The sequence below is a fragment of the Acomys minous genome (assembly GCF_964271855.1).
Source record: "Acomys minous genome assembly, chromosome: 16".
NCBI lineage: Eukaryota > Metazoa > Chordata > Mammalia > Rodentia > Muridae > Acomys > Acomys minous.
The window spans coordinates 92,285,688-92,560,223 of record NC_140498.1 but is presented as its reverse complement, the minus strand read 5'-3'; the positions used below and the strand labels follow the sequence as shown (position 1 = coordinate 92,560,223).

The following is a 274,536-nucleotide window of genomic DNA, read 5'->3' as shown; positions in this document are numbered from 1 at the left end:
AGCTAGGGAGGTACAAGCAAAGAGGCTGTTGCCTCTCCTAGACAGCTGTCCAGTTTACTAGAGTGATCAAATAGTAAAAACATTTATTCGTTGACTGTTTGCCATCTGTGTATTCCTGTATGCACACAATGAATCTCTTACATGGACCATCTCATTTAATCCCTACAACTTGAAAAAAAATTGATGTGTGTGTGTGTGTGTTTGTGTGTGTGTGTGTGTGTGTGTATAAGCAGAAGGCAAAATAAGATGTTGGATATCTTGGGGCTGAAGCTACAGGCGGTTGTCAGCTGCCTGATGTGGGTGCTGGGAGAACGTGGGTCCTCTGCCGGAGCAGCAAGTGTTCTTAACACTGAACCTCCTCCCCAGCTCCAGCTCCCGTTAGCTAGATAGTGAGGTGTCCATTGAACAAAAGAGAACAGACACGAAGTCTCTTATAGGGTCTAAGTGGAGGTGCGGGCATCTTAGCTGGAGTTAAGGTACTCTCTCCAGCTAAACATCCTCACAAGAAAGTTAGACGGGGCGGGCGACTTTGAAGCTTGTTGGCACTGTTCTTGGCCACTTGGGGAGGACGGATTAATAGCTTGCTGGCTGCCTGAAAGTATAGTAGTGAAATGGTAATGACTTGAAACGTTTAAAGGGAAATTGAAAAGCAAGTGCTCACTCCCTTCGGAGAGTGTAATGTATACGGGGTAGATTCTTGAGAGATGTGCATTATGTTATTGGCCTGGGGTTTCCAGGTCCCAAGTTCCAGAGCCTCGATGCTTCTCTTTGAGAGCTCAGCTTGTTGCTCTTGGATGAATCCTACTGGCACCATCAGCTTAGGGATGGGCACCACCTTCTCTCTTAAGAGGCGATAGGGGAGAAAGCAGCTTCCTTACGGATGGTGCAGGGGAAGAGCCCGAGCCCAGTGGGGCAAAGCCTCTCCCTGACCTTTGTTGAGAGGTTTATATTCAAATGTGAAATGAGTTCATTCTAAAGAACCAAGGAACGGAGATCTGCATGAGAAAGAAGGGTCAGAAGACAGGGCCTGTCCCCTTCCACCAGGCTTCCTACATGTGCACGGTTTTCTTCACTAAGATGGCATCTACACTTTCTTCCCTTTTTTCTCCCTCACTATAACCTGACTACTAACACTCTTTGCAGATGTTGTCATTGTCCTGTGATGTCCCACTGACTGCATGGGCTATTGCTTATGATTGCCACCATGACCTGGTCGTTAGGGCTATGCTGTTTTAGTATGTTTGTTGTTTGTTTTTCGAGACAGGGTTTCTCTGTGTAGCCTTGGCTGTCCTGGACTCGCTTTGTAGACCAGGCTGGCCTCGAACTCACAGCGATCTGCCTGCCTCTGCCTCTTGAGTGCTGGGATTAAAGGTGTGTGCCACTGTGCCTGGGTTGCTTTAGGATTTATTATTGTTGTTGTAATTTTGGAAAACCCTGTAGTGAGCACCATTTTATACCTACATGTCTTCACTTGGAGTTTTGTTTTGTTTTAGTTTTTCAGACAGGGTTTCTCCGTGTTAGCCATGGCTGTCCTGGACTCGCTTTGTAGACCAGGCTGGCCATGAACTCACAGCAATCCCCCTGCCTCTGCCTCCCAAGTGCTGGAATTAAAGCCGTGCGCCACCACACCTGGTCATGTCTGCATTTGTAATAACTGCTTTGTGACTCATGATCCTACAGGACAGATGTTTATTCATTTAAAAATGTTTAATTCTTTATGATGTGTCTCTGTGTGTTTGTGCACATGCATGCAGGAGCCCACAAATAGGATCCCCTGGAGCTGAACTTACAGGCTGGTGTGAGCCATCCGATGTGGTGCTGGGAGGTGAACTTGGAAGAGCAGCAAGTGCTCTTCACTTATTTTTATTTCTTCACTGGCAGTTTCTCATGCATACCCAGTGTGTTTCCATCTATTTACCCTGCACCGCCTCTCTCCCACCGCCCTCTCTCTGAATCTCCTTCCTCCCCACCAGTCCTCCTCCTTTCCCACGTGTCTCTCTCCCTTCCATCCTGAGTTTTGTCAGGGCGGCTTGAGCTTGGGAAGGGATTGTTGCCTGGAACCCAGGCGACTTTTTGTTGAGGGCAAGGAAAACATAGATTGGTTGGCAGAGAAGCCATGAGCTGGAAACCTTAGGTTAAACAAAATGGCCAATGGGTTCAGCAGACTACAGGAGCCAGGTACCTGGAGTGGGACATAAAGAGAAGGACTCAGAGGCTGTGCTCACAGTTCTGGTGGACCCCCACAGGCAGGGGAGAGAGAGAGAGGAGGGGAGGGGAGCAGGGGGAGGAGGAGGAGGAGGAGGGAGGGAGAGTGACAGCCTATGAATCTGCTGATCTATGAAATATGCGACTCTAGATCTTTAGGAAATGGTATGAGAGGTTGAGTGTATCTGTTGCCAAATTTCACATTAGCCTCAGGCACCGGCCTTTAGTAGTCGTAAAGTAACTGCTGTGGTCTCAGGGGTTTGCTACAAGAAAACATTGCCCTTTTGGCTAATATTATTAGAATACCTTCCCAGTTTCCAACAACTTTTCATGAGGGAGAAAAAAAAAGGCAAAACTGAGGGAAAGAACTATGAAAGCAATGAGACTTCTGGATGTTAATTTCTCTTTTCTTTCTTTCTTTCTTTCTTTCTTTCTTTCTCCCCCCCCCCCCCAAGACAGGGTTTCTCTGTGTAGCTTTGGCTGTCCTGGACTCTCTTTGTAGACCAGGCTGGCCATGGACTCACAGTGATCCCCCTGCCTCTGCTTCCTGAGTGCTGGGATTAAAGGCGTGTGCCACCACCACCTGGCTAGATGTTAATTTCTTAAAGCGAGCATTTTTAGTGAAATCAGTTTAGGACAGTGGGGTATAAAAACCAAACCCAGTAAAGTGTAAGCTGTAATTCTTCCTTCAGCTACCCTCCACTGTGTTCAGTAACACAGTGCCTGCTCATCCCATTGCTGCTCTTCTCGCTGATGATTGGATGGCGTTAAACCCTGCATCTTGGCCCACACTCTGCAGCTCAGGAGGAACCCCTCCCAATAATCAGCCCAATAGAACAGTCAGTGCTAGTTCAACACTCTAGAGTCATCTGACATTTAGTAAGTACCTACTGTGTGCACCCTGCGTGGTCTTTGTGTGCACTTACCTGGTTCCCACAGCAGCTTCTGGGGGGTGAACTAGACATCTGGCTCAGATGGAGGAAGACTTTGGTAAGGTCCCAGAGGTCAGGAGAAGTGCCAGGGCCAAGAACTCAGGCAAGAGAACTGGATAGACAGAAACCACACCGGCCATGGACATTCCCCATCCCCCCCCATCCTCCTTTCCAGCCACATTTTTTTCTCCCCTGTAATAAAAGTGTATGCACTATTCTGCATCTTGAGCCTCTACAACTCAGTGCCCATCTCCCACTGTGATTCTCTTCTTAGTCATTTTTAGTGACTTTGATGACTTTATGGTGGTTTGGCTGCTCCTTTCATGTTGGATAACATAGGAGAGCGCTCCGTTTTGTGTTAGAAGTGAGGGTGGCGTGGGGGGGGGATGAGAGGGGCAGGGAGGCTCAGAGACCCTCCTCCCCCTCCCCCTCCTTTTCTTCCTCCCACCACCACCCTGCCCAGGACACTGCCTTGGCTTCCTTGGATGAAATGACAACCTAAGAGCAGGTTTTCTCTGGCTGACCACATTGGGAGGGGAGACAGGTCCCAGGAAGCAAAATTGTTTAAAAAAAAAAGAAAGAAAAATTGCACTCCAAACCACTTACAGCCTAAAAGGCTGTGAGCTGTGCAGGGAATTGCACCCTGCAGTAATGAACAGTGGAGGCACGGGGGTGGGGTGGGGGAGGGCAGGGAAGGGATGGGCAAGCTTGGCGCAGAGGAGACGTGTGGAAGAGAAATGAAATCAACAAGAACTGCGCTTAAGTGTGGCACAGGAAGGAGAGTGTTGGACGTCTGCATTTGGAGCACCATTACTTGGTGCATGTGACCCAAGGTGACTAGATATTCTGGATTTTTGTCACCATGTGCTATTACATTAATTACTCACTTAACTAAAGGTATTCATTTGCCTGCCTTCAACCAGGCACTATTTTGGGTGCCAGTCATAGAGTAGAGAAGAAGAGACTCATGATTCCTGTGCTTTTAAATAGACAAGATGCTTGTAACATATGATATAGGGTATAAAATAATGTGCTATTTCTAGAAGGGAGTACTGTGTATCCTAGCTTACCTGTCATCTTGACACAGTCTAGAATCGCCAGAGAAGGAAGTCTTCATTGAGGAACTACCAAGCTCAGGTTGGCCTATAGGCATATCCGTGGGGAACTGTCTGGCTTATTAATCGATGTAGGAGGATCCATCCCACTGTGGGTGGCACCAATCCCTTGGCAAGTTGTCCTTGGCTGTATACTAAAATTAGCCTAGCCTTGTGTGTGTGTGTGTGTGTGTGTGTGTGTGTGTGTGTGTGTGTGTGCAAGCCAGGGAGCAGGAGCTTCTATGGCTCCTGCTGTACTTCCTTGTCTGTTAATGATTTCTCCGGCAGAGGTGACATTGCACAGAATAGCAAGCAGCCTTCCACTGGGTTCCTGCCCTGACTTTTCTCAGTATGGAGTGCAGTGTGGAAGTGGAAGATGAAACAAACCCTTTCCTAAGATGGTTTTGGGCGGAGTGGTTCATCACGGAGGCAGAGAGATTTCTGTCAGAGTAACAGCTACCCAAGATGACCAACCTCTAAGTAGAAAAGATTGCTTTATTTTGCCTCACAGATTTGGAGACTTCTGTTGGAAATGGACTCAGTGGTAGAGCAAACCCACTCATCTCATGGACATAGACGTAAAATAGAGGGCGAAGCAGAGACTGGACATCACAATCCTCTTTGAGGGTGAAACACAGACTGGAAATCACAATCCTTTTTGACTGTACACATCCATCTTTCTGGGCACCTCCCCCCAGGCCTCACTCTTACAGGTTTCGCCATCTCCCCATACTGCCCCACTGAGTACCAAGTCACAGCACATGAGCCTTTGGGAGACACTTTTTATACAGTGGTTGGGAAATGTGCTAGATAGACTTTGCTTAACCTCCCCGCGCCCCAGTCATTCCCCACCTCTCTCTACCCTATCCTCTGCTCCAGAATACTGCCGTTGATTTTCTACAATAAAAGCCTGTAAACTATGGCCTGTTGTTTGTTTTTGTAAATAAAGAGTCTCACAAAAATACGTTTTTTAAAATAATATTTTCATTTATTCCTTGAGAATTCCATGCAGTGCATTTTGATTCTATTCGCTCCCACTCCCAGATTCCTTCCCAGCTCCATATTCTTTCTGTTTCCCCTCCTCTTTCTTTTCCTCCTTACTTAAAAACAAATGATGGACTCCAGATTGTGTTACTGTTTCGAGGCACAAGGCCTGTCCTGGACGTGTGTGTGTGTGTGTGTGTGTGTCTGACGTGATGAGGCGTCACTCCACTGAAGGGAATTGACTTTCCTTTCCCCACTATCAATCAAATGTCAACGTCTCCTTGGCCAGGGGTGGGGCTCATTCCTAGCTCCCCTCCTCTAGGCTGGGATTTTGTCTGGCTTGAGCTTTGTAGGTTCTGTGCACGGTATCACAAAGTCTCTGAGCTCCTATGCCTATCTGCTCTGTCTTATCCAGAAAACACTATCTCCTTGGAGTCGGCTACCACCTTTGATTCTTATAATCTTTTCTACATATTTTTTTTATTAATCTTTGAGAATTTCATTCAATGTAATTTGATCATGTTCACGTCACTCGTCCCAATCACTCTTTCCAGACTGAAGTCTACCTTCCCTTTGTGTCCTCTTTAAAGGTAACCCACTGTGATGCCACTGGAATGTGGTTGGCCTCCCGGGGACCACACCCTTAAGGAAATCTGACTCTCTCTCTCTCTCTCTCTCTCTCTCTCTCTCTCTCTCTCTCTCTCTCTCTCTCTCTCTCTCCCCACCCCCCCCCCAAAGCTGCCAGTTGTTAGAATGGGAACTCATGAACCTCTTTTTCCTCCGTGCACAATGGCGCCTGGCTTGTTCTTGTGCAGGCGACCACACGCGTGCAGAGGTCCTGTCATGTCCAGAAGGCATGGTTTCAGTCCTGTCTTTCCTGATCTCTGCCCAATCTGTTCTGTGGTAGTCCGTGGGCCTTGGAAGTGTCATATAGATGTCCCATCTGGGGTCAAGTGCTCCGTGGACACTTAATTCTCTGCATTTTGAGTTGTGAGTTTCTGCATTCACCACCACCCACGACACAAAGAAAGTTCTATGATGAGGTTTGAGAGCTGCACGAATCTATGGGTAGAGAGATGTGAATTTAGAGGGCAGTTTGATACTATGCTACTTTAGGGGAGCCGTAGTAACAGGTTGTCCTTGGGACCTGTGTGCTCCTCAGCCGTGGGTTGCAGGTCAGATTTACAGTTCCAGACATATGTCTTCTTATGGGGTGGGCTTTAGGTCAAATTAGGAAGTGGTTTGTTACCCCCATAACATTCATACCATAGTTGCATCATTGGCTATGAGTGTCCCCCCAGCATCCTCTGAGCACTGAGAGCTGGCTTGCAGGAAGGATGCTCTTGGCCAGCACCAGCTTGCTTTCTCCATGTCTTCTAGCTAGAGCGTGTGCGTCCTTTAGCGCTAGGGTCTTACCATCAAGCTCCGGTGGGCAGCCACTAAGTTAAGTTTTACTGTCACAGCGTTGCACTCATACATTTACATATTCCACATCGTTTTCCTCAGGCCACAAATGCGGTTTGGTGGTTGTAATAGTGACACACTCAAAAAGCAGAAAGTAGTAGGAAATATCGGTCAGTTTCCAGCCTGTAGCAGCAGGCTTCTCTGGCTTCTGGTTTCACATGGATTTGGGCAACAGGAAGTACTTGGGGCACATGGAGAAAGGGGAGATGCCTGTGTGCTTAGCTTTCTGACCGAGTGGGGTGAACCGCTGGGTTAAAGACCACAGATTCCCCAAAGCGGCTCTTCCCATGGAGCGCCCCCTTTGGACCCCAGTGTCCCTGCCCTCCTCTCTCTAGCTGTAAGAATGGTACCAACCCCTCCCTTGTGCCCAGTATTGTGCAGCATCCACACCCTTGCAGATCATTTTCCAGATGCGAAATATGCCAGTCGAGGCACACTGGACCCATGGCTGGCTTAGAGTGTTTCTCTGTAGAGGTAATATTTCATGCGCCTGCATGTATGTATGTATGTGTGTGTGTGTGCGCATGTGTGTGTGTGTATGTGTGTGTGTGTGTGTGTATGTGTGTGTGTATGTGTGTGCGTGTATGTGTGTGTGTGTGTGTGTGTGTGTGTGTGTATGTGTGTGTATGTGTGTGTATGTGTGTGTATGTGTGTGTGTGTATGTGTGTGTGTGTGTGTATGTGTGTGTATGTGTGTGTGTGTGTGTATGTGTGTGCGTGTATGTGTGTGCGTGTATGTGTGTGCATGTATGTGTATGTGTGTGTGTATGTGTGTGTATGTGTGTGTGTGTGTATGTGTGTGTATGTGTGTGTATGTGTGTGTATGTGTGTGTGTATGTGTGTGTGTGTATGTGTGTGTGTATGTGTGTGCGTGTATGTGTGTGCATGTATGTGTATGTATGTGTGTGTGTATGTGCTCACATACATACCATGTCTGGCGTATGTGTAGAGATTTGAGGCAGAGACTCTTGTTTTGCTTTTGCCAGACTAGCTGGCTTGTGAATGTCCATGGATTCTTCTGCCTCTGCCTCCCATGTTGCACGGGAGGGCTGGGATTACAGAACCACACAACCTTGTCGGGCTTTACATGAGTTCTACGGTCTAAAACCGGGCCCGCATACTCACATGAAAAGTGCTTTACCCACTGAAGAGCTGCTTCCCCACCTTAGAAGTGACATTTGAGAAGAAATCTGGTGTCCAAAGAGAAGCCAGGCACATGAAGGATATCATAAAGACTATTCCAGACAATGCAAAGGTCACATGCAAAGATCTTGAGGTGGAAAAGAACTCAAAGTGCTTAAAAGAAGGGGGCGGGGAAAGTAACATCTAAATGCCCCGAGAGCCTGAAAGACCAGTGAGGGGAGGAGGTAAGGCAGGGGAGATGAATGTGGCTGCATCAGGTCAGGCCTTCCCAGCACTTGTGTAGTCTGGATTTTATTGCAAGTACATCAGGATATCATTAAAGCATCTTAGGCTATATTTGGAGATGAGTTAATTAATGTTCTTTTGTGCTAATTAGTTGCATTAATCAGCTGCCAGATCTGGAGAGTGATTAAAGCTGACATTGGGAAACTTATTGAAAGGAAGATTTATCTCATGGGCTCTAAAGAGGAATAGACAAGAAGATCCCAGGGCAGTGGACAGACTGCATAACCGGACGACATTAGGGAGTTCACCAGAGGACTTCGTCTCCTCTCATCTGGTTCCTGGTCATCAGTCCAAGACTACAGATCAAACTGCAGCCCCATGGGAGAACGTTTGCCTTAGCTCACGGCCATTGCTTTGAGTCTGCTAGTGAGCAGATGGCCAACATAAGAAAGTCAGGAGTCACCTCTTTGAGTTGTTTACAAACATGGGGAATACCTTGAGCTATGTTAGGAGGTAAGGGTAAATATAGTGATAGACTAAGTTACGTTTTGGGGGTAGGTGAGCCTCTTTCTTTAAAAAAAAGGGGGGGGGAGGGAACAAAATTATTTCAAAATGCATGAAGAAATCACTTCAAAATGCTTCTCAAAGTCTAAGTTTTGATCTGGTTATAGTTGTATGTTCAGAGTCTAAACCATGCCTGATGTACAGCAGATATTTGGTGACATTTAGTGGGCTGACAACCTGTCATACCTCCGGTTGTCAACTTGACACACTGGGGCACACCTGTGGGACATTGTCTTGACTTCTAATTACGGTGGTTTGAATAAGAATGACCACCATAGGCTCATATATTTGAATGCTTAGTCACCAGGGAGTGGCACTATTTAAAAGGATTAGAAGGATTAGGAGGCGTGGCTTTGTTGGAGGAGGTGTGTCATTGGCAGTATGCTTTGAGATTTCAAAAGCCCATGCAAAGTCCAGTGTCTGTCTGTCTGTCTGTCTGTCTGTCTGTCTGTCTGTCTGTCTCTCTGCCTGTGAATCAGGATGTAGCTCTCAGCTACTGTTCTAGCGCCACGTATGTCACCATGCTCTTTGCCATGACAACAATGTGCTAAATCTCTGGAACTGCAAGCAAACCCTCAATTAAATGCTTTAAAAACAAAAACAAAAACAAGGAAAGTCGAGTTGGTTATGTTGTTTCTTCACAGCAATAGAGCAGTGACCAGGACACTAGGTGACCAAGGAGGGGCCAGCCCACTGTGGGCGGGTACCATCTCTGGGCAGGTGGGTTGCATGAGAAAGGCAGCTGAGCACACTAACGAATCAGCCAGTAAGCAGCTTTCCTCCGTGGTCCCAGCGCCTGCCTTGAGTGCCCAGCATTGACTTCCCTGGAGGATGGACTCTGATCTGTAAGTTAAAACAAACCTGTCCCCTCCCCCCAAAGTTGCTTTTGGTATGTGCTTTGCGAATTGGAATGTCACCTGAGGCAGATGTAGCTCAGTGGTAGAATGCTTCACCTCACATTCACTGGGTCTCAGGAGACCATCCCCAGTGTGGCAAGAAAACAAAGAGCCGGGGCGGTCTCAGCGAGATGTTCGCTAGACCTTTAAGCTGAGACGTGTAGTGGGAGAAGTAGCCGTGTGATGATCCCGGAGAGGAGCCCGCTAGACAGGAGAGATGGACATGAGAAGAGATATTGATGTAAGACAGGACTTAGCTATGTGTCTCGCATGCATGTGCACATGTTTACATGTGTGTGAGCACACACACACACACACACACATACACACACACACACACACACACACGAAGGGTAAACTAGAATTAAGCTTTGGGAGCGATAGTGAGACCTAGAGGTCAGGTCAGCGGGCTCTGGGGTAGCCCAGACTCAGGTGGACCTCAGTGCCTGACTTGGCTTATGAATGATTGATTGTGTTGTCATAATTACCTTAAGAATAGGATTTGTACAATTGACTCTAGTATCTCAAACTTAAAGAAAGTGGGGCATTTCCCTCCTATGCTTACTCAACTTGTTTTTGAAACACATCAAGGCAAAGCTACCTAAACTTGGGGTCCCGGAAGTCCCAGGAACCCTCTAGGACCAGATCCCTGCCACCCTGTAGTCACAGCAGAGAGAGTGCTCAATCTCCCTTTCTGGCTAGTTTTGGTCTTTGGGTCTCATGTCATTGCTAACCATTGAAGGGAGACATTAGTTCTTGACAGAGGTGTTTACTTAACAGCAGCCCAGTTTCTCAGAACAAAGGCAGAGAAGGGGAGGGAGGCAGAGGAGAGGGAGGGAAGAAGGAAGGAGGGAGGGAGTTCTTACAACTCAATTTTAGAAGTGACCCCATCACAGAGGCAGTATCCTATTGCTTACAAGCAAGCCATTAGGTCTGTCACACACTCAAGTGGAGGGAAGTAGCAGGGATAAGACTTGGTTGGAGGTCTTGAGGCAACCCCAGAAGCTAAGGAGGCGCACTCTAGCTCTTGTTACTAACTCCTACTAACTCAGATTCACAAAGCTCAAGCCACCTGCCCAACACTCCCCAGTTAATGAAATGGATGGGGGCTGGACCCAAAGGAATTTACTGCCAAAGCTTGCCTACCCTGTCTCTACACTGTTGTCATCTTCCAAGTGAGGGTGTATCCTTCCAGGAGGATACAAGATCATTTCAACAGTCTCAGATGGTCTCCAATCAGTGCTAACATGCCTTTAATCATTTAAACCTCGTTAACCCGCCATTTAACTAAGAACTGATGTTAGGCTCAGTGTCTTGGGAAGATCATATAGTGGCAAATTATTATTATTATTATTATTATTATTATTATTATTATTATTATATCTACATGTGTGCTCTGCATGCATATGTGGTATGTTAATCTGTGTACATGCACATGTGTGTTGTATGTGCATGTGTGTGCACATACATGTGCATAGGTATACGTGTGTGTGTGTGTGTGTGTGTGTGTGTGTGTGTGACAATGCACATGCAGCTGCCACAGGCCAACTTTCAGGAGTTGGTTCTCCTCTTCTACTTTGTTGAGGCAGGGTCTTCATTGTTTCTGCAGAGATACATACTCCATTCATGGATTTCCAGGTAATTGTCTTGTCTCTGCCTGTCATCTCTCTGCAGGAGTGCTGGATTACAGACGTGTTCCACCATGTCCAGCTCTAATACATGTGTTGCAGAGGCAGAATTCAGGTGATCGTGCTTGCACAGCTGCCGGGCCATCGCACCAGGCTCGCTTTTTATCTCTGTGGTTACTAGCTTGAAAAAAGCTTTCTTCCTCACTCTCCCCAGCCTCACCCTACTGGTGTGCAACTGTCAGGGGTTCCTCCGGCTTGGCTCTGTTGGTGTTTAGGGAAGGGTAGTTTTCTGGTTCTCTACCTACACTCAGCAAATTAGAACCCAGCTGGATAATGTATAAGGAAGACTTAGCCAAAACAATCTTTTTTTTTTTTGAGGACAAATTTATGAGTCTTCACCTACGCAACACAACCAGGGAGTGCTCACTACCTGAGGAAATGCAACGTGAGTAACTCCCAAATGTGCTGTTGCAATCCACACGGGCTCAGCCTGGGCTGAGACTCAGAATTAAGCGTTTTTAATTGCTGTGGAGAGCTCCCTGAGGGAGCAGCACATTAGCTGGCGAAGGCTCCGCAGCCAATCTCCGTGGAAGCAGGAAGGGCTGTGAAGACATCCTAAATGTTTTCAGTTATACACAGAAAGCAAGGATGCTCTCTGGGAGCTCCTAGGGGGATTTTGTGCATTAAGGGGTTAAATTTTCTTGCATCTTTTTTGGCCAGTGAAAGTACAGTGCGCTCTCACTTACAAGAAGACTTTCTGTTGTTCATTTGAGTATCATCAAAAGTGGTTTTTCTCCACCTCCCAAGTCAGCACTATGGTCAGCAGAACCATATTTGACCTCTTCTCTGTTTTCTTTCAGTTTCTGTAAGTGGCCTCCTCCCCCTCCTCGCTGTCTTCTGTCCATCATCCATCTGCTTTTTTTTTTCTATAAAGTGACTATAATGAGGATCGATACATACTTTAAAAAAATCTTATCATTTCACTGTGAAGCACTCTGTCTTCTTCCTTCCTTCCTTCCTTCCTTCCTTCCTTCCTTCCTTCTCCTCTTCTTCCTTCCTCCTCCTCTGTCTCCTCTTCCTCCTTTGAGATACAGCATTTCTAAGCATCTCAGGCTGGCCTGGAATTCAGTATGTGTTCCAGGCTGGCCTTGAACTTGTGATCTTCTGCCTCAGCTCTGGGGTGCTGGGGTATCCGGTTTGCACCACCCATCCCTCATGGTACTTGTTTCTCTTACAAAACCCAAAACAAGTCATCACAGCTGCAGGAAAGGGGTGGCATCACCAGCTATAAGGATGGCCTACCCCAGGCGTTGGTGATTTGGTGGTGGTGGTGGTGGTGGCAAGTGGACTTTTTCAACTATTAGGCTTAAGGTGGAATGAGCCCCTGGAGTTTGTCTGCAGTAGGCGTGGCTGTGTGAGATACTTGTCCTCCTGGCTGCTCACCGGAGTTCCCTGGGGGAGCATTTATAAGCAGTGTGTGTACTTTGCATCTCGTGCTCAAGTCTTGGCATCTCTGGCTATTAAGATCTTTCCTAGAGACACGGATGGAGTCCACCTGTATCTGATGCCAAAACTCCTTGAGGGGGGGGATGGTAAATGAAGCTGAGGACTCTTGAGATGCCCAGGGTTTTCACAACTGGCTTAGGTTACGTTTTGTAAATCATAGGAGGGATAACAGGATAGCGGGATAATGGTACCCAGCAGAGGCTGCCCACAGTGGCAGGGCATGCACGTGGATGAGTTGGAACCCTGGTCTCCCATTACTTTCTTGGGAGGCTTGAGCAACTCACTTGTTCTCTAGGAACCTTGGTCTTTTTGCCTATGAAATAGGAACACGAAGCTACAACTAAGATGGGGCTTTTGTGAGGGCTGAAGGAGGCACTGCCTATGGAGTGCTCGGCAGTGGTGCATGAAAAGCACTAGGCCTTAAGTACTAGGGCCTCCAAAGGGACAACGTGTTGGGGAGTTGGTCTTGTGTGCTATGTGTTCAAATGCTGATTTCTGTGCCCTGAGATCAGGTTGCCATGGGGGTTGTCATGACTGTTAAAGAATTTTCTGAATCAGTGTTGTGTAAAGAATGCCCCCTCCCAATTATCTCTGGTTAATAAAGAAGCTGAACAGCCTATAGAGGCAGGAGAGTTAAGGTGGGACTTCTGCTCCCCGCCTTGGGGCGCTCCCAGTGGGGGAGTGAGAAAAAAGAGAGGGAGAAGGAGGAGGAGGAGGAGGAGGAGGAGGAGGAGGAGGAAAAGGAAGAGGAGGAGGAGGAGGAGGAGGAGGAGGAGGAGGAGGAGGAGGAGGAGGAGGAGGAGGAAGAAGAAGAAGAAGAAGAAGAAGAAGAAGAAGAAGAAGAAGAAGAAGAAGAAGAAGAAGAAGAAGAAGAGGTCTCCAGGCCATGAGGCTATAACTGTGAGGCCAGGAGCAGATTAGAGGTTTCCGTGGGGGGAGTCACCATAGGACAAGGACATAGCAGCAGTGGCCAGGTGAGACTAGAGGACAGGCAACAGTGCACATGGGAAGTAGGCCAGGGTAACATAGACAGGCTAGAATAGATGTGAACCCGCCCAGCTATAGTGCTTTAAAGCTTATTAATAAATGCAACAGGTCTCTTTGTCATTATTTGGGAGCTAGAGTGGGCATGGGAAACAAGACCTTTATCCCAACAACAAAATCTTCCTAGTCAGGAGGACCCGAAGTGACAGGAGATCAGCTCAAACCATCAGGGTCTCTAAGCCAGAGGATGACAAGTGGAGGTTAGTCAAGGTTAAAAAAAAACCTAAATGCATCGGAAGGACAAGGGGTGGGAGGTGCTGCTTGTTTACAAGGATGGATTTCCTTCCTAGTTACCAATGAAGGAGATTCAGTTTAAATTGCAAGAGTGTCATGTTCTGAAAACGCACTGACCTCCTGATGCTGGGGGCCTTTGAAGAACATGCTTTTATCACACTTCTCCACCTTGGGGCCTTTGCATGTGCTGTTTTCTCCTTCTGGAAGAGGTTCCTTCTGAACTTTACATGACCACCTTCTCTTGACATTCAGACTTCAGCTCATGTCTCCTCCAACAAGCCCCCTCTTGGCACAAGTTCCCATCTGCTTTTCACATCCTCAGCACTTATGGATCATTTTGCTGCATCATCATCACCATCATCATCACCACCACCATCATCATCACTACCACCATCACCATCATCACCATCATCATCACCACCACCATCACCACCATTACCACCACCATCATCATCACCATCATCATCACCACCACCACCACCACCATCATCACCACCACCACCACCACCATCATCATCACCACCACCACCACCACCACCATCATCATCACCACCACTACCACCACCACCATCATCATCATCATCATCACCACCATCACCATCATCACCACCACCACCATAATGATCTATGTATAGTGTCTGTCTCCTTCATATATATAGAAGATTAGCGGAGACAGGAACTTTTCTTGATGGTTATGTTCCAGGTCTTAGAATAGGGCCTGGTAAGTAGTAAATGCCCATTAAATATTGATTAAATGAATTAAAGCAACATATGGATATCAAAGCTAATTTTTTTTTATTAAGAATCCACCATGTCTAAAGACAAGTCATTTTAGAATTTGAAGAACCCATTGAAGAGATCAACCTCAAGGCAGTCATTCTTTTTTCAGTAGGATCTCACTATGTTTTGGGATGGCACTGTATGTGCTTAAATGCTTTGTGTAGCATTTGGGGTTAATTTCAAAAGACAAATTAGATTCAAGGCACCTACTATGATTTAGATCCGAGACAAGTTAGAGTCATTTGAAACACAGGAACCTCACCTGAGAAAAATGCTCCCACCAGAGCAGCTTGTGGGCAAGCCTGGAAGGCACGTGATGCCGCTATAGAAGACCCGGTGCCTGGTGGGTGATGCCTCTCTGGGAAGGTGGTCCGAGCGTGGATAGGGAAGCAGGCTGAGCAAGCCATGGAGAGCACGCCATTGTCTCTGCTTCTGCTCTTGCCTCGAGTTCCTGCCTCGGCTTCCTTCAATGATGATCAGTGGTTTGGGATATGCAAGCCAAATATGCCCTCTCCTCTCCAAGTTGCTTGTGGTCATGGTGTTTGATCACAGCAACAGAAACCATAAGACTTCCCCCAAGACTCATGTATTGCAAGCTTGGTCTCCAATATGGCCGTGTCTGGAGGTGAGCCCGTAAAGGCGATGGATCAAGAGGGATCTAGCGGGGTTGGGGATTTAGCTCAGTGGTAGAGTGCTTGCCTAGCAAGCGCAAGGCCCTGGGTTCGGTCCTCAGCTCTGGAAAAAAAAAAAAAGACAAAACAACAACAACAACAACAACAAAAGAGGGATCTAGCCTCACCAACCGGCTAATCCATCGATGAATTCATGGTTCAATGGAGGAAGGAGGTCATTAGAGATGTGTCCTGTAGAGTTTATTTTCTCTCTGGTCCTTTCTTCTTGCTTCCTGTTCCATGCTCTTTCCCCCCTCCCCCCACATCCCCTGTCTCTCCTCCATTCCTCTGACTTCTGGTGGCCTTGAGTTGAGCTCTGCTCTATCTGCCATGTGCACCTGGCTATGATGTTCTGCCTCATCTGGCCCAGAAACGACCAAGCCAGGTGACCTTGGGCTCAAACCTCTGAAGCCACGAGCCAACATCAATCTTTCCCGCTTCTGAATCTTTCCCTAGATAGTTTGTCGCAGTGAGAGAAAGATGACACCTTGGAGCCCTCCTGGAGAGGGGACCTCCATGCCTAGTGCTGGGAAACTGAAGACGTCAGAGTAGTAGTGATAGCAGAAAGATTGTGTTACACTTAGCTTGGCGCCCGATGATCCACCGGATGGCTTCAGGGTGCTTTGATCATTGGCTGAGAGAGAGAGTTTAGGCTATCATGGCTGTTGCCTGCCTCATCTCAGGCATCTGGGATGAAGTCTTCCACCACAAAAAGGCATGCTATAATAATATAAAGGCATGCATACATAATATATAATATCATATTATAATAGATAATAATATATTAGCTCACTCAGTAATATTCACCTCTTTGAATATTACCTATTTCATAGCTTAGTATAGAGCCATTGTATGCATATGCTTATAGGCTAATTGTGTCCCCCTCAAAATTGGAGTTAACTCCAAATGACCACATTTGCAGGCAGACCATTTAAAGAGACACTGAAGCTCAAATGACGTCACTGAGGCAGGCACGCATTTAGTATGACTAATGTCCCCATGAGACAAGCACATCAGGACACAAATGCACAAATGGACAGTCACGTGAGAGCAGAGACATTGGGCAGCTAAGGCATGTGCCTTAGGAGAGCCAACCCTGACACTGAGACCTCAGACTTCCAGCGCCCTGAAAAAGGTGAATTTCCATTGTTTAAAGCCCATGGCCTGTGCTGTTTTGTTATGGGAGCTCTACCAAATGAACACACCTACCTGATTCCAGTCTTTGAGGCATGGGGCAGGTTAGACCTAGTTTATAACACTGAGCAGCAGATAACTTGGTATTCCTCTGAGTTTAGCTGGAGTTTCTCAGTATCAGCTGGGTGGCCCTCTGTCTCCCCCCTAGGCTCACCCAGATTCCCAGATTCCCTCATAGCATGGCAGACTGTGGCCACAGGTCGTGTATACTTGATAGGTTGTCAGCTGTAGTCACCAAGTCAAGCTCCTGTGTTTGTGTCCTGTGCTGGCCGCTGGTGCTGCTGTCTCTTGGTGGCTATTTTAGGGTAGCACCTCGTGGCTGTTAGCTTTGACCCTGCCAACAGCTCACGTCCTACAGAGGCACGCACTGCTCTCTGAGGTGGGGCACTGAACCAGCCATGAATCTAAGTCTCGGAGTCCTTTGTAAAAACAGGACTTTAAAACTATGGTCTGAGATAGCAGTATAGACACTCCCACCATGGGAGAAATTCTGTGGAACTTAGCACCGGCATTAATGTCACCAATAATGTGTTCACACCAAGAGGAGTCTGTTTGATTTGTGCTTCCATTTGTCTGTCTTTGTAGAATTTTCAGTCTCAATTTCTATCAATCCACAATAGGTATTTGCCCACTGATCCCCTTTATCTCTCTTTTACTATATTGGGTCTCCTGAGGTAAATTATTTAGTGTTTGCTTGTCTAGATGTATGAGTGTCTCCCTTCCTTGTTTACAGTGAATTTATTTGGAAGTAATTTCAAACTTAAAAAAGAGCATCGATTTCTCCCTTCATCAGGGTCCTCGTCTTTCTCACTTCACACCAATGGTTCATTAACTTCCTTCTTGCTGTAGCCAGTGTGTGACGTCACGAGCAGTGCACCAATGCTGTATCTAAGTTCTGTGGTGTACATTTCTCTTAGCTGAGAGCTCTTCCCTGGGCTGAAGAGATGGCTCAGCAGGCAAGAGGACTGATCGCTCTTGCAGAGGACCTGAGTTCGATTCCCGGCACCCACACGGCGCCTCACAAACACCTGTAACTTCAGTTCCAGGGGATCTGATGCTCTCCTCTGGCTTCATGAGCACCAGGCATGTACACTGTGCACAGACACACAAGAAGGCCAAACACCATACACATAAAATAAAGTAAGTAAATATATACAAAATAAAAACTGTGCTTGTCATGTGTCATTTTCCATCCTTTAAATACCAAGTTTCATGTCTTAAGTTTGAAGTTTCTTGTAAACAACTTGTAGTCGTTGCTTGCTTTTGTTATTCGCCTTCCAATGTATAAATCTCTTTTAATTAATATGTTTGGAAATTTTATATTTAAGGTAACTGTTGCTGTGCTAGAACTCCAGTCTGGCATTTTTCTTTCTCTTCCTGTATTTCACTTTTGGTTGCTTTCTGGTGGGGCGCTTGGATGCTTTTTAAGATTCCGTATTGATTTTACTTTCCACGTTTTAAGATCTGCTCTGCCTAGTTAGTGCGCTGGGTGCTTGCTTTACACAAATGCTTGCTGGCATATGACGGATGGGTGGTCACTGTCTGCTAACTCCACCGTGGGCTGAGAGTATCACAAGTTAGAAATACATTTCATCGCTGACAAACCCAGCGGGTAAAGTTGAAGAGCTAGCAGGGTGTGCTGGTGCATGTCCAGAACCTCAGTTGCTCCGGAGGCGGAGAGGGGAGGGGAAGAGCTCGGGGCTAGCCTGGGTAACGGAGCAAGGCTCCACCCACCACAGCGTCTTATGCACAGCGATCTCTTTTGTGGTTATTTTTGTCTGGTTTTGGCATCAGCGGTGTTTTAGCTTTAAAATATTTGGGATACATTTCCTCTTGTTCTATTCTTCGGAAGGGTTTGTATAAAATTGGAGTCAGCTTACTCTTAAAAGTTTGGTGTAAGTTGCCTGTAATTCTCTGTAGGTCCTTTCTCTTTTTCCTTTGAGGAAGTATTTCGTTTCTAATTTTCTTTGACTTTTATAGGACTATCCACATTTTAGACTTCTTTTGGAGCCAATCTTGGCAAAATATATAATTTAAAAAAAAAAAGATTTATTTATCATGTATATAGTGTTCTGCCTGCATGTACACCTGCAGGCCAGAAGAGGGCGCCAGATCACATTATGCATGGTTATGAGCCACCATGTATTTGCTCGGAATTGAACTCAGGACCTTTGGAAGAGCAGCCAGTGCTCTTAACCTCTGAGCTATTTCTCCAGCCCAAACTATAGAATTTTATATTAGCTATTCTCTATTTGTGATGTCCTCCCTTTGCCACAGATGGATTTTTATAGGGCTGTATGTAGTATCAGTTCTTGTGGTAGACCCAATTGGTGGATTTTCTTTTCACTCTTTCTCTTAAAATTGTGCTTCCTGTTACTTTGTGTCCTTTTGATCATTTCCTCCCTTCCTTCAACTACTCTCTTAGATCTGTAACTTTCAATCTGGGTATTCATTTCAGTAATTTTTAGTGTTTTAAGGTTGGGGATTTAGCTCAGTGGTAGAGCGCTTGCCTAGCAAGTGCAAGGCCCCGGGTTCGGTTCTCGGCTCTGAAAAAAAATTAGTATTTCCAATGCTATTTCATGCATGCATACAATGTATTTTGATCATACAAGCCAATTTCTTTTAAACATAAGAGTTTAAGTATATGCCTTTTGCTCAAAATACTTCATTAATTTCTTCTCATAAAATTTAATATGTAGCATTTAAAAATAATTTTCAATATTATTTTAAATTTTCCATTATTATTTTCCTTTTGCTCCTGAATCATACAAAAACACGTTCTTAAATATCCGGCCCTTTTGGTCTTCTCATTGTTGTCAACTTAATTGCTTTATGACCTGAGACTGCAGTCTATATGGTATTGATTCTTTGAAAACTGTTAGAATATACTTCACCGCGTGGAGTATGGTCCATTTTTAAAATAAATGTTTCATGTGTAATTGAGAAGAATCTAATTGTTAGGGACTGGCCTCTCTATACTAGGCCCATTAAGTCACAAGCTTTTAAGTTGCGTTGTTCTCGGACTCGGTTACTCTGAAGTGGGAGCTAAGCCCTCCCACTCTGGCTGTGGGTCCTCAGTTTCTCCTCATGCTCTCTCGATTTTTGTTCTCGGATCTCAGCGCCATTTTAGCTGTGACAGTTAAATATTTTTGATGGATTCAATGCTTCATCATGAAATATTGTTCTCTTACAGGTCTAGCAGACAGATCGTATCTTTTGTTTGTTTTGAACTCTCATTTCGTGAGACAACAGAGTTTTGGCTCTGTTGTGATTGGGTGCTAGATTTGTCTTAATCTTTCTCTGATATCTTGTTTCTTATCATTTAAAAATGTTGTTTAACAAATACATTTGTGTCTTGTTGTTTTTGCCGTGTGTGGGTGTTTTGTCTGAATGTATAACGGTACACCGTGTGTGTTCAGTGTCCACAGATGTGAGCAGAGGACATCAGATCCCCTGGAACAAGAGTTAGACATGGTTGTGAGCCACATGTGGGTTCTGGGACTAAAAATGCCTGGTTCTTATTTAGGTCAGGCTAGGCTCAGTTTTGCTGTACGGTAGAGACTGGTCTTGAATTCCCAATCCTCTTGCTCAAGCCCTTCAAGTGCTGGCCTTGCCTGTGTGACTCACCACACCACAAGGTTATTTAACTCAGGTTATAGCTAGTTATACCACCTATCTTTTTGTTGGTTGAATAATCTACCTACTTTTTAAAAAAGGTTTATTTTTTATTTTATGTGTACATTTCCCTGCATGTGTCTGCGCACCTTGTTGTAGGGCCTGTAGACGCCAGAAGAGGGCGTCAGAGCCTCTGGAACTAGAGTCGCAGACTTTTGTGAGCTGCCATGTTAGTATTGGGAATTGAACCTGGGTCCCCTGGAAGATCAGAAAGTGCTTTTAACCACTGAGGCATCTTTCCAGCCCAAGCGTACATGTTTTTATTGCCTATATATTTGGATTACTTTCTATTTCAGTCTATTTCTTTCACATTTACTATACCTGCCCCATACTTTTGCCCTATTAAAGCATTTTTCTTTCCATAACATTTTTCTCTTTTTTTTTTTTTTTTTTTTTGCTTTTTCTAATGATAACTTGTTGCTTGCACCAGACTAGAATGTGCACCTCTGAGGGAAGGTGGCTGGCAGCTGGCTCTGCACAGATTCGGGGCATCTCCAGAGTACAGACCCTCACACAGGTTCTTTGACCTTGGCATTCTGTCTGGTTGGCCAGAGCCAGGCAGCAGGCTTGGGACCCACGTGTTGCTCTTCTCCCCAGACCTGGGTGGTCCAGACCCTATACCACTCAAAGAGCAACTCCTGCACACTGGCTCCTGAGAACCTGCACTGGTGTGTGTGTGTGTGTGTGTGTGTGTGTGTGTGTGTGTGTTTGTGTGTGTGTGTGTGTAACCCTGCAGGTCATGAACCTCTCAGTTCTGTCAGTCCAAGTGTGTATCCTGCAACTGGGACCTTTCCTTTCTTAGAATTTAGATATTTATTTGATGGTTTCTGGCCACAGAGTACGGCAATGCTAGCCACAGAGGACCGTAATGCTAGCCACAGGGTACTGTAATGCTAGCCACAGAGTACCGTAATGCTCCTGAAGGCGGAGCTGTTCTGAGTGTATCTTGCTGTGTAGCTTTGAATCCACAGTTCTGCCTCCGCATGTTCTACTATGTCTTCCTTGAGAGCATTTTTACCTTCCGATATTTTAAGTCTAGTTTTATAGCTCACGAACAAAGCATTATTTTATAGGGAGAATTTGTTCCTAGTGACTGGTTTACTAATCTATCTGCTACTGCTCTTATATTTCAGGCTTTCTTTGTGGCATCATTTTTCTTCTGTTTCTGAAATCTCTTCTTGGAGCGGTGTTATGGAGCTCTGCTGGTAGTGAGGATTCCAGCGTCTGCCTTTTTGAAAATGGCTCATGTAGCTCATATTTATGAAAGATGGTTTTTCTGAGCACACAACACTAGCGTGACAGGTATTTTCCCTTCATATTTTATAAATACAATTTCACTTGGAGCAGGCTTTCAGTGTTACTGGCAAGACAGTACTGTCTGTTTATTGACCATTTCTTTATAAATGACCTGTTTTTTTCCCTTTCTGCTTGCCTTTAAGATACTTGTTTTGTTCTTTGTAATTTTATCATGTATAACATTTTCATACACTTATTTATTTTACATGGTTGGCTGAGCTTCCTAACCGAAGCTTACTTGTTTATTTATTTTAAATCTAGACCATAGTTTCCTCTCCCTCCTCCCCTGCAAGTCCCTCCTCCCCACCTCTTTTCTTCTCCATGCCCCCAGAATCCACTCTTCCTCTGTTTCTCTCCAGGAAAGGGTAGGCCTCCCATGGACAGACAACCAGCCATGGGTAAGACTAGGCACCTCCTCTCCTATTGAGTTAGACTGAGGTGACCCAATAGGAAGAAAGCGTCCACAGGCAGGCAACAGAGTCAGAGACAGCCCCTGCTTCCACTGTTTGGAGTCCCACAAGAAGATCAAGGTACCCAAATGTAACCCAAGCATTTTCAAACATGTTCCTCACAAGATCAACTCAGCCAAAAATCCTGTCATGGGCAGGGGTGTTTTGTGAAGTCACAGTTCTGGCTGAGAGATGCCAGCAGTTGACAGCTGCTGGGAGTGTGGGGGGGGGGGGGAAGGAGGCAGTGTTCCTCAGTGGTGAGGCCCCTCAGAGGCTGCCCGTGCTCCCGCACATGATACTACAACAGTAAACACATAGGCAGCACCAAGTGGACACAGTTAGCTTAAAAAAAAAAAAGTCAAGAGGGGGAAAAGTCATGGGAGAAACTGGAGAGGAAAGAGTGGCGGGTGGATTTGATTAAAACACATTACATGCACGCATGAATTCATCAGTTGAAAATATTTTCAAAAATCAGTTCTGAGGCTGGAGAGATGGATCAGCACTTAAGAGCATTTGCTGCTCTAGCAGAGGGCCTGAGTTCAGCTCCCAGCCCTCAAGCTGAGTGGCTCACAACCACACATAACTACAGTCCAGGGGATCAGGCTCCCTTCTTCTGGCCTCTGTAGGCCAGAAGAGAGGAGGAAGGGAGGAAGAGGGGGAAGAAAGGAGAGAGGGAGGGAGGGAGGGGGGAACAGTTGGTTTCCATTCTCCTTATTTTCAGGGAGTGTTACTATGGACACACACACACACACACACACACACACACACACACACACACACACGGCAAATACATGCCGAGGACTAATTACAAACACACTCACTTCAAAGCAGAGGTTACAGGCTTGGTGCTGAGGCCTTGATTCCCCGCCCCCCACTCCGAGTGTCCTAATTAGCTTTCTGTCACTGTGTCAAAATACCTGAGGCAATCAAGTTGAAGGAGGAAAGGTTTGTCTTGGCTCCAAGTTTAAAAGGCCTCAGTCCAAGGTCACTTGCTGTTGTCTCTGCATGTGTGATGACATGGTGCAGGGCAGGGCAGATAGGGGGAGAGAAAGAGACAGGGCACCAACATATCATTTCAACACATACCCCACTGATTATGTCATCCGAGGAGGCTCCACTTACAATATCGCTACCATCTGGGATGAAGAGTTCTCTGTGAACCTTTAGGGAACATTCTAGATTTGAACTATAACATGAGGGGTGGGAAAGGGTATCTCCCAAACATATGAATGGCAGCTCTCATGCTCTCTTGGGTTACTTCTCTGGGAGGTTTCAGGGGAGCTGACTTCTCCGCTGCTCAGCTTTCAGAGCCCCACAAGCCTTCTCCGTGCACAGCTGCCGTTGGGACTGGGCCTTGCCAAAATCTTCAGAGGTCCCCAAAGAGCCCTTACTTTGGTAAATCACTTCCCATCAATAAACAGGGCTGTACGCCTTGCCCAGAAGCCTGTTAAATTTGCCTCTCCTCTCGGCCAAGTGTTGCCTCATTGAGAAGGATGCTTTCCTGGCCTCCCGTGGTCCCTTTTCCTGATTTATGACCTGATGCCGCTGGACGTGAGGGGAAGTGGTAGTTAGCACGGTCAAGAGAGGTGGCGGGCAAGGTGGCCAGGGAAGCTTTTAAAAACATATTGTTATTATAAATGTTATTGTTGTTGTGTGTACATGTTCATGTGTGTGTGTGTGTGTGTGTGCATGCATATGTGTAGACACCAGAAGACAACCTCCAGTACTATTCCTCAGGTGATACAGAGTCTCTCTCTCTCTGATCTGGAACTTAAGTAGGCTAGGGACCCACTTGCCTCTGCCTCCCCAGTATTGAGCTTTAAAAAAGTGTTCTGGGGATCAGACTCAGGGCCCTCATGTCTGCAGGGCAAATGTTTGACCGAGCCATCACCCCATCCCTGAGCATTTTCTTTTTAAAAAGATGGATAAAGGGCTGGAAAGATGGCTCAGAGGTTAAGAGCACTGACTGCTCTTCTAGAGGTCCTGAGTTCAATTCCCTGCAACCACATGGTGCCTCACAACCATCTGTAATGTGATCTGATGCCCTCTTCTGGACTGCAGGTGTATGTGCAGGCTGAGCGCTGTGTACATAATAATAAATAAATAAATCTTAAAAAAAAAAGATGGATATAATGGATGATGTCCACAAGGGTGACGACGCCCCCTTAATTATGATCAGGTCTTGGAAATGTAGCCAAATAGCCCTATTTTCCCTCACTTGGGAAAGCACATTAGAGGGCTGTGTTCTACTTGTACTGTTGGCAGAGTGAAATAACTTAGCAAAGCTCCACACACTTAGCAATGCTCAAAATCATAAGCTATTTTTAATTGTCATTTATGCTTTAGCCTTAACCTTTAACCAGAGTAGCCAAAGTGCACCTTATAATCTAAATCCAGTCACCACCTGTTCTATGACCTGCGTGAACCAAGAATGAGTTTTGAATTTTTAAGTAGCTGTGGAAATGCATGATTTGCAAGCATTAAGTAAGGCTTCACTGGATCACACAGTGCCTACTTTTTTTTGTACTTTGTGGTTATTTGTTTTTGCACTAAGGTGTTGAGTTGAGTGGCTGCAACAGAGACCAAATGACTTGCAAAGTCTCAACCGTCTACCTGGCCAAGATGCTCACAAGACTCACATCGGTCACGAACCCACGCTGTGTCTGTGCACTGCTTCCAAGCAGCATCCTTGGAGGACGGGAGAGTATTGTGGCCCCTGGAACTGGACTTACAGACTGTCACGAGCTGCCGAGTGGGTGCCGGGAATCAAACCCAGCTCCTCTGCGAGAGCAGCGAATGCTCTTAACCACAGAGCCAGGGGCATGCCTGCTTTGCCCAACATTGCTTGTTTTGGTTCTGAGTATGGAAGTCTGAGAGTTGCTTAGTCCTGTCAGGTTCCTCCCTTGTGGCCCAGGTGCATGGGACTCACCAGCGCGCCCATAATGATTGAGTCATGACTGTCTCAGTCTTGAGCCAGGCCATCCTCAGGCAGTTGGGGGTCACAGGTGGGGTCCCTGAATAATTCTTCTGGGCTCCCATTCTTAAGTATTCTACTGAGTATATCTGATTGTTTCAGAACCCAGCCTGTGTGCTGGAAGCCTGACGGTGAACACACGAACGTATGTGGAAAAGTATAGCTCCTTAATTCTGTGCTCCGCACATGTCAGAGTTCATATGTCATGCTAATTGGGCACCCAAAGTAGCGGCCTTCCTGTGCTGCCTCTGTGTTGTGGGACTGGGTCACGCAGCTTCTCCTGCCTTTGAACTCCTCTCCTTCCATCAGGGATAAAGCCCCTGACCCCCGAGAGGGGAGAATCCATTGTGGCCAGTCACACAGACATAGTCTCCCATCCAAGTACTAGCCAGGCCTGACTCTGCTTAGCTTCCGGAATCAGGCAAGATTGGGCGTGTTTAGGGTGTGTCTATGAACACAGAAGAGAGATTTTTTTCCCCCTTCATTTGTCTCTTTTTCTTCTTTCCAGTGTGTGTGTGTGTGTGTGTGTGTTTTTATAAGTTTGTGTATACCACAAGTGTGAGGGTGCCTGCAGGGCCCAGAAGAAGGCACAGCTGACGCCATAGAGCTGGAGTTACTGGTGGTTGTGAGCTGCCTGGCACAGGGCCTGGGAACCAAAGCTGTAAGAGCAATAAGCGCTCTTGACCCCTGAGCCGTCTCCCAACCTCGGACGCATTCTCTAGAGACCCACACTTCGGCTCTCAGTGGAGACTTTCCCAGAAGGGACCTTTCAAAGCCTTCTTCCTACAAATGGTTCTCCCGGAACCAAACACAAATCCTCTCCTCCTTCCCCCTCAGATCCCCTATAACGAACCTTTATCTAGAGAGCAGCTGGGGTGGCGTTGGTGGCTCAACATCTCCTTGCACACCATGGTGAAAGCCTTTCTGCCCCTCTTCCTTCAGCTTACGAGGTGCAATGAAGTACCAGGGCCCAGTGTTCCATCACAGCGAAACACCTGAAGGGTGGGATGCTCACCTTCTCTACATAGCTACACATGTAGATGGCTCGGTAGTCTGTGTGATTTTTACGTATTACATATTTATACATGTACTTTTTCTCTTCATAGCCCATTATGAAGCAAAGCCTATTTTCTATATAGTCGGTTATGTACTGACACACTGTACTGACTCCCTCCCTCTCTCCTCTCTCTCTCTCTCATCTGTCTGTCTATCTATCTGTCTGTCTGACTGTCTATCTATCTATCTATCTATCTACCTACCTACCTACCTATGTAGCTAGATGGATAAGGAAACACTAAGTTATGCCTGCCCACCGAGAGAGCCATCAGACAACATTTAAGAAGTGTCTCCTGCTCAGCGATGGGTCCTGGCACCTCAGGGAGAATGCAGCATGGTTCCTCCTCTTGGCATTTATTACTGGACCAAGTGAGTCAGGTATTTTCAGGTGATGACAGTGAGGATAAAGAAAATGAAATCGAGCTCACAAGTAACTCAATGGGAGGTGAGCTTAGCAAGACATAGGCGTTCTTTCTGTATCTGGGCAGGCCGTTTTCAGGGCTCTCTCCTCCTCCCCACCCGTCCTCCGCGTCCCATTCTGATATAATTATGTGTCATCTATCTTAAGGTGGGATTTTGATGTATGACCCGTGTTGTAACCTTATTTTTTTTCACCTAATACAGTGTGAGCAGCTTTCTGCTTTATGATTTATTCATCGGCATCATTAATTTTATGGACGCAGAGCCATTCATCACTGCACCATCCTTTCGTTGAGTCCCCTGTGACTTCAGGGAGCCGCTGCAGTGTGCTGAATGGACAACGCCTCTGGCCTTGTCTCTTGTTAGTGCTCCTTCACTGGTTCAAGCAAGTGGATCCGAGCTTGGACCATCGCAATGGTCCCTGAATTGGATCTCTGGCTCTGTCATACCTGCTTCTGCCAAGGTTTTCTTTTTATCTCCGGCCATTTCGTTCATCTGCTTCCAAACTCACTGGGTGGGTACTTGCCGCCTGGACAGAGCAATCTCACAACTTAGTTTTTATCACTTTGCATGGGGTACCTGTACCAAAGGGTGGGGGTCAGAAGACCCACGCAGAACAAATGTTCAACATGCGTAGTCATTAGGGATGCAGGTCAAGAGCACAGGGGAGTGCAGCTTCATGCTGGTTAGAACTGCTACCCAAACCATTAGCAACAGCAGACTCTAACACATGCTGGTGAGGATGCAGAGAAACAGGCCCTCCATCCCTGACTGGCGGAAAAGTCACGCATGCTTCAGCGAAAGCAGTAAGGTGCTAGGCCTCATCAGGCTAAATGCAGAATTCTTTCACACCCACATACAATCCTGCTTGTGTACCCCCAAGCACAGAAAATGGGGAGTATGCTAGATAATTGTTCACCACTGTTCACTGAGGCCTTGTTGAGGAAGGCAGAGAGGTGGTTCATCCACAGATGAACACAATGTGGCTCTTCTGTGTGGCAGAATTTTATCCAACCAAAGGATGGAGTTTGGTACACTGCCATCCTTGAAAACATTATGCGGAATGTTGAAAACTAGTTCAAGGAGATGGAAAAAAAAGCCAGGGGTTATTGTTGGGTGGGGGAGTGGAAAGTCTTTGCTCAGTGGGTAGAATTTTTGCTCATGGTGATGGGAGAGGTTTGGGGAGCGGGTGGTGGTGACGGCTGGACAATAACATGCATTGTACTATATACCTAAGACTTTTGTTTGTTTGGTTGGTTTTTAAAGTATTTTTGGTTTTTTGAGACAGGGTTTCTCTGTGTAGCCTGCCTCTGCCTCCAGAGTGCTGGGATTAAAGGCCCGGCTACCTGGTGTACCATGCTGATAGTCCCAGCTCTCAGGAGTCAGGTGGATCTCTGAGTTCAAAGCCAGCCTGGTCTATATAGTGAGCTCCAGGCCAGTCAGGGCTACATAATGAGACCCTGGCTCAAAAAACAACATTTAAAAGGGAGACTCTTATGTTACAGATATTTTACAAGAAGAAGACTGGATGGTGGGACCACTCTGCCTCTCTGGCTGGCTGGTGGGGTTGTTTACTCCAGGGAACTCCCCTCCCCTCTCCTTCCCTCCTCTCCTCTCCCCTCCCCTGCTCCCTCTCCTCTCCCTTCCCCTCTCTCCTCCCTTCCTCCTTCCTGCAGAGGCCCTTAAATGTCTTGTTCTATTTTTCTCCACCTATCCCCTTGAAGTAGGGTCTTTCACTGACCCTGCAGCTACACTGGCAGCCAGTGAGCTCCAGCAGTCCTTCCTCCCTTCCCTCCCCCCTCTTTTTCTCCCTCCCTCCCTCCCTCCCTCCCTCCCTCCCTCCCTCTCTTCCTTCCTTCCTCCCTCCCTCCTGGCCCTGGTCTGTAGTCCTCCTACTTCAGTCACCTGAGGGTTAGGGTTACAGCTTCACGCCATTCTGCCTGGCCTTGCTCTTGTGGGGCTGTTCTCATCTAGGACTAGAGCCTTGCACACCCAGAGGTCAGCGTTCTAGCACCGAGCCACACCCGCAACCTTGGTACCCAACCTCTTCCGTTTCTTCCTACTGAGGTCCCATTCCACATTTCAAGTTACATCCATCCCTTTCCTGGATGACTGTCCTACCCCATGGTCTTATTTCTCTATTTACCTGTTATTCTATTTATTATTTATCTATTTATTTATCTGCCAGCCAGTTCTTATTTACGTTGCTGGCAGCCAAATTGCTGGGTATCTCGGAGCCACAATTTCCTCACTATAAAGCACCCATGCTGACTTCTTCCTCACAGAGTTTCCAGGCATTTGAACAACATGTAAAGTGCATAGGACAGTGCCTGGTGATGTGCCTGACAAAAGTGGACGCTGGGTGACAGTTTTGGTTTTAATTACTTTACTGCAGTGGGGAGATTGGTCAGCAGTTATGCATATACCCTGCTCTTGTAGAGGCCCAAGTCTGGTTCCCAGCACCTGTGCAACCATGTGTGTGTCCATGTATGTTCACGTCTGTATGTGTGGAAGGCACACGAGGAAAGGATGTCCACTCTGTCACTTTCCACCTGTTCTTACTGAGCCAGAAGCCAGGCTTATGACCAGAAATCCCGACTCCCTGCTCTGATCTTCCCATTTCCCCCGGCACTGGGGGCACAGGCGCATGTGTGGCCACGCCTACAGAGGCCAGAGGAGGACATAGTAACATGGGTTCCCTTGGAGCTGAAGCCACAGCTGGTCCTGAGCCAGCTGAAGTGAGTTCTGAAGCCTGAACTCTGGTCCTCTGCAAGAGCAACCAGTGCTCTTAACCACAGGTCCAGCATCCCAGCCCCTCTGCCTACTTTTTCTTTTCCTGAGACAGGGTCTCACCAAGGCGGCTAGACTGGCCGGCCAGCAAGCCACAGGCATCCTCCTCGGGGCTCCACTGTGGTTCCACATCCCTTGTACTGAAACTACAAACACAAGCCTCCATGCCAGGTGTTGTTTGTTTTTAAACTGTGGGTTCTGGGGCAGGACCCCAGGGCCTCCTGCTTGCAGAGAAAGCCGTTTACCAACTGAGCTATCTGCTCGGCCCTCTTTTTTATTCCAAGCAGTTTCTCAGGTAGCCCAGGCTAGCCTTGACCTCACTATATAGCTAAGTACGGTCTTGAATTTCTGATCCTCCAGCCTCTGGCTCCTGAGTGCTGGGTTTGGAGCTGTAAGGTGTCACAGGTATTTATTTACAGTCAGGGAGCAGCAGAGCTCCTGGACCCGTTCCTTCTAACGACCTGCAGTTTTGTGTTGATTGACCAGTGTCTCGCCTGGCCCCCATCCCCTTCACTTCCCAGCCTGATAACCACTATTCTTCTTTGAGCTTCTCTGATGGGATTTCTAGGTTCCGCACACGAGCAGGATGAAGCAGGTTTTGCCCTCCTGTGCCCGGCTATCTCCCCTTGGCTCCTGCGTGTTACAGACACGACAGGATTTCACCCTTTATGGACGGATCACACTCCATCATGTCTACTGATAACCTCTCCTTGAGCGACTCATCTGTTGATGGACTTAGATTGATGTCGTATCTCGGCTATTGGTGAACGGCACAGCAATGAACATGGAGGTACAGATGTGTCTTTGACGTACAGATTCATTTCATTTAGATACACCTCAGGCAACGTGATTGGTGGATGACACCAAAGGAAACAAGAGGTTGGTTTATGGTCAGACAACATGGTGCCAATAGGACTATCCACCGAGCCTGCTAAGACATGGCTGATGCCAGCTATCAGTAGAAGTACAGTGAGATAATTAAGACTAGCACCAGATGGCCAGGGAACCCCAAAGTAATCAGTGATAAAATTTGTTATATAACTGTTTCTGCCAAAATTCTGCTGTTGTGTGGCTTTTACATGATAAAGCCCTGAGGCTAGAGGCCTTTGCCTTTACCTTCGTAGCTTGTGTGCCAGCTGGTGTGTGTCTGTGAGTGGCCCATGTGTGTCACTGTGGGCCTGGGTACCTGTGTGTGTCAGCCTGTGCCAGTGAATAAACCCTGATTTATCTGGCCGTTTTCTTTTCTACCTCCTGGCCTCCTGTTACTGTCCCTTATTCCTGAACTTAGAGCTTGGACCTCATATACATGATAATTAATTTTTTCAGGTGCATTTTTACTGTTTTCTGAAATGGTTTATACTAGTTTACGTCCTGAAAAACCTTGCAGGGATCTGTTTTTCTTCATACTCACTCCTACATTGGCTTTTTTTTTTTTTTAATTTAAGCACCAGTCATTTTGATTGGGATGGACCAGTAGCTTGATGATAAATACCCCCTGAGTCAATCAATGCCCATGGTGCCCCAAGACCATGTGGGGAGACTGTGAGGCCATAGCATAAGAAGCAATGGGTTTGCTTCTGTCAGCACAGTTGAAAAGAGAAAGGCCATTTATTCATCTTTTGCTTGGTGTCCCCATTGGGCCCATAAGTATCTGTCTGTCTAGTGGATGACAGTTGGGTTCTGAAGGTCTTTTCCCATTTTTAATCAGTTCCTATCGCTCATCTCCACAGTGGGGTCTGAGACATAGAAGGGTTTGTCCCTTTGGCCACCTTCCCAGTACGCCAGCTGGGACATTCTCAGTGCGCATTTCCAAGGCTTAATCGGATCCGGCTTCTTTCTTGCCAAATACGGAAACCTTGTTGTAGTTAAGCACTTGTGGGAAATGGGCTATACTGTCTCACCAACCAAAGTTTCAAGGAGCCGAAAGTACCGATTGAGCTGCCAGGCCTGAACTCCACCTGCAGTTGGCCCGCCTGCACTCCCTGGAGAAGGCGTGCTGACGGGTTCAGTAGGCACTCTGGGAATCCCCTGTCACAGCATTTAGTGGCACCCAGTAGGTCTGGGTTGTGAATTTTAAACATACTGTGAGGTTTTCAAGGCATTAAGCAAGCACTTACATTATGGTTACTGTATGCCAGATGCCGTTCGTTCTGAAAGTGTCCTTATTACTAACTGCATGGTTTGTGAACCTCACTGTGTGGTAGGCTGCCCCCCACCCCCCACCCCCGGAGCTGCTAAAATGAGTTTTAACACTCAGAGGACACTTGGCACCACTGAAACCACAATCTCTGGACTCGAGTGTTTTTAAAGCTCCCTAAGTGACTCAGATGAGAGGTCGGTCATGTGAAGAATCATTTTCACCCTCGTGGTAACCAGGTATTTACCACCCACAGGGCAGGGATGTGGGCGCTCAGGTGACCCTGCCAGTTACAATGCCAAGCCCAAGGTCACACACGTGTTAAATGTCAGAAGCTATGATTTGAATCAGGCCGTCTGGTCCAAGAGCAAACACTGTCGGAGCCCGAGGCCTGGGAGCACAGGGCATAAATGAGTGAGTGAGTTTGTCTGTCTGTCTCTCATGTGGCGGGAGGTGTAGCGGACCTTGGATCAGTGGCCTATCTCGGTGTATCTCCAGTGGGAGAAGTAAACTGGGTAGGCAGCAATACCAGATCTAGCAGGAGTGCTGTCTGCAGAAGGGGGATACTGTCTCGCTTATCGCTAAGAACAAAGAATTGAAGCGCCCAGGGTAAGGAGAAATTGCACCTGATTGCAACTGCCGGGGGCTGGGCAGTTTCTGGTACATAGTTTTCCTTGGCAACATGACTACTGTTGGGACGTAAGCTGGAAAGCAGAGGAGGAGTGTTATTAGAAAGACACCGTGGGAAGGACAAGAGAGAACAGACACCCCCACCCAAGAAAATCTGGCTGGGGTACAGAGGGGCCAGTTCTAATTTCATAGGCGGGGATAAACGGGGCGGAGATCTTAGAGGGATCGCAGCCCTGCAGCTTAAGACCTACTTCCTGGAGTGAGGACGAGATTGCCCCACTATCCCCTTCTTACTGTGGCATCCACGTATGTTTGAACACCTGGTCTCTAGCCCGCAGCGGCGCTGTTTTGGAAGGTTGTGGAGCCAAGAAAAGTTCCAGCCTCTATGGAGGAAGTGCATCACTGGCGGGGGGTGGGGTGGGGGGTGGGGTGGGGGTGGGGGGATGGGAGGGTGGGGGGACAGGCGGGGGGCGGGGCAGGGGGCGGGTCTTGATGTCTTATAGCCAGTCCCACTTCCTGTCTACTGTTTCCTGACTGAGGAAGCAATGTGACTAACTGCTCAGACTTCTGCCACCACCTCCCAAATCGTGACAGAATCAGTGCTTCCTTCTGTAGTCGCTTTTTGCCGGGTACTTCGTCACAGCGGGGTGGAAAAGTGACCCATGCACAGAGCCAGATCACATCTGAGGTGGGAAAGCTTAAAATGCCGTCTCACTGAGAGAGCAATGAATATCGTTCTGGTATCGTCTTCTGCTCCCTAATGGGCCATCCTGGACTTCTCCTCGGCTCTGGAGACCGTTCAGCTAGGAAATTCACACGCTGAGGTACCTCTTTGCACAGTGGCGGAAACGGGAGAGTTGGCTCCAACAACAACCCCTGCCTTACGTGGGTTTCACGCTCTTTTAAATACAAATTGGCGCGATTTAACCCAGGATTTTCTCTCAGCTTCACCCGCGTGGTCTGACAACAGTATCCTCTGCTACCTCAGTAGTCCCAATAGAGGAAGGAGCCTTTATTGGGAGGGGCTTGTCCTAGGATCATGTCTCTTCTCTGTCTGTCTGTCTGTCTGTCTGTCTGTCTGTCTGTCTGTCTGTCTGTCTGTCTCTCTCTCTCTCTCTCTCTCTCTCTCCCTCCCTCCCCCCCTCCCCTATTGTGGTGACCAGGCATCTTGTCCTTGCAAGTGAGGACAAACAAGTTGGATGTGATTTAACCAGAAAAAGTTTGCTAGCTCCTCTAACTAGTCCAAGGGTGTTCAAGATGGGCAGCCCAGACTGGATCATTTCTTGGCTTTGCTTGTGATGGCATCCCTGTGTGGTAGCTCCCAGAAGCCATAGGACAGTCTTCTCTTCTTGCTTTGTTGAGACACGGGTCGTGCACTGTGGCACAGGCTCACAGGGGAGCGAGGACATCACACCGGGCTTGCTTGTCTATGCTCAGCGGTTACAGAAGAGGGAATAGCCAACCTTCTAGATTCATTGGAAGTTCAGGGACCAACTTGCACTGTCCCTTTGAGTGACATCTCAAGAAAGACTTGCTGTGACCAAAGGAATGCGATGCTTGGGCTGCCAGGTCTGGGTCGCTTGACCACATCTATCTCTGAGTTTGAACCACAGGAAAGGAATGCGCAGAGGTGGATGACTGATGCCCGTGTTGGCTGAACTTGGTTGTTAATCTGACTGGATTTGGAATGATCTAAAACACAAGCTGCAGGGAACTCACCTCAAGCATGGGCGGCGCCTTCCAGTGACAACCCAGGAAATGGGGAAATGGGGAAATGGGAGGAGGAAGCTCTGCTTTCTGCCTGCTTGCTTTCAGTCTTGCTGGCAAGTCCTTCTATCCTGTCGCTGGCACTGCTGCAGTCCTTTACTGATATTAGAAGCTCCTTCAGGCTCCTAGCATAGACCAAAGACCAGGCTCTCTGGGAATCCTTCAGGCCGTCACTGTCCGGTTGGGACCGCCACATCCAGTCTTGTGGACTACACAAGTACTGGGCTCTCAACCTCTCCATTGCGATGCAGCCAGTGTTGGACAACCCAGGCCGTATCGTGTAAGCCAGTCTTAACAAAAAAAACAAAACCTTAAATATATCTTCATGTTATTAGTTCTGTTTCTAAAGAGAATCCCTGCTAAATAAAACCTAAAGAGTAGTTCTGCACAGGTGCAAGCTATGTGCTTTTACTTTTGGCTTAGTGTTCTCGTCAGAGGCTCAACTAGAGTCGGAAGGACAAAATCCTTTGAATGATAGCTCTCTCCTTGACGTCCAACAGTGTTGCTAAGTACCCATTGTGTCTTTGAGACACAAGCCCACAACTTCAGGAGTCCCAAGGCTGCATACACTTTTGCCCAACTGACGACCACTTGGGGATTCCCTCAGGTCACCCCCAGGCCCCCAAACATTTAGTAAAACAACTCAGAACATAATAGTTATTATAGTAATTATCATTATTACCGCCACACCGCCACCATTGTCATTGTCACCGGCATGCATAGTTTCTCTCCCTGACTGAGTTATTGTGTGATTAAACTTGGTCTTTGGTCTTCCTCCTTCCATACAAGAGAGAATGAATGATTGTTTGATGGCTACGCGCTCTAGCCTTCTAATCACATGACCGCCCGCTCTTCTTCTGTGAGAGGGACAGCATTGGGCCCACAGAGGGAAAGATTTCCAAGGAAAGGAGAGGCCACCAGAGAAGATACCCCAGATAAGGACTACCTTAGACTGGCTGAAAGCATCCCACACTCTGTACTTCACTGGCAAAGAAACAGAGTTACATGGAGTAAACTTCTTCAAGATCACGGGCTTTGAGGGAGAAGCAGATCAACCGCTGGTCCTGATTCACTGTCTCCACTGATGCCTCTGTGTCTAGTCCCAACTCTGGTGGAGGGGCTCAGCCTCATCTTCCCACACTCCCTCAGGGCGTCCTCTGGGGTACCCTCCTCAACACTCGCTCTCCATTCCCAACCTTGCTTCCCCACCCCCAAGCCTGTGATCTTGACAGAGCTTACTCTGCATGCCTCAGTTTCTGCATCGGTGACATACGGTGGAGTACGGGATGCTTTCAGCCCTGGCTGAGATGGTCCTTCATCAGGATGCCTTCTCTGGGGGGAGCTTCGGGTATTTGTAACTGGGATGCACACCCCCTCCTTTCCTTGGAAATCTTTTGCTCCGTGGGTCTACTATTGTTCCTATCACAAAGTGGTACACAGGAAATCTCGAAAATGTGGTCATCTAAACAAGATGGGCACAAGCAAGCAAGCCAATTGGATGGGGGAAATTTCACAAGGCCTGCCCTGAGGCCAGGAGCTGCAGGCAATCGATGGCTACTGAGATCAGGAAGATCAGTCTTCTCAAGGGATAATGAACCCCTGATAGGTGATCGATTAATCTGTCCTTAAACACACACCTATGAGTAACACCAATTGGACTTGACAGGAGATATAGCTATATCTGTCTGTCTGTCTGTCTATCTATCATCTATCGGAGGTCATGAATTTAAGAGTGAGTGGGGGACCACAGAAGAGGGCAGGAGTATAGGTGGAAATAATACAAATCCAGCACCCATGTGTGAAATTCTAAAGAAAAAATTAAAATTACAAAGGTCAGGTATGTTGTGTGTCTTGTCACTGGGCTGGGATCACGTGACATTGGCTTTCTGCTCAGTCTTGATGTTCTCAGAGGCAGTGATGGAAGGATCCGGGCAGGGTTCAATTAGCCAGAATCAGACACTAATGCATACACACGAGGACAGTGACTGACATATGAGCCTGAGATGTGGGACTGTGTTCCATCCACACCCCATCCCCACCGACACTGTTCCCATCTCTGCTGTGCACAGAGCTCCTACTATGAGCCAGAGGCTGCACACAGGTGACCTTGTGAGCTCTCGAGTGGTCTCTGTACTTGACTGATGTGGTGCCCTTCAAGGCCATGTGGTGAGTGGGAGCACAGATGAGATTCCTCACAGCAGAGCCATCTCTCACATGCTGTGGAATGCACTAGCTATGTCTCCCCCAAGTTCAAATGCTGTGCAAATGTCCAGGACTTGCTTGCCTCCCTCACACCTCACCTCAGCCTCTCTATTCTGTAGCTCTCTTCTCCCACCTCTTACCTCCTGAGTGTCTATTCATTATGGACCATTTTTACTTCCTTTCCATGCCTGCTCCTTTCAACACAATATTTTTATTACATTTTATTTAGTGTACATATGTGCATATGTATGCATGCATGTGTATGTGTGCATATGCATATGTCCACAGAGGCCAGAGGCTAACTTTTGAGAGTCAATTCCTCTCTTTTACCACATATAGGCCCTGAGAATTGAACTCGTGTCATCAGGTATGGCAGCAAGCCCCTTTATCCATCTCACCAGTTCCAAAACCTTAAAATCAGGGTTGCAAATCTCCGATGGCCAGCTTTCCCTCATCTCTGTTTACATTCTTGGGAACTTTGGGGCTGAAGATGCTTCTGTCTCACAAAGGAGCTTGTACTTAGGATACCCTATACCCTGCTTCTGATCCAGTGGTTTTCAACCTGTGAGGTGTGGCCCCTTTCAAGGGGTCAAATGACCCTTTCACAGGGGTCACATACCAGATACCCTGTATATCAGATATTTACATTATGGTTCATAAAAGTGGCAAAATACATGAAATATTTTGTACTTGAAGCACATGAAGTCATGAAGTAGCAATGAAAATAATTTTATGGTTGGGGGGTCACCACGACATGAGGAAGTGTATTAAAGGGTCACAGCATTAGGAAGGTTGAGAACCCCTGATTTAGAGTGGTGTCTGCAGTGTGGCCCACCCAGACATCCTGTTGGCTCTTTCATTCAGCACCATCCCTTACCTGTGCTTGCACAGACTATCTCTGGGAAGGCCCCAAGCTACTGGGTGCAGTGTGGCTGCAACTCACAGCGAGAGAGGGTCTCAGGGTTGGAGCGGATGCATGCTGCCCAGTTTTATACCATGTCAAGTTTACCCTGTGCGTGTGTTTTTGTCCCATAAAAAAGCTAGTCAATGCCATTGTCTAAACAAATACATACCCACGTCATTACATTTCACCAGCCCTCCCAGCATGCTCTTTTCTAAAGCATAGAAAACTTGTCTTCTTTAAGCTTACCCTTAAGCAGGAGTCCACAAACCATGACGTCTTAGCCTAAATCTGGCCAGTGGTTTCCTTTGATATGATTTTTTTTGTATGGCTTTATTTTAATGTCTTTTAAAGGTCTATGTAATTGGGCATTGTAGCACACACATTTGTGGTGCCAGTGCTTGGAAGGAAGACCAGGAGTTCTAAGTCAGCCTCAGACACACAAACGAATTCAAGATCCACCCCAGTGGCGGGGGAAGGGTGTTTCAAAACCAATTAAACTATGAATAAACAGGAAATTCAACCAATATCTGCTGAGATGTTTGTCTAAGGATGGTGCAGTTTTACAAGCCATCTTAGCAGATATTTAGATGGCTTGGGCAGTCTTGAGGGGTGGATAGTGACTTTGGGGACCAGACACACTGTCGCTCTCTCAGATGCTGATGAATCTGTCCGCTCCAAAAATATTTCTCTGAGAGCTGGGAGAGGATGTGTGTTGTCGCTTCTTGTTCCCGGTTATGTTTCTGTAAGAACCCTTTCCCCCCTGTGTGAGTATATTACTCCTTGTCTGAGCATGGAGGAGGTCTTGTTACTGTTAAAGTCTCTGCCTGCCTTTTAGGCAGGATAGTTACAGTTTGCTCCAGGGCATGGTGAAAATAGTACTAACTGCGGCCACTAGATGGCACCATAATTCTGAGAAATAGGTTGAGAAGGAGCTTGGAGTGGAGAAAGCAGGAAGTCTTGCTTTCAAAGCTGTTTCCTGTCCTAGACAGACCTTGTTCTAGACTCTGCCACGAATGGACTGTGTCTCTCTCTTCGTACAAAAATGGTGTTTGTAGTAATGTTCCCTTTTCCTTCAAGGAGATGCTGTGAACATCAGGGGAGACCAGACTTTGAACACTGTGTATCATGGTGCACTCACGTGCTGAGGAAAGGCATTTCTTGGGCACATTTCTCAAGACACGGCAGCTTTCATGGCACCCTTGTATGGCAGCTATGAGAACCTGGGTACACGGGTGGCAAGGGGGAAACTCAAAGCTGGGCATGGGAGAAATCTTCATGGGCAAGGTTGACCCAAGAGGTTCCAAGCAAGAAGTTCTGGGTGCCATGACACAGTTGCAAATACAAATGCTACAGTTTGTTTAAAAAGACCACAGGGAAGGATTTGGGACATTTTTATTGTAAATGATCATTTGAGGCGTGAGCTATGTTTACCCTCACTGAATATGATACAATGTATACATATTATAAAAAATTCTCCTAGGACAGTATGCACAGTTTTACTGTTTTTATGTAGTTATGAATCAATGGTAACCAAACACAGGGGCTGGGGCGACGGCTCAGACAGTAAGGTGCTTGCTGTGCGAGCATGAGGACGTGACTCTGGGTCTTCAGCACTCATAGCGAAAAGCCAGATGGGGAAGCATCTGTGTAAATTCCAGTGTTAGGAGGCAGAAACAGGAGCTTTTAGAGGCTTCCTAGGCAGTCATCCCACCTGACTGACCACACCCCACATCCAGTGAGAGACCCTGCCTCAAAACAGAACTTTGAAGGATGTTAGAGTGTTTGTCAACTTGACGCAAACCTGGGCACACTTGGGAAGAGGAGGACTGAGCAGGGGGATTCCCTCACCGCTTTAGCCTGTGGGCGTGTCTCTGAGCAATCATTTTCTTGGCTGCTGATGGATGTGGGAGCGCCCGATCTATTGACTGTGAGTGGTACCACAGTCCCCCAGGAAGGTGCTCCGGGGTTGTATCAGAAAGTGAGCTGAGCCGCTCATGAGGAGTGAGCCAGCAAGCAGTGTCTGCAGTGAGCTAATGTCCTGGCTTTTCGTGGTGATGGACTGCTCCCTATAAGCCAAACAAATATTTTCCTCTCCAAGTTGCTTTTGGTCAGAGTTTTAATTATTAGCTTTTTTGTCTTTTTTGAGAAAGGAACTCACTGTATAGCTCTGGTTGTCCTGGAACTAAAGGTGTGCCCACCGTCCCTGGCCAGGCAGAGTGATTTTATCATAGCAACACAAAACACAGAGAGTGATGGAGGAACACTCATTCACCTCTGGCCTGTGTGTATGTACACACACACGTGAACATATGCACGCACACACCCACAAATGAACTTATACAAGCAAAAATAAGTTTAAATTAAAAAACAGTGCAAGGATTCTTTCGAGCCTCTGACTCATCATTTGCAGAACAGGAAGAATGAAAGAGCCAATCAGTAAGGCTGTGGACACAGAACCACATCATCCATAAGTGTTTCCACACTGCGTAGAAGGAAGCAACCAATGAGTGCATGGTGCATGGTGAGCAAGTGGCTCTGTGATTTTGTGAGTCTGTTCTCTGGTCCTCCTCTCTCCTCTCACTTCTTACTTTATGAGAAGACAGCATTATGTCACCTCTGTCTTCCACACATGTCTGTGCACAGCTGTGTACTCATGTACATACATACATGCCATTTCTTTATATACACTGCAGTTATCCATCCATCTACCCATTTATGCATCTATAAGGTACACATCCATTTATCCATTCATTTATTCATCCATTTGTTCATCCCTTTATTCATATCTCTACCTATCCATTTATCCATCCATCCATCCATCCATCCACCCATCCATCCCTCCATCCATCCATCCATCCATCCATTCATCCATCCATCCATCCACCCATCCATCCATCCACCCATCCACCCACCCATCCATCCATCCATTCATCCATCCATCCATCCATCCATCCACCCATCCATCCATCCACCCATCCACCCATCCATCCATCCACCCATCCATCCATCCATCCATCCATCCACCCACCCATCCACCCATCCATCCATCCATCCACCCATCCATCCATCCACCCATCCACCCACCCATCCATCCACCCATCCACCCACCCATCCACTCACCCATCCATCCACCCATCCACCCACCCATCCATCCATCCACCCATCCATCTACCCATCCATCCATCCATTTATCCACCCATCAATCCACTCATCCACCCATCCATCCATCCACCCATCCACCCATCCATCCACCCATCCATCCATCCATTTATCCACCCATCAATCCACTCATCCATCCATCCACCCATCCATCCATTCATCCATCCATCCATCCACCCATCCACTCATCCATCCATCCACCTATACATCTACCTATTTACCCATCTCTTTGTTCATTCATTTACTCATTCATTTGTCCATCCATACAAAACAATATGTATGATATTGAAAATAATGCTCTAGCTCCAATGGTATAGAACAGGGGCATCATTAATGTGTACTCGGGAATGTTATAGCATATGCTAATAAGGCAAAGCATCCAGCACTGGGATGTCACACTATAAAAGCTCACAAGTGATAAGATCTAATAAGGTCTGACTGCTGGGCTGGAGAGATGGCTCAGAGATTAAGAGCACTGGCTGTTCTTCTAAAGGTCCTGAGTTCAATTCCCAGCAACCACATGGTGGTTCACAACCATCTTCAATGAGATCTGATGCCTTCTCCTGTCATGCAGGCGTACATGCAGACAGAGCACTGTATACATGATAAATAAATAAATAAAAATCTGACTGCCACACCTTTAACTCTTCATTGGGTAGATGTCAAACATATGGCTCTATTTTATTATCCAGCTTTTTAAGGAAAGGGCTATGGTGAGGGATTCTGGGAGAGTAGGCAGAGTCAGACTTGAAACAGTGAGCACAGACTAGCACATTGCTACAAACATCTCCAGATGGTCTCACTGCCCGAGATGTGTGTCCATGAGAGAAGGCAGGAGGCAATGGCACGGGCTAGACGTAGGAACATCGTGCTGGCTTGCCCTCCTCCGCTGGGCCCAGTCCCCACTATGTCGGATGGGCTTGCTGCTGGATGGGCATGTTGACCCGGCCCTGTAGCCAGTTGACGTAATCATTTGATGGCATATGGATGATGTGTTCTCGCACAAACTGTGGGGTAAGCATAGTGTTACTGTCAGAATCTGCTGGAAGCTGGACTAGGCCCCTCCCCCAACCTCTCTTTGATATCCCAGAAGACCTTGCAATTGAAATTCAGGATGCCCCCAATGACTTTGACACTTTGGTGCAAAAGTAATGGAGATTTTTGCATTGTTGAAATTTATCACTGGACATTGGAATACATTCTTAAATTGGTACGGTTGTGTATGCGCCATTTCTAATGCACATTTCTTGATTTACACGTTTGGTAATGACTTATCACTTGATGTTTATTTTATACCATGGAAATGACGTTAGTCAGAAAACAAATTTGAGTTATTTTCTTTTTTGAAAGAATTATTTTTCCCTTTATATGTATGAGTGTATGCATGTGCCTGTGGAGGCCAGAAAAAGGCACCAGATTCCCTGGAACTGAGTGACAGGTGGTTGTGAATATGGGGACAAGGAACTGACCCCAGGCCCTTGGCAAGAGCAGGCAGTGATCTTAACTGTTGAGGAGCCGTCTCTCCAGACTTCGGGTGATATTCTTATATGGATTCAAAACAGGTCTTAAAGCGGTAGAGATGATGCATTTGGCCTGGGAACTGATGACTGTCCAGTGCAGGGGTGGTCTAAGGAGACAGTGGCTAGCTGAGTGCAATCATGGAAGCTGATTCTTTTGCAAGGACCCAAGAAAGCTGTTGTCTGAACTGTCCACTTCTCCTGTTATGCCCACAACACCCATTTCTCAGTTAGACTGTGACACCAGCCAAAAAGTGGACAGGATAGGACACTGGCTCCGTGGCTTGACTAAAAAGCGGCTCTAAGGTACTTCCCAAAGCCAAACTTGTACCAAAAAGTGTCATGGCAGCTGTTGGATGCTGGTCTGACCCACGATGGACTTCTTAATCCCTTACACCTGGGGATATCTGGGGATCTGTTGTCCTCTTCTGGCTTTGGCAGGCACCAAGCATGTTTGTGGTGCACATACATACACATAAGCAAAACACACAAACACATAAGATAAAAATAAATTTAAAATAGCCACTCAAAAGTTCTGTGATGGCTGTTCTTGGTTGTCAACTTGTCTCCTCTGAAATGAGCTGAAACCCAGGTGGCTGTGGTTTATCCCTGTGAGGGGGGTGTTCTTAATTAAATTCCCTGAAGGGGGAAGACACGCTTTTAATCTAGATCCTTTGGGTGAGCAATGGCTGGATCCTCGTACCTTCAGTTGGCAGGCAGCCATTGCTGGATGAGCAGGGCTCCAGCATGGAGGTCATTCTAATAAATCTCTCCTGTCTGTACATATAGATTCATTCTATATGCTGTTCTAGAGAAGCCCGACTAATGCGTTTGCTTTATACCAACAGACCAATGCCTCAAGACTTGAATGAAGTAGGGTGAGTTTTGAGCTATGGAACTTGGGGCTATAGAGATTTGATTATCAAGTCTGGGGCTATGGGATCTGGGGCTCTGGAGCTGTGGGCTATGGAGTCTGGGGCTATGGAGCTGTGGGCTATGGAGTCTGGGGCTATGGAGTCTGGGGCTATGGAGCTGTGGGCTATGGAGTCTGGGGCTATGGAGTCTGGGGCTATGGAGCTGTGGGCTATGGAGTCTGGGGCTATGGAGTCTGGGGCTATGGAGCTGTGGGCTATGGAGCTGTGGGCTATGGAGTCTGGGGCTATGGAGTCTGGGGCTATGGAGTCTGGGGCTATGGAGCTGTGGGCTATGGAGTCTGGGGCTATGGAGCTGTGGGCTATGGAGCTGTGGGCTATGGAGTCTGGGGCTATGGAGCTGTGGGCTATGGAGTCTGGGGCTATGGAGCTGTGGGCTATAGAGTCTGGGGCTATGGAGCTGTGGGCTATGGAGTCTGGGGCTATGGAGCTGTGGGCTATGGGATCTGGGGCTCTGGAGCTGTGGGCTATGGAGTCTGGGGCTATGGAGCTGTGGGCTATGGAGTCTGGGGCTATGGAGCTGTGGGCTATGGAGTCTGGGGCTATGGAGCTGTGGGCTATGGAGTCTGGGGCTATGGAGCTGTGGGCTATGGAGTCTGGGGCTATGGAGCTGTGGGCTATGGAGTCTGGGGCTATGGAGCTGTGGGCTATGGAGTCTGGGGCTATGGAGCTGTGGGCTATGGAGCTGTGGGCTATGGAGTCTGGGGCTATGGAGCTGTGGGCTATGGAGTCTGGGGCTATGGAGCTGTGGGCTATGGGATCTGGGGCTCTGGAGCTGTGGGCTATGGAGTCTGGGGCTATGGAGCTGTGGGCTATGGAGTCTGGGGCTATGGAGCTGTGGGCTATGGAGCTGTGGGCTATGGAGTCTGGGGCTATGGAGCTGTGGGCTATGGAGTCTGGGGCTATGGAGCTGTGGGCTATGGAGTCTGGGGCTATGGAGCTGTGGGCTATGGAGTCTGGGGCTATGGAGCTGTGGGCTATGGAGTCTGGGGCTATGGAGCTGTGGGCTATGGAGTCTGGGGCTATGGAGCTGTGGGCTATGGAGTCTGGGGCTATGGAGCTGTGGGCTATGGAGCTGTGGGCTATGGAGCTGTGGGCTATGGAGTCTGGGGCTATGGAGCTGTGGGCTATGGAGTCTGGGGCTATGGGATCTGGGGCTCTGGAGTCTGGGGCTCTGGAGTCTGGGGCTCTGGAGTCTGGGGCTCTGGAGTCTGGGGCTCTGGAGCTGTGGGCTATGGAGTCTGGGGCTCTGGGATCTGGGGCTAAGGAGTCTGGGGCTCTGGAGCTGTGGGCTAAGGAGTCTGGGTCTATGGAGCTGTGGGCTATGGAGCTGTGGGCTATGGAGCTGTGGGCTAAGGAGTCTGGGTCTATGGAGCTGTGGGCTATGGAGCTGTGGGCTATAGAGTCTGGGGCTCTGGGATCTGGGGCTCTGGAGTCTGGGGCTCTGGAGTCTGGGGCTCTGGAGTCTGGGGCTATGGAACTGTGGACCATGCTCACCCACCATATTCTCCCACCCTCCTACCACTGATGTGTGCTTCTTCAGTCATATGAAAACTCTCTTGCAGGGAAACACTTCTGTAAGCAGCTGCATGAAGATGCTGCCTTCCTGGAGTTTACTGCCTCTGAAACTATGGATTTTTACACTATTGGAAGAACAAACACGTCTCACTGGCACAACTGTGTTGACGGGAGCGGCTCCTCATACACGTCTGAGCCTTGTTAGGGCGAGTCGAAACCTGCTGTCAGAACCTCGTGTTTCAGGCCTGGCTGGCTGTTTTGGGGAAAGGGCTCTGGCTCCAGTTTCCTGCCCCAATTTTAAGCTAATTTTAAGATCATCTTGTTGCCATTCACCCAGGAAAATTTGGGGAGAGGAAGAAATCCCAGGTGAATGCATTTGCTTTCTCTTTTTACTTCTTAATACCTTAACATTTTTATTGGGGTATATTCACTACATAAAGTGATGACCTCATAACAGTTCAAGGACGAGTTCATTGACAGTATTCATTCCCAGGTACCCCGCCTGTCCTCACTTCCGTTAGTCCCCTTAAATTGTCATGTCACACGTACGAGTATATGTGTGTATTTGTGTGTGTGCATGTGCTTGTGTGTGTGTAAAAATCTAGGTTCCACATAGGAGAGAAAAACCTGGTAGTCTGGCCTTTTAAGCTGATATAACAATGTTGTTAAGTCCATGTCTTTGTGAATTCTATGCCTAGCTTTTATAAAGTAATTTTCCCTTAAAATTTTTTTTTTTGTTTTGGTTCAGCAATTCCTTTGAGCATCATGGCAGATCCAACTTTGCATTCCAGGAAAGGGTTTAGGACACGCAAACCCCAGCGTCTCACGTGGGCTCTTGTTGTTAGATGTTCTGACGTGTTCTCACCAGGAGCATGCTAAGTGCCAGTGCCCAAGTCTGTGGGCTCACTGTTAGGAAACAGGAGAACTTACCTGGCTCCCCCTCTTTAGTACTCTCCCATACACCTCAACAGCTGGTGGGTGGGGGCTGAACCCACAGACAGCAAGTGGGGAGATGGCCTCACATTAGCTCTGTCTAGTCCGTCAGAGGTTTTTCTGAAGGTGCATCGTGTGGTGAACGCATTAGAGTCTGGACATCTGAACTGGTTCCCAGGGCCACCTCCTCCACCACCCTTGACCTCACTCTGTGCACACGCTCCCAGATGCTTTTGTAGAAGGGCCGTTGCAGTCTTAAGCCCGTCTACTCTCAGAGATCCACCATTTGATTTGCTTCTTGTTCGGGAGGCGTGAAGCCTCTATTAAAATGCATACATACAACCTGATAAAATTAAGGCTGCGTGGGCTGGAGAGAGAGATTAGGGGATGGGGGTGTCTGCTGCTCTTGCAGAGGACCTGAGTTTGCCTCCAAGCACCCATGTTAGGTTAACTCAGATTCTCAACCTCCCTGATGCTGTGGCCCTTTAATTCGGTCCCTTTTGTTGTGGTGACCATCCCCCAGCCATAAAACTATGTTCATTGCTACTTCATAACTATAATTTTGGTACGGTTATGAATCATAATGCAAAGAAATATGTACTTCTTGATGGTCTTAGGTGACCCCTGTGAAAGGGTCGTTTTCGCAGGTTGAGAACCGCTGGGCTAGAGAGATGGCTCAGTAGTTAATTTCTGCTTTTGCAGAAAGCCTGGCTTTGGTTCACAGCACTCACATGGCAAATTGTAGCCACAGGTAATGTGTTCCAGGGGGTCAGATGGTTTTTTTTTCCTGGTCTCAAGGAGCACCAGGCCTTTGCACAGGGTACACATATGTACATGCAGGACACACACTCATATTATGCACAAGATAAAAATAAACAAATCTTAAAATATGACATCTTTGAAAGCAAGGATGCACACTACGAGGTTTGTTAAGTAGTACTGGGGATTAAGGGTGGGGGCTTGCATGTGGCTTGCAAACCGCTGTGTCTCTGAGTGGCATCCCCAGCCTTCCTGGAATGCTTGATTTTGAGAAAGGATCTGCTAGGCTGTCAGGAAAGGGCTTGGGCTCAACCTGTAGCCCGGGCAGGCACTGGCATTATGAGCCTTCTGTCTCAGCCTCCAGAGCAGCTGGGATTCCAGATGTCCCAAGCCTTTAGGGATGGTGGCGATTGTGACTACGTCCCCTCACCCTTAAGAAGAGTCCCAAGTCTCTATCTTGACCTTCACAGGTTTTCTTGGGCTGACATGTCGTCTCCTTGATCACTTTCTGTCACACTCACTGACTTGCAAGGTGTTTGTCCCACAAGTCAGGCCATGTCTCTCGAGCGGCCTTCACTTGTGCCATTTTTGCATCACTGCGCTCTTGTGTCTTCTCTTCATGATTCTCGCTGTTCAAGTCCAAGATCAAACCGTACCTGGTCCTGGTCCTCCCTAACTCACTTTAAACCAGAGTTCCTCCATGCATCTAAGCCACCTGGGACCTCAGTAACGTGTCAGTTCTGTGTAGGCAAACACAAGCACCCAGTGAGGGCCACGCTGCTGGCCCATGAACCAACCATACTTTCAGTAGCACACTTTGAGATGCTCATTTCCATTACTAATCCATTCACATCTCCTCCAAGCCTCCCAGTCTCCAGGAGTACCACTTACATAACCGCTAATGACCCAAGGGCACGTGGCGGTCCCTCTCCAATTAGAATAAGAGCTTCCCCAGGGCAGTGTCTTTGTGTCTTGTGCCTGGATGTTGAGAGGTGACTGGCTGAGAGCACCTGAGGTGCTGGGAGGGGAGGGGAGGGGAAGGAGGGGAGGAGAGGAGAGCATGGCCATTACCTCAATGGCCACTGCAATGTCTGGGGAGCATAGCTCCCAGATCCGCAGGTCCTGGAGCACCTTCAGGAGGACATGTGGCCGGATCCTCAGGTCCAGGTTCTCTCCAAACTTCTGCAGCTTTGTCAGGACCCTTTTGGCGGGCCGGAAGTTCTTCAGATCCTCAGGGAGTTTGGACAACAAATCAAAGTACCTTCAAGCCCAAGAGGAGAGAGCTGGTTAAAGAGCCAGGCTGGGGAGCCTGGGATAGGGTCTGGGCCCCTTGGTTCACCTTCATTTTCTTTCCTGCTCTTCTTGGGATGTACCTCATGAGGGCAGCTTGAGATTTTCCCTGCAGGGCCTGTGCTCTATAGTCAGTTTTTGTAGGCAAGTGTTTATTTTTAAGGGTAGGAAAACTGGGTCTAGTTTCTGTTTCACTGATAAACAAGGAAAGGGCATGTTTTATAAGACTGCATTCATAGAACAGCTTTCTGTAGAGCAGACAAAATGGGGGGGGGGTGAGTGCATTTGAGGTTCTCTTTTGACTGTTAATCATGCCATGGGTGACTGTGGACACATCTGTGGGCATATTCTAGATTGCAGTGGCAGTGGCAATGATGATGGTGATGGAGATGGTGGTGGTGATGGAGATGATGGTGGTGGTGATGGAGATGATGGTGGTGATGGAGATGATGGTGGTGATGGAGATGATGGTGGTGATGGAGATGATGGTGCTGCTGATGATGGTGGTGATGGAGATGGTGGTGGTGGTGATGGAGATGATGGAGGTGGTGATGGAGATGATGGTGGTGATGGAGATGATGGTGGTGATGGTGGTGATGGAGGTGATGGAGGTGATGGAGATGATGGAGATGATGGAGGTGATGGAGATGATGGAGGTGATGGTGATGATGGAGGTGATGGAAATGATGGAGGTGATGGAGATGATGGAGGTGATGGAGATGATGGAGGTGATGGAGATGATGGAGGTGATGGAGATGATGGAGGTGATGGTGATGATGGAGGTGATGGAGATGATGGAGGTGATGGAGATGATGGAGGTGATGGAGATGATGGAGGTGATGGAGATGATGGAGGTGATGGAGATGATGGAGGTGATGGTGGTGATGGAGGTGATGGAGATGATGGAGGTGATGGAGATGATGGAGGTGATGGAGATGATGGAGGTGATGGAGATGATGGAGGTGATGGAGATGGTGGTGGTGGTGATGGAGATGATGGTGGTGATGGAGATGATGGAGGTGATGGAGATGATGGAGGTGATGGAGATGATGGTGGTGATGGAGGTGATGGTGGTGATGGAGGTGATGGTGGTGATGGAGGTGATGGTGGTGATGGAGGTGATGGAGATGGTGGAGGTGATGGAGATGGTGATGGTGATGGTGGTGATGGAGATGATGGAGGTGATGGAGATGATGGAGGTGATGGAGATGATGGAGGTGATGGAGATGGTGGAGGTGATGGAGATGATGGAGGTGATGGAGATGGTGGTGGTGATGGAGATGGTGGTGGTGATGGAGATGATGGAGGTGATGGTGCTGCTGCTGATGGTGGTGATGGAGATGATGGTGGTGATGGAGATGATGGAGGTGATGGAGATGATGGTGCTGATGGAAATGGTGTTGGTGATGGTGGTGATAGAGATGATGGAGACAATAGAGATGATGGAGGTGATAGAGATGGTGGTGGTGATGGAAATGATGGTGGTGATGGAGATGATAGTGGTGATGGTGGTGATGGAAATGCTGTTGGTGATGGAGGTGATGGTGGTGATGAAAGTGATGGTGGTGATGAAGATGATGATGGTGATGGTGGTGATGAAGATGATGATGGTGATGGTGGTGATAGAGATGATGGTGTATGCATTTTCATCTCCATAACAAGCTCAGCAAACAGGCTGTGTGTTTCATGCTACCATTAGGAGTGCATTTTTGAGGTAGTGAACAAAGGTGGGTCCTAACCCAGCTCTGTCTAACTGACTAGCCTACCTTAGCTCTAAGAGTGTGCATTAAATGTGGCTAGGGCTCTTACCTCTGCATATGCCCTCATCTGTCTCTCTTCCTTCTCTAACACCCACTAATAAATAGTAACGTAATGATAGAATTATATATAATTTATGGCAATCATGAGAAGTGCCCTCTCCAGCACATCTGTACCATTGTAGAAGACTTTGAAGACTAACCTCACCCACCAAGCCTTCGTGGATACTCATCTTTGTACTTATGGTATGTGTTTATGTATTTGTTCATGTGCCTTTGTGTAGCCTGCATTGCCATGAAAGGACTTTGCCTGAGTTAGCACACAGTGCTGTACCAGCTGTGTCTGACAGACAGTGGGTGTTCAATAGTTATCATCTGGGAGAGTGAATGAGTGAGTGGATGGGTGGGAAGCCCGGCTGAGCACCCTTGTAAGCAGGCTGTGGTCCCTTTGAGTTGACTTTAACGGTGCTCTGGAGGGTGCTTGTCTCCCCATGGTGATACCAAAGGCTCCTTCATAAAGCGATGCTCGCTGAGTCCCACTGTGGGAAGCTCAGCACCTATTTCCCACTCTACTGGCTTCATGTGAGCTAGTTTATAACCTTTCTGCTTTCCTCCCAAACAGGGAGGGTCATAAACTAAGTCACCCTCCACCTTACTGCTCATCAGACAGTGAAGATCTGGGGGCGTGAGGCAGTGTGGGTGGTTCCCACGGCTCAGGGTCCCTCTGGAAAATTCCTATTCCTCATCAGTAACAACATGGGAGGGATCTAAGTCCCCCTTTTTTCTTAGATCTTGTTTTACTCATCCTGGCAGAACAAATAATATGCCAGACACCAATTCAACATCACAAGTATGTGTGCAGTTTGGGACCAGGAAGAGGGTCAGGTCCTATGCTCACCATGTGCAAGCAGTATGGCCAGGGGCTAGCGAGTGGGTTCCTCTGTTTCTATGTGAAATAGAGGTTTCATATATATCCTTCAGGATTTGGGGGGATAAGTACGTAACATTCAGTCCCTCAGTTCATAGTAATTTCTTACTATTGGTTTCTATATTTCCTTTAAAAATGTTTTAAATCTTATTTTTAAAAATTTATTTATTGTATATGAGGGCTTTATCTGCAGAAGAGGGCATCAGATCACATTATAGATGGTTGTAAAGCCACCATGTGGTTGTTGGGAATTGAACTCAGGACCTCTGGAAGAGCAGGTAGAGCTCTTAACCACTGAGCCATCTCTCTATCCCCTTAAATCTTATTTTAATTGACATGACCACTGAACCTATTTCTAGGGTACTTATGCAACAAGTCAGGACTTTTTTTGTTCTTTTTGAGACAGAGTCTCACTATGTAACCTTGGTTAACATGGAACTTACCCTGAACTCATAGAGAGCCACTGCCTCTGCCTTCTGAGTGCTGGGATTAAAGCAATGTGTGGCACCATGCCCAGCAAGTGCCACAACTTGTGTACAATGTGTAGTGTCCCAATCTGGATGCTCAGCACATCCACCAAGCATTCTCCACTCCTCCACAGTGAGAGGAGTGGCACCTTCCCTTGTGGCTATTTTGAAATACTCAGTGCCATCACTCTGCCATGCAGCAGACCCCAGCCCTTACCACATTGCTGCCTATCCTCTTCCACGTGCCAGGTGGTATTCTCAGGGGGCGACCGCCTGCAACTGCACCCTTGAGAGACTTAATTATGTTGGGGGTATGCAGTGATAACCTCACAGAACTCAGACTCTGCAGACATGTATTTGATTGACAGGTTTGGTATTACTCTTGAGAGAGGAGAGAGAGAGAGAGAGAGAGAGAGAGAGAGAGAGAGAGACAGAGAGACAGAGAGAGACAGAGAGAGAGAGAGACAGAGACAGGGAGAAGGAGGGAGAGAGAGAGAGGGAGGGAGGGAGGGAGGGAGAGGGGGAGGGAGAAGGAGGGAGAGAGAGAGAGGGAGAGGGAGGGAGAGAGGGGTGGTTGGCAAGTGAACTCTCCTTATTTCTGAGTCTGGACCAAAGAGGGATTGACCGTGATGCATGACCATCTTGTCTGGTCCTCAGGGTCTTACCAGTGGTCGGCAATCTCCTCCGCGTCCCCCTTCATCACGGGGACCTGGTGCCTCATCTTTGATAAGTCCTTTTGGAAATTCGAGGCAAGAATAAAGGACTGAAATTTCTGGAGACCTCGCTCTTCTTGGCGCCTGTGAGGTGTGAAAAAGTGGGCGAGGGATCAGAAACACAGATCCCCTTCTTTAGCTACCCTGTCGGGCCCTTCAGATGTCACCAACTGCCTTTTCTTCTGCGAGCTCTTGTGTTGTAAACTATGGTCAGGCTTGCCTGGTAATAGCTCTCTTTAACGTGCTGAAATGGTTTTGCTGCCTCTCAAAGCTGACGATTAAATTCTGCTTGTAGTGTACTGCAAGGCACATAGTAGGTGTTTAACTCATCTTAGTTCTCTTCCCTAGTCTCATCGTGCACACATGCACTCTCTCCATAGAGAATTCATGTTGTATGTCAATGTTTACACACCCACACCCAATGCATTGCATCTTACTTAGAATATTCCTTAAGGTCCCAGATTATTATTATTATTGTTGTTGTTGTTGTTGTTATTGTTTCCTACACTTTCCAATGGTGACATCATGCTTAGAACTGTATGCCTTTTCCTCATGATCAGAGTCTTTGGGACCAAGTGTGACCGCCACTGGTAGGCTAGCAAAGCCTTTGTATTCCAGCCTCTGCCTAGCTCTTGGGAGCCAGCCACAACTTACACCTGGTGGTCCCTTTTCTGCCCTCTGGGATTTGGCTTTTTCTTGGAGTTCCTTCCTTTCTTAATTTCCTAGCTGGATTCTCTGGGTTTGGATGCTACTGCTTTGTCATGTGCAGGGCCTTGGGGACGAGACTTCTTTGAGTGTGCTGGTGTCATCGTCTATGGGTCTAAAAAAGCCTCTCACCTGGAGGCTGTGGAGCATAAATGGTGCATAACTGCCAAGCTCTTTTTTGTTTTTTTGTTTTTGTTTTTGTTTTGTTTGTTTGGTTGGTTTTTCAATTCAGGGTTTCTCTGTGTAGCCACGGCTGTCCTGGACTCACTTTGTAGACCAAGCTGGCCTTGAACTCACAGAGATCCATTTGTCTATGCTTCCTGAGTGCTGGGATTAAAGGCACACGCCATCATACCTGGCCTAATTGCCAAGCTCTTAGCTCAGAGATGGGGAACACTGCCTAACATGGTACCCCAGAGACAGCACTGCCATTCATTATCCTGAGAACGCTTCTTTCAGAAGGATGTTCAGATGGCTTTGCCAGGAGGGAGGCCACCAGCTCTTTGTGCTCCCTTAGCCCTCTGCTCTCCCCAGCACAGGCCCCCACTGCCCTGTGTGGCAGATTCTAGATGGTGAGCTCTGGGCAGGGAGTGTAAAGGGTCACTTGGAAGTCCTGGTGACATGGGCAAGCTCTTTGGGGCACATGGTTGCCTTAGTTAGAACGAGGAGGAGGATCTTCCTTAATGTTGATCTTCATTGATGGCATTCTGACCGAGTGTGACTTTCTTGCTCCTGTCAAGAGTCCCCTGGTACTCTTCCTGCTTTGAGTATTTGAACGCATTCTCGCTGCCACCTGGGACACCTCCCTCCCCAGTCACTTCTCTTCCTCTGCTTCCCTCAGGGTCATCCTAAAGTTTCCTCGGTAGAGAGGACTTCCTGGACTACCCCACCTGGTTTCTGGCCTCCTCCCCTTCGCCTCCCCCTTCTCTTTATCATCTCCTGTTTCTCCCCCTGCCTTCCCTCTTCCTGCTCCTCTTCCTCCTCCCCTCCCCCATCTCTCCCCTCCCCCCACTTCTCCTCTCCTCTTTCTCCTTGGCTGTTTCTTTCCCCACTTCCTTCAGTCCTCCTCCGACCTAGCACCAGTTCTCTTCCCATGGCTCTATTTGTGTCTCTATAGATGCAGTGATTTTGTCTCTGTTTCCCAAGAGCCCTAGCGCTGGACATAGGCTGAACATGCAGTAGGTATCAGGTCTGTGTCCTTGTGGGGAACTAGACGTCTGTGTGCTCTTACTTTGTGAGGATTTCCATCTTGTCTTGTAGGCAGAAGCCTGCCTCCTGGGCTATGCTGTAAAACTTGGCCCGCATGCTGTCACACACCCCGCTCTTGCACTGGATGATGTCACGGTTAGCACGGCTGTTGACAAGAGAAACAATTAGCAAACGGGACCCAATGGATGCCTCCTGGTTCCCAAGCTCCCTCTGGCCTTCCTGTGCCCAAGATGCTCTGGAGTGGGAACTGCTAGTATCCAACTGGGCTCTCTGTCACCGGAATCCTCCCTTGGCATCCCCTCTGGAGACTGGAAGGGTAGGGGGTGGCTCAGGCCTTATATGTGAGTCCACAGGAAGGCAGCTTCCACTGGGGTCTAGCAAATGCCAAGGGCGGTGAACCTCTGACTCCATCGCCACCCTTTCCAAGCTGTGAGGCTTTGAGAGGGACACTGCGTGCGGCCAACTCTCAGCCTGTTACTCTGTGAAATGAGACAATGCCCGGCAGGACACTTGGGGGTGGGGGGTGGGGATAGACAGGACACAAATCTAGGACACAGCGTGCGGTGCTGCAGAGGGATTTCATGCCATTTTATGCAGTGCCACCCAGGATCTGGTCTGTGAGACCCTTGTCCCTGTTTCCTGTCTATGGCTTCAAAGAGTCTGGCCTGCACTGAGCTTTTCTCACACCCCTGGGAAGTAGAGGACGCTATGTCCATGGTGAGGTTGGCCTCCCCACCTGCCTTACCCCTTTGGTTTCTTCGGGGTCACCTGGATGTGGCTTTCTCCGCTTGTAGTGCTGGATCTCTCACTGCAACGCCAAGGGACAGTTTTAAGTTCTTCTCCTAAGAGGTGCCACTGAGGACCCTGCTGTCACATGCTGGTCCCCCAGAATTCACGCTCAGGGGAGACCCTCATCTGGGCACCACAATTCAATGCACTTTGTCTCCAACCTTGGACCTTTCTCTTGTCGTGCTTTCTGCCGTGCTCCTCGTGCCTTCCCACCATCTCTCCTGTTATGTTGTTTCATGTTCCAAGGGGAGTCCTGCACCCTCGGACTCTTCAGTGTTGGGGTCGCATGCATATCTTTGTGGGGACAGGCGCACGCTGGTGAAGGGACAGCTGAGCATTCTCCCCTGTGCTGTCTTTGGCACTCTGCAGTGCAGACTTCCATGTCATTCGAGCAGCCATTTTTTCTAAGCAGGGCCCCTGAGACAGCTAGTCTTGGCTGTCAACTTGACTACACCCAGAATGAACTAGACCCGAAGCCACTGGGCATGCCTGTGAGGGTCTTTCCTTGACTGTATTGCGTTGGACGGGAAGACCCACACTGAATCCAGACCCTTTGCGGAGGTAGGAAGACACATCTTAAATCTGGACCATGCTTTTTGGTGAGGCTGTATACTGAAGAAAGTGGAAGGACAAGGCCTGCTTGCCCCTTTTCTTTCAGGAAATGCCATTTCCCATGCTGCTGAGGTGTTCCATCACTGCAATTAGAACCCACTCTCACCCACCAAGATAGGAAAGATGCTCTCTTCAAGATCGCCAAATACAAATAGCCAAAACACTATGAATGCAACGTGTATAATTTCCAATTGTTTCATGGGTCTTCTTGCTGTATGTAGTTTATTATATATGTGTGTGTGATAATATAAATGTATAGGTAAAAAAAAATAACCCACTTCTTCAAGCATCCAACATAGACTGAAGACCAACCGAGGTGTCTAGCCTCGTAGGCTGAGCAAGCACTGGACTTGGCTTTTCCTGGGAGGAGAAGGCTATTGTCGGACTAGCTACAGCCTTACCTCAGTCTGATAAACTCTTCTTTAGCATAGATAGATTCTTTCTACCAGCTCTGTTCCCAGAGAACTCTTGACGAGTGCACCCCTGGGCTGAATACCCATATTACCTTTGTTTTGGAGACAGATAAGGCTAGATTCAGGGTCCAGCCTGGTTGTCAGTCACCTCCTCTGTGGCCATTTAACTTACCACATGCTTTGACTCTTTCTAGGTGTGGACTGACTATGTCCCTTGAGTGGCTGTTCCGCCCCATGACTCTCTCTGGGCCACCTTCCATGAAGGGGTGATCATTCCCCAGATCAGATCCACTTTTCCCTGCTGCCTTTCTCCCACGACACTTGGATATCAGTGTGTGTGTGTGTGTGTGTGTGTGTGTGTGTATGTGTGTGTGTGTGTGTGTGTATATGTGTGTGTATATATGTGTGTGTGTGTGTTCAAGCACATATGTGCTGCATATGCGTGCTGTCATACCTTACTTTTAATGTGGGTCCTGGAGATTCAGACTCAGGCCTTCATGCTTGCATGAAAAACACTTTTTTTTTTTTTAACCAACTGAGCCATCTCCCTATCCCCTTGTACCATTTTTGCTTTTGAGACAGGGTCTTACTCTGTAGCTCTGGCTGGCTTGAGATTCCCCATGTAGACCAAGCTAGCCTCGAACTCAGATACCCACCTGCCTCTACCTTCTGAGTGTCGGGATCAAAGGTGTGCCCCAATCACACCTGGCACACTGAGTGACATTTGTCTCATTAGCACTTGTTTACCTCCCTGTCTCCTCTTGTTTTTATAAGGTCTTGGGTTAAGGCTGTCTTACCCTCCTATGATGGTGGCTTCTCTGTGAGGTCTGGTGGGGGGAGGGAAGAGGAGGGGAAGGTAAAGCTGTGTATCCTCCTATGCTGGTGGCTTACTTCCTTTCTGGCTTCATGGCTTTGGGGACTTGTGGGAGGTGGACCTGGCCATCTTTTAGAGCCCTTCCTAAAGTGAAGGCCCTGGCATTTGTTGCTTTTTCTAGAAGCTTCTGGGGATTGGACCTAGAGGTTTTAGGCCTTGCAGGTGATGGGAAAGGTGTTATCCCCCCTGGATAGGATGCAGGGCCCCAGCAATAATGGGCAAATAGGCGGGAGATGCTGTTATCAAAGTCCAACCAGCTGTCCTGACCTGGGTAGGTAAATCATGAAGAGACCATGTTGGTTCAGACTTTTTTCCTGTAGACTGTTGTCTCCTCAGAAAAGAGGTGAGAGGCGAGGGATGTGGTGCCATCAGCTGCTGGTAAGCAGATAGATGAGCTACAAAGACCCCTTTGCCTTCCTCAGTCTCCCTTGTCTTGGTCCTCAGTGATTCCGAGCTTCCTCCGATTCCAGGCCCTGGGCGTGTGCATTACCTCTGCTTCAACCCTGCTCCCGCATTTCCCCTCCTCACAGACAGGGTGGCTTATCTTTTTTATGCAGGTCTCAGCCCAGGTTAGAACCTTGGGGGTCAATGTCCTCCCATCCCTCTGACCACTTTCCCAGAGTACTCCCCACAGCTACGGCTCTATGGCCAATCGTAGAACTATTGGAGTGTATTACATTATCAGTTCTCAACTATGGGGAGACTCCAAGGGGACATGGAGGCACAGAGAGGGGGAAAAACCCCTTCATCTCTATTTGAACTAGTTTTTAGCTGAGAAGGAAGGAAATGGTGGGCGTTTGAGTATCACATGGCAACAGTGGGAGGGAGTCGCAAGAGTCATTCATACTCAGTGCCAACGCAAATCACAGTGCTTGTTAGACCCGCTGTCAAGTCCTACTCTACCATGTATCATTCAGGGCCGAGGAAGCTCGGAGAAGACCATGCTCCAGGCCGGGAGGTAAAGAAACCTAGTAACCTCTTATCACCGTAGATGCCTTCAAAATCCTAATTTATCATGTGTGTTTACAGCATCCTTCTGAAAGGCGTCCATGGGCGCCCTCGTACTAACCAAGGGCCCAAAGCAGAGGATGTTCCAGCCAGGTCTATGAGCCTACAGTGTTATTTATATGAGCTGCTTATTGAAGCCTCCAGTCCTAGTGCCACTCCTGGTCCACCAAGGGGATCTAGGAAGGATCCAATCAGGAGACTGACTCCATGTCACATAACAGGCTACTCCAGTAAAGAGGTGCCATTCGCTGAGCGCAGGGTCCTCTAGGCCCATGTGTATGTGCCCCACAGGATGTCACGCTGCAGGTCTTGAACGGGTGAAATGAAAATTTAAAGTAGGAGAGGAGGAGGGTCACGCACCATGCTTCCCCAAAAGTGTCTCCTCATGGACGGGAGTGTTTAACGGGAAACGTGGAATAGAAACGTGGGGGGAAATTATCTAGATGCTCAGCGTCAGCCCAGGAGCAAAAGGAGCTTGTTTGAAGAGATGTCAAAAGATGGGAAAGGCGTCCCTCCCAGCCCTTCTCCCTGGGCATCTGTGGGGTGGTCCTGGGCCAGGAACAGCTCCCCTGCCTCCCTGCCCTGCACCCACCTGTCTCAGTCTTCAGAATTTCCTACCTGTGCCTGTGGGTACTCTGCCACTCCTTCCACGTATAATCGCTCTTGACTTGCTTGACTGCAGTCAGGATGCTGCAAAGCAAGAGGAGCCCTTCACCAAAATGTCAGGCAGGTGCCCAAGGCAGAGCGGGATGCCTCCTCCCAGAGGGAGCCACAGGGCCGCAGTGGAGGGAACGCGTAGGGAGTTTGTTGAGAACACATATTCTGGGCCACATGTCCATGGATTTGGTTGTGCTGGGCCAAGTTGTGCTCAGAAATTGCATCTGGACCCCCAGTCACCACACACACACACACACACACACACACACAAACACACACACACACACACACACACACACACACACACACACACACACACACACGTCAAGGTGGTCCACCCCTTTAGAGAATTTGAGAACCCTGGAAACACATACATAGATACTGTAGAACTGTACCTAACTCTGGAACTCAGACAACTCGATTATAGACACACACACACACACACACACACACACACAATTATATACAAATTTTTAGAATTACAAACACACCTAGAATTTCACCTACATAATAATCACACACACACATGTACAGACAGATGAAGCATTTGAAAAGCACACCTACAATTTCACGCTGACCTAGTGTTCCACACTCACCTAGCATTCCACTCACACCTAGAATCCCACACTCACATGTAGTTTCACATCTGTAGCATTGCACATGCTTCTGGTATTACTCCCTCATCTCCTGACACAAACACATGCACACACACACACACACACACCAGCATCCACAAAGAAGCCCAGAACTACATATACTCCCTGTGGAATTCCATACACACAGTAGAATTTTCAAGACTCTGAGACAGTGCCCACTTGAAAGGATTACTAGAAACCAGGGCTATGTTGGAGGTTCTCTAAGATGAAGTCTGGACGCCGATGTTTTCATGGACGCACAGGTTCTAAGAAGAAGCCATCTTCCTGCAGCCTGCCCACTGGCCTCCAACTTGTGAGCTGCTGATGTGTATGAAGGAAGCTAAGGCTTTCCCCGTCCCCATTAGTCTCATGGAAGTTTCAATAGCTGAAGAATCAGTGAGGAAGGGCAAGGTCTACAGTTTCTCTGTAACTACCATTATGAATTGAATGCAGAGTCCATGTGACAGATCTCCCCAGATTCGGACACTTTGTAAACCACAAGGAAGTCATCCTGCTTTTCTCATCTGTGAGGTTGGCTGTGCTGGGCAGGTTTGTTTTTGCTTTGTTTTGTTTTGTCAACTTGACAGAGCTTAGAGCATTTGGGAGGAGTGAGCCTCAGTTGACAAGGTGCTTCCATAAGACTGACCTGTAGGTATGTCTTAAGGGAATTTAATTAATGACTGAAGTGGGAGGGCCAAGCCCACTGCGGGTGGTGCCATCCCCTAGGCAGATGGTCCTAGGCTCTATAAGAAAGCCTAGGGGGAGAAAGCCTGCAAGCAGCATCCTTTCTCAGCCTCTGCTTCAGATTCTGCCTCCAGGTTCCTGCCCTGACTTCCTTCAGTGTTGGGCTGTGACATAGGAGTTGTAAGCCGAAACGAACCCCTTTCCTCCCTAAGTTGGTTTTGGTCAGTGTTTCATCACAGCGATGTAGTGCAGACTGGAACAGTTGATGATGGTGACAGCTGATTCACCTGTCCCAGCAGAGTGCTGTAAAGACCCGTGGCTCCTGTGTAAGGAAGGAATCAAAGTAATCCCTGCCTCCCTCCCCACTGCATCTGTTGGTTGCTAACTGTATGCCAGGAAGGAGCTGGAATGCTAACAAATGCATTATCACCCTAAATGCTCTAAGGACTCATTGAGACAGCCATAACTTCCAGAACATTCATAGTACTTTACAAGAACAGCATGGCTCACTAACCTCACTACAACCGTTTTGGGTAGGGTTGCTAAGGGGCTTCATTCTGCAGAACTGCAGTGAGACAATGCGCCTGGTACTACACAGAAACTGAATGATGGGACGGAGATGGCTCCCTAGTCTCTTAGGTTCCAGAGCCATGCCTTGCTGCTTCGCAATCTCATTTTACAGACGAGAAGACAGAAGCTTGGGGGGGTGGGTGCGGGGACACCTGTCCTCCAGCATCGGGCTCCGGGTGTGTACCAACCAGACTCAGAAACCTTTACAAAAAAGGAGGTGTCTCTCTGCATGGACATTTGTCACCGTCGTCAGTCGCTAGTGCTGACCAGGCAAGCGTCTTATGCACCAACGCTGTCTCAGAGCACCTGCAAGTGCCACCTTAGGAGGCGGGTTTGAGTTGAGGCTGCAGCAGACAGATTTGTCATCAACAGGCAGAGGTGGGGCGTGATGTATTCGGAAACACTGGGCGAAGTGTAATTACAGCAGTAACAATAAGAGATAAGTCATAGTGGCGTCCCAGTGGGCTGAGGCTCATGAGGAACCTCTTCTTGGCTTCATTTATTTTCCGTAAGTAATTTGCTTGCTCAGAGGGAGTCAGACGTGAGGAGGGAACTCTGACTCCAGCCCGCATTCCCTCTGGAGCATTTTTGGAGGCCATGGGTCCATGGGTGAGGCTTTTCACCAGAAGACAGACAGCTCAGGTTCAAGGTCAACACTGCCCTTTTACGAGCTGGTCCAGAGGTAAGAAGAAAGACTCTCCAGGTTAAGGCTTCTCAGATGAAGTCGTCTGCCGCCATATGCTTTTCTCTACCCCATCTTGGCCGTGCTTCCGTTCCCTGTTGGTGCTGTGGTGCTTCGGACCACGACTGCACACGGCTGCCCACATACTCCTCCCTCCCACGCCCGCCCCCACCCTGTGTGTCTGCCACCTTTGACAGACAGGCCTTTCCCCATGATTTTATCCCAGAGAAAGAAAAACTGATTCTCAGGACTACCCCTGACTAGATCAGTACCCTCTCTGGCCCTTTCTGAGATAGGGTCATGCTATGTGGCCTAGGCTAGCCTCAAACTCAAAATCCTCCTGCCTCACTCCCCAAAGTAATGAGATTATAGGTATATGCCACCACGCCCACTTTATTTTTTATATCTCTCTGCCTTTTTCTGTAGTGCTGGGGATAGTGGCCAAGGCTCTGCACATACTAGCCAAGAGCTCTACCACTGGGCTACCTGTAACCCAAAGCTCCTATTTTTTCTTTTGTTTACTTTTGACAACTCCATGCCCGGACACAATGTCTCTTGATCATATCGGTCCCACCTCTCTCCTCCCAACCCATATACTAAATACCCCTCAACACATCTCCTTCCAACCTCTATGTCTTCTCTCTTACTGCTGCCTGTTGGCTCATCTTGATGGCTTGGTCTTGCCCGGATCTTATGCATGTCATCATAACTGCAGTAAGTTTATGAATGCAATAGCCGTGCCACACCCATAAGGCAGGGTTTCAAGGCACACTGCCCCGCCCTCCAGTTCTGAGTCTCTCTACTAACTACTGACAACTGCAGAAGAAGCTTCTTTGGGTAACAGTGAAGGCAGTATTGTTTATGCAACACACACACACACACACACACACACACACACACATATATATTTGTCCTAGGTTTCCAAGTTTCTCTTGAGCACACACACATCTACAAACACTCACGAGAAGGGTGACCAGCTGCAGGACCCTGACAGGCCTCGTGGTGGCATGTCAAGGCAGGTGCTTTTGAAGTTGGAAAGACCTAGGTTTAGGCAGTTTGAGTCATCTTACCGTTCACCAGCTGTGTGTCCATTGGCATCATTTAGCTCCTCTCAGCACTGTTCTTTTACTTGTAAAGACAGCAGCCCCCGCCATAGGGGCCGTTGTAAGAACCCAGGGCAGTTGCACACATATAAAGGGCACGGCTCAGCGTTTGGGTCAGTGGTTGGTAACTGCATCCTTTACCTGCCTGAGGAATCATGATCACATACCTGGGAGCTCTCTTTTGCATCATCATCATGATCGCTCTTCGGGCGTCTTCTCGGACCATTTCCAGGAGCTTCTGCAAGTCTGATGGGAACAGGAGACGTCACACTTGACTTGGGAGTCAGGTTGGTGCCTAGATCCCATGCCTGGCCTGGGGTTGCTTCTGTCTCTGGGGCTCAGGAGGCCAGACAGGGACCCTACTGGGCCCCAGAAGGGTCAGCTCATACGGTCCGCTGGGTTACCTAATCTGACCATGTTACTGCTTGACTAAAACCATTTCATGATTCTTTAAATTTTCCCTGGCAACAGGGCTCCACCTGACTGAAGAGACCTTGAAAGATCTCTTAAAATGAATTCATTATTTTTTTTGCATGCATCATGTACCAGTTTCCATGTGTATATGCACATACTCCTGTGTGTGTATGCACGAGGTCAGAGGTCAACATTGGGTGTGTTTTATCTCTACCTTATGCTACTGAGAAAGAGTCTGTGACAGAAGCTGGGGCCCTCATCCTCTTCCTGTGTCACCCTGTGGGGGCACTGAGGTTGCTGGCAGCTACCACCACACCTGGCTTTTTATGTGGGTGCGGGAATCGAACTGGTGCCCTCATGTTTGCATGGCAAGCAGTTTACCGACTAAGCCACCTCCTTAAAGATCTTAACTCTGCATCAACCAGAGGGAACTGTCTCAGGTCCTGACAAGAAATCTTATTTGGGAAACGCTGACTGATTCTTTTTCAAACTGGTGATTTTCCAGCCTGAATCCAGATCACAACCGTACTTTGCTTGATTTGAGGAGGGTGCGGGCCTTTTAAAATTAAGCTTTTGTACAAACATCCAGACCCTTCTTTTGGGAAAGAATCTAACACATGAGCACATTGTCCTCGTTTCTGCCACATACTGGCTGATGTTCAGACAGGCGTGTGGTTTCCAGCCCCTGTCACCATGCCGGTTGACCCTTGTCATGATTTTGATTCAGAATCCCCTCCGTGTGCTGGAGGCTTGGTTTCTGATTTGGGCGGCCGTTGAGAGTGCTGACATGGATGCCAAGGGCACTGAGCTCACCAGGGGGTTACTCGATAGTGAGTTCATTCTGAACGAGCTGCTAGGAGGCGGGGTGTGGCCCAGTGAAATAGGTTAGTGGGGGCCTCATCTCACAGGGCTCGCCTTGTTCCATCCCCGTCCTTTCTGCCCTCTCAGCTCCTTGCCGCTGTGAGGTGGGATTGTCTGTGTGATGCTCTCCCTTATCATGTCCCAGAAGCCATGATGCCAGTGCCATGAAGTGAAACCCACCCACGACACAACAACCCCCCCTCCCTCAGGCAGTCTCCTTGGGTGTCTTAGTGATGGAGACTGAGGAAAGCGACACTCATCTTCCTACTCAACATGCTCTGTTCTGTACACTATGCAAATATTTCTTGAGGCCTGGCCCCTGTGAGCTGAGTCTTGTCTCTCAAATGATATGCTGAATCACCAAACTCCAGGACTTCAAAATGTCATGTGATGCAAATTGGAAGTGGTGGGTGAAGATGAGGTCACACTGGAGTGTGGTGGGCTTGCGTTCTGGTGTGACTGGTACCCTTGGAATCCAAGGAGAGCGTGCTATGCATGTGGTGACAGATAGAGGTGAGGTGAATGGTGCATCTATGGAGGGATGTCAAGCCTTCCCATAATCCACCAGTTAGAGAAGACTAGAACAAGGGAGGTTGAGCCCCTCCTCACTGACCACATGATTTTGGCAGCCAGGCACCTAAAACTCTGAGGCAATAATACTGTTGTGTCACAGTGGCCTGGGGAGCTAATACACTGGCTGACGAAAAGTTACAAAGTGATGCAGAGTGATATGTATGTTTCACAGAGGGGTGTTCAATGAGCACCAGTATTTGACAAGGGAACACTTGCAGATCCCCAGCCTCCCCCCACCCTCCCCAACTCTTTCCTGCTCCTAGCAGGGCCCCTGCCTCTTAACAAAACCACTACAAAACACCCTGTCCTCAAGGCCATAGCTGTCCAAGGTGCTGAACCATCACTGGGCGGGTTGGTCACTTGGCAACTGTCCAGAATTTCTCTCCAGATTTAAGAACAGAGAGAGGGAAAGAGAAAACACACATGGATGGAGCCACTGGCAGACAGAAGGGGAGACTTCTGAAATAGTTTTCAAATACCTTTGGGACTGAAGAAGGGGACAAGGAGGAATTCAAGGAGGAATTCATGAAAATTGAGCATTTGGAGGGAGAGTGATAAGAACGCATTGTTAGGTTTGCCTCAGAACGAACATGTTACATAGCTGGCCTCACTGAGTGAAATGTCATATTATATGTATATATGGGCCTTAAACATCCCAGGGTGACCTTAAACTCATTACACAGCTGAGGATGACTTTGAACTTCTGATTCTCCTGCCTCCACCTCTCAAGCACTATGGCTACAGACATTTCCAGTCACTCACTTCTGGTTTATAAAGTGCTAGGGAATTGATCCGGGGCTTCATGCATGCCTGACAAGTACTCTACCAACTGAACTACATCTCTACCCCTTGTATTAGAGATGTAGTCTTTCACTGTCTTTATAGTTTGGAAGACATCAGTGATGGTGTCTCTGAACAGGCAGTGAGGCTGACATCCATTTCGTGTAGTCATCACATCATCCATCTGTCTCTCTGGTGTCCTCTTGTGTGTGTGTGTGTGTGTGTGTGTGTGTGTGTGTGTGTGTGTGTGTGTGTGTGTTTCTGGGAATCGAACCCGGGTCTTAATATCTCTGGGATTCTGGAAGCTTCTCTGCTACATCTGGCAGGAAGCTGACCTGTGGACTCCCACACACATTGCTGTGGCCTTGTGCACTGATCTCCTGAGACTGTGGTTGCCTTTTGCCTGTGGGGCTCCAGTCCAGGCTGTGAGTTCCTTGAGGTCTGAGTCTGATTTCATTGAGGTTTCTGTGGGTAGCAGCTGTCAGTGTGCACGGAGCGAGTGAACAGCAGCGATGACAGAGGAGGAGCCTGTTTGGGAGACTGGGAACTGACTTTAGTTAATGATGAGGGGTAGCAATGGCAGTGGAGGCCCTCGCTGTGTCTAGCCTCTTACAAACTCTATCACTAGGCACAAGGGAGGAAGATTAGCATTCCTTAGCAACCTAGAGCTACCCAGGCTGTGCCAAATGCCATAGTTCAGCCACAACCACCTCTTACTGCCAATCCGTGGACAGACTGCAGCTGAATGGAGTCTTCAGTTTTGCCTTGTCATGTCTTCTCCCCACCAAGTGGAATCTTGAGGCTTCTGAAAGTTACCCCAGCTTGTACGGAAAGGCCATGGGATGGAATCTTCCTACAGAAGAGATGGTCCTGTAGTGGATGCTTACAGGGCAGCGGGGCTGGTGTGATCCATGGCTCAGAGCAGTGTCACCCTAAGTCTTCTGTTAAATCATATCCACAGAGAAGAGAAATCTTGACTCCTCCTCTGTCTTCCTCCCTGGCAGGCCTAAGAACTGAACCCTTAGTGACCAAGCCAACTTCTTTTGATAGGCATTGTTTTCTGTGTGTGTATCCTGACGCGAGCAGAAAAGGGTGTTTGATTTCCTCCAGAGCTGGAGGTGCAGGCAGCTGTGAGTCTTCAGACATAGGGCTGGGATCCCAAACTCTGGTCCTCTGCAAGAGCGGCTCTTATTCTGAACCCTCGGTCTTCACACCTGGCCCCTTTTTTTTATGGTCTCTTTTGAGGGATTGCAATGAATGATGCCAGACTCGCATCTGAGTTACTATTCAACTCTCTGTCTCTGTCTCTGTCTCTGTCTCTGTCTCTGTCTCTGTCTCTGTCTCTGTCTCTCTCTCCTCAGGGTCCCAGGCCCAGCAGGAAGAATGGGTTAGGATTTGGTTTCTTGGGAATTCCCCTGCCATTGATTTAGGGAGGCGGGGTGGGTCAGTGGATCTGTACCACACAGCCCTGGACTGTAGACTCCCCCAGAGGGCATGCTGCTTGGCTGGAAGCCAGGAATTCAGCATCAATTTGAGGAGGGTTTTAAAGGCAAGCAGAGGCTGGGAAACAAATCTGCCTTTGTCAAGGCTGCAACAAACAGGAGGGAGGTGAAGATGGAAGTGAAAGAAAAGAATGGAGCGGCTCAGAAAGAAGGGCTTTCCCCAGAGACAGATCCCTGGGTGGAAACACTTATCAGCAATGGCTGGCTGTCTAGTGTGCAACAGGCTGAAGGCATGAAACAGCACACCCAGGCCTGCAGGAGTCTCCCCTCCCTTCCCATTTGCGCTTTCTTGGTAACTTTTATTCTTTTTCTATCTGGAAGGGGAATTTTTTCCCCCAGCTCTTTCTCCCAGCATCCTCTGCAGTTAGCTTTGGTCCTACAACTGAGTTCTAGACCGTGAGGTTTTAATTCTCTCTTTTTCTTTCTCCCTCCCTCCCTCCCTCCCTCCTTCCCTCCTCTCCTTTTACCATGTGGATTCCAGGATCCCAACTCAGGCAATCAGGCTCAGTATCAAATACTTTTGCCTGCTCATCCATTTACGTCCTTGAGATTTTAGAAGCGTGGTGTGGAGCTCCCGAGAAGGTTGCTTACCACACCTGGGTGTGGGCACCTTGATACCTTGCCTAGCTCCTTCTGCTTCAGACACAGGACCTGGATGTGATGGTTCGAACTCTGGCAGCCGTTCTGGACCGTGAAGTGATACTGAGGTTGGCCAACTAAAAATATGGGACAAAGATCTGTAACAACACTGTTGAAAGCCATTTTTAATCTACCTTTGCTTGGCCTTCTTTAACTGTAGGAAGATGTAGACCTTGATCTTCTTAAAGTCACTGCTTCTGTTTCGGGCCTCTGTACTAACCAAAAGTACCCCCTTGGTGCCATGAGATGAAAACAGTAAACTGAAATGAAGGCCTCAATAAGACCTGGTACAAAGCACCAAGAGTTTTGAAAAGAGCGGACCCAGGTGGGTCAGGGCAGGCTTCTTAGGGGAAGAACCAGCCGCAGGTGTCAGGGGACAAAGGAAGTGGCGTAGGCTGATGCTTTTCTTGAACAGAGGAAGGTCCACTGGTGAGGTTGGGCTGCTCAAGACACGAAGCAGCAAATGCAGAGCCAGTTATCAGCATCCGGAGCAAGTTGTCTTAGAGGCCACGGTCGTCACTGAAAGATGCTGCACTGGGGTGGGGGGATGGTGGTCACCATGTCCAGTACTTAACTTACAAAGTTCTCTCCAGATCAACATGGAGAAAAATCAGGGCGAGGAGTAGGCACTCTGTTAGAAAGCTGTCACGCTTTGAACCCCCTTCCCCAGCCTTGTCTCTTTGGGTCTCAGCTTCAGTGGTCAGAGGTGAGAGAGGCTTCTGTGCACTGTCTTAGCTGAGCTGTCACTGTCATGGCTCTGACCTAGTAGGGAGACGGAGCCCCGTTACCAGGTCGTCGGCACTCACTGTCACGGTCCTCTGAGTACATGTGATCCTAGCCACCTTGTGCTCACAGCTTCCTTGTTTACCACCTGTCTTTTCCATCTTAAGTGCACTGTCACCTCGTCCCTCCCATGTCGTGGCTGCTTGATACTCATGCACTGAAGGAAGAAGGTTGGAGAAACTCCTTCTCTGTCTCAGATGGAGCCTTTGTCTAGAGAGCAGCTTGGAGAGCTCCGGGTCTCCCTTGGACCCCCGCTGACATGTCTGACTCCACTATGACCTCCTTGACTCCAAACAGCACCCAGTCCTTGCCAGATCTTCCCAGGCCAGCCCTGGCTCGGCTCTTGGACTTGACCTTCCACCTTGTCTGAGGCAGGATCTCTTTGTCATTTTCCTAGTGTGTATATGAGGCCCAGTGGCCCATAAGCTGCTCCTGGGAATTCTTGCCTTGGCCTCCATGATCTCTGTGGGAATGTTAGGATTGCAGACAGTTGGACTATGCATCTGGCTTTTATGTGGTTCTGGGGATTTGAACTCTGGACCTTGCACTTGCCCACAGAGGCTCTGCTACACATCTTTTTATATTTTCTCAGTGCAGGGAATTCTGAGAGTGAATATTGGACATAACGTGTGGAACCTGGTTTCTCTTCCTGAGGTCTGAGGTCTCCCTACTCTTGAATGGTATTGATCGTTTTGGATTTCTTCCTTAAACGAAGACCCACAGCTTTCAGTAGATTCCTAAGGCATCTAAATTGAACTGTGAGCTGTTATGAAGGTGGACTGATAAGAGAAAACATAGGCTTGTGTGCAAAAACGTATATTTGTGTCCCTTCAGGTTTGGACTAGGGAAGGACAGGGACAAAGGCTGGGCATGTCTTCTGCTGGGTTGATGGGAACATTTTAAAGTCAGATTGTGACAACAGATGCACAGATATGTCAACCCCATAAAATTGTTGGCTTGTACATTTAACAATGTACAGTTAAAGTGAATGGTGCCTTAAGCTAGATGTGGTCGCATACGCACACCTTTAAGTCCAGCAGTGTTCAGGAGACTGAGGCAGGAGGCCTGTGACTCACAGGACATCTTGGGCTATGTAAGCATGTGCTGTCTTTCCCTCACATACAAAACAGCCCAAACTTGAGCAAAAGCTACACATCTATAAATCTGTGTAAAAATTTGAAGAACATGGAAGCCATATGGTAGAGATACCCTGATCATAATGTCTGTATTTGTGAAATGTGGGAAGGATAAGATTTTATATAAACGGAGGCAAATGAAACATTTTTAAGGTGTTATGAAGGCAAATAGCGATTGTGGCTGTGTCCCTGCAGGGGAATGGCTCAGAGTGAAACAACTTACAGGGGATACTTTCAGCCTTTACGAGGGGCGGGGCATGGGCAGGAGCCAAGGACACTGAGTAAGGCAGGTGTTGGAGAACTTTGACCTCTGTATCTCTGCCGAGAGGGGCTGGAGGCGAGGCAACAGAGGGTCAAAGACCTTGGGATATAAAGGCAGGAGGCTGTGGTGGGGTCTCAGGTGTGAGGTGTGACTTACGGGCATGGAGGATTTCCTCCTCTGGCTTAGTGGAAGATGACTCATTGTCCTCAACGTCTTTGCTGCCAGTGACTACACTTGGAGGCTCGTCAGAGCCAGGGTTCACGGAGAGCATGCTGCTCTGGGGAGAAGACGCCCCGCTGGTCCGAGACAGACTGAGGGTGGAGCCTCGCCTGCTGAGTCTGCGGCTGGCTGTGCGCATGGCAGGGACTTTTAGCTTCTTGGTCTGAAGGAGAGAGGAAAAAGAGGGATGGCAGGAGGGATGAAGAAAGGAAGGGGGAGGGACGAATAGGGAGGGGGAGGGGCCACTGGGAGGGAAGGAGAGTTGATGGAGGAGGGAGGACGTAAAGGAGGAGGGAGGGAAGGAACAGGAAAGTGGCATCTCTGATCCCTGCTAAGGTCAGTGTGAAGGGCCAAAGGACACTGACTTGCGCCCCACTCCTTCTAAGCACTTGGACACAAGCTAGACCTGGAGCAACTGTTTTCACCAGCCATTAGAAGGCATTCCTTTCTCTCCGTGTCACTGGAAGCGTGCTTGTCCCTGTACTGATGATTATGCCCCCCTAAAATACCACACTGCGACTGAGCCTCTCACTGAACCTGGAGCTAGGCTGGCATACAGCAATCCCTGGGAATACCCGTCTCCACCACTTCTCCCAGCGGTGCCCGGGTTACAAGCACAGCTGCTGTGCCGGGTTCTTGGTGTAGGTGGTGGGGGATTTGAACTCAAGTCCCTATGCTTGTGCGGCCAGACTTTTAACTCACTGAGCCATCTCCTTAGCTCCAGAAATAATTTTTGAGAGCTTTTAAAATGAAAGTGCTTGAGAGACACAGGTTGATGTCAACTTTATATGAGACTGATCTTCAACGTGCCAGGGAGGAAGGCAGCAAGGAGCAGAGGGGGCCCTGAAGGCCACACCGAGATGTACTACCGTGACACCAGGCGGGGAGAATTACACTCAGCTGGTTTGTTTGTGGGAATCAATTGCATTGAAGCAGAGGGTGTTAGTAATGTTTTGATCAATTATCTTGTAAAGTCTGGACCATAGGTGGAACTTTCCTGCACCAGAAGCAGGGAGGGATTTCTTGGTTGCACAGAGGAAGGGAAAAGGTGGAGGAAAGAGGGAGGGGTAAGACTGCGGGAGGGGCTTTGCCTCCCATTTCCTCCTCTGCTTTGCTCCCTTCCCCAAGTTTCCTGGCACAATTTTGCACAATCATAAGAAAGTTTCAGCATGTGACAGCTGGAGTCTGGACTGCGTTTGCCCAGGTCTCCAGGGCAGCACACAGGTCACATAATGATGGCCATGGAAGGAAAATTAAGTAGTGAGAGCTTACATCAGTCAGGAAGCTTCCCTTGTCCTGACTTTGCAGCTTGGCCAGGAGCTTGTCAGCCTGACAGGACACTCCACACCCCTTGCCACCCTATGAGAGAGGATGTCAGAGCTCAGGGACAGCACATACACTCAGAGGCCACCTCATCCCGGCGCTGGAGAACAGATTCTAGGCCATTGTTAACCATGGCTGAAGGTTTAACAGCCTGTGTCTGGGCTTGGGGTGGGGTCTGGCAAGGAGTCCTGGACTCCGAGCTGGGGGGGGGGTAGAGCACTGTGCCTCAGTGCCCTCACTTATAAAACAATGGGGACGCGCTAAGGTGACCACAAAAGGGCATTGGTATACACAGTCCTACGTGCACCTCCCCTGAGCTGGAATTTCATCTTGTGCTCCTAGGGTTGTCATTAGTTAACATTCAATTAGCCACCCCAGCCAGGGGACCCAGAGTGAAGGGCTGACACTTCTGGTTGAGAGCACGGGGAAGATAAGATGTGCTGGGGGACATGGCCAGCTTCAGGGTGTCACTTGTCCTTCAGCGCTCCCTGACTTAACTCAAGTCCACACGCGCTTTTATCGCTTTCTCGGTTTGCTCAGGGTGACATGACCCAGCTGCCAACTTCTGCCTCAGGAGGGACTGGCTGTCTTTTTTTTTTTTTTTTTTTTTTTTTTAAATAGGGGAAGATTTAAATAGGATAAAGATCCCTGAGTGAACCTTTATGTTTTCTAAGAAGCAGGGGGTGGATGCCCACGGGAAGACATAGTTAGCCACCCATTTTTGTTGTTGTTGCTTTTCTTTTTGTTTCTTTAAATTTGGAGATTTTTCTAGAAAGACCTAAGTGCTTGGCTTTTGTTCAAAATAATGGACCCAGGGCTCCTGTTTGCATGTGGTGATGTGGGTCCCCTAGCCTTCCCTTTGGCTAGGCTTCATTTTGCCATATACCTCACTCCTCCCTGCCGTGTTCCACGGAACCTGATTTCTTTTTCTCATTGACATGATTTCCCATTTTTGGGAACACTGCTTGCTACTGATTAGGTCTATGCATACCAAAGACCCACGGGGGACTGTTGGCTAGAGTCTCTTTATAGATCCCCATTTTGTAGAGGGATAAACTGAGGTCAGGCAAGGAGAAACTGCTTGCCCAAGGTCATAAATTGGAACCAGCCAAAGTGGCTGCTCCAGTGTCCTGCAACCCCCATCCCCCGGAGTGCACCCTGCCACTGCCAGGGTGTGATTATGAGAATTCGCCAGCAGCAGTACTGAACATTCTGGAAGGACGCATGGCTCCTGATGCCTTGTGTGTCTCTTGAGATAGATGCACACCGTGTCTCCATAGCAACTTTGTGTGAGAAAACAAAGGCTCTTGCTTTTGGGTCTGCCAGAATGCCGATGAAAGAGCAGGGAATGGGGAAACTGTCCTATCCTGGGGAATATGACTCCGAAGAACCCTGTGTTTGACACATAGGCCCAAGGTGAACCCCAGTCCAGCAGGGTGACCCCACGCAAGTCATTTGACCTCTCTGAGCGCCAACTACTTCTCCCATCAAAGTGTGAGAGCACAGTGCCCAATGAGACACAAGGAAGGAAGCATGAAGTAACATTTAACGAAATTGGCTGTTCTGTCAGTATGACAAGAAGCGCTTCTAAAGTTTGCACATATTAGGTTTGTTGCTTGTGTATGTGTGTCTGTGTGAGTGTATGTATGTGTGATTCTCTCTCTCTCTCTCTCTCTCTCTCTCTCTCTCTCTCTCTCTCTCTCTCTCTCTCTCTCTCTCTCTGTGTGTGTGTGTGTGTGTGTGTGTGTGTGTGTCTAAGTCAGAGGACAACTTGTTGCAGGGATTGGTTTTCTCCTTCCCCCATGTGGGTCCTGGAGACCGAACTCAGGACATCAGCCTTGGCTGCAAGCGCCCTTCCCTCTGCACTATCTTGGCTTCTCCTATTTTTACACTCTCAGTGAGTTTGCGTACCCTTTCCCTAAGCTTCTCCATAACTGTGTGGTAGGTGGGGGTGGGCACTGTACTGGCTCTGTGGGCAAGGACAGGATCTGCACACCCTCCCCCCCAACCTCCTCAACCCCCCCCACCCCCATTGCACAGTCCTGTTCTATCTAATGGCAGATTCATTGCTTTCTTGCTATTCCTCGTGTGTTTATTGAGCAGGTGGACTCAGACTTTGGGTTGAAGATAACAGACCTCAAAATCCTTTCTGATAGTGAATACACATATGGCTGGAAAGAGTGTCCTGTGGGGGGCGGGTGGGAGGAGACAGAGGGGGAGCTGTCAATCAAAGGATAGGGTGAGGTGAATCTGTTTCCTTCTTGACAGGTGCCTGTCAACCCCTCGCCCCGCCCACTTCCACCCCTTTCCCCTTCTTCCAGTGTGTCTGGCCAAATGTAATTTTTCCTATGATCCCCAGATAACCATTTTAATTAAAACTTACAAAAACCAAAAACAACAAACAAACAAACAAAAACCCCAGAACACCCAATGGCATGTGGTCTTTCCTTTGCTTGGAAAACCAGCTAGACAGATACAAACAAACCTTTCCCATCAGAGACTGAATGTGGCTCTCATGGTAAGGGTGGGCTCCTGGTTACCTCAGGTGCCATGACGGTAAGGGTGGGCTCCTGGTTACCTCAGGTGCCATGACGGTAAGGGTGGGCTCCTGGTTACCTCAGGTGCCATGACGGTAAGGGTGGGCTCCCGGTTACCTTAGGTGCCGTGACGAAGTGGTCCCACCTCTGCCCCATGGACTTTTCCTTGTTGATCTTTCTTATTGCGCTCTTGCTGCCACCTGGGTCCCTGCGTGAGAAACGGCTCAATGGGTTTCCCGTTTGCAGAGTCTTGGTTTATTACAAGGCCCCTCCTTACCTTTTCCCTAAAGAAATGCTGATTCAGGCTGATTGGGAGCTGATCTACGGTATGATTTTCTCTTTACTACTTTTGAGGAGGGCAGTTCTCCATAGATGAGTCTTTTGTGGGGAAAAAACGGAGGCTAAGAGAGACCACCATTTGCTGGGTGGGCATCCATCCATCCATCCATCCATCCATCCATCCATCCATCCATCCACTGTGGTTGTCTACCTATCTTTCCATCTATCCATCCATCCATCCATCCATCCATCTATCTACTGTGTTTGTCCACCTACTTTTCCATCCATCCATCCGTCCATCTTCCCAACCACACACCCATCCATTCTTCCTCTCAAACACACACACACACACACACACACACACACACACACACACACACACACACGCACACACGCACAGGCACACGCACACACATCTATATTCCCACCCATTCATAAATTTCATTATCCATGAATCCATTTCGTTTTTAACCCCCTTTCCGCTGTGGGCTGATTCGGGTGTGTGAGACCTGTGACATACGTGGCTGGCTCTCAGCCTGTACAGAGCAGGGACTTGAGGTGATGAAGTTGATAGGAGCAGCTTTACTAGCTTCGGGAATGGGGGAGGCACTCAGTGTTCAGGCTTGTCAGCGTCTGCCTGCATGATGGCTGTGGGTCAAAGTATTCGGATACAGGGCACAGGCATGGTCAGATGGATTGAACTTAGGGCTGGTTCTCACAATTTGGGGCTCTGAGAGGCAGATCCACAGGCTGTCACCAATAACGAGAGGGGCCCTTCTGCCCCTGAGGCAGGACCCCTTGTCTGACTAGAAGTTCACAATCATAACAAACAGGACAGGCTCCAGGGCTGCGGTGGGGGTGGGATGCACCTCCAAGCCTTTTGTAAGACTTTGTTTGATTACACAATAAAAAGCTCTGAATAATTAACATAGAAGCTCATTTGAGCCTGTTCTGCTTGCTTTTCCCTCGAGTAATCAAATTAGGGAGTATTTAAAATCCAACTGGAGGAGAAGGAGGCAGCTCTCCAACCTTACACCGTATTTAAACAGGGGTCCTTCTGAAGCCTGGCTGCAGGCTAACCAACAGGCAGCCTTGGTGTTCCTCAGTGTCTTTCATGACTTGGCTTTCTTCTTTGCTTGGGCAGCTCCTGCTGAGCTGGCAGCGCCTTCTTGAAGTTCAAAAGCAACCCCGTTTCCCTTTCAAAATTAAATCTGGGCCCAGCCAAGCTTTCGAAATCTTAAATATTCACATCCAATTGGGAAGATAGAAGCCTTCCGCTAATGCTGACTTCCAAGGAGACCTGATGTCTACCGCGACTTCAAGCGGCAGGATAAATGAGCTAAAGACGCAGCCAGGTCCCTGCAGACCTTCGGCTGCCCTAGGCGCCTCCTCCTCCTCCTCCTCCTCCTCCTCCTCCTCCTCCTCCTCCTCCTCCGCAAAGCCGTTGATAAAGGGGAGGCCAGGTAACACAGGATCCGTCTCTCTGATGTTTAGTTCTCCGTAGCAGATAAGCCCAAAAGGAAGATCAGTAAGCAGGGAAGAAAGATCAAACACAGCCGGAGCAGAGAAGTCCACTGCAGAGGCTAAAAGCCAGTTGGCGAACCTTCCCCGTTACCACTTGTTCACGCAGTGGAGCCCTGCTTCTCTGCCCTCTGAAGTTGGGTGTCTCTCTGTGATTTGCTTTGTTAAAAACAACACAAACAAACAGCATGAGCATGGGGTGACAGTTGCTCCTTGGGGTTCCTCGCCAGCTAGATTCCTTCTGCTGTGCTGACCGTAGGACCTCCATCAGCCTGGCGCCCTGCGTGGCGGTAATGAGCAAAGCTCCTGTGTTGGATACGAAGGCTGAGCCAACAGGCAGCTTCAGTGGTGGGGAGACGGGAACCATGGTTCATCAATTAGCACATCTGATTGCTTTGCTGTCTGGTGACCTCAGGTGACTTTCCTTGCATCTGCTACTGGGCTGGAGTCTGCCTGGTCCACTGCCTTCTATGTGGGTGACCTTGTGTAGGGTTGCTTAGCTTCTCCCAGCCTCGGGGTCTCCACCGGTTAAGATGGGGCTGAGGACATTAGCTGGGCCAAGAGGTTGTTGTGGATGTGAAAAAAACAAAAACAAAAAAACCGGAGTCTCAAATGGGTGAATCTGGTTCCGCCATTACCAAGAATAGCCTGCTTTCATCGGTGGGGATCTTGGCGAGGCTTTCAGGAGGAGCTGACAATGGTGGGCGACAAGGCAGGGCAGGCAGCTCTCCCGGGGAGAAAGCTATGATTTTTTTCAGACCATAATTTTCTCCCTGCTCGCTCTTTGTGGGAGCGCCTGCTTCCCAGAAATCAAGGGAAGAGAGCATTGAGCACAGGCTCGTCTCTTTAAACTGTATCCTCCAAGCACATTCTGTGCTTGGAGGTCACTTGACTGTCGGGGCAATCAGAGCAATTTTCTCAAACAGTTTGCTCTTGATTTTTTTCCCAGGTCTAATTCTGGGCAAAGTGTCTTCTTCTCAAGAGGAGAATCTCGTGGGCCAGCTTAGGATGTACACGGGGCTGTGGTGCGGAGTGCTGCTGATCGCCTAGTGGGGAGGGTGCAGTGCTCCAAGCTCTTGGGATCTTCCAGGCTGGGTAGCCCTGCCTGCTTCTTCAGAAGTCAGGGGACCAGATGGTGTGCTGTGCTGCCCTATCCCTGTGAGCTTGAGTACCAGAGCTAAGAGTGATGCCATTAGTGGCTGGGAAGAAGAGAGCGGGGTGTGTGTGTGTGTGTGTGTGTGTGTGTGTGTGTGTGTGTGTGTGTGTGTGTAAATTATTTATCTCACCCAGAATGCCCATTCTAGCCGAGTCTTCACTGATGGTCAAACTGAAAAGCAAGCCATTAATGCCATCATTTTCAGACCACCCATCAGTTTCTTCGTGACTGCACTTGTTCCTATTGCGGATTTTTTTAAAATTAGATTTTATGTGTATTTTTTTTTGCCTGCCTGTCTGTGCACTAGGTCAGGACAGGGCATTGTATCCTCTGGAACTGGAGTTACAGATGGTTTTGAACCACCACGTGGGTGCTAGGAACCAAACCCTGGTCCTCTGCAAGAGCAACATGTGCGCTTGTCTCTGGGCCGTCTCCCGAGCCTTGCAGATTACCTTGGCCTTGGCATGTTTACTGTTTATTGCATCCTCCGGCCCCTTCCCCTGGGGTGGAAGCTCCCTTGGGCAATGGTGTGGCCCACTTCCTTTGCTGAGACATTCCCACCAGTGGTTGGGAGCGGTCCCGCTCGCCAAGAGAGAACCCGGTCTAAATATAAGTTAGAAAATTGCTTATTATATGTGTTGTTCAGAATTCTGCTGCATTTTTTTCACTAAGCAGTGTAGTTGAGTCTGTTTAGTTATTGATAACCGCCAGGGCAGGGGTTCAGATGTGCAAGTGTGCTCCTTCTGTTAAGTCAAATAGCACACACTTAGTTGCAAAATTGAACATGCAGAACGGCTTCTAAAACTATTTTATATTTTATATACTTAAGGTTGAGTTGGGCCCTGTAGGATCATGTCCTGGAAGCCTGTGGCCAGCTGGTGGTATTGGTTATGGGTTCTGAACCTTTAGGAGGAGGCCTTACTGGGAGCAGGAGGTTACTAGCCTTGAGTGTCTGGACTTGTACGTAATAAAGGTTTCCTGGGAGCTTGCGAGGAAGCAGATTCTCCGCGCTGCCCAGAGTGACCACAGCAGCAGATTCACTGCACAGGGATCTTCAGTTACTTTGCTGCATGCCATAGCTTGAGAAGCCCTGCGTTCATGGCAATGTTCCACCCAGTGTAAAGCAAGTGGCATATACATGGTCACTGGCTTATGAATGCCAGTCTTCCACACATCTGGTTTTCTGACATAGCCGGTGCTCGTGGTCTGGGACAGCCTGAGATAACCAGGCTTACATAACCAGACCCCTCTCAGGGGCCATGTTCCTCCTGCATGGTACATCAGTGATGACTGCCTCCTCCCTCTGCTCCATGAGGCTTTGCTGTCACTGGTGAGGTCTGGTGTAGCCTTTTTCCCCAGCCTGAGTTGAGCGTCTGTCCAGTCACCACGGAGCTCATCCATTGGTAGTAGAATTCTCCTCTTACATTTCTTTACCAGCTCGAGGTCCCTGAGATGCTGGTGAGATTTTTTTCTCTTCAATGTCTGTCATAGAACAGTCGCTGTGTTTCTAGATGCCTTAGTTTGGGTTTTTAGTGCTGTGGCTAAATGACTAAACATTGAGTTGGGAGGAAACGGTTTATTCAGCTTATATTATATTATATTTTCACATTGGTGTTCATCATCGAAGGAAGTCAGGATCTCAAACCTGGAGGCAGGAGCTAACGGAGGGGTGCTGCCTGCTGGCTTGCTCCCCATGGTTTGCTCAGCCTGCTTTCTTATAGAGCTCAGGACCACCAGCCTAGGGATGGCCCCACCCACAATGGGCTAGGCCCTCCCCCATCAATCACTAATTAAGAAAGACCTTACAGCTGGGTGGGGAGCTGTGTGACTGGGGGGTGGAGGAGGCAGCTTGGAGTCAAGTCAAGGCAGTGGGGGTCAAGGTGTGTCCAAACCCAAAAAACTCTCATCCTGAAATCTGAAGGAGCAGGACTCCTCCCTACATGACTGGGCTTGGATGTCTCAGAGGAGCATGGGACCTTTGATCCCCTACCTCTGCCACCCTTGAGGTAGTTACGTTGTCGTCTGGCCACTAGGTTATGTGTACAGCAAGTACCTGGGATTCTTCCACATGCAAATAAGGCATTCCCGGCACCTTAGCCCTGGCCTTTGCTCCCCCCCAAATAAATGAGTTGCTCAGGGAAGCCTGCCTCCTGAGGAGTCTGTTTCTAATCGTGCTCCAACAGCCCCATCTTTTCCTGCTTTGCTCTCTCTCTCTCAGACCATTGGCCAAATCACAATGTTGGGGTAGGGCCAACGACACAGCTGGACATCATGGAGGCATTTTCTCAACCAAGGTTCCCGCCTTTCTGATAACTCTAGTTTATGCATGAAGTTGACGTAAGACTGGCCAGCACACTAGACGTGAGCTTTCCAGGTCTTAAGAATAACTCCTTTGGGCCAGCAACCGTTTGATAGGTAATGAAACAAAATCTCAGAGACCTTAAGTGACTTGACGTGCCTATGGTCACACAGCAGGTGGTAAGGTGTGGACTCATCTAGGCTGATGCCCAAACTCTCTTCTTCATCCTTCAGTATTGGAGATTGAACCTGGGGCTTTTGTACTAGGGCTTTGCACAAGAACAAAGGAACTGGCAAAGATGTACACCTCAAGGGCTCCTTCTGATCCATTTTGAGACGCAGTCACGCTAATTTGCCCAGATCGTCCTTGAACTTGGAATCCTCCTGCTTCAACCACTCTAGTTAGCTATGGTCATGAGTCTGGGATACCAGCTCAAAATGATGCACAGACTCTTGGTCCCAGTCACTCAAACCCACGTTCAAGGTTTGGGAATGTCATGTGGTGCCATTGGGGTGAGACCTCGCAGAGGCAGATGAATCCAGGAGAAGGTGTCCTGCTTTCTGGGTAACTAAGATGTTTTCAGGCACTTTCCATATGGTGGAGAGCTGGGGCCAGTTTGTGTTGGTTCTTGCTGGCTATTAAAAGCTGATGCACGTGGCTTCTGTATTAGTCAGGGTTCTCTAGAATTCTCTGGATGACTTACAGGCTGTGGTCCCGCTAATCCAACCATGGCTGCCTATGAACGGTGAGTCCAAGAATCTAGTAGCTGTTCAGTCCGTGGGGCTGATGTCTCAGCTGGCCTTCAGTATGTTCCAGAACCCTGAATAAGCAGGCTCTAATGCCAGTGAGGGAACAGACTTGCCAGCAAGAGTGGGGCAAGCAGACAAAGAGCAAAAGCTTCCTTCTTTCATATCCCTATATAGGCTTCCAGCAGAAGGCATGGCCCATAGAGGCGGGTTTTCCCAGGTCAAAAGACCTGGATTAAACATATGTCTTCCTACTTCATAGATCTGGATTAAAAGGAGATCTCTCTACTCCAAATTAAGAAAAGATCCCTCACAGGCGTGTCTCTCCATTTTGGGGTTTTAGTTAATACCAGATGTAGCCAAGCTGACAATTAAAAATAGCCATCATAGCTTCTCAACTCCAAGTTCAACCACGCCACTGCCCCTTCAAGAGCTTGAGATCGGCCATGTGGGGCTTTCACATATTTACACTATGGGACTTGGCACAGTTACAGATCACAGCTCTGTCTGGGCTCTGGGAACAGGTAACGTTGCTAGCGTGTCTCCAACCCCACGCTTAAAAAGCCCACATGGAGAGGAGGTTCTATCAGAGTGAACAGAGCCTGGCAAATGCCCCCGCCCCCCCCCCCCGACTCCTTGTGGCTGTCTCTCTGTAGGTCATGTCCTCCTCTCAGGCCAGGCCTGCTCACAGTTCTGTCTGCAGGGAGCCAGGCATGCTTAGGTCCTCGGAGGTGGGTGGTGGGTGGGGGTTCTTCCTTGATGTGTCCTTGTAAAATACTGAGTGTGACCTTACGTATTTTTATTGACGTTAACGGCCTGTGCCCCTGTTCTGAGCGCGTGTCTGAGAGCCACTGAAGGTGCTGTAGGTAGATCTTTATTTATATCATCCCAAACCCAAGTTCTGCATGATCGGCTTCCTTCCATGTGGAAGAAGGGCTAGCCATGCGTCAGAAGTGAGTCATCAGGGCAGGTGACTCGCTGAGGGGTGATGTGCTATCAGGCATCTTTGGGCTTAGGGGCTTGTGTCCTTAGACAGCACACGCAATCAACTGTGGGGAAGGAAAAAAAACTACACGTTGCCTTGATGCAGCCGCAAGAAATCTTTGCAATCGGGCATGAAAGAGATGCAGCGGGGACTTGAGAGACTGGTCAATGTCCTCAGGAGGAGGGAATTAAGATTTACACAGGGAGGGTTGCATTCATCTGGGAAGCAGAGCTGTGAGAGGGGCCCCGTGTCAGTGCACTGGGTGTGAAGGTGCGTGTACTAACATGGGAAACGGGGAGCTGTTCTGTTTAACTCAGCCTGAGTCTTTATGGTACAAATCCTGTTCCTCAAGTTGAGGTTCTTTACTCTTTTGTGGCTGTTGTTTCACTCTGGCAGATGACCAGGTCCCCCAAAGGTGATGCCTGCACAAGCTGAAAACTCTCTATAGCTCCCAAAACAGTGAACTCAAAGCTCTTGCATGAGTCCTTCCTCTAGTAGTGACGACACATCTTAGTCAACATTCTCTGGAGTTGCCAGCTGGGTGTACCCAGCTTCTCCAGAGCCTGAGACAATCACCTTAGGTCTATGTGGAGAAATAACCTTCAATACATAGTTAAAAAACCAACAGAGCAAAATCAAACCAGCCAGACAAACAATGATCCAAACAACTAACCCATCCACCAACCAACCAATAAACCAATCCAACTAATCCAGCAATGAACCAATGAACCAACCCAACCAATCAACTTGCCCACAAACCAACCAATGAATCAACCAGATCAACCATTTTACCCACCACCAACCAATGAACCAACCAAAGCAACCAACTACCTTATCCACCAACTGACCAATGAGCTAACCAACCAGCTCGCCCACCCACCAACCAGAAACCAACCAAACCAACCAATTTACCCACCCAGCAACCTCTGAACCAACCCAACCAGCCAATTCACCCACCAACGAACCAATGAACCAACCCAGCCAGCCAACTCACCCACCAACCAACCAATGAACTAACCCAAGTAAGCAAACAAAACTCCCTTGGTTGAAAGGAGGAAAACAAGAGCAAAGAGCACAGGAAAAGCGAAGGGGTGGGGGAGGGTGGCAGAGGTAAACGAGCAACCAGAAACAATGCTGAGGAGACGCGGTGAGATCATGAGGAGGCCTAGGGAGAAATCTGGTTGTGGGTCCACAGCATGCTGGTTTAGCTCACCCATTTCTATGGTGTAAATGTTCCCACTGTGCCCCATGTTAAGCTACCAGTGTGCTGTGACATGGCACCAGGCAGAGGTGCTTGTAGAGAAGTGTGTACACTGGGTTCTGGGAAGAGTGTAGGAGGTGGCTCCTGCTCACCTGGGTGTGTATCCATAGAGCACCCCAACTCCTAAAGCAAACCACCCATCGAACATAGCAAAGGCAAGGTGGGAAGAATAAGGTTCCCGCCCCTTATCCCCGGCACGTCCTAGGTTGTAGCTGGGTGCAGGGCTGCTGGACTTACTTGGGGTTCCAACAGGCAATCAGGGGCTTCATGGTATGGTGGGTGTAGTCGATTGTCAGCGCCTCTAGAAGCCAGTGGAGAGCACAGAGCTGGCGGAAGAGGGGTTCCCTGCGGAGAGATGGGAGGGAGCACAGGGACCTCGGGTTAGAACAACAGTCACAGCTGCTCTGGCTTCAGTGAGCTCGCTGGCACATGGGTAAGCGTCTTGCACAGGTTGTGTATGATACGTTCACGAGTCCCGCTGTGCAAATGGGGACACTGGAGGTTAGGGAGCTTAGGGGGACCTCACAGTCATGGCATGGAGCTGGCAGGTGACAGTGTCAAGGCGGAAGCGTGAGCATGCTAATCCCAGCTCCTGTGTGTGTGTGTGTGTGTGTGTGTGTGTGTGTGTGTGTGTAGTGGGCAGAGTCTCTCCTAGCTGGAGATCACGGCTCAGACAAACAAAATGAGAATTGAAGGCAATTAATATTCCACTGATGTCTGATAGCTTATCTGATAAGAAATGCAGTAAATAGCCTGAGGGCACAAGAAAGCCTGGAAACAGGAAACAGTATTAACTGGATTGAAGTGTAGCTGGCTATTGAAGAAAAACTTACGGAGCACGTTATTTGAAAATGAAACAAAACACACTGTTTAGCAATATGTCTGAGTGACACTTTCGATTGTCTGGAGGTCTTGTGCTCTCTACAGTGGACCAGACATTGGCTAGTGTACTTTCTCCATATTACTTAATATTTCCAACAACTTGGTGGGTCTTGAGTTCTTATCTACATTTTACACAAGGGGAAACTGAGGCCCAGAGAGGCAGAACCAGTGTGGCTCAAGATCATGCAACTCAGTTGTGAGTGGAGATGGTGTCTGGACGGTTGCTTTCATGCTCACAACGACGTGATAAGAGTTCTGCATCTGGTGAGAGCGTGGAGACTCTGAGAGGTGCTGTGAGCTACCTGCGCTCACACAGCCAGTGTTGGTGAGGGTGTGAGCTGGGCCAGAGACTGTGCCTTGGGGAGCTCAGTTCTGACTAGGTACTGATGGAGCCAGTGTGTGGTGGTCACTCCGCTAGTGAGGTCAGGAAAGGGTTAAGCCACTGCCTGTGGTTTTCTTGGAAACAAGATGCAGTCCTGGAATCTGTCCACCACCCTCTTCAAGACTTCTCATCCCTTACTAATGGAAAGAGGCTTCCATTACCCAGCGTCATGACAGCTCTTTCCTGAAGCTGCATCGGGTCCAGACCACAGCTCCCTAGCTCCCTGAGGCCCAGCTCCCCCAGGAGCAGGAAGGGATGGTCTCTTAGTTTCCAGGAAGCTCTCTTCTCATGCTCTGTGTAGAGCTGTCCCACTTTTTCCTACCCTCGGGTGTGTGTGTGTGTGTGTGTGTGTGTGTGTTCTATACACACACATCTGGATAAAGAAAAGGATTTTTTTTCTACAAGCAATTTACTAAGTACAATGTCTTGGGTCCTACTGCAGGGGACAGCACAGGTTGGTAGCGCAGCATCCAGCATTTAGACAAGGAACTCAGTGTGTCGTGTGCCTATTACTGAGCCATGAGCACTTTGATCCGCCCTCACTGGAGCATTAAAAAGTTGTGAAAGGATGAGGCAGGGTCCCCTGCAGGCCGTGGCTATGGGAAGTGTGGGGTGAGGGTAAGCCAAGTGGGGGGTACTGGTGGAGAGGGAGTCTGCTTGGCCACGGGGTGGTGCTGGGGAGTGGGGCCTGTGAACACGAGTTATTCATTCCCTCCATCCGCCATTCTGTATTTTCCCTTCCCTCCCTGTCTCCCACCTCCTATCTTTCCTTTTACTTCTTCCCTCTGCCCTCCCTCCCTCCCTCCCTCCCCCCTTCCTCCCTCCCTCCCCCCTTCCTCCTTCCCTTCTCCTTCCACCCAGGATCTCTCACATCCCCTCCCCTTTTATTTTTCTCCACCTCCGTTCTAGTGATTTCTGAAGGCGCCACAGACAGGTCAGAGTGAACCCCTCTCCACCCTTGCTTAACATCTCCAAACTCCCCACCCATCGTGGGCTCAATTGTGGACCCCAACATTCTTACGCTAAAACCGTAACCCCAATGCCTCCGAGCATGAGCGTACTTGGAGACAAGGGCTTTGAAGAGGCATTTGGAAGGCTCTAGCCCAGTCTTATCCGTGTTCTTCGTGGAAAGAGGGAATATGAACACAAAGACTCTCTATGCCTACAGCACAGAGAAGGGCGCCCTGAAGAAACGGAGGGGGCGGGGGAGGCTGGGCTGTGTGCGGTCAAGGAGGGACCGACTCTGACAGCAGTCCCCAGCACTGTGAGACACTACACGCCATTTCTTTACACTTGTTGGGAGGTCTCCCTTTGTCCCTCTAGGTCTAGGTTAGGCTCTGTCCAAAGACATCCCTACAAAATGTCCCCTGTGTCTCTCTATACCACAAGTCCCTGCTTTATCAGAGCCACTTGATCCTAAGGACCTGCAAGCCACACGGTCTTGGCCAGCAGGGTCTGCAAGTACACAGGTGGGCTCGGCGCCCTTCTGATTGTGGATGGAAGATGGTTGGAACCGGTTGCTTCGGATCTGACATTCTCCCTAATGCATCGCTTTGGGGCACAGTTCTCCAGTTCAGGGGTAGTGACAACGCTGCCCCAGTAGTAGCTGCAAACAGCCATGAGAGCACGGCTCTAATTGTTCACTACCCATCAACTGCTCTCATCCTCAGGAATCCTGGAGGAGGCTACCACCAGCACCCCTACATCTGAGGTCAAAAGGTCACCAAATGGCAAAGCCTCCTCAACCCTGCAGTAAAATGAGCTGTTGCTATTGGCCCCTTGCAGAGCCTTCCTTTTCTACTAGGAAGAGGTTTCATTGGATGGACTGGTTCCGGCTTGTAAGAAGTCTCAACCACATGACCTGCAGTGAACCAATGGGGAAAAAAGCAGTGTGGAAACCTGGAAGCAGGCTTGATAGAAATCTGTCTTTCCTCTGTAGGGCTATCTTAGATTTAAAGAGGAAACACGTATCTGCCTGAATGCAAGGCATAGTACGTAAAGTGTCCACACAGGGCTGTACAAAGCTCACTCACGGCTGCAGTGCCCAGGCTCGGATGCTCCCGAGCACCAGAAATCACATGCCTGAACACAGTGTGAACACAGCGGGTGTGAACATTACTGCAGGGAAGGCAGTGGGTGTCCTCTCACCAGCTGCCAGACCTGTGTATGATGCTTTTCCAGCCAGTGATCAATGGCGGGACTGGACATGGACTGTGGGCCTGCTTTCTGAGTGGGTGGTTAGAAAAGGGACAACCTTGGCATTGTAGAGAGATGTCAGGAAGCTGCATCTCAGACCACCCTCCTCCCTGAGGTGATAGGATTGATCCCCACATAGTTAATTCAGGGTGATCAGCAAGCTCTGGGATCAATTGCACTGGGGGTGAGGGGCTCAAAAGGCTCTGATCTACACTGGCTGATGCAGAGCCTGACCTCATAGCTTTTGGTTGACTAATGTGATGGCTTGAACATGAAGTTCTCAAGGTTCAGCCTTTGAGTTGGTCCGCAGCTAGCGGTGCCTTCTGGGGAGATTTTTGTGGACCCTCTGGGGGCATGCTGACTACACGGCAACTCTGGGCTCTGGGAGCGGGCGCTGTGAGCTGTAGCTTGGCTTGGTTCAGCCCCAGTCCTTTCCTTTGTGATTGGCCCAGGTGTAAGCAGGCTGTCCGATGCCATGCCTTCCCCTCCTGCCATGCCTTCCCCTCTAGGCTGGGCTGTATCCCCTCAAATTCAGCCATAATAATTTCTTCTTCCCTTGCATAGCTTCTTTTTCTTTTGCCTCTTTATAATTATTTAGTGTCTTGGGGGAGGGAATGTCATGCTGTACTTGTATGTGGGGGGGGGCGGTTCAGAGGACAGACTGTAAGCATCAGTTTTCTCCTTCTACCTTGTGGGCTCTAGGGTTCAAAACTCAGGTTATCAGAGAACCTATTGAACCCCCTATGTTATTTCTTTTTTTTTTTCTTCCTTTTTTCCCCTATGTTACTTGTCAAGCATTCTGTCATAGTAGAAAGAAAGATGATGAATACAACTGATTATATACATACATACATACATGCATGCATGCATACATACATACATATATATATATATATATGTATATATATATATATATATGTATATATATATATTTAAAAAGGCTGCAATTTCTGGAGAGACATCTCAGCAGCTAAGAGCAATGGATGCTCTTCTGGAGGACCCAGGATCAGTTCCCAGCATCTACATGGGGCTTTAACCGCAACTCCAGCTCCATGGAATCTGCTGCCCTCTTCTGAGCTCTGAGGGCACTTCATAACCACCCTCCCTTCCTCCCTCCCTCCGTCTCTCTCTGTCTCTGTCTGTCTGTCTCTCTTTCTCTCACACATACATATACTCACAATTAAAAAGCAATAAGTCTTTAAAATACCCCAATTCCTCTTCACTGCTCGTTTTACATACTCTGTACTTTGGTTTTATTTTTGTTATTTTGTTTTCCTCGAGACAGGGTTTCTCTGTGTAGCCTTGGCTGTCCTGGACTCGCTTTGTAGACCAGGCTGGCCTCAAACTCACTGCGATCCACCTGCCTCTGCCTCCCTAGTGCTGGGATTAAAGGCATGTGCACCACCACGCCTGGCCCTATACTCTGTACTTTGACCTTGCTGCTTCATCTTATGAGGAAGTGGTGGCTTTCCCTCTCTCCCTGTGTCGGTTCTGGTCTTTTACTGGCTTGGTAGAATGGTTGAGAGCCACTGTGCCTCTTGTGAGCCTTTGCCTCGGGAAGCCTTACGCTCAGGCCCTTGTCCTTGGACTCCTTGGATATGGCGTGAAAAGCCTGTATCTCCCTGCACTAGCTGCTGAGAGATACTTCTGTCATCATAGTCACTAAGCAACCAGTCAAGCCACAGACTGGCCAAGACCAGCCAGCTTCCCATGTACCCATCAACTGGGCACAAGCATGGAGGCAGACCCAGCGGGGAACAGCCAAGACAAGCTCGCCCAGCCATCTGTAGACTTGGGAGCAGCGAGAGAGGGTCCTGAGTCACTCCAAGCTGAGCACTACGTCATCAGGGCTCCAGCTGTTCAACATGGCAGAACCTTTTGCTAGCCAAGGGAAGGACATGGCCATCTTTAGTTTAGGGCAAGCATTGGCAAACCACAGCCAAGGAGTGGGGTGGGGTGTGTCACTTGTTTCTGTAAAGCAAGCCTTATTGGAACACAGATGACACAACCCATCCTTGTGTTTCATACAACTGTAGTGGAGTTGCCAGAGAGACCATGTGGTCTGCAAAGCCCAAGACATTTAGTAGATACTTGACAGAGTAGCAATGAATAATAGTGCTGTGACACCTACCATGGGCTGACAATGATCATCTATCTAACGTACCTGAGCCAGGAGCCAGGGAACTGGGGTTGCCGCTGTGAGTCCTCTGGCAGGGTCTCCTGCCCCATTGGCATTGAGGGAAACGATTTCTGTTCACCACACTTAAGGCTTATTGTGTTTAAGCCTCGTTATTCAGATCAAATGGACAGGGAGCTCGACCCATTTTCTAGGCACCCCCCACCTCATTTTCAGAGGTATGTGAATCTCACACTTATTCATGGGAGCGGCAGGGAGATGTGTGGATGCTCCCAAGGGACACCGAGAAGCCACAAGGCTTGTTTTCCCAAGGGGATGCTTCAAGGGCATCCAAGTTAGGCTGCCAGCTGGAAGGCTCACGGTGAAGAGCTCTACCAAGATACCCAGGTAATGTCAATAAAAGGTGGGGAGGACGTCAGTGGGATGGGGTGTGACTAGCCTTGACTGTCAAGAAGGGACGAGGACGTGCTCAGCGCGTGCTGCTGACGACAGCGGTGATGGGAAACGATCATGGATGATGATGAACGGCTGAGAGTGACGGGTGTGGTGGAGTTGGTAATGGCTGCCTGTATCTTCTACCCATTAGGTGCTCTTATTAACAAAGCCTTAATATCTAGCCCTGTGAATTCACTCCTGGGTTACTACTCTTTGTATACAGGCATCTTGGCTTCCGACACATGTCATGAATTCCCCAAAGGCAAGACCTTGGGATCTACTTTCTACAGAGTGTGTGTGTGTGTGTGTGTGTGTGTGTGTGTGTGTGTGTGTGTGTGTGTGTGTACCCGGCTTAAAGCCTGGGAGGGTGACAACAGGTGAGTCCACATCTTCCAGCTTCTGCTTCCTCCCGTGCAGAAAGGGACAAGGAAACACCCAGACAGTGGGGCTGCCGAGGGGCCTGAGTGCACGTGGTGCCTACAGAGTGGCAGTTCTTGCTGTAAAGACTGTGGGCGCATAATAAATCTAGAACGAGCCGGCAGCACCGTGACTGCCTTATCCCAAGGCAGAGCTTCCACACTGAGGCTGGAGGGATCGTGTGAGTTTCGGCTGGGGGTTGGGGGGAAGGACATCTGTTCCTGCATGCAGACATCTGTGGTTGTCACAGCTTGCAGGGTGAGGGATGTTGCTGACTCTTATCTATCTGGTGGGACACAGGAGAGCCCCTCCCCGCAACAAGGAACTCTCAGTCTCCAGGTGCCTTAGTGCTGAGGCTAGCTTTGTCTCTGCCTGAACCTTTCTGAGGGAAAAAGCTATGGACTTAGGACTCTCCGAACGGACACTTGTGGAACCAGATGTCAAGGTTTCAGAAAGCAAGCGTGCTCTTTGGAAGGTTGATTAGCCTCTGGGTAACAGCACAGGATGAGGAGGTCATGGCTTTAGGCATTGGACCAGAGATGCTTTCCTGGGAATAGCTGAGTCTTGGGGGCAGGGAAGGGTGGGGGGAATTATCATGTTGGCAGCAGGAGCTCAGGAAAAATTTTTATCAAGCTTTGCAAACCATTTGACATTCGAGTGTCTGGCTTGGTGAGGGAAGGGATGGCTCTGGGGTCTAAATTACCACATCTATGGTGCCTATTCCCTCTCTCTCTCTCTCTCTCTCTCTCTCTCTCTCTCTCTCTCTGTGTGTGTGTGTGTGTGTGTGTGTGTGTGTGTGTATACGGGTCACCAGTTTTGCTGGCTTCAAGCTCCCTGTCCTTTTCATGGCTCCTGACACATTGGCTCATGGGTCACTATGTTAGCTTCGATCCAGGTTCTGAGGCACAAGGCACAGGAAGTGGGACCCGCTTACACGTGAGACTCAGGCAAGGAGGAAGAAATGATGGAGCTGTAGACCGGCGAGAACGGGCGGATGACGCTGGTGTCCATCTTCCTCATCTTCTCGTCTTCGTAGGCACTGAGGGAAGAGCAGAGCGAGGAGCAGAGTGAGTCGCAAGCTGTGGCTCTCAAGCTCACCCACGTCACAGTTCATTTGGCACTTGTTGCTGGGCACTCTATAGTGTGCCTGGCAGCCATACCAGCTCGCTGGGGGGGAGAGGCAGCCCATGGACAGAGGACATGGAGACAATGCTCGCCCCACCAGAGGAAACAAGAAAACAAGCAAGGAGGTAAATTCCATGTTTCGGAGACAGCAGGTGTTGGGGATGCCTCCTCAAGGAGGAGGAAAGGGGGGAAGAGGGCGAGGGGGAGGGGGCGAGGGGGAGGGGGAGAGGGGGAGGGGGAGGGGGAGAGGGGAGGGGGAGGGGGAGGGGGAGACAGAGATAGAGAAAAGCCTGCAGTGACTTGCTTTCACAGTCTTCCCATTTAACTCCATCTGGGCTCCCAGCCTGTGGGGTTGTGTGGCCTACAGTCAGGGCAGATCTCCCCTTATTATTATACCCTCTCTGGAAACCCTCTCCCAGACACGCCCCGCAGTGGGCGCCACAAATCTCCTAGGTGTTTCTCAGTTCAGTCATGTTTTTACCAAGACTGACTAGTTAGTGTGCTTTCTGACTGTATTCTAGGAGAGTTATTTTTGAAACCCTCAGTGGGGGGGGTTTTCCCCCCTTTTTCTCTCACAGAGCATATTATCTTAATTAAATAAAATGGGTTTCTTTAAAATATTCCTGCATCGTGGGCATTTCCCCTTATAACTGAATTCAGCCTGCAGGTGCGTTTTAACTGGACTAATGTGTCTATGTGTGTGCAACTTAATCAACCATCATGGTTTAAATTTTAGACATTTCATATAAGTGTTGGGTTCTTAGGACCTTAAAAACGTTGGACACTCTGGGCCCTGTCACCACTGAGTATCAGTAGCCGCTGAGGGCCGGGAGTCACTGGCGGTTTTGCTGGTGTGAGGTTTAGTTATCCAGGAACCCCCTCCTTCCCTCCCCCGCCCCCCCCCCCCCCGGTCTAAGGACTGCTTACACAGGACCGCTGGTGGGGTCCTGTTCACTGCCTTCTAACAACAGCTATTGATCATCTTCTCTGTGTGTGTGTGGGGGGAGGGACAGCAGATACAGCACCAAGGGAGGCTAACTCACCCCTTCCAAGTCTCCTGAGCCTTAGAGCCTAGCTGGGGTGTGTGTGTGTGTGTGGGGGAATAACAGAGCACAAGGCTACGTGTGCACAAGGAGAGCACAAAGTCTTTGACAGCCTAACCTTGTCTGCGATCCCTGGAGAGAGTCCTGACAGTAACAAAGAACAAATGAGACACTGCTTCTCATACTCCCCCCACCCCCCACCCCCCCACCCCCCCACCCCCATCCCCATCCTTAGATCTTGGCTCCGTGGTGCGTTGACCACCACGTGATGTGATGCCAGGGTTCAACAGAGTAGAGCAGTGACTGCCACTCCCCGCCCCCTCCAGTCGCAGACCTGTGCAAGTAGCATCTGTTGCTACAGTAATGGGAACTGAAATCTGAAGGTTGAATGGGATTAACTAGGCAAACAGAGTCCAGGATGGGCTTTGATTGGGAGGCAGCATGGGGGGGGGGCAGGGGAGCAGGGGAGCAGGGGGCAGCTGTGAGCCCAGCTGTGAGCCCAGCTGTGAACTAGACTGCCTGGGCCCGTGGGCTCTGCCCAGGCTTCTGTCTTTGTCCACTCAGGAATGGGCGCCCTTGACAGGGTTCTGCTGGGAGCAATTTCTCTTTTGAACAGATCACCCAAGCTTTGTGTGAGGCCATGCTGGCACACACATGAGGAACAAACACTTTTCCTCTAGGGAATTTGAGGACAACCGTGGGGTCAGAGAGCTAATTAAAAGATAGCCCCAGAATCTAGGTGCCCCAGTTTCCATGGCCACTGACTCATTTGACACTAGACCTGGAAAACAAATGGAGAGAGAGAGAGAGAGAGAGAGAGAGAGAGAGAGGAGAGAAATCTCACTGGCAAATACATTGCTGTGTTCAGTCTTACTGGCCCAACCATATTTCCCAGAAAATACAGAAATTTATCCAGCCCTTACACTCCTCAGTCTCTGGTTATGTGCCTCCTCTTGACTCCAATAATAAGACAAATTTAATTCTCCCACTACCTTTTTTTTAGCTGAATCTGCATCTGAAAAATGAGGTCATTGGGCACAGAGGGGAGGGAGGCCTGCAGGCGAGAACCTTGCCTAGTTTGTCAGACTTGAAACTTTTGCCTGGAATCACTTAGATCCTGAGTGTGTGTGTGTGTGTGTGTGTGTGTGTGTGTGTGTGTGTGTGTCTGTCTGTCTGTCTGTGTGTCGGGGCAAACATAATCTCTTTGGCTTTGTAAAAACAGAAGATTAAACACTTGGTTAGAAAGCACGTATAAAAGAACACTTGCGTTCTTGAGGCCTCTGTGTTGGAACTGTATGTAGAACACAGGCGTTTAGATGTGGACTGCCTTCGTGGAAAATAAGATTTTTATGCAAAAATATAAGGAGTTTAGCTAACGGAAGCCCAGAGAGATCGAGAAATCACTTTGTTGTATTACAGTCGCTGACGACGGCCACTGAACATGCTCTGTAGGCTGTGAGCTGTGCCAAGCATCATTTTGTGGAACCCTCATAGTAAGCATGGGAGGTCTGGGACCGCCCCCCCCCCCCCGCCACGGTGAGGTAAGTGGAGGCTCAGCTAACTGCTCAGGGCTCAGGTGGAGTCAGGACTGGACGCTAAAGTCCTGACTGCAGCCCATCTTGCGGTGGATTCGCTCTTAATGCTCATTTATAAAGCAAGCTTTACTTCTGCACTTGCGTTAGAAGAACTGGTCCTTCTACAGCTCAGTGGCCCTTCCAGATGAGATGGGGCTGGACCAATGAAAGGAGCGAGCACATGCGCACTTACACTTATTAAACTTTAAGCAAACCACATCTTGCGTACCCAAACATGGGCCAGAGGGGGAGAGAAAGGTGTCCTCTGGCTGTCTATTAAAGCCGCAGCCACTTCAACACTCTCCTCTCCTTATGTAGTGCGAGCTGGGTGGCTCATTCATTAGATTACGGTTTCTGCAAGAGGAGCCACAGCTTTATTCTTTATCCTGGGGCAAGGCTGCAGCTGACAGGCAGCACCAGGAGCCCCAGGCTTAGGGAGAGTGCTGGGCTCCAGGTGGAAGGCGTTTGCACCAAGGTCTTGGGGACTGTCATAGAAGGAGCCAGATTTCCCTGGGGTCACTGACCAATCCAAGGCCTAGTGAGGACATCCTGCTGGTTCTGACCCTGAGATCATGCTACGTGCAACCTCTGGCCAAAGACAACGTGGGTAGAGCTAGATGGTTTCATGTGGGTCTAGGGACTGAACTCAGGACCCTGTGGACGCTAGGATGTACTCTGCCGCTGGCTAACGAGCCCCCCTCCCGGGGAGGATGACTTCTAACCTTCCACAGCGGGAGGACGGCTGTGACTAGTAACAGTGAATTGAGTACTTCCTCATGGTGAATGGAGAGGGCTCTCAACTCTGGTGAGTGTGTTTGAGGTGAGGGGCCTGGTAATGACCCCAGTGTGACTGTGCTGCATGTGTATATTGAGATGACACACTGTACCCAGTGAACAGGCACAGTCTTCTGTGCCAATGAACTGTTTACAAGGTTTCCCTGTCCACACAGAAATAAACATAGAGCCGCCCTGATCACGTATGCTGGATGCCAAGGCTTTCTGATGGACTAATTCTGATGTGTCAGAGATGTGCCTCTTGGCATCACATGTTGTTTTGTGGTCTTGATCAAGGCTCCACTCCCTGGAGGTGTTTGTTTGCTTGTTTGCTTGTTTGTTTTGTTTGTCTTTCTAGATCCCTATTCAGTCTTTCAACTGAAAGGAAGGGGGAGTGATGTTCAAGGCCCTGTGTGTTGGCATCTTTCAATTCATCGCTGTTAGTTGTGTAGGCATAACCCGTCAGATCGTGGTAGTCTGAACATGAGGTGTCCCCGACAGGCTCACAGGTCTGAACTTGGTCTCCTGCTGGTGGTGCTATTGGGGGAAGGTTGTCGAAGGAGGTGGGGCCATGTGGGAGGGAGTGGGGCATTGTGGATGGGCCTAGAGCCTTCACAGACCCGCCCCACTTCCTGGGTGTTAGGTGCTGTGTGACAGGCGGCCTCCTGTTCCTGTCACTCCGTTTCCCACCCTAATGGATTAAACCCTTTTGGAACGCTAAGCCAAACCAAACCAAAACCTCTTTCTCATATCAGCTGCTCTCGCCAGGGTATTTTCTCACAGCCACAGGCAAGATTAGACAATTTCTTCTTCCTACTGTCATGTTTACATTGCACCTGGTGGAAGGCCCGAGAAGTTAAAGGAACTCTCAATGCTTTACTGAAATATTACGGTCATATCTCATGCCACGAGGCAAAAACTCCCCCCCAATCCACCTCCTGTCCCCCTTTCCTCATGGTGAGGCGTCCTTTAGCTCTCCTCTCGGCTCCTCTTAGCCAGCTTCTGCAAGGCAGCTGAGCTTACCACCAGTCCACCACAGCCACCCCACCTGGCTTGCTTTCTGCGTGTTCCTGTCATGTCCTTCTCTGCACACTGAGTGTGCCATGGTTGTCCGGCTCCCCTGCCCATCCCAAGGTCTCCTCTGGGGTGGCCGCTCCTCAGGAAGTGTAGATGAGGGACTGTAAGTCATGAACACCGTTCTCTCAGCGTGACTAGATGATCATACATGATGGATGGATGGCAGTTAGCTTAGCGTGAGCAACCCTTTGGATGAAAGTAATGAAAAAAAAATGCTGGATAAGATAGAAGAAAACAAAGAGGGGAAAACTGAGGGGTGGTGAGTAGACATTGACGTCACAGGAGAAACCACTGAGCCTGAATGAGAATGGAAGCCAGAGGCTCTGGCCAGCGTGAACGATGCTTTCTCATCCTGAGGACACTTGGTACTTTTCCATAGCTTCAGAAGGCAAGGAGGATGGAAACGAGAGGCCAGGGTCTGCACTGAGGAGAGGGCACAGAGATTCTGGGTCACAGTGGAGGCAGGAGGAGCTGCCTCAGGCGTCAGAGGAGGCGAGGATGTCTCTCGGCACTCGCCTCTCATGTGTAAACCCTGGGCTGATTCCCAGCCCTGCATGAAAGAAATACTACGACCTCCCATAACAAAATCAATTACTTTCAAAGGTCCTGAAGAGACCGAGGTAATGCCATCTACCCAGACCTTACCCTGACTGTGCTTTGTGTCTGCTCAGGTGCTTTTCAGCCCTTGACCCCTCCCTGGGCAGCCGTGTCTGCCTTCACAACACGTTAGAGATTTTCTCTAACCCTGGCCTTGGTCCAGATGCATAACCAAGACAACGGATGAGTTGTTCTTAAACATGCTAGAAGCCCTTCTTCCCCTTTCCACTCTGCTCTGGACCACATGGCAGTGATGCTATTGTGGCTTCTGCCTTTATAAACCTGTCTGCTGATCTTCAGTGATAAGAGTTCTTTAGGGCAAAAGCCTGCTGTTAGTCACCATCCACCGAGGGACTCTAACTTGACCTTATGTTTGTGGGGGATCTGTAGCTTTCTCCCCAGGACTATGACAGCCCCATTCTCTTGCATTTATTATATTTGCTTTGTTATGCAACCATCACTTCTATCTGGTTCCCCAATATTTCGCCACCCAAAAGAGGAGATCCTTCAACCTGTACATCAGCCACTCCCCTGCCCTGTTGCCTCCCAACCCCTGGTTGCCACTTGCTGGGTCCCGCCCACAACAAGCACCAAACACAGTGTGAAGTGAAGTAAGCCAGATGCATGAGTGTGCGTGTGTGTGTGTGTGTGTGTGTGTGTGTGTGTGTGTGTGTTGGGGTCTTTCAGCCTCCTGGGTAGCTGTGATTACCAGCATATACTCTCCAGGTGATTCTAACGGTTGGCTAGAGTGATATTTGCTGCCTGGTTACAGCAGCAGCTGGTTTTGAGCACATGCCTCCCCATTGTCTGCTTTATAGCCATCTCTTCATCCTGGCGTGTTCTGTACTCCGGCTTCACAAGCTCAATTTCCTGGGACCTTGTTTGTGATGATTGCTGAAGCCCCATAGGATTTGGTTCTGCTGAGTTTGAGACTGAGGACGCTTCTAATGATGCTGAGGGAACCAGCATAATCTCTTAGGCCCCCTTCTCTATGTCTCTCCAATGCAGCTAATAAGTTTCTGTTTTTGTAGGAATGCCACAGAGTAAACACTCATCACTACTGCTGTGTTTGGTGCTGTGGTTCCTCTTGGTGTCTTATCTCTGTGAGCACCTCACAATGGACTGGTCTGTGGATGGTCCCCAGCCGAGAGAAAGGCTTCCTGACGAAGTAGTGCCTTTACTCAGGAAACAGACATTTCTGTGTACCCGCTTTGTGTAGAACTATGGGCTGCAGCCAGAGATGCAGGGCAGAGATGCTGATGCAGGATAAAACGAGTGAGTGCAGGCACATGTTATGAGGACCCAGAGAATAAATGTTACAGCAGGTGGTTGGCTGAAAGCCAAGAGGTACCAGCAGGCATCACTAAAGATGCCTGTTGAGTACTGAGCCAAGCTTTAGTTGGAAGAGGATGTGAAGACGCCTCAGGGTAGAAGAAGAGATGGAAAAGACAGGGAGGGAGAGAGAGAGCTACGTATGGGGACCAGCAAGTTCTCTTCTGTCGCTCTTAGAATCCTCAGACAGGAGGTGGGATGTGCAACAGAAGATTGCCCACTCAGGGCCAGAGAGCAGGGATGACCAGGCAGGCTGGGACAAGCTGGGGAAGGGGAGCTGCCCTGAGGTAGCCTCCACTGCTCAGCGTCCTGAGGCTCCGGCCCACTTACGTCAGCAGGGTGGTCCTCCGGAAATGGGTATCTGAGAACTTCTTGGCTGGCTGGAATTTGTTCAGTTCTTCCTCTCTCAGCTTCTGGAGTTGCTGTTGCCTCTTTTTCAGGGCACTTTCCTCTCGCAGAATGGTAAAGTACCCTCGGCCTATCTTCACACACTGGATCAGGAAGCTGGAGGGAAAAAAAGGGGGGAGATGGAGGCATATGGATATAAAATGGGAGAGAGAGAGATAGAGAGAGAGAGAGAGAGAGAGAGAGAGAGAGAGAGAGAGATGGATAAATAGATCAAGAGGCACAGAAGAGAGGGAGGGAGGGAGGGGGGGAGAAATATCAAAGATAAGTTACTAAATATATCAGGATAATATCCTTCTCTCGATGGATGATCAGCCATCTCTGAGGGCACCCTCATGCCGGCACGACAGGGCCCTTATGTAATAGTTTGGGTGTGGCATGTCCCCTGCAGGCTACTGTTTTGAGTGTTCAGTTCCAGCAGGTGGCGCGGCTGGGATGCTGTGGGGATTTTGAGATGTGTGAGTGGGTCATGAAGGAGGACCTTTGAAGGTTCTATCCAGCTTCTGCGTCTGGTACCTCTCACTCTGCCCCTCGGTCTCCTGAGACGCGAATGGCCTTTGCCACCTACCTGCTCCCGCCACCAGCTGCTGGCTGCACTGTGCCCAGCCATCCCATCGTGACGGACTGATACCGCCAGCCAAAACAGAGCTTTCCTTATTCAGACTGTCCCTGCCAACTGTTTGTCATGGGCACATGAAATAATGAGTATCCCCTCCCATCGCTGCATTTCCAGACAGAGAGCCTGGCTTGAGATCCTCATCTGTCTTTTCCTGATGACCTGGGACAGGCCGTTCAATTCTGGAAAGCTATGTTACACATCCCAACTTGGTTTATGGAACCTGTTTCCTACAATGAGCCCGCTAAACAACACTATGAGGAGACATAAAGATCCACAGCTCGGGCCAGGGAGGTGACGCTGGGTAAAGCACCTGCCATGCAGGCCTAAGGACTCCAGATCCCATGTGCAAAGAGTGGACACGGAACATGCTCCTGGAGGTAGCAGAGACAGGCAGAACCCTGAAGCTCCCAGGCCAGTCCATCAAGCTGGATTGATGCAGTGCAGCTGTGGTGAGAGACCCTGCCTCAAAAAAAATAATGATGATCAAGGAAGACAGCCAACGTCGTCCTCAGCCTTCTACATGAATGGAATTCACAGACACACACACCAGCATGCAAATGTGCACACACCCACAGTAACACACACACACGAGATCCACACCCCACAGGATTTGAGATTTTCACGAACAGGAAGAGCCAGAAGGTACCAGGCCTTCAGAGGGACCATAACCCAAGATCATTGATGGGGCATCAGGTGGCACACGGGGTCTGGGATCTGGCCAAGGCCTTACCTCTCTCTGTTTGCACGCATACATCTGTGAGCTTGGCTTAGACACGTGTGTAGATGCCTGCAGTACCGCGTAACCTGTGTTAGGACTTGACTTTTCCTTCTTTGCCAAGTCAACCACGGCCGCTTGATCGGCCCTGCTGCTGCCTTGCTGGGCAGAGAGCCTGTGCCCGTCCAGTCACGCCTCCTGCCTCTTACCCATCTTTATGCAGAGGTAGGATCTGGTAGCGGTGAGCTGCAGGAATGTGTGAGTGTGCGCACCTGCTTGGCCACCTGGCTATTGGGATACTGTCAGGCAACACAGTGAACTACGATCGAGCTCCTATCTGTCTATTTTGGGCCTGAAATTTAATCTTATTTGCTCTCCAAATTCTTAATAAGCAGCCTATGTGTGGCGACTCCCTGAACAAGCCGCTGGGGTCTTTGCTGCTCATGGCCTAGCAGAGAAGAGAGAGGGACAGAAGGACAACAGTAACAGAGTGATAGGGATGGAAGATTCTGGGCTTTTGGGGGAGGGCCCATCAAATTCAGACGAGAAATATTTTTTTGAGAAAGTGATATTTGATTCCCCTCTTTCAATGAAGCCCTTTGCTCTCTCCTGGATTCTCACTGTGTATGATACACTGGCTTGGAACGCAAAATTCTCTGGCCTCTGCCTCTAAATTTTGGGGTTACAAGAGTAAAGCACTGTGCCCTGGGATTGCTTAATTTTGGATGGAAATCTCAGGCATTACTTTTTTGCTGTGACAAAGTGCTAGGCAGAAGCAATTTAAGAAAGGAAGGGGTCTAGGACAGTCAAGGCTACACAGAGAGACTCTGTCTCAAAAACAAAAACAAACAAACAAAAAACCAAACAAAACCAAAACCAAAACCAAAACAAAACAAAAAAAGAAAGGAAGGGCTTGCCGGGCTAATCCTAGCACGTGGGAGGTAGAGGCAGGTGATCGCTGTGAGTTCGAGGCCAGTGTGGTTTACAAAGTGAGTTCAGGACAGCCAGGGCTACACAGAGAAACCCTGTCTAGAAAGAAAGAAAGAAAGAAAGAAAGAAAGAAAGAAAGAAAGGAAGGAAGAAAGAAAAAAGAAAGGAGAAAAAGGAAGAAAGAAAGAAAGAAAAAAAGAAAGAAAGAAAGAAAGAAAGAAAGAAAGAGGGCTTATTCCAGTTTACAGTTCCAGGGCATCTGGGTGGGGAAAGGCATAATGGTGGGAGCGAAGGCTGGCAGGTTACAAAGCATCAGTAGTGAGGAAACAGAGAGAACAGGAAGTGAGACTGGGCTATTAAACCTTAAGGCTTGCCCCCATGACTCACTTCCTCCAGTGAGGCTCCACCTCCTAAAAGTTCGACTGCACTTGGGGGACCAAGTGTTCAAACACTGGAGCCTGCATTTCCCATAGGCACCACTAGAGGGCGCGCCACCCCGACCAGACGCCAGCGTGGCCAACAGTTTAGCCACACTGATTTTCCCAGGAGGAGGCTTAGGGTGTTACTAGGGGCATTTTCATTTCAGTAGGGGACTCTTGCAACTGTCCAATGTTGGGAAGTGTGTTTGTGCATGTGTGTAATTTTGTAGCATTTTCTAATTCGTGCCATTTAGGTGGCTGCTGGTGACAACTGTCACTGGGTCCATGTCCCTGGCTGGCCTTGGCTGAGAACCTATTTCAGACATCAGTGGTGGGGATTGGTTGCCGTCAAGCATCAAGCATACAGCATTTGCCTAAGGAGCACACACTGGTGGAGATACCTAGAGAAATCAGGAGAGCCTTCCTGGAGGAGGTGACATCACCGTTAAGCAGGGGCTTGCCAGGACAAAGCGGGAGTCAGCGGGGCTAAAGGATGAACCAGAAGCCATCAATGCTGAGCTGAGTTTGCGGGTGGCCTGCTGTGGGGGAGCTGAAGCACAGAGGCCCAGGGCCTTGTGTCCTGGGCGTGGGGGCCGCTGGGACTGTGCCTTCGGAAGTTGCTTAGAGTGTTTGTGTGGGGAGCTTTCTAAGCTAGTGAGCCCCACAGACAGGCTGGGGAGCAGGGGCTGAGAAACCTGAGCAAACTACTCCAGCCAAGGCAGCCTGCCTAACCTTAACCCCCGAATCACAGCTGCTGCACCTTCTGGACCGGCCCAAGTGACAGGTGACAGGATTGGGGGAGGGGCGAGTCTAGCCCTGATGCCAAGACACACGAGTCTATTCCAGGAACCTCAGATGGCGTGGATCACAGAATGAGTTTGGAGATGTCCCCACATACTGCAGAGGCCCATTTTTAAAAAAACGCTTAATTTTACTTTGCAGATTCCCTTTTAATTCCCTGTATGTTTCCCACGTCTTCCTTATCATTACTGCTGATTACTGATTACAAGGCTGTTCGTAGGATGGGAGCTATTTGCAGGGAAGAGCAGTTTTCGGTTTTAAATGCACTCACCAGGGGCATTTTGCTCAGGGCTTCACGGGGTGCAAAGCTGCTCTAGCTGGCATCAAAGAGGAGTGATGTGGAGGGAGGTGCGCGCCAGCCCCGGGGAGGAGAGGCAGGGGCGGCTATCAGATGCACCTTCCCCACCGCTGCATGGGGTGGCGTTAGCGGGACATACATTCTCTGTACAGGAGTCTGGGAGTCGCTGTTAAACTGAAGAGAGGACTGCTGTGCTGTGCCAATGGGAGGACTCTGAGCGGCTCAGCGGGAATAGGGCACAGGAACAGGAGTGGGCCATGAGAAGGGGGGGGGGGACCAGCCCAGGTGGGATTTTTGCTTTCTTCCTTTTTGGGGTTATCATTTGTGTGTATGTGTGTGCACATGTGTGTGAGTGTGTTTTCGGTGTATGCACATGTGTGTGTGCATGTGTGTTGGCAGTGTACCCACATGGTGCGTGCATGTGCATGTGTGTGTGCATGTGTGTTTGCCATGTATGCACATGTGTGCGCGCATGTGTATGTGTGCACACTGCCTATGTACAGAGGACAGAGGAGAATGCTAGGTGACCTGCTCCATCACTTTCCATTTTATTTCCGGGGCATAGATTTTCTCACTGATTCTGGAGCTGGGCTGGGAACCGGGAAGCCCCAGCCATGTACCCATGACAGCGCTGCCATCACAGGCATCACAGGCGTCACAGGCGTCACAGGCATCACAGGCGTCACAGGCATCACAGGTGGGAGACCACCTTGGCCTCTATGTGGTTTCCTGGGTTTTAACTCAGAACATTGTGCTTGTGTAACAGGCAATCTAACTATCTCCCCATCACTTGGGTGGGCTTCAAAAATATCATGTATTTTTGCTTTTAATTGCCATGATTGCACATGCCTTTGGGGTTCGGTGTGGTATCTCCATACAAGTATGAATGGGTAATGACCACTTAAGGTAAGTAGCATGACCATCACCCCAGATACTGGTTAGTTACACCCCTCTTTTTAGATGTTTTCCAGTGCTCAGTTAGTGGTTGTCAGTCAGCTACAACCGTCAGAGCTAACGTTCCACTGAGCCCTTCCGCCCACTTGCCATGCTTTCTCCATGGTCCCTTTCTCCTTCCCAGCCTTAGGTGAACATGGTTCTGCTCCCTACTCTACACCAACAGCGTTCTTAGCTTCTGCATATTTTAGGGTGTGCCACATTTGCTGTTCTGGGCCTGATCCACCTCACCCAACATAACACACACACACACACACACACACACACACACATACACACACACACCAGCCTCCCTGGGAAATTATAAATAGTAAGTGTGATGCTCTTACTAGAATTGTCAACTTGCTGTTGTCCAGTCATCCGGGAGGTGACCCTTTGGGAATGCCTGGGGGGAATTATCTTGATTATGTTAACTGATGTGAGAAGACCCATCTTGACAGTGGGTGAGACCAGTGCATGGGCTGCATCCTATCCAGTGTAAAGCGGAGGAAGCTAGCTCAGGACTGGCATGTACGGCGCGCGCAGCCAAGCCGTCTTCCTGTCTGAGGGCCTGATGTGACCAGGTGAGCTGTCCCTGTAACTTCCTGCTACAGTGGATTGCACCCTGAGGCCGGGAGCTGAAATCAGTCCTTTCTCCCCTGAGTGGCTTTGGTCAGAGGGCTCCATGCCAGCAGGGGGAAAAGGCAGCAGGAGACACTCATCTATGTATTAACTTGAAAGTGTTCTCACAGTGTGGCCTGGGCTGGCCCCTGCATGTTGGGATCCTGCTGTGTCCACCTCCCACGTGATACAAGTACAGGCTTGGCCACCACAGCTGGCTAACGAGTCAGATGAGCTTCATTGTCCCCATCTTCAAATATGACAGGTGTCAATCAGCGCATGCCCCTAGGGGGCTGCTGGACGCATTCTGTGAGCCCTGGGACCCAGTCCTGGGAAGCTACAGGCATTACGGTCAGCCTGCTTAGTGGTCCAAGAGAGGCCAGCATGATTTGCAGATGAGAAAACTGAGGGAGAAGGTTAAACGCGTGAGGCGTGTCATGACAAGTGAAAACTATAAGAGGAGGCCTTACGACTGTTAGAAAACCCAGGCCCTTAGAGGAACCAGGGCCCTAAGCAGACAGGGCTGGGAACAGGGTCAGAGCAACACCTACCCCACTTGCCTACTCACTATCAAGGCCACCTGACTTTGAACATACATCCTTACCCAGTGCCTCTGTGGCCCCTGTGACTGGATCTAAGTTATGCTCCTGTAACTGCCATGTCACAGGTCATACACATGAGCCAAGCCTGCTCGCTCAGGGCGCAGGACCTCTCCTTCCTCTGGGAGCCTTCAACAGACACCCCGCGTTGTCTCTTGAGTCTGAAGCGCTCTCCTGCTATCAAAGACCCCCTCTGTGTGATGCTAAAACCTACGGAGAACACAGGAACACAGTAGCGTGGCTTCCTAACTTCCAGTCTCCACTTCCAGGCTCCAAGCTCACACATTCAGCAGGAAGCCTTGCGTTTCTGTGCATCCCGTTGCTTGGTACGCCCAGGTTAGCCCTAGGTCTGCAGTGAGCAGAGGCTTGCCTTCTTCTCCCAGGGTCATGTTCTGCCAACCTATGACTCCACCTGCCGCTGACCAGGTAGGCCATTGCTCGGCAAATGCTGCCCCCCTTCCCGTCCTGTGTGCCCAGGGGTGGGATGTGTTTCCCACTGGGACTTCCTCATACGATGTTGTTGGGGGGGGGGATTGTGAACTGACTTTTCTCACCTGGGTCTAGCAGAAGAACGACAGTTACACCTGCCTCACTAGACCCAGAAGTGTGAGAAAGGTGGGGAGTAAGTGTATCAGAGCCCAGGAAATCCAGCCTAGATCACCTGACCCCAGGGACCCACATCTTACAAAATAAACTGTGTATTGAAGTTACAGACTTTTTTTGGGGGGGAGGGGGAGCAGCTTGTCACACAGAGTGTTCCAGTAGCATCACAGCTCCCAGGAACTCGTAAGGGTGGCAGACCTCCTCGTTATGGGCTGAATCACCAGTGTTTCCCCTGGATGTTCTGAACTCGCGATCCCAAGCTGGTGGCGCTAGTTTGGGAGGTTCTAGAGGCCTCGCTGGCTGGAGTCAGTCACTAGGAATAGGTCTTTGGAGGTTAAACACAGCCGCTTCGATGCGAACCTGTGCTCTACCACACAACTCCCACTGCCAGGAACCAAGCGGATCCACCAAGCCCTCCCTGCCACAACGGACTAGAACATTCTGAGACAACGAACCACGCTAAACCTTTCTTCTGTTACGTGGGCTCTGTCAAGCGCCTAGTCAGAGCAACACTATGGCACCTCGTGGATTTCAGACACATCCCCAGGTGAGCAGTGAGCACACTGCCGTTTTAGGAGCCCTGGTCTAGCTGCCACCTTTTGCTTCTTATGAACGAACTCTCCAGAAAGTGATGGTCTGACTGACTGACACCCACTCTCCTTGCTCAGGTTTGAAAAGTAAGATTTTGACACTTGCTAGCCATCAGGTCATCTTAGAAGTTCTGTCTGGGTACCTGGATTAGCAGACCCACCCTATGAGGGCGCCTCTGTGTGTAATAAGCCCCTACCTCCAGGAATCCTGAATTTCTAGGCATTTCTTCGGTTCCTGCTGTGGGATGGCTTTGTTCCTGTAAGTTAACTACAGCCCTCATACTGCACGTTACATCTCTAGCCCTATTCAGCCTGTCTGCTCGCAGATGGGAGCCCTTCCACATGCTCCTCCCGCCCCTGCCCCCTGCTCTACTCTGTCAACCTGTTCCCTTTAGATTCTGCATAGAGATTGTTAGGATTCTGCTTCTGCCTACCTGTGACGTCACTGCTTACCTGCCATGGGGTCGTGGCCCTGCCCAGGGCCATATAAAAGGACAAACCGTCCACGTGGCCCTCTCTCTACCCCCTCTACCCTCCCCCCGCCACTCTACTCACTCTCTCTCCCTTCTCACTTCTTACTCTTCCTGTCTCTGTCTCTCTCTGGGGTACCTCTCCCCCCTTTCCTTCTCCCCCCATGCTCATTTAATAAACCTCATATAATATCATAATCTGTTGCCTGGCATCTTGTCTTATCATCTTATTTTCTTTTTATTAATCATAACAGAGATGATAATGATAAAATCGTTTTCCCTTTTTGTGTCTGACTTAAGTCACTTCACACAAGGGCCTTTCAGGGCTGAAAGAAACCAGAACTGGGCAGCACCCAACGCGCATGCGCATGCGCACCCCCGTGGTTGCGGCCTGCTGGAGAGTTGAGGGGCGGCACGTGATGGGAAGTGAGTGTTCCACCTCCACTAAGGAGGGAGGCAGATTTGCTCCTGCCACTTCGTTAAGGACTAACAGCCCTGATGTACCTCAAAAGAAAAAAACACCCCGACTTCTAATGATGTTACGGTTCTTCATCCAGCCGGTCTTCACGCATATTTCCTGTCTCTGACTGCAAGAAATACGGGCCTAGGGCGACGAGAGAGCTGTGATCGGGAAGGCTGAATGACATTAAGGTGGACGAACGCTCCTGGCAATTGGATTCCACGGCTGTCCTGCTCCTGCAGCGGCTTCTTGCCTACATGGGAAATTTTCCCTTAACAAATTTTACTGTTTTCAAATAATAGCAGATAAATCTCTGTGTTCCCAGGGTGTGGAGGCTGTTAGAAAGCCCACTTCATCTGGCTGCCTCACGTGGACGCATTGGTTTCTCAGGAGGGCAAGCGTGAAGAAATAGTGAGGAAAAGGATCTAAGAGGCCATCCTCCGATTCCTGGCTGTCCAGGCAAACCGGATGGGGCGAATCAATAACAGGACCCAGGTTTGGATACATTGGAGCATATGTTTTGCACTCAAATTCCCCACATTAGAAGGCCCTGTTTATATAATAACTTAATAAATCTAGCCTGGCTGCCAAATTGACAAGAAGGTGAGAATCATTCATTAAAATGCAAATGCAATTGAGATGAAATTTGGGATATATTTATTACAGTAATTGAACCTCACTCAACTGTAATCACAACAGAGTTTGAACTGCCTTTCAGACAAAAGACGGTGTTGTGTATCGAGGCCGTCCCAAGTTAACATCTCTGTCAGCGGCTGCAGACGGAAGCTGTCTCCCTCCCGAGGGCGCAGGACTTGCAAGGGGAGGGCTTTCCTCGTCTTGCTAGGACAAGATCGCCCAGACAAAGGTCAACTACACACACAAAGGCTCTGGTGGCATATTGTGTGAACAGCAAACTGACTATAAACAGAGCCTCATGCTTATTGCAACCCATGTCTTATTAAGTCAAAGCACAATTTCCCTGGGTCATTTGCCAGTTGTCACACTCACCCATAGGGTGGGGATTTCCCAGAGTCAGGACATCACCTCTCAGATCCCACGTTCAAGATGGATCCCTCGCGCCTTCCATCTCTCTCTCTCTCTCTCTCTCTCTCTCTCTCTCTCTCTCTCTCTCTCCTCCTCCTCCTCCTCCTCCTCCTCCTTCTTCTTCTCTCTCTCTCTCTCTTTCTCTCTCTCTCTCTCTCTCTCTCTCTCTCTCCCCCTCTTTTCCCCTCCTCCTCCCTGAATGACTCTGACTGGTGGGCAGGACTAGTGAATGACTTCCCTTTGACCCTGTGAGTGAGACAATGGGGGGGTGCGCGTGCATGCCAGGCAAGGGGGGGGGCAGGTTATGTGACTTCAGGGTTGTTCTCTTTAGCTCCTCTGTGAAATACATGTGCTGGTTCTTAGGTTTGGGCAAGGTGCTCCTTGCCTTACAGACTGCCCGTGGTTGGCGCTGTCATGGCCAGGGGTGGTGTGGACAGGGATTGTGGTGGCTCCCTGCTGCTGCTTCGGGGACCTCTACACAGGCGAAGCTGGGAGACCTCTAATTTCAGGCTAGTCAGTGCACAAGAAAAGCTGGAGTTTATTTTTAAAAGGTCTTGGTACAGAGTTAACAGTGGTAGAGATGGGCAGAGGGAGGGAGACAGGCACAGAGACAGAGACAGACACAAAAGGGGCCTGCGTAGGAGGACAGGAAACACCCAAGTGTGGATTTGAGCCTCTCTGGAGAGCGCCACCATGACAGTATTGGCCACACACAGGATTTTGATGGTGTCTGAGTTACAATTTAAAGGGCCTCTAAAAACCTTTCCTTCTCTAGTATGTGATGTCACCAGGTAGAACTGCATGCAGGCTGACCCAACAGAAATGGTCAGAAGGTGGTCAGAGGAACCTTCGCTATACTTGGCCCCAGGGTGGTTCCGGCACATGGGTGCATCAGAGCAAGATGGGGACACTCTTCCATAGGCCCGCGATGCTATCTGATGGCGTTCTTAGCTTTGGGGTTCTTAGCTTTGGGGTTGGTGGATTAGCTTTGATATTCTTAGCTTTGGGGTTCTTAGTTTTGGGGTTGGTGGAAGCCAGCGGTCTGTTAAGTTAATAGATTCTAAAAAGTGTTTATCTTTTGGGCATGAGATGTTAGTTCCAGCACAGAGGTGGGCAAGGGATGGGCTAGGGCTGAGATAAAGTAATTAGCTCCCCAATATTCCAACCTCCCCAGAGAGCTGACAGACTAGCCGGCCCATCAGTCTCTGCCAACACAGCTTCCTTTGCAGGAGTTCTTGTTCCCTGCTGACTGTTAGGAAGAGGTTTTCGGTCTTGTTTGTGAAATCCGTAGAAAGCTTCAGGTTTACAGCTTGGCAAGAAGGAAGGTTAAAAACTGTAGAAGCCACATGTGCTGAGGCCTTACGCAGCTGTTGGGAGGTTCTTGTTTGAAACACCTGGTACTGGCTGGTTTCCTGTGTCAACTTGACACAAGCCAGGGTCACCAGAGAGGAAGGAGCCTCAGTTGAGGAGACGCCTCCATGAGATGCAGCTGTAAGACATTTTCTCAATGAGTGGTCAATGGGGCGGGTCCAGCCCATGGTGGGTGGGGCCATCCCTGTGCTGGTGGTCCTGGGTTGTATAAGAAAGCAGACTGAGCAAGCCATCATGTGCAAGCCAGTAAGCAGCACTCCTCCATGGTCTCTGCATCAGCTCCTGCCTCCAGGTTCCTGCCCTGACTCCCTTCGATGATGGACTATGATGTGGAAGTGTAAACTGAATAAACCCTTTACTCCCCAATTTCCTTTTTGGTCATGCTGTTTTCTAGCAGCAATAGAAACCCTGACTGAGACAAATTGGTACCGGCATAGTGAGGTATTGCTGTGAGGGACAGGACCATGTTTTTGGGAGGCGTATGGAAGGACTTTGGGACTTTGGGCTAGAAAAGCCACTGAGTATTGAGAGCTCGGTGTGCTGTTCTGTAGGAGCTTGGGAGATAAGACTGTTGAGAACAGTGCAGATGATGGGGACCTGGATTGTGAAGTTTCAAAGGAAAGTCTAAAGACTCTGTAAGGGCCGGTTACCATTTTGAACTACGAGTCTATGGTTCTGGTTAACTGAGGCTGAATTAGGAGTTGGTGGTTCTGGTTAACTGAGGCCGAATTAGGAGTCCATGGTTCTGGTTAACTGAGGCTGAAGAATCATCTGTGCTCAACAAGATACTGGAACTACTAAAGGGAAACTTGGCTTTGCCGGGATACTTGATGCTGTTCAGCTGGAGCTGAGAAATTAGTGCCCATCAAGAAGAGACCAACATCACTGAGAAGTGTTTCCAGAGAGCACAGAGAAGCCATGTGCCAGAGGCGGCCAAGGCTGTACCTCATGCTGACTGCAGACTCAGTAGTGTGTAACAGTCACCCTGGTGGTACCGGTTTTGAGGGCATGAAGGGGTCATGAAGAACAGCTGAGACTTGGCACTGTGAGAGGCCAGGAGAGGCCACTGGTAAAGGTGCAGCCTCAGGGGCAGTTGAAGGCTCAGGACTGAAGGGTTCATGATGAGGATCGAGGAGAGGCTATTGGTGAAAGTGCAGCCCTTTGGAGATGCCAGTACCATGGGATGACCACCAAGAACAGCAGCAGCAGTGGAGCCAGCGTGAGCCCAGGAGACAAGCTGTGTGCTGCAGATGGCGGAGCCAGGGAAGTGACCCCAGCCCTTGGAGGAGCCCAGCAGATGGTGAGTGAGTTCCAGATGTTGGATACTGAGGTATTTACAGTTGGAGTTTGGTTTTGATTGTGACTGTGCCCTGGTTCTTCTCTCTTGAAGTAAAAAAGCATTTTACTGGAGCCTACAGTTGAGAGACTTTGAATTTTAAAAGACTTAGGATTTTAAAAGATATTGACTATTTTAAAGAAACTGAAATTTTAATTCACTTGAATTGTAAACACTGTGGGACCTTTAAAGTTATTTACATTTTAAATGGGAGATCGTGGGGATGCATAATAAAGGAAGTGCTGTGGGGTAATAGTGATGTGTTTGTGTGTCAGGTTGAAAAGGAGTCTGCTGTGCTGGTTGGTTTTGTGCGTCAACTTGACACAAGCTATAGTCACCAGAGAGGAATGCATCTCAGTAGAGGAAATGCCTCCATCAGATCCATCTATAGGCCTTTTCTTAGTTAGTGATTGATGGAGGAGGGCCCAGCCCACTGTGGGTGGAGCCATGCCTGGGCTGGCAGTCTGGGTTCTATAAGAAAGCAGGCTGAACAAGCCATGGGGAGCAAGCCGGTAAGCAGCACCCTCCATGGCCTCTGCACCAGCTCCTGCCTCCAGGTTCCTGTCCTGCTTGAGTTCCTGTCCTGACTTCCTTTCATGATGAACAGTGATATGGAAGTGTGCGTTGAATAAACCCTTTCCTCCCCAACTTGCTTTTTGGTCGTGGTGTCTCTTCACAGCAACAGAAACCCTAAGACACTCCTCTATTGTAAAACAGGAGCGTGGCCTGTATGCGGGCCTTCTTCACAGCGAATTTTGTGTCAGAATTCCTCACTGTCAGCTGGTGAGTGACTTCACCCAGTCTGGGGCCGAGAGTGAGGGATTCTTCTCCTTCCCTGTGTCCCCACAGTTGCTCTGGCTTTCTATTTTCCTCAGAGGAAGGCACGGCCCAAAGAATTCCTCTGGCCTGTGTGTGTGTGTGTGTGTGTGTGTGTGTGTGTGTGTGTGTATGTGAGTTTGTATGTGTGTGTCTGTGTGTGTCCTGATGCCGTGCCGTGACTCTTTAATACAGCACCTCACACTGTGGTGTCCCTCAACCATAAAATTATTTTCATTGCTACTTGGTGACTATAATTTTGCGGCTGTTATGGACAGTAATGTAGATATATGCTATGCAGGATAACCTGGTATGTGACCCCCGCGGAGGCGTTCCACCACAGAAGGGGTCTTGACGCACAGGTTGAGAACCACTGGACTAACGGCTACCAATTTGTTACAGGTGGAATGTGAATTGCAAACCTCACCCTCGCCCCCAACCCCACCTTCCCCACCCCTCCAACCCCCGCCTCCATCCCAAGCCCCACCTCCATCCCAAGCCCCGCCTCCATCCCAAGCCCCACCTCCATCCCAAGCCCCGCCTCCATCCCAAGCCCCGCCTCCACCCCAAGCCCCACCCCTCCAACCCCCACCTCCATTCCAAGCCCCGCCTCCATCCCAAGCCCCACCCCCTGGCCTGTCTCAGGTTCAGGAGTGAATGCTTAGTCTCTGACTACTGTGCTGTGGAGGGAGGTTTTGGAAACCTAGGGAGGTAGGACCCAGCTGGTCATGTGTCACTGGGGAGAGAGTCTTTGAAGGTTATACCAGAACCCCCATCTCTCTGCTTCATGTCAGCCAAGAAGTGAGGGGCAGGCTCTGGCAGACACTCCTGCCTCTGTGGCATTCTGCCTAAGTGCATTCTGCCGAGAACTGTGGCCATAACCTCTGAGAACATCAGGCGAAATGCATTTCCCCAGCTGGGGACACGGTTCAACCAGTAAAGTGTTTGCCACACAGACATGAAGACCTGAGTTCAGATGGTGGCCACCATGTAAAAGCCAGGTGTAGCATCATTCACCTTTGACCCTAGCCCTGAGGAAGCAGTCAGGTGGGATCCCCATGGTGGCTTGCTGGGCAGCTGTCCTATCCAAATTGGTGAGCTTTGTTGGGGTTGGTCTGGTTGCTGCCCAAATGAGCAGACTCACATACCCCAAAATGTTTGTAACCTTGACTAAAATCTTATTCCTGTTTGACCAACAAAAAGCCAACACACCTGGGCAAGGCAAATGGGATATGCCTGGCTAAGGTTCTCTGGCTTGTGGGATAGGCCTGGCTAAGGTTCCCTGGCTTGTGGGATAGGCCTGGCTAAGGTTCCCTGGCTTGTGGGATGTGCCTGGCTAAGGTTCCCTGGCTTGTGGGATAGGCGTGGCTAAGGTTCCCTGGCTTGTGGGATAGGCGTGGCTAAGGTTCCCTGGCTTGTGGGATAGGCGTGGCTAAGGTTCCCTGGCTTGTGGGATAGGCGTGGCTAAGGTTCCCTGGCTTGTGGGATAGGCGTGGCTAAGGTTCCCTGGCTTGTGGGATGTGCCTGGCTAAGGTTCCCTGGCTTGTGGGATAGGCGTGGCTAAGGTTCCCCGGCTTGTGGGATAGGCGTGGCTAAGGTTCCCTGGCTTGTGGGATAGGCGTGGCTAAGGTTCCCCGGCTTGTGGGATAGGCGTGGCTAAGGTTCCCCGGCTTGTGGGATAGGCGTGGCTAAGGTTCCCTGGCTTGTGGGATAGGCGTGGCTAAGGTTCCCTGGCTTGTGGGATAGGCATGGCTAAGGTTCCCTGGCTTGTGGGATAGGCGTGGCTAAGGTTCCCTGGCTTGTGGGATAGGCGTGGCTAAGGTTCCCTGGCTTGTGGGATAGGCGTGGCTAAGGTTCCCTGGCTTGTGGGAAGGAGAGGTTCTAGGGAGAGGAGAAGGAAGGAAAGAGGAGGCCATGGCTGAGGTAGAGGAAAAGCACATGGCTGGAGTGGATGGGGGGTAGCTCGACATAAGCTATTAGAAGCAGATAACGTGGTGGGATCAGGGCAGCGCTGGGGATTCCTGCCCCAATATGGGAGGTAGTTTAGGGGATTAATATCTGCCCCGCCCCAGGCAAACCAAGGCTATTTTAAAATATAAAAGGTTTCTGTGTCTTCATTGATTGCTAGCAGTTTAGAAAATACTACCGTAATAATAATTAGCCTGATAGTAAACATTTATTAGGCTATACTTATAAATGAACCACAACAGAGCTCCAGGTTCAGTGAGAGACCCTGTATCAAAAAATGAGGTGGAGAGAGACTAAGGAAGACACCCATGACTGACCTCTGGCCTCATCATGCAAGGGCACAAACATGGAACACCGTCCAGTGCACATGAACACACACACACACACACACACACACACACACACACACACACACACCTTTCTTCTAAGCTATTTTGGTCAAGAAGTCAGCCAACATACCAGCCTAGGGTGTTGCTGAAAATTATATGTGAGAAGCAATTGCCAACACGTTGGAGGCATCTGATTTACGGCACCAGCTACTGCTGTCGTCTGCGCCGTCACCATTCGTCACAGTCATTGATGCCCTGGGCGCTGTTAGGACTCTCTTGGCTTGTGCACCGCCAGGGCACGGCTTTGGCTGTACACCCCGCCGGGCTTCTGGGAAGTGGTGCTTGTTTTAAGCAGCGAGCTTAGGTGGTTGTCTTCCAGGAGGGATGGCAAGAAGAGTCTAATTAGACCACGGTTATTTTGGGATTTGGGAAATTGTGTTATGAAGCAATTCACAAAGGTCCGTGGATCTGCTGTGCATGGCGGCGGCGGCAGCAATGGATGCGCGGGTCTTGAGGAGTAATGAAATTTATTAAACTGAAGGGCCGGGAATTAACCTGCACTCTGAAGGAGAAGCTGCTGCATACAGACACCTCCTAATTATTTTAAGTGCTTTTCTTTTCCGGGTTTTAATTTAATCGCCATCTCTGATTGTCACTAAAGAAAACAAAGAGAGGGACGAGGAGAAACGAATACAGGGTGAAAGGGCGGCAGGAAGAGTCTGAAACGCTCACGGGGATGCCTTGGCGGGCACCACACACGGGCCCTGCTGACCAGTGAACATCAGTCAAGCCTGTTGCTTTGGCCTGAGCAGACAGAGTTCAGAGGTTGGCGAATCAGTCAGACCCTGGGGTCCAGTTTAAGGGGAGTTCATGACCAGCCATGCATCATATCTGATTATGTGCTTTGTCCCCAACAAGTGTTCCCTGGGCCTTTAGTGGGATGGTACAGACATCCAAGGCCCAGGAAACAGTGCGGAAGAGGGGAGGGAAGATGGTGAGAGCTGGATGATAGGGAAGAGTCCAGGGAATGACATGGCCAAACAGTTGTGGCTACACACACACACACACACACACACACACACACACACACACACATATGTACATATATAAAATATACACACACACACATACACATACATACATACATATGTACAAGTATAAAATACACATATACATATATGCACACATATGAATACACACATACATATACATACAGTCATATATAAACATCCATACACATATACATACACACATATACACACAATACATATACAGATAATACATACGCACATACATACACATACACATGCACAAATACATAAACATACACACACCTGTACATATATACACATACAGACACCCACATAATACACATACATACACATATATAGACACCCACAGAAGCACACACATACACAGATATACATACACGCACACAATAAGAAAGTAGGAAGTGACTAATTAGGAAAGAGGAAGCTGGGGAAAAGAAACACCAATGGGGGTGACTGTGATCCCCACACAGAGAACTGTCAAAATGATAAAAACGGTAAGATAAAATTTCCTGGCAAAATGTGTGTGCAAGTGTAAAAAAGGCCAATGGCAACGTTGTGTGTAAGGTGGTTTGTAGTCTTTAAATCAGAAAAGCATCTATAAAAGTCCATTCTATAAGCCAGATAAAACCGCAACTTAGAGGCTGGAGAGACAGATCAATGGTTAAGAGCTCTTGCTGCTCTGCTGAGGACACAGGTTTCATCCCCAGCACTTACATCTAACATTGGCTCTGGAGAACCTGCCACCCTCTTCTGACTTCCACAGGAACCTATACACTTGTGGTACACACACACACACACACACACACACACACACGCACACACACGCACGCGCACACACGCACGCACACACACACACGCACACGCACACACGCACACACACATACACATGCACACACACTCCTAAAAATGAAGGGGGAACTTGAATCTCTATCACTGCTCGGCAACAGCTCAAAATACACATGTACTGCACATGGGACTCCAGATCCCACAACCTTTACCTGAGTTCAGCCACCACCGAGACCCAAGGGTGTGTAAGCAGGCTTGCACTCGGGGGAGGCTAAAGTGGGGTGTCCAGGCCACAATTCTAACTAACGACAACTGGCTTAGTAATAACACAGACGTGGCTCCTCTGCTCTGTCAACTGGAGCTGCAACCATGACCAGAGCAATACCTGTACCATTGCGTATATCAGCCACCAGCAGGAGCAGCATCACACACATCACCACCACCATTACACACGTCATCAGCAGCACACACACTTCACTACCAACACTGTCATCACACACATCACCTGCATCATCACAAGCATCACCTGCATCACCACCACCACCATCACAAATGGCATCAGCAGCACTTACACTTCACCACCATCACTGTCATCACACACATCACCTGCATCATCACCGTGTCCACCACCACCATCGTCACACACATCATCATGAGGCTGTGAGTAACTGTGACACACCAGTAGCTGTGAAGAAGAAAAGGCTGCAGGCTCTTCTATTTCTTAGAACAGCCTTCCAAGGCTGTTAGCAGCAGCATCACTGTTAGTAGCAGCACTGGTGTCACTTCACAGTGGGGACACTGGAGCACAAGGAGGTCCAGGGACATACGGCAGGGTCGCCAGCTGGGCTAGGGTAGCACCTGTATTGGCTCCAAAGCCTGAGCTGCTTTCTCTCAGTGATGCTGCAAGACCAGGTTATCTTATCTGACTCGTAAGAGATGAAAAGTGATGATACAGCCTTCGCTGGAAGAATTAAAAAGACAAGAACAAAAACCTGCACGATGAGCCTACTATGAACCCAATGCAGAATTCTCAGTTGGTCTTTGCCACCCAGACATGTTACTGCTGGTGACCAGGTCCACAGAAAGGCCACTCATCAACGCAAACAATGAGATTCCAAAATTCGAATGTTTGTGAAAAACGGCACACCAGTCTCTGGAAATTTAGTCCCTTGGAGGCAGACACAAACTGGACTGTCCCCCCATCCCCCCACCCTTTGGTTGGCACATAGTAGGCACCCTAGAGGCAGACACAAGCTAGACTTCCCACATCCCATTTCTCTGCCACTGTTTGGCACGCAGTGGGGACCTCATTATTTTTCATCATCAGTGAATAAAGCAACCAGTTCACGAAGTGGCACAAAGAGAGAAGGATTATGCCGACAATTTGCTCTCCTGTTGATGGTCTGTTTTAGTTTTCATTCGATTGTAGCCCAAGGCTGAGTATTGACAGCTCCCTTATTATCTCTGGCTGTAATTAGAGGCTAGCACCTCTGGCCACACTTCCCAGGATCCACTAGTTTACTTGAGACACCCTGCTTTCTCGGCGGAGCATGTAAATCTTCCCCGGTTTACAAATTTACTGTCTTTTGGTGCTGAGTGCAATTCACCGACCTTCCCCTCATGGACCCCTTCCTTCCTCTACCATCCTCCCTCTGTCCCTCCCTCCCAGATACCTCGTCACCCCTGGATTCCCAGCATCCATTGTGTGCCCTTTTTGACACTACCGATGCCAACCTAAAATGCCAATGGAGTAACCACAGTGGTCTTTGGTCTTCATTCTGTCCTTTTGTCTCGGCATTTTGTCTTTCTACCTAAACGAAAATGCACTGTATGGCTTTCTCCAGCGTTTCCATGACTTTCTTCTTCCATGCTGGCTGGATCCACTTGGGGTCGGTTCCCAAAGCATTGAACTCAGGCTTTCGTGCCTTGGGCAGCCTCTCCCTCCTAACAGACTTTCTTACCTTCTCTGTCCCCTCTCCCGTCTTCCTGTGACTGCGTTTGGAATCCCCTGGGAGACCTGGCTCTGGCTGTGCCTGTGCGAGGCTGTTCCCAGAGAAGCTTGCCTAAGGAGGGAGACCCACCTTGAACGTGGGCAACATTAGGCCCCATGGGCCAGGAAATCTGGATCAAGTAAGAGTCGGCAGAGGAGGAGCCGGCTGAGCATCAGCACCTCACGTGTCTCTCCTGACTGGCCATGGCGTGACCATCCAGACAACCACGTGACCGTGTCCCTCACACTCTCCCTGTGCTGTCTTACCACGGTGGACTGCATTGCCTCAACTGTGTCACCACAGACCTAACTTCCTTCAAGCCGCCCTTGTCAGGTATTTTTGCCACAGCAGCCAGAGAAATGACTAGTGCTTTCCTGTCCTAGGGATTCTGCGATTTAGCTCACTGGGCTCTTTGGGCACCAGGCTTGTCCCACCTTCTTAACGTCTTTATCGTCACTGGCTAGTCTAGTAGCCCCACAGAACTGGGCTCCACGGCCACACCTTTCTGAACCCCAGTGCTCTGGTTACACCACCTATGAGGTGATTCTAAATTGTCCTCATCCCTCAGAGCTTGCTTAGTCACCACCCCTAACCCCTGTGCTCACCGGCAGTCTCCCAGGGGAGATGAGCTGTCCCTGAGCCTCAGTGCACGTGTGAACTGCCGCCTGGCTTGCGTGCCCACAGGCTCCCTGTTCCCTGCTCCCAACCCCAGGAGGAGAAGGAACTCTTCAGGAATGCCAAATTCTCCTCTGTGCGCCAGAAACTGGTGTGGTGATTCCACACATGGAGAGCGCACCACAGAACATGGCTGCATGGCTAATGACGCCACTTGGGAGTCTCGGATTTATAATACCAATTAAACGCACGCCGACTTTGCCTGGCACATAATGAGGGCATTTCGATGGCACGTTCCCTTTCTCTCTGGGTGGAGCAGCCTGTAGATCTGTTTGTCTGGAAGCAGAATGTTGAAAACAGTATGGAGATGAATGCATGCGCGCACACACATATGACATAAAAGCAAATGTATAAATATGCATAAACAAATATATATATATATATATATATATACACACACACATACATGTATATAACTTTTCTTCACTCACTGGGAGCAACGATCAAATGGAATGGCCATCTTTTCTACGTGCCACTCAGAAAAGTTATTTCTTTATGCCACTATACAATCTTTGACCTACTACCCCATGCTAAATGACTACATGTGGTCCTTAAGCCCCTAGAGGGAAGGCAGATCCAGATATAACACCAGGTCACACGGCACGCGTGCCTTGTGATGTGCCACACTTTGACTGATTACAGGATCACATGGGTGTTTCAAGCTTTATGCTCTCACTGAACGTATGTGTACACATGTACACACACGCGCGCGCGCACACACACACACACACACACACACACACACACTTTGTCTACAAAGACACCATGGTCCCTGGAAGCACTCCATAATGATTTTAGTGGTAAGAACTTAAGATAGTTATCTCATTGGAGGCTGGTGCTAACCATGGCTGCAGCCCCTCCCCCCGCCCCCACCGCTCTACCCCCTCCCCTGCTCCCTCCACCCCCCTCTAATCCCCCCCCCCAGCCCACCCTGTTCCTCTATCAGGTTAACAGGTGCCTTGGCTCAGGGCTACCCTTTAACTAACGTGAGTCAGCATTTGTACAAGAAGACTGAATCTCTTCTGGAAGGAGAAGGAAGAACCTGCTGAGCGGCAACAAACAGTTCTGTACGCATCCCAATTAGGGTGACTGCTGGAAGGCTGCTGAAGCCCCACCGCGGCTCTGGTTTCCAAGCAACTGCCAGGAGAAGTTCTGAACCTCATCGGAGAGGGAACATCACTAAGGCTGCCTTGTTAACGAGCACAGCGCACCGCACCTCTCCTGGGCTCCCCCTCCCTCCCCACCTCTGCTCTGGTCTGTTTTACCACATCACATTTAGGAGCAGAGGGTGGCATTGGGAGGCAGGTGTCTATGAAGCTGCACATCCTCAAGGGCTTGGGCCCACAACATGCCCCTGATAAGAACCATCACTCTTGGGGCATGTTGCTCGTGTCCGGTGGGACTCTTGTCTTTTGTGCTAATCCGTTTGATTCCCACAATGACCTCATCCTGCAGGTACTATCCTTTCGGAGGCCGGAAAAGTGAAGCCACTCACTCAACTTCACACAATAGGATGGTGGCGATGCTGAGATTTTGACTCCACCGGTCTGAATCCCAGCGCCTCCCCCTCTTCCTCTCCCCATTCCTCTTCCTCCCCACCACTTCCCTTTCTTCTTCATACCCTCCTCCTCCTCCTCCAATTGTACATATTTAAGAGGAACATCCTTCTGGCCCAATATTTGCACGCATGGAATAATCACCATCATCAAGATAATTCTCGTGCCCCTCATCTTGTGCTCCGCCCTCCCCTTTGGTGGTGAGAACAGTTAGGATCTAACTGGTTAATGAATTTCAAGTGTTCAGTGCAGCATGGGATCTGGACCACCACACTGTAAAACAGAACTCTAGACCAAGGCCATGTGGCACAGCTGAGACGTGGACCTGCTGCGCGAGCATCTTCCTATGCTACCTTCGCCCTTGGCCCCTGGAAGCTACCATCTATCTCTGTTTCTATGAATTTGGCTGTTTTAGATACAGGAGTCCTTTGCCCACCCCTGCACATCCTGCTGACTGTCAGCATCTAGTCCAGTCCCTGCCACTGGCAGGCTGATGTGCCGGATGGTGCGTGGAGGCCGACTGGAGCCACATATGAGCCTTGCAGATATGGATGCAAGCCCCGCCCCACCATGGCCATCACTTGCTGGTGTGCTACAAGGACTTGATGACTAAACGGAGCAGGAGGGGCCGCTCTTCCTGGACCCACCGGGGTGGGCATTTAAAAATGCATTAGCAGGAAAAGAGTGGCTTTTCCAAAAGGCATACAAGTTCTGAAGCATTGTTGGTTTGGAATTTCACGACAGACAGCAGATCAAGGCACAAAGACCACCAGCCTGTGCTTTGCCTGAGTGACAGCATGGCTGGAGACATACATGTCCTTACGGATTAGCAGCGGCTCTCCCCTAAATACTCCTACAGGGGAAAGTGGGGAGAGCTTGAAGGGTGATGCAATTGAGGACAGGGTACAGCCGATGGCTTCCTCTATTGATTCACAACCTCGTGACAGCCTCCTGGACATGGGGTCATTACCCATCACTCTTTTCCCTTGCCTATGGACCCTAGGAAATGCCACACCTCTCTCCAGGGCCCCAGCCAGCTCTCCTATGCACCTAGAGAGCCTACTGGTTGCGTCCGTCTGGAAATGTTCACTTAATTGTCTGACAGGGATGACTAAGCTGATGTTGGCACTTCTTGGCTTCCCCTCACCTCTGAGGTGGTCGCTATCAAGTCCTACCTCAGTGTGGCACAGAGCAGGGAATCAGGGCTTTTCCTCTGTGATCCTGAGATGGAAGCGTTCTCTGCCTGGGTTCTCTCTTCACCTCCTAGTGTCCCCTTTACCCACCACCGTCTAATATTAACTAATTCTAAAACTTTTTCCAAAAGACAAAACAATTTGAAGAACTTAGAGGAACAGCAAGGGAAGAGGTAAAAGTGAGCCAAACATGTGCTTGTGTGCACACATACACATATACACAGACCTTTTTTGTGCGTGCTCGTGGTATGTGTGTGGTATGTGTGTGGATGCACATGTGTGTGGAAGCCAGACATCAGTTATCAGTGTCAAGTGTCAGTCACTTTGCATTTCAATGTGTATGCATGCAAATTTGTGTGTGTGTGAGTTTGTGTGTGTGGTGTATGTATGTATATGTGCTCATGTGTCTATGTGCATGCATACATGTGTCAATGAGCCCGAATTCAGGTCTGTATCACAAGTATGCAGCACTGTGCCAGTTTTGATTTTGATTTTAAACATGGAATGCTGGGGATCCGAACCCATGCCCTCATGCTTGTGCTGCTGGTACTTCCAACCACCAGACTGAACCATCTGCCAGGTCCCTTTTAAAGCTGTATCTAGTGAACCTCCTTACTCCCAGCTTCCCAGGCTCTTGTTTTTTATCTTTCTATAACTGCCAGTAAGGTGATGCTCAACTGTACAGCCTCATGAGCCCCTTGACACTGTATTATTTACAATATTGGTGACATTCACTTTGGAGCACACACTTTGAGTGACAACCTGGCACACACGCTCTCTCTCCCTGGCCCCCTCCCTCCCTGCCCTTGTGCTTGGGTGATGGTAAGACCTTCAAACAAAGGTCATGGGGTCTCGGGGCTGCTTTGCAGCAAATGGGCACTCTGAGCTGTCTTGAGACAAGGATGAAGATTCAAATCCCTCGTTGGTGTGAAGCTTCAACCGCTTGGCTTTGTTTGAAATACTCCCGCGGAACCTTCTTGTTGGTCTCTTTACATCATGCCCATGTTTCACTAGGAGACCATTTTGGCAGCTAAACGCTGAGAGTCAGATGTGCTGCGGTGGCTGTCTGCACACTTCCTGTAAATTGGACCCCTGAGTCTGGCAGTCGGAGTTTCCTGAGCCTCAAGCTTGGCTCTGCTATGGCCTCGGGGACCTGGAGGGACCACCTGTCTCCACGCTTCTTGGGCCATTTGACTTCTCTGTCTTGTGTTTTGTTGTTGTTTCCTTTTATTTATTTATTTATTTATTTATTTATTTTTCTTTAAGCTCAGAACAGGGGAAAACTGCTTCTCCAGGCATGCTGGCTTGTTTTCATGACAAGTTTGGGGGAGATAGTTTATGGCTATTTCTAAGGGGTCCTCTCAATCCAGGGATGCGATAAGAGTGGCTGTGATGAGCCCGAGAGAGTTTTGGCTTTGGGGAAACATCTCCTTCCACACCTCTGTACATCCACTGACAGGCTTTGTGTGATCTTTCTAGGTACCTCAAAAAAGGAGGAAATTGTGCTCTTCATAGAAAACTTCCAACAAACAGAAGCCCAGAAAACCTCAGGGTGGAGCCTTCTGGAAACCCCCAAGACGACCTTCCTTGTGCAGGTTGCCTGCCGTCTGGACGTTGGTCAAGAAAGGTCAGCAGGGTCTTGAAGAACAAGGTGGTGTATTTTCTACAGCGCCACCTTGTGGTTGAGAGAAGCAATGGCTGTGTAGTGCCAACATTGTTCTCTCCCTGTTGAGAGTGGAAAGTCAAGAGGGGAAGGCAAAGCTCGGAGAGGGAGACACTAGACAGCCTGTGCACAGCTCATCTGGCTATCTGGGAAAACACAGAAGGTGCGAATTGGTATTTGTGGCTCATACTATGAAATAAACAACACTTATGTTGCAATGCTGTCTTTTCCTCCTCATGCTGGGCTCATGGGTAAGGAGGCAGGAAATAGTCTGGTCACCTTTAGAGCATCCCATTGGCTCAAGCTATTGTCTCTGGTATCATTCAAAGTGATAGCAACAAAAATGCTGATGACAACAGTGACACAGTGCCTGGAGCTCCCGAGATGTTAGCTGTGTGCGCTGGGCTACGACGTCTCATTTTCCAACCAGACAGCTTGGGGCCACTGGATAAATGATAAGGAAGTCTGGACTGGGGGATACATGGAGCCCCCATGGCAGAGTCAGGCATTTGGTCCGAGGTGCAGACTTACAATGCTGTGGTTGCCAGGCAGGGGAAGCCCGCAGACTCTTGGAGCCAGCTGTTACTAGCTGTTTGAATACACGCAGGTCACCCGGGCTCTCTGAGTGTCACTGCCTTCATCCATAAAACGGAAATGATAATAGAGCCTGACACACAGGATAACTGAAGATCAAATGAGCAGAATGCGTGTGCCTGGTGCATAGATGTCAGAAGTATTGCAGGCTGCTGTGCCTAGCTCTTTACATGCTGGGGACTTGAACTCAGGTCCTCTAGTACAATAAGCACTTTACTGACTGATCGATAGCCCGCCCCCACCCTGCCCCCTCCCCCTCCCCCGCCCCGCCATTCCTTCACTTTGAAGTGAAATCACTCGTAACCAGAAAATGTCAATTTTATAAAGAAGACTGAGGAAAAGAGATGTTCGGAGATGGCCTGGGTTGGAAAGGATGGGCGGGTCAGAGACATGGGGCTGTGGCCTGTCTGAGTGAAAACAGTTGGAGATGTTGGTGCCTGCAGATTGGAATGCTTGCACTTTAAGGCTGAGTGCCTAGTGCGGTGCTTCGCTTCCGGTAGTGGGAGGCTTCCGGGGGTGTGTCCGAGAGGGGTGCACTCCATTCTCTGTCCTTTCTGGCTGCTGTATGGTTAGCGGTACCCTCTGCCATCTGCTCTCACAGGCTTCAAAGCAATGGGGGCCAAACGGCCCAGTAACTGAGACATCTGAGACCGTGAGCCAAGATAAGCGCAGGATTCTATCTCGGTGTTTTGTTACAGAAATAGGAAGATGGTGGGCATGCCGGTGGGAAGACGGTGGGCATGCTGGTGGGAGGACGGTGGGCATGCCGGTGGGAGGACGGTGGGCATGCCGGTGGAAGGACGGTGGGCATGCCGGTGGGAGGACGGTGGGCATGCCGGTGGGAGGACGGTGGGCATGCCGGTGGGAGGACGGTGGGCATGCCGGTGGGAGGATGGTGGGCATGCCGGTGGGAAGACGGTTGGGCATGCCAGTGGTAAAGGAAATGCCGAGCCCGGCACGCGATGGGTAAGACTATGTGTTACTGTGGATAAAGAGCTCAGGGTGTGGAAATGGGCAGCTAGCTTTGACGGGGGCTCAGCTGGGCATCACCAGGGAGCTTTCAGGGGGATTTTCTTTCATGAATACACTGTGTTTTCATTTTGCCTTCCACAATCCAGCTGCTTGCTGATGATCACTGTGCTAGAGCAGAGAGGGCAAGCGTCATACCAGCCTCTTATACGATGTCTATCACTTTCCTTTCATTTCTGATCAGAGGCTCATTTTGTTTTAAGCTTTCTGAATTAGCTGCTTTTTTTTTTTTTAAGCAACAGAGATCCTGTGCGTATCTTGAGAAGTTCAGTAAAGAACTCGAGAGCTATGTATATTTAAGAATCAAAGATGTCTGAAGATGTCTATCCAAGCACCGCCTTCATAATAGGATAAGAAATTGGTGTATAAATTAGGCTCCACTTTCATGGTGAAATAGTATATAAGCATTGATGTGGTTCTGATGTTTGCATGGGTATTTGATTTCAAAGAATCCTTGGTATTTTAGGTATTTAGGTATGATAATGTTAAGGTATATGTATCTTGAAAAAGAGTTCTTATATAACTATCTAGATATTTATAGACAAGGAGGAAGAGGATGTTGTTTAAATGAAGCATATTGGGTTTATTTATAATTCTTATTTATATGAGTGACACCTTCACAGGAGCTTGTTGTGTTTTCGTGTCTGTCTTTGTGGATATTTAAATGTTTTTATACTAAAGTTTAGAAAATGAAACCATTCTTGTAATTTGTTTGTATTAGATATTAATATCATTTTCTAAATTAAAGTCACATTTCTACTGGTGCATTCAGAACACTCCTCGTTATGAAAATTTTTAGGTTATGCACAGACAATTGCTGCACGTTGCATTCTTAGGTTCAGTGGTTGACTTTCCAAGGCTGTGCTATTTATATAGTTCAAAATGGTCTTTAAAATATTGGGCTGAGGGCTGGTGATACAGCTCAGTGGTTAAAAGAGCTTGCTGCCAAGCTCAACAAACTGAGTTCGATCCCCAGACCCACATGGTAGACGGAGAGAACCAACTCCTGAAAACTGTCCTCTGACCTTCACACGTGCAAGCCACCCGCACAAAATAAATGATGTAAAAAACCTGGGCTTGGGACACTGACATGATCTGCTAGTGCCAAGCACACACCAAGTAGGTGAGCCAACGGCTTCATTTCTCGATAGAAATACCTATACCTGCTCAGCAAACACTGTCTTAAGAATGCTCCCGGCAGCTCTAATAGTCCCAAAGTGCAAACAAACCAAATGCCCATCACTACCAGGGAAGAGAGACGCTGCTGCATTTACACAGAGAACAGCACACAGACACCGGCAGAACAAGGGCCAGGGAAAGTCGTGGGTGAGTTCCTGAATCATAGTAGGGAATGGAGGAAGAGGCACACTGAGGGCCAAAGTCTAAGTGTGAGGAGTTGGGCAGTGGCTTCCCCGGGGGCATTAGTGACTGGGAGGGGAGCTTGCTTTGGAAGGCTGCAGAGGTGTCTTTTCTTCATGTGGATGTAAGTTGCACTTTCCCTTGGAAACAGGGAGCTGCCTCGCTAAAGAGTAAAGCTTCCTCCTGGGGAAGCTGGCATCTCAGAACTGGTTCCCTCAGGGATGCAGAGGCCTGCTTGTCTCATTTGAGATCAGGACATTTGTGAACCAACACAGCTTTAAAGCAACCCGTGAGGTCACCTGAAGTATCCCAATTGCTTGTCAGCTCAGTCTGTTCCCTACACTGCCTTACAAACCCTGCTCCTGGAAGCACTCCCCAATGAGCCCCTTACAGACCCTGCTCCTGGGAGCACTCCCCAATGAGCCCCTTACAGACCCTACTCCTGGGAGCACTCCCCAATGACCGCCTAACAGACCCTGCTCCTGGGAGCACTTCCCAATGAGCCCCTTATAGACCCTGCCCCTGGGAGCACTCTCCAATGAGCACCCATGCTGTAATAGTTGGTGTGGGAACTATACTCAGTAAAGAATGGGGTTTTGGAGCCAGAATAGCTGCCATCCAAGCTGCAATGGGTATCTGCCCTGGAAGTGTGCAGGGCCAACACACCAGCTGTGGGAGCCAACCACGGAAGCCTCTTTCCTCACTCTCTGGTTCAGTGTCATCAGACTAATGCTGCTACGCTGTAGAGCACTCTATACGTCAAGAGCTACTTGACCCGTGGAGGGCCACACGGTCCTCCCTCCAGGGCTGGGTGGGATGCTGGGAGCCCCGCCCATGCTGCAGCCCTGCACTCATCACATCTTTTCCCAGGTGTAAGATGGGGGAGCAACAGGTCCTATCCCCGAAGCTTGTACTTTGCAGGGACTACACTGTCATGCAAACAGTACGCGTTGTGCCTCCAAACACAGTCTGCGAGCTTTCCCCGGGAAAAGCAGTGCATGGGACTCCTGGAAGGCCTGTTCCCACAGTGGGAAGAAGCAGAAGGCATGGTGGGAGCGGATGCTGTGATGTGCTGTAAGGCCAAGTCTCCCTCCCAGGCTGCAGCTTCGAGCCCTCCGTCCTCCCCGACACCACATGCGCTCAGAGGTGTGACCCCTTGGGTTAACCTGGACACTTCCGACTGGGCATTCCTGGCTTCAGGGTTCTCGCTGAGACCAGCCAAGGTCTCTATGGGTGTACCCCAGTTCACTTCTCTATCTGTGCCATCTCCCCACTGTCTCATTTCTCTTCATCTGAGACTTTCCCAAGAACCCATGGGCGGGACTCAGCCAAAACACCCATGGGTTTTATATCAAGATTTTAATGTGGTTTTTTCCTTACCAGAAAAGTCATATGAGGGCTTACTCTTTCATGTTGCTAGAAACAGAAGCTTGTGTTTAGTTACCAGGGATGTCCAGATGTGTGCAGAGACTCCTGTGTCACGGAACACCACAGAGCTTTAAGATGCTGCTGTGTGATGTAGTGAAAGCCTGTCTGACAGTAACAAAGCACTGAAGTTGCAGCCTAGTAGCAGCTACCTAGCACATCTGGAGCCCTGAGATTAACACCTCAGAACCACAAAGCAAGCAGCCAAGCAGCCAACAGACCAGTACTATGCATCTTTGAGACCAGTATGGTTTGTAGCATTTCTCAAATATCGGCAACTACAGAACTTGCTTCCTCCCAGTGTATTTTGTAGGGTGGGTGCTGGGCTCAACTGCTAAAGGACACTCTGGGCAAGATGATGTTTTCTTGTTACATCTATTTATTCATGCATGTATGTATTTATCTTTGGGTTAGGTGGGGGCACAATCTGTGTGTTGAGGTCAGAGGACAACTTGTAGAAATCCATTCTCTCCTTCTGCCATGTGGGTCCTGGGGACCAAGCCCAGGTCACAGGCAGAGTCATCTTCCTAGCCCGTGACTGATTTCCTTATGCAGCTAGAGTGAAATATGTCTCTTTAAGTCCCCTGGGTTATGTTGGGGGAACAGAGAGAAATGATTTAATGATTCTGAGGAAAATGTCGGAAGACTTAAAATTGCCATCAATTGTCACTATTTTATCTCCAGATTTCTCTGTTGATTGTAGCTGATCTGGAAAGTCCCATGGTAACAGAGGATTGGAAATGAACTCAATCATGAATGGTATGTTTCCCTCCTCTCAGTTTTGGGTAATACCTCTCTCCTTCCTTCTCCCCCCCCTTCCCTCCCTCTCTCCCTCCCTCTCCAATTCCCCTAAAATCCTGGTAGGAAGTGCAAGGATCAAGGAACCAATTTAACTCGTGTGTGTGTGTGTGTGTGTGTGTGTGTGTGTGTGTGTGTGTCCAGCAAACATTTGTGTTTGTGCTCTGTAGTATGAGGGCCATCCTCCATCTTTGATGATGAGGAGAAGGTGTCTGCCTGGTCTAGGACCACTGGAGCCTATGGAGCTGGCAAGGGTGGACTGAGGTGTTGCAGCTAATCAAAGGGGTGGGGCCACAGGCTCAGGCCTCCTGGCTTCCGGTCTGTTTTCAGAGCTTCAGAGGAACCAAGGGGCACAGGCCATTCCCTGCAGGCTGTGTTATTTTGTCCTATCCCTTGCAGAAGTCCCACAGGCGGAACTTACTCTGGGACTAGAGGCATCGGATACACGGAGACAGACAAGGAATGGACAGGGCGCCTGGGTCACAATCGCGATGGTCAAAAATGCAATTAGCTTGAGCCAGCTTCCCCTAGCGTGGGTGCATGGTTGGGTTTATTCATTCTGAGTCAAGGATGTGGGCCAAATGTTTGTCCTCATAGACCATACAAGGGGATGCATTAACAGCAACTTTGCTGGCTTCGGAGCACAGGGAGATGTGATTGACAGAGATACTTTTGAGGTACAATCCAGAACTTTTAACTAGGTCTACATCTACATCCAGTGCATGTACTGCTACATAAATCTCGGGTCTTAAATAATTCTGGGGCTTTGAGACAAGACCTCAAGTGTGGCAGAAGCAGCTAAAGACAGAATCAGGGCTGGACTTGGGGGCTACAGATGGATGTGGCTATGCCTGAGGCATTGGCTGATTGGAGGCAGCGCTCAGCAGATGCCTGGGTCCAACAATAAATAACTTTCCAGGGGTTTAAATTCACTGATTAAAATCTGGTCTTCTTCAGAAAGGAATCTGGATGAGGCTGGTCCCTCCTGCTGGTCCTTTTAACTCCAAACCCCAATTCAAATTAATAAGGTGTTATTACGGATGCCATAATTTCCTCTTGTAGCTTCTAATTTAGAGATGATAAATTAGAACCTGTGCCATGACGTCATCCATGGTCGATGGCTGGAAGCCAAATCTGTTCTCAAAGGAAAACAGCACTGTGATCCATTAGTGATGTCTGTTATGGGCTCAAGGTAAGGGCACACATGCCAAGGATCTGCAATCCTGTATTTTTTTTTTCAGTTGAATGATGCATTTTACATCGTATTTGGGGAGTGTGTCTGGGTTAGTTGGGAAGATCACTTGCTGAGCAAGCATGTAGACCTGAGTGTCAATTGTCAGCACTCATGTAAATGCTGGGTGTGGCTGCATGCATTCCTGTAACCCAGAGGTATGGGAGGATGGAAGGCAGCTTCCTTGAGGAAGCCTGTTTCAGGAAAATAGGGCTGTGAGTGGTAGAACATGACACTGGGCACCCCTAGTTAGCCTCTGCATGTGTGTGTATCCACTCACAAATGTGCATATGCAACAGACACACACACACACACAGACACACACACACACCATTGAAGAAGTCACCTCACTCTAAGACACAGGTAACACTTGCAAGGGAATACTGATAACATTATCAAACATCAGTAAGTTATAAAATAGCCTGAGAAATGGGCTGGGCTGGTAAAAGCGCTGCCTTTCCTCTTGGCTTTATGAGCTAGGAAATCATTTCATTTAGGCTCCTTGGTTGGTGAGCCAACCTCCCAGGAAGGATATGTTCTAAGAGTATATGTCCAAGAGACCAGGGCTGTGGCAGCCCTCACGGAAATCCAAGACAGAAAGCTCAGAAAGCGTCTGGTCAGGCATATTTAGAAGGTAGCTCCAGGGGCGGGGCCTCTTGGCTGAGCACTGCCACAGTGAAGAAGTTAGTTCTCCTCTCCCCTGCATGTTTTTTGCTCTCTAATTCTTCCTAATTCATTTCTCCATTTCTTCTCTGTGTTGGGCATCTGCTTAGTGCAGTAAGCGTTCTCTACCTTTTAGCTTCCGTGGTACCTCTGGTTCTCCTCACTTTTCTTTTTTAGATAGCCTGGCGTTTTCCTCTTCCACTGCTAGCCAGAAGAGGGTGCCAGATCTCATTATAGATGGTTGTGAGCCACCTTGTGGTTGCTGGGAATTGAACTCAGGACCTCTAGAACTCAGTGCTCTTAAACTCTGAGCCATCTCTCCAGCCCTAGCGGCTTGGCTCTTGACATGTCTTCCCTTGGACCTTCTCAACATTGAGACTGATGTGCGCAATGACCTCCAGGTTCTAGCTCATGGCTCCAAAGCCTTCTTGGGGGTCAGGTGCGTGACTGCAGTAGATTGAAAAGGTGATCCCCAGTGTTCAGCCTTTTGTAGTGAGCCTCTATAGATATTATCTACTGTGAATGGAATCACTATTCCCCATTAGTCTAGGCTGGGTTGTGGCTTGCTCTGTCCACAGACTATGGCAGAAGTGATGTCTCACCACTTCCAAAACCAAATCACTCACCACCAGGAGACCTGGCCCTGGTTAACCTTAAGAATCAGAGAACACAGTGTTCTGACTAAGGCCATCCTTGGCTTGCCTATATCTACGTGACCTTTGGATAGGGTCAGCAAAGCCACCCACCTAATCCTCCTCCAATTTCAGATGCACAAGGGAGTCTGGGAGAAATGAGGTGTGTCCTGGTTTGCCTTAACTGTTAACTTAACACATCCTAGAATTCGCTGAGAGAAAAATCTTCATTGGGGAATTGCCTAGCTCACTTGGCCCATTTGTGAGAAAGTGCCTTTATTGCCTATTGATGTAAGAGGACCCAGCCCACTTTGGTGACACCATCCCTAGGCAGGTGGTCCTGGTCTGTATAAGAAAGTTAGGTAGGGGGGATGCAGAGATGACTCAGTGGTTAAGAGCACTGCCTGTTCTTCCAGAGGATGCAGGTTAGATTCCCAGCACCCACACGGTAGCTAACAGCAATTTAATTCCAAGGGACCCAACGCACTCTTTAGCCTTTGCAGGTACCAGGCACACACACACACACACACACACACACACACACACACACACACACACACACACACGAATAAGATATCCATACATACAGAATTATAATAAAGTATTAATGAAAAGAGAAAGCTAGGCAGTCGTGAGCCCCGGGAAAACAAGCAGTGGCTCCTACCTGGAGTTCTTGTTCTCGTTTCCTGCAGTGAAGGGTTGTGACCTGGAAGTGCAAGTCAAGTAAACTCCTTCCTCCTAAGCTGTGGACAGGGCGTCTCATCACAGCAAAGAACAAAGCTTGGGCAGCAGGTTAACCATCGACTCACAGGCCGACCACACAGATCGTGCTGGCTTCTCTTGGTTGCTGGTTGGACTGAGACGTACCTTGGAGCTGAGTAAGTCACACTTTTGGGTTTACCTGTGACAGGCTCCCATAGAGGGGCAGCTGTGACCTAGGGTTTCCCTTACTGTGGCCCTGATCCTACAGGCATGGAGCCAGGTGAGCAGGGGAGAGGAGAAAGTCCTCAGTGTGGGCATCCTCTCTCTTCCTGTCTGCCCTCAAGTGCTGAGCTTGTTATATCATGTCCTCCATCACAATGGCCTGTCTCTGTGTATGGATGTACGTGTCTGTTTGTGTTTCTCTGTATAGGTGTGTGTGTATTGTGTGTATGTGTGTGTGTGGTGTATATATATATATAGTGTGTGTGTGTGTGTGTACGTACTGTGTATGATATATAACGTACAGGCATGTGCATGTATCTTTTATTAGCATGTTAGTCTTCTTTAGTATTAACTAAGTTATCATGATGAACAAGAAATGTAATCCATCCCATGAGCACTTGTTGGGGACCACAACATGGACATGGCAGGCTATGAGCGCCTACATCCTACCAGGAAGATAAGCATCATACAACACACGGATGCCACCTTTCCCCTTGGCCTCTGCATCCAAACCATCACCCAATCTGGTGGCTATGACGCTGAGACCATCCTCTTATTGTTGTGTCTTTTCCTGACCCACTCTGGTGTCCGCTCTCACCATGGCCTTCCAGGCTATCTCTATGAAGTGAGTAGAATTCTTTCTTTCTGTTTTTTCTCTTTCTTTCTAAAATCAGACTATTCTTTCTTGCTCAGAATCCTCCAAGAGGATCCTCCTCTTCTGGGGAGGAGAGTCTCAAGGCTTGTTCATTGCTTTATTTCTAGCACAATGCTCCCTGCTTGCTACACACCTGGCGATCCCTCATGCTCAACATTTAAAATAATCAATGAGCCCAGGGAGCTGAAGGATACCATGATGGTTCATCTTCATTGTCAAAGTGCCAGGAATTAGTGCTGCTTATAAGATGTGCCTCTGGCCGTGTCTGTCCTCACAGGGTGTCCGCAGGGAGGTTTAAGTGAGGGGGGAAGGCTCCCTCTGTGAGTGGCACTATTCCTATTCCATGGAACGGAGTCTTGAATTGAATAAGAAGGAAAAAGGGGGAAATCCAGTGGAACAGCGCCCCTACCCCCACCCCCACCCCGTTTCCTGACTGTGGATGCTGTGTGACCAGCCACCTCACATAGCTTCTGACATGCCTTCCCGGATGACACAGCTTCTGACATGCCCTCCCTGATCACACAATGGGCAGCAGCTATGTGAGGTGGCTGTCAAGCTGCATCCACGGTGTCTCTCCACTTGTCTCCGCCTCACAAATGTTCACCATTCCTGAAAAGCCACCATACAGGTCACCAAGCCTACATGGGCCCTGGAGGATCCTTGCCCCACCATCAGCAGAGGAATTATGTACCTCAACATAATACATATATATCTTCATTTGCCCCCAAACCTACATTGGCTATTTCTAATTGCCTTGCTTCTGGCTGTGCACTGAATTGAAAATGCCATTGGGAAAAGAGCATCTCAGACTTGCTAAATATCTGCAGACTCTCCGTCCTGCCTGCCTGGCCTCCCGTGGGGCAGAGGACCCATCACCATTTGCAGGTGCCTGAGCCCAGCCACACCATGTCATGGATAGCCATGGCTTCTGGCGGAACATCTCTGTAACAGGGATGTTTGCTTTCCTCAAAGCGCAGTGTCAGTCAGCAAGGGTCAGTGGAGGAAAACACACCATCGGTTCCCAGGGTGGTTCAAGAACAGGGCCCAGAGGTGGCCTCAGCAGCACATCTGGTGGAACAGGTGAGGAGAAGGCAGTTAGAGTTATTCTGTTTCAGCATCATGTTAAATTGGCCATGAAGCCAGGGATGGCATGATTGAATTATAAAAAAGCGGGAACATTAAGTAAAAACCCAGGAGACGGCGGTTTGGTTCAAGGTAGGCTTGACTCTAGTAGGAGGTGATATGGACTGGAAAAAAAAAAGTAGAAGAGATGGCATCACTTTTGCTAAGGATTCACCTCACTTAGTAATGGGGATATACTCAGCTGGGCGCGGTGGCGCACACCTTTAATCCCAGCACTCAGGGAGGCAGAGGCAGGCGGATCGCTGTGAGTCCGAGGCCAGCCTGGTCTACAAAGCGAGTTCGGCACAGCCAAGGCTACACAGAGAAATCCTGTCTTGAAAAAACAAAAAACCAAAAGGGGGCGGGGATAGAGTCATTGTGTGTGCATGTGCGCACACATATGTGTGTGCAATTGTGTGTAGTCGTGTGTTCCGACTCTCTGCCAGGCAACTGTCCTTTGAAAGGAGAACTAACTATTCGTTCTGGAGGAGATTTTCCAGTTTCTTAACTGTCAGTGGCCCCGTGGGCATGGCTGCGGGGACCATCTCAAGGCTGTTTCTTGGTTTGGGGCTTGTGGCTCTTCTGTGTACCCTGTCTTCCTGTCTCTTCATGTCCGTCACTCAAGCAGGCTGACCCTGTCAGGAACCAGTGACAGACTCCTTTGGTCAGCTGAAGAGCGTCCATCAGAAAAGCCGCCACACACTTGTCTGTGGAGCCTCCCCCGTCTCCTGAGTGGCTGGCATCTGCCACCTTTTCTCTCTTGAGGCCTATCCCGGAGGAGTGGCATTGAGTGTTAACCAACCATTTCCCCCAGGGAAGGGCGGGAGGCAGAGGAGCCCTAATCTGCTTCCTCATCGCCATCCCATAAACTTTCCCATCATGGCTGATAGGGCGTCAGTAGACCCAGAAGTGGGAGGATGTTTTTGTTTCAACGCTCTTTGATTTCAATACTTTTCTGTTGCTGTGATGGTTTTTCTTAGTTGATGGTTGTGTGTGTGTGTGGGGGGGGATGCAGTCAATTGTGGTGGGGGTGTGGCTGCAGGAGCACAAGGCTGCTGGCCTGGGTGCCAGGAGGCAGAGAGGACAGAAGTGTGGCCAAGCCATAAAACCTCAAGGCTGGGGTCCTGATGACCTGCCTCCTCCAGGGAGGCTCTGCCTTCTAAAGGTCCCATAGGCTCCCGAAATAGCGCCACTAACTGCAGACTGTGTGTTCAAACACGCGGCCCTGTCAACTTTGCATTCCAACTGCACTGCTCCTTCTGCAGTATTCTTGCCACACAGATGTTTTAACCACCGACAACCATGCGAAACTAGATAAGAGTAAACCGTATAAAAGCATCAAAAAGGGGTGAGTGGGGTAGGGAGGCAGATTGTGGGGTGAGCATGAGGGCCTGCACGCATGTCTCCAGAACCCATGTGAGAGACCGGGAGCGGTTGCACGTGTGCCTGTAACCCCAGCCCAGTGGAGAGGGTAGAGGCAGGGGGATTGCTGGGGGAGGGTGGCCGGCCACCAGCCTCACTCCAGCTTCTGTGTGTGACACCTTATCTCAAGGTAGAAAGTGACAGAGCGAAACATCCAGTGTCCTCATTTGACCTCTGTGTGTGTGCACGGACATCACACCCACATATATACATGTGTGCATGTACCACACATTTGTGCACAGGCATACACGTGCGTGTGCACACACACACACACACACATGAGGATAGCTCTCCAGTATCTATTATTTGTTTTTTTAATATTTCTTTAACTATAAATTTAAATAATAGCCGTGTTTAAATAAGTAACTTATACACTTCCTGAAACTGTAATGATGGGCTCTAGGTGCACGCTCACCCTTTCTTGTCACCTTCCTGAGCCTGGGTCACCTTTATTTAGGCAGGGATCTGGGGCTTCACAGATCCAGGCACCTATAAGCCTCTATGTCATCACCAGCTAACAGGAATCGCGGATGACTATGGGACACCTCACTTCTTGGTGCCTTTTCGAGGGCACTCAGAGTTGGCATCTGTTGGTAAGAATGCACATGGCTGGGCTGGAGGGATGGTTCAGCAATTGAGAGTCCTGCAGACCAGCTCTGGGAGAAACCCAGTGAGGGGGGGAGAAAGCTTGTCCTCCTGCCTGTGATGGAAAAGCATATGTCTCGTTTTGCAGAGAACCTGACTTTGGCTCCTGACACTCAAGCCACAGTTGCTTGTAACTCCATCGCCACACATGCATGAGCGAACGCACACACATGTGCTCATAACTGCAAAACAAAACCTTAAAAAAAAAAGTGTGTGCTGGTGTCCTGGAGGATTGGCTGACTGTATTTGGGCCTCATTTCTGGTTTCAGCTACTGTAAGGCCTGAGAGAGCTTCCAGGTCGCACCCTGGAGGGATTCAGTGCAAGAGTCTCACCAGCTTCCTGCAACAGCTTCTGCCAGCTAAGTCTTGGCTTCTCCATTTTGCCCCTCACTCATCTCTAACCTCAAGGGTCCCAAGGCCCCAGCTGCAAACGCCCTCAGCCCTGGATTAAGAGAGTGGTGTTCAAATGCCATCCTGAGTTCAAGCTCAGCTCAGCTCGAGACTCTCCGGCTGAGCCCCGCTGGCCTCGCTGTGGGCCTGCAGGAGAATGGCATCGTCGATTATGATGTTACTAAACCGCTGGGGCTGCCGTCTCAGAGTGCCACGGGCCACGTGGGTTTCCCCCACAGCTGTGGGAGCTGAAATGCAAGAGGAAGGCCCGGACGGGCTCAGTTTGTCCCGAAACTTCTAATCTCTTCCTGGTTGGCTGGGCGGCCACCTGTTTGCTTCATCTTCATGCGGCCTCCTGTTCTGTGCGTGGATTTCTGACTTTCCTCCCGTTTCTTATAAGGACACAGACTGGATAAGGACGCCTGACCTCATTTAACCTCAGTGGCCTCTTTAGTGGCCCTTGCTCCAAATAAAGTCACATGGGGGCTTCAACACTGGAACATTTCACAGGGTATGGATGGGAGGGGAAAGCAGACCACTGTTCAGCAGTCCAGGGCCCAGGCTATGGAGTTAATGCTGCACACCCTCAGGGTGGACTGTCTCTTCATAGTCGCCACTGCAGGCTGACCCAATCAGGACAGCTCTTCATTGAGAACCTCTTCCGGGGTGATTCTACACTGTGCTCAGTTGACAATCAAAACGAAACCACAGCAAATGAGCTGTGCTTCCAGCCCTAAATCCTTTTTCTTTTTACTGAATACCATTTGAGTGGTAGTATTTTGGGTTAAATAAAACATTGCTGGAATTGCTTCCATCTGTTTCTGTTCTAGTCTGGATGGTCACAAACTTAAAGATTACATCATGGCAAAGCCCCAGGAGAGTAGACACATACACATGAAGAAAAGACAATGGAATCTGGCAAAGCCCTATGGGTAGTGTTGTACTGAGATATTTTTTCAGTTTCTCTCTCTCTCTCTCTCTCTCTCTCTCTCTCTCTCTCTCTCTCTCTCACGTGTGCGCGCGCGCGCGCGCGCACACACACACACACACACACACACACACACACACACACACGACATTGTTGATGCTACCTTCCACCCTCTTGGCTCACCCATTACTTTTACACTGCTGGACAGAGGCAGGGGACCTTCCAGGTGATAAGAGGTGAAGGAACAAAGTGTCTTGTGCCTCTCCTTGTAGTCTGGCTTTGGAGGTGGAGTGCTGTGCTCTTTCCCCAGCATACCTCATGTGTGTTTTGTGCCAAAGCAAAGGGATTAAAAGTTACTCCAAGTTGCTAAATCCAAAGCCCTATTTTACCATTCTGCCAGCTCCCTGAGAGGAATTAAGGGGGGAAGTGGAAAAAGAATGTTTATCTAGGAGCTGAAGAAGATAGCTCAGTGGCGAAGGAGTTTGCCCCTGAGTGTGAGTACCCCGGTAACCTACATAAATGCCAGTTGGGCACATCAGAGCAGATACAATTCCCCCTGAGGTGGAAAGCCTTTTCTCGGTTCTTTCCAAGATGTCTAGGCAAAGACTTCCCCTGCCCCCACCCCCAGACTGACCAGCAGCGTCTGTTGGCTCACTCACCGGCTTCGTCTAAGGTCCTTTTTGAGGTTTACAATTTCCTTGTTCATTTGCCTGACTGTCATCACTGTCTTGTCTGTGACCTGCTGGGAAGACAGGAGACGAGAGCAAAGGACATTAATACAGTTGCTCAAGGTGAAGCTGGGTCAACCCAGGCCCTGTATCTAGTGAGATAACCAGTTTCCAAAGAGAAAAGTTCAACTCCAGCTTATGAATTGGGAGACTCTGGGAAGTTGGCCCTGTTTGGCTTTGGGTATGTGGGACAGATGAATGGCTCACTTCTAAACCTTGTGGGAAACACCTCATGAAAACCTTCCAGAAGGAATGACTGTTCATTGAGGCCTTTCCAGTGTGTTGGAAGTGAGCATGCCTCTAGATCCAACATCTATGGTTAAGCATCCTTCAAGAGAATATTCCTGAAAGGGATGCCAAGGCTTCTGGCCAGATCATTCAGTTGCTTATGAAGACAAGCACCTGCATGTCCCATAAGAGGAGATGGACCAAACAATCCTGATGCATCTAGACAGTGGAATACTATACAACAGTCAAAAGTGACATCCCTCCATCACCACGATAAAAGTCCTTTTCTTGAAATAGGGGGATGGTTTTCAGACTTTGATGGGGAGGGCATGTTAGAGAGCACCGTTTGTAACATGTTTCTGGTTTCACTCTAGGAAAAATGGAAGACATTTTTCTAATGTAGCCCCCAGATGTACTGTTCCCTCTGTGGCTGTGGCTGACTTTCTTCCTTTTTTCTTAGTTGATATGGATATCATATGACTTTGCAGTAGGTATGAGCTAACATCAACATCAAAGAGAAGATCTTTTTTTAAACGGCCAAACATTTTAAGCACTTCTCAGACACTAGAGATTCCTCTCTTGACAATTCTCTGTTTAGCTCTGGGCCCCATTTTAAAAATTGGGTGATTTGGGCTGGAGAGATGGCTCAGTGGTTAAGAGCACTGATTGCTCTTGAGTTCATGAGTTGAGGTCATGAGTTCAATTCCCAGCAACCACATGGTGGCTCACAACCATCTATAATGTGATCTGATGCCCTCCTCTGACCTGTGGACATACATGCAGGCAAAGCACTGTATACATAATAATAAATAAATAGATCTTTTTAAAAAAAACAAAAAAATTGGGTGATTTGGTTTGTTGATATCTAATTTCTTGAATTCTTTACATATTTTGGATATCAGCCTTCTGTCATATTGGTGAAGATTTTTTTCCATTCTGTAGGCTGCTGTTTTGTCCTATTGACAGTGTCCTTTGCCTTACAGAAGCTTTTCACTTCCACAAAGTCCCATTTAGTGTTTATCTTAGTGCCTGAGCTGTTGGTGTTCTGTTCAGGAAAGTCTCTTGTGCAGGTGTGTTCAAGGCTCTTCCTCACTTTTTCTCCTATCAGGTTCAGTGTATCTTGTTTTATGTTAAGGTCTTTGACCCACTAGAACTTGAGTTTTGTGCAGGGTGATAGATATGGATCTATTTGCATTCTTCTACATGCAGGCATCCAGTCAGACCAGCACAATTTGTTAAAGATGCTTTCTCTTTTTTTTTTTTTCCTATTGTATAGTTTTGGCTTCTTGGTCAAAATTCAAGTGTCCCATAGGTGTGTGGATTTATGTTCAACATCCCTAGTCCTCAGAGAAATGCAAATCAAAATGACTCTGAGAATCCATCTTATACCCAGCAGAATGGCTAACATCAGAAGCTCAAGCCACAGCTCATGCTGGTGAGGATGTGGAGCAAAGGGGACACTCCCCCATTGCTGGGGGTTGGGGGGGGCAAACTTGTACAACCACCTTGGAAATCAATTTGGCAGTTTATCAGATAACTAGAAATAGTTCTGCCCCAAGACCCAGCTATACCACTCCTGGGCATATACTCAAAGGGTGCCCCACTATACCACAAGGACACCTGCTCAACTATGTTCACAGCGTCTTTATTTGTAATAGCCAGAAATTGGAAACAGCCTAGATGTCCTTCAACCAAAGGATGGATAAAGAAAATATTTTTCACAATGGAATATTACTCAACGACACCATGACATTTGCAAGCAAGTGGATGGAACTAGAAAAGATCATTCTGAGAGAGGTAACCCAGACTCACATCCACTTATAAATGGATATTAGCCATAAAGTACCGGATAGCCATCCTATCATCTATAGATCCGAAGAAGCTAGCTAATAAGGAGAGACCAAGGGAGGATGCTTGAGTCTTACTGAGAAGGGGAAATAAAATCGACATCAGTCGTGTGTGTGTGAGTGTGTACATATGCACTTGTGGGTGGGTACAGGTATGTGTGTGCAAGTGTGTGCATATGCACTTGTGGGTGGGTGCAGGTGTGTGTGTGTGTGAGTGTGTGCATATGCACTGTGGTTGGGTGCAGGTATGTGTGTGTGTGTGTGTGTGTGCAGGTGGGTGCAGATGTGTGTGCAGGTGTGTGCATATGCACTGTGGGTGGGTGCAGATGTGTGTGCAGGCGTGTACATGTACTGGCGTGCTCAACATATGGAGGTCAGAGGACAACCTTGGGTGTTGGTCCTTGGGTGCTTTCTACTTTGTATGAGACAGGGCCTCTCACTGGCCTGGAACTTTGCCAGGCAAGCTAGCCTAGGCAGCCATCTAGCCTCCAGGGATGACCTAGCTCTTCCCCAGCCACTGTCACCACTGCGGGGTTTGGGCTTGGTCTGGTGCCGCATGTAAACAAATGCTAAATTCTGGGCCCCAAGATCTGCTTGCAGCCCAGACAAATGTATTCTTACAGACACCTGTCTGTTGTTGTGTAAACTTTGGTTAATAAAAAAGCTGAACATCCTGTAACTGGGCAGAAGAGGGTAGGCAGGGCTTCCACTCCCGGGCTTGGGGTCTCTGGTAAGGACCATGATGAGAAGAGAGAAGAAGATAGAGAGAGAAAGATGGAGAGGAAGGATGTGGCCTGTTGTAAACAGTTTATTGATGGAGCCTTTTAATTGGACTAAAAGAGGGAAATGTAGAAGGAATCTCTTGGGTCTGTATGGAAGCATTGCCTGTCAATAAAAACTAGTGTCTGGAGCTGGAGAGATGGCTCAGAGGTTACGGACACTGGCTGCTCCTCCAAAGGTCCTGAGTTCAATTCCCAGCAACCACATCGTGGCTCACAAACATCTATAATGAGATCTGGTGCCCTCTTCTGGTGTGCAGGTGTACATGCAGGCAGAGCACTGTATATATAATAAAAATAAATAACAAATCTTAAAAAAAAAAAAAAAAGAGCTAATGACCTACTAGCTAAGGCAAGAAATAAGGAGGTGAGAGTTCCGTTGGCGAGAGAGGGAGAGGAACTCTGAGAGATGGTCAGAGAGGCGGGAGATTCCACCAGGGACTCTGAGAAAAATGACACATGAAACTGGAGGAGAGACAACCATTCATGTGGCACATGTAAGGTGGATAAATGGGCAATTAAGCTGTGAGCTAGTCTGGGAACAAGCCGAAGCTTACGGTCGAGGCATAGATTCATAAATATAAGGTCCGAGAGTTGTTATTTCAGGAGCTGGGGTGCAGGGGGAGACAGCAGCGATGACACTGCTGGATTGCATGCTCTGTGCCTGGCCTTTTGTGTAGGTTCTGGGATCAAGCACAGGTCCACATGCCTGCAAGGCAGGAGCTTTACTCACTGGGCCATCATTCTGACAGGCAAACCTTCTGGTCCTCTGTGTATGTGTGTGTGTCCTATGTGTGTATGTCCTGTATGTATGTCCTGTATGTGTATGTGTGTATGTATGTACTATATGTATGTGTGTATGTCCTGTATGTGTATGTGTGTATGTATGTACTATATGTATGTGTGTATGTCCTGTATGTGTATGTGTGTGTGTGTGTGTGTGTGTGTGTATGTATGTATGTATGTATGTGTGGTGTATGTGTGGGTGTACAGTTAGTAATCAAACCATGATGATGTCCAACTTCGAAGTATATTTTTAAAGTTTTACTTCTTTCTTAAATTATGTCTACACGTGTCAGTCTGTGCAGGTGAGTGGGTGCCCACAGAGACCAGAAAGACGTGGATATTGGGTCCCCTGGAGCTACAGGTACAGGAGGTTGTGAGCCAGCCAACCAGTGTGGGTGCTGGGAACTGAATTTGGCGTCTGTGGAAGGAACAGAATCATTCTTAGTCATAGAGTCACCTGTCCAGCCCTGTGCCCTAGTCCTTCCATGGGCCACTGAAGGGAACCTGCCCGTGTACCAGGGCTCTGTGTCATCACGCTACAAAGAGTCTATGTTGCCATGTTAGAGGCTTTACAACCCTGTCCGTCATCGGCCAGACACATCTAGGGGACGAGATGTGCCTCATGGCTCTGCAAATTGGTCAGCACTACAGTGGGACCTCAGAAAGCCACGCCCACTGTTCGTTCATGACAGTCACAAGTCAGCAGTGACCATCGTCTGGAAGAAGGGGCCTGGTTCTTGGGACATATACAAGTATCATTTGATATGAACAGAAGTAGAATTTTACGAATCACCCAGAATCACTCTTTTAAAGGGAGCCTTGCTTTGTAGCCCAGAGAATCCTCAAACTCACAACCCTCCTATGCCGTCCTCCCAGCTGAAGCCACTTCTCTTGGGCTCCGAAATTATTTCTCTTTATGACTCTCACAGAGCTTGCCTAGCATATATATGAAGAGACTCCAAAGTGTAGCCCCAGCCCACAGGGCAGCGCAGATGTCCCATGAGATGGCAATGGGGCTGGGCTGTTGCTCCGTGGTAGAGCACTTGCCTAGCAGCTGCAGAAATGGCAGCAGCAGTGGAGCTGCACAGTGACGTCACAGGGCAATGCACTATTCCCGAGTGGTAATGCTGGAGTCAGCACGCCTACTACTCTGCTTCTTATGTGAGCGTGCACTAGGGGCTGGCTCAGTGGCTAAAAGGCTTGCTGCACACGCTTAAGGACCTGAGTTCAGATCCCTAGAACCCACTACTTGCCAGATAGGCATGGAAGCCCTCCTCCAATTCCAGCCTGGGAAGGTGGAGGTGGGGGATCCCCAGAGCAAGCTGGCCAGCTAGACTAGCTATATTGGTGAGCTCTGGGTTTGATTGAAAGACTTTGCTTTATTGAGTAAGGTGGAAGAGCAATGGAGGATGATTCCTGGCATTTGCCTTGGGGCCTCCACATGCATCCGTACCCACACGCATGTACACCCAATATACAAGTGACTACACATGTGCAAACAGGTATACACACGTGCGCACCATGTGCTGTTTATTATACATACACAAAAATTAAAAGGTTAAAGAGCACGGTGAATGCAATTACATGGGACACAGGATACTTGCCTATGGTGATGACCCTCTGTGTGACTGGCTTCCATGTTTGCTGTACTGTATTTTTATGTTTCTGAGAGGACAGTTCTCTTATTTACAAAAAAGCTGTTCACTCCAAGCCAGGCTGCTGTGTTATCCCGGCAGGAGCCTCAGGTGTCCCATGTTTACCCAGACTCCTGACTGTATTGTCATACACACGGGTGCAGGCGCGCGCACGCGCACACACAGACAGACAGACAGACAGTCGCACACACATCCCACAGGTGGGCAACAGGCTGTACCACCTAAGTTTGTCTAAGTGCATTCTGTGATGCAATAGTGCATTTCTCAGGTGTCCCTGTCGCACAGCGGGGCATAGCTGTATGCACAAACCCTCAGTAACCCCACTTCCATCCAAAGAAATAAGGGGGCTCTCCCACGAGGACGTTTACCACAGCAGTGTGAATCATCCTGCAAGATCCTCAATGCCCAGTGGGCAGGCGCCGTGGGGCTAAGCCACGGTTCACCCTGGACAGTGAAGATGGCTCAGTTCTGTTGCTAAGGTTTCGCGTTGCTGTGGATGTTTATTTATTGGCATGGTCGAGAGGCAGTGGGATATAACTTCAAGTGAAAATGCAGCTTATACAACAAAGAAATTAGATCATAGAGAGTGCTCATATTTCTTTTGTCTAGAAATTTCTAACAATTCTCTATCATTTCATACAGATGATTAAAAAAAACTGATGGGAAAGAATTCATGTCATAACAGAAAACTACGGAAGTAAATACAATAAATCAACAATAGAGATGTCATATCCAGGGTGTCTGAATTGTGAGTTAATTAAACAATCATTTTGACTTGGGTTGTTCCTTTTCCTAATTTTCTCTAATTTACATATATTAATTCTAATTAAATAATGGTGCCTTTCATGTTTGTAGAGCAATTTTTGACTAATTCTCTTGATGCATAAAAATATAAATGTTTAATGCTGACTTAAATTGAGTTGTCTACGGTCCTGGGATGATGTGAGTTGTTTTATGCATGGCATCGGGCAGGCTCTGTGTGGGAAGAAAGCCACGCAGTTGTGCAAAAGAGCGGAGCATCACAGAGCAGTCACACAAGTGTCAGGAGACCCGGAAAGCCAAGCAGGGGCAGCAAAGGAGACCCTGGAGCCCAGCCAAAGAGAAGCGCCTTGGCCAGCCATAAGGCAGGAGTCAGAGCAAGGGTCCCAAGAAACCCTGTGTCCGCCTGCCTGGCATGAAAAGGCAGCTTCAGTTGTAGGTTCTGCGAGACAGGTGGGAAAACCCTGGGCCCGCCCTTCCTCTGACCCTCTGGTTCCCTGCCAGAGCTCTTAATCTGTTTGAACCCAGCGATGCTGAGGAATGTAGTTTTTAATGATAGGCTCCCCATGTGGGGTTCGAGAAATAGAAATAAAGGCCCAAAGGAGATGGTTGGGGGCTTGTAGCATGGGTTTATAAGTTGGGTCATAGCTAAGACTGGGTTGGCAAGGCATGAGTAGCCTTTTAGACTGGAAATCTGGCTCTTACTTTGATTTAAGCAGGTTACCACAGGCCGTGACTTTAAGATGAGCCTTGTCCTCTGATCCTAAGCCAGTGTTCCCATTAGTTCCCAAAGCTTTGAGGTACAGTCAGACCTGGGGCCTTTCCCTGTCATTTCCTCTAAAAAAAAAAAAAACCCCATCAGAAGTCATCGTGTTCGTCAGCTTTCCATCACTAGAACAAATACCCCACACGTGGCCAACTTATAAAGAGAAAAGGGTTGTCTTACACGAGACGGTGATGGGTTCATAGCTTTGAGGCCGAGGGGAGGCAGGCCATCCGTTATGATGGAGGGACATGGAAAAGCAAACTTCTTACCTCATGATGGCTTTGTAAAAAAGAGAGTGAGTGAAATACCTGGGTCCCACAATCCTCTTAAAGGGCATATCCCAAAGACCTAAAGACCCCCTAAAAGGAGTCCTTGCCCCTTAAAGGCTCTATAGCCTCCCAGTAGTGCCAAACCTTTAACACACGAGCCTTTGTGGAACGTTCCAGATCCATGGTTCTAGGATATCTACAAGACTCTTGTGTTTCTTTTCCTTTTTTTTTTTTTTTTGAAACTACTGAATGTTCTACATCCTTATAGGTCACCACCTCCTCCATTAGCATTCATTTGACATGTGTCCTTCCTGCTTGTGTCCTTATGTTAACATGAACTGGGTCTTTTTATGCAGGGACACAACTGAAGAGTTTATTCCTGTTACAAAGTTAAAAAACATAAAAAGTTGAGGAAAGAGAAAGAACAGGAGAGAGTAAGTGCAGTGCAAAGGCCACGCCCATCTAGCCTTTTTTATTTGGGTCACGATTCTTAGCCTGGTCACAGGAGACCTGTCTTAGGGACAGTTCCCTTTGGTTATCTGCCCCTGCTCTCCTTGGGGGCTTGTTACTGGCCTGCGGAGCCTCTGGTTTTCCTGACGTTCTGTGGATATGAGTGATGGCATCATTCTGTGTTCCTCAGAAAACAAAGTCAGGCTTCTGCCTTAAACATCTCTCTTTCAGCAGGTGCTGACAGCATCCCACCTTTGACTGATGATTCGACGTGTGCGGAAGAGGACCATGAAAGACGCCTTGTTCCATCCTCTGATGGACCACACCGATGGCTGATGGGTGAGGAGGTGGGCAGGTGTGCAGCCTCTCTGGATAGTCACTTCAGGAAATGGCTTGGATGAAGAGAAAAGGGCTTTGCTGTCAGCAGGGGGCCTGGGTCTGACTGATGCTTACAGAGCCACACTCACTTCCAGGGCCTCAGTTTCCCCATCTGCTCAGCAGAGCTCATGCTAATCCTACCAAAACATTGACTATCCATTATCCTTAGGGCATTCCTACTCAAATGCACTGCAGTACAATTCCACTTCATACGGGATCAGTGGGGACTTAGAAAGGTGAAAAAGATGTTGCCAAGTGGCAAAGCCTGAGTGTGGATGTCACTGGGCTCAAGTGAAAGCAGAGCATTCTGTCTTTGTAAAAGGCTCTCACTGCTGTAGCCCAGGCTTGACTTAAACTCATGATCCTCCTGCCTCAGCCTCCCAAGTGCTGGGATTGCAGGAAGGAACCACCAAGCCCCCAAAGCATGTGTCCTTTTTTTTTCTTCTTCTTCTTTGGTTTTTTGAGACAGGGTCTCTCTGTGTAGTCCTGGCTGTCCTGGACTCACTTTGTAGACCAGGCTGGCCTCGAACTCACAGCAATCTGCCTGCCTCTGCCTCCCGAGTAAGGCGTACACCACCATGCCCGGCCTGCATGTGTTGTTAATAAGAGCAGTCTGCGCCTCCCCCCCCCCCCCGCCCCCCAGTATCCTGTTTTGCATGGTGGAGACTAGCTGTTGATTTAAGAGTAGCTTATCCACAGAGGTTTTTTTTTTCTTTTTCTTTTTCTTTTTCTTTTCTTTTTTTTTTTTTAGACTTCACCATAAAGACTTCTATGAGGCAGGAAATCAGCACAATTTGTTGAAGGTCACGGCCAGAGGAGCCAATCTCCTCAGTATCTGTTTTCTCTGTGTTTTATGAAAGGATGTTCCAAACTCATCTTTGTTAGACCTTAAAATATGATCTTCCTGGAATCAGATTAAGATGGAAATGAATTCCCGTTAAATGTGCCTGAGTTGCTACAGACATCAGGGGAACAGCTGGGATGCTCAGAGGAGATGTGTGTGTGGGGGGGGGGGGAGGGAGACTGTTTGGAAACCAGAGATCAGTGGGGAGCAAGCAAGAGGCTAGGCAAATTCTAGGCTTGGTTTTGGGTTGCCCCCCCCTCCGCCTCCCCCTCACGGGCTCGGGGAGGGCCCTTGAGACTTCTGTTTGCAGGTGACAGTCAAGTGGCTGGTGGTAGCTTTCCGGTGGGAGTGGGCAGTTTCCTTTGGAGAGAATGGGGATTTTATTCTTTGATCATTGTCTTAGCTGGGGTTTTGTTGCTGTGATGACACATGCTGACCAAAAGCAACCTAGGGAGGGAAGGGTTTATTCAATGCACACTTCCACATCACTGTCCATCACCGAAGGAAGTCAGGACAGGAATTCACACCTGGCAGGAACCTGGGGGCAGGAGCTGATGTAGAGGCCATGGAGGAGCTCTGCTTACTGACTTGCTTTTCGGGTGGCTTGCTCAGGTTCCTTGCTTTCTAACACCCAGGACCACCTGCTCAGAGATGGATGGCCCCTCCCACAGTGGGCTGGGCCTTTGCACACCAATCATGAATCAAGAAAATGCCCCCACAGTCCTGCCTACAGGCTCATCTCGTAGAAGTGTTTTCTTAATTAAAGATCTCTTCTTCCTAGACAGGTCTGGGTTTGTGTCAAGCTGACAAGAAAAATCAAGCAAGCAAGCAAGCAAAAACTAACAGTCACAGTCCAGTAAAGATATAAAAATGGGTACCCAGGGAAACACAATGTGAGGGGCCTTGGCCACAGGCAAAGGCTTCAAAATGAAGTGTTCTGTTGGATTCATCAAAAAACCTCTTTGCTGAGGGCCCGTGGTCCTGCCCTTTCCCATGCCTTCTTATGTACCCAGGGGACAGGAAGTGTGGTCTGGGCACTGGAGGTGATAGGGGAGGGGACTGTCTTTCTGGGGGCATGAGAAAGTTCCTGTTAGCTTAGGGGAGTTTGGGGTGTGGTAAAGGGCTGCAGCTCTGGGGAAGAAAGCCCCTGACGTCATAGCACTGAGCTCTTCTATCTGTTTCAGAGTGGGAAGAGAGACGGCTGCACTGCAGGCGCTCACTCATTGGTTACCAAGGGGACAGGTACCTCTAACATACATGGTAAGGTCCTCAGACACCACAGGGCCACTCTGGCCATGCTGAGGCAAACAGATCCCATGTGCCCCTGATGTGGGGGACCTGCTGTGTGTTTGTGGAGCATCCTTCCCTTACCGTACCAGCTTACAAAGCTTTGTTTTACGCCCAACCCCCCAGGACTCCTCAGAGGCATCGTTGGCCCCTGTCTTGCCAAAAGGGATCTGCAGGACCCAAGAGACAGAGTGACTTAATCACGGTCATGTGGAGTGCAGCCTCATGCCCCGTCACTCTCCTGTAATGCAGGGGCCAGCGAACTGTGTGGCCTTCTGTGGTCTTCCCTTGTGGGAACTGTTGTCTGCAGTGGCTTCCTGCTGCCACCCACTCCAGTCCCAGTGTCCGTCTCAATCACTGCTAGCTGTAGACAACACACACGCCCTCTTGCTCTGTCTAGGCAGGGTGTCAGGGCTCCAAAGCACCTGGTCTTCATCGCAGAACCATGAGAAACTCAACTCTGTTCTTGGTACAGGGAGCCTAACAAGGCTTACCGAGAAAACTGTCACTATGTCATGAGCACTTGTGGCTTTTACACGTTGAATCACAGACCACAAGTTAAAAAGAAATAATCTGAGAGAGCGTATGAGAATGTTTCCAAACAAACTCATGAGCGACAGCCAAGGGCCTCAGTGTCTGCAAGGGCAGCGATGTGGAGATTTACCAGTAGGTGGTGCTAAAAGCCATTGCTTTCAATCAAATTCCAGTTTCCTTTGATCCATCTCCCTCTGCTTCTCTCAGCTCTCACTTGATTGAAATGGAAATCCGCTGCTAGCATCTGTGATCCTCCAGCAGCCAGGGACTAAGCTGGTGTGCCAACAGTCAAGGTGCCAGGTTAAAAAAAAAAAAAAAACCAACCCAAAACATGCTAATCTCACATGGTCTCTTGAAAGACTAGCTATGAGGGATCAGTGGTACAGCTTGTTGGACACTGGTAACCAATCCGAGTCCCTGCGGTGGATGGGCTGTGTCCTGTCCTACATAATCCTGGGTGAACTTAAAAAAATAGGTCCTGGGATCATCCTGAAGTTCCGTATATCTGGAATGCACTAAGATTCTGAGGAAACAAGGGTTTCGGGTCAGTTGCCAGCTTCCTGCCAGCAGTCATGTCTGTGTGGAGCACCCTGGTGTCCAGTCTCATCAGAGGAGTGTCTGCAGTTGATTAATGATGTCTGCCATGGTCCCTGGAGGAGGAGAAGGCATCAGCTCCATCCAGGATGCATGATTGCTAGCCTGTTCTCTTCCAAAGTTGAGGGGCCTGCACCCTCAAACTGTGAGCCTGAACAAACTCTTCCACCCTTGGGTCGCTCCAGTAGGGATCTAGCTTGGCCTCCCATTGGCTCCGAGCTCTCTGATCTGAGCTTTCATGTGGAAAGCGTGTGATTTTTTCCACACTGGAGCTGAGCGTCAGCTGCTGGTGAAACAGAAAAGTACAAAGGAGCTGTTTGGAGCCGGTTGGAGCATGACGCTTGGCACGAGCCTCGGTGTGACCAGGGGCCTCTTGGGGCACGATTCCCTCAGGGTGCCTATTTATACAGACCTCATTAGGAGACACAGATATCGGCCAGTTGATGGGGATAGCTCAGGTTTGCTGAGGATAGCCCCGGACTGCTGCTGCAGCAGTCAATACGTCCTCTTCCTCTCCCCGCTGGCGACTGCAATTACTATCAAATGCTTGGAAATACCATAAGGGAGTGCGCCTGCCTGTGTGTGTGATGGAGGACGAGAGGGCATCATGCCCGGGCTGGGCACGGGGGAGGTGCCATGCAGACTCCAAACACAGCTTACTGGCTTTTCATAAAGCCAAATTGAAAAGAAAAATGAAACTAACTAGTTTTCACATTGAAAACTAGCAGTGAAGTCTCCCTGACCCTTCCACCTTCTGGCTGAAGTAGGCTGTGGTGGCTAGAACTCTGATCTCTAAGCCACAAAGTCAAGGAAAGTGCGTACAAATGCCCCACCAAGGTCCCCCCCCCCCCATGACAAGTGTTGTGCCCCATATGTGTGTGTGTGAGGGAGGAGGAGAGATGGAGAGATGGGACTCAGCATACACACAGTGTTTCCCCTGAGTCTTTGGACCATAATTCCCAAGACTCCAGTGTCATGTAAAAAACACACTTCAATAAACCCAATGTACCGTCCTCCTGTTAGCTCCCCCCTCACCCCCAGAGGCTACAGCCACGGTTCTGGAGACAGACGACAGGAAGATGTTACTCTTTTTCCTTATAGGCATTTTAGACAGAGGCGTGCAGCCCACCAGGAGCTTGGATTAGAGCATAAGATCGGAGCTTGGGGTGAAAGGGGGTCATGCGGGTTCTTCTGATGACCTGATACAGGAAAGAACATGCCTGAAGCTGGCAGTGCTGTCAGGAGGTCAGGAGAGGTCACTTGAGCAAAATCAATTTAGGAGTGAGAACCCCAGCCAAGTACTGGAAATAAAGCGGTGAAGTCCATTTCATTAAAACAAAACAAAACAAAACCCCAAACCAACTTAGTTTTTCTGACTGGCTTAAAAACAGACAAAGGGGAGGCAAACCCATGCCACCCCATCTTGTCAGTGAGCTGCTCCCATTCTTCTCCGGAGCTGACTAGTGTTACCAAGTTTTTATGGATCCTTCTACAGTTAACTAAGCACACACACGTACACTCATGCATGCACATGCACGTGCATGAACGCACACATACACACAGTAAAGAGTTTGCCATGTAAGCAATGAGGAACTGAACCCACATTAAAATGCTGGGTGCAGCACACGCCTGTAAGGCCGGCACTGAAGGGATGAAGATGGAGGCACTTGGGGCCCATGGCCTGCCTGTCCAAACCAGGGAGCTCCAGGTTTGGTGAGAGGCTCTGCCTCAAACCATAAGGTGGGCGTGACTGAAGGGGGCGCCCATTATTTACCCCTAGCCTACACACATACATAGGCACACAGGAAAACACACACACACATTCAGGTTTTGTTTCCTCCTATATCCATTTCTGGTAAGCAGCTTTCAAAGTGGCTCCAGCAGCCCCCCCTTTTCCCACCCTGGGGAGGTTGGCTGGGCCTAGGAACTCTCTTAGAATGAGTGGAAAACGACAGACATGGTGGCCTCCGAGGTTGGACAGCAGCGTGACCATGGCTTCTGCCTTGGCTCTCGGCTCTTGCCCTGGATGAGCACAGCTTCCTGACTGTGAAGCTCTTCTCCCAAAGAGACAGAGGTAGCAAGGAGCTGAGATCTCTGCCAGAGCCAGCGGGCACCTGATACTGCTGACAGCCCTAAGAATGAGCTCAGAAGCCACCTCTCCATCCAAGCAGCCCGAGAGACCGGCTGCCCTGGAGCCATCTTGGTTGAGACAGAGACACCCTAGCCGGAGGCTGGCAGCTGAGCCACACCTGGCTTCCCAGCCCACAGCAGCTGCTGGTGATGAATGTTTGTTGTCTTAAACTGCCCACTGCCAGAGCAATCTATAACACAGCTATGCATCACTGAAGGGCAGGCATGGGGGACGGAGCTCGCCCCGGAAAAACAGGGGGTGCTTAGGGTTATAGAAACCCATTTAATTTCTCTTCAGAGTCTAAATCACAGCTTTAAAAGAAGTTCCCAGACCATGGCGGTCTCAACGCTTTCCAAGGTGTGCGCTGGCCTGGACAAGGCTTGCCTGCAGTATCGCTCCACACCCAGTGTACCACAGGGGACAGCGGATGGCGGACTAACTGCAATTATTAACACGTACTACTAGTGCAGATTCGTGTGATTTGCTCTTCCGCACATGTAAACACCAGGTTTTGCTCACGTTTACCCTGCCTGCCACCCTTCTCTTGCTTCCTTCTCTCCCAACTGCCCCTTCCTCAGTGGTCTAACATCTTTCTTCACATCATTAAATTTTTTTCCATATATAACATTGAAAGCATATTTGCATGTGTTTTACATGTGTCTCTATATGACATACACATATATGCTATTATTCCTTGAAGCAGGGTCTGTCAGGAACCTAGAGCTAAGATGGTGGCCAACAGGGCCCAGAGATTCTCCTGTCTCCACCCCTGCCCAGTGCTGGTGTTAAAGACATGTGCATTGCCCGGCCCAACCTTCTGCATGGGCGCTAGGGATTTGAACTCGAGTTACCATGTGTATGCAGCAAGCACTCTTGCCCATGGGGCCATCTCTCCAGCCACTGCTGTTAGTCTTTTCTGTGTTTGGCTTATTTCACTTAACACAATATCCTCTGGCTCTATGCCTTTCCCCACAAAGGACCTCCATGTAGTCTCCCACTGTGGATATATTATTTAAACAATATCAATTGTAATCTTTGGCTCTACGCATCTTGGCGGTTGGGACCCGTGCCTCAGAAGGGGTGTGCTCAGATATCGTTGCTACGTGCCGACCTCATTTCCTCCGGATGCCATATCAAGAAGTCACATGGCCGGTTCCCACAGGGGCCGCACTAATTTACGTTCCCCACCAATGGCATATGAAGGTTCCGTTTACCCACCCAGCTAGTTCTTGCCAGACTTTGTTTTTGTTTTTTGTTTTTGTTTTTGCTTAGACTTTAATTGATATGTATGCTAAATTCTGCATCTTATTTTAATTTCTCAGCGCGCTTGGTCATACGGCTTCTATATTGCTATGCTCCACACCCATGTCTTTGTCAAGCATGACAGAGACAGTCCGAACATTCCCTCCCGTGCCTCCAGGCGTCCCTTGTGTGGTGTTCTGTGCTGGCCCTGCTGGCATCACGGGGACGGATCTGGCACCTTTTACGATGAGCAGATGTTTTCCCCCAGCTGTTCTCAAAGCCGCATTTTGAGCTGGTGTGTTCTGGACAGTGGAGGGAACAAAGGCAGCAAGTGAAGGGGCTGGAGAGACACGGGATCCAGCTGCAGCTGTGGCACCCCTCTCATCTCAGCCCGCCTCCCCTCCATCCCCCCACCCCTGTCCCCCAGGAGGAGCTTAACCCCAGGAAGGCGCTTCCTGTAGCTCCCAACTTCAGCCCTTGCTTGGCGAGGGGTGTGTGTGTGTCAGAATCTCAGCTTCAAGATTCTGCTTATGTTTATGAAGCAAAAAGAAAAGCAAACAGCTCCAATTTAAAAATCTCCTCGCTGTGTTCGGCTCAGCTCTTTTCTCTCTTGCACTCATTTTTGTAAACACAATGCCTAAACCCACAGATTTAAGTGGACCTTCTTTTCTGTAAATTGTGTCTTCTCTCTCCCCTCTGGTTCCCAGCCATGCAGTGTGTGCAGGGAGTGTGACCTTGTCACACTGCAGCTTTGGTCTAGGGCACAGTGCCAGTCACTGAGTGGTTTCCTGGCAGTTGTTTGTTGAGTGAGTGGTTGATTGGATGTCGATTTGTTGATTTTTTTTTTTAAACGTTTGGACTCTACTCAGAGACAAAGCTTAGAAACCCAAGTCATAGGCATGGAGCTGAGCAGGAATGCCACTGGCCCTGGCAATGACGAAGCAGCGCAAAGCACACAGGGTTGCTAAAAAGGGACCAAAGATGCTGTCTTTATGGTGGGTAGAGAAGGGAACATTTGTATGTAACACACTTTTAAAAGTTAGAGGATTCAAGGCTACAGAGAGGGCTCAGTGCTTAAGACCAGTGGCAGCTCTTGCAGTGGTTTCCCTCCCCTGCACCTGCACGAGGGCTCACAGCTGTCTCTAACTCCAGTTCCAGGGGAGCAGACTCCCTCTTCTGGTCTCCTCGGGTACTGCATACACGTGGTGCGCATACATACACTCAGGCAAGACGCTCATACACACAAAATAAAAACGCTTTTTAAAAAAGCATAGAATTCACAGTAGAACTGAAGGTAGCGTTGCCTTTGAGGGGGTAGGTCCTGAGGTACAGGAAGTGGTGTGGGAACACAAGGGAGCTTGAACTTGTCTCTCACAGCGGGTCACCGAAGTCCTGAACATACGTGAGCTGAGGCATACAGGTGGAACTTGGCATCATCTACACACACGCGTATTGACTGTTCGGTGTCTCTGAGATGGGGCGCCTGGCAGAAGCAAGTTAAGGGAGAAAGAGTAGCTTTGGCTCAGGGTTTCACAGTCTGTCGCAGCGGCAGCCTGGGGCAGGTGCTGTTCATCTCAGGGTAGGGAACTAGGGACCAGCTACAGCCTTGAAAGCCCACCTCCAGGGGCCTAGGTCTGCCCATTAGACCCCGCCCCCGCCCGCCCCCAGGGGCAGCGTGGTGAACGAGATGGTTTGCGCCGGGAGCTGGAGGTGTGCGTTTTAATCATAGTGGTCAGAGGGTGTAGAGTGCACTTTACTTCCTGTTTCTTCCCCAGCACTGGAGCACGGGGGTGGGGGTTGCTTTCCTGAAGGTGCGCTCTTTGGGGGATGCAAGGCTTGCACAAGCTGTGGCCCAATCAGGCTGGCCAATCAGGAGGGAGGTTGGAAAGGCACACCCTGCTGTGGCTAAATGCCTCTGGCGACACCCACTGGCAGGAAGGCGGATCCCTGCTCTCTCCAAGGGCCTGCCTTCTTTGCTTGTGACTTTTGCTTTGAATCAGCTTCACCCCTGCTTGCCTGTCAGACTCTTTGCTGACTTTTGAGTCTTTAATCCGTGAGGGACACAAATCCAGTCTTATATACCTCTACACTTTGAGGCCGCATCCTGAAAGTTTTCATGGCCTGCCGAAACAGCTCTGTTAGCTGAGGAGAAAAATCGTCAAGACATGAATCCACCAGGGACAATTTCACATTCAAACCGTAACACCCAAAATGTCATGTTTGCCCTGGGTGAAGGTATGAAGGAAAGGGGTTGGGGGTGGGCAAACGAGAAGGACTTTTGTTCTTCAGTGTATTTGTGTAGTATTTTTAAAAATATATTTTATTGATTTATTCATATTACATCTCAGTTGTTATCCCATCCCTTGTATCTTCCCATTCCTCCCTCCCTCCCATTTTCCCCTTACTCCCTTCCCCTATGACTGTGACTGAGGGAGACCTCTTCCCCCTGTATATGCTCATAGGGTATCAAGTCTCTTCTTGGTTTGTGTAGTATTTTTAAAGCTTGTTATGCTTTACGCTTTCTTTTACAATTTCAAAGAGTTCGAGAACCCTGGTTGGAATTAAAATCCAGAGGCCTCACTTTGTTTCCACAGGAAATCAACAAGCGAGGAGGGCACCGGTAATATCCATCTGCATTTCACAGTCAAGACAAAATTAATTTGGAAAAGAAAATACAGCCAGGGAGCCGAGTTAGCAACCTCAGGAAATCCAGGGAAATGTAATTGAGTAAGAATTATCTCCTTAATTACTTCGGACCAAATCAATAACAACGCTAGATGAGGAGCCACAGTTGCCACCAATGAGTACCAGGCTGCTGAGGAACTAATTGGGGTTCGGACTTGTTTGAAAAGCAAAGCGCCTTCCTTTCCACAGTTAGGAAACACCCTGTTCCTAGGGGGTGGGGTGAGGCAGGACCGGAGGAGGAGGAGCGGCCTGCCGCCTGTGGCTTATTATTCTCAGGTGTGAAATGCTGAACCAAGGAGAACGCTTCAGAGAGGTGGGAGCAGGGCGCCTCTGATGGTACCAAATACTCATTTTTCATGCCTTCCCGGGGCGAATCGGGGACAGAGGCAGGTTCTCCATGCAAATTAGAGAGAGGTGAGCAAGTGTAGGAGAGGCTGCAAAGACTTCTTTAGACCTCTCTTGTATGTGCCAGGGTCTCGGAGAGGCCCTGCTGGGTGCACTTCTGAGATCTCTCTGGGTTTGGGCGCTGGGCTGTGGTCCTCTTTGGAGCTGACTCAAGGCTGACCCCTTTCCTTAACCTCACACACACACCCTCATCTCCATCACGTTGGAAGCGCTTGATGATTGGCTACAGTCGCCTTGCTTTCCTCCCACACTCAGGTGCCTCAGTCTACACTCACCCGACCTGTCAGTGAATCGTCTTCACTGTCCAAGACATTAGGTTCAATTCTTAAAACAAAAAGGAAAACAAACCGAAACCACCACCAACAGAAGCCAGAGAGACTTCTGGCTGGGTGTGGTGGCTGACATAATATCAGAACATAGGAGGCAGAGACAGGAGGATTGCTACAAGTTTGTGGCCGGCCTGGCTTAAGTAGTGTGCTTCATCCTAAGCAAGACTACATAATGAGACCTTGATTCAACCTCTAGCCTACCCCATCCCCCCAATAAAACAACCCAAACCCCACAACCAAACCATCAACCACAACAACATGACACACACCCTCCTTTAAAGCCCCCTAGAGAGTCTTACCGAGGGGGGGATACAACAGGCTGGTGCAGTGCCGAGTAATGTGGGAAGTCGGGCTTAGAGAAGTGACTTCCAAGTCTGAGCAGGCTCAGAAGGGACTGGTGGTGATAAGCATGTGACCTTGTGGATATGTGAATTAGCCCAATTTAATCCCTGCCCAGTGGGTCCATAAGACGAGAGAACACCCGCTCCATCCCGCCAATGCGAACTTTTTCATTTGTCAACTAAAACATAAAATAGCTAAGAGGGAGGAAGATGGCGTGCTAACAGCACGTGCAGAGGTGAGCCAGAGCTGGAGGAGGTTCTATCCAAATGCAGCCTGCAAACAGGGCTGGGGAGGGGAGAGTTGCAAGGGGTGAGGAAGGGCAGTTTGGGAATCTCCTTTCTCCTCCTCTTCCCATCTTCTTCCTCCTTCTTCTGCCATTAACGCCATCCCAGAAGTCCCACGCTCAGAATGTCACCCAGTTCCAATGACTCCCCAAAGGCCCCGCCTCACCGCCTTTACAGTGCATGACATTTGGGAGACGCATGCAGGTCACAGCAGACTCAACCCAACCCGTGCACTGGCGATGCAGTCTGTGTGCCTTCCTCAGGATGTTCCCAAGGACACACAGCTGGAGACAGCACGGAGCCTCTCCTGCCTGTATGCCAACTAGTAGGCATGCTGAGTCAAAAAGAAGGGGGTAAGATCTGTGCTCATAGATCTGTGCTTACTGCCTAGAGTTGCTGGCACACGAGAAAACACTGTGAGCTTAAATTTCCCCATGTGCAGAATAGAAATAGGCCTAGGGCCACGGTGGAGATTCAGGCAGCTGAATCTGCCTGATACACACCGCCAGACCTGGCTTTATGGCGAGGGGGCACCAGAAATGCCACTTGTTAGTGCAATTGTTGTAATTAATAAGATGTTAATGAAGGCATACAACACAGGTGAGCCACCACCGGACCCCAGGCTAGGCAGGGAATTATGGTGTCTGTCTGTCTGCTGGGCTCACCCGTGAGGTAGGGCTAGTGTCCGTCCCCTGCCCCTGATGCCAGAGCTTTATGAGGTGAGAAGTCTTAGAATGTGCTGCGCACTTAGATGATCTAGAAACAGACAAGTGTGGTGGTGGGACAGTTATATAATCCCCGTTACGGAGGATCTTGAATGCTTTACTCGTGTTTAAGGAAAAGGAATCTCAACCTTCCAGAAAAATGCAAGTTGATGTGAGTCATCGAATGAAAGAAGATTGAGAGGTTAATATCCGCCACCACTTTAGAAGCCCCCAGGCAGGGTGTCTGGGCATCCTTAGATCCCCTCACTGCCTAAGTCAGAGGGGGACGGAAGGAGATGCTGAGATCTGGGGAGTATCTGAGCTCCCGCACAGCCAGGTTTGCCAGTGGATCTCAAAGCCTTGAGACAGGGTTTGGCATGTCACAGCTGTTAAATAAACGCTTGATGGGCGGGTGGACGCATGCGCACACGGGTAGACAGAGAAACAGATAGGGAGTAGACGGACGGCCAGATGAATGAGTGGAAGGGTGGATGGCCGAGCAGAAGGAAAGATGGACAGACAGATGGAGATGATAGGGGAGGGAAGAATGCCGAACGTATGGTAGGATGGACAGATGGGTAGAGATTGGTGGATGGACAGATGGATGGGTGCGTGAGCTGAGGAAAGGATGGACAGACAGAGAGATGGGCAGAGGATGTGTGGAGAGATGGATGGATGGAATGTTTAACCCCCTGGAGATTGGGTAGATTTGAGCTCTTACACTTAAGGTCAAAGTAGGAGACTCACAACAGGGATTGGAAAAGGCGGCTTAATAGGTATTATCACAACTTGGGAGGACATTTGACCCCATGAAGACAGACCTATTTGGGTTATCAGCTAAGTGACCATTGGCCTTTAGTTTTCTTTCCTAGTCTAGTGATGTCGAAATATATTGTTTTCTGTGTTAATCACGCCATCTGAGAGCCACACAACCTCCTGCTGCCTTGACCTGTGGAAAACCAGCTTGTAGACTAATTTATACTAACATGTGAATGGCAGGAGGCATTATCCAGCCCTTGAAAATGGAGCGCATGTGGTGGGCGTCAGTGTTGTCTCATCTTCAAGCTAACGTGTGACAGCAGCCTCCTGCTCTAACCACGCTGCTGGGACCTGCTGGCACAGTAGGATGCTGGGTGGCATCTGCGAGTCTCACTGTGGAGTTGTTTAGGGAGAACCGAGTCCCTATTGACGCTCTGCTCTCTGCTCTTTGATTTCTGGGTCTCCCCCTCGAAGTCTAATTGTGGTTAAAATGGGAAACAAAAGCCCTTCTGAGTATTAAAGAAGAAACGTGGAGTCTGCCACTGAACCAGGAAGTCACTGATTTAGCTAGACTTGCTGGCCGCGAGCCCCGAGCATCCTCTTGACTCTACCTCCCCAGAGCTGAGATGACAGACATCCACTGCCATGCTTGGCTTTTTCACCTATTTGTCGGGGATCTTAAATCAGGTTCTGAAGATCTTTAATAGCTCAGCCACCATCTCCCTAGCCTTAGACTCCCCGACCAATTATTTTTTGCCTTGTCTTTGAGGAACTTCCTTCAGCATCGCGTGGCCCTGGGTCCCAGTTCACCTTCGCCCTCCTGTGACCCTGGGTAGATGATAATTCTCTCATACATAAAAAACAGAGACATTAGAATATTGCCTTTCTCCTTAGAGGTGTGGGGAGAATCAGAGATAGTGAATTCCAGGCGCCTCGCACAGCAGCCGGCATTTAGTGTGTGCTTAAAAAATGCTCGCCATTAAGACAATTATGCGCTGTGCTAACGGGCTCCTCCGATTCTGAAGGCCTTTCTGAAATGAAGCCTCCCTAGAAAAGGCCAGTTTGCATTACAACAAGCTCAAGACTCAAAGAATCCATGAGACGGGCAGGCTGGTTTAGTCAAACACTGCTTAGCTCGGTGGACAGTCGCTGTGCTTATCAGGAAATTGGGGGAAAGCAAGTTTCTAGACCAAGCTCCTTTCCAGTGGCTTTCTTGTGTTACCAGTTTCACAGGTCCTCATGGAGGAGCATCCACAGCGCCTTCCTTCTTCACTGGGCGGGCTTCCGTGGCTGCCCCTCCCCCACCCGTTCCCTTCATCCTCTTCACCCCGGTCTCTTCAGTCGGCTGTGTGTTCACGTTCAGTGTTCAGGCCCCCCGCCCCCCAATCCCCGGGACCTCGGAACCGGCCGGGATCTTACTTTTCGTGTTGACAAAATACAGGACAAAAGCAGGGAAGGGTTCATTATGCCTAACAGGCTGAGGGCACATTGCATCCTGGTGGCCAAGTGCAAGCGGCAGCTGGCCACACTGCATTGCTCACAAATTCACAGCCAGGAAGCAGAAAGATGGATGCTGGTACTCAGTGAGCCCCCCCCCCCATTTTTATTCAGCCAAGGACCCCAGCCTATGGCTTGGTGTAGCCACATTCAGGGAGAGTCTTCCCACATGGTCACCCTTTGGAAGTGCCCAGACCCATGCCCCTGTGGTGATTCTAAACCTGGAAGCTGGGTCTTTGCAGATACAATGGGGCAAGCGCTCTGGACCAGGGCAGGCACTGACTCCTTATCAGAGAAAGATGATGCAATGTGCAGGGGGAGCAGTGGGGCCAAGGACACCAGGGGCTGTGGAGCCACTGAAAGCTGAAGCCGGGAGAAAGGCAGGGAGCAGCATCTCCCTCTGGAGAATCCATCTGCTGGCTCTCTGGCTTAGGACTTCCGGCTTCCTCAACTGTCAGAGAGGAAATTTCTGTTGCTTAAGGTGACCTCGTCATAGAAAGCGAACATGCCATTTTTCTATAGTACAGTCCTTACTATGCTCGTTAAAAACCCTTCAGTGGCTCCCCGCCAACCTTAGAAGGCAGTTCTCAGCTGTGTGTTTGTATTTCTGCTTCTGCACATCGCACACACACTGTCCTGAAGTCACTGAAGCATCCGGAAACACGCTGAGCTCCTGGAAGCACATTAGGGCCCCTTCTCATCCTACCTCCTCCCTTTCACTTAAAAAACTCCTACTCACCCGTCAGCACCCCAACTTAAATATCACCACCACCACGGAACCTTCCTAAGCATACTGTCCTCCCGTTCCCGTTCCCTCTTGAGTAGTGGTGTTCTTTGTGGCCGTGCTTCCACAGCAACCGGCTGAGCAGTCTCCTCCTGGGACACCACGCTCATGCGCCACAAAGCCTGTTGCCTTTGAATGTTTTCCCAATCAGGTGTGAGTTCCTGGGATCAGAGCTTGCCGGTTTTGTTGTTGTTGTTTTGTTTTGGGGAGTCAGTACGTGCTTTTAGGGGCTGAATGACTGTGGAATTATTTGATGGGAGCTGTGACAGCTCGGCGGGTGGGGGGCTGCCTCTTCTAGGCGTCTATGGAAATGCTCAACTTTCATGATCGGTATTAGGAAGAGCCGTCAGCCACGTGGCTATGCATGCCATACCTGTCACCTGTGAGAACTATCACGTCCTGTGCTCCTGGGAGCCCCTGTCTTCCTTACTCTTTTAGGGCTGTGAAGAGCCAACACGACCAGGGTGGCTTAAAGAAGAGAGAGCTTATGGGGGCTTGTTACAGTTTCCGAGAGTTAGTCCATGACCATCAAGGTGGGGAGCACAGCAGCACGCAGGCAAGCATGGCTCTGACCAGCAGCTGAGAGCTTACATTTTGAGACACAATCACGAGGAAGAGGGGAGATGGGGGGGGGAAGAGGCGTAGAGGGGCAGGAGGGAGGGGGAGGGAGAAAGAGAGAGAAAGAGAAGAGGAGAGAGAGAGAGAGAGAGAGAGAGAGAGAGAGAGAGGGAGAGGGAGAGGGAGAGAGAGGGAGAATGGGTTTTGAAACCTCAAAGCCCACCCCCAGGGCCACACCTCCTCCAAACAAGGCCACGCCTCTCAATCCTTCCCAAACAGTTCTACCAAGTAGGAGCCAAATATTCAAACATGTGAGCCTATGGCGGGGGGAGGGGCTATTTTTACTTAAATCATTCATCCTATTCTGGGAGGAATTAGAGGGCTCGTCTGAGATGTGAGAGAATGCCCGGGAGCAGTAAGAGAGCCCACACTTAACAGGAAGCAGAGAGTGACCCCTGCATGTGGCACGATGACTCACAACAACGCAGGGACCCATGTGCCGTGAGATGACCACTTGCTTCCTCCACAGGAGTCAGCAGGAGCTGCAGGGAACGGCTTGAGGTTAAAGAGACAGAACCCGGCGCACAGACCTCAGCTTCAGACAGATGCAGGCTTTAAACATGTGACCTCTCCTCCCCGGTGGGATGACCTTGGACGTGTCCTTTATTCTCTTTGGGCCTCAATGTTTCTTGTGTCTACGCTGGTGAGGACGCCGAGTCATAGCTGCCCCGTGGTATGGCTGATGCACCTAGCCTGCCTGACATGTAGCAAGCTATCAGCAAACAGCATTTATCATTAAAAAAAAAAAAATCTTAGCAGAGGTAATGATTAGCTCAACAAACATTTCATGGGGCATATTAAGTGCCTGCTGTTGGTAAGGGATCTTGGGATTTGAGAATGCTTATGCTTGAGATGCCAAGGGTAGAAACACGGCACAGGGAATGAAGGAACTGAAAAAAAAAAAAAAGAAGGTGTGTGTGCTTAAGAGTGATGCCATTTAACTGTGTCCTACAAGACCACTGTGTGTGTGTGTGCTTGCTTTTAAAAGGTGCTCCTTAATGCCTAATGGCGTCTGTGTAGCCCTGCTGGGCCACAGAAGGCTACCTGATCCTGCCCAGCCGCTGAGCTGAGCTCCATCAAATGCGCGCATGCTTCCTCGATGCCTGCACTTTGCTGAGAATGTCGCACCCGAGCAGGAAGCTCCAACTGCCCACATTTCCCTTCCTCCTGAAGCCTGGCTAGTTGCGGGGACAAGGATGCCACTTTGGAGGTTCTTTCTAAGCCACTGGGAGAGAAATCTCATTTGCCCACTGCTCACCATGACTTGCTGTCTGAGTCGGTGTGGGCTCACTGTACACCCCAAAGGTTGTTTACGGTGGCTGTGCTGAAGCAAGGAAAGCACACCCACTGTTTACTAAGGGCACAGGTCTCTGAGATGCACAGTTTTGGACATTTGGTCTAAGCGGAGATGCAGGAAAAATACAGGGCATTCACAGGACCGGGAAGGCAAGAGTAAAAGGCCGCAGAGAGGATGAAGTGAGGATCGGCGTTCCACACTACTGTCTGCGCGTTCCTGCCCTCCACTCCCCACCTCTGCTTGTGAAGCTCTATTTGCAGCAGTAGGAGCCTCATCTCGGAAATGGCTCAGATCTCATTTTAACGAGTGCACATGATTGAGTTTGTCTAGCTAGAGATTTAATGACCTGTAAAATGTGCCCTGAGCACCTGGCAACCCTCAGATGCACTTATATGTTGCACTTGCACCTTGCAAACTCCAGGTCTAGGCTTGAGGTGTTGCACTTGGCTTGGTTTAGAGGGCAGAGTTCAATGCCCCGCCTCCCCCCCCCCCCCAGAGAAAACACTGCAACCAGTCTATGTTCCGCGTGCTGGAACTGAACATCTAGTGTGCAGGAGTCCTGACTTGTCAGTCGCTTGTTTGTACCATAGACAATCATTGAGCACCAGCATGCGCTAGGCTTTGTATCAGGCTCACGATGTTGGAAGTAGCAATGGCAGTGTATTTTACTGGATGTGTGTTAATGCACCTTTGGTTGGGTGAGATGTCAACATGGAAGCTCTCATCTGAGCTGGGCTACAACCCTCCAGGGTAAATGCACTCCCTGTTGAATGGCAGGTCCCTTTGAATTGAAGTATTCCTTCCAGGAGAAAGAGGGAGGCCCTGGGGACCCTGGAGGTAAACAAGATGTCAAACGTCTGGCAGAGTGGAGATTGCAAGACTCTGGAAGGCCCCTTCCTAGCTTTGCAAAAGAAACAACTGAGGGTGAGAGTGGGGTGGGTGGGAGTGAGGGTCAGGCTGGGGTCTGGGAGGGCTGGTGGTCAGCTCTGACCAGCCCAGCTGCAAAAAGGCAGTCTCTCGGGCTTACTGAGCAGCCAGCAAGTTGGGCAAAGAGCTCCTTGGCTGCACTTTTGGGGGGATTATCGCCCTTTGGAGATGCACCCCCTGTTGATGAAAAGTAACTCCTTACCCACATTCCTGTTAGTAACCCCAATAAAAATTCAAAGGTTCATTGGGTTGGACTCAGGGTGCTTATTACTTTGACTGGTTATGTGTTCCCTTTTGGGGGTGAGCAGGGAGCTGCCACACAATACTTACTGCTGCTGTTTTACATTTCTCTCTTTTTGGGGGGAACCCAGGTCCTCTCGCATACAGCATGCATTCTAAGAGGGCTATTAGACTAGTTTAATCAGCAGAGTGCTTGCTTTGCCAGCATGGAATCTTGAATTCTAACCCTCAAAAAAGAAAAAAAAAAGCTGACTAACGATGTGCTCTTGTCATCCCAGTGCTGGGCTGTGGAGACAGGCGGGTTTCTGGCACTCACGGGCCAGCTGGCTTCACCCAATCAGTGAGCTCTGGGCTAATGAAGAGACTCCAATCTCAAGGAAACAGTGTGTACAGCTTCCTGGAGGGGGTCCCCACAGTCACCCAGAAGCATAAGCCCATGCCCCCTCCCCATTCACCCACAAGCTCGGGAACACACAGAGGGCAGGGGAGGTGCCCTGGGGCTGAGTTGCTCTGCCAGGCTCAATAGCCAAGATGGAAGGCATCAACACTAAATTCTTGGGGAGGAAGAATTGGGTCAAGGGTCCTTAGCTCAGTTAGGGTAAAGCAGACAGGGATGTTGTATATTGCAAAGTTGTGGACAACCTCTTCAGAGGAAGTTCTCAGAGACGCAGGCTTATTATTGGCTGCTCATCAAAGAGAGACTGTGGGAGAAAGAGAATCAGAAAACAACAATGTCCCCTGTCCTCAGACCACTGCTTTGAGAAGTTCCATCCAGCACTGAGCTCCTTGGTCCCTATGTGCTAGGAGAAAGCCTCTTTGGGGTCCCGTCCTGAGTTTTGACCTCTGGTCTTTTGGGTGTTGTGCAGGGAATTGCGCTAGGAGTGAAGGAACAGAGGAATGCATGGGGGCCTAGCATGCCACTGGTGGGCTGCATGTCCCCACTGCAGAAGGCAGCCAGAAGGTGGCAACCCCAGGCCAGCATTTCTGCAGGACCCAGAAGAAGAAAGGCAGGGGACCTTTACTGCTTTAGCATAGAAAATCTCTTTCAACCTATACACCAAATTTCTCTTGGCTGTCTTCAGCTGTATGCCCGTTGCTAAGCACACCGGGCCCCAACAGAGAGCTCCAGACCCATGGTCGCACAGACGGCCCTGGTCAGTCTCAGGGAGTCACAAGCCAGAATGCAAAGCCATGAACAAGAATTTGTGGGGAACAACGGGGGGAGTCACAGGAAGGTGGGGAGGTTGAGGGTGAGAGTGGTTGCTGTATCTTTTGTATGTATATGGAACTGTCTAAAACCAAATTTAATTGTAACGAAGGCCCTTGTAAATGTCTAATGGGTGTGACAGCCTGAGTGTTTCCCCAGCTTCAGAAAGATGAGGCAGGGGGATGTCCAGAGCAAGTTGTTTAGCCAGACCATCTATATTGGAGAGCTCTGAGTTTGATTGAGAGACCCTGCCTTGTTGAATAAGGTGGGACAGTGACTGAGAGGAGGCTCAGCACTAACTTCAATCCTACACACACACACACACACACACACACACACACACACACACACACACACATGCATACACTCATACACTCTTGCACGCACATGTGCATGTACACACAATGCACAAACGCATGTAAATATACACACAGAGATGCATGCTCACAGGCACACACACAAGAAAAGGGAAGAAGAAAACAAATCTCTAAGCTGACTAGTGAGATGCCTCACTAGATAAAGGAGCTTGCAGCCAAGCCTGAGGATCTGAGTTCAATCCCTGGACCCACATGGTGGAAGGAGCAAACAGGCTTCTGCAAGTCCTCTTTGCTCTCCGCCATGTGCGCCATGGCATACACTCCCTCTCCAAATAAATGCTTGTTTCAAAGCATAGAAATTCTCCTCCCTTACTCTATAGGCATCAACAGTGCCAACGCCAGCAACACTGGGTCTCATTTGCCGATCTTTGTGTGCTAGACCCTCCAGCCAGCACTTCACATATGTTACACTGTTATTAACAACTGTGTAGTGGGCATGGCGGCACACGCCAGCAATCCTCTAGCGTGGGAGGTAGACGCAGGAGGATCAGGAGTTCAAGGGCATACTTAGCTATGTGGGACGATTGGACACAGCCTAGGGTATGTGAGATCCTATCTGAAAAAAAAAAAATGACACCAAACCAAACCAACCCTCTCCCAACAAGCAAAGCGGTAACATCCTTTTCATGTTGGGATTCTTACTGCTGCCATAGAACAAAAGCAGAAAACCAAGGTCCAGGGCAATTACAGACCCTGCTCAAATCCCTCCAGCTATGAAGCACGTTAGGCGGCATTCTGAGTCATGGCTTTCTCGGGCTGGGCTCAAGCTTTCATATCCTGTCCTCAGCAACAGCACCCAGCCTCTGTCTGGGAGCCAAATGGACCCACGGTCTCTTCGAAAGCTCTTAGCATCTGCCGCTCAGAGGGTCCTCCTTAAGGCTCCAAAGCACCAAGACGTCCACAACATGAAGACCATTTTCATAGAGATCTGGTACACAATACATATATGAATGTTTATTTACCTAGATGTGTGATCTATGTGTTTTAATGTCCTGTTTTTACAAGTGTATCTATGCGCGCGCACACACACACACACACACACACACACACACACAGAGCTAACTACCTGTGTGCACTGTTTTGAGTATGTCTCAAGTGACTCACAGATGCTGAGAGCAGCTGCCGAGACATTTGAGTGACGTGTGTTTTCTGATGCTTCTGGAATCCGTTGGCAACGTAACATCTTCCCTTCACAGGCTTTGAAACATCAGATGTCATAGGGCTGGGTACCTCAGTGAAGCAAATGGTTAAGGGCCCTGGCCAGTCAGGAAATCTCATCAGCCAGGATTTAACAGGGCATGCTTGGTTACCCTGAGATTAAACTGCAGGACATGAAAGGGGCTTACGGCCGCTCATCTGGAGGCATGGCTGCTTTGCGAAGCTTTGTGGAAACAGATGTTGCTGAAAGTCCAAAGAGTACACACCTTGCAAAGAAATCCACCTGCCAGCATTATCTGCTGTGATCACTCGCATCCTTGGTGCCTGAAGTGTGGCTCAGGAGCCAGGGGTGTCGGCGTTGCCTGGGAACCTGTCAGAAGTGCAGAGTCTGGGTGCAGGACCAGAAGCTGCATTTTGACAAGATTTCCAGAGAGTGTGTGCACATGTTAGAGCTGAGAAGCAGTGACCCTAGTGACCGTCACATGGTTTCCAGCGCACCCAGAGAATGGCCACGGACTTCCTCAAGGATTCTATCCAGCTCGGCATCCGTGCATCCACCCAGCTATTTTACTTGAGTTTTAAAACTTATGTGTATGTGTGTGAGCCTGCTTGTGTGTATGTGTGTGAGCCTGCTTGTGTGTATGTCACCATGTGAGTGTAGGGCAGAAGGAGACACTGGGTCTCCTGGAACTGGCATTACAGGTGATTGGGAGCTGCCTCACCTGGGTGCTGGGAACCTGACCCAGGTCGTCTGTTAAGAGTAGCAAGACTCTTAACCACCGAGCTATCTTTTCATGTACTTACATAATGTATTGAAATTAAGTGTGTGTGTGTGTGTAAGGGGGGTGGGGAAACTCAACAGAAGTTGATGCCACCATGTGGGTCCCGGGACTTGAACTTGGGCCTTTACCCAATGAGCCATCTTGCTGGTGGTCCTCACCCATCTATTTAAAATATATTTATTCTGAAAGTCTGTTGACTGCCTGGTTCCAGGGATATGACCCTAAAGGAGAGAGACGAAGTTCCGGACTCCAGGAAGTACATTGCTGATGGCAGAAGACCTGAGACAAGCATTTAATCGCTGTACGTAGCACAGCGTAGCAGCCACAGAAGATGAGGCCAGAGGCTAGAGAAGGGTTCTGGCAGCTTCTAACAAGGAGCACTCAGTGGGACGAGAGAAGAGGGCTTTGTTTTTTGTTTTTTGTTTTTTGAGGTGAAGTGATATCTACACTGAGATGCATCTGTGAGGAAGGCGTTCTGGGCAGGAAAAAAACAAAAAAACAAAAAACCCAGCTTGGTCCAGTAAAACTTTACTCATAAAAACAAGTGGTGGGCCACATGTGCTGGTGGGGTGGGTGCTGATGAGCCTGGTGCAGTACATGTTCTGGAAGTTTGTCTAAAGAGTAAGCATCGTATACAGTACTCAGGTGCTCTGCCAAGGGCGCTCCTAAGCGTACCTTCCCGCCCTTTCTAAAATACACAGGTCCGTAGAGCCATGAGTGCTATTGTCGGAAGCTGTGGGTATGCGTGCTGCGGTAAGAGTCTAGGAAGATAAACAGAGGAGGGATGCCGCCAGAACGCCCTCCGACACCCAAAGAGTGGAGCAAGTCCCATGGGGAATGGGCAGCGAGGCCTGGGGTCACTCAAATGGTCCCAGTTGGAGGCGAGCTGGTCCCATGCTGCCGGTACGCGGTGCATCTGAGAGTGGTGTTTCTTGTGAGGTTCCGCTATTGCTTTAGATCACTTAGCAAGGAGCTGCGAACCTAAGGCGTAGAGCTTACACGTCGGGTCACCGTGACCCTCTGAGGGAAGGGTTTGTGTTTGCTTCCTGCACGGTTGCAGGGTGGCAGTAGGGGCTCTGAGTGTAGTCAGGTGACTCGAGCATTGTTTATTCTTAGGACCCTCTTAAGCCTTTCCTGATTATATGTTTTCAAGACGGAACTTTCAAAAACATCAACAAAACACAAGAAGCTGTCGAGTAGAAACAAAGGTGTGACGCACACTTGATTCTTACAAGTGAAAACTCAAACTGATGATAAATACATAGATATTTCTCAGTCTGCTCGGCACAGGACAGCACAAGAATAAGGAAGTAGCTTCTCTGGCTACTGCACTTGCAAATATTTAAATGTCCTTTAATTTTTAAAAAATGTTCAAGTAGGTGGATATGTGTGTATCTGTGCACATGAGTGCAGGTGCCCCCCCTCCCCCGAAGCCAGAAGTGGACATCAGCTCCCTGGATCTGGAGTTACAGGTGGTTGTATGGGCCTGAAAACCAAGCACGGGTCCTCCGCAACAATGCCTCTGACCACCTCTCCAGCCCCTTGAGTCCCTTTTAAGGCAGGATCTCCATACATGACCCATAGCAGCTTGAAACCTGTGACCCTCCAACCTCAGCCTCCTGAGAGTCTAACCCACCATGTCTGATTAGGAAAAGGAGTTATATACTGGCTCCGACTTGGAAAGCCCCCTGAGACATGTTCTGAAGGTGCAAAATCTTGCAAATACATACATACATACATACATACATACATACATACATACATACTGGGGAAAAAAAGGGGGACTAGAAGAGAAAGGTGGGTCAGGGACAAGGGAGAACAGAGGGACCTTAAAAGTGATTCATGTGTGTAACACACTTTTAAGGAATATAATTCCATTAGTGAAGAAATTGTGTGTGTGCATGTGTATGTGTGTGTGCTTGCACAGCTGCACACACATGCACAGTGTATGCACCTGTGTGTGTACATCTGGACACCAGAGGTCAACTCTGGATCACCACTATCCAGCCCCACCTTATTATTATTATTTGTTTATTTGAGGCAGGGTCTCTCGCTGGACCTGGAGCTTGTCACTTCAGCGAGGCTGGCTGGCCAGAGAGCCCCCAGAGCTCCTTCTGTCTCCATCCTGCCCCGGCCAGCGCTGGGGGCAGAGGCAGGAGCCATTGTGATCAACATTTTTGTGGACACCGAGGGAACAAACGCAGGTGCTCATACTTTCTTAAAGACCACTTTACCCACTGAACCGCCTCTCCAGTTCTGAAGAAATCAGTTCTGAATATACAACATGGGGAGGTCTGCACGTATGCACCCACCATCCACACACTCGTGTATGCTTGCACACTCGTGTATGCATGCTTAACTCTATAATAAAGGTGCTAAGAGGCTGAATCATGCACACACACACATACACACACGCTGTGCATGCGCACACAGCAGCTCATGCACACACACACATACACACACACTGTGCATGCACACACAGCAGCTCATGCACACACACACATACACACACGCTGTGCATGCACACACAGGAGCTCATGCACACACACATACACACACGCTGTGCATGCGCACACAGGAGCTCATGCACACACACATACACACACGCTGTGCATGCACACACAGCAGCTCATGCACACACACACATACACACACGCTGTGCATGCACACACAGGAGCTCATGCACACACACATACACACACGCTGTGCATGCACACACAGGAGCTCATGCACACACACATACACACACGCTGTGCATGCGCACACAGCAGCTCATGCACACACACACATACACACACGCTGTGCATGCACACACAGGAGCTCATGCACACACACATACACACACGCTGTGCATGCGCACACAGCAGCTCATGCACACACACACACACACACACACACACACGCTGTGCATGCGCACACAGGAGCTCATGCACACACACATACACACACGCTGTGCATGCGCACACAGCAGCTCATGCACACACACACATACACACACGCTGTACATGCACACACAGGAGCTCATGCACACACACACATATGAATGCACACAGAGAGATACACACACATGCATGAATGCACATACATGCACACACACACATATGAATGTGCTTCCTGTGGGGAAGAGGGAGATAGAGTGAACTCTGTGTTTTTGTTTTGTTTTGTTTTTGAATAGCACTTTATTCTCTGTGCAGACAAATGGATGAATTTATGACTTCTGTCACAAAAAAAGTTCAGCACGTTTCCCACCTGCTCATTATAGAAAATAAAATACGGCAAATGTTAGAAGGCATGAGTGTATGCTTTGTTCAAAGCGTGTAAGACAGCTCCTCTCTCTCTCCTTTCTCTCTCTCCCCCTCCCCCTCTCCTGTTTCCTCTCTCTCTCTCTCTCTCTCTCTCTCTCTCTCCTTTCTCTCTCCACCCCCCTCTCCTCTCTCTCCTCTCTCTCTCCCCCTCCCCCTCTTCCGTTTCTTCTCTCTCTCTCTCTCTCTCTTCCCCCTCTCTCCCTCTCTCCCTCTCCTCTCTCTCCCCCTCTCTCCACTCTTTCCCCACTTCTTTCCCTCTTCTCTCTCCTCCTCTCTGCTCTCCTCTTTTCCCCCCTTTCCCTCTCCTCTCTCTCCTCCCTCTCTCCCCTCTCTTTCCTCTCTCTCTCCCTCTCCTCTCTCTCCCTCCTCTCCACTCTCTTGCCCCCCTCCCCCTCCTCTCTCTTAACCTCTATTTCAGGACACTGGGAAACAGAAGGAATTCTCTTTAGCTCCTCATCTGTCTTCTTGCATGTAGTTTGATGAATTTGGAAGGTGGGAGAGTGACATCATTAGAAGTGGAGAGAGGGGGTGACTGGGAAAAGAAAGGGGACTAGAAGAGAAAGGTGGGTCAGGGACAAGGGAGAACAGGGGGACCTTAAAAGTGATTCATGTGTGTGACGCACTTTTAAGGAATCTGTCACTTATTGAACCATATGCTAATATAATAATAAAATGCCTAAAACGAGTAATAGAATTGTGCTGGGATGCGGCTCAGTTGGTAAAATGATGCTTGCTTAGGATGCGTTCTGCCCCATAGTTCCCCAGCACAGCATGATAACAGACCTGGAGTCAGGTGCCTATAATCCCAGCACCCAGGTGGGCATGGAAGGGGCATCTGACACTTAAGGTTTTCCTCAGAGATGAAGCCAATGCAGAGCTAGTTCAAATTCTACGGCATCCCATGTTAAAAAAAAAAAGGAGGGGGGGGAGACAGGAAGAATAGGAGGGAGGAAGGAGAGAAGGAAGAAGGGAGGAGAAAAAGAGAGAGAGAGAGAAGCAGGAAAAAAAAAGAGACCAGAGAAGGAGAGATGTGGGAGGAGAGAGAGGGCAGGAGAGGTGGGTGCCTGCCTCCTTCACAGAACTGGGGAGGATTCTCCAGAGAAATATCAACCACTGACTGTCTTCCCTCAAAGACTTGGCACCGTATGGACTTGACCTTCCAAAGGAGAGAGCGTCTCTGAGATGCTTGACTGGTAATGACAGCACTGGGCACGGACTGTGGCGTAATTGCATTCCAGTTGTCACCCACATTTTTCTGGGTTGGGTACCATTTGTTTCAAAGCTCCTGTAGTGTGGCCATTAAATCACTGTTTGCTCTGACAGTGTCATTTCTGAAACACCCCGGAGGGAGCATACCACACTGTCTCTGTGTCTGGAACGCTGCCACTTGGTCATTATACACAACAACCCTCAGATGCTGTCCCCGAAGATGGCGCAGCTCTACGTTGGCCCCAGGTAACAGCCCCTGGAGCCCTCCAGTGCTACACACATTTGCAAAGTGGGATTATCCCGGCTGGTGAGAGTGCCCACTAGTACTAATTTAGGAGACCAGGTCTGGTGGATGGATGAAAAGAAAACAAGAAGGTAGTGAAAAAAATATCTCTCCCCCACCCCGACCACAAAAAAAAAAAAATCCAAAAAAACAGAACAGATGCTCCCTTCTTGGTGAGAGATGGAAGCAAACATTTTTCAGACAGGGTCTAATTGTAGTCTGAAAAGAATGGTTGAGAACTGGGAAATTGGAGGTCTGCTGAGTGCTGGGGAACGAGGTGGGAGGGACAGTACTCAAGATGGATTTCTTACAGCCCAATTGTGGGAGCAAGATAAGCCTGGCGAATACTGGATGAAGCACTGCACACGGCCTGTCCTTCTGAACATGTTCATTTATTCATTCAATCAGTCAGTCAGTCAGTCTGTCAGTCAGTCAGTCAGTCAGTCAGTCAGTCAGTCACTCACTCACTCACTCACTCACTCACTCACTCACTCAGCAAACACTGGTGGCTGCACTGGGCTGGGCTCCTTGCAAGGAGACCAGCAATGAACAAACAGGTTCACATTGTGGATCTGAGGACACTGCAAGCAGGAATTGTCTACAGAGGTGTGGGTAAGGCATCGGGAACTCTTCCAGGGATTGTGTAGTGTATCCCAGGTGTGGTGGCCACAAGAAGCCTTTCCCAACCTCAGGCTGAAAGGGGAGAGAGAGAGACCTTAGCAGCTGAAACAGAAGGATGGCGCTGCCAAGGAGAGAACACTTGCCAGACCCCATGGCCTGTGGGAGGCCCATACAGAGACCAAGTTCCCATGACAAAGGCGACCAGGAGCCCACAGTCCAACCCAACTCTCTCTTTTTTCTGCCTTTTTACTTCTCTGTGGTGTTTCCTGTTGTTTGAATCCAGCTGAGATCTGAAGAAAGGGGGGCAGAAGGAGTAACTTTTCATCCCTCTGAGGAACCAAGCAGGGGAAAGAGGTGCAGGGGAAAGAGGCGCAAGGGAACTTGGAGGGGCAGATAGAAATTTTCTAGAACCTTCTTGGCTTCCACTAGAGCTTGTAGTCTAAGCCAAGTAAGCATCTCCATGCAAATTGGAAAAGGCAGGATCTGGCTCTGGCCCAAGGAGTAGGGCACATGGGGTTAGCTGGGGGCATAAGGTGCCAGCTTGATGCTTGGGTCAGGGGCTCTTGAAGGACTCAACCCACAAAATGTGACACCTCTGACTGTCACCATCACCTAGCTGAAGTGTCATGGGGTAGAGAGGAAACTGGATGAGAATGACAGAGAACTCATGCAAGAGGCAGCAGTGTGTGTGTGTGTGTGTGTGTGTGTGTGTGTGTGTGTGTGTCCATTTGGTTTCTCATTATTCTAGCGGCCCACTGCCTGTCAGTCTTGCTACCACAGAGGGTCATCACCATGACCCAGAATAAGCAGGTGACCGGTCTCTGTCACACACAGCTTTTCCAGAACATTAGGCATCATGAGAGTGACGTGGTGACAAAGGTGGCCATCAAGGGGCTCCAAGGAGATCTGAATGGGCTACATTGGCAGAACCAGCCCCCTACAAAGCTCACAGGCAGGCAGGGACCAAAGTGGATGCTCTGTATACAGTCACTGGTGGGAGCCGCTTGGAGCTTCCGGGGGTGGGGGGGGGGGTGGGGGGTGGACTGCACTGCTCTCTTCTCCTGGCTACAGCTCCCTGAACTGTAATGAGCAATTTGACTCTCAGCCTTGATCTGCTGTCAGCAAGGCTGACACTGACTCCGAGTATTAATTTCTCCCCAAGCTGTCTCACACTGCAGTCAACAGAGGGACGAAAAATGAAGTTGATTTGCAGGATCTGGATGCCTGTCACCTCGCTGCTTTTATTAGTGGTGAAGCTGTGGGAAGAGAGGAGACTTGAGCTGTGCTTGCTTTTTAAGTGCCTGCTGAAGCCCAAATGGATGCGGCCCTGAGCGCCGCGCCTTCCCCTCAGCCACTCCCCATAGTGCCTTACAGAGAGACCCGTTGACACTTGCATCCCTCCATCTGTCCCCGAGAAGCTCGCCCATCTTTTACATCTTGTGGGCTTTTCAGGCTTCTATTTTGGGGAAATCTGTGGTCTACAGAAGAGAAAATGCACTTACCCAATCCAAGTTTAAAAAGAGTAGGATGTTTCACGGACTCTAACGGTAAAGAACCTAAGCCAGGCCTGCACTTAGCTTGAGCACTGACTTCTTGTGTTTTTCCTCTTCTCGGGACCCTTTGTTTCCTTATACAACCCCTCATGGCTGTGCCAACATGGCAGGTCTGATCTTGGGATTTACTGGACCCCATCCTCTCAAGACTCAACACCTATCTCTGGCAATTTCTTAAGATCTAAAGTCCAGATTCCTGGATTCTTGGAGAGCTGGCATTACATGTTTTTCTCTGGTCCAATTGTCTGAGGCCCAGAGGGTGGCAACACCTTTCCAGTCACCTGATTCAGCTCCCCCCCCCCCCCACGGCCTCCCCAAGGGCTGAAGATTTGAAATGAAGGGTGCTTATCCTGTGTTTCTTATTTGGGGTATCGGCTCTGGCTGCTCCCTGCCCGGTGGTCTTCTCTTTAGAACAGGGTCAGGTGGGAGTGAGGGGACACACGCTGTGCTGGTTGCTTCTCTGCCTCTGTGATAAAGCACCGTGACCAGAAGCCACTTGGGGAGGGCAGGGTTGATTTCACCCGTTACACTCCGTCACCGAGAGAAGGCAAGGCCGGAACTTCCACAGGAACCTGGGGTCAGGAACTGGAGGAACACTGCTACCTGGCCTGCTCCCCATGGCTTGCTGGGTTTTCTTTCTTATACAACCCAGGGCCGCCTTTGCACAGGGGTGGCAGCGCCCACAGTGAGCTGGACCAAATCATGTCAGTCATTAGTCAAGAAGATGCCCCACAGACGGGCCCACAGGCCAACATGATGGAGGCAGTTCCTGCACTGAGGTGCCTTCTTCCCAGGTGACACGTTGACAAGAACCAGGCAGCACACGTGGGGAACACTGAGCTTGGGGCCTGGTGCAGGGGCAGCTGCAGCATCGCACATCACATCACCTCTCTGGGATCTGGTTCTGTTTTCTTGGGAGCGGGAAGCTAAACAGGCGTCCCCATACGGGATGCAGAGAAGTGAACTGAAGTGCTGGTCTGCCATGTGGGCCACAGGCTCTGATCCCTGCTGTGTGGAGACAGCAGCTTTCTCAGGAGGGATGCTGACAGCCAAGGGCTGGACCTTCAACAAGGCCGTTATGGCTTGATTCTTCACAAATGGCAGAAGCTTGAGATGAAGAGTGGGGGTCTTGAGGAAAACAGACGGCTTTAGGGTCGGGTATGTCTGGTCCAGCAATGACAGTATTAAAGGAGATTCACTTTGTTTAAAAACGGAGATGGGGGAGGGGAGGAAACGAAACGCGCCTTTGGTTTGAAAGGGAAGCTTCGCTGATTACAGTAATGGGGAAGGGTGACCTCTCCGTGCTGGGTGTAATCAAGCCAAGTCGGCTTGATCCAGGGCACATCTGTGTTTTCCACATGCTGATCACTCACAAACCACCCTTGGGATCTTCCCCCCTGTCTTTCATCTCTTGTACGACTAATTATTTTGCATTTGTCTTTTAAGTGGACTCATTTAAAACCATAAAGAACAAAATCCCGTCATTTTCAGGAAAATAGATGGAACGGTGTAGCGCCGTCATAAGCAAATAAGCCAGACAGAATCATGTCTCCCTTTCTTCCCCTCTCTCCTCTCTCACTCTCCCGGTCGCCCCCCTCTCTTACACACACACACACACACACACACACACACACACACACACACCATGAAACAAGAGGACTATTAACTGTTTAGGAGATTAGAGAGAGAGATAGCTGAAAAACACCCATGTCAGGTCACTCACAGTTGCCTGTAACTCCAGCTCCAGAGGATCTGGTGCCCTCTTCTGGCCACCATGGGTACCTGCACTCATGAACCCATACACATAGGTACATACATAAATTTTAAGAATTACTCTTTTAGGGGCTAGAGAGATAGCTCAGCTGTTAAGAGCATTGCCTGCTCTCCCAGAGGTCCAGAGTTCAATTTCCAGCAACCACATGGTGGCTCACAGCCATCTAATAATGAGATATAATGCTTTCTTCTGCTGTGCAAGTGTACATGCAGGCAGAGCACTGTATACATAATAAATAAATCAATCTTTAAGGAAAAAAAGAATCACTCTTTTAAAATGAAGTGGGATGTTTAGGATGCGAAGCAGGGATAGGGACAGGGAGCAGGAGACGGAACAAGGGTTGAATGCAGCCAAAACGTTGGCTGTACTTGAGTAAACACATCAGTATGAGTGAAACCCATCACTTTATACAATGAACATACACTAGTAAACACGTTAAAAGTCTGTTAGAAGGAAAACAATGCCAATGCTGTATGGCAGCAAAGAAAGTCATTCTAGGTAGTAGTAGAAAGTAAGCGTAAAAGAAGGCAAGACAGTAAGAGACAAACAGCGCCCTTCACGTAGAACCAGACACTGGCCTGCTCAGGCTCTGAGCTCAAGGCTTGCTGGAGCTTGGTTAAGAGAGAGAGAAGAGTAAGACAGTGTTGACGATTAAACTAAGCACAGGCAAAGGAGCTCTGTTTTATATTGTGAAAGGGACAGAAGGGAATTTAAAATCAAATGCGTGTTTATCCACTGCGAGATTCATGTTGTAAATCTGTGTAACACTGAAAATCCTGTTGCCCGCTGCTCTGACTGTGCCGGGAGTCCCTTCCCTCCAAGAAAAATACTACCACCCAATCCCAGATTGGGCGAGGAAAGACCTGGAATCCTCGCTGTCTCTTGAGTTCTTAGGCCTCAGATTTTTGATGCATGTTATTGCCAGGAGTTAATCAACCAATACATGCCAGTAAGTGACCTGCTTTCCAGAGAAGAAAAAACCGCTTGGTTCACAGTCTTCACCTGTCCTCCTTGGAGCAAACACTATCTTCATGGCATATTTGCTGTCCACTTGGATGGACGCAGTGAGCTCTCAGGAGCCGGCGGGAGCCGGTTCCTGCACAGCCTTGCCCCAAGAGCTCTGCTTATTCACCCCAGGGCATAAGTCAAAGCTGGCAACTGTAGATCAAGATGGAGCATTTGAAACATCTCCACAAAGCTCCTGAACTCTTCGGCTGTCTCTGGAGCATCTGTATGTGAGGAATGACTGGCTCTCCCAGCTCTCACCCATTACGGGGTTGGGGGTGGGGGATGCTCACAGCCCTCCTTACATGTTAGCAGCCAGTGGGATGAAACCCTTACTTGTTATCTCTGAGGGGAACTCAGACTCCCAAGGAGCCTGCTTGGCTTCAAAGTCAAGCTACAAGCCCCCCAACTCTGGTAGCTTTCCCGGGCTGGCTCAGATCAGCCATCACCACCCTGCAAGCTGTAGCAGTCTCCACAAGGCAATGGGCGCGAATCTCCATGCCTGGCTGTGGCGGGTCCATCTCCATCACTGCTGTTTGCACAGCCCATTCCACATGGTTTCTAGAGAATTCTTGTCTAGAGACAATTTCCCTGAGGTCCCGCTGTGCACCAGCGATTGCATGCTGACCCCGGCATCTATTTCGTGGAACTACGATGAGGGTGACGCAAGACTTGAAACCACCCTGCCCTGCCAGGCCACGCTTACTCCTTGTTCACGGAGCCCAACACAGTCCACGACGATGCTCTGCACCCCTAGTCACCCCATCAATGCTTCAGTGATGGCAGGACTTCCAGTGACTCCCCATTCGGACCCTGGCTGTTCTTCCGTCCTGCCCTGCCCTCCTCGCTCCTCCTGGGTACCTGCAGCACAGAGCATGTGGGTGTGTTCTGCTTGGAGAACAACGCTTCCTGTCTCCCTGCTTAAGCTTAATTGCGAATGACTTGCAACACATCCCTCACGGGGCGATTTTACACAAGACTGTGATGCCGGCATATGCATTTCATGATCCATGGCTGTCTGCAACGGCTATTTTTAGCATCCCACCAAAGGTTTGGCCTGAGCTCTCATGTATGTGTGTCCCCTTGCCTTTCCTCCCTCAGTGCTGGAACTGGCACCTGTCTAATACAACCAAGCCGGGCTGGGTTGGGTGGGAGGTGTTCTAGGGAGGTGGCGAACTGGTGATCATAAAATGGTCCTGCTCCCTGCTCCCAGATCCACCGAAATGTGTTGGCTTTGGGATACTGAGTGTCCAACATCTCAGATCTGTGGCTTGCCTGGTTGGATTGCAACCAAGATCCCATGATGGAAGGGTGGGGGTGAGGGGTAGTGTCTGGCACTCTGCGTATGTCCAGCAGGGCTGCTCATTACTTGCTCGCCCAACAAACCTGCGTTGAGCTTGGCCTGAGCAGAAGGCTCAGTATGTCATGTGACCTGGCGCTGTGTTTTGAGGGCTCTGGCGGATGAAATCAACTTCAGCCACCCTCTTGTCACTTGCTGGAGTGGGAGCAGAGGTGGGCTTTGTCCTGGGAGGTGGGCACCATGTTGGATGAGAGCATGAACCAGCATCTTGGATGCTGACTGGCCTAATAACCAGTTATGAAATGGTTCTGAGCTGCTGCGCATGTGTCCGAAGAACAGGACAGATGGCAACCCCCACAGAGGCTTGGTGTGGGAGTAATGGAGGGCCTTTGCACAGGGCTTGCATGTAGCAGCCTCTCCAGGTAATGTGCCTTGGAGCCTGTAGTTACAGTTACAGGGGGTGGGGTGGGGTGGGGGTGGGGTGGGGTGGGGGTGGGGTGGGGTGGGGGTGGGGGTGAGGGTGTTAGAGACTAAATGGAGAGGCTTTGGGACTGAATTGTCCTGGGTTGAATCCCAAGCTCTCTTGTTGTTAATCAAAGCAGGGGTGCAGAGGGGAGCTCACTAAGTGGTCAATATAATCGTATCTACTTTGGGGTGAGGAATGAGGACAGTTTAGGGATGATACCTCATATTGATGAACACTTCCCGTTCTTAATATCATAATATGATTATTGTTTATAAGGTTAATGTATGTTATTATTTACACATGTTTATGTGTCTGTGTATGTATGTCTGTGAGTGTTTGCACGAGGAGGGACAGAAGTTGATGCCAGCTGTCTCCCTCAGTTGCCCCCGCCTTAGTTTTGAGAAAGGGTCTCTCCCTGACTCTAGAGGGCATTGATTTGCCCATATTGACTGCATAGGAAGCTCCCAAGGATGCCCCTGCTCCTGTCTCTCTGTTGCTGCGATTATAGTGTGTGCTACCACACGTCTCCTTTGCATGACTGCTGGGGCTAAACTCAGAGCCTTGAGCTTGCACAACCAACATTTTACTGACTGACCCTCCTCCTCAACTTCGGTGTTATTATTTGCATGTGGGAATGGTGAGAGTAAAAAGACAACAGAACTGGGACATTTAGATATCAAATGTCCCCTAAAGCCATGTGTTAGAGGGCTGGTCACCAGCTGGTGGCGCTCTTGGGAGATGGTGTCTGGTGGAAAGCCCTCAGGAATGTACCCTTCCAGGGCATATTCCAGAGGTTCTCAACCTGTGGGTCATGACCCCTTTGGGGAGCAAATGGTGCCTTCACAAGGACATCTAAGACCATTAGAAAACAGGGATATTTACATTACAATTCATAACAGTAGCAAAATTACAGTTACAAACTATCAAGGAACATAATTTTACGGCTGGGGGCGGAGGTGTCACGGCAATGTGAATTCATTAAAGGGTCCCAGCCTTAGGAAGGTTGAGAGCCACTGGCACATTGGGGCTCCCTCGCTTTTCCCCTTAAATTGCTTCTGTTGTGTATTTTGCTGCAGCTGTTTCTGAGGTTAGTTAGATTCTCCCCATGCCTCCACCTTCACCTATAAAAATGGGATGGTGATGGCATCAAGCCTTGTAGGGCAGGGTCTTCACAGCTGCCCTGGAGTGAGTGGTGCTACCTTAATGGTTTTTAAAGCACATTTAGGCCCCCACCATAAGCCAGCAGCATGGGTGTTAGCTCTCCCTCTGAGGAAGGGAGGGGGGGAGACCTTGAGATCTCAGTCCTGAAGCCCGCAAGCACAGCTGCTGCAGCCAGCCATCTCTGCTGTGTCCGGGTGGCCCGGCCAGCTGGCTTCCTACCCTGAGTGAGATACCTGGCATTCAACCAGGAGCAGAAAGGAGATGGCGTGCTCGTTGCCCGCAGAAACCAGAAACCGTTATCGCTTCAGGGAGGGGATGGGGATGGAGGTGGTGCCGGTTCATTGGAGATTACGGGCTCAGTATGCTTGCACTAAAGCCTGTCTGGGCGGCAAATTAAATGTGGGGCAGGCGGCCGGCCAGTCATCCAGGTATTTAGTCAGAATCAGTGTACTGTCCAAACATCTGGCTGCTTAGAAATGGGCCGTACAGATTTGTGTTGTTGAGGTTGTTGTTAATGAGGAAGGACCCATCGGCTGAATCCTGGCCTTATTCATTTTACTGGATTGAACTGAGACCCATTTATATAGACTTCTATGACTAATTATTAGGTTGTGTTATATATAACAATGGGTTTCTTATGAGATTTTCATATTCCCTATATTTTGGTCATATTCATCCCAGGACTCTCTTTTCCTCTCCTACCTGCTGAGCCACCTCCTCCATTTCTTAAGCTTTTGCATCCTTGGTATGTGTGACCCAAAGAGTTTAACTGGGGTTGAGGATGGGCGAGGGGTTATTTACAGGAGCATGGGCAACTTACAGTGGCTACGACACAAAACAAAATCTCTCTCTGTCTGGCAGATACTAGCTGCCTAGAGACCCCCAGAGAAAGTGGGCGACCTCATGAGTCCCCTCTTCCATGACAGAAGGTAGACCCGCTTTGTTGCAGGTCATGTGCTGGTGGTACAGTTTTCAAGTGCATCGTGGTGTTTATCTCTGAAAGAAACTGCCACACCCTGTTCCGGGCACAGAGTCCCACAAGGAAGTAAGTGATTGGGAAGTGGCTGCTCAGGGCGGTGTCTCAGCTGTGGTGAGCAAGGCTCAGGAGATGAAAATTCACATCTGCAGATGAGGAAAAGGATGCTCAGAGTGACTAAGGAGCTGACTCGGGGCCACACAGCTGCTACTGGGGCTCAGCAGAATTGGAATCCAGCTTTCTGCAGCCAAAAGCACCTCCCCTAAGGCATCACAAGGGCAGAAATGTCCTATTGAGTAAATGCTATGTTCTGACCATACAGGGAAGGACTTAGTTGGGATGCTGAGTCCCAGTCAACATCAGAGTGTCCAAGCTGCCCTTGGCCAGGCCAAGGTCGGCCACCTTGCCTGCTTTCCATTGCTTTGCACAGAGACTTCTATGGCTTCCCATATGACAGAATCCATGTGTATTAATTTCTTGTCTCACGGCTGTGATAAGATACCTTGACAAAGACAACTGAAAGGACAAAAGGCTTGCTGTCCCTCACAGTTCGAGGATGCAGCCTGTTGTGGTGGAAAAATTAAACAGCGCTGCCCGAAGTAACTGTCACATCTGCTCCAGTCAGGGACAGGGAGTGAGGAACTCACGCTTGACAGGAGTGCTCCCTCCCATATGGTCCAGTAGCCAGGCTAAGAGCGATGCTACCCACTTTAGTGTGGGTCTTCCCACCAACTTAATCTAATTGCCACAGCCCCCACAGGCTACCTCACATCAAAGCCTTGACTCCTGAAGAGGACACCCCACCAATCCCACCCTGACATCAGTCTTGATGCTACCTCCTGCTTTGAAGAGCAGGTGTGCGCCATGGCGGCTGTTGTCCTCCAAGGGGATTGCTACCAGGGTACTCTCCAACTCTCTGGCTATGTGGTATTTCTTTCTTTCTTTCTTTTTTTCTTTCATTCATTCATGTGTGCCTGCTGAACCACAGGAAGACACCCTCAATCTCTCTCATGTTCTGAGGCAGGCCCTCTCACTGAACCAGGAGCTCATCGATTTGGCTTAGACCTGCCGGCCAATGAGCCTGAAGCATCCTGCCTGGGTCCGCCTCCCCGGTGTGGGTATCACTTGCTGTGAGCCACCATGCCTAGCTTTTTACCTGGGTGCTTAGAGAGTTTACATTCTGGTCCTTATACTTGCAAAGCCAACACTTTAATGACTGAGGAGTCTCCCTAGCCTTCTGTTGACCCTCAATTCGTAATCCTCCTGCCTCATCTCCCTGAGAGCTGGAGTTCTTCTGGGCAGGCACCAACACTCCTGCCACCAAGGCCTCTCTCTCTCTCCAGAAAACGTATTCCCTGAAGAAAGAACAACCCTGGGGCTGGAGCGCACAGCTGCTCAGGAATCTGGGCACATGCTGAGGGCTTTATTCCTCCTACAGACTCTAAACAATAATTAGAAGCAACTCTGGGATCCAGGTGGGAAAATCCTCCGCCTAAGGACGAACTGACAACCTGGTCCATCTGGGATTCTAATTAGCTCCGACTGCAAGGGCAGTCGTTATAGCTGATTTAGAAGACGCATAGATGAGAAGTCTGTCCGTCTGTCTGTGCTCCACTCACTCACCCTCCCTACTTCTCTCCCACCATCCTCCATCCACTCTTCCCTTCCTCCCTCCCTCCTCTACCATCTACCCCTTCCTTCACCCATCCACGTTCTGCAGCGCCCTCCCCCCATCCCGCCCCTCCCCCCTGTTGACTGTCCATTGACTCATTTCTCCAGCTTAGCCCTGGGGACAGGCTGGAAGGAAAGTTCAAGATGTAGGGCCTGGAAGCAAACGCTCAGGGTTTCCACCGTTCAAAGCTCCCCAGCCACCCAGCAGGCACAGGGGCCACCTAGATATCCCATATGGTGTGTGTGTGCGTGCGTGCGTGCGTGCGTGCGTGTGTGTGTGCATGCGCACGCAAGAACTGTCTTTAGTATCTTATTCCCATATAGAAAGAATCTGGCTGACTGTAATGGCTGCCCACGGACAAGCATGAGGACGCACGTCTTAAGAAAACACATCTATCTTGTAGGAAAAGCCAGTGTGTCCAGTGGCTGCAAATGAAGGGTTCCGTGGCTCGCAGCAATGAAACCAATTACATGTTCCAAACCAGACTTTGAGAGAAAGAGTGCTTCTGACTGAAGCCCCTGACATTTACAGGCTGCAGTTCTTACTGATGTCTGCATACTACACCCTTCAAGCCTGAGGCTGCAGATGCAGGGGATGAGCCCAGGAGGCTGCAGATGCAGAGGCAGGAGCCAGCCCAGGGGTACAGGCTACCCCCCACTGACCCTCCAGCAGAGTCTGAAGGAGCCTTAAGAGGGACCCTTCCTAACTCACCCAACTGTGACGTGCCTTTGGGGATCATTGCCTTGTAAATGAGGTACGGGGTGTCACCTTTGTGAGGTACATCGTGAGGTACATTGGCTCTCAAGCAAACAGTGGTGTTTTGTGCCCTCTCCTAAGCCTGAATGAGCATGGCAATTCATTACTGTGACAACCTGAGCCTCCGTCCCAGACACCCAGTGTATCGCAGGCACGGGAAGACTTTGCCAAGAACTTAACAACAGCGAGGTGATTTTATTCGATACGCTTCCTTAACTCATTATGGATTCCATGGCTTGGAGAGGCACTGAACTTGAAAAATTGATTGTATTATTTGTGACGATCCAAGAGCAAAGGTGATGTGGTGGGGGCTGAATCAGCTATCCGACAGGTTCCGGCAGGTTGAAACGGGTCAAGCGGCCACTTTTTTCAACTGGGCTTCAAGGCTGACCTGGGGGTTGACAGGACATTTGTGTCCTTGTCCCCTAGCTGACTTTGTTCATTCACAGTGTTTCCTGCTGGGGTCTTAAAGACATTTAAATCTGAAGTTTGCTCATTTAGGAACCGGGCTCTAGGTAACTCACATACTTCCTGATGGCCTTGACAGGCCTCTGAACTCCCCCGCCCCGCCCCCAATGACACTCATTCAACAACCACTTAATAGCACTTGCTCTGTGCCATCACTGTACTGGGAGCCAGAGGTAGCAGACATTACTAATCAATCCCTGTGATAGATACCACCGGCGGGGGTTGCTCCATTTATCCCCATAACAAACCCATGAGGTAATAATTACTATTACTGTTCTCAGCGTGTGGATGGGAATGCAAAGGCTCAAGGAGGCAGAGTAGTCTGCCTGTGGTTGCTCAGTGAGTGAGAAATGCATCCACGGTCTTCAAAAAAAAACTTTAGATGTTTGTGTTCTGTCTTATATATGTGAGTGTCTGCCTGTCACGTGCGTGTATGCACCGCATGTACCACCTGAGTGCCTCGTGCCCGTGGAGGTCAGCTGAGGGCATCACGCCCCCAGAACTGGAGTTGCAGCAGATGACTGGGAGCAGCCATGTGGGTACTGGGAGCTCCACCCGGTCCTCTGCAGGAACAAGTGCTGTTAGCTGCTGGCCTAGCTTTCCAGCTTCTCCCTCATGTTCATAGCACCACACATGCTGGCTTTTGTCTAGCAAGGTTGATTCCTGGGAGCTTGAGGCAGCTTGCAAGGAGGGTTGGTCTGACTTTATGTTCCTGCAGCCTCGGAGCCTCTCTTACTCTGTGGATTTAAGAAACGCAATGAGCATTTAGAAACACCAGTGTGTGTGTGTGTGTGTGTGTGTGTGTGTGTGTGTGTGTGTGTGTACGCGCGTGCAGAGTGTGTGTGAGCATGTATGTGCATGTGTGTGTAAGCATGTGTGGTAAGCATGTGCATAAGAGTCTATGTATGTATGTGAGAGAAAGCATGTGTGAGCAAGCGTGTGTGAGGCAGAGAGCGTATATATGTGAAGAGTGTGTGTGAGTATGTATTGTGAGAGAGCATGTATGTGTGAGTGTGTTTTCAGTGTAACAGAACTGGAAGGCTTCTTCCTGTCTCCTGCTTCCTACTCCAGCTGCCAAACTTTTGCTTGCAATTTCCACCTTTATAGGCGACAGGGGACTTACCGGAAGACAGATTCAGCCCTTTGTGCACTGTAAATCTCTCTGAAAGTCTCCACCTCAAGTCCTCTCTCTCCAAATATGGTGACTTCTCGGGCTTCAGCCCTCACTCCTCAGCCTAGGCAAGGAGTGCCCCATATAAGGCCAGGCTCACAGCTTTCATGCTGTGCCAACCTGCCAGGCTGCGTCTCCTCTGTGGTGGTGTCCCTGCTCTGTAGCCTCCATGGGCCAGATGGCCAGCAACCCTAGTGTGCAAACTGCATTGGTCCCATTACCTGGTTCTCCCAAAAAAATGGGGCTGCTCTTTCCCCACTCTCTTCCTTTGCTTCTGGGACAAGAGGGAGCGAGGAGGAGGAGGAGAAAGTGGCTGATAAGTGATTAGAGAAACACAGGTCGTCGGGCACGATTAGTGCCAATTAAATCTGGGGCATTAAAAGTAAGATGGCGGGGAGCCTGTGCTTTCCCTGGGGCTGTGATCATTACATGCAGGAGTCTCCATGGAAACCTAAGTTTGGACATTTACAAACTCCTGGTAATTATGTGAAAAGCTTCCTGGTTCTGCAAAAGGGCAGGAGGCACTGGGCTCCACAGACTCTGCTGGAGTTCAAAGTCAAGGCATCCGATACCATCTTCAGTAGCCAAGAAGGACAGAGCCAATTTCAGGTGCATTTTCATGGCTGCAGGCCCAGAGTTTGGAAGGCTGACATGCATGCTGTAGTTTAGTGTGAATACAGCCCTCTGCTGGGCTCCTGTGCTTGAATATAGGTCCCTAGCTGGTTGTTTTTTATATCAACTTGACAGAAACTGGAGCCACCTGGGAAGAGGACTGCCTCCATAGGCTGGCCTGCAGCCTGAGGGCTGGGATGACTTTCTTGATTAATGACTGATGTGTGAGGGTCCAGCCCACCGTGGGTGGCGCCATCCCTAGGCGGGTGGTCCTGAGGTATATATGAAAGCTGGATGATGGAGAGCAAGCTAGCAAAAGCAGGGTTCCTCCATCTCATTTCAGTTCCTGCTTCTACCTTGAGCGCCAGTCTTCACCTCCCTCAGTGATGGGGATAAACCCTTTCCTCCCCAGGCTACGTTTGGTCAGTGTCCATGACAGCAGGAAAAAGCACACTAGGACACTGATGGGGGTGGAGATGCTCCTGGAGGCTGTGGCACCTTTAGTACTCAGAACCTCACTGCAGCAAGAGGCTCAGTGAGAGTGGGTCTTGAGGCTGTTGAGTTGGGGTCTGCTGCTTCCTTCCATCTCTCAGCTTCTGGTCCCAGGAAGATGTGAAAAAACAGAATCCCAGCTGCATATTGCATGGTGTCACCTGTGTGTGCCTGTCTGCGTGTGTGTGTGTGTGTGTGTGTGTGTGTGTGTGTGTGTATGTATGTGTGTGTGTGTGAGAGAGAGAGAGTGTGTGTGTATGTATGAGAGTGTGTGTGCATGTATGTGTATGTAAGCAAGAAAGATTGTGTGTGTGTGTGTGTGTGTGTGTGTGTGTGTATGCACATACATGTGTTCGTGCATGAGCACAGGGGTGTGCATGTGTGTAGGCCAGAGACAAAATCCTGGGTTCCATTCCTCAAGAGCCATCTTCCTTGTCTTTTAGACAGGGTTTCTGACTGGGACCAGAGAGCTGGTTGACATGGTTAGATTGGCCAACAAGGGAGCCCCTGGGATCTTCCTGTTTCTGCCTCCCCAGCACTGGGAATCTGAGCCTGTGCAGAGATCCGAACTCAGGTGCTCAGGATTGTTACCAGTAGAGTGATTCCCTCAATCCTCTGATCCCACTTTCTTTTATCCCTTGCCTTTGACCTTGGGGGAGGAAAAAGCGAAATTTACAACCCTTCTAAATGCTACATTTGCAGATGTGGAGTGCAGACTGCCTAGCGCTGGGCAGCGAAGAGACTCTTTATTTCTGTTCCCCATGATGAGAGAAAGATGTTCTGCTGTGATGTTTCCTTGGCTGTTTCTGGTGAATCCAGAAAATGCTGTCTGTATATATTCAGTGGGTTTAAATTACAGACCAGGGTGTGTTAATCTGCCTCCACGCTACCATGTTCCTGCCACTGCCGGCCCCAGGCCCAGCCCCAACCAGCTTATTCAGGATTGTCCTCAGGATTGAAGAGAAAGCATGGGACTTGGGGTTTGGAGCATGCCTGATACTCCGTGGCATCACCTGGCATGTGTGCCTCATCTTCCCGAGTCTGACTACTCCATTATCAAAGGAAGCTTAGTCTAATGTTCACAGTCGTTCTGAGGACTAAATGAAATAATATGCTTGAAGACCTGCTTGTGACAATGCCTGCCTCCTGTGTGGACACGCAGAGAAGTGTCAGCTTCCATCTGTTTCCCATGAGCTTTCTGTGCACCCAGGGGCCTGCCCTAATCGTCCCCTCATTCTCTCCCACTCATCCCCGATTGCCATGTGATCCTCTTCCAGAGCCCTTCCCGAATCCCTGGCTGGAGTCACTCTTCCGCTGTTTGCTCCTGTGCCAGCCGTGCCTGCTCTTCCTGCCATACTCGTCCTGCGTCTCCGCCTCTGGGCTTCTGGCTTCTATCAGGGCTGAGACCATACTCTGCTCACCCGGTGTGAGCGTCCCGTCCCGTGTAAGATGTACCAGCAAATGCCTCTGAGTGTTTTTGGATTTTAAAAAGGAAGGATACAAGGAGAGACTGAAATCCAGTCAACAGGCAAACGGAGAAAGCCTGGTACATTCACAACACTAAGTACAATTGAGAGAGAGAGAGGGGGGGGGGGAGGGCACATTCTGACGCATGTGGGATGAGAGACGCTGCCACAGAAAAGCGTGTACCATGACGATCACATCACCAGAAGAGCCTATGACCATACAGGATGGTGTTTGGCTGGGGTCAGGCGAGGGCAGCAACCTGGAGGCTTACAGGCATTCTGCACTGGGTTGGGTGGCAATTACACAGGCACACGTGTTTGCCAAACCTCATGAAGCTGCAGAACCCAGGTGTGGGTATCGTAGTGCATGGATGTGCAGTGTGTGGGAGTTACAGTTCAAAAAGATGGTCACAGATGTGTGGACTGGGCATGGGGAGATGGCCCAGTGGGGAAAGTGCCCCCGCTACACAGAGTGAGGATCTGAGTTCGGGCCCCCAGCACACATGCAAAGGCTGGGCACGACAGTACAAGCCTGGTAACCTCAGAGAGATGGGGCGGAGATGGGACAGTCAGGGGGCTTGCTGGTCAGCCTGTGTCTCACCAATCTGGGGAGCTTAGAGTCAAATGGGAAACTCTGTCTCTGCCCCCTTCCACACTAAAAAAAAAAATAATAATAAGGGTGTAAAGTAATAGAGGAAGCTACCTGATGCCGACCTCTGGCCTCCACACATGCATCTGCACCTATGCACACAAACATACATACATGAGCGTGCATACTCCACCCCTCCCCCAGATAAAAATGATTAATAAAGCAACAGATAAGAACAATTGGGGGATCCGGGAGAGAGGAAGCTCACTCCTGTGACATCCCTGGCAGTTAAGCGCTGTTGGCTTCTGAGGAGGTAGGGGTGTTGGGGGTAGGGGGTGGGGGTTCTTGTTTTCCTTGTTAAGACAGGGGGGGGGAGAAAGAAATAGCAAAGACTACAATTTCAAAGTTGCTGGAAAGAACATTCCAGAACGATGAGTATTTAGGAACTATAAAATGCATAAGGCGACAGAATGGTACCTTTAAAGAAACACAAAGAAACATCGTACGGCAAGACTCACACAGTACAGTGAAAATGCCGCTTATGGCTGTCAACTGAGGAAAAGCATCCTCAGACTGGCAAACAAGCAGGGGACTTTCTCAACACTGCAGTTATGGGACACGGGGCCTGGTTAACAGAGATGGGCTGGTGGGTTCCAGCCCGTCACGGTTCTGGATGACCTCTCTGCTTCGTGGTTGGCTGGCCGTCATGAGTAAGCATCCCCGACTCCTGCTGTCACGGTGCTGTTCCTGCCTCTGCGGATGCTACAGCTCCTTCCGTGCTCTGAGGCTGCACGGTACAATAGGTCCTTCCCCACCCAGTTGTTCCTGAGGGTACTTTGCCACAGCCGCCAACAGAGCTAGTGGTCAGCATCTGTGGTATGGCCACTGTTAACGACTAGCAACACCTACCAGAGGTGAACACAGGTGTATCTTCTGAGAAACAAAATGCAAAATCATTCTTAGCAGGTTGTTGTTGTTGGTGGTGATGTTGTGTGTGTGTGTGAGAATGCTTCACCATCCTTTCTTCTCCACGTAAAACCCACAAGGCCAAAGTCCCTGAACAGGGGAACGTATGAACAAACAGTGGTGTGTTCCATTCTTTCTCGTAGTCAAAAGCCAAAGAGCAACCACAGCAAGGCGCAAGGACCGTCACACCCAGAGTTCCCTCAACGAGCCCCATCGACAGTGTTACACAAATGGAATGCACACAGGATGGCTCCGTACACAAGTTCACAGTCGGGCAACAGGGATGGGGGGGGGGCAGCCACTCGGACTGAGGGGAGGGAGGTTCGGGCCTCAGGGAGTTTGGGAGAGTTCTGGGGGCTCAGGCAATGCTCTGTATCTTGGTTTTGCATGTTCACTGTAATTTTTTTTTCTAAAAGTGGACATTTCTCTGTGTCCCCTTCATCTACCTACATGGTATTTACTTCAATAAAATCATTGTAATTTAAGAAAGCGTCTGGAGGAAAATGAGGTGACTTGTCGAAAATCTACAAGGGAGAAGACTCCAGAACACATAGGCAAGTGCAAGAAATTGCAGGGCGGTCCCTGACGTGAGGTATGGCAGTGGAGAGTGTTAACCCAGCCTGAAGCATGGGAGATCTCTCACGTTTGCATTTCTGGAGAAACCTGGTCTCTGGACAGACTCAGGAATAACGTGGATAATGGATAGAGCAAGAGGAGTCAGGAGGACAGGTTATGGGAGAGAGGTCACGGTGCTGACCCTGGATGCTGCACCTGGGCTTCATCCTGAGAAAAACAAGCATTCTGGGAACATCCTGTCCTAGACCTGTAAGGGAAACAGTTTAAAAACCGGTGGGAGTGTGACATGAGTTCACACAGCCAGGGTCTCAAAAATGAAATCTAGCATTCGGAAGATTCTACACATGAGATTATAAGTGAAACGAGTCTGCACACTGATATGACTCTGAAAGAAACGGAACAAAACAAAGCAAACAGCCACGCAGGGGTCGAATAAGGTGGCGAGAGAGACGCGTCTAAGGAGACCTTGACTTCTGGTGCGCTTACCCTGTTCAAAGTGGTTTCATCTCCTGTGGCTGGGAGGGCATGGCCAAAGTGAATGGATCTCTTAGATATTCTAGAACAATCTAGGTTGCTTGGAAGGCAGGAATAAATGGACTTATTTATTCATCCAACATTCACGGTGTCTCTTCCTTGGAGCTTTACCAGCACAGTGACTGGCGTAGGTGTGGTCTGAAAATGAAATGTCCGACAGGGCTGCTCTTTGAATGTTTGCTCCCTGACTGAGGCTCCTGTCTGGGGAGGCTTTGGGACTTTTCAGAGACAGGGCCTCACCAGGAGAAGCAGGGCAGGAGGGGTGGGACCTCGGGAGGCGCCCTCACCCAGTGCTAGTCCTATTGCTCTTTCTGGTCCACCATGATGTGACGCGTCTCTCCCTGGTGGTCCCCTCACCACAGGTGGGGCTGTACCATCCTGCCTTCTGCAGTGATCACAAAGCCCTCTCAGAAACCAGGAGCCCAGGCAAACCTTTCCTGCCATAAGCTTTTTCTGTTGGAGGTTTGATTACAACAGCGTGAAAGTAAGTGATACAGTGAGTATCCAGGAGATGGCTGTGGGATGGATGATCATTTATGGCAAGCTCTACTCCAGGGGATGTGGTTATAACAGGCAGGGTGGGGTGATTAGAACAGGCAGTGTGGGGTGGTCATAACAGGCAGTGTGGGGTGGTTATAACAGGCAGTGTGGGGTGGTTATAACAGGCAGAGTGGGGTGATTAGAACAGGCAGTGTGGGGTGGTTATAATAGGCAGAGTGGGGTGGTTATAACAGGCAGAGTGGAGTGGTTATAACAGGCAGAGTGGGATGGTTATAACAGGCAGAGTAGGGTGGTTATAACAGGCAGAGTAGGGTGGTTATAACAGGCAGTGTGGGGTGGTTATAACAGGAAGGCAAGGTGAGGGCCACGACTGTAGAGCCCCAAAAGGTTGGAGAGAGAGGAGATGCTGAGAGAGTCAGAGACAGCTTCTTCAGGGGAACTTGTACTGGTGGCAGTGGCAGCAGAGACCGCCATGGCGCAGGCATGCCTGTAATCCTAGCACTTGAGAGGCAGAGGCCGGTGGATCTCTGTGAGTGTGAGGACAGCCTGGTCTACGTGGTGAATTCCAGGACAGCCAGGGCTATACAGAGAGACCCTGTCTCAGGAGAGAAAATGAAAGAAAGAAAACAACTTGCTGATCTACCTTGCTTCTGGACCTAGACAAAAGCGATTAGGAGCTCAGAGCACATAAAAGTACCAACACTTAGTCTGGATACCCACCCTGGATCTTCAGAGGGGCGAGAATATTCTGGTTACCCAAGGCTACCTCAGGGAGGGACTAATTCTAGACCCCCCCTTTCTTTTCAGATAAGGATGCAGATATTCTAAGAGATGATTTATTCATCCAGGAGATGGCACGGGCTGGACTCCTGGTGTGCAAACACACATCCATACATCCTTCAGTATTAGACAGGAAGTGCGGCAGATGCCCTATGATGGCTTGGCGGCTCTCTGTTAGGGTTGGGACTGAACTGTCTCCCACTGGCTCAGCTCCTGTCTGGAATGCTTGACCTTCAGCTGGTAAATCCACCTTAAGGACACTGTAGCCTTTCGGCTGTGGGGCCTGGCTGGTGACAAGAGTTGCACTGGGGGTGGGCAGAGGCAGTTACACAGACCCAGTTCTGAGGGCACCGTCTGACTTGTCTTTCCGCCTTGCCTTCTCCGCTGTGGTGGACAAAAAGCTCTCTGAAACCATGAGCAGAAATGTCTCCCTCCCCTGAAGCTGATTCTGTCAGGGATTTTGGCTGTATCCAATGTCAGCGCTTGGCAGAACTGGGGCACCGATCAACTGGTCAGCTTAGAATAACCATCCTGCTTTTCGTAAGCCATGAGGGGATTCTCTCTCTTGGTCTCTGTTGGCTTCCATTCTGCCTCTAGCCGAGCACAGAGCCAGTCCTTAAGAACTTCCTGATCTCGAGGAAAAGCACAGAGGCCCCCTCGGTGAGCTTGAGCCCCACCCCAATTCTGCTTGAACCCACTGGGCCCTGTAGCACCTACTCCCCACACCCAAACTCAGTGACATGCTTTGCTGGGAACCAGGCTGTCTAAGATGAAGAAATTATCTGCAGCAACATTGCTGGGGCTACTTTAATGCCTGTAACTGAGTTCCTTCTATCAAAACAGACCCTCACTCGTCAGCGTCAGCGGGCAGTGCTTTGGGAAGCCCTGCGCCCTGTGTGGAGCTGGGAACGAACACCTCCTTCTTCTCCTTTGTAAAAGCAAAAAGGCAAAACCTTCAGCAAAGGTCACAGATGCCAAGAAACCTGGTGGCCAGGCTCCTCCTGAGACCACAGGGCTCGTAGGCCTGTCTTCGCCGCTGAGATGCCCTCATGGTCTCCGATGCTCTGTTATCAATCTTGCCTAATGATCTATTTACCCAAGGTGCACGGTTACAGACAGATGCCCATCACGATCCTGGGCGGATGAAAGGACATTCACGTATCTGAGAGACAGGGGTGGGGACTGCTTAGCAGTTGGTCTGAAACGCTGGTTCCTTTGCCCAAATGGCTAGCTTGACTCTGGCTTTCCTCTTTTTAAACACATGAAATTGTTGAACTCATTAATTAACTGAATTAAGCTAAAAAAAGGAAAGGGATAATTAGTGTACTGTCAGAGGAAGAAGGGGAGAGGGAGGGTGATGGGAGGGAGAGGGAGAGAGAGAGAGAGAGACAGAGACAGAGACAGAGACAGAGAGAGAAAGTGAGACAGATATTGAGATTTAAGATTGATTTAAGACATGTTTCTCACACTCTTGGGAAATAAACACCGCTTTTTTGCTTTCTGAGAAGTGGCATTTTCTCCTTCCTCCAGCTCCGGGTGGCTGCTCAGACAGCACTTGACCTCAGCTGGGCACCCCCTCTTCTCCAGCCAGACCCCTACTGTGGATTAAACTCAGGCCCTTTAATCCCCACAAGAGGCTCCTATCATCCACAAGCAGCAAGGGCCAGATGAAGACCCAGCAAGGAAGGAAGAGGCCAGTCTGTGGGCAGCCGTGGCCTGGCCGCCTGCGGTGAGCATTCTGTGGACGGGGTGGGTTCTCTCAGCACAGGCCTGCCAGTACTCAGGATGATGACCCAGGCTGGGTGAGCAAAGTCGGAAACTGAATTTGGAGAAACTCAACAAAATGAAGCCAAGCCTCCTTCCCAGAGAGGATCGGTGGCCCTGAGCATCTGTGGGCTGTGGGGTGGGCATGTGGACCTTTGCGGGCAGACAGTCCTGGTTTTCAGGGTCAATATCCCTGAGCAGTGAACGTCTGTCTTAGTATTTTATTGCTGTGAAGAAACACCAGGGCCGTACAACTCTTTTTTTTTTTTTTAAGGTTTTTCAAGACAGCGTTTCTCTGTGTATCCTTAGCTGTCCCGGAGTTGCTTTGTAGACCAGGCTGGCCTCGAACTCACAGCAACCTGGCTGCCTCTGCCTCCCCAGTGCTGGGATTAAAGGTGTGAGCCACTACGCCCCCATACAACTCTTATAAAAAGAAGCATTTAATTGTGGCTTTCTTACAGTTTTGGAGGTTTAGTTCATTGTCGTGGCTGGGAGCAGAGCAGCGCACAGGCAGACATGGTGTGGGAGAAGTAGCGGAGAGTTCTACAGTGGGACCCACAGGCAGAAGGAAGAGAGAGCCACTGGGCCTGGCTTGAATTTTTGAAACTTCAAAGCCCATGCCATAGTGACACACTTTGTCCAACAAGGCCACGCCTCTTAATCCTTCTCAAGCAGTGCCACTCCCTGATGACTAAGCACCCAAATATATGAGCTTACGGGGGGGGGGGGGTTTGCAACATTCTTATCCAAAGCACCACAACCTCCATTCAAGTCCCCCCCCCCTTTTTTTCTCTGGGATAGCTTTCCTGTCTGCAAAATGGAAGTGACACTGCCTTCCTCCTGAGGCCTGGAGGTAGTGTCTGTTAATCATGGGGTATGCTGTGATGCCTTGGCACACAGGAAGATAAAGGACAGGCTCTGGGGAGACTTAAGTTTCAGGTGTCACAGGCGGCAGACGCAAGCACAAGAGAGACTGACCACTTCACGGGAGTGGGACTGTCCATGGTCACTACAGAAGAATGTGTCCGTGGGCCTTGACCACTGTGAGAAGATACGCAGAATGAGGGGAGGGAGGGAGGGAAGGAGAGAGGGAGGGAGGGAGGGAGGGACGGACAGACTTGTGAGGTAACTGATTGCCTCCACACCAGCTTCTGTGATGCTAGACTGTGACCATCCAGGGGGACCTTGCAACTGGGGACTGGTGGGCTGGTCTTCCAACACCTTCTGGAAAGCCTAGGCGAGAGAGGCAAGCCAGAGAGCATTCGGAGTGGGTGCTGTTGGGTCAGAGAGTGGCATGTCTTTTCAGCAGTGTGTCAGTGAATGTGAGCCAGCTTGCTTCTCTTATGGCCCAGAGCTTCTCTGCAGGAATGCGGGCCTTACCGAAGGCTACAGCACTGAAGGAAATGCCACCCGCATCGATGAGCAACTATATATGTCCTCCCAGTGGGGTGGGACACCATGGCCGTCTCCCCTTCCCAGGGAGCTGATGGGCTCAGGCCTGGGGCAGTCATGCACAGCTCACTGGGGTGCATACACACATCCTACTACGTGAATGTAGAAGCGGGGGGGGGGGTGGTGGTGGTGTTGGGGTGTTTGACAAGAGGGAAGGGGTCCAACAAGAGAGAGCAGCAAGGGTGAGTATGGCTGAAACATATTAGGCATATGTATGAGTAAGTCATAACGAAGCCCACTATTATGTATACTCAACATATGCTAATACAACTTTAAAACATAAGGAAGAATCACGGCTGCCTGTTTCTGCTCCCACAGGCCCTGTGGACTGCCCCCCACAACTCCCACCATCTTTCCATCTCACCAAGAGGAGGCCAGGTTGATGTTCTCTCAAATTCCTCCGCGCCCCCACCCCAGCCTCGAGACGCCGCCTTTAAAAAGCTCTAAAAATATCTGAGAGCGTCTTGATTAGCAGCCGACAAGATCCGCTAATAAGCAAGGCAACGTAGGTGACAATTGTGCAGTAATTGCCTTTTGGGCATTTGCTTCAAGGGCTCTTGGGAAGGAGACATCATGGCTGCACTACCCTTTAGGTGCCTTCCCCTGAATACATATAAAATAAACAGCCGGAGTGCTGTCATATCTGGAAATGTCAGCAGCATTTAAGCGTTTTAATTCTCGTTATTTGGGGCCCGAGGGCGTCGATCCCTATGCAGCAGGAGAGAGAGAGAGAGATGATTACCCCCAGGTGAGAACCTCCTATTCATCTGGGACATTTCTGAGCATTACATCATCAGCCCTTCCAACAACCCAGCCAAGTGGGAACTGATATTGCTTCCACGGGCGAGAGAAGGAAACCGAGGCACAGGGATTAAGTAGCCAGCCCGTGATTACTGGGCTGGTAAGACTCAGGTGGCGATGCTTAATCTTGTCTGGGAGGCGGACACACCTCTGGGGGTTCTGTTGAGGGTGTTTCCAGAGAGGGGCGAGTGAGGAGGGGGAGAGCTCACTCCACAGGGAGCGGTCTAAACTATAATGAAGGCCTGGGGCCGGGTTACAGATAGGGTAGTGTGTGAATGAGGCCCTGGGTGTCAGCTCCAGCACCCCCAGCCCCCCAAAAGAAAAGAGGTCCAAGGAAAAATCAGTACCCCTCAGCTGCCTTTGCCTCTTCCTGAGTGAGAGGGCCTCTGTTTCCTTGGCTACCGTCACACTTCAGCTTCTTTGGCCTTTTAACACGGAAAGGGATGCCAGGGGCAGCTTTACCACTCCCCACCCCCTGAAGGGGGGCTCTGGACCCTCTCAGACAGACTGGGGCTGTTGAGGTGCCCAGCTCTATGCGTGGAACTGAAATGGGTTTTTGCTTCTCTCCTGCGCACGTAGCCGTTCCGGGCTCTCCGCATCCTGTTCTGGGAAAGCTGCTCAAATAAATCCCCCTTTTTATAGAGATGATTCAGCTGTGATGGGTGCTTACTGTTCTTGCAGAGGACCTGGGTCCAGTTCTCAGTACCCATGCTAGGCAGCTCACAGCTGCCTGTAACTCCCATTTCCAGGGGATTCAATGCCCTCTTCTGGTCTCTAGGGGCGCCTGCGTACATACGGTGCACATAAATACACAGGCACAGATGCATATAAAAAAACCAACCAATCAGTCTTAGTGTATGCACCCAGTCTGTTGGTTCCGGTCCACTAGAGAGGCCTGTCAATCCCTGGGCATCTCTCTGTGGAGGCTGGGATACAGGGGGATGAGACATTGTGTGTCCCTGCTCGGGTGGAGCTGACAACTGCCCGAGGATGAGTGTGCAGGAACCAAGGAACTGCCCTTGGTTCCCCAAACAGACTCACGGGCTTCTATACTATGCACGGACACTTTTTGAACAGTCTGTTTTCTAAGCCAAAATGATCAAATTTACAATGCAGAGTGGTTTTGTTTTTGTTGGTTTGTTTCATTTTTAAAAACAAACAAAAAATTCTATAGGTCAGAGCTTAGATTCAGAAGGAATTCATTTACCTGCATAGACCTAAATTATCCAACCCAATTAAGCTGCTTAAGTAATCAGCACCCCTGCCCGGTGCCCCCTGCCCCCAGCCCTAGTTCTCCTTAGCTAGGCCCACTGTCTCCTCCCCTTTAGCTAGGAGGCCTTGGCAGTGTATTGACCTGGAATCCCGGAATCAAAGCACGCCTTTCTTAGAACCGTGGCTTTAATTAGGCATCGCCTGTGCCTTCCGTTGAAAGGGCTCTGTTTGGGAAGCCAAGTCTGAGCCATGCTCACTGCAGCTTCTCTTGTTCCCTCCCCCATCTTTAGCTCCGCTCTGTGCCAGAAGAGCCCGACAGAATATTTTAGCAAGATCTCAAGAAAATGCAAATGTCCCTGCCCGTGGTCACGGGCGCAGTCAGATTCTCATGCGTGTTGCCTAAAGCTAAAAACTGGCATTCTCCTTTTACTGTCAGAGACTTTTTGAATATACTCCTTAAAAACTTGCTCCAACAGATGCCTCTCCTGGAGAGGTGCTTGCCTCCTGGCTCGGTGTCACCGCAGCCCACGAGGCTCCTTTTAACAGCACAGGCTCTCTGAAGTTACTTGGTTTGGGATTAAAACCTCAACTCCACCACCCGCCTATCCATGTGATGAGGAATACTGTCGATGTGGCAGAACAGAGGAGGATTACCTAGGAGGCGCACCTCTGGGCACATCTGTGAAGGGCTATCTAGGAGGCAGGGAGACTCACGGTGAACGTGAGCGGTGCGCCACTTCCAGGGCTGGGGTCCTGGGCTGATAAGAAGGGAGAAGGTGAGGGGAGCCCCAGAATGTATCACTTTTGCTTTCTGGTTGGGGGTCCAGTGTGACCAGCCACCTCAAGCTCCAGGCATTATAACTTCTCTCTACCATCACCACCCGCCCCTGTAAGCGTGAGCTGAAATGACTACTCCTTCTGTAAGCTGTTTTTGTCTGCGTATTTAGGTCGAAGCATCAGAAAGAGCAGCTAATACACCTGGCCTACCTGATCAGATGCCTGCTCTAAGGCTCCGGTTCCTCGGTGCCCCTGCATACAGATTATGATCTCTCTGCTCCACAGGACTGCGGAGTTTGTGTCAATCACGCACGCAGATCACCTGCTGTGATCTGTAAGTAGAAGGTCATGTTCCATGAAGGAACCAGGGAGGTCACAGGGGTCCCCCTAAGTCACCCAGACAGGCAAGCAAGAGAGCTGGGAGCCAGGACTTCAGGTCCAGGCAAAGGGCGGGGCCTGCTCTGCCACCATTTGTACCTCTGGGAACACCCTGACAGGGAAAACCATGGGCTTTGTTGTTCCTGTTGACAGAGTTGAGATTAATTCTGAGCTGTTTCCTTCCTGTGTCCCATCTAGACCCCTGGCTCCTATCCCAGGCAGAGCTGATACGATGGTTTTAATTCTGTCCAGGAACCAAGAAGGTCCCCGAGAGTCACCTGCCTCAATCAAAGCTTAGCTGTGTGTCAAGCGTGGGGCAGGTCCTGCTGGATGCTGGGAATAGAGTGACGGTCAAAGTTGACCCGCCTCTTGCCTTTGAGAAGTTGTCATTTTGCCAAGAAAGAGGGTGTCAAGTCAGGAAAACCAGTAAACAGAAGCCTGTGACCTGGTTTGGGAGGATTAAAAAGATGGAGGGAGTGGCATATTTAAAAATCACAGGGAAGAGAAACAAGGCTTGGCTAAACTCGGTGGTATGTACAATACCTTCTAAACCTCACTGAAGCTATAAGCCCTCATCCTGGAGTGTGTGTGTGTGTGTGTGTGTGTGTGTGTGTGTGTGTGTGTCTGCCTGTCTGTCTGTGTCTATGGTTGTGTATGTATATGTGTAGTTGTGTTTGTATGTGTGTGTTTATATGTGTATGTGTACACACTGCATGTATGTGTGTATGTATGTGTGTATGTGTATGTATGTGTATGCAGTGCCGTGTGTGTATGTGTATATGTCTGTGTGTATGTTTATATATGTGTGTGTATACGTATGTGTGTATGTATGTGTGCGTGTATATGTATATGAATGTATGCATGTGTGCACATGTGGAGGTCAGAGGCCAGCTGGTTCTTGCCTTTCATCACATGTGTGCAGGGTCTCCTAGTTGTTTATCACTGTGTTTCCCTGGCCAGCTGGCCTGTGAATTTACAGGGATTTCCCGCCTCTGCCTCCCACCTTGTTGCAGGATCACTTGAATTACTGATGTGCACTGAGCTGCAAGCTTTGTGGGGATTAGAACTCTGGTCTTTATTCTTGCATAGCAAGCCCTCTCCGTAGCTCACTCATACTGTTTTCATTGGCGGAAGAACAGTATCATGCACTCATTGAAGGAAAATAGGTTGGAAGGAGGCCACATGGAGGGCAAAGAGTGAAGGGAAGGGGTTGGCAGAACTGTCCAGACAGGAGATGGTTCTACTAGGCAGGAACTGGATAGAAGGCAGTGTCTACACAGCACCTCCTTTGGGCCGATGATTGCAGCCTGGGTGTGTGTGTGTGTGTGTGTGTGTGTGTGTGTGTGTGTGTGTGTGTGTGTGTCCAAGAGGGAGAGTTCCGAGACCCAAGGTTGGCACATGATGGTGTCATTCATTCAGATGGGGAAGGCCTGTCTACCCAATGGATACTGGACTACAGAAGGATTCTTAGGGCTTTAGGGACCTTCTGCTGGTGCAGCTTAACCAGGGGTGACTCTGCCTCCTTAGGACACTACGCAACACTTAAACATACACGGTTGCTGCTACTGGCATCTACTGAGAAGAGATGGGGGTTGCTGCTCAGCAGCCGACAGTGCAGCCTACAGTGCAGCCTACAGGTTGGTCCAACTGGTCCCAAGAACTAACAGTGCTAAGTCCGAGAGACTGCCCTCGACTCTGATCTTGGAAAGAAGGAGAACATTAGACTCTTGCAGTCACTGAAGACCTTGGTGAAGGTTTGTGGGGTCAAATCTCACCTAACTTGACAACCCTTTGAGGTAGAACTTGTTGGTGGTGGGGTTCTCTGGAGGCAGTGTATACATGTATTCGTACACACATTATAGAGGGAGGAAGAGAGTCCAGAAGCCTTAGGAAGATGAGGAGGAGAGCCACTTCTGTAGAGGAGCAACCCAAGAGGCAGGGGGCCTTGAAGGAACTTGTTCCTTAAACATAGCAGTGACCGATTCCCCTATTCAGCTCCTACGAATAAGGACAATAGTGTTGGCTTTGACCCAGTGTCTTATGCCTCCCAACTCTGTATCCAGCCAATGTCCAAGTTTCAGGTCAATGGAAGCCTCCTCCCTGAGGACTTTCATGGTACCAGAGGGCACTATGCAAGTTTCCGGAGGAGGGAGGCAACCGACAGTGCTACCCAGCTATGATGCAGACCAGTGAAACATTCTACCATGGGTGGATGCAGTAGTGGTGCACACACCTTGGCAGTAACCAATAGCTCTTTAATTGGACTTAAAGACCCACTCAATAAGAGGGAGACTAGAAACCTAGCTGACTCCTCAGTGCTGGTGAAGTCATGGTTGTTGGAGGTGTAGATGCACACATCTACAACCACTAACCTACTAACCCAGCAGAATCCCTAGCGACAGTCCGTGAACATCTGTCTTTATACCCACAGGTAAGTGTGGGCCTCATCCCTCATCAAGGAAACATCTCTTTCCAACAGATGGGGACCGCTACAGAAAATCACAATCAATCAAAACGCAGAGTTGTGGGGTCCTGTCCCAGTGGATACATCGACAAAACACTGCACAGGAAGCTCAGTCACTGCAGAAGGAGGAGGAGCAGAAAAAGGCCGTCAGAGCCAGAGGACCGGGGAGTGTGGCATGAGATCACGGCTCCTAGTAATGTCGGGGGCTACACCCATTGGGTATTATCAAGACGGCTGCCCAGGTGTGAGCTGAACAACGAGGGATCCATCAGACACTACCAACTGGATGGAGAGAAGCCCACGAGGCCTTAACTCTACACAAAGGACCTCAGGCGGCTGAGGAAGGGAGTGGGAGAGGTGGTCTTCCCCAGGGAGGCCACACCAGTGTCCAGTGCCAAACTTATCAGCCCCAAAAACATACATAGAGGTAGCATTGTGGGAGCTGAAGAGGCTATAGTTAGGAGCACATATGTAACTATACGCATACATATATGCATGCAATGACAATTAGTTAAAAAATAGAGGCCATGGATTTGCAGGAGAGTGGGGAGGAGTTGCTTGCTATATGAGGAAAAAGGAAAGGGAAGAGAAGGGAGAAATGCTGTAATTGTAATCTCAAAAATTAAATAAGGAAAAAAAAATCAGGCCACATGCATCTTTTTATCCCATTCTCAGTGGCTACAGCTTCTGCATCCATGCGTTCCACCAACCAGAGAGGGTCAGACCTTTCAAAACACTTCCATTTCTACTGACAATGTAACTGTTCCCTAAACAGTACGGTACGGCAATGGTGCCCACAGAGTTTGCATTGCATTTGGTATTCATAAAGTCCTTTGGAAGTGTGCAGATTTGGTGTCACTTCATGTAAGGGATGCATGTAGTTGAGGGTTTGGGTTGTGAGCAGGGTCCTGGTAGCATTAGCCCCTTAGATCAATAAATCAATAGTCATCTGTGAGTATTCTCTTCAACAGGACTGTGGGATCCTTGGGATAAATCTCCTGGGTTTGGCTCATGCTGGTGCCCTTCAAACATCTGTCACAGGGTAGGTAGGTGTCCGGTGTAACCTCAGAAGATGACCCTGACAATGTCCCAGCCTACAGTGGGGCAGGCTGCTGCCCTTCCTGTCACTGAGATAGAGCATAGAAACGCCTCGCTCTCACCCCACAAACCATGCCAGCCCCACAGTCTTCTGAGAAACCCCAGGCCACCCCCTGCCTGCCAGCACAAATCACCAGATGCGCCTGACTTTCAAGTTATTACATAAACTACTGGCTGCATACATTCCAGTCTGAGCAGGGATGCTTGAGATCTGAACTGAGCCCCAAAAGGTGTCCTCGGCAGAGTTGGAAAACAGGAACCCAGAATGGGAAACCGCCACCGTCTCATGATAGACGGTATCCCATCACTGCCGATTATAGTTTTGAATTTAGCTGTCAGAAAGATCTCTGAGGGAGAGAAAAAAAATATGTTGGTTTGTTCTGCCTGGGAAAGGTTTAATTGGCTTCTGTCGTATTTGACGTAAGTGCCCCCTTGCTGCCAAAGCCCATACAGATTCATGAAATGTTTGGATTCAGAGACAACGGCTCAGGGCTGGAGGATGGGTACATGTAGGAAGGAGGCCAAGGCGGCAGTGACCTCCCTCTGTGCCATGGCCTGGCTAAACAGTGCCTGCACGCCCCACAGCCCTGCATCCCTGCTTGTGCTTGTGCTGTGCGGGTACTTACTTATTCCCCAGCCCCTGGAACAAGGTCACCGGTGATACCCAGCGTTCGTCATGCTCCGTACACGCTTAGCCTTCTGTATCAGCTCTGTGGGTGGCTGCTCCGACAGGGAGCCTCTAACCTTGCCCTGTGCACTAGCCTTTGGTTTTTATTCTGTCACCGTGCCTGCAGTGTCTAATGGCAATGACTGAAGAGGAAAGCCTTTTTGTGGCTCACATTCTGAGGGATTCGGCTTGGCGCGGTGTGCGCTCGGGTCACACCATAGCAGCCAAGAAGCAGAGAGAAGCAGGATTTTACACTCGGGTGGCTTTTGCCCTTTCCTCTGAGGTTTGCGCTATCCATTCAGGGTGGGTCTTCCCCAACTCTGCCCACCCCCGAGAGACGCGCTCACATCTGTAGTGGTGTGCCTCGGTCTCCTGGGCGATTCTAAATACGGGCAAGTCGGCAATAATGAAGACTAAAGATCACCCTGGGCCCTTGGATGGGGTTCCTAAGGTAGCACTGTCGGGGAATGTGGCTGTTGGGTGGGGCTGGGGCATTGTTTCTCAGCCTGTGGGTTGGGACCCCGTTGGCAAGCCTGTCTTCAAAAATGTTCGTAGCAGTAGCAGAATTACAATATGAGTAGTGATGAAAATAATTTTATGGTTGGGGTCACCACGACGTGAGGGATGACGCTGTCAAGGGGTCACAGCATTAGGGAGGCTGATAGCTGGGGACCTGGGTCAGGGATGCCTTTATTTGTGAGATCCATCTGTCAGCGTGAGTCTCAGGGCTCCCGGTGGTGGAGGTTTTATGAGCTCATTTGTATCAGTCACCACTGATCTTTCAGCCCAATGCCATCTCCAACACAGCCATCTGCCTCTTGCCCTGCCTCCTGCATCAGGGTTAGAGAAAGCTTCCCGGTCGCTCTTACACGGAAGGAGAAAAAAAAAATGGCAACCCTATCCCAGCAAGTGAGCCACGGGAGGAGGTAAGCTGGGGAGAGCTCTTTGGCTTGTTTCATCAAAGGGGCACACAGGGCTCTTGGCTGTGAGACCTAAAGTTGGGGGCAGCTGTTTCGTAACCATGAGAAGAGGTCCCGGCATTCCAGAGTATTTGAATCAATACAGAAACTGCCCACGTCCAGACTTCTTACCGCAAGAGAAACAAATTCATGTTCGTGTCACTGGATTGTTGGTTTGTTTTTGCGCTCAGAGCCTGCAGTGGTCCTAATCAATACATAGTGTTTTCCTTTTATTTTTCTCAGTAACTTCTGGCTCTCCTTGGGATTTCAGTGTGAGTGATGGGACTAGACCAAGAGTTAAGTCCAAGGGACCTGAACTACACTCATGGGCACCCTCTTTCTAATTAACTAATTAATTAAAATGATTATTTTGAGGCAGAGTCTGGTTATGTGGCCCAGGCTGGTCTCAAATTCATGATCTCGCCAGCTGCAGCTTCCAAGTAGCTGGAAATATGGGCCTGAGCCTTCTGCACGGCTGCTCCTTTCTCTACAACCTAAAGGTTCACACTGGCTTGGGGATTTCTGCCACCGGGGTGAACTCCTGAAAGGGGGCTTTCCTCTCATGCAGGTCTAAAAATGGGCCCAACCATTTTGCCTCTTCCCAAGCTGGCATCTGGCTCTGCTCATGATGGGGCCCACTCTCCCGTGAGCTCCCAGCCTCTTCTAGAGCTCACACTGCTGCTCAGTGTAGCTTCGGGGTGGTGGCGGCTGTCGTGGCCAGCCAGGGGGAGAGGGGGAACACAAGCGCCTCTCACGTACCATTTCATTTAGCCCTTTAAAACGTCCACCCCATGGACCCCCGATGCCGATGCCATTCAACCCAGTTCACAGACTGTCACCCTGGACAGGACCAAAGGCGGACTAGGATAAAGGCGGAGCTCTTCCTGGATCTCTACAGTTTGTGTGCAGCAGGAGGGAGACTTTGTGCCCCGCCTCTCCCCTCCTCTCGCAGCCCCTGCTCATACTGCGCAGCTGCTTCTTTGCAGATGGACAAAGAGCTGCCTCATTCTGTCCAGCGCGTGCCCATCACTCTTCCTGCATCAGGAGGCAATGGACCCGCTCCTTCCTGCCTCCCAATAGATCACGGAGAGGAGTGGCTGTGACAGGGTCTGCAATTAGACACAGCGAAGCTTCCCCATGGCGAGCAAAACCGGCTCAGAGCAGTAGGCCATGAAGAAAGAAAGAAAGAAAGAAAGAAAGAAAGAAAGAAAGAAAGAAAGGAAGGGAGGGAAAAAGAAAAGAAGGGAAAAGGAAAGAAAGAATAGAGGGAGGGAGAAAGAAAGAAAAAGAAAAGAAAAGACTCAAGCCTGTGAATTGCAATGCCCTCTGTAGTTGCCATAGATTCCCTTGGAGAGAGAAATGGCTCCCTGCTATTTTCCTGGACTAGGTCTTGCCTGGCGCACAGGGGTCTGGCCGCTTACCTCCCCCCACTCCCCCAGCATTAAATCACAAGCCGTCATCTGATAATTTACTCCCCTTTCAGGGTAATCAGTGATTCTGTGCAGGAGGTGTGGCGTCCTTGATTAGAGGCCAGGGGATCACCTGCCTCGCTCATCTGCCCTTTCTCTCTCCCGGCCACCATTCCTTCTGCCTGCCGAGGGAGCAGAGCCACACTGTAGCCTGCTGCCCTGCTAGCCGCGGTTCCTCTGCCAGGAGAGGATCTTTCTAAGATGCCTTGCCTCACCCTCTTGGATGCCAGGCACCCTGGGTGGAGGGTGAGCTGGGGCTCTGGGCAGATTCCTTCTTGTCAGGAACGTTGGGGCTCAGATCTGTTCAGTATCACAAGTCCTGCCTGGCCCTGCCTCCCCTTCCCTCAAGGCCTGCCTGCTCAATTCTCAGGAGAGAACCAGACCTTAGGGCTCTTCGTGTGGTGTGGCGGCAGGGGTGGGTGGGTGGAGGGCAGCGTACCCAGGGATACGCCCATAATCCTCCAGTCACTAATGAGATCAACCACCCCTGTCATGGCTGCTGATGTTCGGTGTGTCAGTCTGAATGTTACCTCTCGAACCCGTCTGTTCCTAAAAGCAGCATTATAAAGGTGGTTGGGGCTTCTCACCCAAACTTCATCTACAGTAAGAGGCTCATTGTATTCTACATTTTCATGTCTCAGAGAGAGCAGGGCCAGACCTATCACCTCATTAACTGGTGGAGCTTGCTTTTGTTTTTTGTTTGTTTGTTCGTTTGCTTTTTTTTTTTTTTTTTGAGACAGGGTTTTTCTGTGTAGCCTTGGCCGTCCTGGACTCACTTTATACATCAGGCTGGCCTCAAACTCACAGCAATCCGCTTGCCTCTGCCTCCCGAGTGCTAGGATTAAAGGCGTGCGCCACCACACCCAGCTTTTATAGTGGAGCGCACACAACACAACCCATCATGAAACAGAAGCTGCATCATGAAAGAGAAGCTTCGTAGGTTCTATTTTTTCCCTAAGGAAATGGGGATTGGTGGGATGGCTCAGCAGATAAAAGGGGAGCTTGCAGCTCTGCTCCCAGAGCCTGTGCCCAGGCGGAAGGAGAGGATTTCCCCAGACCGTGGGTACTGTGGGCACATGTCTTGCCACAGGCTGGGTACCATGATGATGATGATGATGATGATGATGATAAACACAAATTTAAAAGCGGTGCATGTATCTCACAAAATTGCAAAGTACGGCATGGGCATGAACGGAATTGCCTAAGGCCACCCTTAGGAGGCGGCTGAAAGCCACTCGGATTACTGGAGAATCCACTCATTATTTGTATGACTGAGTTAGGAGGGGGCTCCCCAGAATGTGTGGGGGCGTGATGTCCAATCGGGCCTCTAAGCACAGTGAGGCTCTCTTCAGAAAGGCTAAAGCGATTTACCTTTGGAAACTGCTCCGGACTGTGCACTCACGTTCTCAAAAACCCACTTCCTACAGTCAGAGAAGAGTTTGTGGGAGTTTGCCTGGTGTGCACTTCCAACCTTCTTCCTTAGCACTCAACTCGAGCCTCACTCTCCTTCACTTTCTGCTCTGCCAGGATGTTAGGTTCCGGAGGGAGATGCTCTGGACCAAACACACTCCTCTGTGAGGCATTTAGAAATGGCAGGCGAGGCACAGGGCTGAATCCTGTCAAGGGATCATCCCCAGTGGGCCGGGCAAGGAGGGGTGAACGAATACGCATTACTATTTCAAGAGTAGCAACAGCCTTGGGGCTGCAGAGATGGCTCAGTGGTTAAGGGCACTTGCTATTCTTAAAGGGGACCAGGGTTCGAGTCCCTGTATGTATGTACGTACGTACGTATGCACGCACGCACACACAGCAGCTCACAAGCATCCTTAACTCCAGTTCCAGGGGATCCAGCGCCCTCCACAGGTGTCAGGGACGCACTGTGCACATCTATGCACGCAGGCAAAAGATGCAAACACATAGCATAAACTCAACAAAATCTTAAAAAGCAGAAGCACAGCTGCCTTGGAACATTCTAGACCATGTATAAACTGGAGAGTTTTATGGCTTCTCCACGAGCTTTACCGAATCCCTGTGGGTGCAGCAGGGTGGGTGGGCATCCCCACCATCCCTACCCTCCCTCCCTTGGCTAACCATCAGAGACTTCAAAGACATCCAAGTTAAACGTACTTAAATCATCATCTACCCAGTTGCGACATTTGCATCCAGAAACCCTTGACACGAGTCAGCACCAATGACGCAGCTACATCTCCCACGTACATTTATGTATATATACACTTCGACAGTGTCTGTATTTGATTTCTTTTACTCTGTGCTATTTTGGCCCAGCTGACATTCCCAGTCTCATCAGGAAGAAAGAAAGAAAGAGAAAGAAAGAAAGGGAAAAAAAGTTTCAGAGATGCTGAGAAACTTGCCCGATGGCACACGGCGAGCAAACAGCCAGCTCAACCTGCAACCCCAGCTCCCACCCCCACCCCGAAAGTGTGATACCCTGCAACTGGTCTCTCTGCAAAGCAATAAGGAGAAGGGCCTGTCTCCAGAGCCCAGTGGCGCTCTGGGACTGAGCTCTCTGATACCAGCCTACAATCCATCTTGATTTCCCCCTAACATTCTACAGTGTCTCTGTCGATTTAGCCCATCATTCTGAAATTACTGCCTAATGGAATAGGCCCAGCTCACACCAGGTCCGGACTCGTGGTTTCATTCTCTGAGAAGCCAGGCATCGAGAGCAGCAGGGATGTCTGGACGATTTAATTATACCTAGGCCCCTCATCCCTTTCCCTCTCACAGGCGGCCCGGAACCTAACCCATTTCTCTTGTTTAGCAGGCGGTGTATCGCTTACCTGGGTCACCTGGGTCGGTTGATCTGAGGTGGAGTTGAGCCATAAGGCCCTCTTGCTGGGGACGCTCTGTAACTTTTTGGTGTCCGACACTTTGGTCATCTTGAAAAATAACTTCAGGCTTTAAGCCCGTGTCTCCGGGAAGGTGTTTGTTTGTTTTCCCCCTAGAATCCTTGCCTTTAGCACTCACTGGTGTGAAAGGGTCCAGAAAATTCTCCTGGGCCCCCAAGTCCCAAGGCTGGGGACCGCGAAGAGGTTTCTCTCCTTGTGGGAAGGCTGGGCATCTGGGTTTCACATAGGCAGGGAAAGGAAGTCCTGTGAGGCCGGAGCAGGCAGGCGAGCCTGGCGCTGTTTAACTTGCACAAAGTCAGTTTTAAACGTTTTCCCTCTTTTAAAGGAGGGGATTTCTCTCTCCTAGAAGCAAAATAAAATATGAACTGAAAAAATAAAATAAAACTCTACAAACAAAAGCTCCACCCTCGGCCAGTGAGACAAGGGAGTAAGGCGGCCCCGCCATGGGGCTCAACCTTGGGGCATAACTGCCAGGTAGGGCACACGGTTACCTGGCAACCAAGGGCTTCCTCCTTCGCTGGGATTGGTGGAGGCCAGGACAAGAACACTTCTGGGTTGCTGGCAAGTGGCCTCTCCGGTGGTAGCTGGCCAGGAAGCCAAATTGTCCAAACTCTTTTTGGGGGTGTGTGGGTGGAAAAGCCACTTTTAAAATCTTTTTTTTTCCTGCTTAGGCCCGAGGACTCCAGCCTTTTCTCTACTTGCCTACAAGACTTCAAAGCCAGTCGCACCTGTTGCTAATCTTTGTATTAAGTGCTCAGATGTGTGCCTTTAGCTCTGCAATTATCAGCCGCGGGTGCCTACTGCTCTTCCCACCTGAAAACTCCTATAGGCCCTTCAAAGCCCACGTACAGATATGGATATAGATTTATGCGCATGCGCATATATTTGTGTTTATGAGTATAAGTGCACGTGTGTGGGTGTGGCATTTCTCGGGGGCCTCCGACAGACAATGGGATGTTCGCGTGCTTCACGACACAACATTTCTGAACTGGCTGACATCCCAGCCAAAAACTGTTTGATTCTAAATCCCAGGTTTTACCCACTGAGATAAGAAAGCTAACCTTGTGTGTTTGGTGCTTCCAGGTCTTTAAAATGGGGGCTGCAGGATTACCACTGGCTGCTAAGGATTAAAGAAATACCATGTAGGTAGCCCAGGTGGAGAGGTGCCCTTAGTGACTCTGGGAAGGACTAGGCATGCTCTGGGCTCACAGCAGAGCAGATGTTAACACTGACTAATATTTATCGATCACCTGCTCCGTGCCAGCCGGCAGCAATTTAACCCGTATATTTTGATTAACGTGCCTTCTCCTTGGCTGTATTTTTATTCCGCCTCAATCTTGTTCAGTGTTTCATCTCCAAACCACCCTAACCCACCATGGCTCCATCACCTTCCTTTGCAAACCTCCTCCCACTGCAGGATGGCTCTCCCATTGCAGGATGGCTCTCGCCTCCCTACAGAATGCAAACAGCTGCCCCCGACTGTTACTTTCTCTCCATTGTCTGAAGATTGAATCTGACCTCCTCCTCATCCTCCACAGGAAGTCTGTGTCTGCCTGCTTCCTCTGTGGCTAGCATTCAGCACCTACCGAGTGTTTTCTGAAAGCTACAGATAAACAACGCCCCCCCCCCCATAGAGGATGGGGCTGGGCATGAGAAAGCTAGGCCAAATAGGAACTGTTAAGCCTGGTGGAGCCCAGGAAGGCCAGCTTACAGGGTGTCAGCGAGTGTGTGTGTGTGTGTGTGTGTGTGTGTGTGTGTGTGTGTGTGTGAATGTGTGTGTATTTGTGGTGTGTGTGTATGTGATTGTGTGTGTATGTGTGGTGTGTGTGTGTGAATGTGTGTGTATGTGTGGTGTGTGTGTGAATGTGTGTGTATGTGTGGTGTGTGTGTGTGTGTGTGAATGTGTGTGTGTGGTGTGTGTCTGTGTGTGTGTGTGAATGTGTGTGTGTGGTGTATGTATATATGTGAGTGTGTATCTGTGTGTGTGAGTGTGTGTGTGTACTACTCTACATGATCTGGAGGAACAGGAGGAGGGTTTGTACTCAGCTTGAGGAAACATGCACAGAAGCATAACATCATGTTTACTAGTGTTGACTGGGTGGTGTGCCGTGTTCCGCTAGCATCCTTCCTTGTATGTGTGTAATATAATTCAATCAATTCACTCCTTCTCATGTCTCCTTCCCTTCCCTTCTCCCCTTCCACACTCCTAACGTTTTCTCCCCCTAGATTCCAACATATAAGAGAAAACACACAATTCTTGTCTTTTTGAATGCATCTTATTTCACCCAACATTATAATTTCCATTTCTATCCATTTTCCTTGAGGCTGAGTAGTTTTATTCTTCGTAGTGGAATAAACCTCTATTGTTTTCTTTGAAGATTACCTGTGTTCCTGTGTGGGGTGTGTGTGTGTGTGTGTGTGTGTGTGTGTGTGTGTGTGTGTGTACATGTTTGTGTGCACTTGAGTGCAATACTCTTGGAGGCCAGAAGAGGGTATCAGATTCACATGGAGTTGGAGTTTCAGGAACTTGTAAGCTGCCCTGTGTGGGCCTTTGGAGGCAAACCCCAGCCAACTACAAGAGCACTAGGTCCTCTTAGCCATGGAGGCATCTCTCCAGCCTTGACACCATGTTTTCTTTGTTCACTCATTTGCCTAGGGGCACTTAGGTGATTCTATGACCTAGGGACTGTGGAGAGTGACATGAAAATGGCCCAAGCACCACTGTCCTCAAACAGCCTCAGTGATAATAATCCAGCTGGAACAGGCTGAAGCTAAAGGGGCCAGAGCACGTGACAAGCAGGGTCTAACACACAGGACTCAACCAGGCCAGCACTCAGCTCTGTCCTTACTCACCTGTTTGGGCCATGTGAGAAATGGTGAATCAGAAGCACTTTGGAACATGAGCTGTGTTCAAATCCTGTGTGTGCTGCTGACTGGTCATGAGACCTAAGTGACCTTCTTCTGCTTTCTCCCAGCCGTGGTTCTTTTCACGTGTGTGGAAGTCATGGGCACTGACAGTTCAGCCACTTTATTCCTGTCGCTGGGAACTAAGGGACACAGCAGGTGCACAGGGCTCTGGTCCCAGATGGCTGCTCTCATCTCCCTTCTCTGGCCAAGGGTTCTAGGGCTTTAAGCAGCAGGCAAGCTCCTCAGTGCTCAAGGCATTCAAAGAAAATGCCGTTGGCTGTTGGCTTCTTCACAGGCATGTGGCTCATGAATTAAAGCAGTGCTTAAATCCCACCCCACAATTACAAACTGTGCAACACTGCCCAAATAATTTCTCCCAGAGCCTTAATTTTCTCCTTATAGAGTGGTGGAAATTGTATACTCATGAAGTGATATAATTCCCAGAAAACATCTAGTCCACTGGCTGGTGTGTAATAAACACTTGGCAAATGTTAGCTATTTTTAGCTTATAACCATATGAACCAAAGCACTTCTGAGATCAGTCAGCTAATTCAGGGATCAACTGCTTAAGGGAGGAAAAGCTCTCTGATCTGGGAGTGCCTTTGAAACTACTTATGTTGGGACACACACAGGAGGGAGGGAGGGAGGGAGAGAGAGGGGGGAGGACAGATGGACAGACAGACAAATACACACAGAGAGAGAGAGAGAGAGAGAGAGAGAGAGAGAGAGAGAGAGAGAGAGAAGGTTCATTTCAACTGAGATTTTTCGAGAAGAATACTTCAGAATGGATCCCAGATGTGCTATTATCTTGATCTATTTTAAGTGTGTCTTCCACTGTTTCATGTTTGGGGAGCTTGGTCCTCAGTGTGATGATGTAGGAGAGGTGGGACTTTAAGAGGCGGGTCTACAGTGACTGGGTCACTGAGAGTGCTTCCCTGGTGAGGATTTAAAGTACTTCTGGGGTGCTAGCAGTTGGTTTAATGAGAGAGCAAGCGTAGTCTCTCCCCATTCTCCTAACTTCCTGCCTCTGCATGTGTTTTTTCTTTCTCTGGTGCTCTTTCACCATGATGTCCTCTGCCATGATGTGATGCAACTAAGTGGGGCCCCACGAGAGCCAACACGGTGCTGTTTGGACTTCTAGGCTCCGGGACTGTGAGGCAGCTTAAACCTCTTTCTTTCATAAGTTGTGTGGTCTACAGACATCCTGTCATAGAATAAAGACAAGCTGATCCAACCTGAAGGAGATTGGTTGGGGGTGAAGAAACGAGAGAGGGGAGAGAGTGCATTGAAGGAGGACGGAAAGAATGAGTAGGAGGCGTCTCACACTGAAGTACAGTTCTGAGAAAGTCTTGGCTGGGCTGATGCAACATAATCCTTCAGGGCTCCCACAAAAGGTGGTGTTGGAAGCCCCCATAATTGGTACCCAGCCTTCTCTTACTCACAGCTCCTCAGCAGAGATGATTGCTACCAATTTGCCTAAAGCCCACACACCCTTGGGAAATGGCACCCTTTGCTTCCTAGGAATTCTTTTTGCTATTTTAATGTATTTTTGCTTATTTATGTTATTACCTCTAAGCCAAAAGTAGTTTCTTGAGACTCCCATTTATTAAAGAGGTAGGTTCACACAAATTAGCATTTTTTAAAAATAATATGATGGCCATTTGGGGAAAAGTACATTTGAAACCTAAAACGTACATTAAAATGATCGAAACATAATGTTTTTATTTGATTCTTAAATAACTATGCTTCTTTTTTGTTTGTTTTTCGAGACAGGGTTTCTCTGTGTAGCCTTGGCTGTCCTAGCCTCGCTTTGCAGACCAGGCTGGCCTGGAACTCACAGCGATCCACCTGCCTCTGCCTCTCAAGTGCTGGGATGAAAGGCGTGCGCCACCAAGCCTGGCAATAGCTACGTTTCTTACCAAGGGGACACATGTACATAATGCACTCTGCCCAATTTACCAAACCCTGAAGTCAGACCAGACGGCATCCACCTCACTTCCTGCATCACCCTGACTCCAGAACCTCTTGCTTTTTGTCACAGCCACATTTTCACCCAGGTTTCTAAATAGTATGTGTAGAGTGTGATCTATTGTTGGAATTTCGTGTGTTTGTCAGCCCGGGATGCCGTACAAGATGCTACACACCAGGTGACTAGACAACAGAGACTGATTTTCTTGTCACTTGAAGTCACTGAGGTCTAAAGTCAAGCTGTCCAGAGATTCTCTTCTTCCTTGGGGCTTTTTTTTTGATTGCATATGGCTGCCTTTTCTCTTGTGTGTCTTCACATGGTTTCCCTGGATATCTGTGTCTGAATTTCTCATGATGGCACTGATTATAACATATTGGTGTATTCTTTTTATAAAGAGCCTGGTTTCAAGGTGGGTCACATCCTGAGATGCATGGACTTAGGTATAAGTCCTTAGGGATGGGAATCTCACATTTCAACCTGTGACAGGGTATGCATGGAACTCATAATCCACACAAGGGCAGTAGATGTCTTTGTGTTTCCCTGTCATGTTAAAAAAAATACTCTGTCATGTGCATTTGTGGTGGTTCCCCGGGGCATCTTGGTGTACACTCTGGGAACTGGGCTGTAGAAACACATCCTGCCTTGATAATGTGCAAACTCTGAGTGCAAGAGTTGAGCACCCATTAAGAATAGTTTCAAGGCAATGACCAACAGGGCCTGGTGGCTGATGACTCCCCCTCACTTCCCCTCAGTTATAGGCCCTGTTCACCAGCGTAGGCACCCCAAGACTGGCTTATTTAATTTTCCAGTCCCACTACCTTCTCCCCTGCTGGTTCTTCCTGGATGGCCTCTGAGATAAACTAAATATTTCCAAACCCTCCCTCAGCATCTGAGGAGCCCAACCTGCGTCAGTACTGATGGTGCAGTCATGGAGGCCAGCCTTGAGTTAAGCCCCAACATCAAATTCCTGCCTGGGCCCCTGACGTGCCTCCTCTTACTCATCTTATTACAGAAGATTCCTATTGTCGTTAGAAGTAGGTGTTCTTTATACATCCCCTGAACACCAAGAGGCCACGGTTCCAAATAGGTGAGCACATCTTCTAACAATGAAATCTTTGACAACTGTGATATAAAGTCATTTTTTTGAGTCTTAATTCCTCCTTGATTTATGTAAAATGTGAGCCAAAGGGCACGGAGGAACAGGCGCCGTCTCCTCCCCACTCGCCAAAAGGGAAAGGTATCCAGAGGGATTAAAAATAGATATATCAAGTGGAATGAAGATTTCAGAATGTGCCAGACACCAGCTGGGTTAGCTGAATTGAAATCTCAAGATCTGGTAAACACTTGGACTTCCGTGACTAATACATATGTTTGGCATTAAAACCCGATTGGAAGACTCATCACTTTGGTGGGTAACGCCGTTAATTTGCCTTACTGTGTTGTATCTAGAGCCACTGCGAGCTCCTTCTGGGTGTTTTTTTTACTGAAATGTCGGCACTGGAGTTACAAATTATGGGGCCCAGGGCAAGAATAAAACTCGGGTCTCCCTTGACACCTGGTAGCTGGCAATCTGTTGATGCAGGGAGGGCCTCCGGGATAAATACCACCGGATAATGTGTATTTGGACCACTTCCATGAATCTAGGGACTTTGTTAGGTTAAAGGAGGATTACAGCATGCTCCCTTACCCCTTGGGGAGTGGGGGCGTGGGGGGGTGCTCTTTGTTGCTGCCTCACTCCTGCTCTGCTCTCCAAACTGCAGCCTAAGGGGAAGAGAAGAGACAGAAGAGAAGAAACCTCAACATCAGCTTGCTTCATCTCTGCTTTTCCACCCCATCTCAATCAGCAGCACACGCTCACGGCTGACACAGAGGAAGGAAGGACCCTCCCTTTTATCCCCACAGGGAGTACTTGTGGGTCTTGGTCTTGCTGAAGCCTTGGTCTGGGACTTCTAGCTCCAAAGACAAGACGATAGCTGTTTACAGCTTGTTAGTTATTTATCCCAGAACAACCTAGAACCATCACACCATCCATCTTGGCTGTGCTTTCGCTTCTCTGTCTCTACCGCAAGCTATGAACGTACTCAGCACGCTGTCTCCCAAAGGCTGCGCAGAGTAGGGCTTCGCTGGAGGTTTGGGGGTAGTGGAGAAGACTGGAGCTTTCCAGAATCAGTGACTTGAAATTAAATGTGAGGCATCACTGCATTTCTAATAAATAAAAAAAAAAGGGGTCCCACGTGGCTAAGTAATAATAACACACGAGAAGGATAGGAACCCCCATCATCTCTCCTGTTTATCAGCCGTTCCCTCAAATAATACATTATAAACATCCTTCGTTGGTTGCATGAGACCAAGTAATTGGTGGGCATCCCTCCCTCGCTTTAGAGGCACAGGGCCAGCATGTAGACCTGAGACCTGATTACAAAGTCTCCTTGCTGCTGTCCTGTCTATCTTCTTTGTTCTGTTAGCTTTCTGGGAACTGTGAGAAAATATCTGGTAAAAGGGGTATTGGAGGAATGATGTATCTTGGCTCAAGGTTTAGGAGCCTTTGGTCTGTGGTCGCTTGGCTCCATGCACTTGGGTAGAGCGTCGCCATGGCAAGGACATGTGGAGGAGGGGGCTGCATGCCTGTAGCAGGCAAGAATCTGAAAGGAATTGGGAGGGGGGAGAAGGGTGGGAGAAGATACAGATCCAAGGACGCATTCCCAGTGACCATCTCCCTCTGGATAATCCCCCTCTTGCTGGAGTCTGCCCTACAACCACAGACAGCTGGTGACCAAGTGTTTAACGGGAACCTATAGGGCTGAGGAGCATTTTATAAACAAATTGTAGCAACTTCTCTTGTGGAACCATTTCTATTTTACTTCACTCAGGATTTTTTTTTTTGAGGGTCAGAAGTAAGAGTTTATTTACTCAAGGCTGGAAATCAAACTCTCCTAACCGTGTGACAAACCAGGGAGTGGATGAGAGTAAGCACTTTGCTAGGGTTTCTCCTCCAAAGAGTGAATATGCTGGAAACACCCCAGGTGTGGGGGGTTGAGGTAGTAGGAACTCTAGAAGGTGGGGCCAGCTTGTTAACGTGTTCTTCCTAGGACCCCTGAGTTGTGTGTATGTCCTGAGCCCCACATAGCTTTCTTGTCCTATGATCACTTCCTCCAATTCATGCTGTCACCACTATGTGCTGTTCAGCCATGAGGCCGTTACCAACCTGGTGCCTATAAAAGTGAAGTTAAATGAAACAATTATCTATACACCTATATATTTATTTTTGTCATCTACCTATCTATCTTTCTATCATCTATCAATCATCTATTATCTATCATCTATTATATATATGTATATATGTATATACATATATATATATATATATATTCTATTTTTCTGTTGCTGTGATTAAAGACAGTCTGACTAAAAGCAATTTAGAACAGAAGAGGGCTTATCTGACTTATACTTTCAGGTCACAGTTCATGGAAGTCTGGGCAGGATCTTGAAGGCAGAAGCCATGATGAAATACTACTTGCTGTGTAGTGTCGGTTCCCAGTCCCCACACTGCCAGTAACTGTCAGTTACAGGCTGAACTGCCTGTAACTCCAGCTTCAGGTTTTCTGGTACTGTCTTCTTGCCTCTGAGGGTACCCACACACAGGTTTACATATATGCACACATGCACCTCTCTCTCTCTCTCTCTCTCTCTCTCTCTCTCTCTCTCTCTCTCTCTCTCTCTCTCTCTCAAATGAATCTAAGAAGGGGCTGGAGAGATGGCTCAGAGGTTAAGAGCACTGGCTATTTTCCCAAAGGTCCTGAGTTCAGTTCCCAGCAACTACGTGGTGCCTCACAACCATCTACAATAAGATCTGGTGCCCTCTTCTGGCAAGCAGGCAAACATGCAGACAAAATAACTATATACATAATACATAACATAAATAAATCTTTTTAAAAATGAGTCTAAGAAAGACTTCAAAGCAGCAGTGACAAATGTGCCCAAGAAGCTGTGGTGGTTCCGTGTCATCAAAGTCTTTCCTCTTCAACTTCTGCTACTCTCGTCCGGTGTATTTTTCACCCCTCTGGTTCGATGGGAGCATTTCCCTCATCTTCTGCGTCACTAAGTAGCATGGTCAGTCCTCCCTAACAGCTGTGGTATGTCCTTACTTATGGATAATTATAATTTCTGAGTCAGTTCAGTGCATTGATTTTGGTGTTATTTTGGGTAACGTTTCCCCACTTTTTGCACATATGATAATTTTCACGGGCTATCCGACATTATAACCTTTATCTTCCTAGGTGTTGGGCACTTTTGTGTTCCTGTTTACGCTCAGGAGCTTTGTTCTGGGACGTTGGTAAGCCTGGGCCTCCCCAAGCTTACTTTTCAGCCTATTAGATTCGCTTTGGCGACAACCCCTTCTGAGAGCTCCAGTCAGTGTTCAACAAGTTTGAGGGTTTTTTCCCAGTCTCAGTTGAGTTTGAATCCACTATTGTCTCTCTATGAGGCTTGGACGTTGCATCTTCTCCGTATTTCTGATGATTCTCTCTGAGCTGACTCACAAACATCCAGAGGATTTGGAGGAACACTGGGGCAAAGCTTTGAAAGACAGCTGAGTTCTCATGGGGCGAGGCTCTATTTTCGTGAGTACTCGCTTCGTGGTTTCTAGATGCCTTGATCTCCATCTTCTAGATCTCTTGGATGCCCGCACCATCCCAACCCATGGACCAAGTCATCCATTTCTCTCCTGCAGTCAAGAAACTCTGCGTTTCATGTAAACTGGGGCTCTCTTTGAGAGTTTGTCTCCTGACCTTTGGGTGGGGGCCATGGTCCTTCATAGACTCATGTTTCAAAAGCCGTTGTTTTATAATATTGTTTGACTTTTAAAAAGCATTTTTGGGGAGAGTTCATTCCATTTTTACCCATCATAGCCAGAAAGTCTATAAATACACAGAGCAGTCATTAACGTACACAAGAGGCAGATCCAATAATACAATGTTGCAGAAGATGGAGAAAAAAAAAAAGAGAATAGAGTGGCTTGGGAGAGAATAGGGGTGGTGATTGGAGGGGCCAGGGCACTTATTCTGCTTATAATATTGTACCTGTTCAACCAACCAGCAGCAGTTCTCCGGGCATCCTAACTGTTCAAATGTTAAACACTATACATTATTACTTGTGTATTTTTCTGTGCAAACGTTACACTTGAGTACCCATCAGTAGACAAACCTTATTTTATTTTTCTAGACGCATTAAAGTTACGGTGTAAAACATTTGAACATGTGTTACCCGGCGCTGATCTTTAGATTCATACTGAGACCCAATAATACCTTGAGATTTGGAGTGACGCAGAGTTGGATTTGAACTCCTGGCTCCACATTCACTTCCTATGCAACCTTGGGCCCCTGCCTTCATCTCTCGGAACCTGTTTTCTCCTCTCAGAAGTGGATGTAATAGTGGTGACTGCCTCATCGTCTGGACGTGAGGATGGAATGAGAGACACCAGATGAGGAGATGCTGGGTACAGAGTAGACTGTGAACGCATATGACTCAAGAGATGTATATATATATTGCTGGGGAATTATGTCAACAAATCATGTGACGTTATTGCAGTGGGACTCTACTCAGTTGCTAAAATATGAACGAGATTGTGCTGTTTATGTGGCAAAGACAGGATCTAGAAGTCACTTTGGGTTGTGACCTTGGACTTTAAGGGAAGAACTAGGACCGCTCAGCAAGACTGAGGCCAAACCATGACACCAGCCAACCTATGTGACCCGGAAGGGAGGAGAAGGAAGAGTGAAGACTCCCAGTTCACTTCCTGCACAACTTCCCTACAGGTTTCCTGCCTTGAGTCCCTGCCCTGAGTTCCCTTCATGGTGGACTACAACTGTAAGCTGAAATAAAACCTTTCTTCTCCAAGTGTCTTTTTGGTCCTGGGATTACCCATAAGGCTCCCTAACAAGATGCTATTGGTTAGCAGTTTTTTTCTTTGTCGATGGAACCAGGGAGGGTCCTTAGATCTGCTGCATGCTGCGTGTCATCTGACCCAGCTGCGTGTGGTCTCTAGGGGTCCTGAGATATGTATGAGGTGGGACCTTCCCTGGGAGGGAATTCTCTCTTATACTGCGCTGGGAATCTTCAGTGATTGTTGTGTGAGGCTTTTCCTGGGGGGAGACATGACACACACATACCTTCTCAACCTGGATAGGGAAGGCCAAGACAGACCAAAGGGGTGATTGCTCCGAAGCCCCCAGCTTTCCCAACTGAGTTGTGTTGCTAGCAGGAGTATGGGTGAGGGGTTACTTCAGGAACAAAAGCAGTGGTATCACCCACAAGCCCAGCACAGACCACCACAGGTGCAAAAGCCAGCTCCGCAGCCGCTGGCGATGACTCACAAAAGCTGCAACCCTAGCGCTCTGTTTCTTTCGGAGAGGCTCTTCCCTCTTGCATCTTGCCTCGTTCTTCCCCATTTACAGCTTCTAGAAGCCTGGGGAAGGGACCCTTGGAAGGAATGTTCTACACTTCCACCTTCTCAGACAGAGCCTTAGTCCCACTCTTAGACGGGAGGGATGTTGCAATTCAAAAGCAATTCTATACTAAGGTGATGCAGCTGTTTGGAACACCAGGTGTACCATTGGTGCCCTATCTGAGATGAACAGAAGTTTGTCCCATTCTCTCCAAAGAAAAGCAGGGTGACAGCACGGGAGCTCCTTTAGTGTCACCTAGAGGTGACAGGTGACTCTGAGGACAAGAGGAAGATGTCTCGAATGCAAATAGCTCGACCCTGGGTTGTCCTCTGTTCCTGCTTCAAAGCTCTCGTCACCCAGCGGCCTGCGTGAGTTTTAAAACACGGAAATGAGAACAAATATCAATTCTGTCTCCGTGTTGCGCACAGAAGCAGAGGGGAGGGGATAAATGTTGCCTTCCAAAAAGAAAAGGAAAACAAATGGCTCCTTTTTCAGGTTCAAAAGGATTCCCTGGAGGCCTGAACGTCCCTGAGGGAGGTTGCCAGATCCATCAGCAACGGGGTGAGGCTAGACTGTTGTCCCCTGTGTGTCTGCCCTCCAAGGATGCACCCTTTTTGCATGCAACTTTTCTCTCCATTTTACTGAGGGCTATGGGAACCACACAAACTACAGATAGGAATTTAACTTCTTTATTTTCCTTCATCTCTCTTTCCTCCCTATCCTTCCCTACTTTTCCTACAATTCCTTTCTCAGAGGTTAGAGTTTTTAACCAACAATTTGTCTGGGTTTTGCATTCTTCTCAAGCCATCTTTCTTCAGAAGGACGTGATGGAAAAGTCTGATTTTTTAAGTCCCCAGAAGTATTTTTCTTTTCTTTTTTTATGTTATCTTCTCCCTGTCTCCTGTCTACTGGTTTTGTCCTATGTCACTGTGGCATCAAATCCAAGGACAGACTCTGAGATGCACTACTGTCTCTTGTCTGCTCATCATCTGACTCCCGGCACCTTGGTAGGAACCGGTCTCTCTTTTCCTCAGCTCCAGTGTCACTTCTTACTCAATAAATCACGCTCTTTCAAGCAGATGTTGAAGGCTGTGACATTTGGAATATAAACAGCTGCACCGTCACATACAGACAGCAGCTATAGGAGGAAAATGAACAGAATGACATGAAGAAATCAATGGAACGATTTGCGTGCCCTGCCAGACCACCAGCTCCCTACTCAGCCGTTTTTTTCCCCAAAGCTACATTTTATTCTTTCAAGTTTTGTTTGTAAGTGCCTTCCTCCCAATAGACTGATCCGTGGACTTAAAACAGGATAGTAAAGTATTTGCTCCTGAATGCCGGGCATGAGATCACGACTTATGAGTAATTGGTTAGGGGACCACCCACAAAACAACACAGGCTGTTTCCAAGGTTCACGATCGTCCACTGGAACTAGATGGTAAGACCTGATTGCTGAAATCACCGTACACTTCTTAGTTTCAGGATGTAGAAAAACCAATCTGGAACAGATCTGGAGAATTCTTCCCTGCTGGCTAGGTTTCATAGTGTTGACAGGTGCTAACTAGGCTGCTGAAGGAGCGTCATTGATGGACTTACCCAGTGCTAGACCATGCATGCTGTAGTATGCAGGATGTGTCCACTGTTGCATTAGTGGCATGGTTGTTGTGGGGTAACCAACTGTTGCATTAGTAGCATGGCCATTGTGGGGTAACCAACTGCTTTTTGATAGGATTTGAGGCCTGTTCCACAGGAGGGGTTCATGCCTAGCACTGTAAACTTAATCAGAAGTCCAGGGCCAATTAGGAAACCTTCACTGATGTTTGCTAAATGGCCATGTAAAACTCTGTGACTCTCAACCTGGGCCAGAGAAACTTCTTTCCACAATGGGCATTAGTTAATGAAGAGATTCATAACCGATCCAGGTACTGAAAAAAAAATGTGACTATTGAGTGCTCTGCCTTAGATGGGACCTCTGTACAAACTTTTCAGCCTTAAATGGGCCATTACCTGTGTAGACTCTTCCCGCAAGCCTCAGAGCAGGTGGAAAGAATACAGCATCTGGAGAGTGAGGAGGAGCACTATGAAATGCTGTTTCTGGATGTGACATAGCTATTGTACTCATGACCTTATTGCAGCTGTGGCTAGTGCAAGATCAAGCCAACAAGATCAGCCAACATGCCAGCTATAGACAATCACTGGAGGGCTATAAATATAAAAGGAAGAAAGCATGAAGGTTGGAACGGGATGTGTTGGGGGATGTCAAGAAGGAGTGGGAAGGGACATCTGGAGGTAGACACTATGGAGATAAATTGTGTACATGCATGAAACTGTCAAAAGCAATTAAAATGAAAAAGGCGGAAAAGAATTAAAAGTATCTCCCTGCTCACACTTATACTTGTTTGTTATGGAAATAAACAAGATGCAGAAGAGTTAACGAGCAGTAACATCAGAGAAAGCAACAAAGTTGCCTTACGTGTGCTTTGTAACACAAGTGTTGCTGAGGTGGTGGAGGCGGGAGTGGAGGGGCCCTTAAGAGGCAGAGCCTAGTGGGAGGCAGCTAGGCCATTGGCACTGTTGTGCTCAGAAGAGAGCTAGGCAGATCTTCAGAGCCAGGAGTAGTTCCTTCAAGTCCAAGCTGTTATAGAAGAATGAGTCCCAACCATTGCATCTCTTCCCAGCTTTCTGTCTTGTACATATTGCATGCCTTTTCATCCACCATGATGCTATGTAGCCACAGAGGACTCTAACCGGAAAGGACTCTAACCGGAAAGGATGTAATTCTAGCTGGACTTTCTGACCCCAACACTGCAAGTTCAATAAACCTCTTTCCTTTATAAAGTTTCGGTCCACAGGTATTTTGTTTTAACAACAGAAAATAAACTATTACTACTGGTGCTATTGCTCATTGGGCATATTTATTGAAAATATTTCCCTATGTTTTCAGAGGTCTGGTATCTTTCGAAATAAATTATCTTTCCTCTTATGTTTTAAAGAAAAATTAAATTCATTTCTAACTTTCTGACAGTTTCCCCTCCACTGCACACTTATTTTTGCCATTGGCTTTAAACACTTTGGTATCATGATACACAGTGAAAAATAGATTTGATCTATGAAGCAGCGCATGTGTCTAGAACATGCATGTTTATAATTGAAGTTTCCTGGGCCCAGACTCACCTCTATTATATATATGATACACCCTATTATTTTTTTTTATTTTGTTCCCTTTCATTTAAAAAAAATATGGTTATGACCCGGTAAATTGTTTCCAGGACCCTCTAATAGGTTATGAAGTGCATTTTGAAAAGCATTCTCCTATGCCACGGTTTTAATAGCGCTCCTATATTTGGCACTCCACGGTTTTTAAATTGCATAGAATCACAGAGGAGGGCTTGCCCAGCCTCTTCATTTTATATGCAGAGGAGTGAAATTTTTATTTTCCCAGTAGCTGGAACATAACTTCCCCCGGGGGAAGGGGTTTTCTTTTTAGGGAAATACCATTATAAATGCTTATGGGAAGGTTGGTGTGCTGGGCAGGAAGTGGTCAGAGCACTCTGTGTGGGAATAAACAACAGTGTGGTACCAGGAACACTGAGAAGAGGAGGAAGCGGGGCGGGGCGGGGGTGGGCGGGGCTGGGCGGGGGTGGGCGGGGCTGGGCGGGGCTGGGCGGGGCTGGGCGGGGGTGGGCAGACCTTGAGTGAACAGAGCCAACAGGGAGTGTTAGAAACAAGAACGCCACACTGCTGCGTATGGCTTGCCTGTCTGTGTTGTAAATTCGCCTACCTTTTCAGGAAGGTTTCAATTTAGTCAGATTTCTTTCTCCAACAAATAATAGAAATGCAAGTAAAATTGGATTAAGGCGAAATAAACCACGAGTATTTGTTTGCTTATGAAATTGAATATACTAGGCACAGTGTATTCTGTGTTAGATCCAGGGCCTTTAATCATATCAGCCAAACCTGGGCATCTCTTCGTGTCTCTTTTCTCTGGTTTAGATTTACTCTGCAGTTTCTACACGCAGTGTCTTTTCTCCCTCTCAACGATTCTGGACAAATCCTCACTTGCTGGGATCCCAAGACCGGCTTTGTTCTGACCACCCTGACCAGGGAAATGATGGCTTGCTCTGAAATTGATCAGCATTGATTATTCTTCCACCTATGGAACCAGGGATGGGGTCACGGGCATTTCCTCTTGGGATGAAAGTGACAAGAAAGGGTGTTTCCCCCAATGTTGTGTTGGCATGGGGCGAGTCAGCTGATACAACGCACGGCCACTGCGTACACACGCTATGCGAGTGTGGAGCCGATGCCCACGTGGGACCAAGAACAAAACAGCAGCACAGGCCGCCATTTGCAGAGATTGGGGGAGGGCATCAGGCTTTCTACAAACTGTCCAAAAAGGGGGTCAGTTAATTTTTATCAGGCCTCAAAGAGAAAGTGTCTTTGAAGATGGACTACATAAATGGAGAAACTGAGTCCTGAAGAGGTTCAGAGAGGATTCTTTAATGTCATGCAGATGATTTTTGTTTTTCCCGCTACAGCCAGGACTGAACACAGCCTCTCTCCACAGCTCAGCCATGTTCCCTCTGCATCACTCCAGTGCCCTTCCCTTCCTGTTTCTTCCACATAGACTGGAAACGTCTTCTATCTTGTTCCCCAGTACCTGACCATGTGAGCCTTTGTCCAGTCCTTAAGGACACCAGAGGGAGGAGCAAGCAGGGGCATCCAGTCCATGCCACTTTCCCTAAAACGCAGGTGTCTGGAAGGATGCATAGGCAGATCAAAGAAGCAGGTGCAGGGTGCTGTCTGCCAAACAAGAAGGAACTGTGGACAGAAGACAGACAGCTGCGAAGGGCCTTGCAGTTTACTGCTAACTCCCTATTCACTGTGGATTCGTGAATATTGTTTTATTTAATTAAAAAAAAAAAGAGTATAGTTTTAGGAAAAACAGGAACTCCCATTCTGAGGTTCTGACGGATGTCCTGCATCTGCGGCCTCTAAGGTGGTTTTAGGGTGCGTTGGCAAGTCTCCCACCCACAGCTGAGCTTTCTTCCCAACCTTGAATCTGGGACCAACAGGGAGGGTACAGATGACAGTATATGACTTCTAAGGCTGGCTCAAAAGGGCCGTGTCATTTTGCCTTCTTTGCTAAAAATATTGAGCAGTCTGGCCTACTTTTGAGCTGAGCCTGTTTTCTCAGTTATCCCACATCAAGGACAAGTGAGTAGAAAGCTCCCTGGACCTGCACCTCAGGCCCCAGCCCCAGCTGAAGTCACCCGAAGCCTCCCGAGTGAAATCTCTAATATTGTGACACAGGTGAATAGATGGCAGCTTCCTGCCTTCATCCAAGCTGCAGGCTGCAAGACCACGGCAAAGAATCTGGTGTGTGTGTGTGTGTGTGTGTGTGTGCGCGCGCGCATGTGTACATTTGCATGGGTGCATGCACACGTGTGTACTCATGTATTACACACAGGCCAGAGATCAACTTTGGGTACCTTCACTTTGTTTTTCAGTTTATTTTGAAATTCTTTATTTTATGTGTGCTTATCTCCGAGTTTCTCTATGTGCTCCATGTGAGTGCAGGGGCCAGCAGCAGGAGTTGGATCCTTTGAAGATGGAGTAATGCGGTTAGTTGTGAGCCACCATAGGGTGCTGGGAACTGAATTTGAGCCCCCTGCATGCAAAGTGGATATTCCTAACTGCAGAGTTGCCAATGTTTATTTTCCACTTTATTTTCAGAGGCAGCGTCTCTCACCAAATCTGGGAACCACAGATTAAGTCAGCTGGTTGGCCGACGAGCCTCAGGGATCCTCTTGTCTCTGCTTTCCTGGCTCTGAGAATGAAACTGCTACCCTTAGCCTTTACATGAGTGCTGGGGTTTCAAGCCTGGGACCTCACGATGCTTGTACAGTAAGTCCCTTACCATCTGAGCCATCTCACCAGCCTTGGAAAGATTGTTTTAAGGCATTAAAACAATGTAGGCTGTGCTTTAGTTTTCTTCAGAGATACAGAGCAAGAGAGAGAGAGAGAGAGAGAGAGAGAGAGAGAGAGAGAGAGAGAGAGAATGCATTAAATTATATCCAATAACTAGATGCTTGAAATTTCCATAGGATACACATTGCATAGAATACACATGTATGTATGCATGTATGTATGTATGTATGTATGTATCTATTTATCTATCTATTGCCTAGTGATCAGTTAACCTTGAGAACCCCCCCCCATATTTATGCATAAGCAGTTAAGGCTAAGGTCATAGCTGATTGTCTTGCCAATCAGTGAGAGATCCTGTCTAAAAGCACATACGTGTGCATATGATGTAATTGTAGATACAGTCAGCCCTCCATATCTGTCTGTCCTGGGCAGGTATGGTCTTTTTCTCTTGCTGTTATTCCCCAAATGACACAGTAGAACAATCATTTAGATAGCATTTCCATGATTCTAGAGATGGTTTAACGGTTCCCCCAGTGCATGCGACTAGATTATGTGTGTGAATACTGTGCCCCATTACACAAGGGACTTGAGCATCATAGGATTTGGTATCTGCACGAGGTCCCTGAACTGATCACCTGTGGGCTTTGAGTCTGACCGTATATAGACAGATTTCATTCATGGAAGCGGTTTGTGTGACTGTGAAAGCTGCAAAGTCTAAACTCTGTATGGAGGGCTGGAGCCTGGCGATGGAGAGGAGAGTTGGCATCACACTTGAAGTCTGAAGAAGACTCCAAGCACCTCTCTCTTCAGGTCTTTAGCAGACTGGACGGAGCCCACCTATGTTATGGGATGTGGCTCTTCCTGCTTTATGCAAAGTCTACAGATTCAATTGTTAGTCTTATCTAAAGTCATACCTCACGGAAGTATTTAGACTAGTGTCTGACCGACCCCCTGGGCACTGTGTGCCCTAGTCTAGTGGAATATGTCATTAGCCACCACAGGCTGGCTTGCTGTATAACTGAATCATGGGCCCAGCCTCTCACACCTGGCTGATGTGTGTTGGGACCTTCTGAGTGGGTAACAATAAATAAAGTGTTCCCGTTCTAATTTATTAAATGTCCCAGCCCACTTTTTCATACAGATTTATTGACTCATTCGTGTATATATCCATGTGCACATGTGTTTGCAGGTGTGTGTGCCAGTGCACACGTGTGGAGGCCATAAGAGGGCACTGGGTACTCTCCATCACTACCTATGACTTTGAAGCAAGGTCTCTCCCCGAACCGAGGGCTGGCATTTTCTCAACTAAGCTGGAAGCCAGCAAGCCCCAGTGACTATCCCACCTCTGCCCTCCTTTGAGCTGTGTTTTCAGGCCTTCCTCAGATGCCCAGCTTGTTATGCAGGTGCGGGGCCCAAACTCTGGTCCTCATGACTGTGTCGTAATGACCCTTAACCGTGGAGCCATCTTCCCAGCTGCCTTTCCCCTTTGCAACAGAGACTTTTTGGGGTCTGGTGCGCCGCTGAACACACTTCAAAGGCTCAAATGCTTATCTTTAAACAGAACCAAGTTTAACTCTTGGCTCTCCCAGCTCCTAGCTGCAAGTTCCCAAGCACCGTGTTTAAACTCTGGGCTGCCATCTTCTCATCTATGTCTTTAAACAACTCTCCCGGTCTCAGTACACCTGTGATGCGTACGTTAAAGCAGCTGCAGAAATCTTCAGTCTGGTACCTAAAGCATACAACTTTAATTTTTATTTTACTTATTTATTTTATTTACTTATTTATGAGTCGGCCCCAGACTTTGCCCTACCACAGTGCTGTGCCTTGCGAGGCAGTCTCTATGAGCTTCAGGCGCCCACCCAACTCAGTCTCTAGGAACTGGTCTCCTTCTTTCTTTTTCTCCCTCTGGTTCCTTTTTCTTTTCTCTTTCATTTTTCTTTGTAAAGTCATGTTTGCCTCACAGGGAGGGGAGAGCATGGCATGTTTCACAAATTCATCTTACTTGTCACTGCAGCCAGCCGCAGCTCCCTGGACCACTGCCTTTCGCTTCCCACTGGGCTCTGGTTCACCTTCCCTCCTCCGTCTACCTCCAGCAGCTGTGGCCCTGACCAGGCCGCCTCCTCACAGCTCAGGACGGAGCCTTTCCAGCTCTCCCATGGCAGCAGCCAAACGCTGGCTGACTCCTCTACGATGCCCACATGGCCGAGAGTTACAGGAGGAGAGCTGAAAGGAAGCAGATGTGGAGAGCTACTTCCTGCTGCTGCTGGCTGTAACTGCTCAGGACTCCTGGGCCCCTCTGTGAGGTTTCCTATGGCATTTCCCTACCGTGATAGCATCTGCCCTGCTTTAGAGCTCCTATGAACCGACCAGTACTGAGTCCAAAGCCTCTGTGTACCCTCAGTGCCTGGCCGTGTACCAGGGTGACTGGCGGTGGAATTTGCCTGTGTATTCAGAAGATCCAGCCCCACTAACAGTAGTATTATGTCACCCTGTGGCCTTGTATATTATCCAGGGTGTGTCAGAGAAGTAGACCAACTGTGTGTGTGTGTGTGTGTGTGTGTGTGTGTGTGTGTGTGTGTGTGTTTGTGTGTGTGTATGTGTGTATGTGTTTGTTTCTCATAAGAAGTTGGCTTACCTGGCTGTGGAGCTGAGTTTAGACCCAGAAGAACTGATGTCATGGCTCCATTCTGAACCTTTCTCGGTCCATCTGGTGCTGCTGTAGAGTGGAAGACCCTGACACCGGGCAGTTGATAAGAAGCAGGAAGTCACTGCTTGCAGTCCTGGTGGCTGGGAAGACATATGTCATAGAGCCCATGCCTGCGAGGGTCTTTGTGCGGCGTCTTCTTCACAGGGTGGAAGGCAGACAGGCGAGCTAGAGGATGAGGGAGGACCACACTGACCTTTTAACAATGACACCAGTCCTGGAGCGTTTCTACCTTAGGCTCCTCCCTAAGGTCCCCCCTATTAAAACTGAAATATCAGCATTAAAAAAAAAACTTAGAAGGGGAAGGACACAAAGCCTAAGTCAGAAGGCTTGAAAAGCAAGAAGGCTGATGATGTTTATGTGTGAGCCTAAGTGTGGAGGGAGGAAAGAGAAAGAATGAAGAAGAAGAGGAAGAAAGAAAGGAGGAGAGAGAGTAGTAGAGATGAAGAGAGGAGAGAGAAAATATAAGATAATAATAATAATTATTATTATAACAATTGTATTTATTATTTAATAATAATAATTGTTCAGTTGGCATCTATGGTTGCCTTCCCCCTCCCCCACATGGTCTGGTAAATCTCCTTTCTCCAACTCTGTTCCCTTGGAGGAAAGCCTCCACCGTTTTCTGGCACTCCTGAGGACTGCCCCAACCCCCTCACCTGGAGCAACCAGCTCCCCAAGTCCAACAGGTGGCAGACACACCATCTTCCATCGCCTAAAATTCTTAACCCCCCCCCACCTGTCCCACCCCCCCCCACCATGGTTGGGATGCAGCTTCCTCTGGCTTCATCCCCTGAGGCTGCTGAACTTGCCCAGGGGCCTCAGTTCCCAAATAAGCCTGCCCTTTAATACTTTTAGTTTGGCTTGGATTGCCTTATTTCTTCAGCATCAATAATAATTATTATTATATTCAGGCCTTCAGTGGACGAGACCCATCATGTTTGTAGGGCGGGCAATCTCTTTGGGTCATGAGCTCATGTTAGTCCCTTCCTTATGCACCCTGTGTTACACACCCAGAAACAGTATTTAACCAAATATCTGGGCAACTGATGGCCCAGCCCTGTTAGCTGTAAAATGAAACACCACGTTGCGCTCTCATTGAGAATCTGGGCAGTTGCTGCCTCGGCTGTATCTCTCAGTCATTCTCTCTTCTCGTGGCAGAGGTCTCACCTTCATCTCCAAGAGGAATTTCCTGACATTTCCCTCCCTCTGCCGATTTAAAATCAAGGCAGGAACCTGGAGGCAGGAACTGAAGCAGGCTGCGCCCTCCCGTATCAATCATCAACCAAGAGAATGCCTCAACAGATGCTCCCACAGGCCGGTCTGACAGAGGCATAAGGTTCCGTTTCCTCCATGGGCCAGGCTTGTGTCAAACTGACAAAATAGCACAGCCTTCTTAACTTGATTCCCTTTTGACTACTTCTTGGTTGTCTTTTAGGTAAGGTCAGTTTCCAAGTTATGAGGGAAAGGGAAGTTCATGTATACGTTTTGGGGGATACACAATGACCATGCAGGAACTAAGCGACGGTTTTCTGGCGGCCCCTGGGAGGCTGTGGAGTGCCCTACAATCCTTTCTCCAGAGGAACACCGTCTTAGCTGCTTTTCTGCTGCTGTGACAAACACCTGGCAAAAAGCCTCACAGTTTGAGGGTTTCATGGAGCTCAGCAGGGAAAGCGTGGCTGTGAGAGCAGCTCCAGCTGTGGAGATGGTAGCAGCAGTTTGAGGTGGCTGGTCACACTGTGGGTGCGCCTAGAGACATAGGCTGGTGGCTCGTCCTTTCTCCTTTCTTCCCTTTTATTAAGGGCATGTGCATTGTGCTGTCTTCATTTACGGCGCGTCTTCCTCAGTTAACCCTCTCTGGAAACGCCCCCATGGGCACTCAGAGGTTTACTTATCTCCTAGGGAATTCTAAATGTAGTCAAGTTGACATCCATTTGTTTTTATTGTGACGGGGTTTCCTTATATAGACAAGTGTGGCCTCAAGCTCATAATCCTCCTGCCTCAGCTTTCTAAGTACTAGGATTAAGATTTGTAATCACCCTGCTCAGCTGGAAGCCACTGTTTTTAATCTCCTCAGCATCTCTCTCCTCTAGTACAGAACCCTATTTTTCCTTTTTGATACTCACCCCTGCCCCCATGGTACTTTCAATTCACATGATACAGGTGGTTTCAAATGCCACATGCGCGCGCACACACACGCGCGCGCGGTTTCGCGATTTTGTTCCAGCCAATGGGTATGTCGCATCCGTCCTTCACAATGATTGGTCTAACTATGGTCACTGACCAATGCAGAGCCAATGAGACTCTAGCAGCTTGTAAATTCGGAGAGGTGCGGGAGGAAAGTGATGCTAGCTAAGGTGAATATGGCTTCAACCCTCTACTTGAACCCAGCGTGAAGTTAATGTGAACATCAGGCTTTCCAGTTAGAATACACTCCTCTTGGCTTAATGTCAGTGTGGTGGTAGGTGTTTTGCATCCCCGATGTGTCTTTATCAATGCAGTTGTGCCTCCCCCAACCCCCTGCCTCCGTAGTTCCCCAGTAGTTCCAGGAAGTCCCCAGTAGGAAAGCTTCACTAGGCCTGGAGAATTTCTTTCAGGCTTCCTTCCTTGTTTCCAAAGAGCCTGGTTTAAAGCCCCAGTGGAGACGTTTATAATTGGCCCGTGTGAGCAAGGGGGCCAGCTGGCGAATTCGTGCCAACAAATAACTCAAGCAGGCAAAACGCCTGGGGACTCAATAATGATGTGGAAAGACCTAAGATTTCTGTAAAGGCAGGGGTCAGCGCATTAAGATCCCCCCAGGATCGAAGGGCCTCGGAATGCTTATTTCTGATAATCTTGTTTATGTCCTGGGGTAAGTAAATCTGTCTTTTGTTTGGTATTGTTCAACTCTCAGCACTGTTTGTAATTAAAGTGATGGGGAGTGGAGAGACGAATGAGTTCCTTAATTGGTTCTATTCCGGGTGACTCCAATCCGAAGAAAAGGGCTGGTTAGGCTAGCCTGTTCTGCCTGAGGATCAAGGAACAAGGAGAAGGAGATACATTGTCATTAGTGTGATCAAAGGGCGCAAGCTGGGCCCTTCTAGGCTGTGTGAGGTCTTCCTGGGACACCATAAGAATCAGAATAAATGACTGGTTTCAGACTCACCCCCCTTAGAGGATTCCCTGGAGGAAAGAGTGCTCGCTCACTGTTTCTTCAACCATGAGTTTGGGAGTTGGGTAGATGATAAAACAAAGCAAAAGGCAATTCTACACCTGGCCATATGGCCCTCACTTACGATGAGACATTATAGAAAGAGCTTCATGTATACATATAAAAACAACAGAGGCTCTCTCACATATAGTGTTGTTTCCAGTAGGACTAGATGCTGCACTGAGGACAATCACACTGGATTGTTTTTTAAAAGATTATTTTTGTGTATGTGGGTGCCTGTGTGGGAGTGTGTGCACACGTGAGTGCAGGTGCTCATGGAAGCCAGAAGAGGGCAGCAGATCCCTCTGAGCTGCAGTCACAAGCTATTGTAACCTGATTGACATGGGTGCTGGGAACAGAACTTGGGTCCTCTGGAAGATCAGGATGTGCTCTTAATTGCTGAGCCATCTCTCCCAGCCACCACACTGAATGGTGTCAAATGTTTGCAAGAATCCAGGGCTGCAGAAAGGGCTCAACCATGAAGTATGCATACTCTTCTTTCAGAGGACTAGAGTTCAGAACTCAGCACTAGAACAAAAGGGCTAGACTTCAGTTCCCAGCATCCTACATCTGGTAGCTCACAGCTGTTACGTAATAATTCCAGCTTCAGAGAACCTGACATCCTCTTCTGGCCTCTGCATACCTGCATTTAACATGTGCACATACATACGGACGTATAATTAAAAAATGAAATCCTAAGAATAGCATTTGCAGGAAGCCCACCTTGTAGGCACATCTACCTGAATTTTACAGAAGGTGAGTGGAGACCCTGAGAGAGGTTTAGTGACATGTAGGGAACCTAGCGGTCCATATACAACACATTCTTACCCAAGTCATCCTAACTACAGAGCTATGCGCCACGCCTTGACTGCATCCTCCCACCTTTGTGCTAGCATCTAGACTTGCCTTGCTATCTGTAGCTTTGTTATTCTGTCGCCAAACCTTTTATCTCCAAGTCTTGGCAGCTTTGTAGAGTGAGGGTCACAGCAACTCCATGTAACAGGGTCCTTGGATGCAGACAGAAGACACACGCTCAGACTTTGGTTAATATAATCAAAAAATGGGATGTAGGAGCGAGCTGTGAGCACAGGTGGAGGGAAGTGCATAGGACTAAGTGAAGAAGCCTACCTGGAAAGATCGCACAGTGATTCCAGCTACGAGAGGGAGGCAGCCAAGGGGGAGGAGGGATAAATGAACAAGCAGAACACTGGAGGGTGTCCAGGGTGCGGAAGCTATCAGATCTGACATTGGGTGTGTGTCCTCATAGACTATGCAAGACCAAGAGCAAATCCCCTGTAGATGCGGCTGTCTGCAATTGCCCATGTGGGTTCATTGCTTCTAGGGAATGTCCCACCAGGGAGGAAGGGTGCTAGATAATGGGAGAACCTGTGCCTGTGTGGAAATAGGGTATCTGGGACGTCTCTGCACCTTCCACTCAGGGTTGATGCAAACCTAAAAGTGCTCTTAAAAATAGCCTTTGAAAAGTAGAATGTCCTAGAAGGATAAGGGGGCGAGGGAAGCGCAAGGCTCTTCTGGAGATCTTAGCTCTTCTGCTCTGTGTGTGTGTGTGTATGTGGGGGGGGGGGAAGATGCATATGTATTGTGTGTGACATATGCATGTGTGTGTATGTGGAGACCATAGGTCTACCTCAGGGGCCCAGCTCATGGTGGGTGGGGCCATCCCTGGGCATATGGCCCTGGGTTCTATACGAAAACAGGCTGAGCAAGCCAGGGAAAACAAGCCAGTGAGCAGCACCCTCCATGGCCTCTGCAGCAGCTCCTGCCCCCAGGTTCCTACCCTGTTTGAGTTCCCGTCCTGACTTCCTTCAATGAATAGTGCTGTGACTGTGTAAGCCAAATATACCCTTTTGTCCCCAGTATGCTTTTTAGTCATTTTGTTTCATCACAGAATAGAAAACTTAAGACACCCCTTTACCTCATTCCCAATAAGACAGTGGTTACTGTAAATGTATCTTTTATTCTCCAGAGGTAATTGTATCTCCCAGGCTTACTACCCCTGCTAACCTCAGCCAAGTCCTGGAAGCTTCTAGCCTCCAAACAATCTAATCTAGGCCTAGCATGTTTTCAATCTCTGACACTTACTGCTGAATAAGCTCACCTTTTCTAGTTCTTTCTGAACTCTGGCTGGCTGGTTCAACTCAGCTGTTCTGACTCAAACTGTTCTCCAAGATGACTGATTCAAACTGGCTTCTCTCTCGGCTTCTGACTGAATTGCTCTTCTTGGCCTCAAACTAACTCTAGCAACCTGTTCTAATCTTCTGGATCCTTCTCATTCTCTGGCTTATTCTATCTTCCCCTGCGTCTAGCTTGTTCTCTTTTCAACATGTCTCTGTAAAACTCTCCTGGAAAAACTGTTTCTGAATTCCACAAGCTGAACTGCCACGAACTCAACACCACTGCAGGGCCTCTCAACTCACTGACTCAACCGAACTACCTGAACAGAACTATCTAGAACTCAGAGATCTGTATGCCTCTATCTCCTGGGTGCTGGGATTAAAGATGTGTATCACCATGCCTGGACCCTAAGCTTTTCTTTACCTGAAACTTGCTGTATACCAGGCTGGTCCTGAACTCAGATCTGCTTGCCTCTGTCTCCTGGAATTAAAGGTCAGTCTGTATTCCAGCCAGATCACACAAAGCCAGAAGAGTTTCAGATGTGATCTCTTGATAGAGCGGCCAAATTCGGAATTAAAATTCCTCTGCAGGTTATGAGTATCTTTAGCCCCAGGTCAGGTACACAGTGCCCAGGAAACAGTGGTTATCATTCTCCTTATGAACAATGCTATTCAGGAAGAGGCAGCCTTGGTGAGCTCCATGCTTGGTGCAGACATAGTCCAGGCAGCTCTTCCTGTGGGGTGATTTAGGCATCCTTTATGAACAGAGACATAAAGCAAGCTAACACATCCTCCAGACAGAAGGAGGCTGGCATGTCTTCAAATTGGTCACTAAAGCGTGTCCTAAATTGGGAAGAAATCAAAACAGATTGCATCTAATTTCTCACTGTTCCAAGCAAGAAATTACCTTTTTAAGTGAAACGCTATGCCTCTCAAGCTGTTTGCAAACACGGTGTTTTGAGTGTGTGTGTGTGTGTGTGTGTGTGTGTGTGTGTGTGTGTGTGTGTAGTGTGTAGTGTCTTGTCTTTGGCTGGCCTTGGCTTTCTGAAGTAGGCTGTCTGTCCACGTGAGGCTAACTGGGTTTCCGGAGAAGAGAGGCCCTAGGAATTTGCTTGCCTCATTTTCCACATTACTATGAGCTTGGTGAGCCTCAGTGAGCATCCCACAGATAGATGAGCAGGCTATTAAATGCACAGCAAGGAATTTTCAGCTGGGCGGACCTGGACTCAGATCCTGACTCTACGGTCATATACTCTACCTCCATGGACTCTGTTTTATATCTTGAAAACTGAGCAAGTGTTATTTACTTCCCAGGCTCTGCAGAGGTCCCCCCCCCCCCCCAAGCTATTGAGTCTGCTTGGTACTGCCGTAGGATTCCTTTTGTATACATTTGAAAACTCCATCCCTTCTTCCAGAAGATGTATCTGGGGTTATGGTCTATGGCTTGCTGTACAGATGCAAGTAGGATTTTTATCCCTTACTTTGTCCATTTGAATCCCGTGTGTGTTGCACAACCTGCATAGCTGCTTGCAGGGTCCTTGGTTATTTATCTAAGCCCCCTTTCTTTCTTTCCCTCTCTCATCTTTCTCTCTGTCTTTTATTTAGTGTGTGGTTGTGTGTGTGTGTGTGTGTGTGTGTGTGTGTGTGTGTATGACACATGTGCATATATGTGGGGGAACACATGCCACACAGAAACCAGAAGAGGACACTGAGTGCCCTGCTCCATCACTCTGCCATATTCCCTTGAGAACTAAAAATAAATGTCTGGGGTGCTGAAAAGATGGCTAAGTGGGTAAGAGCTTGCTGCACAATCGTGAGGACCCGAGCTCAGCACCCACACAACAAGCTGTGACGTGTAATCCCACCTCTGAGGAGGGCAGCAGGGACTGGCGTGCTGCTGAAGCTCACTGACTGATGGCTTAGTTAAAACACACACACACACACACACACACACACACACACACACACACACACACAGATTGTATATGTGTTATACAATTTAACATAGCATTTCAGTTCTCGTAGGCACACTTCCATGAATGTGGGGCTTACAAAACAGACTGTCCGCCAGGACCCACCCGTCTTCACTGTGCTGAGACTAAAGACGTGTGCCATCACACCTGGTTTCCAGTGGGTGTCGGGAACTGGACCGATCTTTGCAGCCGCAGAATACATCATTCCTAATCCCTTACAGCACATAGTACAGAGCAACGTTTTAATATCCAGTGTCTTTGTGAGGAAATGGAGGCACAGACACATTTCTCAGTGTGCAAGCCAGTTATTTATTTTTTTTTGATGTAGTGTATACGTAGATTATTTTTCTCTCCACGGAATATTATAAAATAGCTAGGCATAGCACTGCATGCCTGTAACTTGGTGCTTAGGAGGCTCAGGCAGGAGACACTGGAATCTGAGGCCAGCCTGGACTACGGAATGAGACCCTGTCGCAACTCTTCCTTTACCTCCAGTCAGAAAATATACACAGGAATGCTGTGTGCACTTTAAAATTAACATTTAGGTCGGTGTACAAAGTGATGGATTTTATTATGGCATTTCCACAAATAATGTTTTTCTTATTCATCTCCATTCCCACTGCTGTCCACATCCCTCTGACTTGCTCTTTCTGGTCTCCTCTTCCACCCAGTTGTTCACCCCACTTCTGTCCCCATGATGCACCCCCTCTCTTTCCTTTCCACTTCCCTCTTCCACCTGTGCATCTCCAGCAGACCCCACAGTGACTACCCTTTTACTCCCCTTCCCCTCAATAAAGTACAGTGCTGGTGGTGTGTGTGTGTGTGTGTGTGTGTGTGTGTGTGTTCACATTCTTGTTGCAAGAATGTGTCATAGCATAGTAAGCCAAGCCTGGACATGCGAATAAGGAGTCACACAGCAGAGAGACCCTAGAGAACATGCTACTGCGTTTCCTACCTGCTGTGTTGAAGGTGTGTGTGTGTGTGTGTGTGTGTGTGTGTGTGTGTGTGTGTGTATGTGTAAGGGTGTGTGTCCTTGAGTGTATATCTAAGTATATGTGTGTGAGTGTGTGTACTAGTGAATGTGCCATTAGTGTGTATGTGCATGTATGTGTGTGTGGCCTTGAGTATATGTGTGTGTGTGTGTGTGTGTGCATCCGCGCGCCTGGCACCAGTTCACTGGACCCCTGAGAGAATACAAAGCTTGCTCTGTCACCTTGCAGGCTTCTCTTGTTGCTATGACAATGGGACTGGGAAGGAGATGAGATTAAGGGAAAGTTTTTCTAGGGGCAAAGTCTGGGTGTCCCTTGGTTCCCTGACATTCTGAGTGCTATGTTAGACTTGGGCTTCCTGATTCTGGCTCTACACTCAGCTTGTCTGCAGCTGCCTCTCATCCCAGACTCTCTTCTTCCTGTGTTCTGAGTTTGAGCCCCTTAGTGCCTGGCACAGGTCTAAGGGAAAACGATGGTTGAATGCGGGGCACACAATGGAGCTGTGAGTCTCGAGAAGCAAACAGAGGGCTGAAGAGATCCCTTCCCCTGGCTTCCGTTTTCAGCTGTGAGGAAGAAAAATAACACCCACCACTTAGGCCACTGTGTGGATTAAACACAGTGACTGACTTGGGCCACCTACCACAGCTCTCAGTGGCTCAGTGAGTGACAGCTGTCACCACAAGCCCCTCTCACCTCTCCGTCTTAAGAGATTTCCATGCCAGAAATGTTTCTGCACATATGCAGTCATTTGTTGGAGGCAGACAAGAGAGAGGCCTCTTGCCTGCTTTGACCTCTGATTCCCTCTCACTCTCTGATGCCAAGGGAATAGTTTGTGATCACCTTGCAGCCACCTTTTCACCTGCAGTCTTCAACTGTTTCCTTCCAGCTTCACCCCATCTTCCCTAAAGGCTTCTCTTGTCCTTCTGCCCTTTTAGAAACCATTAAACAGTGAGAACATCATGGTAAACAGCTACACATAATGGGACACTCGATTGCATTTCACAGAGAGCATCCCGGAAGCTGGTCAGTCTTGTCCAACAGAGCACATCTGACCAGCTTCCTCCTGTGGATTGGTACACAGATTCCCTCCATTGCTGTATAAGGGGACCATGCAAGTAACTGTGGATGGACGAGGTCTCCGGCCCCATGCTCATCTTCAGAGCAGCACTATGAATGAGGAGTGTCATGCACAGGTGCCAGTTCACAGACCCACTTTACAGATGGTGCAACAGGCTGAGATGAGAATTATCCGGAGGAAACTGGCTTGAAATGAAAGGTGCACCTATTGCCTAAGACATCTGTGGTAGTTGTGAAAACATTGCACCTGCCCGTTTGGAGACCTGGAGGTTAAATATGGTTTTAGGTATATACATGCCAGGTGTTGAGCATGACTGGACACAGAGTGGGAGAATGAGACAGAGGGGACAGGAAAGAATCTTCTGTTAACAAAACACACTTTTTCATCTCCAACAATATTTACAATGCTATCATAACTCAGGCTTTGTACCAAAAACTGTTGCTAGTTGATAGATGGTGTGGGTGGGCACATTTTAGCAAAATCTTGAAGGGAACCAAAACTATCTGAACACAACCTCCAAGAAATGAGAAGATGTCAAAAATGATGATGGTGATGGTGAGGATGATGTTGGTGGTGATGATGGTGGAGTAGTGATGCTGATGCTGATGTTGGTAATGATGATGATTGTGATGATGGTGGTGGTGGTGATGGTGGGGTAGTGGTGCTGATGCTGATGTTGGTCATGATGATGATGATTGTGATGATGGTGATGGTGAAGATGATGGTGGTGGCGATGATGGTGGAGTAGTGCTGCTGCTGCTGATGTTGGTCATGATGACAATGATTGTAATGATGGTGGTGGTGAGGATGATGGTACTGGTACTGATGATGGGGTAGTGGTGCTGATGCTGATGTTGGTGATGATGATGATGATTGTGATCATGGTGGTGGTGGTAGTTATGATGATGATGATGATTACTTTTTTCCCTAGAAACAGTCATCGTATTCAGTATATTAAGTGTAGTTCTGCTTCACCCGAATTCAGATATTGATAATGTCTGCTCCACGTTTCAGATGAGGAAACCAAGCCTCATAGAGGCAAAGCGACCTTCCTGATGTCACACACAGCTACTAAGAGACAGAGTTGAGATTCTAATGCATGGAAATGCAAAGCTTGCTACCCTTTTATTACAGTCTCAAGTCCTGGCCTGGATCCTACAAATCCAAAGGGAAGTTGAGGCACAAGCTCTGCCCTTGAGGAATTCCTCCACTGAGTGCGGGTCATACACAAGTCAACAGTACTTGCCCAGTTGCTCTCCACTAAGGAAAGGAGGCCCAGTTTGTAAGTAGACACCATTCTGTCTCAGATCTCATTTTAGTTCCTCAGCACCCATCTGGGATCTCCAGGTGTACTTTTCCTAACTCCAATGATGCAGTGGTATGATATGATTCTTCCTGTGAGAGCATCGTGGTGGAGCTATGATGCGTACGATTCTCCCTGTGATGGCATCTGGCTGAGGCCTGAGCTCAGGTGGGGAACTTGATGCATTTTGAGGCTGGTATAGCCACAGACAGTCTCAGTTCTCAGCCCCACTTCCCCAACCCATCCTGAGGTTTAGCCTCAGGAAGAATGAGGAATGGACGCCCCCTTCTCCCATCACCATCCATTTCAAATGAGCAAGCTGAATGCAGCAAATATCACCTTCCTGGAGGTGACAGTCCCCAGCAGCCCCTGGTCTGAAGACAAAGATGCTGCCACCCTGCTCTAAGACTTTCATTTCTGCCCTGGGCCAGGCACTGCGCAACACTGAGCTGATCATGTGCAGACACCTCTGAGATTTACTTCTGAAATTCTAGCTTAGCATTCTTCTGTACAAGCAGCTCGAAAAGAGGACCAGCGTTTGTCAAGTGCCTTCCAGATGCTGTCCACACACAATGCTTTCTCTGAATAATTTATATGTGGCATTAGCTACTTTTGTTCCCCCACACACACACACACACACTGCTCTTGGACAACCATGAGACCTGTCCTTCCTGACTCAGAGTGGACGAACTTCTTTATTTGTAGGTAGGAAAAATGCCTTTGATGTCTATTATGGTTTTAACTTTAAAATATCCCTGAAAGCCTTGTGGGTTAAGGCTCTACCGCCAGCTCGTGAGCTTTTGCGAGGCCGTTGGATTGTGAGGGTTCCAGCTTCTAACTCATTCAACAGATCAATCAGTTGTTGAGTTCGTAGATGAATGAATTGTTACAGGATGGGGCTTGCTTGGCCGAAGTCAGTTAGTGGGGATTTGGTTTTGAAGGAGATATCTTATCCTTGGACTCTGCTTTCTGTTCCCTGACCATCCTGAGGTGAATTATTCTGTAGACTATGTTCAAAACTATACCTGCTATGCAAAGTGCATAGGTACCACCGTGCTGTGCATTGTGCAGCTCCATGGAGCAATGGAGACAGTTAACAAAAACCGTGAGGCTAAGTGAATCTCCTTTCCCTTAGTCAACCACAGGTGTCATTCTGCAGCTCTAGATGCTGACGCAGGAGCACCGGTGTGCCACCACACGGTTGCTGTTGAGTGGTGACCATGCCCTGCCCACTGTCACAGCCAAAGCAACTCTTCAGTGTTCACTTGCCCAGACTTGCTGCAGGCAGTGGATGCAGTGGGAGTGGGAGTGGGTGTGGGTGTGGCCAGTGTTTTGCATTACCTGAGTGATGGTGCCACCCTTAGGTTCCCTCCATATGTTGTTGAGGGCACTTAGAAAGGCATGGGGGATAGACAAGGCTTCTGTTTACTGAGGCTGTGGGAGCTGGGTGCTGCAGGCTGTCTGTCACTCAGGGAACTTTTGTGAACATTGGTGCCTTCTCGGTCTGTGAAACATGATCAAAACCTTTGTAGGAACTGGGGGAGGTCTTCAGGGACACTCACGTTAGCATATGGGTGGTGCCTCTTACATGCTGGAGAAAAGGCTCTCCTCTGGGGTTTTGCAAACCCATCCCGACATGCAGGCCCCCCAAAACAGAATGTGGTTGTATTATTGCAACACCCCCAGGTCACTGCATGGAATACACAACTGTCACTGCATTGAGGTGTATAACTCCCTCAGCTTTGGTTCACTGACATTAGAGCACCCCCCCCTCTCCTCTCTCTCTCTCTCTCTCTCTCTTTCTCTCTCCCTCTTTGCATATCTTGAGGGCTGGGTACCGAGTCCAGAACCCTATGCATGCTGGGCAAGTGTTCCTGCCATTGACCCATGTCCCCTCTCTAGTTACTGTCCATGATGCATCTGGCCACGGGTCTGCATAGGCCACATCCATTGGCTCTCATGCAGAAAATCAGGCAAAATGTCTCTTATATACCTCCAGCTCAGCTTTCTTTTTTATAGGCCCCACTCCCTCACCCACAACTCTTTTCTCTCACAGAGAACACTAGCTTTTACTGATGGCAACCCATGACAACCAGTTGTGTGCTCCCGATTTCTTGGGCAGGAGTGCGACTCCAATCCAGACCTTTCCAGTCTATATGGGTGCAAATCAACATTCCCAAGCATCCCTCAAAGTTCCCCATGTGTGCATCCCATTCCTGCCTCTTGGGGCTGGGGATGGACACTGTCAGGACTGTGAGAGATCCTCTTGCCCCACACTTCAACTTGAACTTTGTACACCCTCAGATAAAATGAAAGGCTTAGGCTGGGCCTGAGATGAAACAGATTTCAGCCCCTTCTCCTCAATCATCTTGGGAATATTTTAAACATCAGAAGACTTGGTATTTGATGCTATTTCAGTCTTGTTTCTCTTAGGGACACCGTGCCTCATTTTAACGTGGGCAGTAGAGGTGACCAGTCCTGCCTGGACTCACACATCAGTGCTGCAAAGCCAGCATCCATCTCTCCTCTCCACCCCTGTGTTACCTGGCTGCATCGTCTGACGATGAGGAAGACACATTTGCTATTCCTAAAGTGGCGCAACCTCTCCCTGAAGCATCCATCCACCAAAGGCTTATGGGAGCGTGTGGATGAGATCCCTAGCTCCTAGTACCTGAGTTCGAGTGCCACCTGAACTTCCATGGGATTCCATCCCATACCTCACTTCTGTATCTTTTCCATCCAATCCCAAATAGACAGGCGTTTCAACCCGTGTCCCTTCTGGAAAGATCAAACCACGAGTAAGAGTCTTGCTTACTCATGCAATGCCTCTGGTCCCTTGAATACCCTTTGTCTCCTCCTAACCGTGGTGGAGAGCTGTGTTTTCTCCAAGCAAGAACGTAGGATTGGAGGATGACACAGTCTAACCATCGCACACGTAAGACTAGGATTCAGCGTCAGAGCCCCCATCAGTCCCAAATCTTTCTCTTTCCTTCATACATATAATCCTTGTCCTCAGCGGCTGTCAGTCATCCCTCCAGCCTTTAAGTGGTCTCCCCTGTCAGCCAAAGAGACTGTCGGCCAAAATATATTCCACATGTCATTTTCTTCATGTTGATAACCACAGCTTTGGGTCATTTGGTCACTGCTGTCTCCACTGTCCAGTCTTTTGTTTTCAAAATTCCCCCACCCACCCACCCTTGTCTAGTCCCTCTGAATCAATCCTTGGTGCTGCTTTCCTGACTCTTGACTTTCACTTGACATCAAGCCCCATCAGCCAGGAGAAAACAAGTTTCCTGTCATGGATAACATTCTGGCTGGTTGGTACGACAGCTATCTCTAGGCCCTTAGCTGGAGCGCAATGCATTATTATCCACCGGTCAAAATGTGGGAGCAGTTATGTGCACTGGCTGAGCAAGCCTGACTGTCTGTCAGTGGGACTTGATGTGCTGGGAATCCGCTAAGTGAGAAGATTTTAATTGTTCCCAGGCTTGTCGCCTCCGCCTAATTTCCCCTAATGAGCACACTCGGAACAGCGAGGAGAGGTGCGGGATTGGATGGCAATTCAATCCCTCGTAATGTCAGATGAATGGCAGCGCTTGTTCCCTAGTATTCCATTTGCCCATGTCTGGGAGCCGGTCTCCATGGATGCTAATTCAATTACACTGAAACATAGAAAGAAACTGTCAGCCAAATTGCTGCCACACAGCCCAGCTGTACCCAGCCTACATCTCCAGTGCTGTTTCCTGCTGACTCGGCAGCACACAGCTTTTCCAGTTGGAGAATGACGGGGGGGGGGGGGGGGGGGAGGTGGGGGGGGGGGCTCTGTTCCATTTGGCATGGCTACTTATTTATTCACATAGCTTCCCACCTTAGATCCCTGAAGAGAAAGGAGACTTTTAAGAGCTTTTCTTGCTTGCTTTCTCTCTCTCCCCAATACTTTGGTACTTTTAATTCATCACAACCAACAGAGATACATGAGACGTTTAAAAGAAACTGTTGCTCTCTGATGAAAGCCTTGGTCAAAAACTGACCCAGGCACCACAGTAAGCACTAAGACTGTCGTGGAGTGAAATGGAGCAGGCGGGGGTGGTGGTTGGGGGGAATCCAAGCCTTTGGTGGTTTATAATCTGTATTCACTTTTCTTTCTTTTATTACATTTATTTATTTAGTGTGGGGCTGTACAACGTGCTATGACAAATGTGTAGAGGACTGAGGACAACAACAACAACAACAACAACAACAAAACAACAGTCAGGGATTCATACTGAGTGGCTGGAGATGAACTAACACTTCTGAGATTTGCTTTTCAATAGTTAATGGTTTGCACAGAGGAGCGGTTGGGCATAAACAAACGGATAAAGAACTTCTATGTTTGTTATTTTACATTCTTATTCCCCCCCCCCCCCCGCCACCGCTCAACAGCTGAATCATGTTGAGAAGGATATTAAAGTGTCTCTCCAGGGCAGACATCTATGACTGGCAGATTGTATGCCACACAAGACCAGTGAGTAGGGTCACTGTGTAGTGGCTATTGATTTGTGTGTTTATTCTAACAGTCCTTGGGCTGGCGGCAAGGGTGCATCGTTCTGATAAAACTAATTGTACTAGTACGGGATGCTTGTTCTGGCCCTCAGTTATCTCTTCCTTGCTGTGGCATGGTGTCTCTTCACATCAATAAAACCCCAACTAAGACAGTAATCAAATAGTATATTTGGCCAGTCTCAAAAGCAGAGTTCTGGCACACATTCAATGGTGTGGCATTAGTGGGAGTAGTTATCTATCTCCCTGTGTCATCCATCTCTCAGACATTTGGAGAAAAGGCTGTGGTTGGCTTTCATATGTCTCCACTTCTGTCTGCACACTATACAAGGGCCTGAGAGAGCAGGAGAGGGGAGGTCAGGGCTGGAAATGGCTCACTGGCTACCACACCCAGGATTTGGCATTGGTGTTCTTTGTGTGGGAGATATTTGAAGTTTCTCAGGTGGTCAAAGACAAGTCAAATATTTGCTTTTTGACTTGGGTACCTGTGCAGTCAGTCCCCTGTAGTGGTGGGATCCAGCAGTTCTGGTTTGGTACCTTCCTCCCAGACCCGTGGTGCCAGTGTCTCTGTGGGATATATTTCATAGGTTGGCCTCCAAGCCAGTTGCTACAGGTCTACTTGACTTAGGGCAAGACTGCTCATGTGTTTTTGGCCTCCATTTGCTTCCTTCCTTCTTTCCCTGAGGCCTCCATAGACTCCAAACAAATTCATCTACTTCTCAGCCTGTGGCTCCCTACACATGACAGGAAGCATAGCAAAGGAAAGAGAGAGCTGCTTAGAGCCCTCCTTACCAAGCTGTGGTCTGGAGAAACTATTGGGGGAGACTCACTTCACTAGGACCCCTTGCTCCAACAAAGCCTTTGCCTAGCTTGAAACTAGAACCTTTTGTATACTCTGAAGGTGGGCAGGGGACCAAGGGTCCCAAGTTATTTTCACCTAGACCCTTTGCCAGGCCACTCCACTGTCTTGCTTATCTGAACAACCCATCACTCTTTGAATACTGCTCTTTGCTTGTGAGGCTTCAGCTGAAACCAAGATCCACAGCATCCCACTCCTGCTAAGCACAGAAGCTCAAGCATGTGGTCACTTCAAGACATGGTGCTCGCAATGTTCGGGTTGTTGTGGGAGATTGTGCTGACAGATCCTTTGAATTTAGGTTAGTCTTCCATTTGCTCAGATCAGTAGACTATGTGAGAAGGTCATCAGACCTGTTCTAAATCTGGGAACCAATAATCCCACTCAGGATAGCTGATACACTTTGTTACATAGCATCACAGTGGCTCAGGATAGCTGATACACTTGGTCCCATAGAGTTAAAGTTGCTCAGAATACCTGATATATTTTGTTACATAGAGTTACAGTGGCTCAGGATAGCTGATACACTGTCACATAGCAACATCACAGTGGCTCAGGATAGCTGATACACTTTGTCACACAGCATCACAGTGGCTCAGGATGGCTGATACACTTATGCTGAAATAGCAAGTGATGAAGTGGTCTTTAAGCTGAGGACCAGCTCAGACACCAGATGGATAAAGTAGGATGCTGGTTTGTGTTTATCTACCTCTTTCCCTCTGACGGGAAGATCATTTTCTTTCTTGGGCACACTCAGCTTCCTTCTGGACACATTCTTCCTGAGCCCATCAAAGCCCTCCACAACACAGTGCAGCAAGTAAAGACTTTCTCTGGCAGCTCGTTAGGATAATTGAAATGTGGGTGGAAAGCTTGCTTGTTAAGTGCACTCTCATCAACACTCTAGTTTTCAGGCCTGGAGAAATGGGGGAGTTCTGTCACTTCCCTTTAGCACCGCGTCTGGGTGGTTTCCACACCTTTCCAGGCAAATCAAACAGGGAGGCTCCACCACATGCCATGGAGAAGTAGGTGCATCCACAGAGAGCAGCGTGTTTATGGGAACCCATCGAGTATGTACACATCAGGCCCAACATGACGAGGAGGGTAAGAAGGATAAGAGGGGTGGTGCTTCGTGTACTAAATACCTAGAGTTTGATGTCTGCTCTTGACACCCCCACTCTCTTCTATTACTTCTCCGTGGAATCCTGTCTTTCAGAAAGGATTTTGGAGTCAAAACCATCTTCGCTCAAAAATCCCAACTGGCTCATAATAATAATAGTAATGACTAAACTAATTTTTAGAGAGTGATTTTTATTTGCCAGGCTCTGTGCTAAGACATTTAAGAAAACAATCTCATTTAATCCTGGACAGAAAATGTTCTGCAGAGATGATGCCCACTTGAGTTGTTTCCAGTATATACTGAGTGGGAATCGTAGTTCCAACATGTAGTGGGTAGAGGAGTGTGTTTGAGATAGAGCGTTTTCATCTTCCAGATACAGAAATGGAGGGTCTGTATCTGGCCCAGGCCCCTGTGAACACAGATGGGAGGGAGCAATCTGGTCTAAGAATTTTAGCCCATATTTTCTTGGTATCTCTGGGTTTCTAGGAAATTTTTAGATATTGGTAGTTCAGACTTCAGCTAGGGCCAGAGCTCAGGGGTTGTGTGACTGGCATGTACAAAGCCCCAGGTTCGACCCACAGCACAGAAGAAATAAGAGTCTAGTAGTCTCAGTGTGGTGGGCTGCTGTGATAATTACCCAAAGCAAAGCAGGTAAACAAAGACAGTGCCTGGCACAGCCTGGCAGTGCGAGTGCCAGGCTTGGATCCAGCTTCTGATTTCTGTTTATGTGTCTTTGTTTTCTAATCAGATGTACACAGGGGTGGGGGTGGGGTGTCAGTGGGTAGAGACCAGAAAAGGCCTTGTGGTACCAGGAACCAAAGCGACATAGGTTCAAGTCTTGACTTTAACCACTTGATTTCTATGTTACCTGTTCAAAGTCCTGTAAAGTCAGGGTTGTGTCATTTATGGCGTAGAGTTCTCATCACACTGGACTCAGGATGCCAAGGAAGCAAGTGTGAGCACAGGAAAACCAGCATCCTGAAAAACTTTTGACCAGTAAACACCATATGCTTGTGCAAATCAATGAAAAACAGGTTTTAAAAAAAATCTGGCAGCGCACACTGTACCTCACTGGATTGTTTTTGTGGCACAAGATAATATGCAATACTACCTAGAATTTGGAAAATGACTAACAAAAAATAGCTAACAACGAGTCAGCTGGCTGAGCACAAGTGGTGCGGGAGGACTCCATCTGGGTCTTCTCATTTAATGTTCCCAACCCCCCCTCCCCACCGCACCCCCCCCCCCACCGCACCCCATAAGGCAAGTCCTGCTACATTTGCCTCATTTTACAGTTAAGGAAGTTGAGGTGCAAAGGTTAAGCGACTCACCAAAGGTCAAGTCTCTAGTGGAAAGAAAGGTTAGCGTTCTTCTAGGATGGCAAGATGGGAGGAGGGAAGAACAGAGCCAATTTGATTGCGCTAGGGCCAAACTCAACTCAAGATTCGCCATCTTCTAGCCTGAAGAGTTGTGCGCATGCGTGCCTGCGTGCCTGCGTGCCTGCGTGCGTGCGCTGCGCACGCGCTTGTGTATGTGCATGTAGAGAGGCTACGCGTTGGCATTAGGAGTTTTCTTGATCATTCTACACCCAATCCATGAGTCAAGGTCTCTTAATTGAACTCAGCTTACAGATGCAGGCAGCCTGGTTAGCCAGTTTGCTCCAAGGACCCAGTTTCATCTTTTTGAGTAGAATTACAGGCAGACTTCCTTGCCCAGCTGACATTTACAAGGGTTCTGGCCCTTGTGCTCTGGAGGTTAGTAATCTTAAAAGGCCTGGCAATCTTCAGAACAGAGGAACTAGTCTTTCAGCACCACGTCCACGAAGGGAATCACAACCGTATGGAGAAAGTCCCGCCTCTCTGGGCTGTCGTCAGTTGCCTATAGCTCTTCATCCACGGGCCCAGCCCTGTGAGATCTTTCTCTACCCACACTGGCCTGTTGTCTGGTGCTATTACCCAGGTCAGCCACGCTGTTGAGACTTAGTGGGTGTGGCTTCTCTGTTCCATCTAGAAGACACACTCTCACAGCAGACTTCCTGGTAGTCTGGTTCATACAATCTTTCCACCCCCTCGTTTGCCACGAGTCTTAGGCACCGGAGTCATGCTGTGTTGCAGATGTGTTGAATGTGGCTGGGCGCCCCCCACGGTCACTTGTTCTCTGTATTTTGACCAGTTATGGCTTTCTGTAATGATCTCTGCTGGCTGCAGAGAGAAGCTTCTCTGAAGAAGGCTGGCAGTTACACTTATCTGTGGGTGAAAGTCTGAGTGTGAGCATGACAGCTGCCTCTGCAGAAGCAGCAAGCAGTGACATCTACAGACCCATTTCCTCCCCCCTCTGCCCTGCCGGGCCTCGGAGATGACTCCAACTATTCTGGAGAGGGGGGAAAAAAGGCCACCGCATTTTACCTGATTGCGGAGCACTTGAGGAGAGATTGCCTTCGTGGTTTTGATTGCTGGCGCCATTGGAAGTGGTGAATTTGCTCAAGATCATCAGTCCACAGGGGCTGCGGAACAGCCATTGCAGGCTGCTGATCCAGAAGGGAGGTGTGGCTCCTCAGCAGACCCATGGCTGGTTTTGTGGAAGTCCTGATGCTCAGAGGCTGGAGAAAACCACCGAGTTCCCTCTGGACCAGTTCCCTCCTTAAGCAATTTATATTCAATTTGTGTCTTAGTAACCACGGCAAGGAAGAGTTAAGAAAACCTAACAAGAATCCTGTGGGAAACTTAAAAGTTTGGTGCACAAACAAAAGGATGGAGTGGCTGTGGGAAAGTGGCTGTGGGAAGCTCCCACCGTGTGAGTGGTGAATCGCTTCTGTGTGTTTAGGGCTCCTCGCCCCTTCGAGCTGAGCAGTTTGTGCAATCACCACGGTAAAGCAGGAGGCTGGTGGGGAGAGAGGAGCAGAGTCTGGGAAATGCGGATCAACTTGCCCACGGTCGCTTTGGTTGGGGACAGAGGATTCTGACTCAGATCTGCACCCCAGGCACATCACTAAATCAGTGCTGTAAGAAGGAGATGGGGGTAGAGGTTTTCTTATGGAAACAAGTGTGTTTTGAGTCAGTAGAGGTGGCTAGACAAGATGATGGGTAAATAATCTCCCACAAATCCTTTGGGAGGCAGTTTAGCCCAGAATGTCAAAAGGCTTTAAAAATAGAAATTTCCTCAAATCCCATTCACTCTCCTTCTTAGAATCAGACAAGATGCTGGTGTGGCATCTGATCATTCTTACCATGGTTTGCAGTATTTATTTATTTATTTATTTATCCATATATACTCGTGTTCATTTTTTGTGTACATGTCTGTATTTGAACGTGAAAGCTGGAGGTCAGTACTAGTGTCTTCCTCCATCACCCTAACTGAACTTGGGGTACACTGATTGCCTAGACTGGCTGGTCAGTGAGTTCTGGGGATTGGCCTGACCTGTCTTCACCCCCCTAGAGCTAGAATTACAGATGTACACTCTGTCCCGCCCCGCCCTTTTATGTGGGCACCGAGGATCTGTGACCCTTATGCCTGTGTGGCAAGCCATGGCCCTCAACCCCAGCTTCTCATTATGTTTCATAGGAGCCACAAGTTGCGCACAATTTAAAGGCTCAGTAGGAGCATATTGGATTAAATAAGTTAACAGATAAATAAACCCTGGCAATACAAGCGCATCTTCGATGACCTCTCACCTCATTTCCCTCTTAGGCGCTATTGAAAGATGCTTGCGGGCTTGCCTTTAGCGGTAGATGAATGCATGGAGATGGTGATGGTTGGCATGGTCCCCGTGATATGTGTTGCCATTGGCTATGTTGTTATTATTACATGTGTGGCTGCACTGAACTCACAGACGGAAGCCATTCTGAGCCCAGCCTAGCTGCAAGAGAGCACTGTTACTGTCTGAGGATGACATGGGGATGAGCTGAGAAGACTAGTAAAGACAGGACAAGGATGTGCTGGCCTTTGACAAACACCTCCCTGTGCCAGGCACTTGTTAGATACCACAGGACTGACTCAAAAGTGTACTAGTTACCCAGAGTATATAACACTGTCCCCAGAGCTCAGAGAGGGTGGGTCACAGGGTCCAGATTTCACAGCTAGCAAGTTATTTAATTCCTCCCCCAAAAAAAGCCACCACACACTCTACCTCATTCTCTTCTTCAGGGCACCGGTCTCTCAAAACATCAAGGTCAACCAATAAGCAACAAGAAAAGCAAAACGGATCCACTGGGTAGCCTCACCTTCCCAGGGTTCATTTCCTTACTTGGAAAGTAGAATTATTAATGCCCATCTTTATGAGTACTTTATGAACTTACAAAGTAATACTTGTAGACATTTGACAGTTGCTATGTAGAGTTAAATTCTTTCAGATAATTCTAAAAGCACAGGGATGGTGAGACAGCAGGGGTGCCTACCCACCCTGAAGCAAGGAACCAGGAACAAGAAGCCAGGCAGAAATGTGTGTATTTTGGAGATCCACAGAAAAGCACTTCCTATTTTCTTTGACAGATTAAAATCAGTCCCCCCACCCCCCCATTACCCCCCAACCGCCCCCCCCCACCTCCCCGCCTTCAGATTCCCTCATGAGGGTGTTTGAAAAGGTGGTATTTAATTGATGCTAACATCTTCGGACTCTCAGGCAGGCTCGCCCTTCTTCTTGCTCATCACCGCTGATTGCTTAAGATATTTTTATGTAAACAGAAGATGGCTCCTGCATAATTAGAGCCATGCCCTGCACACCACCCACCTCCCCTCTGCTTCCCTCTGCATCCTGCCCTAGCACTCGCCTCTCAGTGCAAACCAGTTGACGCTCTATGCGCTTGCTGAGCTCCTGAGATGCCAAGCGTGCCGGCCTGGGACCACAGAGGACACTGCCTGGAGAAGCTTCGCTTGGGGCTGGGGGCGGGGACGGGAGTAGGGGCGGGGCTGGAGGGCGGGGGCGGGGCCAAGGAAGGGACAACGTCATGCAGCATCCATTTTCCTCTCATTTCCATCTGCTTCGCTTCCTTATTCCCTGTTAAGTCCCATGTTACCTGATTACACCCATCAGCAGAGACCCTCTTCCCACGCTAAGCAGGCCTGTGTCCTGTCCTTGGTCTTTTGCTAGATAATTCTGGACCAGTGAAGGCTGTGCTTCAGATAACCATAGTCTTGCCATCTGTGGCTCTCCTGCTGTCTGCACAGGGGCAGAGTTGAAGTCTTCTGTTCCCAGCTTGGCCTTGCTGCACCGTACCCCTCATAGGCCATGCTAGGACCTCGGTGATGTAACCAAAAGCAGAGAGCGCACTGTCTCGTCTTCTCCATCTTTGGCATAGTGTCCGGCTTAAGGTGTTTGTTCTAAAAGATGAGTTTCATGAGGACAGAGGACTGACTGTGTGGCTGGGAATTAGGTCCTTTAAGAGATACAGCCCTGAGCACTTCCGACCCTACCCTCTCCTTCCTGAAGCATGACGCAAGAAACCTCAGCATGCCTCTGAAGCTGCCCCAGATGGCGATGTTTCTGTGGTCATAAGCATGCCTTCCCCATCCTGATAGACTCAAATCCCTCTGAAACTGTGAGCTCAAATAAACCTTCCCTCCCTTAAGTTTCTTCTATCTGTTTTTTTTTCTCCATAGTATAAAATGATTAACATACAACACAAGGCACTGGGGGATAGAAACTGTCCAGGTCTGCCCAGGCTGTGAACAGGAGGAGATGGTGGCTGGGGACAGGGGTGGACGACAGCCCTGGCCGTTGCTAAGGGCTTGGCTTCCAGCTGATCTCAGCTGTGAGAAGGCTGCACAACAACCGAAGCTTACTGCAAAGAGAGAGAGGTTGGTATTATTACTTCAAATAGTCACTTGTTCTGATGAGAAGATGACCACAAAATAAACCCAATGAAAATAACCAAATGTTACTGCTTATTGGGCGAGAGGCTGGGCTTCCATTTGCTATGTTATAAACTGAGAGTTAGCCAAAATAAGATTTCTCAAAGAGCAGCCAGGATGATACGTTTTGTACAACAGCGATGATTGGTGTCTGTATATCAAGAAAGCATTAAACAACAAAGAAATACGGTGAGAGATTGATGCCTGGATGTTAATTTCCCTTTAATCCTTCTAAACAAGGAAGAGCCTCTGTTTTGACCCTAACTTGTCCTTAATGCATTTGAACACTCGCTACTTCTCCCCTTTCATAAAAGACAGAGGCAACAGCAGGACCAAAGGCCCTGTACAAATCACAGCATTCCGAATTTGGTAACACCAAATCGCCTCCTTGTGCTCCGTCTTCGATTGGCTGCTTTCTGTTCATGTATGTGGTTCTAGCTTCTCCACAGATGGTGGTACTGTGGAAGTTTGGTCTTGAAGTACATAAAAGTACCACAAGTCACGCAACTTAATAGTATTCAATAAAAATGCACAGGGCGTATTACAGAAATGACAGAGACTACAGGGAAGCCAGGCTGTCCTCCTGGGAACAACCAGAAAGCCATTCTGCAGTTTTACTTAAAGTTAATAATTTGTAAAGAAATTATAATTATGTGTGCTTTGTGTACCCAACACAATGGTTCTCTTAAAACGAGTGAGGTGATTGATACGTGTTGAGAAATTGATGCTCTTCCAGCTGTTTCAAGAACCCGTGTCTTGTCAGGCTTATTTCACAATTTCTTCTTGTGAGAAACGTTTCCTGGACCTGAGCAACACTTGACATGGTGGGTTGGGGCACTTGCTGAAGGAATGCACTCAGCCAGGAACTGGAAAGGGGGGGGCTTTTAGCTGTTAGTGATAGAAGACCTAACTGAAGGTCAGTAAGCAAGAGGGAGGGTGAGGGGGGAGGGGAGAGAGAGAGAGAGAGAGAGAGAGAGAGAGAGAGAGAGAGAGATTGGTTGATTTACGCTATGTTTTGATTTATAGACGTTCACAATATCATGTTGTCCCAAGCATCACTTCTCAACACTTTTCCTCAGACCTGCCAGCCTTTGTGTCCTTGTCATCTTGGGGAAGGGGACTTGTCAGCATCCGAAGAAGCAGGTCTGGCCTTTATGTACCACAGGTCTCGCTGAAGACAGCCTGTTTGCCCCTGCATGCCACAGAAACCCCTGGAGACTGACTCCCAGTAGGCCCTTCTGGGTCACACGTCAATGGTGGGAACGTTCAGGAAAGACAGGGGATAGAATTCATTACCGGCTTCTCCTCTGTCACGTGCCCTGTGGCAGCAGCCACCAGACACTGTTTCTCTCGTGATGTTCAGTGCTTCTTCTAGCTCGGGCATTCTCACCCCCTCTTCTGCAGTGTTCCCTCAGGGGTATGTGTTGTGTGTGTGCATGTGTCTATGGGAGTGCCCATGGAGGCCAGAAGTGGCCGTGTAGGATGCTTTGGAGTTACGGGTGTGAGCCGTCTGATGTGGATGCTGGAATCTGAACACTGATAGAACAGGAAGTGCTCCTAGCCACTGGGCCATCAGCCCTCTCTATAACCTGGAGCCCACAGTGAGATTTCTGGGAAGACACAATCTGCCTACCAGTAGCTCCTCCACAGCAACCCCTGTGAGTGCAAGTCAGTAGGCAGGAGAGAGACAGCATCACTCCTGTTCTGTGGTTATGGAACTGGGAGCCTGAGCCTCATGCTGAGAATCCATTCTCCACTCAGAGAGCCTGAACTAAAGTGTCCGAGACTTGTTTAGCACTGCCTAGGAACAGGACATTGAGAACTTTGAACTGGCATGATGTCCAGATGGTAGGAACACCTGATTCATCTGGAGATGGCCGTAGCCAGTAGCCCATGGGTGTAACGGACCATGAGAGGCTATGACTCTGCAGGAGGAACACCAGTGAGTTGGGAGTGATCAGAGGTGAAGCTTGTTCTTTCAGCTTCTTGTCTTTTCTGACAATGTCCTTACTACTTACTATGGGATATGGTTGCTATAGTGACTAGAGAGGTAAAGGGGGTTGTGCAAGATGGCATCGCAGATTACGCACCATAAATCTTGGCTTCAGTCCCTCCTGGGAGTTTAGCTATAAATATCTCGTTGCCTGTAGACATAGCAGTAGAGGTTTTCCCAGGGACGAAGAGTTTCCTAACATCCTATATCAGGACTGCCCTTTGTCATTATTCCTCAAGGAGAAACCCTGGCAAAGACAACCCCTGGCTCCGATAAATTAATCATTATTTCTCGGAGGATAATATTTCATAGATGGTACTGTGTTGGGCCAAAAGCTGTGGGCTGAGAACAGGAATATTATGGGCTAAGAACAGGAGTATTATGGGCTGAGAACAGGAGTATTATGGGCTGAGAACAGGAGTATTATGGGATGGAAAAAGGCTCCTGCTGAAGTGAAGATGCTGGATATTGATGGTAGCATTCGAGTCAGGGGCATGCCCTGTCATGTGCTCATGTAAAGGTCCACAAATAGCCATCTCCAGGCGAGGTGAGCTGGTGTCAGAAATCTACCCAAAAGCATTCCGGTGACGTGATTCTGAACAGACAAGCTTGGTCCAATGTGATGGGTGTGTGACTGTCTTTCTGCTTATCTGTGTTTGACATCTTCATGACAGAAAGTTAAACCAGAGGCCGTCAAGTTTCTGCTTTTCACAGTTGTAAGCTGTGCTTACTAGTCAGACATTCCATTGCTGTCAGGAAACACCTGAGGAGACAGCCCTGGGGAGGGAGGATTTGTCTGGGCTCTGGGGTTTAGGAGCCGAGGTGAGGCAAAACATCATGGAGGCTGGGATGTACGTGGAAGGACACTGATTCCCTCGTGACAACCAGGAGGCAGAGAACGGGGTTAGCGCTCTTCCAGTGACTTGCTTCCTCCCCGCGGACTGCGTGTCTTTACATCCACCCTTCTTCAAAATGATGCCAAATCATGGATTTGTCAGAGAGGGGCTCTATTAAGGAAGTAAGTCAGGGCTGTCATAATCTAGTCAGTGTCCCCCGATGCCAGCTGGGAACCCTGTCCTCATCAGGGCCCATACCCTCAACACTTGGGTCTTCTTGGGGTGGGGATATTATATCCCAACCAGAGCATCAGTATGCTGTAAAGAGTGGTACATGGTTCAGTGGGAGCTAATCAATCATTCCCAGTGCTACAGGATTCTTCATGCTGACCTGTGAGCTTACCCGCTTTCTAAGAAGGCAGGATGGATGGCTTTCCATCAGGTCACCTTCCGTAAGGTCCTTCAGTTTGACAAGTCCCTTTCGAAGCTAAGAAAAGAAAATTACAATCAGATTTTTAAAAATTTTTAACTTCGGGCTATGTTTTGACATGTTTGGCTGACATTTAAGACAGCCCTCCTGTGGACATGGCTTGGTGGGTGAGGGGCTGGCAGTACATACACAAAGACCCAGGCTCGATAAAGAAGCCAAACAGATCATGTTCAGAGGGACATACAGATGAGCCGTGTTCCCTCAAGGACCTTTCCCAAAGCATTACTAAAAAGGAAGTGTTCCAGCAAAATCAGCGTGCCATCCAGAAAAGGGACAGAGAGCCCAGAGAGGGTGCAGAGGAGAAGCGACCCATTGATACCTCAGCCATTTGCCAGACTTGAAGAGAAAACAGTCCCAAGAGAAAAGTCTAAGAGAAGAGGTAAGGGGCCAAGAAGAGGAGGAAAAGAAGAAAAAGGTGATAAGAGGGAGAGGAGAAGGGAAGGAGGGAAAGGGGAGGGTCAGAGGTTGAGAGAGAGAGAGAGAGAGAGAGAGAGAGAGAGACATGGAGACACAGAGAAAGGCAGAGAAGGTTGTGTGTGGGGAAGTCAAGATGTACTCGCCACTTAAAACACACAGCTGGATGAGTCTGGGGAAGGAAAGTGATGTTATATGAAAGAGTACAGGGATTTCTGGGTTAAATTTAGGAAAGTGTTTAACGAGGAACATATAACACCTTATTAAAATAAATACTAAATAAAGTTTAAACATCCTGGACCAGGGAAGACAGGAAAGACATGGGAGCAGGGCAACGGACGCCCTCGGAGGCGCTTGGCTTAGTCGGCTGGTGATGGACACCACAGGACTCCCGAGGAGCTACACCCAGTTGCTCTTGCCACTTTGGCCAGCTCTGGAGTCTGAGCATCGTTTAATTTTTTCCTCTTTGGCTATACTTTTCTCAGATTTGAGCGGATACCTGAGGCGCGCGCACGTGGAGGAGGAATTGAAATTCCAGTCACGTCTCTCCTCCGTTCCGTCTGATTTTCAGAAATTGCAGCAAATCAGTGGCACTGAAAATTGGCCTATTTTTTTTCCTGGGGGGATGGGTGGGTGTTGGTTTGATGAAAGAGCAAACACAAACGGAGTTTATAAATGTAACTAATCAGGAAGTTAAAGAGAGGTTAAACCTAATGGGTTAATCAAGTTCCTGTGGGAGGTGCAGCGGAAGGTGGGAGGGAGTGGGAAGTCACTAGCGGTGGGGCAGGCTGTTGTCCAGACTGATTTAACGAGCCCTGTGCTCCAGTTGGCTCTTAGAGTATCTGGCCACCCTCCCTTCTTCTCTCTTTTTTCCTTTGAGGACCAAGGAGAGCTACCCCACGTGAGCAGCCTGGAGCAAAAGAGCCACTACAGGACAGCTGCTCTGATTTCTGATTCTGCCTTTTTCTGCCACCCCCCACTTCCGCCCCCCACCCCGTGACTTTAGCCGAGCGCTTTCTCTCTTTGAGCTGATATAGCATAAAATTAGGGTGAGTGGTCCAATTTGTCACCGTTTTTAAGGTTTGTGAGGGCTGACAGCGGTGGTGCCACAGAAGGAAGGACCGGAGGCGAGGATAGAGCGGGGTCGCTGAGACAGTGGCTGCTAAAGTCTTTGAGAGGATCGAGGGTGGTGAGGAAGATGCCCAGGGGAAGCCTGTGTGCAGGGATCAGGACATAGCAGCAGTCTGAAGAGCATCCTCTGAGGGCCCAGCATCCTCGGCTTGACATTTGAGACCTCGGAATATCGCAAGGATGACGCGGAGGCTTGAGGTCCGGCTTCGGTCCTGAGTTTATTCCTCAGAAGAGAATGTGCAGGCCATGGCTACTCTTTATGTTGGGGCAGAGCTCAGATCTGCTGCTGTGGTCCGTGCCTTTTTACTGGGTTTCAACCGGTCCACTGGGGACCTCAGATTCACATCTTCCGATCTGGACCCCTTCTTCTCCGTTTTGAGACAGGCTGGCCTTTAGTGTGTAGTCAAGGGTGACCTTGAACTGACTGATGATCCTCCTGCCTCCACATCCCCAGGGCTGGGATCTCAAGTGTGCATGATCACACCTGATTTTTCCGTGCCGCTGGAGATTGAACACATGGTCTTCTGTGAACTAGGCAGGCACTCTGTCAGCTTAGCTGTGGACCGTGCCGCTCCTCCACTGCCCCTCCCGCTTCTGTTTCTTTCTTTCGACAGGGTCTTGTGTAGCCCTGGCTGGCTTTCACCTCTTAAGTACTAACACACCCGTGTGTGCCCCTTGAGTCAAGGTCTCTCAGTCAGTCTCAGAACTCGCTAACACGGTTTAGTCTTGTGGCTGGAATCACTGACAGGCCTCCACACCCACCTTACATTTACTTGGGCTCTGGGGATTTGAACTCTGGTCCTCACAAATGATTGCTCAGTAGGTGTTTGAACCTCTGCTCTTTCTTCCCGGGTCCCTCTATGCTTCTTTTGAAGTAAAAGCTGTTGTTGGTAGAGTTTTAGACAGCATGCCTAGCCCGCCACAGGATTCCTCTTCCCAGGCTCTCTTACAGCTGATAAAATTCAGCGGAAGGTTTGCTCTAGCTATGTTTGTTAAGGGGGCTCCATTTTGCACCTTTCACTGGCCTTCTTCTCATACCCTGACACCCAGGTGTGGTGGCTGGAACTCCAGCAGCCATCTTGAAACCCTGAGGCTAAAACTCAGTTATCAGCTTGGTTGTACATAGAGAAAACACCTACTTCTCTCAGTACTGAGGGGCTCCTGAGCACGCTTGGCCTGTCTGCATCCCAGGTAGACAGAGTCTTTCATTGGGGGCGGTTGCTGTTCATGACTGAACTTATAATTCATAGTCAGAATTCTGGAAATTCTGTGCTGGAAATCCACGCGTGCATGTGTGTGTGTGTGTGTGTGTGAAAGAGAGAGACAGACAGAGAGAGAGAATGTGTACCTCTCTTATGGAATGGATACTCCCATATTCACACATGTTTGTGTGGGGACTAGAGGTCGACATCAGGTGTCTCCCTTGATTGCTCTCTCTCCACCTTAGATTTTGAGGCAGGGATCCACCTGTCTCTGCCTCCCTAGCTCTGGCACTACAGTCCTGCACACCCAGTTTTTCTCGTGGGTTCTGGGGTTGAACTTAGGTCTTTATGCTTGCACAGTGAACGCGTTAGCGCCTGAGCCATCTCCCTGGCCACGCCTACGTTGGTTTTATATTGTCTTGCATTCTGGATCTCTCTCCAGCCCACCTCTTTCTCCTCATGTCTGCGCCATATCACCTTTCATCTGGTAACTTTAAAAGCCTGCTCACTGGTCTCCTGTCTGGAGCTTTTCCCCACAGATACCTGTGACAGCCCAGGCAGTCCTACCTTTTAGCTAAGTAAACTTTCTAAAACCTAAATATGGCTGTGCTCCTTGTGGGAAGCCATGGAATTACAGGAACTGAAAAGACAGACACTGATGGGCCCTTGAAGATCTCATGAGTCTGGGTTTCTTGGCAGTTTGTCCTAATTAAAAGGCAGATCAGCTACCCAGGGCCTCTGGCAATGTGCTATGTCGACGGTTGCTGATGTACAATGGAGTATGGCGTCTCTCTGGGGGAAGGTCTGGTGTCTCCAGAGGATTCTTCCAGCCATCTACCAGAAGTCAGCAAATGTCTGCCAAGGCGTTGGTTGAACAGATACTTCAAGCCAGAGAGTAAGAACACTCGCTGCACAAGATGACCTGAGTTCCAATTCCCCAGCAGCCTCTAAAAACTCTCAGCATGGTTTTGGGGCCATGTTACACTGAGGGGTGGGGCTGGGGTGGGTGGAGACATTGCCGGGGCTTGGTGGCTGCCAGCCTACTCCCAGGTGCTGTAAGAGACTCTGTGTCGAGGTAATAAACATGGACTGGCCTCCTCTAGGCTCTGCAGTCACGCAGTCACCCACGCACACAGCCAGTCTCACAACACTTTTTAGATGGAGACTGTGAGGCCCACGGAGGATAAAGGTCACAGCTATGCTCACCTTTCAGTGGCAGAACTGGAACAGGCTAGAACACTCTTCTTCAAACAAATGTTTGACAGCTGACGCAGAGTCCCAAGGCCTCATCTTTTTCTCCTTGCAGTCCAGGTGTCTCCTTTCTCCCTGACTATCCAGTTTGGAGGCACACTGATGAGGGCTGAACTGTAATTAACGCCAATGAGTACGTGAAGCCTTATCAGTGTTGCTAATTACATACATTTCTGTTTATAGGAATATGATACGGTTAGCCCCATTAAGCACCATCATCGATGTACGATCTAATAATTTCAACGTAATGAAACTAATTCATTTCAGAAGAATGGAAGGAAACATCCCACGTCTGCTGCAAATTGGATTATTCCAGGCCAGGAAGTCTGTTGTTCTCAGAAGCGGCTCATGTAATTGGAAGGGCGCTTTACAGTTTACATATGCTTTTCCCACGCCTGGGTGGGCTGCTGCGTTCCTTCTGAAGTTTGCAGGGAGAGGAGAAAATGAAGCTCACCGGCGAGCAGAATTTTGGGTGCAAGCAAAGGAAAACCGAACCAAGCATTGGGTGTGGCGGAGCACACTTGTAGTTCCGGCTCCCAAGAGGCTGAGGCAGGAGGGACTCTACCTCAGGGCCAGCCTGGGCTACATAGAAAGCTCCTGTTACAGATAAGCCAAGCAACTGAGCATCCAAGAAAAAGCAAAATAATAATAATAATAATAATAATAATAATAATAATAATAATATAATAATAATAATAATAATAATAATAATAATAATAATAATAATAATCTGTCTAAACCAGTGGGCAAAAATAAATGGTAGAAGGGAAAAGAAGGGAAGAGTTTTGAGTCTCATGACCGAGTTTCCCTCGGACGCCTGAACTCAAGGATGGCTTGACCCCCGGGTTCAAGCTGCCGTTCAGCTTCTAGCTTTACTCTGGGGTGATTCTCCACAGAATTCTTGCTGACCTCCTCTCTGAGTTCTTGCCCCTCCCATGATGCAATACTCTCCCTCTCTCTCTTATTGTTTCTGTTGGTGTGATCAAACATCATGACTAAAAGCAACTTGGGCTGTGAAGGGTTTATTCGGCTCACACTTCCACATCACTGTTCATCATCAAAGGAAGTCAGGACAGGAAGTCAAGCAGGGCAGGAAGCTGGAGGCAGGAGCTGATGCAGAGGCCGTGGAGGGTGCTGCTCACTGGCTTGCTCAGCCTTGCTTTCTTGTAGAGCCCACGATCAACAACCCAGGGATATCACTGCCACTGTGGGATGGACCTTCCCACATCAGCCGGTAATTAAGACATTAATCGAGACATTCTAATGGAATCATTTTCTCCATTAAGAGTCTCTCTTAAGATAGTTTATGTCAAATGGACAAAAACCAACCAGTACAGTCTCCCGGTTTCCCATCCTGATAGCATACTTACAAAAAGACACAGAGGGTCCACCGGCAGATCGTATAGAGGGCAGGGCACCGATCTGCTCATGTCTTAGTGCTGGGACTGGATCAGGTGCCCATCCCCCAAGCAATTAAAGCAGGTGGAGGATACACTTCGATCATTAGATTAAGCCAATTAAGGTCCTTGCAGAATTGAAACAGAGCTAAAGAGGGCGGAGTGGGGATCCCCACAGGAAGGTGACTAGTAGGTGTGGCAGAACAGGCAGAAGCCCAGAGTTCTACAAATAGCTACGCAGTGTGCCCACCCAGAGTCCTTTGCATGAGGAGGAAAGAGTCTCCCTGCCCCTGCCCATAAGGCGATTTCTTGTCCTTATGGCTCAAAGTATCTTCGGTGCTCTAAGTTCCCAGGGCCTTCTGCTGACTCTAACTGTATCCCAACCTCTGCATTCTGGGAAAGGCTTAGCTGATGCTCAGGGAATTATCGGAAGACCCCATTCTGTCTGGGATTGGGGAACTGAGGAGGCACCTACAGACACCCCCAGACCTCACCAACAGGACTACCCTGATTGGTTTCTGTTGCCAACTGGACACAACCTGGAGGGAACTTTACTTGAAGAATTGCCTCATTCACATTGGCCTGTCTGTGATTGATGGGGGCGGGGATGGGTGGGAGACACCTGCTGTGAGTGAAGCCATTCCTGGGCAGGTAGGCCCCCGATGTACAAGAAAGCTAGAGAGCAAACCAGCAAGCAGTGTTCCTACGTGGTGTCTGCTTCAGGTTCCCGCCCTGACTTCCCTCGACGACGGTACTCTGTAAGCCACAGAACCTTCCCTCCCCTAAGTTGCTCTCGGTCGGTGGTGGTGTTCCATAGAAGGCACAGGAATTGCAGCTACACCAGGAGTCCATTTACACTTCCCAGCATTTTTGTCTCAGATCTTCTATCAGAACCCTGAGGAGTCTTAAGGCCAAAGACAGCCCTCGCCCTGTTCATACTTACTGACTATCCCTAAGGATGGTCCTTAGAAAAACGCCGAAACCATCCCCCAATCGCTCAAAGCCTGGAGATGCCGAGCTACCCGCACTGAATTGGCAAAGGCTAAAGTGCCTATAACAAAGGGAATGGCGGACCCTGGGCTTCATGCTTCCTGTAGTCAGTTCACTGCCAGAAGTTACTGGACACAGTAGATGTTACTGTTTGTTTGTTCGTTTTTGTTTTTGTTTTTAACCCACATGACCACACTCCTCCAGGGAAAGCTGAGCCTTAAGATGGAAACATCAGCCTCTCACACTAAACTCACCCTGGGATTCTCTCCTCCCAGGGATTCTATTATTATCACCAGAAAGACAGGGTTTCTCTGTGTATCCTTGGAACCCACTCTGTAAGCGCAGGCTGGCCTCGAACTCACAGAGATCCACCTGCCTCTGCCTCCCAAGTGCTGGTATCAAAGGCGTGCACCACCACTGCAAGGCTTCTAATTAAATTTTAATGAGAACTACCACCTCCAAGGACCTAAAACTTGCCAGCCACGCTGTTGGCTCTCAGCACATGCTGGTTCTGCAGACTAAACTACTGGTGGTGGAGGAGGGGGTCTTGGGGGGGCCTTGGGGGGTGTTTATGCATCTTTACTGACCATGTCCATATTCTATGCAGTAGAATGTGGCAGCCATCTATGGAGAATTGGTATATTAAATTCAGCAACCGATCCAGAGGCGATTAAGCCTATCGTCTATATGGACTAATGCGTGCCCGTAAAGATGATGGGCATACATTACACGCAAACACCGCGGTGATTGGGGGAGAGGGAGTGCACAAAGGATTGGAGCACGCGGTAACTTTGGTATCTGTGTAAGATTCTGCCGTGACTCCTTAGTGGGCACTGAGGAAGAAATCTGTGGTGGCGTGAATAAGAATTGCCCCCGAAGGTTGGTATATTTGGGTGCTTCATCATTAGGAAGTGGTGCTACTTGAGGGGGATTAGGAGGCGTGGCCTCGTTGGAGGAAGTACGTCACTGGAGGGGGGGTGGGCTCTCAGGTTACAAAAGCCCAAGCCAGGCTCTCACTTCCTGCTGCCTGAGGATCTGGATGGAGAACTCTCTGCTACTCCTGCGCGCTGCCATCCTTCCTGCCATGATGACAATGGACTGAACCTCTGAAACTGTGAGCCAGCCTCAGTGACATGTGTTCCTTCATAAGAGTTGCTGTGGTCATGGCGTCTCTTCACAGCAACAGGAACACTGACTGAGGCAAACTCCATCTGGCTACAATAAGGTAAGGTGGGGTTCACCAACACTATCTCCCAGCTGAGATGGCTTGTCCAACTCCAAGGTTGTGGGGCTGGGGGGTGGGCAGCGAAGTAGCCAGGAGGTTATCTCTGTGTTGGGGGTGTAGCTGTCCAACTAGACTGAACTCCTGGGGACTCAATTCAATCTAAGTCTGTATTTCATGGAGCAGGTGGGTCATGATGTCAGTGCAAGCTTGTCGTCAAAACAAGAGCCACTATGTGCTGGGAGCCTAGTGGGTGCTAGAAGGCTCTTATGGATGTCGAGTGATTCATTTATTCTCACGCATCCTATGAGGCAGGTGGCATTTGCACCTTTACTTTTTTGTTTGCTTGTGTGTGCGCGTGCATGCGTGTGGAGGCCAGAGGTCAACATCAAGCGTCTCCCTCTGTTTCTCACCATCTTATTTTTTTAAGACAGAGTTTCTCACTGAACAGCTAGACTGGCTGGTTAGTCAGCCCAAGAACCCTCCTGTATCTGCCCCTCAGGCCTGGGATAGCATATACACGCAGCTGTGCCTGGCTTTCAGGGAGGCACTAGGGTTTATGAACTCGGTTCTCTGTGCACATGAAACTGGCTGAGCCATCTCTCTGGCGTTGGCATTTCTAATTTCATTTCTAATTTCTGAATGAGGATGTTGTGACTCAGAAGACTTGCAGGAGCTCCTTCAAGGTTGCTCAGCGAGGTAGTGTGGAGAGTGAGATTTTCCTCCCTGTCTGTCACGTCTATGTGTCACAGAATCTCGTAGCCTGATGCTAGTGACATGAAGGTAGACATGGAGGCTTGCTCTTATCCAAGCACTCAGTGTGCAAGGCACATCCTGGTCTCCTTTGGAAACTTGTGGAGGACTATAGATTGTCTCCTCCCTTGGGTCGGATGCCTATCACTCTTACTCAGGACCAAAAGCTCAGGTGGACCGTCTTGTCCAATGATACAAGATTGCTTGCTCAAGGCATGGTACATACTGATAGTAAGACTCTGCCTTGGAGATGCTGGGGTTCCTGTTGATGAAAATGAAGCTGGGCCAAAGAAACCCTGAGCTGAGTAGATGATGGGAGCATGCTCTATCTCCTGCGGAACTGTACCCCCAAGAACTGCAAGGTAGTGGGGTTCTAACCCCTGCCCAGGAAACAGGGTTCCTCTTAGTAATATGAACAGCCAGTCATTGATAAACGTTCTGTGGAGAAGCCTAGAGGACCCTGGGCTGTTTTGTCAAATGGGGCATTGAATCCCCATTGGGATGGAGCCAAGATGACTTGCCCCTCCCCAGTGTGTGTGTGTGTGTGTGTGTGTGTTAGCTGTTGTACATGTGTGTACTGAATCATGTCTTAGGAAGACTGCCTACTTAATGTAAGAATCTATCTTGAGTACCCCCCAAACCTTGGTCTTCAAGGAGAACATGGATTACAGATATCAGTGTTGGTTATCTGTCTGCAGATTGGTTTCTACATAACTGGTGAACTAGGGCTCTTCTCTCTCTCTCTCTCTCTCTCTCTCTCTCTCTCTCTCTCTCCCCCCCTCCATTTTCTTCTCTGTCTTTTTCTCTCCCATGTTCCATCTAGCAAGCTTTAACTGTGCCCCTGTTCATGGGCACTGTGTGGTGTGTCCTGCACGGTCAGAGATTAACAAGCTACAGGCCATGGACTGGTCAACACCACCATTGATAGTGGTAGTTTTCATGTGAAGGTAGCTTCCTTTCCCCTCAAGGAGACACCATGAATTGCCTGCTGATGTTTTTGGTGTCACCATTTTGGGAGGAGGTGACAACTACTGTCAGAATCTAGTGATGTTTCTGACCATCTCATGCTATATAGGACAGTCTTTCCTAGCCCCATAAAGAGATTATCTGGCTCCAACACCCACAGGTGTTGCTAAGGCTGAGAAATGGGATGTGTGATGCTGCCTGAAGAATTGAACTTGACTGTGATCAATCGTGACTCACCTTGTCACTGCAGATCTCGGGAAGTCTCTCGGCCTTTTTGAGTCAGCTGTCAATCGTTCCAAAAGGCCAAGGTGTTTTCTCTTCTCCCATGATGGCGGAGAATTAGAGCATGAACCATGCTCTGTGATAAAACACCATGAGCAAGGCGACTTACAGAAGAAAAGGTTTGTTTTGGCTTAAGGCTCCAGAGAAATAAGAATCCACTATGGCAGGCCGACACGGAGGCAGGAAGGCGTGGCTACCGGGAGGCGTGGCTACCGGGAGGTGTGGCAGCAGGGAGGTGTGGCTCCAGGAAGGCGCGGCAGCAGGGAGCCAGAAACTGTTTCTAGCTCTACCACAAACACCAAAAAGCAAAGGGGGAAAAAAATCACAAGCAGAGAAAGCAAGCTGAGAAGCCAGTGAAGCAAAGCCCATCCCCAGTGGCATTTTTCGTCCTGCAAATCTACCCCTCCTAAGCCTCCCCAAACAATGCCACCAAAGGAAGGACCACGTGTTCAAGTGCCGGGGCTACCCATCTTTCAGTGGATTCAGAAACCACTGTGGGTATGGGGTCCTCTAAGTGCCACTTCCTATGATCTCAAAGCTACCAGCAGGTCCAAGTAAAGACCAGTTCCAAACATACCATTTATTGTTACAAGGGAGTCCAGAGCAACCGCAAGATTTTTTACCCCATCCGGGAAACATCACAAGTGGCAGCTACATATTTAATTGCGCATTTAATAATGCCTTCACCCTAGCTAGCGGACCATAGACTCCACCAGGAAGGGGATTGTATTTCCTGTGTTCATAACACCCAGCGCAGTGTCTGGCTTGACATCATCTACTCAGTAATTAGAGCCAGACTGCCTGAGTGCAGCTCTCAGCTTCTGTACTTGCTGGCTGTCCTTGAGCAAGTAACAAGTTTTCTGGGCCTTATTTTCCTCAACTATAAAGTGGGGACTGAAGTTCCTTGCAAGGAGTTAGTTACTGAGGGCATTGAATACGCTGCTCTGTCTGGATCCTGAAACTCCCTGGGTGCTTCAAAGGCTGGGCTGCTAATGCCACTCAAACTTTATCATTTGATTGTAATTAATGGATTTTTCTCTGCCACAGGAAGCCCGTTCCTGGATAAGTCTCCTTCTGTCTTTGTTTCTGGGAATTATTTGGAGAAAAGTTTGAGTTAGCAGAGAAGCTGACAGCTTATCTAAGCAGAAAAGTACAAGCCGAGGTGATTTCTCGCAGGGGACTCACGGGACTCCTGGGTCAGCGAACAGCTTCTCTTTCTCTCACCTGGAAAAAATACGAATTGATTTGAAGCTTGTCTCATCTGAAAAGGCCAGTCAGGTGCCAAATGTCGCTAAGGATGGTTTTGGTATTCGGTCCAGAGGGGAAGTGATTTCATGATCATCTTCTGGGAATGAAGGAAGGCCAGGAGAGGTACAGGCAGGGGCCCAGAGGCCTCCTGGACCAGACTGTATCCTGCGTGGCAAGAAGAGAGGAAAATCTCAACTAATGCACATGGACAGAAGAGCTTTCGTGTTCTCCAAATCAAGGACTGCGGTGTTGGGGACAGGTCCAAGGGAAGAGAGGAACAGAGAGGCTCAGAGCCAAGAAGACACAGCCCATCAATAAGAAGTGTCTCTGCCGGGCATGGTGGCGCATACCTTTAATCCCAGCACTCGGGAGGCAGAGGCGGGTGGATCGCTGTGAGTTCGAGGCCAGCCTGGTCTACAAAGTGAGTCCAAGACAGCCAAGGCTACACAGAGAAACCCTGTCTCGAAAAAACAAAAAAACAAAAAAAACAAACAAACAAAAAAAAAAGAAGTGTCTCTGCTAACACAGTGGGCATCTGTGCTCACCTTGAATTTATATATTGACATCCCGACTCCACAGCAAGTGATGCTAGGATGGTGAGGCCCTTAGGAAGCAGTCAGAGGAGGACAGCAGACCCCTCACAAAATAGTGGGATTAGTGTCTGTTAAAGGAGGTCGAGGAAAACTCCCTGGCCATGTAGAGATAGGGAAGAAAACCATTGTGAGCCACGGTATGTATTTTCTATCAAACCAATGCTGAGATGGCCTCAGCCTTGGACGTTCAGATGTGAAAGGGAAAGTCCTGTTTTGTTTTGTTTTATTTTCCTCAGACAAGGTCTCACTATGTAGGCTTGAACTCACAGAGATCTATCTACTGCCAGGAATGCTGGGATTAAAGGTGTGCACCACTATTCCTGGCTTAAATTTCTGTTCTTTCTAAAGCCACTCAGTCTGAAGACCAAGATAAGTATCTACTGTGTACAGGCCTTTTTATTAGTTTATCTGGTACTTGGGATAAGTGTGCTGGGAAGCTTAACTTTTATATGTCAGGCCACAGTGACCCATGGATGACAAAGCTCATGCTTTTTAAAAGTTTTGCTCTACAATTTTATTGAGCACCTAGTACATGGCAGGCCCTGTGCTAGTCAACAGGGAAACTGTAGCAAAGCGTACCACAGGGCCATACATCTCCCACTCATGAACTGCCATTCTGGTGGGCTTGAGTCAGGGGGTGTAGAACAAGATACAAACAACTTAATATGGTGGATGGAAAGAACTGTGAGAAAATAGAAGAGGAAAATCAATTTCCAGGGCAAAAAGACTATTTCTGAAAAAGGCAAAAGTGAGTCATCTGCATGTTTTGGAGCAGAAAAAAAAAAAAAAAAAAAAAAAGGAAAAAAGCAAATGTTAAAATCCCAAGGCAGACACTTGTCTGCAGGTGTGTGTGTTTGTGTGTGTGTGTGTGTGTGATATGAGGTGGTGTTTGTTGACAGAGAATAATGAAGGTGGGTTACTGGAGATGGGGTGTTGGATCACGTGGGCCACCCCAAGGGGTGCGGCTTCATAAATGAATGCAGAATCCACGGCAGAATCTTGGGTGGGGATGTGCTGCTGTCCAGTGTCAGTTGTGTCCATCTTTCTGGTTGAGATCACTGATTTGGTCCTTGGGGCCAAACTCAGGTCCTCACGCTTGCGCAGTGGTACTTTAGTGTCTGAGCATTTCCCCAACTCTCTCACAAAAGTTTCCTCAGGCGCTGAGGGAGGTGGGTGTGAAGGAAACTGTGGGGCCAGGGAGCTGTGGGAATGGGGAAAGCCAGCCCAGAGCAAGAGTGGGGCTGAGGTGTGTCCAAACCCCAGAAATCTCGTCCTGAGATTGACAAGAACAGAACTGTTCCCTCAACCCTGCCCTGGGCCTACATGTTCCAGGGTGCATAGCCCTGTGTCTCTACTTTTGACCCCTGGAGGAGGTCACAAATCCCAGGAGCCAAGTTTAACATCTTCTCCCCTTCTGAGGTCAGGCAGCACTTGGAATTCCTCCTTATGCAAATGAGGCATTCCCCCTTCGTCCAATGGTGTACGCTCACCCTAAAAGCCCCTACCTACCCACCCCCTAAAGGTTTAAGTAGCCTTTGCTTCCCCTTAATGAGCTCTCTCGCTGAAGCTGTCTCCTGAGAGTTAATTATTGCACTCAGAGCCACCTGAGGTTTCTCTCTTGCTCCCAGTCTTTCCTGTCTCACTTCCCCTCCCAGGATCATCTGGGACGTTGTGACTGGTGAGGAAACAGAGCCTGAACTACAGGAAACCCATCCAGCAGTTATAATGTCATCTGGGGTCTTCTGATTTCATCTTCAACATGGAGACCCAAGATATGCCATTCATTTTTTAAATTTGACATGATTGGGTAATAGGAAAGGCCAGCTGGTTCCAAGAGTTGGGGGATCCTCAGAGGGATTTTGGTTATACAGGAACCTGGAAGAACATCTCCAAATTATTTGGTAGAACATCTTATCTTATGAGGGTGGGTCTAGGTGGAGATTCAGTCAGGTATGAATCAAGTCCAATTCCAGGTTATGGTCAGGACAGTTTTTTTGTTTGTTTGTTTGTTTTTGTTTTTCGAGGCAGGGTTTCTCTGTGTAGCTTCGGCTGTCCTAGAGTCAATTTGTAGAACAGGCTGGTCTTGAACTCATAGCCATCCACGTGCCTCTGCCTCCCAGAGTGCTGGGATTACAGGTGTGTGGCACTGTGCCTGGCTGGTCAGGTCAAATTTTAAGACCTAAAAATCTTAAGTTTTATAGAAAACAGAAGTGAATTTACTTTCTCCTTATAACAAGATGGCTGCTGATTTTAAGATGGAGTCAGATTGCTTCATCATCAATAGCTCGTTGGAGGAGTCCTGGGAAGGTAATGTCCTTCCCTCCCTGAGGTGAACAGCCTCCTTTCCTCAGGCCCCCACTGTTCTACTACCACACATGGGGCTACATAGCCATGGGCAAAACCTTCTGGAACCATGGGCCAAGATAAACCTCCCTCAAGGCAATTCTGTCAAGTCTTTGATCACAATGACACAAAATAATCTCTATTTTAAGGAAGATAAATTTAAAGCTCAAAGAGGTTAAATAATAACCCCAACACCATGGAACTCTGAACTGATAGGAGTGTGTATACAATCTCAGGAGTATGTGTCGCCATTTTTCTATGCTGACCCTGGAGCTTGCTGTGTTTGGAGCAAGTTTCTCATGACAGGCGTGGCTTTAAGCAAGTCTGAGACCCTCTCTGTGTCTTAGTGCCCTCATCTGTGGAATAGGAGTAAGGAAAAGGAAATAACTCATGGGGTGCGTCCTACTTTCATTTTTGTGGCTGTTATAAAACACCAAGCCATAGAAAAACTCAGGAAGGAAAAGGTTTGTTTCAGCTAACAATTAAAAAATAAATCACACCTGGCATGATGGCGCACACCTTTAATCCCAGCACTTTGGGAGGTAGAGGCAGGCGCATTGCTGTGAGTTCGAGGCCAGCCTGGTCTACAAAGTGAGTCCAGCGCAGCCAAGGCTACACAGAGAAACCCTGTCTCAAAAAACAAAGCAAAACAAAACAAAACAACAATAACAAAAGTAAATCCCATCATTGTGGGGAAGTCACAGGAGCAGGAACTAAAAGCGTCCCCTGCTCTTATCCAACCTACAGTCAGGAGCAGAGAGAAATGAATACCCGAGCGTTCACTTGCTCACTCACTTTTGTTCAGCTCAGTTTCTCCATTCTTACAGCTCAGGCCTAGGGAATGGTGCTTCCCACAGTGGTCCGAGTCTTCCCACACTAATTGACCTAATTAAGACAATCCTCCACAGAGATGCTCGCAGACCGACCGGATGAGACAGTCCCTCGCTGAGACTCTCTTCCCAGGTGATTCTGGGTCCTGCCAAGTTAATCTTCACACAGTCATTATGGGTCTTTAAGAGAAAGACAAAAATGTCTCACGCATGATTTGACCAAAGTTTCCACCCCGAAATACGACATTCTTAACTTTTCCCAAAGATACATTGAAGGAGTGAAAATTTGCCCTTCACCTCAGGTCTGCAGAGAGTTAACTGTAGAACCTCTGGCTGTCAGCATTTTTCTGATCTTGGCACTAATTATGCAAAGATCATTTTGCCTCTGCCATGTATAATGAAAATGATTTTACAGAAATGGAATTTATCATGCAATATGCTATGAAAGAATGTGTTTTTCTAAAAAGACTCCCTTACTTTCCCACTCTTTTCTTTATTCCCCCCTCTCCTTGCTAGATAATCAAATACAAACGCTATATTAACTTCCCAACCAGTTCAATTAAAATGCTCATCCAAAATTTGAAAACAATTAAAAAAAACTCATCATCTCAGACTTAACATTCTTGGGGAGGGGTTGTGTCTGTTTTCTGCCGCCACATAAGTGGCAGGTAACATTTTCACAGTAGGCACCTTTTAGAAAGTTATGCCTCAGTCTCCACCGGTGTGCCCCACGGCTGCTCTCTCAGCCCAGGCCTTATTAAAAATCCACGCACCCTGGTGTCCTTTTGTCATGTCCAAATGCATGGAAATAATTGATGGCTGTAATGAGCTCTCCATCTGTCTCCTTTTCGTTTGTCTTTCCTTACTCAGTAGTTTGTGTATAGGAGAGCAACAAGAACAGATTCTTCTCCTGAGAAGTCACGGACTCAAGGGTGGGAGACTTTCCAGCTTGGATCTGCTGAGCAAGGGCTCTGCACTCCCAGATGAAGTTAGAACTGGCATTCCTCAAAGATGAGCATGCTGGGAGTTTGTTAGGGGTCAAGGAAGTTGCACAGGGAACAAAACCCCTCAGCTGAACACAAGAGAAAGAGGACTCTGTTTTCTGCTTGGGTCAGCATGCTGTTTACCAGGCACACTGCCATGGATTGTAGAGTGGGGCCTTCAGGGTGGGATAAACCCATTCCCCTAAACTCCTGTAAATGACACACTCATACATTTTTGCTAAACATGTGGAGCCTGGCTTACCTATGTGTAGCCAAAGACTTAGGGGTTATGCTCACCCATTGATCCAGCAACCAACTGTCCAATAACCTATTAAAGAGACACAATCACTTACGTGTGTAAAGATTTAGCTACAGCTGTGTTCACTGCCGCATTACCTGTAAATACAGAGACAAAACATCCCGGAAGAACTGAAATGCACAATGGAGAGGAATTCACACACTGATGATGATGGCCTGGCCTGCGGAGGAGTGCTTTGAAAGCATAAAGGCTTATCACAGAATATTTACTGACCTGGTGTGGGGAAAGTCTGGCATATTGTTAAGACAAGGAAAACAAATATGATATAAAATAGCAATGATCCCAGTTTTCTGAAAGGTTAGAAATGCGCGATATCCATGGCAGTGTGGAAGAGGGACAGTGTTTGCCTGGGGAGGTAGGAATCTGCCTCGTTTTCATTTTTAATTTGTTGGGAGAGGATCTAGGTATTTAACCCAGCATATAAAACACACACCCTCCCACGGAGCTACACCCCAGTTCCCAGAGTTTCTATTTTATAGATTTCTCCACTGATTTCCTGTTTAGATAGTCCCCCCCCCAAATGCATCACTTTGACTGTTCAAAAAAAAATCATTATTTTCAAAATGGAAATGGGAACAAAAATAGAATGGAAACTTTGGGCAATTAATGCTGATTTGAGGGCTAGCTGGGCTGTCTTCTGACGATTTGTCCTTTTCCAATTCTCTCTTTATCTTCTCTCTCTCTCTCTCTCTCTCTCTCTTTCTCTCTCTCTCTCTCTCTCTCCCCTCTTCCCCTCCTAATCATCTTCTCCTAATCACTGATATTCCTGCTCCAGCCTTCTGCTGGTGTGTCAGTCAGAGCCTGTCCTCAAGTTAGCCTTATGACTTTGCTTCTTGGGTGCCCTTGTTTGGTTGTCCTGGTCTCTGGGAGGTCTTAGTTCTCTGGGTAATACCTTAGAGAGGGGATCCCATCAGGTGGCGTCACCATCCTGTCCACAGATGTCTTGGATCAGATCTGGTTGAGCTGCGGTTCAGTCTTGGGCCACCCAAGCCTAGCTCTTAATCAGCATTGGGGGCGGGATTTTTCCCTTTTTGAGGTTCTATGGTTGGGCAATCCCAGCGATAGACAATCTGCAACAGAACATTCCAATAAAGTAACCCGCATAATCCATGTCCAAAATATTCACATGGGAGCCATATTCTGTGTACTTATTTATTTATTTATTTATTTATTTATTTATTTATTTATTTTAATCTGTGAACGTGTAGGGCACATATGTGTGTTCATGTTTGTGGGTGTGTGTGCATCTGGAGGCCAGAGGTTGACGTCGGGTGTCTTCCTCAGTCTCTCTCTACCTTACTTTTTGAAAGAGCTTCTCTCGACAAACTGGAGCTCACTGATCTTGTAAGACTTGCTGGAGAGAGCTGGGGGTGTCTGCTGACTCCAACTACTATGCTAGGATCACAGGCTTGCACCACTGTGCCTGACTTTACATATGAGTGCTGGGAATCTGAACCCAGGGTCTCATCCTTGAGCCGCAAGCATTCTACCTCCAAGACATCTCCTTAACCCAATATTTGTGATCTCCACTTTGAGTGAATAAACTGTTTGCTTGATTTTGGCTGGTCTTTGGGTTAATGTCACTATAACCACACACCTAATTAATTTGAGCCATATTCAGGCTATAGATGAAGACACAGGAGATGGCAGAATCAGAGCATTAACCTAATTTTCCTAAGGTCACACAGGGCTGGAAGTCAGCTGGGTCATTCGACCCAGCAATGGCGAATTCCAAGCTCTTGGGCTGTCACCACCCATTGGTAAGACAGAGTGCTCTCTCCAAGTCTTATTTTGGAGGTGTCTCCCTGAGTTTTAGCATTCCACTCAGAGCAAGGTGAGTCTCTCAGGTTCAGTTCCCCTCAGGTCAGACAAGTCATGCAGCCTTGCTAATGTGGATTCTTTTGCTAACACAATACCACATAGCTGAGAATTTATTAACTCAGCAACTGAAGAGACCTGTACTTCTCCCAGGATGGACTAACAGGGATGAGATTTTTTAACTGCTGCCTGATACAGAGTAACTATAGTGGATGACACAATGAGGTTCAAGCTATTGACCTATAGGAAACAGGGAAAAGGGCGCGAGCCCTAGGTTGGGTCAAGGGTACTTTCCTTGAGAGAATTTCCAGGCTGCAGCTAAGGTGGAGAGAATGTGAGGAGAACTGGAATTGAAGAGAGAGATCTGGGGAGACTCGGGGGGAAGCAAAGGTGCCAGGTACTCCAGGTCAGGATCGCACGGGAAGAGAACACTTAAAATGTCTAGAGTGACGGCCTTCGATCTTCCTGAGAGGTCAGCGTGAGCATCTGGGGAAGAAAGAATCATGCCCCAAAGACTGAGAGTAATCGTGGTAGGCATTGACGGAGCACCAAGAACTCCATCTGCTTCCTATTAGCCCGGCTGGAAGATGCCCATGAAATGAAAGCAAGTTTGTGGAGTATAGAAAGGTCTTGTGTGATGTGATGATGGGTGTGGAGAGCCTGAGACCAGACACTGCTGTGCATGAAATAATATTAAAAGAAATACTAAATTGTAAGATTTTGGGATAGCAGGGACAAGACAAGGCCACCATTATGACACTTGCTATTGAACAATACGGTTAGAAGGTTCCAGCCAATGAAATGAGAGAAGACATAGAGATAAAAGACATCCCTGTCACAAAAGGCAGAAGAATAAAACTATTTTCTTTTCTTTTCAGGTGATGTTGTCGTATGTATGAGAAATCTTATGGAATCTTCATAAAAAGCCACTTATATTTCATTAATGAGTTTAGTGAAGTTGTGAAATACAGATTAATATATATATAATATATATATATGTATATATATATATATATGTGAATCATTTTCCATACAGTAGTGACAGAAAACTAAAAGTTGGAGTTTGAAATGCCTTTAAAACAATGTCAATACTTAAGGACAAATCTAACCAGAAAGGTACACAGTATGTAGCTAAAGATAGAGGGGGCTGGAAAGACGATGGCTCAGCGGGTAAGATCCCGTACCCTGTACTACTCTTACAGAGGATGTGGTTTTGGTTCCCAGCACCCAGAACCACTTGTAACTGCAGAACCAAGAGACATGACGCCCTCTTCTGGCCTCTTGTGGACACTGCACTTATGTGCACAGATACACAGATGTACACTCAAAATAAAACGACTAGGAATAACCAAGAAAACTTTGATAAGGAAGAATCGAGTTTGAGACTGACTGTCAAACCACAGTGACCCTGACAACGTGGCAAAAAGATTGACATATTCGTGAGGCAGAATGAAGTCTAAAATTGCCCTTTTCAATAAATTGGAGAAATGAAAGTCTATATCCAAAGAAAAAAAGTGCGACCCGTAGTTCATATCAAATAAAATTTAATCCTAAACGGGTAATAAACCTAAGCGTGAAGCTTACAACTGTAAAATCCTTCAGTAGCAATTGTTATATTTTAGTGTCCACCCTCCCCGCAGGAGGAGACACTCGATGGTGTCTGCAGATATTTCTGGTAATCTTAACTGTAGCACTCAGATAGCCATGGGAGACGTAACAGCCCCAATAGCAAAGAATTCTCTGGCCCAACATTTAAATGTAAACAAATTTAAACAAATGTTAACTAAATGTAAGTGTTAGAAGCACTAATACTGGGAAACTGTTGTAGTAGAAAACCGTTGTGACCTTACTTTAGGCCGAGTTTCTTTTGGTAGGACACCAAGGTGTAACCTATCAGAGAACAAGTTGACACATCGGAGTTTATTAAAAATGGAAACTTATGCTCTTCGAGGAGAAATTGTTAAGAGAATAGATGAACAAGCCAACGACTGGTTGCTGATATTTGCAGATCATATGCCTGGCAAATGAGCTGTGTCTGCCATATGTACAGACCCCTTGAAACTCAACAATAAGGAAACAATCCACGTAAAATCGGCAAAGTCATTGACTAGAAAATTCACCAAGACAGCTCTAGAGCTGACAATCGAATCGATGTGTGTTCAGTGTCCTTTGCCACTAGCACAAAGCAAGCTAAAGTGACGAGTAGATGCCAGCAGTGCGTATTTGAGAATGGCTACAGTGCTTGGCTAGGCTGTTGGAAGACTAAATTGCTTAAATAGTACTGATAGAAAGCAATGTTGAACAATTCTTGGAAACCAATTTGGTATTTCTTTCTTTTTTTAATTGTAAATAGTTATTTTATACAATATATTTAGATCATGCTTTCTCCTTCCCAGATCCTTTCCACTTCCCCGTCCTGCCAAGCCCTAAAATGAAAATTCAACCATGTCTATCCTAGGATTCGACTCCGCCATTTGTAGATATTTACATGAGAGGAGTGAAAACATGTCTCCATAAGGGCATGTGCACGGTGCTCAGAGCAGCCTGTTTTGCAATAGCCCTCACCTGGAAATTACTGACGTGCCTACCATGATGGCTAACCCTGTCACCTTGATGGGATTTATAACCGCCAAGAGAGCACACCCTGAATGTGTCTAGAAGGGGGGTGATGTCATCCCATGCGCCTGGGGCTTGGCCTGAATGAAGAAGAATGTCAGCTCTAGAGCTGATTGGTGAATTCTCTATTCAACGACTTTGCCAATTTTACACAAATTCTTTCCTTACTATTGAAGTCGTCTCTGCTTCCTGCCTGCGATGCCACATAACCAGCTGCTCCTGCTCCCGCTGCCACGCCTTCCCCACATGACAGACTGTGTTTCTTCAAAGCATATGCTCAAACAAACCCCTGTGCTCTTGTTCTGTAGGTCATTGATCATAGCGCTGGAAAAGCCACCAAGACATCCATCAGTGTGTGAGTAAGCAAAGGGGTTTAGCCTGTGGTACTGTGTGTCCTGTGGTATGGTGTGTCCTGGGACATGTGTCCTGTGGCAGAGTGTGTCCTGTGGTACTGGGTATCCTGTGGCATGGTGTGTCTGTCCTGTGGCACAGTGGGTTCTGTGGTATGGTGTGTCCTGTGGTATGGTGTGTCCTGTAGCACAGTGTGTCCTGTGGTACTGTGTATCCTGTGGCACGGTGTGTCCTGTGGCACAGTGGGTCCTGTGGGATGGTGTGTACTGTGGCATGGTGTGTCCTGTGGTATGGTGTGTCCTGTGGTATGGTGTGTCCTGGGACATGTGTCCTGTGGCAGAGTGTGTCCTATGGTACTGGGTATCCTGTGGCATGGTGTGTCTGTCCTATGGCACAGTGGGTTCTGTGGTATGGTGTGTCCTGTGGTATGGTGTGTCCTGGGACATGTGTCCTGTGGCAGAGTGTGTCCTGTGGTACTGGGTATCCTGTGGCATGGTGTGTCTGTCCTGTAGCACAGTGTGTCCTGTGGTACTGTGTATCCTGTGGCACGGTGTGTCCTGTGATATGGTGTGTCCTGTGGCACAGTGGGTCCTGTGGTATGATGTGTCCTGTAGCACGGTGTGTCTTGTGGCACAGTGTGTCCTGCGGTATAGTGTGTCCTGTTGTATGATGAAACACTGTTTAACAATAGATGGAACAAACTATCTGATGTGTACAAGACACCGTGTCCCAGCAAGACACAGTCTCAAAATAATTGTGCTGAATGAGAGAAGTCAGACAAAAATACACTGCATAATTCCATCTATATAAAGTTCTTGAGAAGGGAAACATCTGTGGAAGTAGGAAGCTGACCGATGGCAGTTCAAGAATGGGTTGAGAGGAAGGGACTAACTGGAACAGAAGGAAGCTTGAGCGTGGGCTTGATAGATGTGTCCTTTAGGTGGCTGTGTTGTCGTGATTATAGTGGCTGTCTTACTGGCGTGTTCTTATGTCAAAGCATCAAATTCTAGCCTTATATCTGGGCTATTTAGTGCACGTGTTGACTCAGTGAAGATGTTAAATGAAGTGAGATGTTTGGAAAGGGGCTCCAAACGTGTGTGAGACAAGTCGGTGCCTTTGCTGTGCAGCTTCCCTTTCCCTGACCACGTGACCCCTTCTCACGCGGTCATTGGTGACCTCGCGACCCCTTCTCATGCGGTGATTGGTGACCTCGCGACCCCTTCTCATGCGGTCATTGGTGACCTTGTGTGGTCACTGGGGCCTGCTCAGCCAATGGCCTGAACCCCTTCTCCCAGATTTAAATCAGGAGGGAAGACAGAAGTACATCCTCACTATGCTTCCTCCTAAAACCGAGTCATCTCTGATTGGACAAGAGTCAGTCACATGACCCATATGTACCAATGGCGACAGCCAGGGTACTATGATGCTCTGATTGGCTCAGGCCTTCGCTAGCTCTCAGGCTGTCTAGTTCCTTGGGGAGACCTGGGATTCCCCTAGCTATGGGCTTTGGGGCCAGGATCCCCAGTGACCACTCTGCCATCTGAGATGCTTCCCTCTCCTTCCTCCGTTTTCTCTCTCTACTATCCATTTGGGATGAGACCTGCACTGGGGTGACGCTCCTTGCCTTGCCCCTCCCATATCTGTCACAGACGTTTCCCCTTAGTGAATTTCTTGCATGTTGAACTTTGTCTTGCAAAAGATCCAAATTAAGACAGATGCTGGGGAGAGAGCTAACAGGTATATGACTTCCATCAAAAGGTCTAGAGTTTGCCAAGTGAGTTATTCCTAAATACTTATAACTTAGACGAGAGGGGGCTGTGGGGGAGATAGAGAAAGAGACACATAGAGAGATACAGAGAGAGGGAGAGAGAGAGAGAGAGAGAGAGAGAGAGAGAGAGAGAGAGAGAGAGAGAGAGAGAGAGAGAGAGAGAGAATATGCCACAGCCTCGTGTAAAGGTCAGAGGACAACTTTCAAGTTTCAAGTCTCTCCTTTCACCTCAGGTCATTAGGCAGCAAGTACCTTCAGCCGCTGAGAAGTTCCCCCAGTGTGCAATCTGTCAATCGTTCCGCACATAATTCTGGAAGAAGCTCCTAAGATTGAGGAGTATGCTCCTTTGAGCTGCAGCCTGGTATTTTTAAAAGAAGAATCTATTTCACAGCACATTGTGTTAGTGTAATCTCTATTGTAATTGCTGTCATCATAACAACCCACTGAGTGGGAACAACTGTCATCAGGTCACAGATGAAGAGACGGGGGAGGGGGAGGAAGGGAGGGAAGCAGGGTGACTCAGTCAGGCTAGCGCAGCGGAACAGAACCAGTAACATGGGTGGATGCACAAGTCTCGAAAGATCGAGTAAATAGAAGATAAATGATAGGTGATAGATGATACAGAGATTCATTAATTTTCTATAAATATTGGCTTACAGGCTGGGCACGGTGGCTCACGCCTTTAATTCCAGCATTTGGGAGGCAGAGGCAGGTGGATATCTGCAAGTTCAAGGCCAGCCTAGTCTACATAGTAAGTTCCAGGACAGCCAGAGCTACATAGTAGACAGAGCCTGGCACAGAAAAGAGAGAATAGAAGAAAGAAAGAAAGAAAGAAAAAGAGAGAAAAAGATAAGAATTGGCTTACAGGATCACAGATTCTCAGGCAAGCTGGAGGCCCAGGAGAGCTAATGTTTCAGTCCAGGCCTAAAGGTGAGAAAGACTGATCCTCTTGTCTAGATTCCAAGGGAGGAGGCACTTGGCTGTTTTTTCACTTTATGTCTTTAACTGCTTGGATAAACTCCGCATCAGCAGATGCATTTCTGATCTGCTCAGGCCTACCAGTTTCTCACGTCTGCCTCATCCAGAGGCACTCCTGCAGACAAAGAATTTTGGCCAAATACCTGAGCATCTTAGGGCCCAGTCAAGTTGACATGTAAATTTAATCATGGTGTGGGACTGGCTGCCTGGGGTTGCATGGACAATGTGTGACAAGGCTTGGTGTCACCACATCTCCGAGGCTTTTACAAGACAGTAGGGTCACACTCGCTCTCTGTGGACAGGGTAGTCTGGGTAGTGGCCGCTGAGCTAGCCATCAGGGTTTCCTGTATCTCCTAAGGATAGCTAAGTGCCAGGCTTTATGCTCCACATCATGTTTATGTTCCATGACCACATACGTGGTGCTGATGCATCAATGTGTGCAGAGCAATGTGTCCTCAGCTGCCAGAGAATGAGGGTGCTTGTTACGAACGTGAACCCAGATTCTCACTCCACAGACAAGCAGTCTTCACACTCATCAAGCTTCTCATGAGGCTGGTTTTGTTTCCTCTGCACCTCCCTGCAGAATCAAGTCCACCTATCCCCTGCCTTTCGCCCTCCAAGAGCTGCAGGATGGGCGGGGCCTGTCGACATCAGAACGGCAAGTTTCCAAGGAACACACCTGGCAAACTAGGCATCCCCCACTTGCCAGAGCAGACGCACCCAGGCAGGCCAGCTTCCCATGGTCCCTGTGAGCAAGCAGGGGAGTGGATGCTGGGTGCCGGAGGAGGCTAGTGGAGCATCTTGAGCACTGGCTGGCACAGCTGCTAAAGTTTGTCTGCATCGCCGCAAGCTGCCCGGACTGTTTTCAGTGTCTGCAAGTGGCAACTTTGTTGAAGAGATTTGATTTGCGTTCCTCTTTTCCTTTCTGTCTTTAAATCTCAGCAGCATCAGCTCCGCCATCCATGGCAGATTCTGAGCATCTCAGGCAGCTATCAATATTGACAGATGAGGGCCTGTGGCCCCGACAGGGAATGGTATTAAAGAAGAGGAGCCCAGTGAGCTCATTAGGGCAGCTTCTCAGCACCCTTTGGCAGCCCCAATTACTTGGCCTTGAGCATCATGAATATGGATCGGAGAGAGGCTTAGGGTTTCTTCACGCAGAGGCAGTGTATAGGAGCCGGTTTTAAAGTTACAGATCCTGGAGTTTGAAAAACAAATTTCTGGCTTTCTCTCCCACCTCTGACCCTTTGCTACTCATAAAATTCGGGGAAGGACACTCTGAACTCTGAACCTCAGTTTTCTTGCCTGTAAAATGGGCACCGTGATACTACCTCCTTCAAAGGGTGCCGTGATGGCCATGTATCATGCGTTTGACGTGGGGGCCGGGACATAGGAAGTAAATTAACATAGCTGCCCCATGTGGGTCCAGGAATAGTTACACCAAAGGTTACCAGAGAGAGAAAGCAGCAGAATAAATGCATAAAGACAAGAAAAACTATCATTCTAGAATAGAAAAGCACTCAGGAACAGGCTGACAAGGACATTAAAAGCCGTTAGTCTAACCATAGCTCCTGAGTTAAAGGGGGTGACACAGGATGATTGCTTGACGATGGAAGGTTTATCTCATTTACTTCTCATGCGTAACATCTGAAAAAAATCCTATGCTGAAATATAGATGTGCTGAAGAAGGACCACGGCGAACTTCTGAAGATGAGGTTCTTCAGCGTTAGAGATAAACAAGCTAATGAATGGTACTAGATATCGCCGAAGAAAAGACTGTTGATCTGAAGACGGGACAATAGGATGCAAGCACCCTCGGTTCATTTCTGTTGCTGTGATGAGACACTCTCAGCAAAAAGCAGCATAGGGAGGAAGGGTCTATTTTATCTTACTGCTCTGGGCTACATACCCTCTATCACCAAGGGTGATGACAAAGCCGAGGGCAAAGAAACAAAGGCACCCATGCTGTCTGTCCGCCTTCTGCTGGTGCCCAGCTAGCTTTCCTCAGTCATGAAGTTCAGGTCTTACCCCACGGTATGGTGGGGTCATCCATATCCAAGGTGGGTCCTCACACCTCAGTTGATGATCAAGGCGGGCCCCCTACAGACGTGCCCTCGGGCCAACCTCATCCAGATAATTTCCCATTAAGATACTTGCCAGGTGATTCTAGGTGAGTTGGCAGTTAAAACTAACCAGAACAAGAGAAAGAGGCTTTAAAAGGAGAAGAAAGATTGAAGAGCCACGGAGAGCTTCAAGCACCAGAATATACACGTCTTTGGAGTCTCAATGAAAGAAAAAGATGAGATTTAAAAAAAAAAATGTGGTTCCCCTGCTTTAATCTGTATAATATCTAACTCCTAAGGACACGGTGAGGACATGTGTTTATAAGCACTTAGCCAAGCACTCTCTCCTTCTTTATGAAGCAGAGACTCTTATTTCTGTTCTCCTGGCTCTGCCCCAGCCCCACCCTACCACGGGAGTGCTGGGCTGGGATTCTAGGTTCCAGCCATTGCATTCGGCTTTTAATTTTTTTTAAAAATTATTATTCTGGCGGGTAGGTCATCAGGGTGCTTATCCTAAAGGAAGGGATTTCTTCTAGTGACATTTGAAGGGTCCATATTGGAAATGCTTTCCTGTGGCAGTAGAAACTTCTTGGCACCTCCCGCCTTCACTCACTGTTTCATCTGTTTCATTCATTCACTTATTTGGTCAGCTTGCTAGACATTTCCAGAGACTTTGCTTGGTGATGGTGGCACAAAAGTGAACCCATGTGTGCCTTTGTCCCTGTCCCATGGGAGGCAGAAACACGAACAGACATTGACGTTGATGTGACGGGTGCTGTACCATAGGTGTGGAACATAATACAAACTTTGCC

General features: G+C 48.8%; 1 protein-coding gene and 2 long non-coding RNA genes across 4 annotated transcripts; 2 read left to right on the top strand and 1 right to left on the bottom strand.

The window, feature by feature from the left end:
- The first annotated feature begins 21,451 nt into the window (after nt 1-21,451).
- LOC311586554 lies at nt 21,452-26,676 on the top strand. The gene is made up of 3 exons (XR_014775576.1): nt 21,452-21,540; nt 26,233-26,382; nt 26,638-26,676. It is a non-coding gene; the product is annotated as an uncharacterized lncRNA (long non-coding RNA).
- A 5,024-nt stretch (nt 26,677-31,700) lies between these two features.
- LOC311586243 lies at nt 31,701-45,776 on the top strand. The gene is made up of 3 exons (XR_014775493.1): nt 31,701-31,774; nt 42,388-42,417; nt 44,037-45,776. It is a non-coding gene; the product is annotated as an uncharacterized lncRNA (long non-coding RNA).
- On the bottom strand, nt 40,488-202,407 carry CCDC60 (coiled-coil domain containing 60). 2 transcript variants are annotated; one of them, XM_084762189.1, is made up of 15 exons: nt 201,835-202,407; nt 132,744-132,823; nt 94,355-94,528; nt 87,437-87,541; nt 80,291-80,398; nt 71,924-72,014; nt 69,219-69,305; nt 67,884-68,109; nt 60,945-61,023; nt 57,065-57,136; nt 53,496-53,558; nt 52,773-52,895; nt 50,789-50,920; nt 46,753-46,942; nt 40,488-41,029 (listed from the first exon to the last, which is right to left on the bottom strand). In XM_084762189.1, the coding sequence occupies exons 1-15, from the start codon at nt 201,931-201,933 to the stop codon at nt 40,928-40,930; spliced, it is 1,731 nt and encodes a 576-aa protein (XP_084618315.1). In that variant the 5' UTR covers nt 201,934-202,407; the 3' UTR covers nt 40,488-40,927. The 2 variants fall into 2 exon arrangements, with proteins under 2 accessions (XP_084618315.1, XP_084618314.1); XM_084762188.1 differs by having other exon boundaries at nt 40,495-41,029; nt 132,744-132,826; nt 201,835-202,405.
- Nucleotides 202,408-274,536: the final 72,129 nt, after the last annotated feature.

Coding starts and splice junctions, on each gene's coding strand:
- CCDC60 (XM_084762188.1), bottom strand. CDS start 201,933: ATGACCAAAGTGTCGGACACCAAAAAGTTACAGAGCGTCCCCAGCAAG. Junction 87,542..94,354: donor CGGAGGACCACCCTGCTGAC/GTAAGTGGGCCG, acceptor CTCTTCCCTCAG/TGCCTACGAAGACGAGAAGA. Junction 46,943..50,788: donor GAGGAGATTGCCGACCACTG/GTAAGACCCTGA, acceptor TTGGGCTTGAAG/GTACTTTGATTTGTTGTCCA.